This window comes from Desmodus rotundus, chromosome 8, assembly GCF_022682495.2.
Source record: "Desmodus rotundus isolate HL8 chromosome 8, HLdesRot8A.1, whole genome shotgun sequence".
Classification (NCBI taxonomy): Eukaryota; Metazoa; Chordata; class Mammalia; order Chiroptera; family Phyllostomidae; genus Desmodus; species Desmodus rotundus.
In genome coordinates, this window is record NC_071394.1 from 107,649,183 (window position 1) to 107,928,839 (window position 279,657).

General features: G+C 41.5%; 2 protein-coding genes across 7 annotated transcripts; one reads left to right on the plus strand and one right to left on the minus strand.

Annotated features, from left to right (window-relative positions):
- The first annotated feature begins 33,647 nt into the window (after window positions 1–33,647).
- Window positions 33,648–94,394, plus strand: PIK3R4 (phosphoinositide-3-kinase regulatory subunit 4). 6 transcript variants are annotated; one of them, XM_045199828.3, is made up of 21 exons: window positions 33,648–33,769; window positions 34,022–34,141; window positions 34,855–35,631; window positions 43,245–43,378; window positions 45,432–46,014; window positions 49,506–49,640; window positions 51,258–51,479; window positions 56,887–57,060; window positions 61,214–61,359; window positions 63,481–63,684; window positions 71,001–71,202; window positions 73,148–73,335; window positions 74,083–74,293; window positions 76,538–76,703; window positions 83,420–83,584; window positions 86,737–86,948; window positions 88,659–88,790; window positions 91,586–91,686; window positions 92,270–92,358; window positions 92,646–92,754; window positions 93,574–94,393. In XM_045199828.3, the coding sequence occupies exons 3-21, from the start codon at window positions 34,899–34,901 to the stop codon at window positions 93,742–93,744; spliced, it is 4,077 nt and encodes a 1,358-aa protein (XP_045055763.2). In that variant the 5' UTR covers window positions 33,648–33,769; window positions 34,022–34,141; window positions 34,855–34,898; the 3' UTR covers window positions 93,745–94,393. The 6 variants fall into 6 exon arrangements, with proteins under 6 accessions (XP_045055763.2, XP_024421568.2, XP_045055764.2 ...); XM_024565800.4 differs by having other exon boundaries at window positions 33,648–34,099; window positions 93,574–94,394; XM_045199829.3 differs by lacking the exon at window positions 34,022–34,141 and having other exon boundaries at window positions 33,648–33,969; window positions 93,574–94,394.
- An 8,024-nt stretch (window positions 94,395–102,418) lies between these two features.
- LOC112309687 (collagen alpha-6(VI) chain) lies at window positions 102,419–242,523 on the minus strand. Its single transcript, XM_024565909.3, has 38 exons — window positions 242,388–242,523; window positions 206,705–206,783; window positions 206,485–206,582; window positions 203,576–204,172; window positions 201,708–202,328; window positions 200,021–200,581; window positions 198,670–199,227; window positions 194,875–195,450; window positions 192,390–192,959; window positions 184,476–184,819; window positions 184,313–184,391; window positions 180,549–180,703; window positions 177,098–177,190; window positions 175,893–175,946; window positions 174,000–174,071; window positions 173,887–173,913; window positions 173,509–173,553; window positions 173,363–173,416; window positions 172,280–172,342; window positions 168,318–168,383; window positions 166,997–167,050; window positions 159,452–159,487; window positions 157,862–157,924; window positions 156,114–156,176; window positions 148,152–148,214; window positions 145,275–145,337; window positions 144,428–144,478; window positions 142,759–142,794; window positions 141,423–141,485; window positions 134,691–134,753; window positions 133,199–133,234; window positions 133,040–133,076; window positions 131,194–131,205; window positions 127,085–127,578; window positions 119,946–120,042; window positions 116,421–117,092; window positions 113,561–113,654; window positions 102,419–104,517 (listed from the first exon to the last, which is right to left on the minus strand). The coding sequence occupies exons 3-38, from the start codon at window positions 206,549–206,551 to the stop codon at window positions 104,301–104,303; spliced, it is 6,816 nt and encodes a 2,271-aa protein (XP_024421677.2). The 5' UTR covers window positions 206,552–206,582; window positions 206,705–206,783; window positions 242,388–242,523; the 3' UTR covers window positions 102,419–104,300.
- Window positions 242,524–279,657: the final 37,134 nt, after the last annotated feature.

The following is a 279,657-nucleotide window of genomic DNA, read 5'->3' on the forward strand; positions in this document are numbered from 1 at the left end:
CTATAAATATAAATACAGATCAAGTATTTTTGATGAAAATTTGGCATCTGAATTGAGATGTACTATAAGTATAAAATACACAGCAGATTTTGAAGACTTATTTTAAGAAAACCATACACTATCTCATTCATAATATTCCATATTCATTATATGTTGAAATAATATATTGGATATATGGGGTTAAATAAGATATATTTTAAAAATTAATCTCACCTGTTTCTTTGTAATTTTATAAGGTGGCTACTGGAAATATTTAAATTACATATATAGCTTGCATTATGTTTTTCTCCAGTTCAAAATTTCATTGAACTCTATCAAAACTATGAAAGGGTATATGAAAACAGGTTGGCTGTAATTTTGTTTGGGGATAGTGGACTTTAAATTAAAATGGTTATGCTAGTATTATTATGCCTTTTTAGTAGAGACTATATCTGAATCAGGCACATTTTGAAAAATTGTAGTGAAGTATTTGGAAATTTGTCTTATTTTTTCAATTCCTTAATTTCTGCATAAAAGTACAGAGAAAGTTTTATGCAATATGAAATTCATGATAGTTTCCTTTATAATAAGAAAAATTGAAAATAATTTGCACAATAGAAAAATGGTCAAGTAAATCATACAACATTCTTAATTGAATACTGTGAATTGATTAAAAATACTCACCATGCTGACATAGCAATATGTAAAATGTTTATCATCCATTGTGAAATGAATAAAGCAGCATATAAATTTGTATTGGTATTAAACGTAGAGCAAATTTCAAATTATAGCTATGGATAGAAAGGAACTGGAAAGGGACATGAAAAAGAAAAATAATCAATTTGTTAGGCTAGTGGAAATGTGTGTGTGTTTGTTTAACAAAAGGGGGATATTGTTTTGTATAATTATTATATAATAAACATAATTGTTATATTATTAACATTGTAACTTACATTTATGTCATAAATAAGCATATAGTAGATCGGAAAAATGTGTTAGAGTGAATAGAAATATTTAAAAATCCCTTTTAGTATTTGAAAACATTCCCAGTAAATCATATCATTTGGACTGAATTAACTGGATTTCTTCACATAACATAGGATAAGTTTCTTTTCCTTCTAAATTGCACCAAAATCAAATGTTCCTCTCACCGTCACGTCGCCCAGGCAGACTCCCATTTACTACACACTATTCCGTTGAGGTCCTAGGACAAAGACGATCAAAGAGACACTCGGAAGTGCAGTGCCTTGGTCGTTAGGAGACAGGCAGGGTTGAGACCGTCAGAAACACTTGCAAATGTGTGGAGAACAGCCTTCCACCCAAGGGCAAGAAAAAGCATGTCACCGAGAGGACCAGCCTGTGCTAACGTGGGGTGACAGCACCGTGACGCTCCTCTCTCTCTCCCTCACCAGATTTTTCACTTCTCCTGTTCCAGTTCACTCTGACAATGATGTGCAGCCTAATTACTTTTTTTGGCACGGCTTTAATTGAGGCCCTTTATCCCTTACACTCAGCATTACATAATTGTTTGCATTTTTTTTCCTTGTTAACTCTTTCCAATAACTGCTTTAGCCAGTGAATTTCTGCTGACTTTGAAAGCAAAAGGTTATTCCTTTTCTTATACTTTCAAATCTAAGTAACCTTGTCTAAAATCAGTGAATCAGCAAGACTTGAAGTAGGGTTATAAAAATGTTATTAGCATACGTAAGTCATTAATCATTTCTATATTATAAGCCATTTGACCCCTAGCACTGCACAAACTTGGCTTTAGAGAATGAAGTGATTGGAGGAACACAATTTGAATGCTGAAGAAGGATAATTTGTTTTAATGGATTAAGCTTGGAATAATGTTCAAGTGACAAGCTTACAGGTGCTGATGTTTATTCTTGCCCTATATTAAATAATGTGCATATTAATTTTTGCTTACCAGTTATTCTCAGCATTATTCAAGCTAGACTATTAGTGCTTTAGAAGCAGTTCGGCTAAATGAAGAAAGAGTAGGCCTTGGCATCAGAGATCCTGAGATCTAATTCAGTCCCAGCTGTGCCATGCTTTAGGGCAAGTTGCTTACCCTCTTTGAACTTCACTTTCCTCATCTTTAAAGTATGGGGAATATCACATATCCCTTTGCATTGTTATGAGCATTAAATTAGCCAAAGTATAAAAACCATATAGACTCTACTGGCACATAATTGGCTCTCAATTAAGGATAGCTTTAGCAAACATTGGGCCCCACTGACATCTAAAATACTGAGGAGCACGCAGAAAAAGAGAACAAAAAACCCTGGTGTAGGAAAATGGGTAATTTTCAAGCAAATTTTAAGAATAAGGAATTCAAATTATTTGAAGTGAATGTATGACAATCACTGGCATTAGGTAATAACCGTCTTTAAAAAAAAATGTGAAGGAAGGTTACGAGGGGAAAAAGGGAGTTAATGTCTTTCGGGCTCCGTTCTGAAAAAAAGAAAAATAAGTTAGCTTCAATTCCAACAAGTAAGTTAGCCTAAGCCAAATGACTCTCATTTTAACTGTGAAACATAAGACTCAATTCTAGCAGAGATTTTACAGAAGCCAACCTAAGGGAGGAAGAATGGAGACAAAGCAGAAGTAACCAGGACTTGGATGGCATTGCAGAGCTGACCAATCAAATCGAGAGTAGCCTACCTGACCTTTGGACTTTCCAGGTATGTAAGCCCAAGTCCTTTCTATTATTCACGTGTTTTTTCTCTATTGCAAAAGAGAGAGTAATAATAGACCCTGCAACCACCCATTCTGAAGTTTTATCTTATGTTCAAGTATATTTGTATTTCTTCCCTCCTAAATGGGCTACAAGCATTATGAGGAATAGCGGTTATGACTTCTCTTTATTTTGCATCTCCTCCCACACCTACGATCTTGCCTTTTGTGAAGCAGACCCTTTAGAAATGTTTGTTTACTGAGGGCCGAGGCTGATTGCCCCATCTTCAGGTCATACTGTATCTTATGAGTCTCAGCAGGCTCCCAGATTGGTTTTGAGGTTATCTTCAACCCCTTTCCCTTGCTGGCCTATCACTGTCATTATCTTTCAGACTGGGAAGATAGTTTCAGCAAATGAGTTTGCTACCTTTCATTTAGCTTTCTGCCACTCAGGTGCTAAGCCAGAGCCTAGACTGTCAGGGGGAAAAAAAATAAATAAAAGGTTTTAGAGGAATTCTAAAACCATCATAGCAGCCATCGCTCATTTTGAGGATGTACTAAATATCTATAGAAATAAAACTCCCAGAACTCTTGGAAAATTAATATTTTAATTCAACTCTATGCATGGCTTGCTCTTTCAATATTACTTATAATAGAAAAACCGAACCGTTAACTAATTCTCCTTCAAGTAGCTGGTGGTGTTAGCGTTTGAAATATGCCTATGTTAGGAAAGATTACATGTGAGGTAAATGTGATTAGCATAGTTCATGGCCTGCTTTGGGTGGGCTTCAGAAATTAGTGTTGGGTGAATGTCAAATCCTCATCCTCTGTGTGATCCCATAATGCCCTGCTGTTCCCACATGTTTGAGCATCCCGGTCATTGTTATGTTTCTCCCAACTAGTCTTCTCATATAGCTAAAGCCATGGGAATGCTTCCTTTTTCTCCTCCCAGATGAAAGCTAGTGACCAAAAGCCCTTGTAATTAATTTGTATACACATGTAATAATAATTTAGCTAACTCTTTTCATTTCTCTGAGCCCACTTTGGCATAACAAAAACTGTCTCCATTGCTTCCCATTGAAAAAAACACAATTTAAATCACGGTTCCATCCTTTCCCCTGACTCATTCTAGGTAGGAGGTGGTAGGACAAGTTACAGACAATGCGCTGGTTTGTAGGACTCCTGATATGAATAGAATTGAAGTCCTCTGTGTTTGCACAGGACAAACAAAGAGCAAGGGCTGTCAAAGAGCAAGCTTATTTCCAAGTTTCTGACCTTTTAAGGACTTGCAAAAATGGAATGTGTCCTCAGCGTAGTGAGGATTCAAGGCCACAGGAAGAGAAAATGAATCTATACAATTAAGACAGTAATTTTTCATCACAGTGTTCCCAATCCCTTTCTGAAGCCATCCAACAGCCTTCAGTAAGATACTAAATTAATTGTGTTCTTAAGCTTTTCTCCTAGCTCCCCATTTGTCATGACCTGCCTGGTTTCCTAGCCACATCGCCCCTCCTCCCACACCAGCTGCAGCCTCCATCCTAAATTAACAGTTGACACTTACATATGTTTACCATATATGAACCACTCCTCTAGCCACTTTCATATAATCACTCAATCCTCCTAATAACCTTCCAAAGTAGATACTATTATTAGCCACAGTCCCTGGATGGGGAAGCTGATCCACAGAAAAGTATTTGTCCAAAAGAATATACCTAGCAAGTGGCAGAACCAGGATTTGAACCCAGACAGACTAGATCTAGGAGTATACACTTTTAACCACTGTGCTCCACAGGCTTACAGCTGATCTCAGGTTCTGAGATCAAACTGACTAACAAAAAGGAAAAATTATAAGGTTAGATTAGCAACTAACTTGCAGCTCCGACTTGATCTGAGGTTAGATTAGCAACTAATCTTCCGCTCACACTTGATCTGATTTGCCTTGGACCTCAGTTTCCATGACTAAGTCAGTATCTCATCATCACTGCTTGCTCTTCTAAGGCATAGTCCATGCCCAGCATAGCTAATTCTTTGGAACTGATGTCTTGGATAGAATCTCCAGGACCAGATGCTGGAGCTTGCTCAGTAAGTACTCTTTGCTTCCTTACCAGCTTGTGGACTCTTCTGCTTGCTCCTGCCTATTATTCATCACAAGACCTTTCTGTGCCTGACATGGCTCAGTCTTTGCCCAGTTTTTTAGTTATCTGACTTTCCCAGGGCTGGCAGGACAGCTCTCTGGACTTCTTTCATTACATCATATTACATTACATTACATTACATTACATTACATTACATTACATTACATTACATTACATTACATGCATTACATTACAGGACTTCCTATCCATTACAGAGATATTGTCAGGATTGCATAAGATCATGCATTAGAAAGCACTTTCAAAATTATATTACACTAAACAAATGTTAGGCGTTATTAATACAAAAAACACTGCAGAGTCTTTAAAATATGAAAAGAGTAAGTGATTGCTACTGCGCATCATAAACCAGCCCAATCGTTAGTCCTTCTCTTCCCATCCTCTAACCTTTATAGCAGGTGTTGATATGTAGAGCAGAAAGGACCAAATGCATCAGGAAACCTAAGAGCTTAGGACAGTCATAGGCCCTCAATACGCAGGTCTCTGGAGTCTCTCCACACATCTTCAGATTCTTCAGCACCCTCTTCAAACCTGTGCTTTCTTCACTGGACTGGAAACGAAACTTTTTCTTAGACTAAGCCAGAGATTGCACACTGGTGGTTTACTGGCTAAATTTGGATCTCTGATATAGTTTGCTCGACAGAAAAATAACCTTTTTAAAAAAAATTGCATATGAATTCATTTAGATAGTATTGTAAGTTGGGTTCTCTTAGAAGCAGTCTTGAGCCAAGGATTTGGTTAGGAGTGATTTATGAAAAAAGTGTTTCCAACAGAAACTGGTAAAGGGCCCGGAGCAGGAAAAAGCAGGGGGAAAGCCAAGGAAGGATGTGATTTCAGGTGACATCCCAGACTCAGCCTGATCCCACGGGGAGCACTAGGGCCTAACTGATAGATACCTCAGAGATTATTCTGCCTGTATTAGGAGGTGGGCTTTTCTACCCCGGCCCCAAGGGCTGCGGATGGCCAGGAGGAGGGGAGCGCATAATGTCTAGGCACTTCCCCTGCCCTTACTGGAGATTGACTCTAGGGCCTAAGAACAAGCCTCTGATGGCCACAGGGGTGAAACACTAGCAGCAAAGCACAAGGAGCTGGAAAATGGTACACAGAGCTGGTGAAATACATCTGAAGGCTCTTGTGGGGGTACCAACAGGTGTGGTACATGCTCCCTAGGTTGCCACAATCTGACCATCCCCCATACTTACCCTTGTCTACCAGAAGCTACTTGGCTATAATGGAGGGATTTGGGCACGACACTCTGGTTGGAAGGGGGTTGCTAAGGCCGGGGCCCTGTCTTGAGGCTGTGGTTACTTAGCACTTTACACAAGACGAAAGAACACCCGTTGTCCACGTCTGAGAATGGGGGATGTAACGGAGATTGTGGAGGTTGGTGTTAAAGTCCTGCCTTCCTGAGACCCTCCCCACCCCTCATTGACTTCACCACCATATGTAGCCTCTCCATTTATTTGGCCTGGCCCCAAAGGCATTTCGGTTTGGGGCTGTATAACTTGTGTGGTAGAAGATTAATGGGGTCCTGGGATGTCACATCTGAAAAGATTAGAGTTTCGGAGCTCTCTGTTAACATTACAGATTGCAGAAGGAGGCTCCAAGAGGTTGTGACCCTCGTAACATCACAGTGAGTCGTGGGAGAAAATGTGGTACACCTTTGTGTCCGGACTCCCGTGGGGTCACTGCATCTGGAGACCAGCATCACCCTGAGCTTCTGCACGTGGATGACTAAGCTGACTCTGCAGAGAGATCAAGTTGGATGAATTCATTAAATTGCAGAGCGCAATGTAAATGTTTAAGTGTGTTCGTAACATCAAGAAATATCTTCTGCTGAAACTGATGAGTTTTAAGGGGTAGCAGCTCCAGGTTATTACTCAGAAAATGGAGGACATTAAACCTAATTCTCTGTATGATGCCTTTCTAATATCTCCTAAATGTGTTTTATATTCTTAACGTTTCCCAGAAACTCATCTCTAAAGGTCTTGCTTGATTTTTGTCCACTAGAGATGATAACTGTGGTAGCTCAGGAAATTGGCTTATATTTCACATTTAAAAAATGTAAATGACTTTACAACTGTAACCTTTTGAACTATTTCAAGCATTAGCTTGTTGAGGATATATTCCTAGAAACACAGGTATGCCAATTGCATGAGGTAACGCCCAAACTAACATTTAGCACTCTGGTTGTCATAAAGAAAGCAGCCCATAAAAATTTTAAGCAATGGCAAAAGTTATGTGAAGAACTGCATACTTTTGACTTAGGTTGGAGGAATGTCTTGAGATGCCTTTCATTTTAATATTTTCCAACATCTACATGGGAAGCAGGAGACGTGACCTGGGTGATTACTGAGACAATTCTTGCAGGGAGATCCAGGGAGGTCAGCCTGAATAATAGACGTTCATAGAAACTGACCCAGGACAATGGAGACTGGGATGATGAGCTAGAAGACAAGTCTGTGGGTTGAAATATGAGATCCCAGGTGGGCCAAAGCTGGAGTTGGGGCAGGCACAGTGGGAACCTGGGAAGGCATTGCGGGGGCTCAGAGAAAGAGAGGCAGAATAGAGACTGCAGGTAGAGATTCAGGACTCTCAGTTCCAGCTGTGTTGTAGCCTGGGGTACCCATCCTGCTCGGGGAGAGGGCTAGAAGCAGCAGGCTCTACAGGGGTGTCCAACTTTTTGGCATCTCTGCGCCACACTGGAATAAGACTTGTCTTGGGCCACACATTAAATAAATTGCAACACGTAATCACAAAAAAAAACCTCATAATGTTTTAAGTAAATTTATGATTTTGTGTTGGGCCGCATTCACAGCCATTCTGGGCTGCATGCGGCCCGTGGGCTGCAAGTTGGACACCCCTGCGACTGAATGATTGAAGATCACACACGTTGAAAGCCTGAAAGTCAAGCGCTGCCTGCGAACCCCGCGGTTATTCTGGGCAGCTAACAATTAGCTTGATGTAAAAAGCTCTCTCATTTATCTGCATTCACGATGCACATCTGATGGAGTCATTTGATTCACATCAAGCCCTTTGACAAATGACAGTGGGTATGATTTATTTGGCTCTTAAACAATGCAAGTACAACCCGATGTATGGTCTCGCTTTCTTCTGCTTTCAGAAGGCAGCATCCTTTCAGCTGCAGGAACGAGCAGAAGGTTCCATGCTACCACAATGACCCCCAGATCCTGGGTCTTTCCTTCCGTTCTGTTAGCCATCCTACTGCTTCTGCGCACAGCGCTGGTGTTTCTGAGGGTCCGAGCACATGATGGGCTGAGCCAGTGTGAGGATGAAGTGGTTCAAGCCTCCTTTTCTTGCCCAATGGATCATTCAATTGTCCTAAGATCATCATATGAGACCAAGCAGGTAGAGAGGCAAATTTTATTTATGGCAGGTTAAGCATTTCAGCACAAGTTTATAAGGAAGGAAGGCGAAGAGTCAACTTCTCCCTCCCCTGGATGACTGGGAAATGGTAAGGAGTGGCTTCCTTTTTGCAATGCTCTGTAGGAGGTACAGACAGACAACTTCCTTTTGTTAAGTGACCTATTATACTAAGTACAGACATGCCTCCCAAGGACGGACGTTCTCTTTTCAGGTTGGAAAAACAAAAACAAAAAACAAAAAATCAACTCTTTCTGAGGAAGGGAATATTTCATTGGTCAGCACAGCCTCATCCAGCCCTTGGTGTTGGCGAGCCCCGATTATTGTGTGTGTTTGATTTCTGTTCTGCTCTGTTCCTCCGCATATAAGAAATAGGGAAAATACATTAGTCTTTTAATGGCTAATTTGTTTTCATAACATAAAGTGCTCTGGATTAGGTTGAGTTCTCTTGGTTTAGCAGTAAGGAGAGATTTTAATTCTTCTTTGCATCTGCAACACCCTAATGCAAAAAAATATTTTCTAAGTGTTAATTATGATGACAATGAGTAAAGGAAACTGGTCTTTTTTTTTTTTTTTTTTAGTGATCATGCCTCTCATTTTGCTACTGCTAGTCTCTATCTGGAAAGCGTTGGTTCTGGATTGAACTGCGAAATAGATGAAGATGTCCTAAGCCATCCTTGTGCTCTATCCTTGCTGCCGCCCAGCCTCAGAGGCAGAGGAGGCTGCTTTCCTAGATTGCAATGGTCCTATTCCTCTCCAGCAAAATCTGCTCTTGATTATCTGTCACAGAATTAATAGGAGCTCAAAGTTCCTTTCCAAGTCTGTGGTTAGAATAGAACTTACCAACTAAAATTCCCACTGGAGGAGACAGATGACTTAAATGAGGAAAGTAGGGAGATAGATTGCTCCTGTTCAAGTCCAGACAACTGCAGAAATGAATCAGTCTGACCTGGTACTGCCAAGTCTTTCAGTTTTTCAAGAAAAGCTGAGAGGCCCTGGCTGGGTGGCTCAGTTGGTTGGAGCATGTCCCATACACTGAAAGGTTGCAAGTTCGATCCCTAGCCAGGGCACTTACCTAGGTTGCAGGTTCAATCCCTGGTCGGGGTGCATAGAGGAGGCAACTGATCGATGTTTTCTCTCACCTCAATGTTTTTTTCTCTCCCTCATCCTTCCTCTCTCTCTCTCTCAAATCAATAAACCTATTCTTGGGTGAGGCAGGAAAGCTCGATTTCGTGTGAATGACAGTAAGGTATATAACATGATACCATTTAGGTGAATGCGAATACAAGCACACAATCCCACTCCGGGCTATCTGCCTAAGAGAGGTGAGTGGTTATGTTCACTTAAACAATCACGTACAAGCATGTTCACAGCAGCTTTATTTATAAAAGCCCAAAACGAGAAGCAACCCAACGCCTCTCATTGAATTCTGACCTCCTGACGTATTACCACAATCACCTGTGGATAAGACAAGCCGAGTCAAGAACTACCTTGGCAAATTCTACTTTAATGAATGTCTCAGATTGAAAAGGGCAAAGGCAAGACACTTACGGAATTCTGAAGTTGTCCTAAAAGTTAGTCTTTCAGTGTAAGGGAGTGGGGCTTGGTTCAGAATGGGCAAGGGTAGTAATAATTTGGGGTTGAGGGACACAGCAAGGCAAGGCAAAGATTTAAGGAGAGTAGGAGTGTAAAAACATTAAGTTTTTATATTTTCTGTTGAAGAGTTTCTTTCAGGAAGTTCCTAGAGTGAATAGAAAAGTGGTTTGCAACTCTTATCTTCCTGGGCGAGACTTTCCTAAAATAGCAAAATTATACTGATGATGCCCGTGGAAGAGCAAAGTCATGTTATTGTCGGAAGCAAGCTGAACATAGACAGCTTGGCTTCTCACCTTCAACAAGAGAATGGATACATTGTGGTATATTTATAAAATGGACACTACTGAGCAATAAAAAAAATAAATAAATAACACACAATAGCATGGATGAATTTTGCAGGCATAATGGCGAATGAAAGGAGGCAGATGGCAGAAGAGAACCTATAAAAGGTCCAAGAAAAGGCAGAACTAATTTACAGAGATAGAAGCCAGAATAGTGGTCACCTCTGAAGGAGAAACCAGGTGACAGTTGTGGCGTTACTTAGGAAGGGGCGCAAAGAAGCTTTACACGGTGTTGGAAGTATGTTTCATCTGGGCGGTGATTACATGCAGATACATACAATAGGTAATCATTGAGCTCTATACCTAAGATGCGTACTCCTGATGCACTTTAATGCCTATGTCTTACCTCAGCTAGAAAACACCCAAACCCATTCCAAGAAATGGGTACGTATTATACACACTAAAATGGTTGTTCATGGAGGAGATGGAGAGAGTGGGAGTGAAGTATGGGGATAAAAGAAAAGTATGAAAACAAGCAAGAAAGGAAACTTGCAAAAATCAAAGGTGACAACGTGTCAGGAACTACAGTAATGTACTGGTTCACTCAACTGTCTCCTCTTTAGATTTAAAATTATGTATATTTAAAATATAATTTTTAAAAAAGGTAAAAGCAACTAGGATGCATACACATGCCAAATATTTTGTTTAACTCATTAGTGAGGTGAGGAGCAAGATATTACAACGAGTTCAGAGGACAGTTTAAAGAGCACACTTACAGGGGATAAAGAGCTCTGAGATGAATTTCCAAATAGAAGCAAAATGGGCCTATCTATCTACCTGTGCGATAATCGATTGCATCTCTTTGGTCACAATTTGCCTTTCTCTGGACAGGAATCCTTTCTATCATCAGTTTTCTATAACCAATGGAATTATAACAAAGACTAATGATAGTTAAAGAAAGGGTTAACTTGGATGGATGGCTAGAGAGTAAACCACCATTCAGTCTTTTATGTTTCCTGTACATGTATATTCAGCAAAAGCACACGCACAACATCAATTTAACACTTGACGTAGGTGCAGGCCTGTTTTAACCCACAAACCTGAGTTTTCAAGTGCCGGTTTGGAATGTTAAAATATTCAGGTACAAAGTGACCTGAAAGGTCATATATTTACAAAATGCCTCAGGATACAGAAATGGCACTTTCTTGTAGATTCTTGGCCATCAGTCAGCAAGAGGGATGCATTTCAAGACACAGCCTGTTCTTCTAAATGTCTAGAAATTACCCCACCTCAGCCACCGATTTTCATGCTGGTGAGGCTGAATGAACAAAATAGAACCCGGGGCATGGACATGCCCGGGACAGCCTGACAGGTCTCAGGGGGAGGGTCATGGGGGAGACTGGGTAAGAAAAGGTGAAGAGATTAGCCAAAGACTATATATGCATAGCCTGTGGACATGGAAAACAGTAAGGTGAAGGCCAGAGGTGGGGAGTGTATAGGGTGGGGAGTGTATGGGGTGGGGAGTGTATGGGGTGGGCGGAGGTGGGCAAGGGGGTGCGGAATAGGGACATCTGCAATAGTGTCAACAATTAAAAAAAAAAAAAAAGAGGCAGCCTGTTCTTCCAAACATCCAGAAATTACCCCACCTCAGCCACCGACTTTCATGCTGGTCCTGATTTTGAAATCTGGTTTCAGTGTATAATTAAAAAAAAATCTCATATGAGAGGAGCTCATGTGGATTTCTGATAGAACACCACGATGTCATTTTCATGGTCGTTTGTCTTGTTAGGTTTCTTTCTCAGGCAGCGGGAGAAGATGCAGCCTGAGATTCTTGATCACGAGCCAGGGGGAAAGGCAGGGAGCTCTCAATTTCACAAAAGGAACAAAGCTTCATTTATAGCACACACTGCGCATGATAGAATTTCACGAGTCAGTCAATAGGATAATTAAGTAGTGTAGGTCAAGGACTAGAAACAACCATTCAACTTCCTGAAAAATCCATTAGACAAAAGCTTGAGAAACATTACATAAAAGCTGCAAGAGTTAATCATTTGTGCATTTGTGCTTTTTTGCTGCAAAACAATGATGAGAAAATAATAAAGCCCTAATTCTCAGTAACATTACTTTGTCAAAAAAAAAATCATCCAAAACTCAGTAATCTTGTTTTTTTTCCTCCATTGTGTGAACTCCCACTCTTGTCCTTTGCTCCTACAGTTTCCTCTCCATGGGCGGCCTTCTCCCCTCTTCAAAATCCTTGTTCCAGGAATCATCATCCTCTCTAGGTAACTTACCATGCTAAATTGTTTTCTCCATCCCGAATCCTGAATCCTTTTAGCACTTGTCATACATAGTTTCTCCTAGCCATTTAAAAAATATCAACTTTAATAAACTATAATTAACATATAATAAAATGCATCCACATTAAATGTAAGTTAGATGGTTTGGGCAAATATTTTACACCACTCTAACCACCACTGTTGTGACAGGGAATATTTCCATCACATCATGCCTTTCGCGGTTAATGCCCTTTCCCCACCACCACTTCAGTCCTCCCCGAGCCCAGGCAACTGCTGCTCTTCTTTCTGTCACTGTACATGAGTTTGGCCTGTCTAGAGTTTCATGTACATGGAATCATATCGTATCTACTCTAGAGTCCAGCTTATTTGACTCAGCATAATGCTGTTGAGATTGATCTATGTTGTTGTGCGTATCAGTAGTTTGTTCCTTTGATTGCTGAGATGTATTGCATTGAACAAATATACCACAATTAGTTGATCTATTCAACTGTTCTTGGAGATTTGAGCTGTTTGCAGTGATTTACTACTGTCAATAAAGCTAATGTGGAAAACATCAGGCCCTGGCTGGTGTGGCTCAATGGATTGAGTGCTGGCCTGAGAAACCAAAGGGTTGCTGGTTCGATTCCCAGTCACGGAATATGCCTGGGTTTGCAGGCCAGGTCCCCAGGACTGGGGCTCATGAGAGGAAACCACATTTTGATGTTTCTCTCCCTCTTTCTCCTTCCCTTCCCTTCTCTCTAAAAATAAATACATAAAATATTTTTAAAAAAGAGAAGAAAAATGTCAGGGCCTGATTAATGTGGCTCAGTTGGCTAGGCCTTGTCCCGCAAAGCAAAAGGTCACTGGTTTGATTCTCAGTTAGGGCACATGCCTGAGTTGCAGGTTCGGTCCCTGGTTAAGGCACACATAGGAGAGGCAACTGACTGATGTTTCTCTCTCACATCAACGTTTCTCCCCTCTCTTTCTGCCTCTCTTCCCTTCTCTCTCTTAAAAAAGTCAGTCTTTGCATAGACATATTTCATTTCTCATTGCTATACATACACACACAATTGTACAATAAATATATGTTTAACTTTAAAGAAAACTGCTAAACTCTTTTCAAAGTGGTTGTACCATTTTACATTCCCACTAGCTGTGTATGAGATCTTCAGTTCTTCCATATCCTCACCAGCACTTTCCATTGTCAGACTTTTTGATTTTTGGCTACTCTCGTGCAAGTGTGGTGATATCTTAGTGTAGTCTTAATTTGCATTTGCCTGAATGCTTTCTTATGCACGTATTTTTTGGGGGGGTGGGGGGAGCTCAAGCACTCTTTTGATTTGCATTTTGAGGCTTTCTCTCTATTCCTCACACTAGTTGCTCCTCCTCACTATTGTTGACTTGCTGCTCATTGGCTTTGAAGTTCTTTCCCCAGACTGTCACAGACTGGCTCCTTCTCTCCCCTGAGATCTCATTTCAAATGTCGCCTCCCCAGGGAAGCCTTTAATTACTCTTCGTCACCTTCCCCTGTTTGGTTGTGTTCAGAACCCTTTTTATAACTATTCTGAAATTATTTACGTATTTGTTTACTTTCACAGCATCTGTCTGTCTCCATTAAACTCCACGAGAACAGGGTCTTTGTTCGTTTTGTGGTCAGTCAGGACAATTAAGCAGTATGGATCAAGGACTAGATACAGCCATCCAAACTCCTGAATATCCATGGTTCGAAAGCCTAGGGACCATTATTTAAGAGCTGCAATGTTAGATTCTTAGTGCATATTTAAAAATGCTTTATTGCTGCTATTAGGATAGTGCATGGAACACAGGAAGTACTCAATAGGTAGTTGCTGAATAAATAGCAGCATAGATTTCACAAAGTGCTCTCAGAAGAGTCTCGCTTGAATCATTCATTTATTCGATGCACATTTAATGAAAGCTGTGGAACTAGAGCAAGCATCGTGAGGATATAAAGAAGAACAGTTATCCCCACTCTCGAGTTGCTTAGGATCTTCTGGTAATGATCAGGGTTGCCGGATTTAACAAAGAAAAATATAGGAGCCCAGTTGAATTTGAAATTCAGATGCACAACAAATCGAAATTTTTAGTATAAGTATGTCCTAAATATTACATGGGATATACTTCTACTGAAGAAAATTTGTCTTTTTATCTGAAATTCAAATTGAACTGGGCACCTTGTATTTTATCTGACAACCTTGGGTGGAGACAGACTCTCCCAGTGAGAAGTGACAACATGGCACTGGACTTGCAGTCACAGAAGCCAAGACACAGATTGAGGGAACACAGATGGACTAGCTCCATTGGACAGATCAGGAAAAGCTTATAAAGCAGACATTTGCACTGGAACCCAATAAAAAAATAAGAGTTTGTCATTGGAATTAGAGAAAAATGGTGGGAGAGAGAATGTGCACAGCATAGAGTTGTGGAAAGGTTGGGTGGGTTTGGAAAATATTGACTTTTAGTGCTATAGAGGTTTCAGTGCCCAAGAATTTGGGGGGATAAAGTCGCTGGAGTGGGAAGAAGCTAGAGGACAGGTGGATCAGGTTGTGAAGGACCCTATGCCTAAGCTAAGAAGGGGGTTACTCTCCTCCAGACCAGCATTTGCCAGACTCCTCCTACTTCTGCCTTTAAAAGAGAAACTCTGGAACTGTTTTCAGGGAGATACATCATCTTACAAAACCTTTTTGGATTTATTTTTTTTAATAATTTTATGGTGTATTATAATGAAATGTATTGAAGCAAAAATATACAACTATTTTATTATAAAGTTAATTTTAAATACCTCTTAATGTCAGTCATATATGAAAACAATATGACTATTCCCCAATTAACAATGAATGCAGGCTGTTTAATTTACTTTAAACTCTGATTTATTAACTCTGTGATAAATTAAGATATGAAATATTATCTTGTGTCTGACTTTGAGGCAAAATATGCACTAAAATGTGGAAATGAAATTTCATTTTGTTGCAGGGCATAAAAAAGAATATGAATTCTTTTCCTAACCTGATGTTGGCATTTTTGCATTTTGGCAGATTAAGATATTGATGGGTTTCTGTCTGTCTTTTTATGTTTTGTGTTTTTAGAAGATTTTATGTATTTGTTTTTCTAGAGAGGGGAAGGGAGGGAGAAAAGGAGGGACAGAAATATCAATCCATTGCCTCTTGTGCACCCTCAACCCATGACCTGGCCCACAACCCAGGCATGTGCCCTGACAGGCATGGTGCCATTTTTTGTTTTCAGTATGACACCCAATCCACTGAGCTATACCAGTCAGGGCATATTTTGCTTCTTAATGACATGATAGGAGATAAGGTTTCAGACTTCTCTTGGTAAGTAACACATGGCAGGTATTCGTGGTATTTACATCCAGCCGACTAAATTACATTCCAGCTCAATGGAATATAATTGCCACTGCATTCCCTCCTGTTAACACTGTTTTCATAATTACTACATGGGCTCTCAAAGCTTTTGATAAGAATCATGCAATTTACAGATCTATTGAAGTTCCACTGGATGCAAATTGGTTGATTATTATTTTTTCTCCTCATCGTATCTTTCAATGCTTACTGTGTTGAACCTGTGGTCCACACAGCTTAATGAGTGATTATAAGGCTACCATCCTGCAACCACCTTTCATGTCAGAAGACAGACTTTCCTACCACATCCTGTCCCAATCTGAGCTCATCCTTCCCTCGAGAATAAACACTATCTTGAATTTATGATATTTGCTTCCTTACTTTTTTCTGTCCAGTTTCATAACCCAAAGGTGTTAACTCTAAACTCTGTAATTTACTTTTGCTTCTTTTTTGAAGGTTTGCCTTTAGAGTCTCTTCATTTACAGATTTCTTCTTCATATCTCTTTTTTTTCCTTGTGATGACTTGCTGTAGAAACATGATGTCTCCGGTAGCTGCCCATGGCCTGGATTTGCTGATGATATTTGCCTTTTAACATGTTTCTCCATCCTTTGTATTCTGTAAAGGGGTGTGTGGATCTTGAGCCTTCTCAGAGTCAGAATTGATTTTTTTAGATTTGATTTCATACGTGGTAGTAGGTTTTTCATCAGGGGGCGCATACCGCCTGATTATTATCCCTCTTTTTGTGCCCTGAGCTGCTAGAGATGCCTAATGTTCAGGTGATTTAATTCTTTAGGAGTTGCAAAATGACAGTAGTTTCATTCTCACTTTTATTCTTCATTTATTTGTTGGAAATCGTTTATAAAGAGAAACTATGCCTCATATATTATTTAGTTATGTAGTGATATAGCTCATATAGGGAATGCTGAATACATAATTCTTTCCCTTTATTTACTAATTTTCAAAATAAATAGCATCTCCAAGGTGAGCAACTAGCTGTGTGTCTGTGTATCTGTGTATGTGTGTATGAGAGAGAGAGAGAGAGAGAATGAACCCATGGATTTAAACATTATTTGATGTTTTTAGAACTCCTACACGTACATATTACCCTTATTCATACTAAAATTGTCCCAACTTCAGAACAACTCTTCAATGTGGCTCCCAAGGCTGCGAAAAATAAAACTTGAAAGTCTTTTTAACAACAAGATTGTTAAGAAAAGACCATGAAGGAGATAAGAATTTTATACCCACAGGGTTTGGCGTGGCTCACTTAATTTGCAGTCAGTGCATACAATATTTCACTGAAAATTGAATTTTGCTTTAATGTCGTTCATCTCACGCCTGTGTGGGTGGCAAGATTTACCAAAGACAAGCGGTAGTAGAATGTGAATCACAAAAACTCCACCTGACTTTAAGAGAAATGAAAGGTTGTCTGACAGGTCCAAACTATCTTTCTTGCTGGGAAATAACCGTGGCTGGCCTTGAAGAGGAACTGCCCTCCATTCAGGTGATGCATAGCGGGGCTCTGACAATAATTCAGAGTCTCCGGGGCGCTGGAGCTGTCTGCGTCCATTTGTGTCCTCGAGCCTCTTTGTCCTTAATTGCAGCCTCTCCTACTAGACGCGGTGTTTAGCTCTGTGGAAACTAGAGTGCTTGTTTTTTTACTAGAATATTTTAAACGTTAATAACTTCTGAATAGTGACTATCTAGCATTCAAAAATTTTATTTTCTCATGTATGTTTCAAACTATTTTTAAAAAGAAAGAAAATGTTAAACATGCGTTCCCATTTATTCTTTATACTAGTCCTATGTAGCTCCCTCATTGCAGAGGCAACTGCTATGCCAATGTTGGTGTGTATCTTTCCTGTGCATACTTTTATGCTTATGTTCTACGTGTACATATCTATGAAACATATTTAGAATTATGTGTTCTCGAAGTTTATATAAACATTATCATACCGGATAGCACCTCATTCACGAATCTGCTTTTGTCATTGAACATTTTGTTTTTAGAATCTAAACATTTTGATATATCAAGTTCATCGACTTCACTGTGACACCGTATCTCATCATTTAAACATACACGAATTTTCCTGGCCGACATGGCTCGGTTGGTTGGGCATTGTCCCGCAAGCCAAAAGGTCGCTGGTTTGATTCCCATTCAGGGAACTTGCCCGGGTTGCAGGCTCCGTGCTCTGTTTCTGGTCACGGAGATTGAAAAAGGCAACCAATTGATGTTGCTCACTCGCATCAACGTTTCTCTCCCTCTCCTTCTCCCTCCTTTCCCCTTTCTCTCTAAAATTAAAAAAATAAAATAAAAATAAAACGTTAAAAATAGATGAATTTATCCATTCTCTTATTAATATACATTTGTTCTAATTTTTTCTTAGTAAACACAATGCTTCAAACAACATCCTCGAATATGCACGTGGGAGAGGTTCTCTAGGGATGCACGTAGCAGCAGGATTTCCGGGGCACAGAGGACGTACATCTTCACCCTCTCTAGATATTGTGAAATCACTCTCTGAGGTGGTTGTGTTCATTCACATACCCACCAGCAGGGGCTGACAGTTCCCCCATACCCCGTGTTATTGGACTTTAAAGTTTTTGCCAATCTGACGGGTAGGAAAGGGTACCTCGTTGATGTTTTCAGTTGCCTGATTACCAGTGAAGTGACTGTCTTTTCACATATTTATTGGCCACTCCTTTATTTTCTCCTGTGAGTCGTAGGGCAGTGCTCCTCAAATTGTCACAGGCTGATGCCTGTGACGGGGATAGGAGGCACTTCCACACTGGCAGTGCTCGCGCCCTCCTCCCCAGTTTATACCTTCACCTTAAATCCATGGATCTCCTCGCTCTCCTGTACATCTTGTGTGTCAGGTGTCTGAGAGAATAGCATAAGGCAGGTGAACTAGAATAAAGATGAAAAATAAGAAAATAAGCTCAAGGTTAAAAATAAAAAGGATAACAGAGACACTGGAACTACATGGGCTTAAGCATTATACGGTTCTCTCACTGCCTCCTCTGTCCGTCACGTTGGGAAGACCACTAGTACCATGTTTAACTGAAGACCTAGCAACGGGGTCATAGAATTTAGATTTTAGGTTTTGCCCTTAAACTTTGTAACTTTGCTCTTCAGGGTCTCCACTTCTCTCTTCACAGTCTTTGAAGGTATGTCTTCGTTGTCTGGCGGTTTGGGTAGATGAACAGATTACGGTGAGGTGGGCTCTGTTGTGGGTAAGCAGGGTTTCTGGAATTAGGTACTAGGTTGATTTCTGGTTCTGTCACTTACTAGCTTTGCCAACTTGGAAAAGTTTCTGAACTATCCTAGATTTAGTTTCTTCAAGATAACAATAGTTCCTACTTCTAGTTGTAGTAATGATTTATGGAGGCAAGATATGTAAGTACTACGAATAGTACTTAGGACACAGTTAAATTCTCAATGTCAATTGCAATTAATGCTCTCAAAAGATAACGCATACATGAAAATGTACTATGTAAATTCAACATTCTCGTCTTGAGCAGAGGACTCTGAAAGTTCATATGACATTCCTAGAAGTAGATGTGATATTTTCTATGAGTGATAAATATACTAGTAACTAGGGTGATTTAAATGGAAATAAGTCAACGGCTAATAGAATTTCAGCCTTGTGTTAGAGAAAAAAAATGACTATACTATGAAAGCATTCATTCATTAATTTATCGAAGATTTATCGAAGACTTAGGATGTGTCATAAATGCCCTCTACAAGACAATGGGAAAGTAAAATAGTTACCAGATACTTAATATCTGCCATTAAGAATTTGAGTAAGGGGCTCTGGCTGGTGTGGCTCAGTGGATTGTGTGCCAGCCTGGGAACCAAAGGGTCACTGGTTCGATTCCCCATAAGGGCACATGCCTGGGTTGCAGGCTAGGTCCCCAGTTGGGGGTGCGCAAGAGGCAACCACACATTGATGTTTCTCTCCCTGTCTTTCTCCCTCCCTTTCCCTCTGTCTAAAAATAAATAAATAAATTCTTTAAAAAAACACTTCAGTAAGGGGAAATAGCCACATAAAGAAAGTAATTCGACAAATTTTACAAGTGTCTAGTGGGAGCACAAAGTGGGGAGGTGCGAATTTTACATAAACGTGTCAGGCAAGCTTCCATAGGGAAGCAAGTAATGAGGAAGGAGACCTCCCCAGTGCCTTTCAAATCCCAACAGGTGAGTCGCTGTTAGGTGGAACTGGTGAAGAACTCTATGGTGAAGGATGGTATTGGTAGGAGAGGCCTGAGAACATAGTCAAGCTAGGAGGTGCTTGAACTAGGTAGTCTGGGGATTCATTGCCAGACTAGAGAAGCAGGGTAGTCATTGGTAGGATCCAAAGTGATGATCAGGAATACAAAAGCATGGTCAAGTTCAACGCAGGGCGAAGGCCCATCTGGAAATAATCAGTGGAGTTGGAGGAACAAGAAACAAGAAGAAACAAGAGGAGGTTTGTTGTTCAGATCTAGCTGGAGGTTCAGGCTCATTTCATCAGCAAGCCTCCGTGGCTGTGTGGAGTGCCAGCCTTGGGGGAGTGTGAAGTTACTTCAAGGAGCCCTGCCAAGTTGAACAGATGACACCTAATTTGCCATCTCCTAGGCCTGGTTTCCTGGTTAGTTTTCCTTTTATTCTAGTTCATGTGGGTACTCACATCCTTAGCACAGTTTTCGCTGATGTGTCCTAATTTTTTTTTAAATTCTGCTTTCCAGCGTCTCATTTCCACTGAGCCATATTCAGGCAATAAAATGCGTGACTATCTGTATTATGTGAAACGTGCCTTATGGAAATTGTGTTTGGTCAGTTAGATATAAAATTACATCATCCTACTTACGGGCTTTATGAGGGATTCTAGGAGAAGTGGCTACACTGCGATGATTCCAGGTGGAGGATGACCTGAAAAAGAGAGTTGCTTAATGACCCAGCTACGGGATTACTGTACCAAATTTAAATGCTGAAAGCATGTCCAGTACCGATACCTATCACCAAATGCGTGCCAGGGCAGTGGCTGACTTGGCCAATAACCCACATCAGATGCTTTGCCTTTCTACTTGTGCTATTAATATGCTCTCTATACATCAATGACTGTGAAGTGTGATGAGAATTCTGGCCAGATCAAGAACGATTTATCATTCGCTACAGGAATGGCCAGCTTACTGGCAGGGCAGTGTCACTTCTGTAATTTTGCCAAAGTTCACAACTGGGGAGAGATAATTAAACCCAGGCATGAAGCTCAGAAGTCTTTGAAAGCTTCCTGTAAGGTTACCTTCTGCTTCAGGATTTGAGGTTGAATTCAAAGGTCGTCCTCTCAAAAATCAGACACCGTCTGAGTCAGCACATTTAAAATACTATTTACTAATAACACCCCAGACAGCTTTCTTATCATTAATTCAAAGAACACCTGACTGTCTCCCTTCACATCTTCTTGATAAATTATTTTTGCCTCAAGACAAAGATATCCTCTGTCACTCGGCCAAGTCCTTACCCACACCCTGGATACACAGTAATAGAAGAACACAGATGGATGTTAATTGCTGCCATAAGTGAACTTAGCCTTCCTGGATATGAGAAAAGTGGCTTCTTTGTGGTTTAGGTCTTTCCTGAAATCCACAGTCAGACAGAGTACAAAGCTACCCTGAATCTAAGGTATTAAGCTGGGCAGGAAGAACCTAGCTCACACGCTAAGCATAGTCTTAAAGTTCTACGGCCTCAATTTCCTACCCACAGTGGAAAAGCTTAGGTGGGAGGCCAGCCTGACTTGTCTAAGTTCCCAGGACCTAACAGATAAAGGCAAGGTTGTGTGTGTGGAGGGGCAATGGAAGGCGGGGTGTGTCCTCAGTGTAACTGAATGAAAACACAACACAGCAGAGCAGGGTCTAAGTAAATGTCATGAGCGGGTATGTAAGAGGGCGTTACGGGCAAATCTTGAAACATGCTGCTGCCAGTTGTGTGCTTTCCTTTGTCCCCTGTGGGGCAACGCACTGGTAAGTCAGACCCATTTAAGGGAACAGCCTGCGAGCTGTTTCCATTGGCTCCCTCTGACCACTTAGCTTTCAATGATCTGTTATATTCTGCTTCCAAAGTGAAGGGCAGAATTCCATGATTGTTCTTTCAGCCACACCCTTCCTGGTGAGCCAAGCACCAGATCAATCTGTAAGGTCCTCGGGAGTCCAACACAGCTTCTCAATCTTGGTTCACTGAGGCTGGCCATTGGGCTGTGAAGCAGGGGGTAGGATCTCTGTGGCCAGCAGAGAAGAGTGAAATTTTGGTGGAGGCACGTGGGAGAGGGGTGCTGGAATGCAGGTGATGGAGCACATCTTTTCTGTTACCCAGAAGCGTTCCTAGCAGAGGCCCGCTGGTCTTTGGCATAGGTGGGGTATTAGCAATGGGAGGGGAATCACATGGCAGCTACCACTTTTTCTCTATGCCTGCTGACACGTTCTTCAGCATTCAGGTCTTCTTGAAGTGCAGGTGTCTCCTATTCGCTGTGGAAGGTAACGTTCTAGGCAGAGGTTACAGTAAATTGTATCAAAATGGTGTGGTAACTAGATTAGCCTTTAACTCTAAGAGTGCTGTCTCCTCGACTGGAGAAACGGAGCAATCTGAACCCAAATTCTGTGCATTATTAGGTAAATGGTTTATGAAGGGTGGGAAGTGGGAAGGCAGGTGGAATTTTTTGAGATCTTTTTGAGTAGTATCCAACCCAATGAAAATATAAAGAGGTTACTACAGTCAGAGATTGTGTGGTTGGCTCTTCCTTGGAAAGGGATGATTTCTTTGGTGATCAAAGAGGCAGGAACTGATACATATAATGGAGGAGGACCATGGTGGAGAGGGACATATCCTTTATTTATTTATTTATTTATTTATTTTGAGAACAGTCACAAGGAGATGTGTCCCTGTATACAGGGGAGGCAGTCTGAAATAAAGTCCATTGCCAGAACGCCCCCATTTAGATTTAGAACTCAGAAAGGATATATCACCTTAGCCTACCTACACCTAAATCCCAGTCTTTGGTGATGATGTTAAGGTTTCAGATGGAGGCATCTAGGGTAGCTCCTGAACGAGTCTTTCACGCTGTGAAACAGAGCAGATCATCCTACTTGATTAGAGGCCTTGGAAGCCCTTGACCCTGAGTCTCTTTGCATAGCTCTAGAGCTCTGATAGGAGCTACCGCATCTGCTGGGTCAGCTGAAAACCGGGGTTGTATGGCCAAATATTTCATACACCAACAAGTTTCCAGGGCCTGCTGGCTTCCCATGATCATTGATTTTAAGACCTTCATTTATTTATTTTTTTCTTTTAGCAAGAGGGGAAGAGAGGGAGAAAGACAGGGAGAGAACCATCAATGCACAAGAGAAAGATTGCTGCCTCTTGCATGTCCCCAGCTGGGGACCTGGCCCACAACCTAGGCATGTGCCCTGACCTGGAATGGATCTTTGGGTTTGCGGGATGACACCCAACCCACTGAGCCACACCAGTCAAGGCATTGTCATTCACTTTAGGTTGAGCTTTCCACCTGGCAGGGCCAGAGCTGGGCAAGGAGGTCGCAGTGCTTCCATCTTAGGCTTTCACAGGTCTATCTCCTGGTCTGGCCCCACAGCGGTCCCGTCGTCATCAAAGAATACTCCGATCAGGGAGTTCAGTGATGCCAGAATTAGTGAAGACAGGGGACTGTCATCTACGTCCTGTGAAAATCACCACAATCACCTGGCGATGTTTTTAAGTTACAGCATTCCAAGCCTCTAGAACTTGTTCTATAGAAACAAAAAATTAGCCTTCCTCAGGTGGTTCTTATTATCAGCCAGCATTAGGAACCACTGTACGCAATACATTCGGATCCAGAATATCGGGCAGAATCCTATAATTCAGCAAAGTATTGTTCTTGCTAAACTGGTCAAGATTGTTGGTATGCTAGATGTCCAGCTTTATGTAGGCAAAGCTCACCAGAAAGGCAGGAATCACAGGGTAATTAGGTTGAGCTGCTGTCAAATTTTATATAGCACATCAAGCTTCTTATTCTTCTTGATACTTATACAGGCCCTTGTTTTCGGGAGTGCACCGTAGTGAGGAGAACTTGGCCTTGGCATCCACCAGAGCACATGCGTGAGGCAAGTAGGCAGCAGGACAGCGCCTCCGCTTCCTGGTCTGATGACATTTCTGAGCCTGATATTTCAACAGTCTATCCTGGTTTAGATATGGAGGTAATTACCTGCCATTCTTAGTTTCATGGGACTATATTATCACTTATACCTGAGGTCAGAATACAACAAGGGACAGGAAAACCTCAATCCATTTCCTTCTCCTCTGTTAAACTGGCCAGGTGGGATCAAATAAGTAGGGAGATGAAAAAAGTGTCCAGTGAGTTCATCGAGGCAAAAGAAGAAACGGTGGTGGTGAAGATGTTTGTGATGGTGGTGGCAGGGTTGGTGATGGTGGGAATGGTGGTCATCTTAATGACACTGGTGACGGCCGTGATACAGGAAGGATGGTAATAGTCTAGGCAGATGCCCCAGATGGCACCTATTGCCTGGGACTGGCTTTTACTTGATCTTTTTTGTGTAATGGATGGTGGTGAGTCAGCTACTTTTAAAAGACTGAGAACAGAGTGAACAATATATAAATCAAAGTTTCATAAATTAAACAGTTCCAGTTTGACTCACACTCTAATTTCAGAGGCATTAATTTTTTATTTCTGTGTGAACTTTCATTGTCAGTGATGGACCATTTTACCCATATTTGCCTCTGCAAAGGAACCTCTAAATGAGTACTGGAACTCATCTGCAAGAAATCATTTTGTAATGAGTAATTGGCATATATGACAATCTATTAAATATTTCTATTTTTCATCAGATAATTTTTTACACTAATAGAAATACACTGTACCCTCCCTTAGTCTACATAGCTCCAGCAGAATAATATTTAAAAGCATTAAAAGACAAATTATCTACATACTCCATTTTTCCCTTGGGATGTTGATAGAATATTCAGTTAGGAAGTGAAAATAAATAGCAAAAATGTGATAATGATATTCTAAACATTAAGATAAAAAAATAACATTTTGTAGCAACATGAAAATTTTTCTCTCTGAAGTTTAAAAGTGGTGAAGATAGGGTATTAAAAAACCCAGAATACTTATCAAAGAGAATAAATAATTTCATTTAAATTCCATCAAAAATATGTTCTACTGCAAACGCCCCAATGTAATTTTCAACAAGATAAAATGAATCAACAAATTTATAAACAACTCAGTCTATTAACCAAGATTACTTGCGTTTTCCTATGTTCTATGTTAGTATTTGTTTTTTCATCATCATCATCATCCTATTTTTTTGCAGATCAGTATTATATGCTCGGCACCATGCTGGGCATTTTACACGTAATCCCCTTTAATGCTCACAGCAACCCCACATGGTATTTGTAATTGTCTCCATTTCACAGATGAAAAAACACTGAGGCTCAGAGATTTCTAAATATCTCATCCAAGAACATGTAGCCAGTAAGTGGTAAAGACCAGGATAAATTCAAGATCTAATTAAGACCAAGATTAAGTTCTTAACTGCTATATGATTCTTGTCCACAAGCATACATAATTTTTACAGAGTATTTGAATTCTAATTTTTTTCTCACTTAACATTATCTCACACATATTTCCCACGTTTGCTACACAATCTTAATTCAACATTCTGGGACCTTTGGCCATGATCCTCCACTGGGATGCACTGCCCTCTAGTGGAATTATGTTTATAAAGAGCTTTTCACCTTCCCCGCCCACCCCCAGGATGGAAAGCAGTTTTCTGTGGTGTAACCATTGTTACTATTTTATCTTAAATATGATAAAATATTAAGAGGCATTTTTTCCTGCCTCATTTAATGTAGAGAGATACAGTTATTTTCAATTTTTGAGGGGTGTGTGTGTGAAAAAACACAGTGAACCCCAGGTTAGCTCAGAAATGCACTTCAAGGAATGATATAAGAATGCATTGTTCTTGGTGTTGTAGTCAACATGGCCGCTTTGTTCTCTGGAGTAACGGGATATGTCGGGCAGCTTCCTTAAAACTACATGTAAAGGCTTGGGGATACATCAAATTGTGTTAGGACCAGCACTAAAAGACAAAGTAGACTCTTCTGGGATCCATAAAGAACTTGGAAATACATTTAAAACATGGGAAATTCAAACAGATCAAGATTTGTTTTTCCTCTGAGCTCACATTAATTCCTCAGTTTTAAACATTTTTCTAATAAGTCTCTTTCACTTTGATGTTATTAAAGAGCATCATTGTATTAAAAATGCACAATTGGATAACCTTGGTTTAATTAGTAGGAACTTTGGTTAATGCTGGATTGTTTTAGAAAAAGCAAATAGTTTTTTTTTAAAGTGAATTAGGTCATTATTTCTGCTATTGTTCATCCAAAAAGAAGCCCTGAGCAAAAGTGCTGATGCTATCACCTGACAAAGCGCTGACTGGTGGATGGCAATTGCTTTGTGTGTAGCCAGTGGGACACACCGTGGAGAGGAGGGGAAACCTGCCAGTTTCATCTTTATTAGAGAGCTGGCTCTTAATTAGATGGCTTTTATGCTTAGTGAATGACCAGTGTAAAAAGGAGAAGCAGCCCTGACTGGTGTAGCTCAGTGGGTTGGGCATTATCTTGCGGACCGGAAAGTCACCGGTTCAATTCCTGGTGGGCTCGGGTCTGGGTTGCAGGCCAGGTCCCCGGTTGGGGGCATGTGAGAGGTAACTAGTTTATCTCCCTTTCCTTCTCCCTCCCTGTCTGTAAAAATAAATAAAATCTTTTTTTTAAAAAAAGCAACAAAATGAGCTTATATGGCATATAAAATATTTACAAAAGAGTTGTTCATGGGTTCTTAAGGGAATTACATCTCTTTATGACCTACATTAAAATTGTTGATTTCCTCTAACCTTAGATTTCAGGATAGGGGAGAAGTTGATCAAAACCTAACAAAAAACAATATTTTAAGACAAAGATACACAAATGACCCACACAAAGGATATAGAAGTCCAAGACAAAAAGGCCCTTTAAGTGTAGAGCTATAAAATATATAAAAATCATGGAATATACATTTAATAAACTCATTTTGTTCACTGATTTATTTTTCTTTTTCAACTTTTTTGAGATATATTTGGCATCCAACATTGCGTAGGTTAAGTGTACAACATGTTGATTTGATACACATATTTTGCTTGCTAAATGATGCCTCCATGGTGTTAGCCAACACCTCATCACTTCCCATAATTATCATTTCTCTTTTGTGGTGAGAACATTTAAGATCTACTCTCTTAGCAACATTCAAGTGAATACTACAGTATTGTTAACTATAATCATCATGTCGTACTATATATTAGATCCCCCAAACTTATTCATAACCTGAAGTTTTTACCCTTGGACCAAAATCTCCCAGTTTTCCCCATCTCCAAGGCTCTGGGAACCATCGCTCTACTCTCTCTTCTTTGTATGAGTTCAGGTTTTTAAAATTCCAGAGGTAAGTGATACCACACAGCACTTGTCTTTCTCTGACTTATGTCACTTCGCTCAATGCCCGCAAGGGCCATCCATATTGTCACAAACGGCAGGATGTTTTTTCTCGAGGCTAGATAATATTTCACTGTGTATATGCCATGTCTTCTCTATACATTCATCTGTGGGCGAACACTTAGGTTGTGTCCATGTCTTGGCTATTGTGAACAATGCTACAATGAATAGTGGAGTGCAGATATCTCTTTGAGGTCTTGACTTCATTCCCTTTGAATGTATATACTCGTATATATCCCAGAAGTGATATAGCTGGATCATATGGTAATTCTTTGGGGTTTTTTTTGGAGGACCCCATTTATATTACCACCAACAGTGCACAAGGGTTCCCTTTTCTCCACATCCTCACCAACACTTGTTATCTCTTATCTTTTTGATGACAGCCATTCTGACATGTATGAGGTGATTACTCCTTGTGATTTTGATTTGCATTTCCCTCATAATTAGTGATGTTGAGCATCTGTTCGTGTACCTGTGGGCCACTTGTATGTCTTCTCTGGAAAAATATCTATTCACTTCCTCTGCCCATTTGTAATTGGGTTATTTAATTTTTTTTTATTGTATGAATTCTTTATACATTTTGGATGGGAACCTCTTACCAAATGTATGATTTGCAAATATTTTCTTCCATTCTGTAGATTGCCATTGTGGGAGTGTGGCTGTTCTGTGCATCATAGGATGCTGAGCAGCATCCCTGGCATCCAACTACTAGATGCCAGTAGTAACCTCTGCTCTCCCCACCAACTGTGGACATTGTCCACAACATCAAAACACGTGTGCATGTGGCACAGCTGTTCACTTAAGAGTTGGGGTAATAGTACGATATGGCAGATTCTGTTTTCCAAAGGTGCTTGCTATATATATACTAGTGATGTGACCCTGTTCTTTTCCACAACCCACAGACATTCCAAAAAGAGAGGAATCTCTATCTTCCTGAGTTCTGTTAAAAACAAAACAATCCAAACAACCATGTCTAACCAAATTCTTCCTTATTCTACCATCTTTATCTCTAGTTCACAAAATCATCATCATATTGATTTATGATATGGCGAGCACTGTCAAACTGAATCAATTAACATTTCAGGGGAATTTTTATTCCTACAAGCAAACCACATTCAGCTCCTGGAAACACATGAACTAAAGGCCATGGGTTTAGTTTTATTTTTCAAGCCACATGGGCATATCCACCCGCTACAAATAAGAGCCCTGTAAAGGTCAGACTGTAATATAAAAGTCTTCTCCAGTGTAATTGCAAACTCTGAATAGTGATATCCCTTGGAATTAAGTGACTTTAAAGTTTTAGAGCAAGATAAATTAGTTAAATTTTTTACAGTACTTTATCAGTTAAGAAAGATTTTTGGTTTCAAGTAACAGAAAATCCAATCAATAGTGGATTAAATAAATGCTTATTTTTCTCATGTAGTAAGAAATTTGGAGATTGAGCCTGTTGACATTGTTGGTTCAGAGGCTTGACCATTATTAGGCCAACATTTCTGTGATTCTCTTTACCTTTTCCTTATGCCTCTTGAACTGCGGTCACATTATGGCTACTGTAGCTCTGGACTTCGCATCTGTGATCAAGGCTTGAAGAAGGTGAAAAGGGAAAAGGTGGTACTAGTTGATTTCTCCTTGTATCTCATTGGAAAAACGTCCCAAGTATAAATGTGTGTGCGTGTGCGTGTGTGTCCATAAACAGATGAATGAAGAAAGAAGATGTGGTATACATACACAATGGAATATTATTCATCATTAAGAAGAAGAAAGTCCTGTCATTTGGGACAACATAGATGGCCTTGAAGGCATTGTGTTAAGTGAAATAAGTCAGAGGAAGACAAATACTGTGTGATGTCGCTTAGAGATGGAATCTGAAAAAGGATTCAGCTTTCATATCCTGTATGGTACAGGCGGACCAGGGAGAAGCTGGTTAGAATGAGGTGTCCAATGACTGAAATTGCATTGTCTGAAATTACTACAAAAGTGACAATTTATCATGGTCCAATATTCATAAAATTATTGACCAATAGAATGCATAGATATATAGGGCCTACTGTACACTTAAACTCATCCATGTGATTGTAACCTATATACATATACATCTCAGGTTCTAAAACTGTGAATTTTTCATTGGTCAATCAGTATGAACAGTATAATCCCATTTTTTTGTGAAAAATAAATATGAACAAATAGACATTCAAAATAATGTAGAATAGTTACATATTAAAATATTGATGGAATTATGCATCTTCCCCCTTTATATATTTTTACTTCTCTACAATAAAATGTATGAACTGTGAAAAGAAAAACAGAGTAGTACATAGAGGGAATTAGCATTCAAAATATTTAACTTTTAAAAAGATGCATCAATGAGAGATAATCTCTCCTTACATTAGTATCTAGTCTTTCAAGTTGATACACATACTTGAATATTTGATATGTTTCAAAATCCTAATATATGGTAGTATTAACTTATTTAATTCAAACAATTATGTGATAAAGTTGCTACAGAAAAATCTTCATTTCCCATGTGTTTAGTAAATAATGCCCAAATTTACAGTGTTAAACATGAAAGCAATAATCACACACACTCACTCATGAACAGACCACCAGCAAACCTCAACTGGTCAGATATTGTTCTCTGCTGGAAAACAACACATATTCTTGTTTAACACATCCATGTCTTTGTGCTTTTCATTTATTATTTTTGACTTACTGAAGAATATGATCTCTGTGTCTCTATTTATTCGTCTGAAAAATAGGGATGTAATTGTATGTACTTCATGGAATTAATGAGCAGTTTAAGTGAATACATACCTGGCACACTTTGAGCCACATATTTAAAAGTAATAGCTTTTAAAATTATTACATGCTGGAGTATAAAGGTTGAATAAATATTGCATATATGAGCTCAGGGGCTTATTAAGGGTTTGAAAGAAAAAAATTAGCACTATCAGCATAGTGGCAATATTTAAAGCCACAGAACTGGAAAAACAGAAGATGCTATAAGCACATTAGTGAATTGGTCCCAAGTGTCAGGGACCTTATTTCCTGAACCATCGACCTAACTCTACAGAAAAACTCGCCTCATGATGCTTACTTAAGATGCTAGTGAATGTCTTTTCTGTAACAAGTCAAAGGAAAAAAATCTCACTTTGAAGTTGGTCTGGGGTAAAAGTTTTGTTTCCATACGAATTCGCTTATTTTCCTTTACTGGACAATGGGGCGATGCGAACCATAAATTTACTTTTTGGGATTAGTTGCCACAACTTAAAGCTAAATTGAAAATTCATCTCCCGTCCAATTCACCGATTTCGAGTACTATTTTGCTGCTTTTTACATGGATATTTATTGTTTCCACTTTCGTGGTCTGATTTAATTTTGTAAGGCCACTTCAGACGCTTTGTGAGAGAGAACTGGTGGGAAAACGGCGGCAGAGTAGAGGAATGACTCTGACAGTTGGCTCTGTCTGCCATTCCCCTCACTGGAGGTGGCCACTCACTGCCCTGCTCAGCCCTCACTCGCTTCCCTTTGTTCCCAACCTGTCAGACTTGTCCCCTCCACCAGGCCGTCACATGCCCCCTTTCCTCTGCTTAGGACGCACCTTGCCCTACTCTATAGGTAGCCAAAACCTGCTCATCTTTAAGTCCCAGGTTAAATGCCAGCAGTTCAGGAGAGTCTTGCTCCTCTCTGCATGTTTTTACAGATCCCGAATTTTTCCCCCATGGCATTTATTATTAAAGTTTTGATTTTTTCTTTTGGACAACCATCATCTTCTTTTAAAAACTTTCTTTAGCTCTTGTGTTCCTATTTATTCAAGAACAAAGTCTCAACCAGTGTTCACCTACAATGTTAACTGGCGTCTAGCTCTCTCTCCTCTTCGTTTACCAATCCCTTAGTGTGTAACGGTAAAACAGCTATATGTCAGGCAAATCAGGTAAGACCCTGAGAAGTGATAGCAGAATGGAATAAATACCAATTTAAAAAACATTTTTGCTATTTCCTTCTCTTTGAAATATTCAGTCCATATTAAAATTTCTCCAATTATGCATGAAAAGCCTTTTACAGCTCTTTCCAATCCTGGATCAGGTTGAGGTTCACACATTACATGTGAATTTTGTGTCTCTTTAGAGTCTTTTATTCTAAAAAAGTGTCTCCATGGTGTTCAGGGTATTGACTGTGAGGAATCCAGGTTAATGTTCCATTTTCTGGATTTGCCACATTGTTTCCTGATGGTGTTGCTTAAATGATTCTTCTCTTTTATTTTTTGTATAAGCTGGAAGTTAGGTCTAGAGCAGGGCTATCTAATAAAAATACAGCATGAGCCATATATGTAGTTTAAAATAGCCTAGTAGCCACATTTAAAAATGTAAAAAGAAACAGATTAAATTAATTTAAAAAAGATATTTAGCCTTGACCAAGTAGTTCAGCTAGTTAGAATGTAATCCTGAAACGCCAAGGTTGTGGGTTCAATCCCTGGTCAGGGCACATACAAGAATCAACCAATGTATGCATAAATCAATGTTTTTTCTCCCCTCTCTCCCTTCCTCTCTCTAAAGCAATAAGTAAAAACTATTAAAAAGATATCAGTAAGACTTTTTTCAATTTTTACCTACTAAGTTCTTTAAATTCTGTGTTTTTTACAGCACATCTCAGTTTGGAGTAGCCACATTTCAAGTGCTCAGTGGTCAAATGTGTCTAATGCAGGGGTGTCAAGCTCATTTTCATCGGGGGCCACATCAGCCTCGCGATTGCCTTCAAAGGGCAGAAATAATTTTAGGACTGTATGAATGTAACTACTCCTTAACTGTTAAGGAGTTGAAATTACATCCGGCCCTTTGGAGGCAACTGTGAGGCTGATGTGGCCCCTGGTGAAAATGAGTTTTACTCCCCTGGTCTAATGGCTGTCACATTGAACTATGGGGTCTAGAGCCTTGATTAGATTCAAGTTAAACATTTTGGGTAAGAAGGCTTCAGGGGTGATAAGTGTGCTTCCCGTTACATCGTATCAAGAGCCTCTAATACCTGTGTCCTGCTATTTGTGATGTTAAGTTTGATCTTTTGGATAAAGGTTTGCTGCCAGAGTTTTCCACAATAAGAGATTCATTTTTCCCCTTTCTAATGTGGACAATAATTTATCGGTGCTCCTTGGCACCGTGGCTCCATCTTGTTGCCCCACAATGTTTGCTTGATGATCCTTGGGAGAACCAATTGTTAGGCTCCCAGTTAAAAATAGTAATTTTCTATCATTCCTTTTACATCACTAGCTGGCAATCTTCTGCAAAAGAAAAAACATATTTACTATTAACTGGGGGGTGTTGTTTACATCAGGGATTCTCTTTACTCCTTTTCCTTAGGTTGTAAGGAGAGTAGAGAGTCCACGTGGACACCTCACAGGAGTGGAAGTGCCGTGGCAAGGTAAACAGCCCAGGAGAGGTAGGGAATAAGTAGAGATCAGGAAGATGAATGTATTTTTTAAGGTAAGGCTAGCTACGGTAGCACATAAATGTCAATGTCTCACTGGCTTGACACATAAGAATTTACATTTGCTTATGTAAAAGTCCTCTGTGGGGATTCCTGTTTAACAGGTGGTCTTTCTCCAGGCTGTCTGATTCAGGGACACGTCTCCTATGGTCTTGTGGCTCTGGCATTGCCTAAGGCCTTGAAGTCCCTGCATCTAACCTGAAGGGAAAGAGAGAGCTCAATAGGTCATTCACCTCTTACCTGCCTTCACCTGGAAGTAAAACACATAATTTCCACTTGTCCTTTATAGTGAGAGTTTGTCAGAGGGCCCCACTTATATGCAAAGTGTGGGGTGGGGCTGGAAAATGTAGTTCCTATAGCACAGCTACATTCCAGAAATACCTGTTTTCTGTAAAGGGGACAGTTAATTGCCTCTGGCCTTTTGGTTAAGATCAAGTGTAAAGGGGACAGCCATCACTGCTACAATGCAACTGAGAGACCATTCACTGGCCAAGGATAGAAGAGTGCTGGCTTTTTCTTCTTTCTACCCCACCAGGGACAAGCAAATTTTATTGCTTTGAGTAGGACTAGGTAAAATTCCTTTAAAGTCTCCATGAACAGCTATAATTGCTATTTCAAAACAGAAAAAGGAAGGAAGGAAGGAAGAAAAGAAAGAAAAAGAAACTCAATTCAAAACCTTCCTTCCTTCACTTGGAGGATTTCAGAAGCCCCAGAGTTCAGGGAAGGATAGGAAGAAGGGCAGGACTGGGACTAGATTTCTTCCTCTAGACTCGCGGATCGAGACCACGCCCCCTTTCTGTCTCCTAGCAACCACCGCCCACAAGGGACTCCTCCTCAAGCCTTGGTCCTTCGTAACTTCCTCTCCGCTGCAGGAAGTGGTCATAACCGGCGGCTTTCCCAGGAGTTCGGCGTTTGCGGTGTGTGTAGCAGCTGAACAAGTTATTTCCTTGGAACTGGCGTTCTCCTTCGCTCTCCCGAGTTTCACCTTCCCGCCTGGTGGTGAGGACCTCGAGGGTCTGGAAGTCCACGCTAGAGGAAGACGAGACGCGAGAACACGTGGCCTTTAGGGCTGATTAGGGGGGCTGGCGGGGGCAACTCCCTGGGTATCTGTGCAATCTTTTCAACCTGGCTTCTTCCGTGTGCTGCGTCCCTGAGAGCTTCCCCCAGTGCTACTCGGCGGACAACTGGGGTTTCTGGAGGTTGGGACTTTATTTCGTCTCTCTCCCAACATCCCACCTCTTGCCTTTGAAGGAAGACCCCCTGGTAGAGAAGACTCACCCGGCTGCCGACTCCCTTCCCTGCGGTGAAGTGACCCACCATGACCCTAGTGTGAGCTAATGACCGACTTGTGATACTTTGCAGAGTCCTAGGGTAAATGTTTTATATGTGCGCATAGCCGTGTGTTTTAATTTCCTGCAAAATCTGAGCGAGGAGAAAACCCTGGGCTGTGTTTGGCAAGTGTGTGTTTTGGTTTACTTTTTTTCTTTTAAGATCTTTGCCAGGGTGTCTCCCTTGTGGTGGTTGCAAACCAGACAGCTTTGTGCCTTCTGTTAGCTGGGTGGGAAGGAACACTGGAATTAGGCTGGAAAGGCCCAGGAGATAAACCGATTTTTGGATCTTAGCCTGACCTTTGAGGTGTTCAGTGTACTTTTTGCATTAGTGTTTCTTAGTTTTAAGTTTTAATGTGTTTGTGTCTTATGTGCAAGACTACAAGTTCTTCTTGGACAAAGACTGTTTTATGTTGTACTGTTGTGACCCTCATATCTCCAAGCACAATACTGAACGCACAGTAAAGGCTTAGTAATTAAAAAAATCAGAAAGTACACGTTTTAACATCTTCAACTTAATATTGAAGGGGCTTGTTTAAATACAGTTCAGCTCCTGGAAAGGACAACATAAAGTAACAAGATCTGTTTAGATAAATGAGTCTGAAATTTAGAGGCTGCCTGGAAGGGTAAGTACAATGATCTCAAGTGCATCTGTCTTTAAGGAGGAGACCAAATAAATAATGGTGTTTAATTGTTTGTTTCTTTTCTTTTTCCTTTTTCTTCTGCTTTTTTATTTATTTTTTATTTTTTTAATAGGTGTTGTATCTTAACTTACTGACCCAGAGGTGCGTGCTGCCATAATGGGAAATCAGCTTGCTGGCATTGCTCCTTCCCAGATCCTTTCAGTGGAGAGTTATTTCTCAGACATCCATGACTTTGAATACGATAAGAGCCTGGGGAGTACTCGCTTTTTTAAAGTTGCTCGAGCAAAGCACCGAGAAGGCCTGGTGGTTGTGAAGGTCTTTGCCATTCAGGACCCCACATTGCCTTTAACCAGCTATAAACAAGAGCTGGAGGAATTGAAAATCAGGCTTCATTCGGCACAAAACTGTCTCCCTTTCCAGAAAGCAGCAGAAAAAGCATCTGAGAAAGCAGCCATGCTCTTCAGGCAGTATGTGCGAGACAACCTCTACGATCGCATCAGTACCCGTCCATTCTTAAATAATATCGAGAAGCGCTGGATCGCTTTCCAGATCCTGACAGCTGTGGACCAAGCACACAAGTCTGGAGTCCGACATGGGGACATCAAGACTGAGAATGTCATGGTCACCAGTTGGAACTGGGTCCTTCTAACTGATTTTGCCAGTTTCAAACCCACTTATCTTCCAGAGGACAACCCAGCAGATTTCAACTATTTCTTTGACACTTCACGGAGGAGAACTTGTTATATTGCTCCTGAACGTTTTGTTGATGGTGGACTGTTTGCCACTGAGTTGGAATATATGAGAGATCCTTCAACTCCACTTGTAGACTTAAACAGCAATCAGAGAACAAGAGGAGAGCTGAAGCGAGCAATGGACATCTTTTCAGCAGGTATTTGAGTTGGTTAAATTTGCTCGGGGAGATGTGCATATGTTTTAACCGGAATATAGAAACATAGATTTAAAAAATTTTTCCATTATGTTGAAAAATTAATTTGTCCTCTTACACTATTTTAAATATATGCCGCATTCTTTCATTGGGCATGTTCATGTGCCTAGAAAATGCAACAGCAGTTCATTCAGACATTTGAGAAGTATTTGACTTGTTCTGTATGTGTCAGGCACTGTCTTAAGCGCTAGAGACATAGATGGGGAATGATGTCCCTTTTTTAAGGTGTGTATCCTTTAATGGGGAGATAGATATGATTGAGAAAGGACATTTCAGGGTAATGTGACTTGCTCCGGTGGAAATAAACATAGGGTGCTTATAGGAACATGTATTTAATAGATACTTAAACTAGTCTCCATGATGGTGATGGGTAGAGAGGCAGGATCAAGAAAGACCTCTTTATTGGAAAGATGACATTTAAACTGAGACCTGAAAGATGTTTGGGAGCTAGCTATGGTATTGGATGATTGTTTCAGGCAGAGGATGTTGCTTATACAAAGACTTGAGGACCAGAGCGTGATGTACTGGTTTATTAGAGCACTCTAAGTGGCGTAGCACATCCAGAACATAGAGTGTGAGGTAAGCGAGGCCCAGATCAGAAAGGGTCTCACAGGCCAATGCTAGTCTTGAGAGACATCAGCAGACAGAACACCGACTATAGCGTGGAGAGTGGGTTGAGGGCAACTGTACTGGAGAGGGGAAGCCAGTTAGTGGGAAATCACCACCAGTCCAGGTAAGACATGAGCCCGACTGACTTAAAGTTGTGACAAAGTTGGAGAGGGAACAGAGAGAGGTACAGTTCAGGGTTAGGGGCGCCAATGCCCAGCACATTCGGAAATCCATATGTAACTTTTGACGCCCCCAGCACTTAACTACTAATAGCTTACTATTGACTGATAACATAAACAGTCGATTAACACAGATTTTGTGTGTTACATCTGTTATATACTATATACTTATAATCAAGTAAGCTAGAGAAAGAAAATGTTAAGAAAGTCATAAAATTCATGTGTGTTTAAGTTGTAGCAAATCTCCAAATTTTTTTCATCATGTTTATTGAAAAAAAAATCTGTGTAAGTGGGCCCATGCAGTTCAAACTTGTTCAAGAGTCGACTGTAATGCTGAAGAGGTAATGAATAGGTAGAATTGTCATGACTTGGTGATTGATTGGAGGATGAAGTCAAGAGCACTGCCACCCCCTACCTCTCCCTGTACCCCCTCTTGGGAAACCTGGTGGATGGCGATGCTGGCCGCTGAGATAGGAGACACAAGAGGAAGAACAGCTAGGGGGTGAGGATGAGGTCTGCATTAGATATGTTGAGTTGAAGGTGTTTGGGGATGTCTAGGAGAAGATGTATAACAGGCAGTTGGTTATAAAGGTTTGATGCATAGAGATTTAGGATGGAGAGGGAGATTTGGTAGTTATCAGGAAATACAGGTAACAGTTAGAGCCAAGGGACTGAGTTTGTAGCCAGGGAGAGTTTGTAGAGAAGTGATTGAAAATTTGACAAAATTAGTGGCCTTCTTCCCTGGAAATAAGTACCATGCATTCATATGTGTTATTTCATACACAGACCACATGAAACGATTCCAGGTGGTCTGTGAAACTCTGGGAGGGGACGTGTGCTGAGGGTGGTGTCCCTTAGGGGAATACCTTCTGAACTCTGGCATCAGGACCTTTTTTTTTTGTAAATTTTGGAAAAGTTGGGTTTGACCATTTTCTCACTTGTAGGTTTACTACAAAAAAAACATGAATTCAACTGTGTTTTAGATTACAGTAAAATTACAGAAAAATACAGTAACATCATTAAGGGAGAAGTGTGTTACATCTAGGGGGAATGAATAAGTGTTACACAGGATTGCACCTCTGTCGGTCCGTTCGGCTCACTGATCGGTGCCCCAGATAGTGCTGAGGGGTGTTCTGGTAAGACGGGGTTAGCCTCCATGCTGCGGCTTTGCCAGTATTAGAAATGTAACCCATTCAGGTCCCACCGTTCTCGATCAGTGAATTTATCTAAATTGTTCTCGAACCTTTATTACATTTTACTGTTTTACATTACACGTCCTGTTTTGTAAACAGGACTCCTTTAGCTTAGAAACATGGCCACTTTCTAGCTTTAGGGGGTCATTTATAGGTTTTGTTGTTTTGAGGTATAATTGGCATATAGCATTTGTATTAGTTTCAGACATAATGATTCAATATTCGTATATATTGTGAGATGATCTTCACAATAAACCTGCCATCTGTCACCATACATAGTTACAGAATTGTTTTCCTTCTTATGAGACCTTTTTAAATCTGCTGTCTTAGGAACTTTCAATTATGCGATGCAGTAGCATTAACTGGAGTCACCACGCTGCACATTACATGCCCATAACGTAGTTAGAACTGGAAGTCTGTTAGAGTTTTCATTTCAGGGGTTGATGAAGGTTCGTATTTATCTTTTTTGTACACATTGTAGTTTTGTAAATGTCCACAAAATTCTTACTCAGCATTTTGCTTTTTCAGACTCAAAGAGCCCTACCTACATTGTTTTGGCTGAAGATAGGCCCTTTCACTCCTTTGAAAGAGGGAGGTGGGATCTGTCCAGCTCCCGTGGCTCCTAAGATTTGGTTTAGGCTCTCTGGGTTTTGAATCTTACTTTCCCCATCTTGGTGCACATCCATGTTCCTGGCCGCGTTTGGGAGAAGTGGATGTATTCTGTGTCTGACCATACCTATGGGCAGAGCTTTTTTTGTTGGAGAGCTTTCATTAATTTGCTGGGTAAACATATGTCTGTTATGTGTGAGACACTGTTGTGTGTAGATGTTGAGGATACAGCTGTGAACAAGTCTGACAACGTTTTTGCCCTCATGGGGCTTGCATTCTTGTGGGGAAGAGAGAGAGTAAACAAGTAAATAAATAAGTTAATTTTGGTTAGTGATGAGTGCTGTGACAAAGGCTGGTAGGGGACTACTTTAGTTAACGTGGTCAGATAAGGCCTTTCCTGGAATTTAACATTTGAGTGCAAATCTGAATGGTAAGAAGGACTCAGTGATGATAGACAACTCGAACAAGTTGTCCCATAGAGAAATACCACCCAATAACACCTCTTCCAGAGTAACATTCTAAAGATGCAAGAAAAAAAAAATCCTGTATTCACCTCTGTGTTAGCTGGCTAAGTGACAAAATAGCCCAGGTAAATAGCTTAAACAAAAATCTATTTCCCCCATTCTTGGAGGCTGGAAGTCTAAGATGAAGGTGCCAACAGGGTTGATTTCTCCTGGGGCTACTCTCCTTGGGTTGGGCCCACACATACGACCTTATTTAACCATAATTACCTCTTTAAAGGTCCTATCTCCAGAAATAGTCACATTCTAAACTACTGGCTTCAACATATGTATATGGAGGGGAGGGGTAACCAGTGCCTCAGTTTAGTCCATAACAACCTCTGTTTAGCTGTACATAGTCCCATGTAGCTGTGTTTCTTTCTGCCTTTTTATTTGAAAATAATTTCAAATTTGCATACTTTAAAAACTTGGACACTTGAAAAAAAAAATAGTACATAAGAAGGCCCATATATTTTTTACACAAATTCACCTGTCAGTATTTTGCTCTGATTGCTTTATCATTTGTACCTTTTCTCTACATTCCCTTCCCCACTCCCACTCGGCATGAATTTTTCCTGAAAAAGTTACATACATTTTGGGCCTTTCCTTCTAAACACTTAAGTATGTATTTCCTCAGATTAGGGATAGTCTCATACCATGTTTATGTAATTGTATGTTACAATTATCAGCTTGGCAAGCTTAACAGTGATGTGATACTTTAATTTACACTTTCTATTTTGATTTTGTATTTGACCCAATAATGTCCCTTGTAGCATTTTTCCTGCTCCAGGACAGAACTCACTCTAAGGTCCGGTATTGCACTTAGTTTCCTGTCTCTTTAGCCTCCTTTTATATGTAACGTTTACACTGCCTTTGTCATTATGACATTGGCATTTTATGAAGAACTCTTCTCCCCTTAAATTTTAAAAAATTTTATACTTTTTATATTTAAATGATAGACTTGAAGTTGCAAAAATAGTGAGGAAACCTTTCCCCAGCTTCCTCCCGTGGTGACATCTTATATGAGCAGTACCATATCAAAATCAGGACTTGACATGGGTGCCTTCCTGTTGGCTAGACTCTAGACCTTACTCAGTTTTCACCAGCTTTTGTACGTGCTGTTGAAACTGGGAAAGCCGGCGTTCTTGCCGCCTGTCACCACCAGAACCAATAAGCAGAGGCAGGGATTGAATCTTTTATTCAGATGGCCAGCAATCTGAGAAGACAGTGGGTTATGTACCCTAACAGACTGTCTTACATTTCCTTTCAAGCTAGCCTTTTTATAAGGAAAAGTGTAGGTAACGGGTTTGGAATTCAGGGAAAAAGTTAATCAGATGAAAGCTGCAGCTTTTCTTTCATTCTTTCATCTGTGTCCTGGGCTGTGGCATCTCACCCTGGAGCACAATGGCTCAGACACCATCTTGATGGCTTGCAGTCCTCCTGGGGCACCAAGGTGGGGCTGCTTATGGTCTCCTGGAGTCAAGGAGGGTCAAACCTTCAGTTCCTGAAACAGTAGCTTTTTACATGCTTTGATTGCCAAGCTTATTAGCCATTACCTACACTAAAACTTCCCAGCGCTTGAGTCCCCATCACTGTGTGTAGGTGCCACCCCGCCCCTTTGTTTTTTAAACAGGATGTTCTTCATTTTGGATTTTTCTGCTGTTTCCTTGAGATTAGATCTAGGTTATTCATTCTCAGTAGGAATAGTACATAGGTGATGTGTCTTTACAGTATCACTTCTGCAGGCAGAAGGTGTCGGATGGTCAAGATCTTGTCCCATTTCTTCTCTCTATAGTTAATTTTTAAAATCCCTTGCAACTAACAAGCAACCGATAGGAAGAAACTTTAAGGCCATGCAAATATCCCGCCAGTTTTCACCATTTCCTCCTCGATTTGGCATCCACTGATGATTCTTGCCTCATTCAGTCTTTACTGTGCTGGCTTTAAAATGTTCATTTACCAATTCCAGCACTTCCTCCACATTTACCTGTCGGTCCTCAGCATTTCATTATACTAAGGTGTCCACTTTCCCCTCATTTATGTTATCATTAGTGTAGATTCCTACACTCATTTGGCCGGTACTTTTGGGGGGAGGAATTTTAAAGTCTATATTCATCAGGGATGTTTGTATGTGGTTTTCCTTTCTTATGATGTCTTTATCTGGTTTTGTATGGGGATAGTATTGATGTCATAGAATGAATTGGGAGGTGTCCCTTCTTTTTTTGGGGGGGGGAGAATTTGTGAAGGGTGAGTGTCAAGTCCTTCAAAGTTTGATGGAATTTGCCTGTTAAGCCATCTTGGCTGAGACTTTTTTTTTGTGGGAAGTTTTTCATAACCAATGCAACCTCTTACAGTGCTCATTCAGATTTTCCGTTTCTTCTTCAAGGCAGCTTTAGCGATCTCTTTCTAGGAATCTGTCCATTTCATTTAGATCATCTAATTTGTTGGCATGCAGTTGTTCAAATCATACTGTCTTACAATTCTTTCCATTTCTGTACGGTTGGTAGTTGGTGGTAATGTCCCTTTTCCACCCCAATCTTTGTTATTCTCTTCCTTCTGTTTACTTTGGTTTGAGTTTACTCTTGTTAAGGTGAAGGTAAGGTGATTGTTTTGAGTTTGTCCTTTTTCATAGAGATGTTTATAGTTTCACATTTCCTTTAAACACTGCTTTAGTTGCATTCCATATGTTTCTGTATTTTGTGTTTTCACTTGCATTCATCTCAAAGTATTTCATCATTTCCCTTTGATCCATTGGTAATTTGGGGGTATGATTAATTCCTACATATTAGAATTTTTCAAACTTTTTTTTTTGTTAACTGATTTCTTATTGCATTCCATTGTGATTTGAAAAACATAATTTGTATCATTTCAGTTTTTTAAAACTTACTGAGGGTTGTTTTATGGCCTAGCATACGGCCTAACCTGGAGAGTGTTCCGTGTGTACTTGAGGAGAGTGTTCCGTGTGTACTTGAGGAGAGTGTTCCACGTGTACTTGAGGAGAGTGTTCCACGTGTACTTGAGGAGAGTGTTCCACGTGTACTTGAGGAGAGTGTTCCACGTGTACTTGAGGAGAACTTTCCACGCGTACTTGAGGAGAGTGTTCCACGTGTACTTGAGGAGAACGTTCCACGCGTACTTGAGGAGAGTGTTCCACGCGTGCTTTAGGAGAACTTTGTGTTCTGTTGCGTGTAGTGTTCCTTTGATATCTTAGATCCAGCTGGTCTGTAGCGTTGTTTAATTCTATTTCCTTTTTGGTTATGATGTCTGTAACAGCTATTTTTAAGTCTTTTATTCTAAAACTTGATAGTCTGTAGGCAGAAATTAATGGGAGAAATGTAGTGTTTATATGTGTCAGGATTGTCTTAGTTGCTGGAGATTTTTCAGTGAACAAAATGGACAAAAATCCCTTCCTCGTGGAGTTTGCCTTGTAATGGGTATATAGACAATAAAGAAAAAAAATAAAACATATAATTTGGCAATTGATGCTGAGAGGAAAAGAGGGAAAGGGGAAAGGGAATGTGCCCGGTGAAGAGTATGGGGGAGTTATGGTTGTGGGGCTTGCGATTTTAAATGGGGCCATCAAGAAAGGCCTTCCTGCTAAAGTGACATTTGATTGGAGATCTGAAGGAGGTGCAGGGATAAGCCACATGCATACTTGGGGGAATAGCATTTTAGGCAGAAGGACTAGTAAATGCAAAGGCTGTGGCGAGTTAAGGCTATTTAAGAATCTTTAAGAGTTGCTAAATGTGTGTCATATAATGATTCAGCGAAACTGCTTTGTCCTTTCTGGAATGTAGAAAGGTTTTCTTTCTTATTCCTTGTTGAAGGTTATGTAAGTGTAAAATGATTGGGTTATACCTTCTTTCCTCTCTAATCTTCATAAGTCACACTTCTCAGCACTTCTCATTTTATCACTGTGTTTGCTCACTGGTTTGTTCTATGCCTCCTTCCTATGATGAAAGCTTTATGAGGGCAGGGGTTTTGTCTGTTTCGTGTGCTGTGAGCGCCTGATGTGGACACCTAGTGATTTTTTTGTTTAATGATGAAGTGAGTTCTCAGCTATAATTTCACAGTAATTTCTAATGAACTTAATTTCTGTAAACCCATATTTTAAAAAAATAGTGTATTTCTTGCAGCTTTTAATCTATTACGAGTATCTATTTCTAAATATATGGTGTATATATGTTATATGCACACATTCATTTTAAATTATAGAACTAGGAAGTGACTTTTTTTTAAGAGGGAGAACAATAGAATGGACCTTTTGACTGCACTTTTAGAAATTGATGATCATGCAGTAGATATTTTCTCTGTCTTGATTGGTTGCAGTTGTATATTGCATTAAAATTTTTAGTTCAGTTTACTTGGTTTTACATGTCGAGTTTTATGAGTTCTCTGAATTCTTGACCTATATTACTGATACCTTGCATTTCATGTTTAATGGAATTATATCTGCTATTTTCCAGGTTGTGTGATAGCTGAGCTTTTTACAGAAGGTGTACCATTATTTGATCTCTCTCAACTTTTGGCTTATAGAAATGGACAATTTTTCCCTGAACAAGTGCTCAATAAAATTGAAGATCGCAGTATCAGAGATTTGGTAACTATGCTACAAATATTTGCCATAAAGAATTTAATAGAATTGTGTTCTTTCTTTTGCATTAGTTCACTCTCTAAAATGTTACATGTTTGGAACAAAGAGCCCTATAGACTAATACAAATGGCTTATTGTTTTTACTTTACTAGGGAAAAATGTACAATTTTTCCCCCTTCTCAGACAGAGCTCATTTGACTGAATGTTTTATACACACACACACACAATACACACACCTTTTCCCATTCCCATTATAATCTTTAGCTCTGCTTTGGATGGATTTAGAAGCAGGTGAGGCGAGGCCTGCCTGGGGGTTGGAGAAGGGGCCCAGGATAGAACTTGATAGTAAGAAATGAAGAAGACACACCTAAAACAAAGGAGAGGGAAACACCAACTTGAATATAATGCAGCAGTATAAGGCCATTTTGTATAGAAGCTATTAGCTTTGTTTACCTTCCTTGACCCTGAGGGCGGTTCTGCAAGGGGAGATACAGAATCACAAATTAGTGTAGCTGAGCACATGGGAGGATTTCTGTGGGAGGTCATGTAAGCCATTACTGGTTGAGGGGATCTTTTTAAAGTCAGTGGTCATAGGGACTGAGCTTACCATGCTGATGACTCTGAGTCATGGAAAGGAAATGGGATATTTAAAACATCCTTGCCCTGGCCTGGTGGCTCATTTGAGTGGAGTGTCCTCCTGTGCACCAGAAGGTTGTAAGTTTGATCCTGGGTCAGGGCACATAGCCAGGTTGCAGGTTTGATCCCTGGTTCCCTGGGTGGGGTGCAGGCAGGAGGAGGTTGATCAGTGTTTTTCTCTGTCTTTCTCTCCCCTCCCCCCCTTACTCTCCCTCTCTCCTCTCTCTCTTTCCTCTCTCTCTTTCCTCGCCCTTCCTCACTCTCTAACATCAATTAAAAAAACAAATACATATCCTTGGGTGAGCATAAAAAAATTAAAGTATCCTTTAGTAAGGTCGGAAAATATATATTTTAACTTCCCTTACAAATGGCAAATGTTAAAAAATATGCTTCAGAGAAAGCCAGTGTAGTTCACGTTCAGCGAGCAGTGAACTGGATTAGGAGTCGGTACACTGGGCTATGTCTTTGGGTCTGGCACTCATTCATCATGTCACATTGGCGTGCATCTGGGCCTCCGTTTTCTTAACTGTGAAAGGAATGAACTTGATTGATCTTTGAGGCTTAATTCAAATGTAAAACTAATTCTGTTAAGTCACTTTTCCTTATTTACAGTACATTGGATTCTCCCAGGTTCAATGAGAGACTTTTATTTAGAATATAAACAAAGCTCAAATAACTAAGTATACTTTTATGATATTTCGTGTATTTAAATAATGAGTGATACTGTGAGGGTCTAGGAAAGATGAAATGTGCTCTGTATGTTGAAAAAAATATTTTTTTATGATGCTAGAAATAAATTCAAATTAGGTATGCCATTTTTGGTGTTTGCAGGAGTTAACATCTCTTTTACATTAGTTAAAACGTTTAAACCACTAATTCCCTTTTCGAACAGATCCTAGAGCTACACTTAAACTATGTATTTCCTTGAGCTTGTGAAAATAAGTCTCCAAACCAGAACTCTGATATGTAAATAGGTGTCAGGGGATCTGTGTTTCTTTCCAGAATTGTGTGATTTTGTGTGCGAAATTGTGTATACATTTTTTTCTCTTAGGACAAAATCTCATTGCTTTCCTCAGCTTCTCAGTGGCATCTCCTGCTCAAAAAGTTTAAGAATCCTTGAGTTGTGGGCATTATTCCTCTGTCTTAATAAATGGGGAATGTTGAACAGAGTACACCTCTTCTTTACGTGTCTGGGCCATTTGTAAGAGTTAGAATGTAATTTCTTGTTGCTCTTTAGGGCAATAGTAGAGTCATGTATTACTCAGTAGTTAGGTTCTGAAAGGAGTTTGAATGGTAAAGGTTGAGAAGAGTCAGAGTTACATCTAAATCCTTTAAATCATGGTTAAGATGCCCTTGTAATCATCTGATTTAATTCGGGGTTCTCAAATGTATTTTTTTTACTCCCTTTCTCCCCTTGGTGTAGGTAACGCAGATGATTCACCGTGAGCCAGATAAACGGTTAGAGGCAGAAGATTACCTGAAGCAGCAGCGTGGCAATGCCTTTCCTGAAATATTTTATACTTTCCTCCAGCCCTACATGGCCCAGTTTGCCAAGGAAACATTTCTGTCTGCAGATGAGCGTATTCTGGTTATACGGAAGGATTTGGGCAACATTATTCACAATCTCTGTGGACATGACCTGCCAGAAAAATCAGAAGAAGAGCCTAAGGAAAATGGGCTGGTTATCCTGGTGTCTGTTATAACCTCCTGTCTACAGACCCTTAAATACTGTGATTCCAAACTTGCTGCTTTGGAACTTATTCTTCATTTGGCCCCACGATTAAGTGTAGAAATTCTTTTGGATCGTATCACTCCATATCTTTTGCATTTCAGCAATGACTCTGTTCCGAGAGTAAGGGCCGAAGCCTTGAGGACGTTGACCAAAGTTCTAGCTCTTGTCAAAGAGGTTCCTCGCAATGATGTCAATATCTATCCGGAATACATACTGCCGGGCATAGCCCACTTAGCCCAAGACGATGCTACCATTGTCAGACTAGCCTATGCCGGTAAGAGACTTGTCCGAATAATGGCCACTCATGTTTTTGAAGTTAGTGATTATAATACCTTTTGTTTCTCTGATTTCTTCGGGAATTCCAAGAACACACTTTGGTCTTTAAACTGTTTGTGTTAATTGTAGTAATATAGCTAATCTGTTCCTGGCTCTCAGCTTTTGTGTGTACTGTCATTTTTGAAGGGATCAGCATTACCAAGTACAAAGTATGTAATACAGAATCTTATGATTTTACTGGGAGTATTACATTTAATTTGAAGTAAGACTAATGTTCATAAGGATGTGCTTTTGAGGTAGTGTCTTCAGGCCTTTATGAAGTTGCTCTGAAACAAATAAGCTTGTTTGAATATCAATTTTAGGATATTCAGTTTATTGTTGAAAAAGATTTACTCTGCTGGGTAATCTGGTGTTGAAAGATCCCCCCCATTAAGTTACTGAATTTTAAGGTCCTTTCAGTTACTCTAGTGCTTAGGACGTGTGGCTTCTCTGATGAGGTGGGTGTGTTGTCACCTAACACACCTGCATGTTTTGCTTATAATTCTCACTCATAAAATCAAGTGATATGGATTCATGTTTTTAGCTCCCCAGATGAATTCCGAATGCTTATTTCTTCATGGAAATGTCATTGAAAGATTTACATAATTCTATAATTTATTTGTAAAATGTAATCTGATGGTAATCAGGGATTCGTTTTTGAAGTACATATCGTGTGGTGATGATATTGTCACTTTTTGTAAGATACTTGCTCAGTTTATTCTTTTTACAGCTTGCCTGTCACTATTATAATGGAATATGTACACAAAATGGTTTTAGACTCTGGCCTTCTCTCTTAGGCACATCCACAAAGTGATTGGTGATTGTTGGGTTTCTTTTTTCTTTTTAATGTATATTTTTATTTATATTTAATCCATCTGCCTATTTACTTATGGTTTCTGGTTTCCATAATTGTATAGGTATAAACTTCAGGCCTAGAAAATCCAGGATTTCTTTAAGATGGATCTGAGTTTATTACTTGTAACAAAGCATATTTATAATTCGCTTGGTAAATATATAATTGAGCTAGATGAAATTAAATGAGTTTTTAGGCTTTAGCCTTGGCTGGTGTGGCTCACTGGATTGAGCACCAGCTAGAAAACCAAAGCGTCACTGGGTCCGATTCCCAGTCAGGGCACATGCCTGGGTTGCGAGCCAGATCCCCAGTAGGGGGCACACGAGAGGCAGCCACACATTGATGCTTCTGTCCCTCTCTTTATCCCTCCCTTCCTCTCTCTCTAAAAATAAATAAAATCTTCAAAAAAAGTTTTTAGGTTTTAAAAACAAGGTGTACCTTTAGAGTTTCTTAACCTACTTTTCGCCCTGGGTATCTTAGTTTCTTCTTAATTGTGTTAAATAGGTAAGTTTTTTACGTGCGGGTGCCATATTAACAGTTGACATTCAGTTACTAATAGTTACTAAATGCTACACCTTATCGAAAAGCCTGTTGTGTGTCAGGGCATCCACTGCTCAAGGTTGCTGCAAGGGTTAGTTGCAGGAGATACACAGATTCTAAATTTTAAATTCTAAGATATAAATCCTAGATTTTAAGATTCTGAGATCTATATATCTTTCACAGCTATCCCTTGCAAAACCCTTGAGCAGTGACTTACATTACCTTCATTTTACCAGTGAGGAGATTGGGAATGGGATAGCCAAAAAAAATGACCCAAATGTATCTGGTCTGACTCTTCCTCAGTTCTCAGAGCTACTGGTCTGGACCTTGATTTCGGAGCAACTCTGCTTTTCTTTGGTCTTTTGGTCTTTATGACGAGAGTCCAGCGTAACCCCGGGGTCGGTGCCAGTACCTTCAGTGTCCCTTCATCCTGGCTTGGTGCAGGAGAAACCTGCCTTTTTATATAGAGCCAGAAGTCTGTTTGAACTTTTATGGTTAAGTGTAATTAAACCACATGCCAGTAATTATAAAAGTTTAAAATCAACTTGTAAGTTTCTTTTACATTTTTATTTTTTAGCTCGGATGTTACAATTTTGTATCTTGTCTGAAGTAAACTTTCAGGTTCATTGTGGTGTGTAAACTTAAGTGGAGAAATAAGCATAGAGCTACTTAGACTTTGGAGGTTCAGAAAAATAAGAGACTTTTCTTAATAAAGATGCATTCATTAAAGTGAGGATATTCGCCTAGAGTTCTGACTTACTATCAGAGGATGACCTCACATGTGTCCACCTTTAGGGTGAGCAGACATTGAAGGGTAGTATTTAGTATTGTCTTGCTTACGTAGAGGTAAATTTTTGTTCTGTTCAGAAGAATCTTGAACCTGGGTGATGGGGTGAAGGGACTCACTGCATTTGGTAGACTGAAAAATCACAATTATTGCACGATGCATCTCAGTTTTGGAGGTGTGAAAATTAAAGACACAGTGAGACTTAGAGTCAATGAAATAAAGTAGCTAAACTTAATGTTCTGTGCTGTTTACTGCTAAGAAGAGAAAGAGTGCAGTCTTTGGCTAAGAAGTACAGAAGTAATAGAGAAGGAACTGTAGAGACAGGAATAAATAACATAAGGGAAAAGGTATAAGCAATAGAGTAGGTATAATTAATAGCAAATGTGACACGGAACTTAGAAGAAACTGGTGAGGAGTATCAGATAGTCTTACTAGATTATCGGAAAGAGAAAGGAGAAAATGTAGACCACTGGAGAAGTGTGGCCAACAGTCTCAACTTCGGTTCCTTAAGAACCTCACAGCATTGCTTGTAAAGCAATCCAACAATGGTTGATTCAGTTTGGTAAGGGCTCGTTTACGTGTGAGGAAACCGAGGCTCACGTTGGTGAAAGCAGCCAGCTACTCAGTGGCAGAGTAGAGATTGGAGCCAAGGTCTATGATTCCAAAGCCCAGCTTGATCCGTTATTTTCACGTGAATGTTTTTTGGTCCAATGTCAGGATACTGTTTAGGGTAGAACTCTGGCCCTGGCTGGTGTGGCTCAGTTGGTTGGGCATTATTCTGCAAACAGAAAGGTCCCATGTTCGATTCTAGGTCAGAGCCTATGCCTGGGTGGCAGATTCTCTCTCCACTTGGGGTGTGTGCAAGAGGCAACTGGTCAATGTTTCTCTCTCTCTCTTTCTCCCTCCCTTCCCTTCTCTCTAGACTCAAAGAAAGAAAAAAAAAATTTAATCTTATAAAAGAAAGGGTAGGACTTTTAGAAGGAATTTTTTTTTTATTTTTCCTCAATAGATCTGAGTGCTATATTTTGGGTTATTTTCGTATTTTTTTAAAGATGCTTATGTTTTGTTATTAAAACTGGTAGTCTAGGGATATTTGCAGATTATGAAATTAGTTACTGACATAATGATTAGGTTAAATGCTAAATTTAAAAGTTCTACTTTTTCTTCTTAGTTCTGTGATTATTATTTTTATGTATAAAGGGTTAGTGAGAAAAAGTTATAAGCACTACAGAGATTTAAGAAGATAAGTATAATTTTCTTTCTTTTATAGAAAACATAGCTCTGCTGGCAGAAACTGCTTTGAGATTCCTGGAATTAGTACAGTTAAAAAATCTCAATATGGAAAATGACCCAAATAGTGAAGAAATAGATGAAGTTACACATCCCAATGGAAATTATGACACAGGTACTATGCTTTTCTGTTCTAGATTTCCTGTAACTTAAATGTATTACTAATATGAACTTGTAGCAAGTCGTCATTTCTGATTTTCATGGAAGATGAAAGAATACCAGATAAATAGGAAGGGTCCCTGGTTTCTGATTGTTCTCTCTATTCTTGAACATTTATCTAGCCAAATGATCAGCTTGTTGCCACAGATTCTAAGCTCAATTGTTTTCCAGCCAGAATTGATTTGTGTCAACAGTAAAGCTAGCTGAATTGTATCATTCTTATGATAAAAGAAAAAAAAACGCTGGAAACATCATAGCGAAAGAATCTAAACCTTTTCTCCTTATGTGAGTATATTCTGTGCATCCTTAGCCATAAACTTGTGTTTCTTTCATGTCGTGTGTGATTTACGTATTAAAGCACACACAGTTTACTGTGAAGGGACAGATGTGAAGGTGAACTCTGAGGTCAGAGTTCCTGTCCTAAGTTTCTTTACATCCATACAGCCTTCAACAGGCTTACAGTTCATGTTTATTGACTTAGGGACTTAGAAGTAAATAGTATGCTTAGGTCTATTGTAAGATATTTCTAGTTGAGAAAAGCCGGAGAAGCTAGTTTTCAGATTTTTGTGCTGTAGACCACTGCAGGGGCTCTGTTACTTGTTGAAGTGGCATCATTTTAGACAGCATAATTATCATGAGTTGAAGACAGTGAAATAATTTTGAACTTAAGACTATATCAGAAAGGAAACCCTCGCTTTTTCCATGGAATTACTTGGAAAATACTGTCCAACATTCTGTAACTGTGTAATTGGGTCTTTTCAGATAATGAAGTTAGGTGTTAAAACTTTTAGGGAGGTAACCTGAAGTTTTTTTAATGTGAATATTATAATTTTGCATATCCGACTCCCCCCCCCCCCCCCCCGACAGCGCTGGACTGGAGGGGCCTCTGCCCTCGCTCATTGAGCCATCAGATAATTGGGAGGGGCAGCTGTGCATCAGTCGGCTCTGTGCCTGCTCTAAGCACTGGGGACACAGGGGTGAATGAGACAGAAAACATCCCTGCTTTTCAGCTGACATTTTATTGATAGTAAGGGAAAGATAGACAGCTAAGTAAATAAATAAAAGGGGAGGGTGGATAGGGGATAAGGTCAGAGAAGGTGGCAGCAGCCAGATCATGTAAAGGCTCAGCAGGACTTGTAGTGGCTTTCTGAAATACCATAATCTGGCCTATCAGATGCTCTCTAAGAGCACTGCCCTGTGCCATCAGATTGTGCCCTGAACTGGTCTAGAGCTTTCAAGTCCTTGGTTAAGTTGATCGAATCAGAGCAGCATGATCTCCTTTCCTTGCTTTCCCACAGTTTTCTCCTAAACCTCACAAATAGAGTTATTGAATTAGTGATTGTAACTGTGCTTGTGAAATCAGTTTATGAAGGATGTTCTTCAGTTCAGTTTTGTATTTTGGCTTTCCATCTATCCTTCAGAGCTCTAAGTAGTGGAAAACATAGTGATTATAGACTTTTTATGGTGGTTTCTGTGATCATTGTTTCTCTGAGGACTAAGAAAGAAGACTGGGTCTATGCATATGGGGACAAATTGTGGATCCGACCTTTACTTTTATCTTTTTCCTTTTTAGAGCTCCAAGCCTTACATGAAATGGTTCAGCAGAAAGTTGTCACTTTGCTAAGTGATCCTGAAAATATCGTGAAACAAACCTTAATGGAAAATGGAATAACACGGCTGTGTGTGTTCTTTGGACGTCAGAAAGCCAATGATGTTTTATTGTCCCACATGATTACTTTCTTAAATGATAAGAATGATTGGCATCTCCGGGGAGCTTTTTTTGATAGTATAGTTGGTATGTTTTTTAAAATTCATCTTTAAGACTTTGATCTTCTCAAAAAAACATGCATTCTGAAAGGTGACAATACTACCAAATTTTATTAATAATGGGATGTGTTCCTAGTATTTCTGTCTTCATGCTAGTATTTCTGTCTTCATGCTATGCTACTTTTGTGTGATAAGTATATCTCAGTTGATTAAGGGATTGGTTAATTAAACTGTGATACATCGAGATGAAGGAATACCATGTGATCACTAAACACTGTGTTTTAAAGGAATATTTCACGACCCGGGAAGGTATCATGAAATATTGTTAAAGTGACTAAAGTAGATTGTAAACTTACTTAAAGTATGATTTCAGTTGTGTAAAGGTAACAATGGTAAATCATATGTATTTATAAAAAAGGGCTGGAATGTATATACTGAGGTGTGAATAGTGGTACTGGGATTGTGGGTGATTGTTTTCTTTATATTTTCCTTTTTTGTCAATTTTTAAACAATAAACATACATAACTAATACAATCAGAAAATAACAGTTAAAGTATAATTGTGATTGAAAATCAATCTGTTGGATTGATCAAAAAGTCTGTTTACTTTTTTTCCATAAAATGAAAGACACCTTTTTCATTTTCGCCAATAATTGTATTGATTTCTATATTTTGAGTATGTCGGCTGTCTCCCGCTATTGGCTTCTAGTGCGTAGAGGCCAAGTGTGCTGCTAAACATCTTCCAATGCATAAGACAGCCCCACAGCAAAGAATCATTTGGCCAAAATGTCAGTAGTACCAAGCAACTTTGCAAACCACTTGTGACACGTTTGATTGGTCACAGAACCTTCTCCAAACTCTGCACAAATCTGTTTTTGAGTTTAAGTTGTGTTTTTATCTTTCTTGAAATAATAAAGCATAATATGCCGAAAGTGTTGCGTATCTTCTTCCATCTTTAATATTAAAATGGATGCACAAAAAATTACCCAATTTTGATAAATTTTTTTTTAAATGCACGCTGATATGACAGCTGTCACAATACAGTCTAACGAGATTGCTTTGAATGAAGGTAAAGAGAACTAAGCACTACTAGAACCATTACACAGAAAAACTAAACCAACTCTTTGGCCAACCCAATAATTAGGAAATTTAGATTTGGTCAGTTATGAAATACTATATATTAAAGCCATGTTATGATTACCCACTAACTAACACCTTTTATACGATTTTGGACATGATTGTACCAGCTAGTCTGTTAACTCAAAATGCTTAAAGACTCTTACACTTTGGAAAGCTTTGCTGGTATTACAACGTTCTCATGTAGTAGTGGAAAGCTGTAGGGTGTAGATTTTGTTTCCCAATCATCTGGGAAAGTAACTGCTAAAAGGTTTGCTGTTGCATGTATTAAAAAAAAAAAAAAGAAAAGAAGCTCATGGCAATACTATTGATGTTTCTGCAGATGCTACCACATAATGCTTTGTAGAAAAAGGTACTTCCTACTTTTGAAAAGCTTTGAAATTGCCTGCTGTGCTTGCTTTCTTATTGTTGAGGATGATTGTACCTCCTCTTTTCAGACATTTAGTTTGTTTTTGCATTAATTTATTGAATCATCTCAGTTTTGCATCTCAGACTTCATCTAACTGTTTCTGAATACAATACTTTGCTTCTCATATCTTTGTCTTTCTTGCTCTTTTCTTTTTTCAAATTATTCTTATTCCTTTTCTTGAGAAAAGGTGGTTCATAGAACTTTTTCCACCTATTGGGCAATTCATGTGTATTTTGAAACATGGGTTTATATTAATTTTTTCATTTAAAAATACTTCTCATGGATTTGTTTGTTTATAAAAGTAATGCACGCGTGCTGTAAAAAATTTGGAAAATAGAGAAACCAAGGAGCAAACAAATAATCTCTAACCCTGTAACCCATGTACAACCTCTATGAATCTTTTGGTGTTTTTTTCCTATAGGTTTCTCCCTTCTCTTTCCATCCCATCTATCCCATTCTCTCGTATATGTTGAGAGACGCTATTGTGTATTAGTTAAGAGTAGGCATCCCAGAGCCAGATTGCTGGGTGTAAGTTCTGGTCTTTTCACTTACTAGATGTGGTTTTGCAGAGATTATTTACTCTCTTTTTGTGCCTTAGTTTCCCTATTCATAAAATGAGAATAATAATTCCCTATCTATTGGTTGTTCACTGTTGTGAAGATAAAATGAATTAACATGTAATAGTGTCTAGTATATAAATGCGCAGATGTTATACTCTTTTTTAAAAATATTGATTTTAGAGAAGAGTAAGGGAGAGAGAGAGAAACATTGATTTTTGTTGTTCCACTTATTTATGCATTCACTGGTTGATTTGAACCCACAACCTTGGCATACCAGGAGAATGCTCTAACTAACTGAGCTACCTGGCCAGAGCTATATTTTGTCTTAATGTTACTACTTCTTAAACCTTTTTCTAGTAATGTATGTTCTAAGCATTTTCTCGTGTCACTAAAATTTCTTTGAAACCATAATTTATAGTAATAAATCAAATTGTTCCATTATATAGTTGACCAAAATTTGTTAAATTCTTCTGTTGTATATATAAATTTTTTTTCTATCATAGGTTATACAAATAATCTTTTATATACATTTTGTTTTTGATTATTTTTTCAGGTTAGAGTCAAATTTTAACTACTGGGTTAAAGCATAGGAATATATTTTTAAAACTCTTGACATTTTATCTGCTTTTCAAAAAGGTATTTTTTTCAGTCTGATCAGTACTGTTGGACAGTGCTGCACACTTCCAGTGTGAAATAGGCTTCAGTTAATCCTTTGCCTGTTGGTTGGGTCAAAAGATAACTTGTTTCAATATAGTATATTTCTTTGCTTACTAGTGAAGTTGAAAAACTTTCTTGTGTGTGTGTGTGTTTTTGTTAACACTTAAAGTTTCCATCTCCCTTTTTTGGTGTAACTGTCAACTTGTTCTCTTTATTTCTGTGTCTCTTTCTCTTTTTTTATTCATTTGTTTTGTGTTTTTGTTGGTTTTTTTTTAGATTCCACACGTAAGTGAAATGATATTTGTCAAAACTTTCTCATGTTAATTTCTTATTCTATGAATTTTTAATTTTTTTGATGGTACTATGCTTGTTGGTATGTTTGAGCCATTTATATATCTACATTAAGAACATTAAATAACTTTTTATCATTTATATGGCAAAATTTTTTTTTCAAATAACTTGATTATTTTTAAGTCCTGAACAATTTTTATGTTGTCAATTTATTTGATTTTTGCTTTGTGATTGTTTTTACTTTTGTGTCTACAGTTTTTTCAAGTTCTAGAATTAGGTTAACAGTCTGTTAGATGTGTGTCTTATGTTTATTTTTTTTCCCCAAATGTTTTATTTTTCACTATTAACTAATCTCTGGTCTGTGGTGTGCAGTGAAATCTAAATTCTTTTGAGAAACATCACTAATTTTACCGACACCATGTACTAACCATTTTATTTTTTCCCCCATTGATTTGTGAAGGTTCAATTGTCATCTGGGTATCTGTTCTATTTCATTGGTTTCTCATTCTTGTACTCAATATTGTACTCTATTCTTATAGCTATATCATATTTTAATTTTTACATATTTATAACTAACTCTAGTCTCTGCTAGGGTAAGTTCCCCAGATGTCAATCTTCCAAAATATTTTGAGCTGTCTTAGCTCATACATTTTAATATGCTGGAAATGTGTATTTTCTTCCATCTTCAATATTAAAGTGGCTACACAGAAATTCATCAGTTTTGATAAGTTTTTTTTTAATGCACACTGATATGACAGCCGTCACAGTACAGTCTAACGAAATTGCTTCGAATGAAGTTAAAAATAACTAAGCACTACTAGAGCCATCTTATGGAAAAAACCAAATGAACTTTTGGGCCAACCCAATGTTTTTCCTTTTATTACAGAAAAAAATTCTAAAATTATTTATCAACTCTAGGGAAATATGCTTTTATAAATTATTTAAAATTCAAAATTTATTAAGTAGTATATGAAAAGCAGTAGTTTCACATTCTACAGGCAGCTATTCTGGTTTGTGATTTTGATTTGACATCTTCAGGTGATTATTGCCATAACTCTCAATAATGCTTTCATATTGCTATTGGTGGAATTATTAATTTTAGATTTATTTGTTGAATTTTTTTCCATGCCAATTTCCTCTTTCCCCCTGTTTTTGAGATATAGATCACTATTTTCAGTGCTTTACTTTGTTATTTATATAACTTTAAGTAATTAAACTATTTACTGATCCTCTTCTGATTTGAACTACAAGAATATTAGTGCTCCTTTCTTTCTCTCTGCCTTTTTTTTTTGATGGTTGACAATTCAGCTAATTGTTTGCATTGTCATAGTTGATAATACTTACATTCTGTACTGTAATTACAGTAATCTTTTGTGCTTTGTATAGAGTGGTTCTAACATGCAAAACAAAATGGACATGATTATGAATGTCTAAATTTATTGACTGTAGAGCCAAGTAGTATATTATTTATATTGGCTTCACTGCAATTCCAATGTGGTGACTTCTTTATCTTTAATGAGAATATTTATAGCATCGAAGTCATTGGATTCTCTTTTTCTATCCTCTATCAATTACAAAATACATTGTGCATTTTAATTTATCTCATATTTATGCCTTGACTTTCTTGATAAATTTCTTGTTTGCCTTGGAGTTTCATATTCCTTTGCTTTCATTTTGTAGAGAAAAGTAATACACCTTCTTCATCTTATCTGTAATATCTAGCTTCTTTCTTACCAATTTTTATCTGTTTGTCACTTCCTCCATTTTTCTTCTTGATAACACTTAAAAAATTTATTGGCTTTTTGCTCCAATTTTGGCTAATTGATATCTAGATCTTTGCTAGGTATTATCTTGTTTTCCTCTTTGAATTCCTAGGTTATAGCTACCATTTTGTACATTCTGCATTTTTTTTATTTTGCTCGAGTACATCCTCAAGTAACTTTCTTAGAAATGGTTTCACAAAAGGCAAACCTGTATAGTTCTTGCATATCTCAAAATGACTTACATTTGTTCTCTTATTTTATTGACAGTTTGGGTATAATATTTCATAACTTTGAAGGTCTTGCTGTGTTATAGTCTAGCCTCCATTGTGGCTGAAGATAATCTGATGCCATTTATTCTCCTTCATTTTTAGGGGACCTATATTTTTCTTTTTGTAAGTTCCTAGTATCTTATTTTTTTCTCTTGATGTTCCAGAATTTCTTGATGATTTGCTGTGGTTTGGTTCTTTTCATTTATTGTGCTGGGTAGGAAGTGCGATGTCGTCTCCGTGACGGTTGCTCAATATATTTCTTTTTTGATTAATTTTATTGTTTTACTTAATGGCATTTGTACTTCCAGGGATAAAACATGTAATCATGTAACGTTGCTTCTCTTTTTCAGGTGTTGCTGCCTATGTTGGCTGGCAGAGCTCCTCCATTCTCAAGCCCCTGCTGCAGCAGGGTCTTAGTGACGCTGAGGAATTTGTTATCGTGAAAGCTCTCAATGCCCTTACTTGTATGTGCCAGTTAGGGCTGCTACAAAAACCCCATGTCTATGAATTTGCCAGTGATATTGGTAAGTTTCTGTTTGTCGGGATTGGGGTGAGAAAAGTAGAATATGGGGAGAGAAATAACAATTGATAGAGCATTGCCTGTATTTCTAGGCAATATAGGGTCAGGTTTTCCACTTTATTCCCATATTGTATGTGTATGTGTGTGTCTCTGCACACACATGTGCACACTTATGCATACATGCTTGCATGTATGTGAGAGATAGACAGGCAAAAAGGATCGTTTGGTTCTCCAGCCCAGGTTGGGAAATCTCTCTCGCTTTTTTAATCCTTATCCAACAATGTGTGTGTTGATTTTAGAAAGAGAGGAAGGGAAAGAGAGAGAGATAGAGGCATCGATGGGAGAGAGAAACATTAATCAGTAGCCTCCCAATATCTGTCCTGACTGGGGATCGAACCTGCAGCCTTTTGGTAAATGGGACAGCACTCCAATGAACTAGCCACCCGGTCAGGGCTTTCTGTTTTTATTTGTAGTTAAGTCTTTGTGATCCTTAAGAAATGAAGATTTGTTTTGTTTTACCTTGTTTTTGTTAAGCACACAATGGATAAAGTCTTTAACTGTTCTGAAGAATCACCTTATTTTTTGGACACGAGACCACTAGTCAAATTGAAATTGGGGGTGGAGGATTGTGTATTTCACGTGTCATTGCACACGGCCAGTTAGAATTCTTAGTATCGAAGCTGCCACAGTTAGTAGTTTTATCAACCAGTGAAAGGAAGTACTTACTTTAGGTTATGGCAATGACCTATGTACTTCAACTTAAAACTGAGAATAAGTGCAAACGAGTCAATATGACACGTCCTAAAACCAAGACTATCCAGGACTTTTAGTCTTCTTATCACTTCACTTTAAGAAAGTAAGCAAAGTAAGATTGCAAGTTGGCTGTCTCCACAGAGGATATGGAATCTGAGAATATTGCCTCTAGATAAAATACTTAATTGCTGCCAAATGCCTTGCCACGGAAAATTAATAGAAAACCGAAATTGGTTAAATTGATTAATAGTTGTATTTTTTTTGAGGCACTCCTCAGAGGAAAAAAAGAGGAGTTACTTATTTTAATTGTTGGGAAACTAGGTGGTAGCTAGTAGAGATGTATAAAATTTCTGGAAATTTTTAAGACATGAATATAGCTTTAAAAATTTTTTTTTGTGGCAAATTTTAGTATATGTAGGTTTCTTATTCTGTACTTTAATATCTATAATTCTTTTAGTTTATAACTAATTGGATTTGAACTTTTTGAGTATTATTTTTTAAAGAATCGCAAATTTAGCCCTGGCTGGTGTGGCTCAGTGGATTGAGTGCCAGCCTGCGAACTGAAAGGTCGCTGGTTCCATTCCCAGTCAGGGCACGTGCCTGGGTTACGGGCCAGATCCCCAGTTGGAAGTGTGCAAGAGGCAACCAGTATCTCTTGCACATTGATGTTTCTTGCCCTGTTTTTCTCCCTTCCTTCCCCTCTCTCTAAAAATAAATAAGTAAAATCTTTAGGAAAAAGAATTACAAATTTAATAGAACATTGTTGAGTATTGACAATACAATCATCATTAAAATCTCCATTACATTGAAATGTTTTTGATTTTTTATATGAGCTACAGAGTGTTGAACCTTGAGGAATTCATTATCTATTTTTCCACTTAAAAAAAAAAAAACTAATCATAGAATCAAAATTATTAATATTGTAAAAAAACAAAAGATGTTAGAGTTGATTTTGAGTTTCTAGTCCTGTATAGTGGAAGGCAGAGTTCAGAAAGCAGCCATTTTCATGGTGATATTAATGAGAAGATGTATTGGGTTAATGTGAACATCTTGCTAACTGGAGTATTTTCCTGCTCATTCTCATTGTCTGAATTCTAATATCAGTGCTTTTATTTCTCCTGTACGAGTGACATTAATTCCCAACGGTTGAATTTTTCTTGCTTTTGACTTTGGTTTTCTTTATTTTAATTAATATCTTCTCTATATAAATATGTACTCATAGCATATTTTAATTTTACATAATATCTCTTCTGTTGACTAGTTACTTGGAAATTATTTTTTATATTTAATGTAGCATATAATTGGCATTTTATTTATCTGAAAAATGGATGTACAATAATTTTTAAGCAAAAATCATCATAAAGAGAGTTTTTTTACCCTTTCTCTTAAATTTTGTAGAGGTTTTAGTAGGCCTGGCTGTTTCTAGTCATTAATCGCAGGAGGAACACATGGAGTGCTCATGTAGCTTTATTTTAATATCAAAATAAATTATTATCTTTAGCTATAGAATAAACCCACTGTGGTACAACTTCTTGGATGGGGAACTCCCTTAGAACTATTGTAGAACTGAATTTAGGACCAGCTGTGAGGAAAAAGAGAAAACGTTGCTGAGAAAGATTAAGTAAACAGTCATTTATTGGCGTTTTAAACTATTTGAAAGAAATAAAATAGTTTTTAGTAACTTAAAAACACCTACTAAAGCAAACAATAAACTGTACACATCGCTCTGTTAGCTTAGGTAGTAATTCTTAAAGGGAATGGTGATGGGAGTGATGGTGAGTATCATGAATTTTTGATAAAAAGAGTACAGTTCTTTCAAAAACTGTACTCTTCCCACTGAGATATTCTGAATACTCACCTTTCCCCATGCCTGTCCCCAGATATGTGGAATAAGTTGGGTGCAGAAGAGGTTGAGTACACTGTTTCATGGGAAATACTCTTGATTCTAGTTTCCTGTTTTTTGAGTGTTAAGGTTCTTTGTATGTATTAGCTACTTATTGATTCAATAGCGCTATGTAACAGTCAACCACAGATTCTCAGAAGATGCTTCATTAAATTTCTCATTATGCATCTGTAAGCTGTGTGCATTAGGCTCTGCATCCTCAGATTGTCTGTGGTGACTGTGATCGATCTGTCTTGTTCTGGAGTTACGTTCTGGGTGATGGCAGAACCACGAGAGCAAGCCTAGCTACTAACGCCTCTGTTTGTGTTAACATCCCATTGGCCAGAGCGGGTAATGTTACTGAAGAGCAGCATGAATGCAGGGCAAGAGTGTAATGCAGATAACACAAAGAATTGTCCCCAGTAATTCAGCCTCATACAGTGCCCGACTCCTGCCAGGTCGTTTTGGGTTTAGTTACTTTATGGAGGTTTTTCCGTGCTTTCCCGATTCCTTGTTCTCCCCATTGTCAAAGGGGAATTAGCTCTCCCTTGTTGGATGTCTCAGAGGCTGCCGGATATTTATGAAACAATCAAAACCTCCATGTGCAATGAAAAGAATTGGAATGGGAGAACTTTGAAGACATATTTTGAAGTATTTTTCCCCTTCCCCTTTTTATACTATAAGTAATATTAGCATGTGACATTGTTCTTATTTCTCTATTGGCATGAATTTCTTGTAAAATTAATATCCTCTAAATGCTGATGTTTTTGCATGCTCAGAACTAATACAATTTTTTTTTTTTTGCTTTTAGAAGTTTGAATGTTATTCTGAATCTATGTTTAGTTGAAACCACTGGTTTTAGGTGTAGTACACAAAGTAGTTAACATAAAAGGGGTGAAAAGATATTTAATTTTCTGGTTTAATCTTATATTTTAAACTCTTTAAGAATGGGCATTATGTTTTCTGCCTTTTAGCTTTCATTTACAATGCCTTGTGATGTATTAGATTTGATCAAACCTTTTCATTAAAAGTAATGTCAGGTAAAATTGTTTCCTTAATCTTAATACTGTGGCTTAGAGAAGAGACAGCTCACTCATTTCTTCGCTCCTTGTGTGGTAGGTGATGTGTCCTTGGACTTCTTCAGGGAAGTGGGAAGGGGCATAATAGTTTGCTAGATAGTTTTGGGACTTTTTATTTCTCTCTGTCTAGTAGTTTTTAATCCAGTCTTTTAAATGAGTAGATGCCGACCCATCTTCAGCCCTGACTAAAAACTATAAATTTAAATTCTCAGAAAGGAGGTAGTTGTTTTTATTCTGTTACAGTATTGCTGAGTTTTATGATGGGGAATGTTATATCAGTATGTTGACTTGGTTGAGTTTATGCCTCAGGATAATTGAGTGTGTGAGGGCACCTGGTAGTAACATGTGGTATAATCTTTATTATGGTGAAAGATTTGTCTGTCTTGACAGTTTGAAACCATTTGTGAACATGGTTGAATCCATTCCTTGTTTCCCTTCTTCAGCCCCCTTCCTGTGTCATCCCAATCTGTGGATCCGCTACGGCGCTGTGGGGTTTATCACGGTGGTAGCTCATCAGATAAGCACAGCTGATGTGTACTGTAAGCTGATGCCTTACCTGGACCCGTATATTACTCAGCCAATAATACAGGTACGCTTGTTTCAACTCGGAATCAGTCCTCCCTCCAAACTGCATTTAGAAAAAGGTTTAGAGAGTCCCTTTTTTATTTAAATTGGGCTAGAGCATTTTCAGATTTCTTTCAAGAAGCCAGTTAATAGAACAGACACTTTTGAAGGTGAGAAAAGTTCCAGAGACTTATGTTATGTCTCATATAATGCATAATATAGCACCCAGTGGCTCATAGTTTATTTTCGTATGTGAAATGTTGTAAAGCTCTTCAAGTGAAACATAGCAGAAATGATTATTAATGGACCTCTGCTTTTATTTTTAAAAGCATAACAGACTTCAGTCCAAATGAGCATTTATAATAAATTATAAAAAGCCTTTTTCAAATGCTTGTTTTTTGGGCCACTATTTGGTTCTGGTTTTCTTTTCTTTAAATCTCATGATGACAGCCCCGCTCCCGCCCAGCAGAATAGCACTTGAGGAGGAGCTCTGGGTCTTTGCTTTGTACAAGGCAGTTGTTTACCCGGTTTGTCAGCGTTTATACCTTTTCTCTTGCTAGACGGCCGACTGTCAAAATAGGCATTTAAATTGAGTGGACTGCTGATCGATAGTTCTGGCTGTTAAAACATCCTGAAGTATACTATTTTTACTAAAACTCTGTTTCTCTTTTGCAAATGCACATGTGTCTGGCTTCCTGCTACTTATCCCAGTGTACCGGCCTTTTTCTTGGAGAAAGTGGCCTTGGTGTCTTCTGGAAATGAGGATTTGGCTGTGCCTTCAGCTCTTACTTTGCCCCATTGATTCATCCATTTGGGGGGATCATCATCCTTTATTTTATAGTTTGTAGAATTTTTTATTTTTATTCCAAGAACAATTTATACATGAAGGATGGGTAATATTACTAGAAAATATGCCCCCTTTTTTGAAGTTTATTAATTTCCTTGAAAATCAGGTCTAGAGATTCTTGCTACTTTTGACCACTTATTCCAGGGGTGTCAAACGCATTTTCACCGGGGGCCACATCAGCCTTGCAGTTGCCTTCAAAGGGCCAAATGTAATTTCAGGACTGTATAAATGTAACTACTCCTTAACTAGGGGCAAGGAGCTCGGTGCTGCCGCCGGGTAGAAACAAGGTGCCGGGCCGGATAAAACAAGGTGGAGGGCCTTGTGTTTGCCACCTGTGACTTATACTATTTAGAAGTTTGCTTATAAAATGTTTTTATAACACAATGTGAAATGTCTCTGGGATTTAAGAATTGCATGCATTTTTGTAATAACTTTTCATTGTGATTTATTATTACAAATCTGACATATAAGTGGTTTGTTAGAAATCTATACCATTCTGTTTTCCCAGAAATTCTTTTTAATTTTTGTTTGTTTGTTTTTGTTTTTATCATTGCTTTATATTTTGCAAGGCCAAGATCAGGAGGTGAGAGGCTAATTATCCATATGTTTCACAAACCATACCTTTCTACAGGTTGATTTAGACGAAAGATACCCTTGTATGCGGTTTCCACTGGCCAACTCACCAGATAGTTAAATGTATCTAAAGAAAGTCCTCTCGATTACTAGTATAGTGTTCATCCTTCTTACTACAAATGCATTGACAAGGAGAGTCTTCTTGGGGATAATAAAAAGGAGGATTTTATGAACTCTGGAGAGAGTAATGTTTTTTAGAAGTAGTTGAAGCTTCTGGGAAAACCTGGTGGCTGGAGGGAAGCCTTGTGACTCCTGAGCCTCTTTTCAGGATCAGTCTTTGGTGTTGGCTGCACCAAGCAGTACTTCACAGGTGTTAGCGGTGAGCTGCAGGTACTTTTTAGATCTAGGAAGTCATCCGACATTTTGGGATCTGGAAAAGTCTTTTACATTTGCTAAACTTTCTAGTCTAGGTATTTATTATTAGTCTTCCAGTATCATGGACACAGGTGTGTACTCAGATTCTAACAATAGAAAGAAGAAATACTGTAGCTCTGTAAAGGTCACTAATATTCTTTTTTTCTTCTAAGCAAAAATTGCAGGTGTTCATATCTTACATTTTCTTAGAAAATAAATACCTATGTTAACTTTACACAGGTCGTATCGAATGTGAAAGTAACTGTAAAAGTGTTGTATTTTTGCCTGATTCTTTGTATTTTTCTGCTACAGATTGAAAGAAAACTTGTTCTACTCAGTGTTTTAAAAGAGCCAGTAAGTCGTTCTATATTTGATTATGCTTTGAGGTCCAAGGATATTACTAGCTTGTTCAGACATCTGCACATGCGTCAGAAGAAACGAAATGGGTCTCTTCCCGACTGCCCTCCCCCGGAGGATCCTGCCATCGCACAGCTTCTGAAGAAGTTGCTCTCCCAGGTTGTATCACCTTCCTGAAATCTTACGTTTAAGTGCGCATTTCATAAAAACGTTAAAGCATCCATTTAGCTATTACAGGGATTTTTGGTTGCCTAGGTTGCATCAGACTAAGGAAGTAAATAAGTCTGGCAACTGTTTTATGCATTTGCTTTGGTTTCTAGGAGGTACTAGGATGATGGGAAGTCACTGAGTTGAACTTAATAAGGAGTCATGGGAGACCTAGTAAGTTGCTTTTGTGATTGATTACTGGCTATATAAACAAAGGACAAGTAGATAAGCTTAGATTTAGGTAATGGTCTTGCTTCATTTTCATATTTCACTACAAATGTAATGAAATTTAATTAGAAGAAACATTATAAAACACAGATACAATCCAAAAAATTCCTGGTTTAGTTCAGTCCAAATTCAGAGAGTTCTCACTGTAGGCAAACAGCTGCAATAACTGGAGTTTATCATGCATCTTCAATTGAACAAATGAGCAGTTAGCTGCTACATCTTAAATGCCTTTGAATTTGGATCAGTTAACAAATCTTGTTAGGACTATGAAGTACTCTGTGTATTATACTTGGTATTAGTAGGGACTCTTTAGACATATGAAGTCTAGATTCAGCATCCTGTTTTAAGAGGGATGGGTGGAGCCTAGAGATTTCAAGATAGGAAAAAAATGATTAGAAACAAAGAATACAATTTTTAAATAAATGCCCCATGAGTCATAAAGCAAATTCTGAGAGACAACCTTAATGGACTGTCTTTAAGTCTGCAGTATGTTTTGGTTAAGAGAATGCTTGTCAGTCATATCTTGTCTAATGAGAAAAGATGATAAGAAGATGCTTCAGTTGCAAGAGAGAATTTGATTAGTTTTGGAATGTCAGTCCTCTCATTTATTGTACTTGTCACCGAATGTCCAGTACCGTTGGATGTCCAAATGTTGGTTTGAGGGATTAGTGATTGAACATATGTACAGTGGCCTATTGGAGGTCCGTCAGTAACCTTTCTGGTTCCTGTAGGTCTAAATTTTGCTCGAGGCTAGAGCTGCCTCTGAATGTCCCTTCCAGGCCAGCGGTTCTGTTTCCTGTATATTAGGAGGCTTAATTTGATGTGACTTGAATTGTTAAAGAGCTCTTTCTTTGGGTTTTCTTTTCACCTTGGCTCTTATAGTAGATGTATTTTATGTTTTAGAAAGCAAAATTTGGAAAATTGGATAGTGAATATTTTTTTGTTGTTTCTCCTAAGTAATTCTTAACAAAAAGATTTTAGCATACAATGAAAACCACCCCAATTTAGATATTTCTTTGGGCTTTTGGATGGTGTGATTCTTTGTATTTCCTGCAAATCCTGTGTATTAAATTAAAAACCTCTGTACTGAAATTTCCTTTCCATTGTGAGTCATTAGTTACTTCATGGAACCACTGTGGCCTCTTGTTCTTCCTTTTCTCCTTGCTCTGGGTATAGGTTTTGCCACTGACTCAGCTGAAAGGATGGAGAGGGAAGGAGCAATTTCCATAGCCCTGCTACTCTCTGCTGTTCTCCCCAGTCCACCGTTGCTGCTCCCTCAGTGCCAGCCTCCCTGATGAAATCCCTAAAACTCACTGACTTCTGTTCCTCTACGTGTTTGCTTGATGTCTTCACTCGCCTGTCATTTATCCCCTCACTTGCAGGAGTGGGGAAAGAGGAACATGTAATCCCCCAGGGTTTTTTTTTTTCTGTTAATAATGGTTTTAGGAGACTCCTAAGGGTGAGTACTCTCTTTCAAGGGACAGGGGCTGCCAGTAGAAGGAAGAGCAGCCCAGAATCTCAGAGATCCTCAGAGGAAGTAACGGCAGAAAAACACTAGCTCTCATTTTCTGAGGACCTGTGAGTCTACCACTGTAGCTGGTACTATCTGTAGTTTGTGAATGTTCTTAAAATGAGCTCGGACAACAGATGTTTATCCCTATTCTGTTGACAGGGAAACTAAGAATCAATGAGGGCAGCTAACTTGACTGTGTTCACACAACTCTTTAAGTTTCCAAGCTGAGTTTTAAACCTAAACCTGTCTCACTGCAAAGCCCGTGCTCCTGCACCATGCCCTCTTGCTTCACAAAGTAAACAAAGGACAGGGAGCTAAGGCGGAGAAGCTCGAGTGGGTTTTGTGTGGACTTGGGAAGACATCCGTGTGCAGCTCGTCTCTTGCAGCCACTTGCCAGTCTTCTCTCTGCCTTCACTTCTTTTTGGTCATTGCACTACCTGAGTTTCTTGGGGTTACTAGTAGAATGGAGTCCTTTCTAATGTCAGGGCTCCAGAGGGAATGACATGTCTGTAGCCTCCAGAAGTGGGAATTCTGAACACTCCTATAGAAGTCTTTTTTAACTTTTTTTCCACAGTGCTCTTTTCTACAGAACTGCACTTAAGATGCAGCATGGGTAAAATAGGTCTTTCTAGACCAGCCTGCCATTGTTCTATGGGAAAATATGTTCAGAGTTCCAGATAATAGACTTAAAGTACACTTTTGGAATCCCACCCATATGGAAGTTGAAATCTGTCTGTACCGCAGGCTTTTAGTAGGACTCAGCTTGTGGAGATGACACCTGGCGGGCTGTTTCGGGCAGATCTCGTCTGCAAGAGCGCCCTGTTCTGTTCCCGTCGATCTGACCAGGCACTAATACAGAATACAAAGCGAGTTCACCCCTTATTGTAAAAGTGACAAATACTTGACATTTTAAACTTGTTAATGGTTTTTATTTTAATAAATTTTGACTGTGTAGTATATATACAAGGTGGAGCATTGGAAAGGTATAAGAAGATATATAATTCCTAAGTTCTCCTCTAATCTCTGACCCTTAGCCACCCAGTTTCTTTCCCTGTTGATCTGGGAAGTTTATGTTGTTGGGTGCTGAACTCCTTCAGATAGAATTAGATTTGTTCTGTTGTACAGCTCAGTTACTTGGAATCAGTTTGATCCTTTTAAGCCTTGCCTTTAAGCTTCGTTAGCACAGATTCAGAGCAACCTTTGGTTAATGGCCAGTTTAGTCCAACTACTAAGGACTTCTGAGGACATGCCGTGTTGGGTAGTCAGAGGTCTTTTCTCTTCTGGCTGCTGGGAACACGAGTGGTTGCCACTCCTAAGTGAGACCTGGGGGTTGTTTGGCTTACTGCTTTCTCGTTGTTCTTTCTGACCTCAGGTAATTTCCTCTCATACATAAGTTGCTCAGTACAGGCATATACCCTGGAGACACTGTGGGTTCAGTCAGCCCACTGCAATAAAGCAAATACTGTAATAAAGCTAGTCACACAGGATTTTTGGTTTCCCGGTACATATAAAATTTGTTTACACTGTAATCTATTAAGTGTGTGATGGCATGATGTCTAAAAAAATGTACTCTATACACCTTAATTAAAAAATACGTCATTGCTAAAAAATGCTAAGCATCACTAGAGCCTTCAGCGAGTTGTAATCTTTTTGCTGGTGGAGGGTCTTGTCCCGATGTTGCTGGCTGCTCACTGATGAGGGTGGGGGTTGCTGAAGGTTGGGGTTGGCTATGGCAGTTTCTTAAAATAAGACAACAATGAAGTTTGTCACAACAGTTGACAACAGTTGACTCTTCCTTTCACAAACGATTTCTGTGTGTCCTGTGAAGCTGTTTGATAGTGTTTTACCCACAGTAGAAGTCCCTACAAAGTTGGAGTCAGTCCTCTCATACCCTGCTTTATCAACTAGGTTTATCTAATATTCCAAACCCTTTGTTGTCATTTCCACAATCTTCATAGCATCTTCACCAGGAGTAGATTCCATCTGAAGACACCACTTTACTTGCTCATCCATAAGAAGAAGCTTCTGATCAATTAAAGACTTGTCGTGAAATTTCAGTAATTCAGTCACATCTTCAGGCTCTACTTCTAGTTCTCTTGCTGTTTCTACCACCTCTGCAGTTACCTGTTGTTGATATTTTGACCTCTTCCCATGAATCACAAATGTTTTTCATGGCATCTAGAATGGTGAAATCTTTCCAGAAGGTGTTTAATTGACTTTGCCTAAATCCGTCAGAGGAATCACTACCTATGGCAGGTGTAGCCTTCTGAAAGAATGTATTTCTTAAATTGTAAGACTTCAAAGCCGAAATTGCTCTTTGATTGATGGACTGCAGATGAAAACAGTAATCTCGTCGTACATTCCCATCAAGGCTCTTGGGTGACCAGGTGCATTATCAATGAGCGAAATACTTTGAAAGAAAATTTTTTCTGAGCAGTAGGTCTCAACGGTGGGCTACAATACTCAGTAAACCATGTTGTAAACAGATGTGCTATCATTAGATTTTGTTGTTCCTTTCACAGACACAGGCAGAGTAGATTTAGCATAATTCTTCAGGACCTGAGGATTTTTCAGAACGGTAAATGAGCGTTGGCTTCAACTTAAAGTCATCAGCTGCATTAGCCCCTAAGGAGAGAGTCAGCCTGTCCTGTGAAGCTTTAAAGTGAAGTATTGACTTCTCTTCTCTAGCTCTGAAAGTCCTGGATGGCATCTTCTTCCAGTAGAAGGCTGTTTTGTCTACATTGAAAGTCTGTTGTTTAGTTAGCCACCTTATCGTTGCTAATAACTTGCTTGTATGTTTCTTTTGAATTTGTACACTCACAGTCACATTGTGTGTGAATAGTAAACAGTATTACTCATTTTTCCAATGTAAATACTTTATTTTCCTTGCCTTACTTAAATGACCAGGACCTTCAGCACAGTGTTAAGTGGAATTGGTGATAGCGGGCATCCTCGTCTTGTTTGCTGTCTCACTGGGAAAACTCTCAACATTACACCACTTTGGGTGATGTTTACTAATTTCTTTTATTGCAATCTTTTTATCAGACCAAGGAAATTCCCTTTCATTTCTGGCTTGCTAGGAGGATTATTATAGAAGAATGTTAGTTTTTGTTGGATGTCTTTTCTTTTTTTTAAATTATTTTATTGTCATTCAATTACAGTTGTCTGCCTTTTCCCCCTACCCCTCCCCCGACCCCAGCTAAACCCACCCTCCTCCCTTGCTTCCCTGGCCCCCCCCCCCCCCCCCCCCCCCGGTTTTGTCCATGTGTCCTTTATAGTTGTTCCTGAAAACCCTCCCCCCCCGCCCCCGCACAGTTTGTTCTTAATTTCAGTGTCTCTGGTTATATTTTGCTTGCTTTTTTCTTCGTATGTCTTTTCTTTATTTGTTGAGATCATTGTATGTTTTTTTTTCTCTTCTCTTGTGATAATGTGAATTACACTGATTGATTTTCCTGTGGTATTAACCTTTTATTTCTGGATTCTTAGGCTAAACACAACTATATTTATATTTAAATACATTTTTATTATAAAATGTAAAGTGATAAATATAAATATATAAGGTATAAATAGTATAAAGTAGTATAAATATTATATACAATGCATTTTTAAATCGTCTAGAGTTGATTTATTGATACTTTATTGAATTCGTTGCATGTAGGCTCATGAATAATTTGTCCTTCAGTTTTCCTTTGTTGTAGTGTTGTTGTCAATTTTTTTTAGTGGTGCCTTCCTAGCATATTTAATTGAGGTACAATTCCATGGTGTTTAGTGTGTTTACAGAGGTGTGAAACCCTCACAACTCTCTAATTTCAGAATATTTTCATCATTCCAAAAGAAACCCCATGCCCATTAGCAGTCATTCCCCATTTGCTTCTCCTTCTAACCTCTGGAAACCACTATTTACTTTCCGTCTCTACAAATTTGCTTATTTTGGATATTTCGTATGAATGGAATCATACAATATATGGGCTTTTGTGTCTGCCTTTTTTTTTTTAAATTGTCTCCCAAGGATATGTTTATTGATTTTAGAGGGGAAGGGGAAGGGGGAGAAAGAGAAACACTGATGTGAGAAAGAAATCCCATATATGCTTGGAACTGGGATCGGACCTGCAACCTACATCTGTGCCCTGACCAGGAGTCGAACCCAGGACCTTTTGATGTATGGGACGATGCTCCAACCAGCGGAGCCACCTGGCGGCCAGGGCATCTTAGCAAAATATTTTTAAGGTGTCTCCATGTCGTGGCATGTATCAGTGCTTCAGTCCTTTCAATGGCCCTTACAGTGGCCCGCCCCCCTGAGGTCTAAAACAGAGCTTTCCTCTCTTGTGAACTCAGAGACTCAGAAGGAGAACGGAACTCTTACTACAGCTAAAAAGCTGTCCACCTTAAGCAGATTTTATGAGAAGTTAAAAATAAACAATTTCAGGTTATTATTAAAAAAGTCCAGTTTCTCTCTGATTATTATACTTTAATGCAAATTTATTGTATTATTTCTTAGCCTTCTAACTTTCTGGGGTTTGTGTGTCTTATTATGACTGTGGATTGTGAGTATTGCCTTAAACTCTAGTGGGATTCTAGATGGAAGCCTCAGTAATTGCCATTTACATTTTACTTCTTTTTATTTGCATAATAAAAACATTCTGGAGGATTCTGTGTATGGTTGGAAAGTTAACAAGAAGATGCAGAGCAGTTCCACTTATCTGAATACTTAAGTTGCACATTGAATTAATTATTTAGTATTTATTAGCCGTTAGACAATTTCAAGTATTCTACGTGTCTCGGGTGGTTAACCTATAAAAGTATTCATAATAATTTTGTGAGATGGGTGCTAGCAATTATCCTTATTTTATAGATAAATCGGGGTAAATAGAAATTGAGTGTCTTGCGCAAGGTCACACAGATAGTAAGTAATGGAGCTGAGATTTGCAACTAGACAGTGTGACTCCAATCATAGATTTATTCTAAAATGCTAGTGGGTGTGTTGCTCACGTTTGCAGTTCAGCCACCAAGCCTTGACCTCCAGAGGTGTGTAGAATGTGTTCTGTGTCTTAAAATGCTTTCCACTCAGTGTCTCGTGCAATCCCCTCAACACTTCCAGGAGCAGGGTGGAAGGAGGTGTACTTTCTTTTGCTTAATACTGGATTCCCCGGATTTTGGTTTAGATATGAAATGTTTGTTTATTTAAAGTTATATATTAAAAGATCTGCTAGATACCAGGCTCTGCATTCAGTTCTTTGGAGATTTCGAAGATGAATTATACTTGAGTGCTCCCATTTAGGAAAAAAGTTGAGAGGTAGATCACGAGACAGTGTAGAAAGTGCCCTGCCGGAGAGAGTGTGCTCTGGGAGACAGGCGTCGCGGGATGTTGTTCTGTATTGGTGGTTTCCTTTTCTCTTGCTGCTGCTTCATTTTGCCGTGCTGACTCTTAGAATTTTAAATTGGTGTGACCTTTCAGTTGTTAGTCATTCCGAGGGCTATTGTTACTGTTTGCAAAAATAGCCTATAACGTGGTTTTATTTGGTTTTAGGGAATGACAGAGGAAGAGGAGGACAAACTGCTGGCACTGAAAGACTTCATGATGAAATCTAACAAAGCAAAGGCCAACATGGTGGACCAGAGCCATCTCCATGACAGCAGTCAGAAAGGTGTCATTGACTTGGCAGCCTTGGGCATAACTGGGAGGCAAGTAGACCTTGTTAGAACCAAACAGGAACCAGAAGACAAGCGAGGTTAGTGCATTTGTGTGTTTGTGTGTGGTTAGCACGTAGTGTTAGTTGTATCGTAAACCTGCTTTTGGCTTTAGTCACATATCTCAGATACAGAACTTTCATATAGTGAGTGACTCCATTAGGTAGCAGGGAGATTTGGGGGAGGAAAAGTGAGGAAGTGAAGTAACAGTTAAGAAATTAAGTAACCTGCCAAAATCATGGCTCTGCCTGTGTCAGAATCAGGATTCAAATCAAAGCCTGACTCCAAAGCCCTTGTAATAAAAGCATTGCCTCTGTGTGGAGGTGTACGGTTGAAGAGGAAATTCTATTTTTAATCCTCTTTAATGATTTTTTTAAATTTGTTGATTTTAGAGAGAGAGAAAAAACCAAAACATTGATTTATTGTTCCACTTACTTACCCATTCATTGGTTGATTACTTGTATGTGCCCTGACCCGGAAATGAACCTGCAGCTTTGGTGTATCTGGATGATGCTCAGCCAACTGAGCTACCTAGCCAGGGCTCTATTTTTTAATCCTTTGAACTCTAACCCAAAGCCAATAGTCTGTATAAAATGCAATTTTGTTTTCTAGTTCGTTGTTATGAAGTCATGCCCAGTGAACTGAAAGAAACAGTCTTGTTATTAACAATGAAATACAAGAGTGTGGAGACCAGAGCAGCCTTAACCACTTGAGGCCTCGAGATTTAGAACTGTCAGCTCTTGTAATGACGACAGTGACATTGATTGTAGGAGGTTTTCAAGATCTCAAGTCTTTTTCCCGTAACCTTCTTTGGAGAGGCACTCACTTGTGAGGACATGACTTTAAAAATCCCTCTGTTCAAGTATCAGCTGATAAATGATGTTTCAAATAAACTTCTAACTGCTAAATTTGAGATAAAGTATTTACGACTGTCAGTGGTTTGCATTCACAATACGTAAAGCACTCATAGATTAATAAGAAAAACGCAAGCACCCACACAGGAAAAATAGTGAAGGGCTTGAACACACAATTGGTAGAATAGAAATGCCTGTGTTTGGCAAGGTAAAGAAAGAAACGTGAATTAGAACAGTGGAGTGCCATCCTCTGCCTGTGTGACTGCTTGTAGGTGTCACAGAGACTGATGACGCCTAGTGTCAGCAGGGATGTCGGGAAACACATTCCGTACACGGTAGGTGAGATTATAAATTGAGCATATTCTTGTTAGAAGGGAATGTCTACTCTTTGACTCTCAGTTCTGGAAATTTCTCCTAAGAAAAACTGACATGCATGTGAAGAAATGTGTATAATAGTGTTCTCAGTGGGGGGGGAAAGGGAAATAATTGAAGTGTTCATTAATCGGGGAATGGTGAAATAAATGTTCAACATATTTAGTTAAATAGAAAAAGCAAGTTATTTTTGTAAAATAATATGACAGTGCATTATTAAACTATATAGTTAGGAGGTATACAAACTTAGGGGGTAATTCATGTAATATTTTGGTAATGCTAGAACTTTGTGTTACTTTAGATACCTTTTGTAATCACATGATTAAAAAAAGGATTTCTCATCTGTTTATGTCAGGAGGTAACTGTATATCAATTGATTTTTTTATTTTATTTTTACTTTGTTTTCCTAAGTAACTCATACTAGAAATAGGTCATATTTAGCAGTGTGTTCAGTGGCATTTGAAAAATTTTTCATTATTAGTTCTTCAGATGAAATGGGTACTTGAAATGAGCTAGCCTTGGGAAACTAGGAAGCAATTAAGTCTAATTATTAACACCATTGAAAGTGCATCTGTTCCATCTGCCCTAGGGATGAAGTGAGAGTTAATGGTTGTTACAGAAATATAAAGAAATTAGAGATCATAAAGGACAAACAGGATGGGAAGTCCATTGCTGTCCTCCCCACCAAAAAAAAAAAGGAATAAAAGCACGTACTGGTTTTAGAGGCTTCCTTCAGTCTATTCTGAATCTGTTTCCATAGCTAGAAAACATGTGAAACAAGACTCAAATGTAAACGAAGAATGGAAAAGCATGTTTGGGTCACTGGAACCACCGAACATCCCACAGGCCCTGCCTAAAGCGGGTGACCAGGAGGCGATCCAGACTGGGAAGCCTCCTCGTTCTGAGTCCTCTGCTGGCATCTGTGTCCCCTTGTCAACTTCTCCACAGGTACTGTCCTCAGGCAATAGTCCTTTTGTCTTTCGGTCCCATTCTATTTGGGATGTTTAAAGGCTGTGTGTACTGTACTGGAAAAATCAATATAGTGATTTGTCCTCGAGGAGATGCTGTTTCTTTTTAAGACAGGTGTATGTTGAACTTGACGGCCAAGAGGAAATCTAGGCATTGAAAGCACCGGAAAGGTCTTGTTTTAGAGCACTCATTAATAACGTGGTCTGAAATTGTGGGTATATAATTAGTCTGCAGCAAACCTTTTAAATCTCTCTTTGTTCTTCTTCTAATATAACATAGTTATATCTGTAAAATGACAAAAATACTTCTGGGAAGAAAAGTCCCAAGTTGGCCATGTGTGAAAATGTCATGATGATTTTGATGTATGTGAAGTAAATTTGTGATTTAAGGTAACTCTTCCCTAGCCAGTCGTATTTTAAATGAAAATGTTAACTGAACAAACGTATAAAATTCGATTTCTTCTTTTTACTTAACTTAATGAGGATTTTTGTTTAATGTTATTGCTGCACTGATAACTTTTTTTAATGGAGATGTTTGGAAATGTAATATTTGTGGTGAAACCTCATTTTAACTAGGTTTTCATGGAAAACATGGATTTAAATGGATTAAAAAAATTGGCACATTAATAAGGACAAAAAGCTGATATAATGAATAAAAGGAATATAGGTTATTATCAAATATACTTTGCTTTTGCTATAAATACCTGTAATTCTGTTTGGTTTGCAGGTTCCAGAAGTGACAAATGTCCAAAGTAGAAAACCAGCAATACAGGTTTTAAGTAGTACAATTTTACCGTCCACCTACCAGATTCGGATCACAACTTGTAAAACTGAGCTGCAGCAACTCATCCAGCAGAAGCGGGAGCAGTGTAACGCCGAGAGGGTGGCTAAGCAGATGATGGAAAACGCCGAGTGGGAGAGTAAACCACCACCACCCGGTAAAGTGCCATGGCTAGGGAGCTGTGTTTCAGCCCATGCCAAAGCCCAGAATCTAATGCAGGGTCCTGATAATCAACTACCAGGCGCAGGAAGTAAGAACACACTGTGGCTTTGGAAGCCGAGAAGAAGAAGTCATTATTTGTGGATCTTCTTAGCTGTAGGGGCAACTCGCAGCGCCTTGTTTATGAGACTGCGTACTGTGGTCCTCGTTCCCCACCTGTCATGTAAGGTTTCCGCCTGCCGCCTTAATGTCACACCGCTTTCTCAGTGGGTGTCACCAGGCTTCTTGGAGTAAACTTCAACTTCTAATATCTGAAGGGATTAACCTCTTAATTTTCTTTTTAATAAAAGTAAAAACAATTAGAAAACCATGGGTACTTTGAAAAGAGAACAAAGTCACCAATATCCCTACCATTCAACGATTATCCACATTAAGATTTTGGGGAAACACTCCTGTATTCTGAGAAGATTTAAAAGAAATTTAGAGATATTGCAGATGACAAAGTGGCTCAGCTATGTCGACAGACTTGCCTGGTTTAATGTGGTGGTTAGTCTTTGATATTAGATTGGCAGATTTTGAAAAACATTTTAATGAGTTTCTATGTATAGATGTTAATAATAAAAATTCATCTTGAAAACAGGAGAAATGCATGATGGGCTTACGTGTAGAGATTTAAAAATTCTGTGAATTTCCATGGCTTCTGTTGTGAACTCAGGGAGAATGCTTGTGAAGACGAGTGGTTTAAAGATTTAGAAAATATTAAGTAGTAAGTGGCCTGTCAAGTCACATAAGTTTTCTTATCAAAATAAATGTCCTTGAATATTTCAGTTGTTTCTGTAATACAGTTCAGTATTATTTACCAACCCTGCTTTAAAAAAAAAAAGTTGACCGCAAACTGTCTGCTTTATTTGATGACCGAATCTGTCTTTTTAAGTGGCATTTTATCCTTAAGTGGAGCTATGCATTTTACATAGTGATCACAGAAAAGGTGTCAAATTTCGTGGTTCAAGAATTGTGCAGTGACTGTGGGGCTCTTAATTTTTTTCTTTCCACACTTGAGTGGTTGTGTGAAATTGATTTTCTCTAGAGGGAAGTGTTCAGCCTGGGAGATTATCTAGACTTCACGGCAAAGTATTTTTGGTCATTTTCAAATCCATCATATCCTCCTTAAAAATCATGTGCGGGTGTTCTTCCTAAACATGTGGGCTAGAAGTCCAATGGGAAACATTGTATTTTTTACCTTACAGTAAGCCAGGTTTGGAAGCAGTATTGGTTTCAGTTATTTTTCTTGGTAAAAAATAATTTCATCCTAAAATGATAGGATTACTTAACTAGGCACAGTGCTAACTCCTAATATGGCATGATCTTCAGTATAGCTTTCTGTGTGGTTTTAAAACTGATTAATATTAAATATGATTCAATGTTATACTTAATTAAAATTTTATTTATCAGACCTTAAAGACAGTTATGTGCTAGAATATTGTGAATAATTCAGAATGGATAAGACATGGTCTCTTGGCTTCAGGGAATTTATTATTTACTAGAGGAAATTAATCATACACAAAAATGTATAATAAAACAGAAGGGTATAGATGTCATAAAGTACTAGAAAGTCCATGGGCATTCTGAGGCTGTAATTTATAATACCATTTATATTAACATGTTGGTCCCATAGAATAAATGATTGCAGGTAGAGAGGAAATGAGCCTTGGGTGTTCACCGTGGACTTGGGACAATGTTAGACTCTTTATACCTCTCATTTATTGTGGTGACATTTCGGTTTAAATAATATGCCCCTCCTTTTACATTTGAGGCACTTGAAGCTCATAGAGTTTGCGTAAGTACCCTCAGGCCAGACATTTTTGGTACGGTGGGTCTGGGCCTTTGAGGCTTCCAGGCTCAGGCTGCCTTCCGAGCATCCGGTTTTCTCTAGGTCGGGATAGTCATTACATCCTGCTACTGAGCAGTTAGTCAGTTCTTTTCTGGGTAGTAAGTGACTGTTGTGCCTTCTCAGACACTAGAGAAGGACTCGGGTCTTTCTGAAGCTATTTGAGCAACACTTAATTGTTATCTTGGATGTCCTGATAACAGTGTCTGTCATGGTCTGGTAAACCACTCTGCGGTGGCTGTCGGTACTTTTTATTTAATTCTTACCATTATTCTCATGATGGTTGTTGGTTATGGGGGGGGCGGGGAGGGAAAGATTGTATTTATAAAGATACACTTCTTTGCTTTTTCTCAGGGTGGCGTCCTAAAGGGCTGCTAGTTGCACATCTTCATGAACACAAATCTGCTGTGAATCGAATTCGAGTCTCTGATGAACACTCGCTCTTTGCAACATGTTCAAATGATGGGACAGTGAAAATCTGGAACAGTCAAAAGATGGAGGGGAAGACCACGACTACCAGGTGAAATATGCCTAGGGGAGTCCGTTCATTCATCAGGCTAACACATTACTGGTTGTTCACACTGTGTGTGACGGGCATTGTCTTAGGTGCCAGGGATACAGCAAAGAGAACTGGACAAAAACATCTTTTATGTGGGAGGTGATGGACAATAAACAGTGTAAGTAAAACTTACATTATGTTAGATGGTAAAAGTGTTATGGAGAAAAATACAGCAGGAAAGAAAGGGAATGCAATAGGGGTGCAGTGAGGTAGAATTTTAAATAGGTGGGCCAGAGAGAGACTGTCATTTGAGGAAAGACCTGAAAAAGGCAAAGAAGAGAACCATGCGGATGGATATCTTGGGGAAAAGCCTTCCAGGCAGAGGAAACAGGGATTTCATAGGCCACGAGGTAGGAAGACGTTTAGCGTGTTTGAGGAACATTGGGAAGGTCTGTGTGGCTGGGGCAGAGTGAACAGGAGGGGCCAGATTATGCAGGGCCTCTTAGGCTGCTGTAAAGGACTTTGACTTTTACTCTGAGGGTGGTGGGAGCCTGTGGAGGGTTCCAGGCAGAGGAGAGGCCTGATCTGAATTAGACTGTTGAGAATAGACTGAAGAGGGACTGGACAGAAGCTGTTAGGCCTTTACAGTAATTTAAGCAAGAGCTGGAGATTCTAGGAAATGATCAGATTCTGGGTATATTTTGATAGTAGAGCCAGCCTGGTTTGCTGAATGGATTAGATGAAGTACAAACAAGAGAAAAGTCAAAAACCGAGGGAATGGCTAGCTATGCAAGGAAAATACATACTACCATTGCATCACTGTTATGGTTGACGTGGAGATGATTTATGACTTGAAATAACAAAATCTTTAAATATGCACGATGTACTTTTTTTTCTGTCTTTTTAAAATTTTATTTTATTGATTATGCTATTACAATTGTCCCAATTTTTCCACCCTTGCCCCCCTCCACCCAGGACCCACCACTCCTTCAGGCAATCTTCACACCTGTTCATGTCCATGGGTCATGCACATAAGTTCTTTGGCTACTCCATTTCCTATACCCATGGCTATTCTGTAACTACCTATTTGTACTTCTTAGTCCCCTCACCTCTTCCTCCATTCCCCCATACCCTGTCCCAGGTGGCAACCATCAAAATGCTCTCCATATCCATGATTCTGTCTCTGTTCTTCTTGTTTGCTTAGTTTGTTTTTTAGATTCAATTATTGATACATATTTATTGCCATTTTATTGTTCATAGTTTCGATCTTCTTTTTCTTAAATAAGTCCCTTTAACATTTCATATAATAATGGTTTAGTGATGATGAACTGCTTTAGTTCTTTCTTGACTGGGAAGGTCTGTATCTGCCCTCTGATTCTCAACAATAGCTTTGCTGGGTAGAGCAGTCTTGGCTGTAGGTCCCTGCTTCTCATGACTTTGACTATTTCTTGCCAGTCCCTTCTAGCCTGCAAAGTTTCTTTTTAGAAATCACCTAGCAGTCTTATGGAAACTTCCCTGCAGGTAACTAACTTCTTTTGTCTTGCTGCTTTTAAGATTCTCTATCTCTAACTTTTGGCATTTTAATTCTGTGTCGTGGGGTGGGCCTCTTTGCATCCATCTCATGTGGGACTCTGTGCTCCCTGGACTTGCATGTCTATTTCCTTCACCAAATTAGGGAAATTTTCTTTCATATTTTCAAATAGATTTCCAATTTCTAGGTCTTTCTCTTCTCCTTCTGGCACTACTATGATGCAAATGTTGGACCTCTGAAGTTGTCCCAGAGACTGCTTACACTCTTCCCATTTTTTTGGATTCCTTTTTCTTCCTGTTGTTCTGATTGGTTGTTTTTTGCTTCCTTATGTTCCAAATCATTGATTTGATTCTCGGCTTCCTCCACTCTCCTGTTGTCTCCCTGTAAATTGTTCTTTATTTCAGTTAGTGTATCCTTCACTTTTGCCTGGATCTTTTTCATGTTGTTGAGGTCCCCACTAAGTTCCTTGAACATCATTACAACCAGTGTTTTGAACTCTGCTTCTGATAAGGTTGCTTATCTCCATTTTGTTTAGTTCTTTTTCTGGAGTTTTGATCTGTTCCTTCATTTGGGCCGTATTTGTCTCCTCATTTTGGCAGCCTCCCTGTGTTTGTTTCTGTGTATTAGGTGGAGCTGCTTCGGCTCCGTGTCTTGGTAGTGTGGCCTAATGAAGTAGGTGTCCTATAGGGTCCAGTGGCACAACCTCCCCTATCACGGAAACTGCGTACTCGAGGTGCGCCCTTAATGTTGGCTGAGTACACCCTCTTCTGGCAGTTGGGCTTTGATTGCTGTTGGCAGTTCAGTGGGAGGGATTTACCCAGGCCGGTCAGTTGCAAGGACTGACTGTGACCACTGACCACCAGCCTCCCCACTCCGTGGAGGATCAGCTATGTGGGGCAAGGGTGGTGGTGCTTTGACATGGTCTGTCGCTGTCCACTGGGTGTGCACGCTGGAGGTTTCCTGGGTGGTGTAGGCCAAGGTCAACTCCCACATGTGTTCTGCCCAGGGCCACCTTGCCTGGGCTATAAAGCAGTCTGAGATGGCTACTGCTTGTGCTGGGTGAGGAGATTCCCAAGCAAAGCCAAACTGGAAACCTAGGCTGGCTGCTGCTCATGACGGGTCTGGGGCCACTTAGCAAGAGGTACAAGGGCTGGGGGAGCTCACTGAGGCTGGCTGTTGCTTGTTTGATAATAGTTTAATTTTTTATTGTATTTTTTCCATTACCATTTACATGATGTGATTTTGATAAGTGTAATTATCAAAAGAAGTATTTTAGATTTCTACTACTTTATAGTCATGTCCTTACTCGACAGTCCGTTGGCCCCCCCACCTGCCTTCCCCAGTTCCCCTGTTTCCATCAGCTTTACCATATTCATATTCTGTGCCTAGTTTGGTCTGGGTCTGAAAAGAAAACTCGTAGAAATTAAAATTGAGTCTCATGTATCCAAAATGGTGTGGGAAATCTCTGGTGCTTTTCTTATTATCATTTTATTGACCATAGTTTACCACAAAATCATCAAATAACTTTGATAACTAAAAGTATACCCCTTACTAGTCAGATACAATTTTATGCTGTTAGTTTTTTTTTAAAGACTCTGTACTTTATCATGATTAATTATTGTTTCCATATCATTCTCTTTTGGCATTACATTGGTGAGAACATAAATAAGAAAATGTTAAAAGAATCCTGGCTCTGTGTAGCAATTTTTTGTCAGCCTTTTATTATGAAATTTTCAAACCTGCAAGAAAAGTGGAGTCTCACAGTGAACATCCATAGACTTGTCACACAGATTCTGTAATTAATAATTTCCTATCAATTCATCTTTTTAAAATATTTCAGAGTACGTTGTAGACACTAGTACACTTCCCCTAAAACCCAGCACGCATATCGTTAAACTGGAGCTCAGCACCATGTTATGAAGTACATAGATCTTAAGGGAAGCACTCCACGAGTTTTGACAAATACACCCATGCAACTTACACTGCTCTAAAGATACAGAACACAAGCATCACAGCAGAATGTTCCACTCGTGCTCCTCAGCAGGCAGTCCCTGCCTCCTCCCTCCTTACGGCCATTGAAAAATATCTTCCCCACCATTACTAGCATTTTAAAAAGTATTTTAAACATCTCTTCTGATAATTACCTTCCAAATGGTCTTTGTTATTTTCATCACTATTTGCAATCATTGTACCTTTTATTTAGGAGGATAAATTTCATTGACACGAATAAACTTCTCAAGTAAGCATGGGATCATCTGTTAGCTGTGCAAAACCTCACTTGTTAATTCCCAAAGGGTTTTTACCACAGAGCCAGGTCATATTTACACAGTGGTGTCTAAGTGTTACGTTTCAGACAGTGCTTCCCAGGAAACGTGGTAACTTAGCTGACTGTACAGGGGAAGTTTGTATGATGATTAGGAGATTGTATTTCCCCGGATGCATCTGCTCTCTTGATTTGCCATTCACACCTGTTCTTGCTGTTAAGTGCAATAGGCCTTGGCATGAAGGTGCTTTGTTCCAGGTCCAGGGAGGGGATGAGGGGAAGGGAACAGAATGTGTTGCTTTTATCGCACGCTCTCATGAACTGATGAGTGGAGGAAGAGGCCATTATTACTGCTAGAACCAAGTGGGAAACAGCAGGTGGCTGGGATCGCGCAGTAAAACTGTGTTTTCTTAGGAAATGTTACTGGTACATTCTGACTACTGAGGCTTTTCCCCCATGTGTTACGTTGGCTGACTAACTACCCCGTTCCCACTCCTAATATTCTAATTGAATTATGATTGGTGATTTAAGTCACCTTAATCTCGGCTCTTCTTTTTTTATTTGAGTTATACCTTTAGTTTGTCCCTTAAAGACTGCTTCTTGAAAAATTGCTGTTTAACTTTCACGTAGGTTTTTCAACTTAATAGTTTATTGTATTCTAGATTATATTTTCCATATATGCTTCTTCTACCTTATTGTTGACTCATTTAGCTTTTCAGTTTTAGGGAAATTGGTGCATTTGGTACGTACTAAATTTGATGGTAAAATATTTAACTGGAGCTTTGGCCCAATGAAGAATTGAAACAATTGAGGGGTGTGCAAGAAAGTTATCAGGTTTAGGGTTACATATTTTAGACTCACTAGTAGTGCTTAAAGGTGAAGTGTTTGGGTTGTACGGCTACTCTGAAGAAAAGGGAGTACAAAGGGTTTTAACGACCTGAGAAGTCCTGAGATCTGAGCCTTAGGAAATTGAATTTTGAGAATGGGAAAAGAGGGGTTAGAAAAGGAAAGTGAAGCAGCCATTTAAGTTACTTTAGACTGCAACAAAGAGAGATTTTTAAGAAAAGGACTTATAGGGAGCTCTGTAATGCAATCAAAAAGCCAAGTAGCATGAAAACCTAGTAAAGTTTTGAGCATGCTCATACAGTGCCTTTGGTGGGACATACATAGCTGATGCATCCATCATCCCTGAAGGGCTTTTGCCAGTATACACCCTAAGCCTCTAGGAATCCTTATCCTAAGGAAATAACTAAGAACAAACTCAGAGGTTCAGTTTTAAAGCTGTTGAGATTATCTTTGTAATAGTAGAAAATTAGAGGCAAACTAAAGGTTTAGCAGGAGTGAAATGGGACAAATAAGTTATTGTGCAAGTATAAAACTGATGTTGTAGAAATAAATTTTTTCATATGAAATATAAAAAGTAGGTTTAAGAAGCGCATGTAGGGTTTCTGTTTTTGGAATTACAGTAAGGACTTCCAAAAATCTCCTCCTCCACAACAAACAATGAGTACACTAGCAAAAACTACCCAAATCAACTTTTTCAGCATTCTGTAAATTAACTAAAGTCCTGCATCAATCCGGAATGTTATGTAAGGAAAACAGCTGATTCTCAGGACAGCGAGTCATGTGGTCCTAAATTTCATCCCCTCTACCAAGCTACCAGGCTCTGCAGTAGCTTTTGAAAACTGACCGTCCCACAACTACAGCAGCCATAAAAACAAGCAGTTCAGTAGCCACTCAAGGGGTGATAAGTCCTTGGAAGTCCCCGAAGCCCCAGGGCCTTGTCACTATTTGACCTTTCTAACAGCTGGCTGAAAACCTCCATTCTCCAGGTATATCTTTTTTGATCTGATCTGACCTGTCCCTTGTGTTTTGAGAAAAACTCCATCCATGGGACATGTGTTGAAATTATCAATGCTCTTCATTTAACATTGCATCTGCTTGAGGTGGCATTCCCAGTTGTAGCTAACAAGAGGCTCACAAAAAAATCTAAAAGGAAGGACTAGGGGATGAGATGCATAGGGGCCTTTGAAAATTTTGATGTATCCGTGGTCGTCTGTAAGGCCACTTGCCCATGCAGCGTTGTGCACATGCCTGAGAAAGAACTGATTCCCACCTCTGGTTGATCTTGAGACTCCGTGCAAGCAGGACATGAGGGGTAAGGCAGAGTTGGAAACTGCTTTGCTCAAGCTGTGCCACAACACAGACACACAGAGCCTCCACAAAGGGACACTCAGCTCAAGGCGTGCAAAGAAAAGTCGACCAGTCGTTAGCTGACAACTAAGCTATCTGAACAAAGACTTCAGAGGCCACTCATTAGAAAGAATACAGGCATTATATACACTTAGTACAGGGCAGTCACAAAATAAATAGCAACAACATTGGAATTTTATTTCCAAAGTTGATACATATTAATTAGAATGTCCAGTTTTGAACAAAAATTTACAAGCAAAGCAAAGAAAAAGTATGGCCTGTACACAGGGGTAAACTGAGTCACAGAGTAGGTTAAGTAGCTTGACCGAGATCATATAGTCAGTCAGTAGTGGGCTCAGCTCTTTGCCTCCATCCAGGGGTTTTCCTGCTGTGCCAGGCTGCGTCTGAGGGATCAGAGAGTCACCAAAGGGTGTGTGAGCAGGGTGTAAGGTATTGCAGGAGTGGAAGGAGAACTGGGTCAGGACCACAAGCACAGGAGCTGCAGTTGGAAAGGAGGATGGACAGCCTTCCTGTGATGGGGGAGACGGTGTGAAGATGGCTGATCGAAAGTACCAGAGGAAAAGGCAGTTTGGTAGCAGTGCGGTTGAGGGGAGTTTTTGTAAGGCGATGTAATGGACCTCAGAAGTAGTAATTTTTTTGTTAATAGTCACGAGGATATTTATTTAATAACAGCAGTAATAATGCTCCTGTGGCCTTTCAGAAATGCAATCCCACTTTCCTTTTGTGCAGATCCATTCTTACCTACAGCCGAATTGGAGGACGCGTCAAGACCCTCACATTCTGCCAGGGCTCTCACTACTTGGCCGTAGCGTCCGACAACGGTGCTGTCCAGCTGCTTGGAATTGAGGCTTCTAAGCTGCCCAAGTCTCCTAAAATTCATCCTCTACAAAGCAGGTATCTGTCTTCTGTGGTTTTTAAACTGCATTTAGTGTGCTAGGTAATTTAACCCTCCCTCTCCAATGTAGTTTGAATCAATTTAGGGCTCATTGCGTCGCACTTCTTTTTTTAAGCACATGAAATAAGCTGTGTTTCCAACTCAGATCTACCACATGTAGTTGGTTTTAGAAAACTATGTCTGCATGTTTTATTTTCTGCCAGTTTGTCAAAAGATCAGAAGAACAACTTTGAACTTGGGGCTCATCCCAGTCTGGAGTGTCTGAATAATCTAATTATCAGTTACAGTTTCTGTCTCAAGTAAAAGCAGAGCTCTGGCTGGCTGATGTTGAGAACATGAATGTTCTTCATTAAAGAAAACTCAAATGTTTTCAGCAGTTTGTCACTTGGCATTAAAACCTCTGAAGTTGATGGGAACATGGAGTGTAGCTTTCTTCACATGATTAGCTTATCATTGAAAAAGACAATACTGGCTAGTTTCACCTAAAAATCTCCTTCATTACTTACATATCGCGGTTGCCTACAGATTAGACACTGACAAGGTAGGGTATTTAAAGATAAAGCAGAATGGTTTTTCAGCTGACCAGTGTGCTGCTACACACAGAGGATTCCAAAGACAAGTAGCATGTTCTGCTCTCTCGGGACCTAGTCTAGTGGGAGAAACAGACCAGTGAACGGATGATTTTGGTGCAGCGTGATGATGCGCCACGTCACAGGGAGGGGGAGACAGCTCGTAGAAAGAAGGCCTGGAGGAGATGAGGGCAGATGTGAACCAGCCAGCAAAGTCGGGCATGGCAGGCAGAGGTGGTGGACCCCATGGGGGAGCAGAATGAGCAGACGCGTAGAGTTAAGTGGATGATAAGTCAGGGCCATTGGTGTAACCGAGGTGGAAAGAGATGTTTGTTGGATTACCAAGGTTTTTATTATTTGTTTGTATGTTTACTTGTTTTGCCTTTTCAATTAAAAATATGTGTTGTTTTTGACACATTCACTAAACAGATTTGGGCAGCTTTTATCCAGGACATATTATATACGGCCTTTAACTACAACTGTTATCTGCCAGTTTTCTTTAAAATTGTTTCAGCCGAGGGTGACAGCAATGTACAGCGGGATACGTATTGAGCTCCATGTAAATTAACAAAGGGCTGTTGGCAAAATGTGTCGTGTGCTGGCTGTGCAGGCAGGACACGCGAATGGACATGCTCATCCGTGCCTGGGAGCCTCTCCGCCCAGTCTGCTCGCTCCCCAGGCGCACACCGGCTCCTGGGTGGGGAGACCGGGGCAGGATGTTCAGGTGGCACTGGGCCTGGCTGCGGCCATGTGCTCCAGGGACACCCAGGGCTCCTTTCTCTGTTTGCCTCGGTCAGTCGGTCAGCTGGGATCATGGCTCTTAGTAATCAGAGTTGGTGACGCCATTTCACACTGTATTTGGCATTTGGACTTTCATCGTTGCTTTAGGGGGATATAGTTCATATTAGAATGTTTGTGAATATAATTATTTATATTATATATATCTAAGATGGATCAGCAAACTAAGCTTGCAGTATGGCCCATAAACTAAGAATTTTCAAAGGTTGTTAAACATGAATTGAGACATATATGAGTTGCAAAGCCTAAAATATTTACTGTCTGACTCTACAAAAAATGTTTGCTGACTCTTGATGTAGGAGATAAAACTAAATTAGTGTTTGCAGAGATAAAACTAAACCAGTGTGTGCAAAAGCATGATACATATTGATAAAGGAGGCTGGCCAGTAAGTCTGATACTCTTTTTGGTTTAATATGCCTAAGCTTAAAAACAGTTATACCCATATAATGGACTAGTACATAAAAAGGAATAAAAAGGAATCAGTGTTATTTTGTTACTTTTATTATCAGTAATAAAATGGAGTACACTATTAACTCAATCAACAACATCAAAAAATCCTTTTTTGATGCTGTTGAATCTTAAAACCCTTTTTGTTTGAATGGAAGAAGTCAGACCTAAAATGCTGTATATTGTGTATTTCCAATTATATGGAATTCTGGAAAACATAAACTTATAAAGAGGAAAACAGATCAGTGGGTTGCCACAGGCTGCGATAGGGTCGGCTACAAAGGGGCTGCTCAGGATAATTTGGGGGTGTGAGTTCTCTGTGGTTCTGTGGTAGAGGGTAAATGGCTAACTGTTTCCTACTAAAAATTCTCGTTTTGCACATAGGGTTGCTACGCACAGAACTACACTACAGACAGTGAATTTCACTATATCTAAATTCTAAAAAGATCAATAGTATTGGGTAATACCTCAAAGAATAATGTAAATATCCATGATTCCATACTGATATAACTAAGTAAATGAACAAATAAATTACTGTAGAAGGGACAGCTCTTCCTTATAGAAGAACTCTAACCTGTAAGTGTAGAAGGAATGAGAGAATAGAAAGTCACCACCAGCATTTCTCTTGAATATTGAGTAGTTATAAATGGAAAAATAGCGAGGTGCAGTGGGGAATCCAGGCAGACACCACCTTGAACAAATGATTGAGGTTAACACCACCAATAATACACACTGACATCAGGTACTCACTCACATGTGCCCGGAGAAGGGCTTGTCACTTCTCTGGTCTCCTTCCCCGTAAGGCATAAACTCAGTCTCTGAGAACACGGGAGGCAAACCCACACTGAGGGACATTCTGTAAGGTAACCCACTAGCAGTCTTCTACAAGGTCAGGAAATAAAATGAAAGACCGAGGGACTGTCAGAGTGGAGGAGACCAAGCAGGCATGACAGCTAAATTCCACGTGGTATTTTGCTTTGGATCCTGGAACCGCTGAGGGACACAAGTGGAAAGCTGAGCAAACCCTAATATGGTTTGTACCAGGATTGTACCAACGTTCATTTCTTAGTTTCGATGAAAGGGCTGTGGTTTTGTAAGGTATTACGATAGGCGGAGCTGGGTGAAGGATGTATAGCAATTCAGGGTGCTGTTTTTGCATCTCTTCTGTAAGTTTAAAATGATTTTTAAAGAATCCCTTCTCTATCGTTGTCCCGACGGACCGCAGAGTTTTGATTTCTTGACCATGATCAGATTATAGATTCATCTTAATGGAGACCGGTGGTATGTTTTCGGTGACCGGAAAAGTGTTTGCCTTTGGTTTTGTGTATTTTTTTAGAACCCTGGACCAGAAGGAGGACGGCTGTGTCGTGGACATGCATCACTTCAACTCTGGGGCGCAGTCCGTCCTGGCCTATGCTACTGTGAATGGCTCTCTGGTCGGCTGGGACCTCAGGTCTTCAAGCAATGCGTGGACGCTGAAGCATGACTTGAAGGCGGGCCTCATAACTTCCTTCGCTGTGGACATCTACCAGTGCTGGCTCTGCATCGGTACGCTGTTCCAAACCGCTGTCTAAGCTTCGAATGCCGTTAATGTCTGGAGGTGCCTTCTTGTGAACGCTTTTTTCCTTTTTCTTCATAACTATTATGTTATAATCGCTTGCAATTTAGGTTTTATTCATTATAAAACAGATTTGGAAGAGTGAAATTAGTATCCCACTGCATGAAATAATTTCCTTTTTCTCTTTGTTCTTAAAAGAGCCTCTTTATGCCCATTATAGTGATCAATTTGCTGGCATTCTCTCATTCTGCCAGGGAGGCAGCAGGCGTGGCTTAGGAATGAGAGCGTTTCGGTTTAGGTGGACTCGGTTCGTGTTCCCGTGACCTCAGGCACTACTCACCTCCTCCAAGTTTCGGTGTCCTCATCTTCAAGCAGGGCGACCCTCTCGAGGGCTGCTGTGAGGGTTTAATGAGCGAAAGCATCTGTCCCTGGCTTAGGACAGGAGAGGAGCCAAATGGTGATTTTCCTGCCTTGTCATTCCTTCCTCCCTCCTTTTCCGCAAAGGCTGGAGATTTACCATGTGATCTTGCTTCTTCCCTCTGGTTCCGTTTCACACTTTTCCCCCATAGGGTGTTGAACCTGCTCCTTGAGAAGGTACATCTTACTTTTTTTCCCATTTGGTACTTTTTCAGAAGAGTGCTTACATTTTGCTTAAATTTTCAAGGTTCCCTAACTTGCATTTATGATGGTTTAATATCTGCCTTTTATTTTTATAGAGCTTACATGGAAGGCATCATTTTTTGCCTTTTGTGTGAATAAACTGCACAGGTACGAGGAGATTTAATGCCAGGCCTAGAAGAGTAGATATTACCCACTTAGCATATTAGCAAAAGGCAGTGAATGTTCTCGGGCACCCTGACCAGCTTGGAGGAGGGCAGCCAATACCACCTGTGGCTATTTGAGCCATTGTCCTAGAGTGGGCCGGGGTGACAGACAGAGGGACCCCGCTGCCTCTTTTGTCTTTCCCCACCCCCGTCCGTCCCTGGGCACTGGTGGCCGGCACAAGAATGTGCTCTGCGCCCCTGTCAGGACTGGCTGTCGAGCAGTAGGGTGGACACCCTTCTTTTGGGCTGGGGGGCATTCTGTCCGTGGGGTTCGAGTTGTCGTGGGCAGATGTGCAGGGACTCACTCCAGTTTCTGCTGTGAGTGGACACCCATACCTCTCCCCAGAATGTCTTACAGAAAAGGGCCCATGGAAATGACTGAATCTGGGGATAGCTACGAAGCTGTCTGCCACTTTGGGATTGGTAAAATGATCATTGAATGCCAGTAGAACATCTCTGGTTATTGAGGGCTTCTGAACATTTTGAGCATCAAATTCAATTTGTATTTTCTCTAGATTTTGTGGGGTTTCTTTTTCTTTCTTTTTTTTTTTTTCTTTGTGGGTGCCTTTGGCAATCTATGAGTGTGTCAGTAATTAATGAATTATTCATTTTCAATTTCACATTTGTTAGACACTTCTAGACACTTCTAGACACTTCAGTAGTAGTGTTGTGATAAGTACTTTGTTATTTCTTTGTTATCTCTTTGTTCTTTAGTAACTAAAGGTGCTGTTTGAAACTGGGAGACACCTTTTTGAGAACCAAGTCTTTCAGCTTCATACAAAGCTAATGCTTTTTACTATTTGTATCAATATACCTTAATATGCTTTAATTATTAGACGGTAATTTTTTTTTTTTTGGCCTTTTTTCCCCTTTAAGGTACAAGCAGTGGAACCATGGCTTGTTGGGATATGAGGTTCCAGTTGCCAATTTCCAGTCACTGCCATCCTTCCAGGGCTCGGATCAGACGCCTCTCAATGCACCCTCTGTATCAGTCCTGGGTGATCGCAGGTACATTCACCCTGGCTGGCTTTCATGTGTTGGGAGATTTTCTTAGTGCATAATACCCTGTCCTCGTTAGCATTTTTATTTTACATATGAACAGAGTGTTTGATTTTGTTCTGTTTTGATTATGGAAGTTCCCACCATTGATATCTCACTGTCATTTCATCGTTACTATGTTTCAAAGTGATCCCATCAGTCACCACATCACGTTCTGTTCCTGTCTGCCGCCCTCTCCCCTTCCATTGGTTTCTTTCTCTTATATCCATATTTTTTTTAAGCTGCCACCATCTTCCTAGAAATCTCAGAGACTCCTTGTCAGTTGCCATTTCTTACTGATCTGTTTCTGGCAAGCTTCCTTTCCCTTCCCTCCCCTCATTGGGCATTCAGATTTTCTTGTACAGATTCTTGGGCAGGACGCTTGGGTAGGTCTTTGAAACTCACTTTCCTTATCTGCAAAATGTGGTTAAAAATATTTACCAAGCAGAGTTGTAAGAATTTGAGATAACACATATAAAGCACGTAGCCCGGGGCAGAATTAGTGCTTGATAAATATAGGTCGCATTAGTCTTAGGTTTCCCTCCATGGTCCTCTCAGATCTAGGTCCCTTCTCATACACATAGTCCACTCAGGAAATGGCAGCTCTGTAATGCTAGGCGCGCAGAGGGCATCCTTGTGTTGTGCTTGATTCTTCTTTCTTTCTTTCTTAGCCCACTTCCAGTCCACCAGCCAGTCATGTATATCCTAATTTAAAATAGGTTCAGAATCTGACCCCTTTTTACTGTCTCCATCACTCTCTGCCTAGTCCAAACCTCCTTAATCTTCCATTCCTATTCATGCAGTGTCCTTGGAACCCCTGCTTTTATCCTTACCTCTTAACACTGTTCTTTCTTCTGCTCAGGACCTTCCAGTGGCTTCTCATTCTAAGTAACCGCCAAACTCCTCTCTGTGGCCCAGAGGCTTTGAGATGTGCCCCTGCTGCCTCTGACCTTTATCAGTCAGGGTTCCAACAGGAAACAGGTGGTATACCCAAGGGAGGGTCGTTTGAGGAGGATTTATTTTCAAAGGAACTATTACAAAGGTGTGGGTGCAGGGCATCATAAAAGATCACACAGTAAGTCAGGACTGGTACCAGCAGATTAGCAGTAGAAAGGCAGGGAGGTGGTGACTGGAATTTGGAAGTTGAAAGGAGAAGGCCATCGTGGGAGGAGCCATGATTTCGAGGCGAGGGATGCAGTCACTGACTTGACTTTCCTCCATCCCTGGATCTCTTACTGGGGCCTCCGTAGGACTATGTTAATTTCCTGTGGCTATTGTAGTAAATTACCACACACTTGGTAGCTTAACACAACACAGGTTTATTCTCTAACAGTACTGGAGGCCGGAAGTTTGAAATGAGTCTCGCTGAACTGAAGTCAGGGTGGTAGTAGCTTCACATTCCCTGTGGAGGATCTAGGGGAGCATCCATTCCTTTGCCTTTTCCCCCTCCTATAGCTGTGAGCCGTGGCGCATGGCCCTTTCTTCCGTCCTCAGAGCCAGCACCACAGCATCGTGCTTTGTGGGCAGATCGCCTCCTGCGGCTGTCACGTCTGCCTCCCTCTTGTGAGGCACGTGTGTTTGCATCTAGGGGCCACTTGGGCCATCCAGGATAAACCCCTGCTTTCTGTCTTAAGCTCCTTGATCACATCTGAAAAATCACATCCACAGGCTCCAGAGACAAGGACTTGATTATTTGGGGGGAGTCAGTTAGCTTACTACAGGCCAGAATCACCTAGAAGCTAGAGGTCACAGGACCCTATTGATGTGGTTCACGTGGGTCAGCCTTAGAGTGGTGAGTGGACGTGACGGCACAGCTGCCCCTTTTCTGCTCATCTCCCCTCTCAGTCTGCCCCAGCGAGGCTGGCCTCCTGGCTCTTTCCTTGAACAAAAAGCACATTTCTCCTTCACAGCCTTTGCATATTTGTGGTTTGTTGTCCCCTTTGGGATGCCATGAAACAAAATTATTTGGAATTGTTTGCCTTTTTTTCTTCAGTGCCTAGGACAATGACTGTCTCACAGTAAATATTGGTGGTTCGATTAATATGAATGAAGCCTGGGGTATCATCACTCCCCCTGCTCAAAAATAGGGATAATGTCCACCTCTCCCAGGCCTGCAGCTGCCTTTTGTGTAATCTGTGTTCGCCCTTCTTTCCTCTTTCTGCCTTCCTCTCCCACTCCTCCTTGTTAAGTAAGATGTGCTTCAGTCAGACCAGCTACTACCCATGCTCCCCCAAAACATGCAGAGGTTTTTGGGTCTTGCTCATTCTGTTCTTTCTGTTTGAAATGATCTGCCGGTCTACCCCCTGCATCTGCTCAGCTTGACTTGTCCTTCCAGTCCTGGTACAAACATCTCCATGAGGCAGCCTCGACCCTTACCCACTGGATATGGTCTTTTCCTTTCTTGAGTTCAGGTGGAGCTTTGTAGTTCTCCCTTTTTGCTCCCACTGTCTTACACTGTATGTGTTTTCTCTACTTCTAGACTGTAGATTTCTTGAGGGAAGACTTTATGATTTGACTTTCCACCCCACAATTCTTTCCACTTGGACACCAGTAAAGACTTACTGGTAGGCTATTAAAAGCATCTTTTTTTTTTTTTTTGCACTCCAGTGTGGTGTGATAGGGCCACAGTGTTATTTAAAGTACCGTGAGCATTTCTTGCAGGGCTGGAAAAAGTGGAAGTGGGTATAAGCTGACTTGGATTATCTACCAAGCTGTGAGTGCAGAGTTCTCACCTGAGTGTGGGCTCTGGCCTTTGTCTCCCACAGCCGTTCAGGGCAACAATGAGGTGTCTATGTGGGACATGGAGACCGGTGACAGAAGATTCACCCTCTGGGCCAGCAGCGCGCCGCCACTTTCCGAGTTGCAGGTTTGACTCCAGTTTTTATTACAAAAGCCAATAAAATCTCCCACATCCCACGTTCCTTCAGACATTTACCAAATGTGCTGTCTGCTGGGGTTTTCGGTTATGTTCTCAGTAAGTGTGAGGTGGCCATGGCCGCGGGGAGCTTCCCGTTTCCTTAGGCCAACCGTGTCTGCTCTGGGTGTTCGGTGGCTGGCTCTGCCGGCTTCCTTGTGTCTCTTTGGAGCCCCAGGCTGATGTGAGGTCATTAAAAACAAGGAACGTGATACTCTTGCATACAGTGTTGTTTTTAATTGTCATATTGCCAAGAAAAGTAGGAAAGATTTTTTTTTTCTCCTCTTGTTGGGGTCCTTCTCATCCAAAATTGAAAATTTTAGAAAGCTGAAGAGCCTTTGCCTCTTCATTCAGAACGACACAAAGCAAATGCATTTGAAAGTCCCGAGGAAAGAAATTTTTAAGATATACATAATCAGTCTCTCATTTCTTTTGTTAGCCAGGTGTTTATAAAGCCTCTGACAATCAACATATCTAGAAATGGCACCATAGGATACACTGGCGCCTTTTATTTGACTCATTTCTTTCTTTTAAGCCTTCTCCTCACAGTGTCCATGGTATCTACTGTAGTCCTGCAGATGGAAACCCTATCCTGCTCACAGCTGGCTCAGACATGAAAATAAGGTACGGCATCTGCTGAGGAGTTCTTTATGCAGCAGGTAAAAGGAGGGTAGTGCAGTTGACACTAGTGTTACTTAATACTCACATTAGCGATGATGTAACGTTTAAAGTCATCCACAGCTTGCCAGGACAGCTGTTAATACTTCATTTGTAGCTCATTTATGCTGTTCTAGAAAACCCTCCTCTCCTAACGCAAAGGAAAATAAGCTGCACGTTGGTGCATGTAGGCCAGTGACCACTAGTTCCTTCCCGTCTCCCTCAGAGAGTCACCACTCGTTTCCCGTCCCCAGGTTCTGGGACTTGGTGTACCCAGAGAGGTCCTACGTTGTCGCAGGAAGCACCAGCTCTCCGTCTGTGTCCTACTACAGGAAAATCATCGAAGGCACCGAAGTCGTCCAGGTACCAGCAGTCTTTTTTCTTGTAGTTCAGCTTTTGCAGGTATAAAAATGGCTTCCATACACATCGAGTTGATTAGACTAACTGGCAGTATTTCTTCAAGTTTAAGAAATGTTTATTTTCTCTTGACTTCTTTGAATTTTTAAAAATTAACTTTTATTAAAGTATAATAAACATCAAAAGCGCACATAAAAGAAAGCCACTTGAAGTAAACGCTTTATACCTTGCTCAGTCCTTAAAGGTGCTTCCTCCTAAAGTGGTCTTACTATTTTCCTTAAGCTCATCCAGCTAGTAAGCAGTGAAGCTGAGCTTCAAATCTGGCTCTTGGCACTCTGAAACTTGCGTCCTTGAGCCGGACAAAAACTTCAAGTGAGATAATGTGTCTGACGATGCCTGGGCCTGAGTGAGTGCCCCATCCATATGTGAGAGTGTGCTTCCTTCGTGACAGATAATACTGAGCTTTAGAAATGCTAAACCTCTGATCTGTATTCACGTCCACATTCTGGTCACTTGTACCACTTAGTACATGCTTTCCCTGTTGCTTTGGATAAAAGATAATATGCACAGATTAGCCTGTTTCTAAGTTTCCCACGTTTGTAAGTGGCTCTTCATGGAACCTAAAGACTGAAGCCCAGAGTGCCACATTGGACTCGCTCTGTATTCTTTTTGCTCAGTGGATCTGTGAAAGAATGGCTACTTCACCAAGAGGTGTGAGCTCCAACAACATACAGATACCCCCAAAGCAACAATACTTACAAGAGGTAGAATGTGGTACAGGCTTTTAACTGCTGGCTTTCCCCTTGACTTTTAACCATGAAACAGGAAATTCAGAATAAGCGGAAGGTAGGGCCGAGTGATGACGCCCCTCGGAGGGGCCCTGAGTCTCTGCCTGTGAGACATCACGACATCATCACAGACATCGCCACGTTCCAGACCACCCAGGGCTTCATCGTAACTGCTTCCAGGGATGGGATTGTTAAGGTGTGGAAGTGAGAACCTAGTGACTTGTATAATTTGTATAAATAAGCTGTAACTCAAGAGAAAAGGTGTATTTAGAGAAAAGAAGTGAGAATTGATCCCTTGGCTTAATTTTCAAAATCATGTCTCTATATTAATGTTTCATGGTAAGATAAATCCCACCCAAGGTAGTTAAAGAAGTTGCCTTGACTAGTATACTTGTACTTAACTCTGTGAGATTCAGCCAGATTTCTTGGACTTTTCATTGTATATATCACAGAGGTGAAGAATTTAAAATGCTAAGACTTACATAATCTCAGTTTACTTTGTATTGAAAAAAGATGGTTGTAATCTATTATCTATGTTAACACATTTTTGCTATTAAAACGCTATTCAAAGCATCCAATAAACTGTATTCAAGCATCTTGAGGGTTTTAATTTGTTTCTGGTGGTGTTTTTTAACAGTCAACTTTGGCAGAAGAATAAACCCTCTGGCAGCATTTGTTTTGAAGAAATGGACTCGATGTCACAAAGCATCAGTGACAGAACTAGGCCTTCCACTCAAATCTCCGGGCTGTCAGCTCTTCCTGGGCGTTTTATGGTCCGCCTTGTTAGTTACTCAGTCCCGCAGACTTGATGCATCAGCGTCCGAAATGTGTCTCTTCTTAGCCTCATTACTGTTTTTTATAGGCTCTGCTATAAATTCTAAAATCGGCCCAACAGCTTGCTTTTACCCAGTGTAGATTATTTATTAAATGCATGAAAAAGAAAAAAAAAAATGCATTAAGCTGTTAACATGCCAAAAGTTATATTTTTAAAAGACCGGAATTGGTCTTTCCCTGTGAACTATACCATATACTTCAAGGCTGTTGATTACTGTTTGTGCACAAACCTGATTCTTTCCCACATTCAGTTGTCATCCACTGGCAGGAAGGTTTGTGGTGTTTAAAATAGAATTAGTTACGTGAGCTTGTGAAACTAAAACGTTGAATGGGTGAGTCGGGAAAATACTACTTGTTTAAGAAATGCTCCAAAAATTCAAGTTGCTGTAATTCAGTACCGTAGTTATGGGACATGACAGTTTTCAGTGTGTCTGGGTTCACGAGTGGGTGCACTTAGTGTGCAGACAGGCAGAGAACAAACCCTCAGGAAATCCTGCCATTCAGAAAGGTCAGGAATGGAGAGGGGTCCAGGACGGTAGCCCAGGAATACCTCAGCGTCACCTACATACAGAGCAGTTCCTCCTGAAGAACAGCTGAGGGCCAGCTATGCAACTTCTTCACAACAAATGAGAGAGGGACCACACAGAAAAAGGAGGAAAGGTGGAGAGAGATACGGGAACCCCACCTTGATGGGGTGACCTGCAGTAAGGGGGATCACACTGAGGGCCTGCATGAACAGGCTTGCCTGCCCTGAGAGACAGTGAACTGTGGGAACTCTGGAATTGGAAGTACCAGTGGGCACCTTTGTTTACGTTCCCCATCCACCTAGATACGGGAGGGAGCTAGGTCCAAGCACTCTAGCTGCCCTGTAATGCCTCCACAGCTTCCCTGGTCCCCTCGGCCAGCAGCTGCTGCAGCCCTAGCTGTGACCCCGTGGGGCCTTGCACCCCAGACTGCCTCAGAATGCCTACTACAGTGTATCTGCCAGCCCTCCGAGGCCCGTGCCTCCTCAGCTGGCACCCAGGGCACCACACTCACCCGCACGGCTCCAGCCAGCCTGCTAAAATTGCCCAGCATGCACAGTTTACACAGAGGTTGCTCCTACACAAGGCCACTCCTTCAAGAGCAGGAGAGAGAGCTGTTTTGTCTAATTCATAGTACAAACACAAAGTTAAGCAAGATGAAAAGACGAGAATATTTTTCCAAAGAAGAAACAAAAGAACCAGATAAAAACCCTAATCAAACAGTAGTAAGTACTTTGCATGATAAAGAATTCCATCATAAGGATGCTCATTGAACTTGGGAGAAGAATAGAGCAACTTAGGGAGAATGTCAAAAAAGAGTTAGAATATATAATGAAGAACCAGCCTGTGAACCAAAGGGTCCCTGGTTCGATTTCCAATCAGGGCACATGCCTGGGTTGCAGGCCAGGTCCCCAGTAGGGGGCGCACAAGAGGCAACCACCACTGATGTTTCTCTACCTCTCCCTCCCCCTCTCACTAAAAGTAAATAAAAAAATCTTTAATAAAGAACCAATCAGATCTGAAGGCTGTAATAGCTGAAATGAAAAATACACTAGAGGAAATCAAAAGCAGATAACAGAAACAGATTAGTGACTTGGGGGACACAATAGTGGAAATCACCCAATCAGAACAAAGAAAAAATAATTTAAAAAATGAGGAGAGTTTAAGGGACATCTGGGATAACGTTAAGATATATTTGTAATGTAAGTGTCCCAGAAAGAGAATAGAGGGGGCAGAAAGCTTATTTGAAGAAATAATGACTGAAAACTTTCCTAACCTGGGAAAGGAAACAGATTTCCAGGTCCAGAGTGCACAGCAAGTTCCAAAACAAAATGAATTTTTCGGTGTCAAACTCATTTTCACTGGGGGCCACATCAGCCTCACAGTTGCCTTCAAAGGGCCGAATGCAATTTCAGGACTGTATAAATGTAACTACTCTTAACTAGGAGCAAGGAGCTCAGCACTGCCGTTGGGTAGAAACAAGGTGGAGGGCCAGATTCAGCCCGCAGGCCTGTGTTTGCCACCTGTGCCTTAAGGCTATCAGCTGATTTCTCAGAAACTATGGGCCAGAAAGGAGTGGCAGGGCATACAGATACTTAAAGTGCTGAAAGCAAGGAACCTACAACCTAGAATACTTGACCGGGAGAGGTTATTGTTCAGAATTAAAGAAGGGAGCATTTCCAAAACAAGCAAAACTAAAGGGGTTTCTCACTGGCTTTATAAGAAATATTAAAGGTTTGGGTTTTTTTTAAGCAGAAAAATAAAGGTTGTAACTAGAAATAAAGAAGAAATTGCACTGGTAATGTAAATACATAGTAAAGGCAACAAATTAGTTACTTAAAAGGTTATGGAGATTGAAAGACAAAAGTGGGAAAATAAACTCTTAACTACACATGTAGTTAGGGGACACAAAACAAAAAGATACAAACTACAGCAACAAAAATGAGGGGAAGTCAGAATGTAGCATGTTTAGAGTGCATTCAAACATTAAGTGCCCATCAGCTTACAACACACCGCTGTGGATATAAATGTATATGAACCTCACAGTAATGGCAAACTAAAAACCTAACAAAAGGTTTACACAGAAAATAAAGAAAAAGGAACCCAAATATAACACTAAAAATCCTAGCAAACCACAGGGAAAGAAACCAAGACAAGAAGGAACAGAGGACTACAAAAACAACCAAAGACAATGAACAAAGTGGCAATAAGTAAATGTCAATAATTACTTAAAGTGCAAATGGACTAACTGCTCCAATCAAAAGGCTTGGCGTAGCTGAATGGATAGTAACATAAGACCCATTGATAAGCTGCGGACAAGAGACTAATTTCAGATTGAAAGGCCACTGAAAGTGAAGGGTTGGGGAAAGATGTTCTACGCAAATAGAAAGGAAAAGGGCTGGGATAGCTGAAAATACCAATGACATTTTCCACAGCAGTATTACAAATAATCTAATACAGCAGATAAAACAGACTTTAAAACACACTGTAAAAGATCAAGAAGGGCATTATATAACGATAAAAGGGTCAATCCTGGAAGAGGATATAACATAAGTATATATAGATTCAACATAGGAGCACCTAAATATAATAAGTATTACCAACCATAAAGGACATCGATTCAATGCAAATTGACAGGAACATAGTAATAGTGGAGGACTTTAATACCCCACTTACGTCAATGGATCATTCAGACAGAAAATCAACAAGGAAACAGTGGCCTTAAATGACATGTTAGACCAGATGGACTTAATTGATTATTTATAGAACATTTCATCCCCAAACTGCAGAATACAAGTGGACATGGAACGTTTCCCAGGATAGACCATATTAGGCCACAAAATAAGTCTCAATAAAATCATGAAGACGAATCAACTATATTTTATGACCACAACATACTGAAGTAGAAATCAACTACAAGAAGAAAACAGATACAAAATGCTATTAAACAAATGGATCAAAGGAAAAATTATAGAAGAAATAAAAATCTTGAGACAAAAATGGAAACAAAACTTTCTAAAATCTATGGGATTCAGAAAAAGTAGTTGTAAGAAGGAAATTTATAGCAATACAGGCCTACCTTATAAAACAAGGAAAATCCCAAATAAACAATCTAACTTTACACCTAAAGTAACCAGAAGAAGAACAAAGCCCAAAGTGAGTGAAATAATAATAATAATAATAATAATAGGAAAAAATAAAATAGAGACTTAAAAAAACAAGATCAATGAAACTAAGAGCTGGTTCTTTGAAAAGAAAATTAACAAACCTTTAGCTAGTTATCAAGAAAATAACAGGGCCCCCCGAATAAATAAAATAAAAAATGAAAGAGAAGTGACAACTGATGCCATAGAAACACAAAGGATCATAAAAAGAATATTGTGCCAACAAACTGGACAACCTAGAAGAAATGGACAAACTCCTAGAAAAATACAACCTTCTGAGACTGAACAAGGGAAAAAATAGAAAATCTGAACAGACTATTAGTAATGAAATTGAATTAGTATTAAAATTGAATCTGAACAGACTATTAGCAAGGAAATTGAACCAACGAAAGTTTAGGACCAGATAGCTTCACAGGTAAATTCTATCAAACATTTATAGAAAAAAATTAAAACCTATATTTTTCAAGCTATTCTGAAAAATTCAAGAGGAAGGGACACTTCCAAACTCTTTCTGTGAAGCCAACATTACCCCGATACCCAAACCAGACAAAGATACTGAGAGAGAGAGAGAAGAAAGAAAAAGAAATTACAAGCCAATATCCCTGATGGACAGAGATGTAAAAATTCTAAAGTATTAGCACCCTGGCCAGGGCTGGGTGGCTCAGTGGGTTGGAATGCCATCCTGTGCACCAAAGCATTGCTGGTGTGATCCCCGTGCGGGCACAAACCTAGGTTGAGGGTTTGATCCCTAGCCAGGGCCCCTACCAGAGTTAACTGGCCGATTGATACTCCTCTCTCACATTGATGTCTGTCTCCTCTTTCCTCTCTGTCTAATCAATAAACATATCCTTGGGCGAGGATTAAAAAATACTAGCAAACTGAATTCAATACATTAAAAGGATCATACACCATGATCAAGTGGGATTTATTCTAGGGGTGCAAGGGTGGTTCTCCGTTCTAAATCAGTAACCATGATACACATCAACAAACCCAAGAATAAAAAATGAAAGATAAAAATCATATCATCTCAATACATAAAAAGTATTTGACAAAATTCGATATCCACTCAGGACAAAAATTCTTAACTGAGTGGCTATCGAGGGAACATACCTGTACATAAATATGCAGGATACAAAATTAACATTCTGAAATCTGTTGTGTTTCTGCACACTAGTAACAAGCTATCAGAAAGAGAGATTAAGAAAACAATTCCAAGGAGAACCAAGATGGAGGCGTAAGTAGACACACTGTGCCTCCTCACACAACCAAAACTGACAGAGAATCGAACTGCAAGGAAGTCTGACACCAACTAGATAAAAAAGAAACATACATCCAGACCTGTAGCAGGGGCGGTGACGGGCAGGCGGGGTGGAGAGGACTCGCGTTGCCGTGGAGGGACGAAGACTGGCGGAGTGTGGGACAAACGGGGCAGGCAGTCTGACCACTAGCAGGCTCTGCGGCCTCACATTCACACACAGAAAAACCAGGACGAATGGCGGGGAGCGAAGCAGACTGCGCAACCCAGGGCTCCAGCGTGGGGAAATAAAGCCTCAAACCTCTGATTGAAAACACCTGCAGGGATTGGGGCAGCAGCAGGAGAAACTCCCAGCCTCACAGGAGAGGTCATTGGAGAGACCCACAGGGGCCTAGAGCGTGCACAGGCCCACCCACTTGGGAATCAGCACCAGAGGGGCCCAATTTGTGGGTAGCGGGGGGAATGACTCAAATCTGGTGGAGAGTGGAGCGGGCGCCATTACTCCCTCTTGGCCCCTCCCCCACGTACAGCGTCACAGCGCAGCGACCAGCGTTACCCCGCCCCGGGGAATACCTAAGGCTCCACCCCTTTACATAACAGGTGCACCAAGACAAAAAAATGGCCCAAATGAAAGAACAGATCAAAGCCCCAGAAATAATTCAAGTAAGCAGCGAGCAGATACCCAACCTATCAGATGCACAGTTCAAAGCACTGGTAATTAGGACGCTCACAGAATTGGTTGAATTTGGTCGCAAATTAGATGAAAAAATGAAGGCTATGCTAAGAGAAACAAAGGAAAATGTACAGGGAACCAGTAGTGATGCGAAGGAAACTCACTCAAATCAATGGTGTGGACCAGAAGGAAGAAAGAAACATCCAACCAGAAAAGAATGAAGGAAACAAGCACTCGGAAAAATGAGGAGAGGCTTAGGAACCTCCAGGACATCTTGAAACGTTCCAACATCATTTTATAGGGGTGCCAGAAGGAGAAGAGGAAGAACAAAAAATTGAAAACTTATTTGAACAAATAATGAAGGAGAACTTCCCTAATCTGGCAAGGGAAATAGACTTCCAGGAAGTCCAGGAAGCTCAGAGAGTCCCAAAGAAGCTGGACCCAAGGAGGAACACACCAAGGCACATCATAATTACATTATCCAAGATTAAAGATAAGGAGAGAATCTTAGAAGCAGCAAGAGAAAAGGACACAGTTACCTACAAAGGAGTTCCCATAAGACTGTCAGCTGATTTCTCCAAAGAGACTTTACAGGCAAGAAGGGGCTGGCAAGAAGTATTCCAAGTCATGAAAGACAAGGACCTACATTCAAGATTGCTCTATCCAGCAAAGCTATCATTTACAATGGAAGGGAAGATAAAGTGCTTCTCAGATAAGGTCAAGTTAAAGGAGTTCATCATCACCAAGCCCTTATTATATGAAATGTTAAAGGGACTTATCTAAGAAAAAGAAGATAAAAAACATGAACAGTAAAAATGACAGGAAACTCACAGTTATTAACAACCATACCTAAAACAAAAACAAAAGCAAACTAAGCAAACAACTAGAACAGGAACAGAACCACAGAAATGGAGATCACATGGAGGGTTATTAATAGGGGATTGGGAGGGGGAGAGAGGGGGGAAAGGTACAGAGAATAAGTAGCATAAATGATAGGTGGAAAATAGACAGGGGGAGGGTTAAGAATAGTGTAGGAAATGTAGAAGCCAAAGAACTTATAAGTATGACCCATGGACATGAACTATAGGGGGGGAATGTGGGAGGGAGGGGGTGGGCAGGATGGAGTGGAGTGAAAGGGGGGGAAATGGGACAACTGTAATAGCATAATCAATAAATATATTTTTAAAAAAGAAAACAATTCCATTTACAATTGCATCAAAAAGAATAAAAGCCTAGGAATAAACTTAACCGAGGAACTAAAAGACCTGTGCTCTGGAAATCTATGACAATGAAAGAGATCAAAGACGATGCAAACAAGTGGAAGGATATATTATGCTGATGGATTGGAAGGACTGACACTGTAAAAGGGCCCATTCTACCCAAAGCAGCCTACAGATTCAGTGCAATCCCAATGGAAATGCCAATGACATTTTCCACAGAAGTATAACACATAATCCTAAAATTTATATGAAACCACGAAAGACTGAATTGCCAAAGAAATCTTGAGAAAGAAAAATGATGTTGGAGGTATCATGTCCCCTGATTTCAAACTACACTCCTACAAGCTATATTAATAAAAACAGTCTGGTACTGGCCCAAAAACAGACACATAGATCAATGGAACAGAATAGAGAGCCCAGAAATAAGAACATGCACACGTGATCAGTTAATCTATGACAAGGGAGGCAAGAATATGCCATAGGGAAATGACAGTCTCTTCGATAAGTGGTGTAAGGAAAACTGTATACATACATGCAAAACAACAGCAGCAGCAACAAAAGAATCTGGACCACGTTTTTACATGACATACAAAAATCAACTCAAAATGGATGAAAGGCTTAAATGCAAGACCCAAAACAATGCAGCTGGAAGAAAACAGGCAGTAAACTCTTCAACATCGGTCTTAGCAACATTTTTTGGGATATGTCTCCCTGTGCAAGAGCAACAAAAGCAAGAATAAACAAATGGGACTAGATCGAACTGAAGAGCTTTTACATCGTCATGTTGCATTACCTTTGTGTCCCTTACAGTCTGCTGAGACCATACTCACAGTTTCTGGCTACTAAGTCAGATTTAGAGTCTGCTGAGTTTGGGGGAATTTTTTTGCTGAGAATGGGCTGCAAGCCCGAAGCCTTTGGATAATCCAGGACTGATAACGTGGGGAACGCGGAGGGAAGTAGTGGATCGGGCTGATGGACATCATTCTTTTCTCTCCTTACCATCCTGCCACCCACTCTTCGCCCCTTCATACCCTCCCCGGTTTTGAAAAGACGTCGTTTGGGTGAGTTGTTACTAAGTATTGCGATCTGATGCTATGTTGGCTTACATCTGCTTTCAATTTCTCCGTTTTTTTTTTCTTCAGCACATTTGACTCATAACTCAGTGCAGAGAAAATAGGAAGCATCCTCTTTACAGTCAATTAACACTAGGGATTTATTTTTAAAGGAATTTAATATTTGTAGTATGTTTCAGATCCTTCACCTATAAATGATTATAACGAGGACCCCTAATGCTAAAATAATCTCAATTACCAAGGGAGTATTTGTTTGGTACACTTTACTTATCAATACAGAGAGAAGGCAAATACACACTTTTAAAGTATTCCCAGCAATAAGCAGAAGGAAGGAGTTTGTGCTTAATCCAAAGTTAAACAGAAAAATGCCTTTTACTAAAATACCTTTTAAATATTGTTCGTGAATATCCTGTACTTAGAAGATATTTTTTCTGAACCTCCGAGGCCACACAAAGCGTGAAGAAACCTGATGTGCTCTATTTTTCTCTATTACCTGAGTACGAATATGACATTTAAACTCCCTGCCTCCCCGCCGAAGCCACTGGGAGTGACCACTGTGGAGTTGCCTGAGTGAGGACGGCAGAAGTGGTTTAAAAACACATCGCGGACAGCCCCTCTTTCCCAGGGTTTATGAACAGAGGTATAGAAAAGAAAATCAGACCACACCCACTGTGTCAGGCGTCAGCGGCAATCTGCCCGGTACATCCAAGCAGGGCCTCCCTCCCTTGCCAAGGAGAGCTGTATTCTGCCTAGCAGGGCCCCCACTGCCAGCTGTGGAGCCAGCTCTTCCAATTTGAGGTAAGGTCTGAACATGGTGTCTACATTAAATAAGGCTACTTTGGTGTGTAGTTGAAAACATCAGATTACTAATTAGTTACGTGGTCTGGCTGCGGGTAAGGAGAGTGCCGTCAGACAATGTTAGTTGAGGCCGGGCACTTTGAGGACTTTTCCTGACCACTTTCGCATCTCTGCAGCCCCACAGATTGTATATTTGAAGATTAAAGTGTTAGCAACTCCCTTATCTTTTCCACTCAGCGTGCATTTGAGGCTCTTTTCAGAGCTCTGCCAGTCCCGTTTGGCGCTGTTCACTATGTACAGAGTAGCTACCTGACGGGCAAAAGTAACTCAGAGCTTCACCCAGCACAGGCTGTCTCCACTCCCCTTGCCTAAAGAGTATGTGGATGAGTAAAAAATAATACAAGACAATAATGGGAAAGAAAGAAGTCCATAAAAAGGGCCAGGCAGGAAGCTCTAATGAAAAGGGAACTTCCAGCTCAAAAGCAGTAATTTATATTCTGGGGGCTTTAATGAGTTTATCAGTGAGGGAGGGAGGATTTGGAGCTGGGGGAAAACAATTACCCTCTGCTTCTCCCCTGTCCAAGCCAACAACTGCAGAAGACAGGGCGGGGGGGAGGGGGAACCTTCTGGCACAGCCCCGTAGGAAGCCGACTCCGTCCACGCAGGGACGGCCATGTGTCTCAGCGGACTCACCGTGGAAGGCCAAAGTTTCAAAATGATGGCATACCAACAGCATCAATTTCTAGGGTAAATGATGGGGTCTTCCAAAACCACCTTTGGTTAAGCAGGTGAGCATTAAACAGAACGAAACTGAGAAAGGCAGCTTGGTGTGCAGACAATGGGCTGGACAGATCCACCAGCAAAAGAATTAGCACCGGCCCACACACACACGTATACAACTATATAAAATTTACCTTCAAATTATAATCGCCATTAGGCTTTTCACAATATTTCTTCATTCTTCCTTCTCTTAACGATAACAGTTGTGTAATATATCAGTCTTAGTGTGCTGGAATTATCGGGAGCGGTCACGTAAATGGACGAGATATATCTTAATACCACTGAGTGCACGGGGTCACGTTACCTCATAATCCACAGCCTGTGGTTTGTGCAGCCCTCCAGGGGGGACCTCCAGATACAGGCAGACATCTAAATACAAGTTTCCCATCGTCTGGCAGTGAGGTTAGTTATGTAAGTCCAGAGTCTCGCCATGCTTCCTCAGGTTAAATTCTTCGAGCACCTCCTTCATCCTGTCCTCTGGGAATAGTTTTTATCACTTTCCAGTTTTTAAAGGTACGGGATGTGATCCTGGTACCATTTCGAACAGTATTACCTCTGCTGTCTCTTGCTGCTCTTGAAACATATTTTTTATCTTGAAAGAATTTTGCCTTTTGTAATGCGTCTTCTTTAAGGGCAGCTTTATGTGGTCCAGGGCCAAAGCTATACAACAGAAGAAAAACATTACAGAAGATAAAGGCCACTTCGACGTTAACAGACTCTCTATGAATCTTTCTTCCTAAGTTAATCGTTGCACCCATTTCCTGTTGCATGTTTCTTTCAGGGTAAGTTTATTAAGATGACTAAATTGGGCAGAGATATCAGAAGCTGATAAGACATCGAGTCAAAGTGGGCACAACTATAATTTCAACGGCAAAGTTCCTTCTTCGTGGAACATGTTCCACCCAGATCTTCACATGGTTGGCTCCTGCTTGTTCAGCCTTGGGTTCAAGGGGTACCTCACTAGAGTCTGCCACTTCCAGACTTTTCCCAGTCCCACTCCCACTTCCAGGCAATCTGCACAACATGCTCTTCTATTTTTTCATAACACTTATTACTGTCTGAATTGTTATTCGCTTGTACACTTCTTTGTGGTCTGTCCTCCACTCTTCCACCGTCCCAGACAGAAATTTCATTTCACAAGACCTTGTCTGGTCACCAGAGTAATCCCAGGAACCAAGAAGCACATAGCAGATACTCAGTATTTGTCTAATGGGAGCGTAACTGAATGCCGTCCCCTTCTGTCATCCCTCTCTTCCTTTCACCCACCCATCTGTCCACCCGTCCATCTACCCACCCACTCACCCACCCATCCATCTACCCACCCACCCACCCACCCATCCACCCACCCACTCACCCACCCATCCATCCACCCACCCACCATCCACCCACCAACTCACCCACCCATCCATCCATCCACCCACCCACCCATCCACCCACCCACTCACCCACCCATCCATCCACCCACCCACCATCCACCCACCCACTCACCCACCCACCCATCCACCCACCCACCATCCACCCACCCACTCACCCACCCATCCATCCACCCACCCACTCACCCACCCACCCACCCACCATCCACCCACCCACTCACCCACCCATCCATCCACCCACCCACTCACCCACCCATCCATCCACCCACCCACCATCCACCCACCCACTCACCCACCCATCCATCCACCCACCCACTCACCCACCCACCCACCCACCATCCACCCACCCACTCACCCACCCATCCATCCACCCACCCACTCACCCACCCACCCATCCATCCATCCACCCACCCACTCACCCACCCATCCATCCATCCACCTACCCACCCATCCACCCAACCACTCACCAATCCATCCATCCATCCATCCATCCATCCATCCATCCATCCATCCATCCAAATGTTTACTTGCTGCTCTGTGAAGGCACTGTGTTAGGCACAGCGGGCAACATAGAAACAGTGCCTGCCTGGCAGGCACATAAAGAGTTTGATTGGAAGTCAGGAGGAACCCAACAGTGAAGAGAGACAGGGACTCGGGCTCTGAAAAGCCTTGAACGCCAGGCTGAGAACTCAAGGAATCACAGAAGTCAAGTGCTGGCTGGAAGTTCTCGCCTGTCCAGTGAAACTCTGTGGGGCAGGAAACGCCCCGTAACCTTCACTGGCCAGCATGGCAGACACCAGCCACGTGCGGCTATTGAGCACTTGAAATGTGGTTCATGTGGCCGAGAACCTGAATTTTTAATTTCAGCGAATTGAAAGCTAGTGGTTCCTGTATTGGTCAGCACAAGAAGGGAGCCATCTCAGGTGACATTGTTTTCCAGGGAAATGGCACAAAGAGTTTTGGTTCCAAAAACATTTTTATATTCTATTTCCTTATTAGTTGAGCACTTTTGAGGAAATAAATCATTTAGGGCGATCCTTGTTTCTTCAGGTATAAAATGGGGATAAAAACAACCTATGTTTTTGTGAGCAACAGCAGGAGTCCTTGACTAGTTACCATGGTGCTCTGTCAGTTACGGATGAGGAAAAGGAGGGGCAAATAGGGGTCGAAGGTCAATGACAGGGCTGAGACTATAACCCAACTCTTCTGACGCTCAGAGTCCAGTGTTACTTCCAGTGCACTAGGTTTTTATTTGGGATGCTGTAAAGAGCCTTCAAGACAATGAATAAGACATTGAAATGAGAAATGTGATACGTTCAGAAGCACCTGGATGTGGGTGCAGAACCACACGAAGGCAGATGGCCTGGGGCAGGTTGGACAGTTAAGGTGCGAGGAGCCTGGCATATAAGCTTTTCATAAATATTTTTGGAGTGAATGCGTGACAGCCTGGTGGCATAAGAAGAGAAGGTCTATCAATACGTACAAGTCTCAGAAATTAGCTAGATTGTGGCTGAGAGCAGATACAAGAGAACTCCAAATGTGGAGCCCGGGAGCACAGTGGCAGTATCCACCGTGATCTGTTGCTTCACGGGGATTTTTCTGCTCTCACTGGCTAGAAGTGTGATCTCTCTCACGAGAACATCAATATTTAGAATGTGAGTAAGTGAAAGATACAGAATTTAAAATTAAGTTCACTGCTCTCACAGGTGCCACATACCTTCTTTCATCTGTAATGATGGGTGTGAAGGGGACACCACACCAGCGAAGAAAACCGTGCCATTCACGCTACACAGACCCTGAAGCCTCCACGCCTTGCACCCTGCACGTCTGGGCTTCTGAAACTCAACCCCCAACGTGTGCCTCAGGTTGCCTCCGTCAATGCCATTGGGAATGGACTAAGTCGATCAAGGAGCTTCTCCCGGTTCCCAAGAACAGCCGTCACACCTAAACATCAGTGCAAACACAGTGTCCTCTCACCCTCCCACATTTTTGCTCTTCTCTGTATTTCTTACTAAATTCCGGAGTAAGTACTATGAACTCAAATTCCCCAAAGCCGTAATTTCTATCTGCACCAAACAGGGATCCGCTGATCGTGGAGATTATGTTCTTTTGAGTCTGGAACTCACTGTTTTCATGGCTTGAGTTCATCTTATCTGGTCTCTCTCCCCCCACCCCACCCCTCGTTCCCTCTTCTCACTGCACTTTTTATGCAATGGAAAGTTTAGTTATCTTTGTTATATTCCTCCCTCTTCGTTAAGAAAAAAATTGTTAAATTGGTAACTGCTTCTTTAGCATAGCATCACTATCTTTCTCTTCACTCAAATATTTATATTGTCAAAAGGGTTGAACATGATAAACACCGTATCTCTGAATTCCCAGCTGTCGCTCTGTTGTGTATAGGCGCTTGTATTGGATAAACCTTTGATAAGAATCATGTGATTACCTTGTTTCGGAATCATATTGACTTTATATACTTCCTTCTCCTACTCTATATTGTTCAGCTACTTTACTGATCGGTAACTCCAACAACAGGTAGTCAAGTTAAAGGCACAGGGATGAAACAGCCAATTCATTTTGCAATGTGTGCCCACCTCCAGCACGGCTTGTGGGAAGATGTGGCAGCTGGATAAAATGAGGTGGGTGGATGGGACTCATGGAAGACGTCGGTTCTCTGTGACCACAGATTCCTCCCTCCCTCCCACACAGAAAATCAGGGGTCGGCCATGCTGCACTCACTGCAGGAGAAAATGCAGACAAGATGGCTTCTATTTCAAGAATTCTTTTTACTTTAACATATATCTTGTGTCTCCCAAAAAACACACGTTGGAGAGCAGAATCACAACAGATGTATTATTCATATGGCATTGACGACTGTGTCCACTTTTTATGATTTAGTTCTTTTGGCTCTGGCCTGTCAGCGCTTTAACGTCTGGCACTTTCAAGCCTGGCGCAAGCGCCTGCCTGACTGAATGAAGCAATAGGCAGGTGGCTTTCTGTCCTTTATTGCCTCTGAGCAGATCTAAGTGCTTCCAGAGATGCTGCCCCGCAACCTCACCCTCACTGGCCATCTGTGTCCTTGGTTGACCTTGCTTCGGTCCAGTTTCTTTCTTTTTCCATCTGAGAAGAACCAGCTTCTACCTGTATTTCTTAAAATCTCACAGCAGAATGATCTAATTCTCATGCAGGTCATTCTCAGGACTCGGCAAGTCATCGCTGCCTTCCGCAATTCTGCGTGCTCCGTTCTGCCTCATTTCCCTTGAAAGGCTCCGGCAGGGAGTTTCAGAAGCAGCTGTGTGGCTGGTTACCTTTCATTACAGTCTTTGGTCACTAGAGAAGGCCTGGGGTGTCCCAGCCTAACACAGCATCAGGGAGTTCACTGGCAGAGGGCTGGGCTTCATGTCAATTTCTGGTACCCCAGTCAGGTCCTAGCACCTCACCATTTTGGTACACAGGGGAAGCTGAGCCTCCAGGTGTATGGCAATGTGGAGAGGGGGGAAGGAACTTCACATCCAATCCCCTCCCCCACTCGTTGCTCTTCAAACAATGCAAGGAGGGAGCAGTTTCCAAAATGCCTTTTAATTTGTATAAGCTGACTACTGCGTCTGCCCCCGCACTTAAGGCCCGCTGTATACACCGTGGAGCGCAATCCCAACGCGATCGCAAAGCCCTTGTCCACACTTCCAGACACCTGCAGCAGGGGGAGCCCCGCTCTCGGTGGACTGACTGCAGGGCACGTTTTAGGCCTGACTTCAGGCAGCCTTTGCTGCTGGACAGTTCCCTGCCTCCCAGCAAGGTGAGGAGAGCCGTTCCAGGCGGAGGCTTCAGGGAGCTTCTCCGAGCAGGGGCTTCGGGATAGGGACGGCCTCTCAGGCCCTGATCACCACGCAGAAATGCACACGCTGCACGATGACAGTGGGCACAGTGTCAAAGGCATTTGCTTAGGTGTGATTCCCAGAGGCTGGTGCACGTCTGATTTCAGTGCAGCACGATTTACCAATGAAACAAAGAAACCCTCTTGTAACTACTTGATTTAAATTATTTCTAATTTAAAAACTGTAAGTAGTATTCATACAGGTAAAAGATACAATATAAATGTTTATTATTAAGTTTTAAAAGAACTAACTTTTGCCTTTATTGGTACTTTTTAACATATCTCAATTAAACCTATTAAGTTCTATTTTATTCCTATCTTTGGGTACAATCCATTTTTTCTTCTATAGCATCTTAAGAGCCATGTTTAACCCATTAACTTTTAGAGCTTAAAAAATTGCCCTGAAATAATGATTAAGACTATAAACTTTCCTAAATTATGAAGTCTGAAATATCCTATAAGTTTTGACATATAACATTTTATCGCACAGTTTTAAGTATGTTTGCATTTTCATTATGACTTTTTGTCCCATTATTCAGATTGTGATTTTAACTTAAAAATGCATGGGCTGTAAAAATACCATTTTTATGACTTTCTATCTTAATTGCACTGTGTGTGATCAGATCATTTGGGGTGATGGCACCAGTTCTTACAGGCGTGGTGACACTTGGTAAGTTAAAAACTGCACAAGGAACACCTGTGAACTCTTTACCTCAATTCAACAGCTGTTAATGTTGCATGTCTCCTTCAGAATGTCTCATTTTTCTGTGCAGGCTTCTAAATGAGTCTATTAAATCAAGTTTGTTACTTCTGATTAATTCTTTTACTTCTTTACTAATTTTGTCTGCTTTACCTATCAATATTCCAACTGGTACACTGAAATCTCCATCTCTGATGACAGTTCTGCAGCAATTTCTCCGTGTAGTGTTTCAATTTCCGCTTTGTATATTTTTAGATGTTATTACCCTCTTACACATTTAGAATTGTTGTATCCTCTTCATGATTGAACTCTGTCGTAGTGTAGTAACCCTCGTTATTCCCACAAAATGGTTTTGTTTAAAAAGTATATTTCATCTGATGTTAATAGAGCTATTTCAGCTTTCTTTCTAAAATGTTTGCCTGTAATATTTTTCCCCGTAATGTTACTTTGAACTTTTACATTTCGTATTTTGTAGCTGTGTCTCTTGAAAGCAGTTATAGCTGGATTTTTTTTGTTTCTTAAATCCATCAATCTCTGATTGTAACCGGAATATTTGGTTTATGTATTTTTCTCTTGCTGTCTTACTTTTTGTCCTCTACTTATCCTTTTCCCCCTTTCCTGCCTTTAAAAAAAATGTATGTGAGAGAGAGGGGGAGGGAGGGATGGGAGAAGAGAGACAGAGAAAAATTGATTTGTTGTTCCACTTAATTATGTATTTATTGGCTGACTCTTGTATGTGCCCTAGCCAGAGATTGAACCCACAACCTTGGCATATCGGGGTGATGCTTTAACCAACTGAGAACCAGACCAGGACCCTTTCTGCCTTTTTGTTAAAAATATTTATTATGTTGTTTGCTTTTAACAACAAAAGATGATATTATTGTTTAATGTCTTTCTCACGTTTAGGTAACTAACATAAATGAGTATTTACTAACATATATAGTCTTAGTACAATTGTTTTTCTTCTGTTCAAATCACCAGGTGCCAAATGTTTTATTTCCATTCCTTTAACAAGTATAGCCATTTTGTAACCCCAGAAATTAGATATTGCTGTTATTTAAAAATACACTTATTTAGATTTATTTAACTATTGACAAATTGTTATCATTCACTCTTCTTGAATCTCAAGTCTTTCCTTCTGTGGTCATTTTTATTTTCCTTGAAGTACATACTTCAGAAGTTCCTTTCGCAATTGCCTTTCTGTGGTAAACTGTTGGTTTTGGTTTTACCCAAGTTGTCTTTGCTTTACCAGTGTTTCTAAGTGGACAACAATTTTCTCCCACTACTTTAGAGGTTCTCAGTAATGTGACTTCCACTGGTGCTCCTGGTAACTCAGCTGTCGGCCTGAGTTACAGGCTGAGGTAATTACAGTTTCTTTGCAGGGCATCTTCCCAGCTGCCGTAAGTTCTCTTTGCCACAGTGTTCTGCCTCCCCCACACAATGCCTGTCGTTCTCTTTTTCTTTCTCCTGCCTGTTACATCTTGTCTTTTCTTCAACTTTTAATTTATATCTTTCGTAAGTTCTTGAAAGTGATCATCTCTTTGTCTTTCAATATTCTCTCATATATTATTGCATTTTATCTTTCTAGAATTCCAATTAGACAGGTTCGGGGGTGTCCAACCTGTGGCCCACGGCCCACATGCAGCCCAGGACAGCTATGAACACGGCCGAACACAAAATCGTAAATTTACTTAAAACATTACGAGGTGGGTTTTTTTGTGATTATGTGCCACAATGTATTTAATGTGTGGCCCAAGACAGCTCTTCTTCTTCCAGTGTGGCCCAGAGATGCCAAAGGGCTGGACACCCCTGGCAAATCTTTTGTCTGTCTGTAACATTCCTATATTCATCTTCTCTGAATTCTGAGTAATTTCTTCATCTTTATTTTTCAGTCCATTGTTTTTCTTCAGATGTGCCTAATACTCTGTTTAACCCATTCATTGAGTTTTACAAGTTATTTTTATTATTTGGAAAATTATCATGGTCACAGAATATTATAAAGAACAACCATGAATACCTGTATACCTTTCACCTAGATGATTCTCCAACTGCTACCATCTTGCTACTCTGTGTGCGCACACACTCATGTGTGTCTGTATACACACACACCTATGCACACATGCACACACATGTACAAGCACGTGCGTGCACGCACGTGCAGCTGTATACACACGTGCAGCTGTATACACACGTGTAGTTATATACACACGTGCATACACACATATCTGTATACACATTCATGCGCGCACATCTGTATACACACGTGCATGCATACACACATGCATCTGCACACACATGCACACACACAGGCATCTGTATACACACACGTCTGGCTATATACACATATCTGCATATACACATCAACTCATACACGCGCGCCTGTATGCACACATACATGCACACACTATCCTACTTCCCCTTAGGGCAGCCACCTGGCAGCAGGCTGCAGCACCCTGCACGTTACCCTCAAATACTTCAGCACCCCTTTCTGAAGGACAAAGACATCCCTACACTAATGTGATACCACGATCACACACATACAGTGAAATCCACATGAATCAATAATATCATCCAGCACATTGTTCACACTCAAACCTCCCTACCTGTCCCCCAAATGTCATTTATATAAGCTTTTCTTTCTGAACTAGGATCAAGTCAAATTTACGCTATCACATTTGGCCATTGCGGCACTGTCGTCTCACCCGCTGTGGAACAGTGCCCCAGGTCTCTCTGCAGCTCAGCGCGTTGAAACCTATGAAGCACATAGGCCGGCTGTTCCGAAGACTAACCCACATTCCGGAACTGCCCGGGAGTTTCCTCATTATTAGACTTGGGTCAAACATTTCCAGCAAGAAACCCACATAGGAGGCACACACTATCGGGTCTTGGTTAAAGCGCGCGGACTGATCTCACTGCCGGACCTCACCACAGGCAGGCACATCTCCCTCTTCGTAACAAGTACCTAGGTAATGTGAGTGGTTCTGTGGTTCTGTGTAAACAGCCTGCTCCCCAGCAGCCTGTCACCCCATGGTTTCAGCATTCCTTTATCCTTGCTGACTCAGTTATCATATTTGGGATTACAAACTGGTGGTTTTCTAATTCTACCATTTCTTCTACATTTATTAGCTAGCATACTTCTATACATATAAAAGAGCTTTCCCCCCCTCCTCCCTTTTTGGGTCTTTCTATATACTTATGGATTAAAAAAAAAAAAATCAATGTGTTTTAATCCACTACCATCATTATCCTATATTTGATGTTCAAATTGTCCCAAATTTGGGCCAGTGAGAATCCTTTCAAGACAGCTCCCTTGTCCTTTTGATACAATGCTGTTTTTCACTACTTTCCTGCTTTCTGGCTTAATAAATATTCCAGGCTCACACTGTACTTTCCCCACCACAGCCTAGAACTAGCTACTGCTCCGCAAAACCCTGATTCCTTTTACTGGGGAACGATACTTAGAAACCAAGATCTGGTCCTTAGGTATGCTCATTGCTGGTGGGGAGTCCCATCGATTGTTTTACTTCAACAAGTAGGCTTTCCACTTAAAAAAAACCCTCTACTTCTTGTTTTTCAAATCAACTTGGTCACTTTTGATTACCTCTTATTCCCTCAAATCCTATTTTCATATGGTTTATCAACAGATTTCATCCAAATAGGATGGAAGAAGAGGAAGAAGAGGAGGGGGAGGAAATGATGGATGAACAGGAGGAAGAAGGGGGTACATTCATTGATCAAGTAATACCAAGCAGATAATACCTTCGCAACTGCTGTGGGGGCTGCCGCAGATTTGCAGAGCTGAGTCTATTGCACTTTGTTTTGAAGTTTATTGGTGGGTATTTGTTGATTGCACCTAGGAAGAGCAAAAATTGTGATGAGTCGGTCCCTCATTCACGGCTATTAACATCACAGCAAAATGCTCTGCACACGAAGTGTCATTTCACTGTTTCAACATCCATCAAAGGAAAAGACCAGCTAGGCAGCCATGAGAGATGAGAGATTTCTCAGAGGAATCGCTCAAACTGGGTTTTAAAGATACATCTCTGCCAAATTTATAGGTGGAAAATTCAACCTGGTTTTCAATAAGATGGCCCTTAGCTTCTAAAGTTGGTCAAAATTAGAGGAGTTATCACGAGCCAGTCCTGAGTCTTGCCTCTAACTGACATGAATTAATCAGAATAGTTACTTTCGTTTGTTCCTTTGTAATATCCAAATGTGAAGGGAAAACAATATTACCTTGATGGTCTCTTTCATTAACAACAACAGAAACAATAGCACCATCTTGGGTTTAATTCACTGGTCGCTCATTTCATCTGGAAGCATATGAATTTTTCATGATAATAAAGCATGCCTCTTACCACACCAGTGAGACATTTAAAAGCCATTTTTTGATGGGAAACTTTAAAAAATGTATTATTTATTTCCTTGAAGCATTAAACTGAACAGACTTGTTAATTAAGCAGAGTTAAATCCCGTCCTGGCGATCCAGGGCGGTCGCCAGCCTGTGCCAGGCGGCGAGACAGTGCTGCCGCTGACTGTGCTGCGAGCTTCGAGACCAAGCGGCCCAAGACTGCAGTGTTTCCCTGACCGTGCATCTGAATTTCAACTTTTTATCTGTCTCAACTCTAAGCATCAGGTTGGTGGCCAGTCATTTTGTTTTTCTTAGAAAATATGTTGATGCTGATGTGGACTGTGCTCACAGCCAACTCTGTCACAGCAGTGCATCGAAGAGTCGTCACAACTTAGGGAGGTGGCCTAGAATTCAGGAGGGTGCTCACACCTGACCACTGTTCACATTGTGTTCACGTTGAATGCATGGGTCTGGGGTGAGTCTGGGGGTCTGCTGCGGGATGAAGCAAGCAGGCTCGCATACAATTTTCTCAATTCTCTTCTCAGCTTCGTGTACTTTTACAGCTACAATATCAAGATCGAGGATTTCTAGGTACCGAATTTCTAGAAAAGTGGTGTATAACTGTCATGGTTACAGTTTTCCAAAAAGCACTTTCTGTCTCTCTCGCCCACCCCAAGTCACTCTTAAAACAACTCTCTCCCTCTCTCTGGGTGGTGGCGGGACACCTTTTCTCTAACCGTATACAGGCATACCTCACTTATTGTGTTTCCTAGATGCTGTGTATGTTACAAACTGAAGCAAGGCCCTCCTCTGGCAGCAAGATTATGGCCTGCTTTATTGCAATAAATATAAATACACCTTTTTTGCCATAGACTGGGACCAAGCCGGCAATATCTCTGAGCTGTGCCTGCAGTGCGACTGGTTACCATGAAACACCACTAAGAAATTTGGTGGGGGTGGGGGGGGGCAAGAAGGAAATTCCATCTTAAACTTTCAGGGTTTTGCCTCACAAGGAATGTTTCTTTGTGTTTCTCAGAGTCTTTCAGGATGTTCCTTTGTTTTACCCTTACAAATGCCTTCCGATTGCTTCCTTCAGAATGGTCCCTAGCTGCCATTTTTTTCTAACTCCTCTCTTTTGGTTCCCATTCCAGAACACATCCACATACGTTTCATTCTGGGAGCTCACTGCTCCCGAATCAGTGTTTCCCACACCAAATGTGCCCGGGAATCACCTGAGGATCTTGATACAATGCATATTCTGGTTCAGCATGTCTGGGGTGGGGCCTGGGGTTCTGCATTTTCCACAAGCTCCCAGGGGATGCCAATACCGTTGGTCCTGGACTCACGCTTGGAGTAGCAGAACCTCACCAGCCCCGTCCAACAGACCTCACCTGTCCTGACTAGTTGGTGTCTTTGCAGCCTTAGCTCCTCTCAAGTCTGACAAGTTTGAGACAATCGGAATCTCCTTACACAGGGGGTTCTTTTGCTTGGGTGTTCACTTTTATCTATCTGAACCCCAAGTGTTCACATATCATGAAAACATGGAGAAATTCAACCAAGTGCTTTACAACCTCCAGAATCACCCAGTATCAGGCCAGGGCTTCTTGTTATGCATTCCATTGTATTCAAAATGAATTGCATCCCTTCAAGACAAGGTCATTTCAAGAAATATAGCCATGCTTTTAAAAAAAACTTTTACGGGCATCAGTTACACTAATTACCGGCATCAGAAGAAAGTCATTAACAAGGCTGAGAAAGTTTTGCAAGGAGGTATCTTTCATTCTGACAGGTAAAATGGTATCTCCTACTGCTTCAACCTCTGCCTTTTGATCTTGTAAAAGCAAAGCCCAGAATGTTGATTTTTTTCTCTGGCTCTCTTTTTGGATGTGTTAACTGATGAAACTTTCCATCAAGGGGCAGCATGCTAATGTGATATGGCAAGGGTTTCTAGTTTGTAGTAAAGTCCAAGCTGAGACTCACACCCCCAGATGAGCTGTTGCATGCGCTCAGATGTGTGAGCAGCTGCTTGTTTTGTTTTGATTGCTTCTCCATAGCAACCAGACACATAAGAAAAGATAAGCCAGAAAATTAAGTGCTTAGGAATCAGAGGTTTCCTCCCTCCACCATTCATCACTACATATTTTCCTTTTTGACCCTGCAGTGCCCTTGAAGACACATAAGAGGCTTCCAAGCATCCATGTCAACCCTTCATTTGGGAATACCGAGCATGCTCTAAATGTGCAAGAAAAAACAGTTTTTATGACTTACGCCTGATTGAGTTTATAAAAGACTTCACAAACTTCACACCATATCCATGGTCAGGTTTATGAATTCGACCGAGCTGGACCAAGTGGTGATCCAGGGGCTGGCTGGCTAGATCTTCCAGTTCCTTGTCATTCCAAGTAGGGCCAAAGGAAAATACAAACAAGGCATACCCTTGACATTTGGCTTTCAAAGATTCTTGCTTCAAGGTTTCTCTGTCCAAGTGACTGGTTTCCCCAGCAGATATCACAAATATGACTTTGTTTTTTCTCAGATTTGGGGCACTCAAAAAGATATTGTCCAGGGTCCACTGTAAGGCATGGCCGATAAAAGCATCTCCATTTAGTGGTTGGACGGATTCTTCCACGTGCCTCTTCATGCGGCGCCTGCTGTTGTAGGTGGTAAGGTTGAACTCGGTTCTCACGGGACTCTTCTGAGTGTTGGGTAGGAAGCTGGGGGGAGCATGGCTTAGCAGGGCCACCCTGTCTCCAGTGACAGAGGTCTCAGGCTCTGGGGTGATTTCAAAGTGATCTAACAGTGCTCCCAGGAAGTCTCTTATGCCTTCAAATTCGGCACTTCCCACGTGCCGCGAGCCGTCCAGAAGAAAAGCCGCATCCATGTAAGACTGCACGGGGGGCGGTCTGGCTTCATCGCAGGAAGCATCTGGCCTGCATACATCTGTAGACCAAGAGTCACCCAGGGTTACTCAACGGAAAGAGACGGAAAAGGAGAAACAGCCTCCCAGATATTTCAACATTTGGAAACTGCACAGTCTTTGATCTTAAAATAGTTCTTAAATGACTTTGATACCAACACCCGGAAGGTTTCCCAGCGCATGGACTGCATCTACTGCAAATTCTATATCCAGCCTGTGTCTTAAATTCCATTCACTAACACTATCTGACTTGTAAAACTTGAGCTGCTTTCAACAGAAGCTTCTTCTTCTTCTTCTGTTTTATTTTTAAGTTTATAAAGATCGAAGTGGACATTTTGTCTCATGCTTGTAAGGGTATACTGTCTCGTGACATAAAAGCTGATAATCTCTCTAGTGGACGATATACAGGTTAAAGCAATGAACTTTATTATTATGCTCACACTGTTCTATGAAAAGTATTCTGCTTAAAAAGTAGGAGTGAAGAAAGCAATGAGTTTTATTTCGGTTTGAATAAAGGGTTACAATTCAGTGTCGTCTGTGTCTACACATGAAGGACAATGCTACTGTTTACGTTTGTTATCTCCACAGTGATTATTAGTTGAAAGCTCAATGTTTGTTTATTAAATAAATGAATATAAATACTGCATACTAAAGGGCTTTCAGAGCATGAGGTCATTTTAATAAATATGCATATCTCATTTGGCAAAACATGTGTAGTCATAAAAAGAGTAAATTGTATTGACTCCAACCACATGAATATTCAGAGAAATAAAAAAAAAAAAGAAAGATCTTAAAGGTCACCTAATCTACTAATTTTACAGATGACACCAAGGGCAAGACAGTAAAACAATTTTGTCCAAGGTAACAGCAGTATTTCTGGAAGTTTCTGCATATGAAGTCCATGTTCTATGGTTAGAGACAAGGCCTTGTGGTACAGGGGTGGGGAGGCGCCTTGGCTTGAGAACCAAGATCCCCGGGCTTTGGCCTCACTGTTCCCAGTAACATGCTCTGTACATTTACCCAGGTCACCACCGGGCCTCAGCTCTGCCCCATCCCTGTGCACAGTTAGGCGGTTGGATCAGATTCTCCAGGGGAGCCCTTCCAGGACTGACGCTCCATAGTCCTGTGTGTTCAGTAATAGTTAACGGTTAAGGATGAGAAAGGCCTCTCTAACATCTAAGAGAAGACAGAGACTGGGATAACACGTGTGTGAACAGCTGGCACTTAGACAGGGGCCCGCGCTGCAAATAAAGGCTATTAGAGGAAAGGGTAATAACCAGAATGAGGATCCTAGGGGATGCAGCCAACCTCCTAACTTCGTCCTTGTTCATGGACTCGATGTGGCTCTGGACAAGTTCTGGTTCCCTTACCAAAACCCAGTGAAATTTTATGACCATATTTAATGGTCAGATGACAGAACAGTCACCTGTGTGCAAGGCAGTTTCTGAAATCAGGGACAGCAGGCTGCCCATTTGCTCAATTTTGTGGAGTTTTTTAATTGTAGGAAACGGCAGCCAAAATATCTTCCCTTATATGCCTCTGAGACAAAACAAAGGCTTAAGCCAAGAAACGAAGCCAAAATCTATCCCCAGTCACACATGGGCAACTTCTGACTGTGCAACATAGCAGCGCCCTGCTGTAACGGACAGGGGCGGGAGCCAGCTGAGAACCTAGAGGGTGGGCTGAAGCTTTAAGTGCTACAGTGTGGTTGGCACTTTAAGTGCTTTGAGGAAGAATGCCAGTGCCGAAAGCTCTGTGCACTTGAGAGGGGTCGGGAGGGAGAGAGAGAAGGCAATATCAAGGTAGGGACAGAAGGAGAGAGAGAGGGAAGCAGAGGGGAAGAGAGGAAGAAGAGAGGATTATTAGAAGGAATCCTGCTTCTCCCCCAGAGCTCCCACCTCCCTGTGAGGTCAGTTCAATGGCAAACATCAATAAACACGGAGGAGCAGGAGAGGAATCAAGTACGTCTTCAAGGCCAAACACAGTTTCAAGAAGCAGAATAATGGGATCTGTGTTACTGATAAACGGCAGGATTTTTAAAGCTAGTTTTCTTGGGTTTGATCTGGCTGCAGAGCCCCGAGCAAATGATTTCATCTCTCTAAGCCTCATTTTCCTCATCTGTAAAATGGAGCTAATGATAGTTCAAGCGTTTGGATTGTAGTGATCGAACGGAGACAGTTAGAAAAGTGCCTGGAACACAGTAACCACCATGGCGTAAGTATTAACTATCCTCATCACCAGCATCAGTGACGTGTACAACCATTAGAACAGCGCACGGTTTCTAAGAAACGTTTGGTAACTGAGCTGTCACACCCACCGGTAACCTCAGTGGCTTTCGCTCATTTCCCAATGACCAGAACACTGGCGTTATTAGGGCACTCGAGTACAGATGGAGCCAGTTCCCCAGCTAGACCCGCAGACTGCAAGAAACCCTCCACCACACAACCGGCCCTGCACATCTACCTGCTGCTTAACTTTGGGGAGTCCGGGAAGCGCCTTTCCGAAGAGAAATGCATGACTTTCTGCTAATTGCCACTTGTACAACATTTCTTCGGGGTTGTGAACGTTTGAGATTTAGAAAACACATCAATACACTTTAGAGCGTGAACAACTTGGCAGTGGGACAGGCTACATTTTCCTGAAACTCAGTGCCCGGAATGCGATGCCCCTGCCGTGACACTTGGGAGGAGGCCGGCTCCCAGCTGAAAGGCTCCATCTGGGGATGAGGCAGTGTGATGAGGTGAGCCCAGAGCCCCCTGGGGAAACTCTCCCACGGCCACACGTGTCCTTGCTGCCAAGTCCCAGCCGCTCCTGCCAAGGGCGACTCAATGCACTCAACAGACCTGGGCAAATTATGTTCTCTCTGTGGGTCTCACCATGGCAGAACGTGCACCTCTGCAGTCTCTCCAACGCTGGCGTGTAGTCAGCCCCGGATGGAACCGTTATGACCTGGAATGTGCCAGTGTCATCGATCTGCAAGAAGCAGAAGCCAGAGAAAGAGCAGCTTAGTGGGTGGGGCTGCAAGAACTTCCCAGGGGAGCTACACGGCTGCTTCTGAGGTCACAGGGCTGGGCGGCAGGGAGCAGCAAGTCAGAGCACCACCGCCTGGGTGTGAGCCCTGGCGCTCCCTGCGGCTGTTTCCTCCTCTGTGAAATGGAGCAATTACACACTAGCTAACCGGGCTACTGAATGCGTTCATAATTGAAAAGTATTTACTGGCACAGGGTGGGTGCCACGTGGGTCATTAGAGACCACAAAGCACTTTCCTATCTATTCCCTCAACAACCCAGTGAGTTTTTTCTTATGTTCATCATCCCCATTTTACAGATGGGGAAACTGAAGCCCAAAGAAAGTTTAAAGTGTTAGGACAGGGCCTCAAGGTCTGGACAGTTCTTACTACATGTTGTTCTTGCTAAATGTTAAAATGTAGCAGAGTATTTTGCAGACCCAAGTTTAAGAGGATGAGCTTGTCTGGAACCCAGCTAGATAAGTGTAGCCAACTGCAAAGAAGAAATCAATGTATAATTAACCAAATAGCGTATATGAGCAATGGCTCAGCCTCCCTGGGGGAAGCAGAGCTTCTGAAGTGAACTCCAGTCCCCTTTACTTGCTGACAATAAATAAGACCACCTAAGGTCAACTGCGACCTTGTCTTGTTTTTGAACAGAATGGCTGGAGCAGCAAACCCCTCAGTTTCATAACAAATGGGCCGATCAAAGGACACTGGACACAGAAGCCATTTGAGGAGCAGGATCACAAACCCCCTCCCCCTCCCTTTAGTCCCCTCAACCCCCTGCCCCACCCCAATCCCAGAGAACCAAGAGAAATCACATGACACGCTTTACAATGGCCTTGGAGTCCCTACCATGAAGCAGACATGGGAGCTGGCTTTGCAATGTGGACCCCGGTCCACATCCAGGCAGTTCTCCTCGGAACAGCTCCCAACCCCTTCTGATGTGGCCCCAATGTTAGTGACCTACTTGGGGAGCTTGAGGCTGGAGAGCAGGGGAAGGTAAGGAGGCTCTACACCATGTAGAACAATGCGCTTGTCGGTTAAACACTCAGGGATCACGGGCAGCTGAAGGAAAATGGTAGGTGTGATCCTGTCTAATGCCTAAGAGATGGGACAGATGCCATTTAGTTTCCCCTGTGAATCCTACTGGCTTCTTCCTCAGGGAAGCTTCCCACCCGAATAGTATCTGTGGAGGGAGGGCTTTGGTGGTCACGTTTACATGGGGCGACCCCGTCTCTCCAAGCAGGCTGCGTCAGGGCGGACATCTGAGCCCATCAGATCCATTCTCTCAGGTGTTTGGACCTGGCGTCCTGAGGTCTCTGCATGCTGGAGGTAAACTCGAAGAGAGCTGCAGGCTCACCATCTTTTCTCTTGTGGACCGAGGAGCAAGGGAAATGGGAAGGCGGGTTGGGGTGGAGGACTTCCCTGAGGCTTTTCTCTGTTTCCATCCAATTTTTGCTCAGTGTATAAGAGATGGAGAAATCTCTGCTCATGGAATTGCTCCCTGAGAGGCTACCGGGTTTGCCTTCACAAGCCATCCGGGGTAGAGGAGGGAGCTTCTCGCTAAATTCCTGGGCACAGACATGCAGCGGAAGGAAGGTGCAGGGCCCTGGAAGGACTGAGCGAGCAGCCAAAGCAGGACAGGGGAGCACCGTACGAATGAGAGAAGAGAAAGGAAGACAAGACCCTGTGACGGCAGAGCGGCAGGGAAAGGACGCTGTGGCTACCGCAAAACAGGCCATTCACAGTGGAGCACAGGGCTCTGCATTGCTCCCCGGTGCTTTGTGCGAGGGAAGCCTTTGAGGAAATGCTGAGTTGTGTGTCCAGGAGGCACAGTGTGAAAACAGAGAAACAGAGGCTGCCGACCTGGCTCAGAGGCAGAGGACACCTGGGCTACGTCTGGATCCTTACGATAAAGTCTCCCTTGGGGTGTGTGCCCCTGTGTACTGGAGCTGGCTCAAGTTGGTTTTGGTGATCTGTAAACAAAGAGCCATGGCAACCGTACCAGCAGAAACAACTAGTCTGTGTTGTTAATGGCTTTTAACAGGTCTCTGGTCAATGCTGTGAGTGAATCATGCCTTTGCTTCATCTGGACCTTGAGGAGTGATGAGGAAACCGAACCCAGAGAGCAAGGATAGAGCACGTGGTGGGGGCAAAATGCTGTCTTATTGCCAACTATCAGGATCCAGAAAAAAAAATCACATAATGTGTGAGCTAGAAGAAATCGTAGAGACTATGTGATCTGATCCCATCATTTCACAGATGAGGAAAGGGGGCCAGAGGGGGTGGGGTATGGAGGGCTGCAGTTTAAGCTTTGCTCTCTCCAACGCCAGACTTGCCTCCCGTCCTCTGCACGAGCTACCTTGACGATTGCAGTGTTCCCACGATGTCACCCAGGGATTGTTGCCATTGAACTGGTTTGCATTCTGCATGTCTGCCATGTGACAGCGTCATGCTTGTGGCGCTGGCACCAGTCGATAATTGAGGCTTCACGGTTAATCGTGTACCGACACATTGGGGTCAACCTGAAACATCATCCTTCTCATGGATTCCCGTGCGCTCTTCACTGGGAGAGTCCATGGGGAGCCGGCTCTCCTCGACCTCCCTGATCCAAGTAATCTCCTAATCAATAAAGCTTTCCAGAGGTGGTTTTAGAGATACTGCGTGTCACTGGAGAGACTATAGTTAGCATATGTTACAGAAAATTCCTTGAACTGATAGGTTGGGAATTTAAAATAAAAAAGGGTCCTATGTAAAATTATTTAAAATCAAAGGGTCCACTTTTCTTCCCGCTTCTCTGGGGATTCTGAGAAGCACCAGCTTGGACACCGGTAGAGCTTTAAAGCCCACAGAAGGGCACACTGAGGCATTCTGGAAGTGGCTCTGGGCGATACTGTGTTCTTTCTTTTCTCAACATTATGGGGCTCCATGAAGGGGTGCATGCAGGAAAAAAATACAATGAACATTATGAGCAATACTCTTTCTTCAGATAATCCTGTACTAAGGAAGGAAGTCCTCGTACAGTAAAAGGTTGGGCGCTCCAAGTGCTAACGTTCCCCGTGAAAAGTCCTGCCGCACTCACGGGGTCTCTGTCTTCAACCACAAACGTGATAGGTTACATCAAATGTCACTCTTAGTTCTCCTCCCACCTGCAGTACCAACCAGCAGAGTAAAGAAACAAAAATAGGCCAGCTAAAAAAGAGGCGTTTCTTATAAGTTTATCAGGCAGGAAGACCATTCTACATTAGAATTCTTAATGTGGAGCAAGTCTCATTTTACTAGAGGAGCTTAATTGCCAAGAAAATTTAGAGAGAAAACCCTCATGACAAAACAAAGCTGAGATTGAAGTTTTTCTGGTCAAACATGGCCTTCTATTTCAGAAGGGATGGACAGCTGGTCTCTCAGTTTTGACCTAGCATGAAAAATTTCCAAGATGCTGATGCCATGTCCGTTTGCTAAGGAACACAGGGACATCAGACCACGCTGTCAGGGCAGCTGCTGCCGAGTCCGGCCACAGAAGTCTGCTCAGGTCCCGGATTTCATACTGCACTGCTGAACTCTCAGGCCAACGGAGACTTAGAAAAGTCACGATAATTATGAAATAACCTCAGGTTTTAAAATACAGCCCCCAAATAAAAATGTGTTGTCATGAAAGTTTGGAGTTCTATTCTTAAAATAATAATACAGCACGGTTTAAGTGTAGGGAAGCATGACTAAAGAGAAGGAATAGGAGAAGAAAGAAAAAGAGCGCGAGGGGAGAAGTAGTAACATAATTTCTCTTCTCTAATGTCAGGTGTTGGGTTCCCACCGACGTGTACGCGTGCCTCTGTGCTTAGCCATCCGCAGCCCTGCTCACTCTGCCCTCCATGAACCGGGTCCCTTGGTTTCCTGCTTCACTCTTGAATCCCCAGAGCCGAGGACAGCACCTGGTGTACATGAGGCATTCACCAAACATTTGTAGGATGAATGAACTTCGGGACCAATTCTGACTTCTAACTGCATGTCTCAGTCTTCTTCTGTCCCAAGGGGTGTTTGGAGCCAATTCCGCTCAGATTTATGAGGGTCTTTGTCAAGAATTTGAACCTCCATTGGTGCCCTTTTGAGATGAACTCCTTCAAGAAAGGAGCAAAGAGTCTCCGGGGTATTTGGGTAGAGTCTTTAAGGGAGATTGTTAACATGCAAAAGGTTTAAAATAAACCCACAAGAATACGTTTTCTGAAGTTATATGCTGTGTGTATACCTTTGGGTGAATGATGGAATCGCGTCAGTTTAAGTATGCTCAATTATTTATTTGCATTAGGATATTAACTTATCTCTTGTTTTGTGACTAAATAAAGCCAAGGGACTGTAGGGGCCCTCAACAAACAGAGGGAATTATGAGGACTCTGCAAGTGACGGAATCTCTTACAGAATCTGGAGCTCAGGCATCTCCTAGCAGCTTCGCTGGCGTGGATGGCCCCAGTCTTTCCTGGTTTGTGTGCATTTCCTTTTCTGACACTGCCATGTCAGCCTGTTCATTTGCGTAATTCTGGGTCAGTGATGCTAATAGTGGTTTCAGTTCCTTTACAACCTAGACTTCAATGTTGCTACAGATTTCAGTTCAGTATCAGGCAAATGAATGATAATAAAGCGAAAGCTACCTCCCTGAGTGTCTACCATGTGCTAAGCACAGATGCGCAGTGTTGCACCAACTCATCTCCACTGCAACCCCAGGCAACGGGCACTGCTCTCTCCCTTTTAGAGACAAGGACTCTATTTTAACTCCCTTCTGCTTATTTGAACACCTTCACAGAAAATGATGAAGCCGGAAATGTCAAAAACCTACTTAATCCTAGCCACCGGTCTCCAGGAAAGACAGACGTCACTGACAGGTGAGTGACTGCCCCTGCAAAATGCCTTCAGAAAGAGGTGACGTCTCGACCACCTACAGTTAGCCATTTAGTCCGTGCCGACTGAAAATTCTTCCATAACTCTAAGCTGACATCTCCTACTGCTCTTAATCCCAGTTTCTTTAATATAGAATTTGGCTAAATTGGAGTTCAGCTGGCAGATTTTCTCCAGGAAGAATTTTTCTCATACCCGAAGACAGTGATTCAATTGCTTCTTACTTTCCTTCCTCCAAATGAAATCATTTTCAAATGCTTGGTCTTTTTGTTCAGGTTGCATCTCCCAGGACCCTTGTGCTGCTGTGTGGGGCCCCTCTTCACGGCTGCCACAGGAGTGGAGAACAAAATACCATGGTGGGCCGGCACCGATGACTGGGAAGACACTCACTGGGTCCGGCAGGTCTTTTGTAAGGGGGCCCTGCCTTACTGCCTGAGCCGCTGTTGGCAGGGCACTTGAAAGGGTAGAATGGCTATTATCAAAAAAGACAAGAAGTAACAAGTACTGGCGAGGATGTGGAGAATACGGGGCAATATAAATTGGTTCAGCCACCATGGTAAACAGAATGGAGGGTCCTCAAAGAGAAATGAAAAATAGAACTGTCATATGATCCCACAATTCTACTTCTGTGTATTTATAAACACACACACACACACACACACACACACACACACAAAACCAATCCAACCCAAAACACCAGCCCGGAAGGCTATATGCACTTTATGTTCACGTGCCGTTATTTACAACAATCAAGACACAGAAACAACGTGTGTCCACCAATGAGAAATGGATGAAGGAGATGTGGTACCTATACATGCAATTGTCATTCAGCCATTAAAAAAGAATAAAATCTTGCCATTTGTGCCAACATAGATGGAACTTGAGGGCATTTTGTGAAACAAATTGGACAAAGACAAATGCCATATGATCTCACTTATATGTGGAATGTCAGAACAAAAACAAAATCTGAACTCACACAGAGAACAGACTGATAGTTGCCAGAGGTGTGGGCTGGGAAGATGGGTGAAATGGGTAAAGGGAGTCAAAAGGTACAAACATCCAGTTATTAAATAAATATGCCCTGGCCAGTGTGACTCAGTTGATTGGAGCATCATCCTGTACTCCAAAAGACTGCGTGTTTGATCCCCAGTCAGGGCAGGCACACACCTAGGTTGTGGGTTCGATCCCCAGTTAGGGCATGTATGGGAGGCAACTGATCAATGTTTCTCACATCAGTGTTCCTCTCTCCCCCACCCTCTCCCTCCCTCCCTCTCTCTAAAATCAACAAACATATCCCTGGCTGAGGATTAAAGAGAATCCATCACTGGGATGCAATGCACAGCATGATGATGATAGTTAGTGCTACATTGTACATTTGAAAGTTGCCGAGAGAGTAAATCTTAGAAGTTCTCATGGCAAGAGAAAACAAATTTCATAATCACTTACGGTGACAGATGTGAACTAGACTTTTGTGGTGACTATCTTGTAATATATACAGAGACCGAATCATTATGTTCTACACCTGAAACTAATATAATGTTATATGTCAATTATATCACAATTTTTTAAAAAAGGTCATCCTGATCCTAGGTTTACTTAGGAATTCTATACAGTAGGAATTTAATCCTCAACCTAAGAAGAACTAGAATGGCTTTTCCTTTGTAACATTTGGATAATTACATGATTGAGGAAGTTACAAAAGAAGTCAATTGGTTTTCACGGTAGAGTAACAATTACTACTCTGGCCATAAAGTGACATCCAGGAGTGTTTATTGGCCCTCCTGACTGAGTATATTCACACCCAGATGCCACTCAGAGAAGTCCCTTGCATTAGCAGCAGAATAGCAAGCCTGGGCTCAAGTCCTGACATTGGCACTTCTTTGCTGTGTGACCCTGGGCTTATCAGTTAACTTCTCCAGACTTGGTTTTGCTATGTGATACACAGCACCTTTTAGAATTAAACAGGGTAATGCATACCAAGGGCTTAGCATGTGCCTGGTAACAGTAATAAACAGTGTAATTCAATACTTTCTTATAGAGGCTTCTGATTATAATCCCTCCTCCGCCCCGGGGGGGTGGGGTGGGGGGGGAGTTGCTTAAAAGGCTTAACTCTCTTACCGAGAATGCACGCTTGATGGAGGGCACGTTGCTGAAAGCAATCACGACAGGAACGATGTCAAGGGCACTGAATTCCATGGTGGCCGTGGTGATGGACTGGCCATCGGTAGATTGACCGCTGCTGAAAAGTGTGGCGATTCTTCTCGTGTGCGTGCCTGGAAGGGTTCGCTTGAAGACGTTCCTGGAGATAAACCTCATTGCTTTGCCGATCTCCCTGCCGTCCGAGGACCTCTCGTAGGGGATGGCTTCAATTTCCCTGAGGAGGCGGTTCTTCTGGTAGGTGTCGGAGAAGCGGATGAGGTGTCTGACGTGGGAGTTGTAGGACAGGACTGCGATGCGCGCTCCCACGGGGCAGCCACTGTCCCGGACGCGAATGCTGCTCACCAGGGAGGACATCACCGCCTTCATCTGCTCGAACTCCTGCTTGGTCACATCCTGCGACTGGTCTAAGGCAAAGACCAGCTCGGTTGGATGCAGGGGACATTCGGGTTTTCCTAAAAGGCAAGAACATATCTCTGATCATGCAGTGTTAAAAAAATAAAGACACATAGAAAGCAAAGTAATTTTAAGTGTTAAATATTAAGATATTTAAATAACCAATACTAATAATTTAAATATAAAACCATTCAAAATACTAAATATTTAAATCTTGAATACTTAAAAATGCTACTCTAAAATCTGAAATTGCTCTTTTAAATAAAGCACAAGGAAAAGTCTATAATTCGAGTTTTAATGACATCTGTAAATTAATTACCAAATTCCTCGTAAGTGGTAAAGAGCTCACGGATATGCCCTTCCTTTTCCTTACAGAGATTAGATCAACAGCATCATGCTTGTTGCTCGAACTTCACTCAGGTAAATAAACTCAGCCATATTTTTATTACTTAATGAGGAAATGTAACGGGGTAAGAAGGAACAGGTATGACAGCTCTGACGAGAAGTGACATACACTACACAGGACAATTAGATACAAAGGCAGCGGGCACTGCGGGGGAGTGTGGAGAGCCCTGGACCAGCCACTGACTAGCCATGTGACCCTGGCCAGGTGTCCTCATCCTCTCTGTGCTTCAGTTTGCTTGTCTGTAAAACATCAGTCCTAACATCACCAATGGCATAGGCGTGGGTTGAGGATTAAATGAATCAACACAGGCAAAGCATGTAGGATAACAGCGCCTGGCACATAGTAGGTGCTCAGTTAATGTTAGCCATTACTAACCATAATAATTATTATTACAGACTTTTTCCACTGTGACAGAGAACTCTGTCACTTTAAAGAATAAGAAACACTTTAGCTGATTTATGTAACAGCTAAAATGCAAGTTTAATCAATAAATATCTCATCACTTAGAGAAACTTTGAATTATGATGGTTAAACTCAAATGGAAGCATTACCTTCAGATTCATTCAGTGATCCTAATTCCTTCATTCTAATTCCAGCTCCCTGTACTTATCACAGTTGGCATTTTCTACTTGTCTGATTACCTGATTAATGTTTGCCTCTCCCACTAATTTAGGAAGTGTGGCGACAGGAATTGTGTCTCGATCTGCCAAGTTATTAGTCCCTGTCATATATCAGGGATCTAATAAATGTTGACTGAATAAAAAAGAACCACAGATGGTTCTTTGCCACAGGTACGGGAAGAAGAAGAGCCTGCCCTGGCTGGTGTGACTCGGTGGACTGAGAGCGGCCTGCAGTCTGAAAGGTCATCAGTTGGATTCCCAGTCGGGGCGCATGCCTACGCTGTGGGCCAGGTGTCCAGCTGGGGGGCATGAGAGAGGCAACCAATCGATGTTTCTCTTACGCATCATTCCTCTCAAACATTGATGTTTTTCTCCCTCCCTTCTCCTCTCTCTAAAAATAAATAAATATACATAAACTGCTCCTGCCTTTCAAAAGGCATTAAAAAAAAAGTAAAGCATCTGACTCCTTAAAAAAAAAAGAACGACGAAAACAAACTTCAATAATGGGGGAGATGCCTGGTGTTGAGATGTGGGTTGGTAAAAGGAAATCTTGATGGTGCGCTTCTTTTGGAGGGGTGTGTCCTCTTCTTCACATGCCAGCAAGTCATGTTCAAAGACGATAAACACACCATGAGGACCACCAGGTCTTCATATGGAGCTCAGGAACTCAGACCTGCTGGCTCCCACCTAGGCCGGCGAGGAGGGAGCCCCATTATGGTGGCCAGCTGGGTCTCACTGTCCCACCCCCTGGTGCTAGATTAGTCTCTTTCTGGTCCTAGACTTCGTGACCTTCACAGGCAAAAGGACCAGTAAGAATAAACATTCAACCTCAAATTAAACTGTGTATCTCAATGGAGACAGGACATAATTTAGTAGCCCCTGAGTCTAATTTAGTGGGGTAGCCAATTTTTAACAATTGAGGTCATGTCAATTTTACAATAAAATGAGTGGAATTATGACCAAACATAGAAGTAGTTCCACCAGCTTTGCATTTGGGCTGCTCCTTGCATATGGGAATGACAACAAACGCAGCTTCAGATGTAATTTAGAGATAAAGGGGAAAGAGATTCACAGCACTGGCTGAAGATATAAACAAATTCAAGTTTTCCGGAAAAACACCAAAGGGCTAATGCAACTTGCCAAATACATCATCTGAAATCCAGCAAGCTGCCAGGGAGCCGAGGCCGCTGAGGATGCTGGGCTGCACTGTGCAGGCACCGAGGGGCCTCCTTCAGGCAGGGACTGCCGCTCTGAGCCCAACATGGCTCTGTGGTCACACACCGTATACTGACAGTAGCTGCGGGACACTGAGCAGGTGATCATGGGGACAGAGAAATGCAAACCACACCACTGACATGTCCCCCGTCCAGGACACTGTCATCTTTGCCTGAAACACCACAACACCTCCTAACTAGTCCTCTGGCTTTTACACTTAACCCCTAGCGGCCCAAAGAAGCTTCAAAAAATTGTTTGTCAGCTTGTGCTCCTCCCTTCATACCTTCAATAAACTCTGATACTCTCCCAGTACAATTCAAATACAACCCAGCTGCCTTACTATAACCTGCAAAGCTTAGCTTGACCTGCTTTGGCTTACATCTCCATTTTTTTCTGCCACCCTCCCCCTCCCTCACGATGTCTCAGTCTTATGGGGCTTCCATCAGTTGCTAGGTAATGCCTAGGTCTGTCTTGGCTCATGGCCTTTGCACTTGCATTTCTCTCTGCCTGGCTCTTACAGACCTGGCTTGTTTTTATTCTTCAGTGACTTCAATGTCACTGCCTCAAAGAGGAGCCCTCCCTCTGAAAGGGGTTCTCCCCTCCCCTAACGTTATTCTGTGACACAGCCTCCTATTCTTTACCTCTTCCACAGCAGCTATAGGCGTCTGCAATTCCTTCATTTTCTACTCTCTGCAGCCCCTACTGAATGGAAATTTCTACAGCCAGGAATCATGTCTATCTTATTCAGCCTCGTGTTCCTAGTTCCTGGGACAGAGTGGCACATACTAGGCTTTCAATAAGTATTTGTTGAATGAATGAACAAGCAATCCAAGGGCACAGATTGGTGGGTTTACATAAAAGGCATTAAAGATATAAAGGTGTAAGAGGGGGGTGATGAATTTGTATGAAATTAGGTAACAGGCATTTGTAAAAAGACTTAAAAAAACTAGTACTGAAAGATATTAAACCAACTTGGTAATTACCATCAGGCATGAACTTCATGGATTTTAGCATTATCTGAGCTTACACATTCAGCTTACTTGCCATCTGATTATCTTTACTTTTATTTTCCACATTTCTCCCTCTGGATCTTAATTCCTAACCCCCAAAATACAGAGACAATATGAAAAATAGCGAGAGAGAGAAAACGAAGGGAGGGGGATATTATGACAAAAAAACCCAACAGTAAGATATGGTAATGTTAGCCATTAAAATATTAATAATAAAAAAATCAAACTAGTTGGTTGGGAAACAGCTGTGAGACTCAGCTACAACTGAGTGATTTATTTGTCTGTGCTACCAGTATGAGGCAGCAAAGACAGCCCAGGTAAAATTTGTATCGTTTGGCAGGCAATACATTAGTCTAACTCATCTTTCCAGATGTATGACATTTTGGGCTTGATTATAATACGCTATAAATAAAGATTACTCACCGTATCCGCCAGCTGGGGAGAAGAACAAAGGAGATTAGGTTATTATCTGGTAGGAGAACAGAACTCTGCACTGTGTAGGAAAATCAGGGCAGCTGAGATTCTGCAGTGTGTGCTTTTTGTAGGTGACTCAAATATCAAAGCAAGAGATAGGGATCAGAGAAAATGCAGATGCATCCCAGCATCGTGGTACAAGCACTGCTCCCTCCCCAGGGAAGAGCCATGGAGAGGTGGGGCAATCTACAGCCATAAATCAGCAGCCTGCAGGCAGCTGTCAGAGGGAAAGAACTTTTGCTTGTAAGGGAACATTAGGTTGCAGAGAGGTACACTGAATTTGCAAAGTTAAAAGGTCCTACCTTCTTTTTACTCTAAATTTTCCCCATGTAGATTTCTATAGCTATTAATTATATACACACACATATGAGTATGTGTGTATAAACATCACAGACAGATTTATTCTGATGCTCATGAAGCTTAAGTTTTAGGTCTGCCCTGTTCAATATGGAAGCCATGAGCTGCACGTGACTTTAAATTTTAATTAATTAACATGAAAGGAAGTAAATTATTCAGTTCTCCAGTCCTCAGAGTCACGTGAGCAGTGGCTACCATACTGGACAGTGCATCGGAGCACCTCGCTTGTTGCAGAAAGTAGACCGGATGGCACTGCTTGGACCTCTCACCTGCCGGGGCCCCTTGTGAGGCCCTGGGAGGGGCCCCAGCCGAGTGCTCACATGAACACGTACTTTTATGCTATGCAGAAATCACTGTGTGTGATTTCCTTTCTTGTTCTAAAGAACACTTGCTTTTGAAATAATTTTGGACCCACCTTTGGATTTGTAATTTCGTATCAAGCCCCTCCAATCTTAAAACATCAGGCCTCATCATCCTTGGACGTGCCCTTGAGTCACTATAGTTCACAAGGCTCTCATGTCAGAAAGCCTGCTATACTAATTCAGCCCCAAATCACCGGTCTTCAGGCCCCGTTGTGTACATTTTGATTCCACTGCAGATGGGTCCATTCTGCTACACAAAGGCAGAGTTGAGACCAGCCCTGCATCCAAGGCTTTTCAGTCTATGTCTTTGAGACCAATGCTGTCTACAGAAAGGGGCTCTAATTTGTCTGTTTTTCTTCCCCAAAATGTCTTGAGGGATTTTGACTTTTCCTGTCAGTCATAGTGTTTATTTAGGAAGTGAATGAGCATTTGTAGATGAACGTTAAATAGTTCACTCTCTCCTGATCTTGTACATGGAATTAATTCCTTTGACGGCGGTAACACGTATTTTGATAGAGTAAGCTGCCATAGGGCCTTACAGCAAATTCAAAAGAGCATTTTCCAAATCAAAATGCCTGTTTGCTTACAGAATATCGAGAGGAAAAATATTACAGGAATCAAGCATACCTTTCCAGGTATTTCCAATCTACGAGCCAGACTGGGGACTCCCGCCCACCCACCAGGACACCTATGACCGCAGCTGTCTCTCTCACCAGATGAATGCAATCTTGTCACTTAGGGTCAGGTGTTAATATCATTTAAAGAGCTCATCGCGATTGCTCACTGATGGACTTCACCCTCAGGAGAGTTCTGACCTCCTGTCTCAATGTTCCCCAGAGTCAACGCCCTAGATACACTATTACCTAGTGCTTGGAACAGGTTCCATTAGACACGCTGGCACTGAGAGAGGGAGTTAGTTAATCATCACCAGTCTGTGCTGACTCAAAATGGATGCAGTGACATCTCTAATTTTAAGGGATTGGCTGGTAAATTATCTCAATTTTGAGTGCAGTAATTGCTGATGTTCTGCTATGACTGCTGACAACTTGGGTGATCGTTTTCAGCAGGGTACTTACGACTGTGGTCCCGCACATACTGAATGAGATCACACATCTACAATTCAAAAGTAAAACAGGAAGAATTAACCAACAGACTGCCAGGCCCTGAAATTTACAAAGAAAACAAACGTAATGGGACACGCTTGGGACACTCTGTGGGAGCCAGGAGATACATACGGAAAATGAAGCCAATCCTTTGGCCCCCTTCACACCCTAGGGACACAAACAAAAAAAACGTGGTTTCACTGCTCTAGACACACACCTCAGAGGCCAGACGTGTACCAATGTTACTCTAAGAAAGTGGTAACTCTGTAAAGATTTTTACTCTTATTAAGTTAGAGGGAAAGAAAGAACGCATGTAGATATCCATCACCTAATTACAACCTATAAGCAGCACCACAAACCTCCGAAGACCGATTTCCTCCAGCCCCATGTCTGGGTGAGGGTTGCCCAGAACGAGGATGAAGCTGACCACTTGATGCCGGCATGAAAAGCTCCGGAGGAGGCCTGTGGCTCACCGGGGTGTCCAACCTGCGTCCGCGGGCCGCATGCAGCCTGGGATGGCTGTGAATGCGGCCCAACACAAAGTCGTAAATTTACTTAAAATATTATGAGGTTTTTTTGTAGTTATGTGTCGCAGTGTATTTAATGCGTGACCCAACACAACTTTTCTTCCAGTGTGATGCAGAGATGCCACAAGGTTGGACACCCCGGTAGAACTAGGTAAGGCTGAACCATCCATACTGCTGCTCCTCCTCAAGAGAGATGTTAGAGTTCCTCAGTTCCTTTCTTTGCCTTGGCCACTGAGCAGCAGCTGAGCTGATCCTTCATCTGTTCCCGTCATTGGTTAGGATGACAAAGGGACCAGACTCAATTCGAACATCTGGAAAGGCAATCCCACTTGAACTCCAAAATGAATATACGTTTATATAACATATGTATATGCAAATGCATGTCTGTCTAGGTGAGGACAAAAAGAACAAAGTGGAACGGGTTTGAAATCCATGTGTTCAATCCTGTCTTTGGAGCAGGAACAGTCTAGCTAAGAGAGACACCCAAAGAAAAATGCAATGGTGCTGGCTGGTGTGGCTCAGTGGATTGAGCACCAGACTGCAAACCAAAGGGTCGCCGGTTCGATTCTCAGTCAGGGCACATGCCTGGGTCCTCAGTAGAGGGTGTGTGAGAGGCAACCACACATTGATGTTTCTTTCCCTCTCTTTCTCCCTCCCTTCCCCTCTCTCTAAAACTAAATAAATAAAATCTTTTAAAAAAATGCAGTGGAGCCCACCTAAACTCCTAAAGAAAGTTCCACATCAATCATTTATTCACTATTTATTAATTTTCCCTTACCTTACTTCATTTGTTGGTCATTTATTGAATATAAGAAGAGGACAAGGGTTGAATAGATAAATAAAATTTACTGATAACTGAGAAGTCTCATTTTAGTCTGACTCCTCTCCATTTCCTCCCTCAATTCCCCCCACCTCCCAAGAAATGGCAACTGATATTTAATTGGCCTTTTTTGCTGCCTCTCTCTGAGCCCATCGAGGTGGAAAATAGTTGCCAAGCTGCAGAGACAGAAAACACGTCCATTTGGGCAGTGAAGACTCCGTGCACTGACTTTTTACTTGGGAAAGGATCTGGTGTGACTTATGGCTTTTCAGCTTACCTTGCGTCCAGGGGGTCCCAGCTCCCCAGGGGCTCCTGGTTCTCCCGGAAGCCCAGCGGATATCTTGAAGCAGAATTTATTTACTTTACAATTATATTTATATATATTATGTGTGTGGAGGGGGGGGTTCAGTGTTTTAAGTTCCAAAGGCACTTTCATTTCAGAAAATTGAGATATTTATAAAAAGTACACAGAAGGAAAAGAAGTACTCAGGAATCACTTTTCTCCCCAATAATGCTTGCTAACATTTTGGTGTCTTTTTCTAGTTCTTTCTTTATTCTCTTAGTATTTATATGTTTTTCCTTAATATAATTTTATACTTTTTCTCTGTTGCCTTTTAAACTAAATATATATGGTATCTCTGGACATTTTCATGTTACTCAATACTCTTTCACAAAATCACTTTTCCTGGCTGCATAGTATCCTAATACCTAGATATACCATGGCTTATGTGATCAGTCCCTTACTACTGGCACTTAAGTTTGTTGCTGTGGTAATAAGCAATGCCACTCTAAAGCTGTATGTGCAATTCTGGTTACTCCCTTGGGGAAGTTTGCTAGAACTGGAACTGATGCGTAAAGCAAGAAATTTTTATCTCAATGAATTTTTATCTAAACTTAATTAGTGACTAAAATGGAAAACAAATGAACAAAACCCCCCAGAAAAACAAAAAAAATTAAATATAAAAATCCTTAAAATGACAAAAAGAAAACATTGAACAGTTGGCTAGAAATCTTTAGTAAAATGGGGAATAGCAGCGATCATAAAAACAACAGTTGTTGACATTTACTATATGCCAGGAATTTTTCCATGTTCATTTAATAAATATAATTTATCAAAGGGAAGCTAGAATTTAGTTTAAAATTAGAACCATATTCCTTTGTTCAGTCAAAATGCCACAGGATTTATAAGCTTTATAGGAATAAAAAATGAACTTGTCTAAAATCAATGTAATTTGTACAAGCGTTTCCCAAGGAACAGCAAATACCATATTTTTTGGACTATAAGATGTACTTTTCCCCCCTAAATTTGGGAGGAAAGTGGAGGTGCATCTTATAGACCAATTGTAGCTTACCTGGCTTGCTACAGGATTCCTGCTTTAAAGGATGTTATTAAATATTTTGCCACATTTTTTGCTTCAAATTTTTTTTCTTATTTTCCTCCTCTAAAACCTACATGTGTCTTATGGTCCAAAAAATACGGTAATTATTGATATCCTTTGGGTATTCCAATGATACTCACAGTATGCTGGGTTGAGTAGAAAAAAAATTTACCAATCATCTTTTATTTAGAAGATACAGACAACCCTCCAGGGGAAAATGGTAGATTGAGCATATGCATTTGCTTTTGAGCCCTCCCAATGCCTTACTAAAATAATAGGAAGTGGATTTTTAAACAGGCAAAAAAAAAAAAAAAAAGGCAAGCATGGAAAGAATGGGAAAGGAGACAACAGCCATGAACCTTTGGAAGCTAGAAGGCAGATGTATAAGTGGTAAATGCCTTAGGAGATCGGAAAAAGCTGAATCCTAAGTCAGCAGCAGGGAAAGCCAAGAATTCATGTTTTATTACCAGAAGGCTCAGGAATTATCAGCCCAGGTACCTCTAGAAGGATTGTCGGAGCAAAGGGGAGAAGCTAACCAAGGAGGGCTTGCTGAAAATCATTTCAGGAATCCACCATCTCCTCTGCATTCTCTACAGCTGTGTGAATGTTCCTTCTTCCACCCCACACCAGACAGAAGTAAAACCGAGGTGTCTATACTAGGGATCTCAGGGAAGAGTTGAAGGCCAAAGGTACCACCCTGAGAACAGAGAGATGGAATGAAGGTATGTGAAATAGATATGTCCTTTCAGCTCTTCTTTTCCATGGGGTCCCTCGGAAGCCCGCAGTCAGACCTCCACCCCAGGCAGGAAATGGAAAGAAATCTTCTCAGGAGACTCTGACTAGACAAAGAAGAAAGACCTCAGATGCTGGTATCAGAGGTTTGCTAAGAACTCAGCCAGACCACTCTGCAGGGAAACTTGTGTTTGACTAGTCCCACTGTCCCTGAGGCTTCCGATCAGCCTTTTTGTCCTCAATTCTGAAATAGGAAGAAATATTGCATTCTCCAGACATGTGAGAAATAGAGAGAAAAAGAGGGAAAAACCCAAACTTCAGGAAACAGACTATTTGGGCAAAGAAGACTAAAAAATGCTAATTCATATCCTTAAGAGAGGCAAAAGAAGACATTTCAGCCATAAAACAAGAAGAGAATAATATAAAAAAACGTAATATTCAGAGAGAAAAAAATGAGCTCTTGAAAATTAAAATAGAACATTGTGAGGTAAAGTCAATGAAATCTCCCAGAAAGTAGAGCAAAAGGACAACCTAAATAATTAGGAGAGAAAAGATGGGGGCGGAGGGATTGCCATTTTTTCCTAACAAATCTTGTGAAATTACTTGATTCTTTCAACCAGTGGTTCTGAACTAGGGAGAGGTTTGAACCCTCCCACCCCCTGCAGGAGCCACTTGACAATCTCTGGAGACATTTTTGCTGTCATAAGCAGGGAGGGGACAGTGGTGGCTGCTGCTGGCGTCTAGGGCAGCGATTTCCAACTGGTGTACCACCGCCCACTGGTGTGCTGCAAGAATTTTTAAAACATGCAATACCTGACCATTTAGTCGGGGGTACTGACCTCCTTTTCCTTAGACTGTCAAATTAAAAAATGACAACAGCCAACATAACAATAGCCATCCAGTGTGAACAAATCAAAATTATACCTATTTTTGTCAGATCGGCAAAGAATATTATACATTTTTTTCGCTATGCCACAGAATTTTGGTCATTAGTTTATGGCTGCCATGAGATGCAAAGGGTGAAAACTGCTGATCTAGTGGAGAGAGGTCAGGATGCTGCTAAATGTACTAGAGTGAGTGTGCAGGACAGCCCGCTCACAACAAAGGGCTATCCAACCCAACTCGTCACTACTGAGTTTGAGAAACCCTGCCTTGAAGTAAGGGCATGTTTTAAAGTTAGTAAAAAATATAAATACATACAAACACACAAGAATACACAAAATAAGACAGATTAAAAGTCAAGGCAAATTAAAAATAAAACTCTTTAGTTAGGGGGAAAAAAAACCCAAGGTGAAGATTCAGAAGACTTAAACTAGGAATGTAAGTGTTCCAAGAGAGCTAAAGAGGCACTCAACATTTAAGGCAACACTTTACCACAATCTTCCAATAGAAACAGCAACTCTTTGAGAAGGAAAACCTGGAAGTTTTCAGTGTCTAAACTTCAAATTCAACAATACTCATGTAGAGGAAAATACAGCTTGGCAGATGAAATTAGCAAGTCACAAACAGTGATGAATTGCCCAATATGGGAGAAAAAAAAGAAATTCAAGGAACCAAAGGCCAAGAGAAAAAGTTAATATATTCCCCACTAGTTTATTGTTTTTAAAAAATGATTAATGTGCCATTGGGAGAGGGGAAACCAACAAGCAGCTGAACTTGTTAGAAGGTTTCCCATGTTCAAGGGTAAACGACCTCATTAACAAGCAGAGGGAGAGAGAATACAGAGATTCTTCAATGCAGATGACATCTAGATTAACTTGAAAGTCTTTTCCAATTATCTAATTATATCTGCCTTCAATTTTTTTTTTAAAGAGCATAATGTTAAAGGACAGTAATCCAAAAATATGTATGAAGGAAAGAATTATAGCTGGGAGGTAGTTCTCTTGGGAGAGGCAGGATGAAGGGAAAAAAGAGCAGTTTCTTTATTTTGCAGCCCTAAAACCCACATAAATAATCCCTAAAGTGCTTGCTATATAATGTAAAAGAGAAAAAAAATCCAGAATAAAATCAACTCTCATGACAAGAATCAAAACCACCTCAAGTATCAAGTTCAGTCAGATTCTGTATTTTTCTTTCCTGCTTGACCTGGTGTTCAGGGCAGCCCACCTGATCAGTGCTGGTCCCAACGAGACAAAGAACGCATCTGGAGACAATTATGCTGCGCTTGTCTCTCTTACAAAACAGCCGTCTCACACTCAGTCTAAGATACAGAGAGTCAGCAAACGCAAAAATCCATTCTGAAGCTACTGGAACCCAAGGCCCCTGATGTCTGTGAAATGTAATGGAGACTCGTGTTTGGTCTGAGTGAGTCACAGCGTTAGGCAACATCTAACCCCCTCCCAGGAATAATAAAGACATATTCGGTTACATAATACATGGAAACTTGCTCTCAAAGCACAAGAGATACCCTCTTGAGCTCAATAAAGAGAAGGTCTTTCAGGGCACACACCGCATGACAGTACAACAGTTAACAAAGCCTGCGCAGTGAAGACAAGCTCCCAGAGGGCCTTAGGTTGCACTAAGGCTGCCAGGGAGACGCGATTAAATTGACCATATTTTGGAAGCTTCATTAACCAATGTCACCCCAATAAATTCTATTAAAAACATAGTTTGGACCACTAGAATTCCTTAAAAAATAAAAAACCAAGAATTATAGTACCTTGGCAGCCAGGACTTGGCCACTAAAAGCAAACAGTCATTGCCCTCTTCCTGGCATTGAAGGATGAGCGACATATCCACTTCCTTACCCAAATTTGCCTTAAAAGAATACACACATTCCGCCTCTTCACACAACTACAACAAAATTACAACTAAAATATACAACAGCCATCATTCAGAACTGATAGAAATCAAGTTGAATAGGAGTCTGACAATTATGGACTTAAAGAAACCATATCCATCGAGACTGGTAGGAGGGGCGCAGACCCCTAAAGGGCTGGTCCTACAATTACGTGTGGTGGATAAAAATTTGGGAGGGATATCTCAGGAGCCAGGAGTCCTGGACCCACACTAGGCCCCCCAGCCCAGGGTTCCAGTGCCAGGAAGATAAGTCCCCACGACTTCTGGCTGCGAGAACCAGCTGGGATTGGTTGGTGGAGAAACTGCTGGAGCCCCAAGCAGTTCCTCTTAAAGAACCCACACGCAGACTCACTCCCTCTGAGCTCCGGTGCAGGAGTGGTATCTAGAGGGACAGTAATGGTGTGCAGGGGGAGGCTGAAGTACCTGGCATCAAGGCAAGCAGAGGCCATTGACCCTTTTCTATGCCTTCACCACACAGAGCTGGCAGACTGGTGCCTTATCTAAGATTCCACCAACCTGGCCTAACACTGTTTGACCTGCCTTGGAGATTCCCACAGACTCCGCCCCACCTAAATTAAGGGCCCACCCAAGCTGCTTTTCCATGTGAACAAACAAGCAGCAGCTAGCCTCAGTGAGCGCCAGGCCCAGAACTAGCAGCCTAGATTCACAGCCTGACTTTACCTGGGAATCTCCAAGCCCAGCACAAGCAGCAGCCATCTCAGTTTGCTTTACGGCTCAGGCAGGGTATCCTGGGCGAAACAGGTCGGGGCTGACCTTGGCCTGTACCTACCAGGAAACCCCAGAGCCTATGCACCAAGCGGACAGCTACAGACCACATTGGAGCACCACCACTCTGCCCCTGCACAGCTGATCCTCTACAGAGGATGAAGGTTTGTGGTCAGTGGTCACTGCCAGTCCTTGCAGCTGACTGGCCTGGGTAAATCCCTCCCATTGATCTGCCAACAGCAACCAAGGCTCAACTAAAGAAGAGGGTGTACTCAGCCCACACGGAGGGCACCTCGAGTACCCAGCTTGGGTGATAGGGGAAGCAGTGTCACTGGACCCTATAGGAAACCTACTACATTAGCCCACACTACCAAGACACGGAGCCAAAGCAGCTCTACCTAATATGCAGAAACAAACACAGGGAGGCTGCCAAAATGAGGAGACAAAGAAACATGGCCCAGGTGAAAGGATGGATCAAAAATCCAGAAAAAGAGCTAAATGAAATGGAGAAGAGCAATTGATCAGATGCAGAGTTCAAAACACTGGTTATAAGGATGCTCAAAGAACTTAGCGAGGACCTCAGCAACACAAAAAAGATCTAATCAGAAATGAAGGATACACTAACTGAAATAAAGAACAATTTACAGGAAACAACAGTAGAATGGACAAAGCTGAGAATCAAATCAGTGATTTGGAACATAAGGAAGCAAAAAAACGACCAATCAGAACAATAAGAAGAAAAAAGAATCCAAAAAAATGAGGATAGTATAAGCAGCCTGTGGGACAACTTTAATCAATCCAACATTCGCTTCATAGGGGTGGCAGAAGGATAAGAGAAAGTGCAAGAAATTGGAAATCTAGTTGAAAAAATAATGAAAGAAAATTTACCTGATTTGGTGAAGGAAATAGACATGTAAGTCCAGGAAACACGGAGAACCCCAAACAAGATGGGTGCAAAGAGACACCAAGACACATCATGATTAAAATGTCAAAGGTTAAAGGTAAGGAGATCAGAGGGGGTTGTGGGAGAATGGGTGAGAGGTGAGGGGATTAAGTATAAACAGGTAGTCACAGAATAGTCATGAGGATGTAAAGTACAGTATAGGAAAGGGAGTAGCCAAAGAACTCACATGCATGATCCATGGACATGAACAATGGTGGGGGGATTGCCTGAGGGAGTGGGGGGTGCTGCTGGGTGGAGGGGGAAAAAGGGGAAAAAATCAGGACAACTGTAATAGCATAATCAATAAAATATAATAAAAAATACACACACTTTACAAGTCTTTGGGAATAAGTGACAACCCAAATGATTGGTAAAACATTGAAAAGGACTTTCCAAAGTAGCGGAGATTGTAAGCATCAAAGGAACTTACCGTCAGGCCTCTGGCTCCCTTGGGTCCAGCTTCTCCTGGACCACCAGGGTCCCCAATCTCACCCTAAATAAGTTTGGAAAAATAAAATAGTTATTAAAATCAAAGAGATGCCTCAATGTGTTTTTAAACTAAATGCAACAAGGAGACATTTTCTTTTATTTTTAAGTTCCAAATCAGAGTTATAAAACTCCTTTCTAAACTTTTTTACTGTTATTTTATTACAGTTGTCCCGATATTTCCCCCCTTGCCCTCCCCTTCCCAGTCCACACCCTCCTCCTGCAGTCAATCCCCTCTCCATTGTCCATGTCCGTGGGTCATTCATACACGTTCTTTGACTAGTCCCTTCCCCTTCTCCACCATCACCCTCCTCCCCTACCCCCTCTGGCCGCTGTCAGTCTGTTCCATGTTTCCATGCGTCCGGTTCTATTTTGCTCATTTGTTTTTTTTTCATTAGATTCCTCTTATAAGCGAGGTCATATGGTATTTTGAAGACATTTTCATATACATTTGTATCTTTTAACAGTCTTCTTTGAGGTGCACCCCCCAAACCCCACAGTTCTATAGCTCACTGTTTTACTTCCGTCTCTCCAGTCAGAACACAGACTCTGGAGACATGAACTCTGTCCTTATTTTGTCCCCTGGCCCTGTCGGAGGAGTTGGCATTTACTGAGCTCAGTCAGTGTTTCTAGCAAAAGTGACAGCATTGCTAACTTAGTATCTGAAGGTGATTTATAAGCATATTGGGAAAATGGGGCCAGGTGAGGTCAGGTAAGTTTCATGTTCCTTACCCTTCACTTTCCTTTGAACAAACAAGAAAATAGATGTGATAGAGGAGCAGCAGCATGTGTGCTCAGGAAAATAAGGATAACTTCTTCCTTTACCTATGAATTCAACAACTAAAAATAAATGTTTTATTTTACTTTTTTTAAAGAAAAGAAATATTTTATCTATTTATTTTATCTATTTTATCTAAAGAAAAATATTTTATCTATTTATTTTTAGAGAGAGGGGAAGGGAGGGAGAAAGAGAGGGAAATACCAATGTGTGGTTGCCTCTCACGTGGCCCCCACTGGGGACCTGGCCCACAACCCAGGCATGTGCCCTGACTGGGAATCGAACTGGTGACCCTTTGGTTTGTAGCTCATGCTCAATCCACTGAGCTACATCAGCCAGGGCTAATTTTTTCATTTTTAAAAAGCCTGCTGTCTCCCCTCCTTTCCCCCATAACCACTTTAGAAATTCATCTATAATGAAGTGTCCTCCCATTGCCCCATGGTGCGTTTCACAACCTGAAGTGCTTCTGATTGAGCTCTAGTTAGTACGGGGCACACAGTACCTTAGATCCACTTTCTCCAGGGAACCCTTCTTGTCCCTATAATGACAGTAGAGAAAATTAATACGTGCCTAGGTCACCAAGGCAGGTTTATGTTGACTTTAATTTTACCCGCTGACTTATTTTGTTTTTAACGCCTATGAACCGAGGAAGGACCAAAACAACTGAAAATGAAACTGTAAATCACTATTTGAGAAACTGACTTCAACTTCTAAATTGAACTACTTACTGATTTCACCAAAATATCATGACCACCTAAGATAAGTGGACAATCGCACACTGCTGAGTAATCACAAATCAGCTCTCCTTCTACTGTAGGAGTAGCACGGGAAAGCCCGTCGTTCGGCCATGTGTTTCTGAAACAGTCCTCTTAAAATGGATTTCAGTGGAGAAATTCGGGATGCCTAGAGTCTAAACCTGACCTGTCATTTTCTAGTTCTCTGCTTACTTTACTTTGGCCACAGACTATAGTTGAAGAAGTATGATAAGCCCCATTTGATGAAAAAATATTTGATTTAAAATAAAGTTTATTTTCTGATGATTAAGCAGAGTATCTCCTCAAACATATACAAAATACAAAAGAAGAGAAAGAAGAAAAGTCACCCAAATCTCACTACCCAGCATCTCATTACCCATTATAAATACTTTGTTATATTTTCTTTCAGCTTTTTTGAATGTATGTGAGCACGATTGGGATAAACAGATTTTTTCCTGATTCCATTCTGATATTTTACTTGATAGGTTACATAATGATGTCTTCACATAATCATACACTGCATATACATACCATATAAATAGTGGTAATATTCCCCTGCTGTAGGCTACTTAATATTTCCCTCTTATGAGATAGTAAGGTTGTTTTCAATTATTTTCTATTGTAAAGGACATTTCACTGGAAATCTCTCAAAGTTCTTTTTTTCCAAAGAACTTCTAGCCTTGTTTGTTTGTTTGTTCTCCCAGAAAGCCTCTTGCATCATTCCCAGTGGGATTTCATTTGGAATTACACTGATTTTTCATAATGTTTTAGACTTTTCAACATGAACTTGGCATGTCTTTTTAATCATCAAAGTTTCTCTTTTATATCTCAGCAATTCTTTTTCATAGGTCTCAACCATTTTACATAAAGGACATTAACTTTATCATTTTTGTGGATGTTATTATGATTTCTAGGCAGTCACTATCAATATATATATAAATCACTGGTTTTGATAAACTTTTCTAGCTTACTTCCAGACACTTAAATACAAACCTATCCGTCTGACATAGTTAAAAGGTTTGTAAGTTACTGCTTGGCCCAGTGCACTTACAAAGGCTCTGCAAAACCTCTCACTAATGGCTAAAGTAAACATAATAAAAGGACATCTTTTGGACTGTATCCCTAAATACACTGAGCACAGGACCAGGACAAGTCGGGCCTGGCTGCACAGCGCTGCAAAGACCAGGGCGTTAGCTTTCAAGTTTCAGTTGTTGCCTACACCGTAAACCACCAAATTGTTTTTTTTTCTTCTACCACATTCCCCACAGGATATCAGCAAGTAAATTACCAAAATCTATCTCTAAATGGTCCCACACTGCCCTGCTCACATTCTTTTTTTTCTTTAGTGTGGAAAACAAAAACCAAGCAACAAAAAAAGTAATGGAAAATGTTCAGCTTGCCGCCCACGAGTCTTACCTTTGCTCCTTTACTCCCCACGCTACCATAACCTGGGTCGCCATCATCCCCCTGGAAACAAAGCAGTTAATTACAAATGCCCAGACAGAGCAGGCTTATTCACAAGAAACAAAGCAGCCAGCTGTGGGGGTGATGGAGAAATGAGGAAGCAGGATTCTCCAGGGCAGGCCACTGGCATTTGGTGACAGCGGCACTAAAGACATCTCTCAGTAACACATACAGCGCTGTCCCTTAGTCTCACTTGTAGCATCTATAAAGTGGGAATAATAATCACCCCTACTCTTGGCGTTATGATGAGGATTACATCAGAAAATTTCAGGCAGGTAGTAATTTCAATAAAAGGAAGTAGTGGTGTTCCAGATAACACATGTATTTTAATCCCTTAACACTAATCCATTTTCACTTTGCTGGATAAAAAGAAGACAGTCCTGAATGCCTGGGCACTGGCTTCTGTTGGACCCTTGTAGAAGGCCTTAGTGAGATGGCCTGAGCTGGGGGGCAGGGGGAGTGTGGGCTGGGTTTCTGATGACTGGTCTCTTGGGGATGGGGGGAGAATGGAAGAAGGGCTCTGGGGATGCTAAAGGCAAGTTCCGTCCATTTTATCCTCTGGCTTCAAGAGCCCCTGGCCAGGATGTTTGGTACCTGAGAAGATGGAACCTTGGAAAAGCTGGCCAAGGAACTCATCCAAAATGAGGATAACATCTCAATTTCTAGAAAGTTATAAAGCTAGATTAGGATGGTATCTTTAACCCCCTCTTCAGAGAACCGCGCCTGACAGCCACTGAGGTAAAAGATTGCAAGGGCAACATTATTATCTCAAAGCGAAAAGTAAGGATGACACACTAACCGGCAAGCCTCGGGGGCCAGCGAAGCCCACGTCTCCTTTTTCTCCCAGATCTCCAGGTTCTCCCTGTTACACAGAACATCAAAATGTATGCTTGGTAGGTTGTTTTTGTAAACAAAATTAAAAATGATGGCACAGAGACAATACTTTCAACTGCATCCATGGGTATCACACAGTGACACTGGGTTTGTGGCCAGGACTGAGAATTGTGCAACCAATTCCGGAGGAGCTGCTGCTGGCTGCTCAGGTCTCCTCTACTGATAAATGAAGCTTCCACAAGTCCGATGTACGTGTTTAGTGCAAGGTGCCATCCTAGCCGCTTAGTGCCATGAACTGCACCCATAGGAATAATGTCTTACACGAGTCAAAGAGGAAGCTCTGTACTGTTTAAGAAAGTTAACAAAACTATTTCCCGTGATGACCCATGCAAATCACCTGGTTGCAGCAAAGACAACAGACTTATTAACCTAGAAGTGTCCATCAATACGACGAAGTAGCTCGGCATCCCTGGCAGTGACTTCTGACCTCTGACGGCTAGAACACCCACTGCGGGCTCTAAACAATCCCAGGCTTATGGTGAGGAAATCCTAGCTACTTGGGAAAGTTGGCACAGGCTGACAAAAGAAGGTGAACTCCTTTTCCTAAGAAAGCAAATTTTTAAAGCTTTTGATTGACAGAAACGTGAAGACAGCACCTAGAGTTCCGATACGCTCCTATTGACCATTACGTTAGTTACGTCAACGGGGCATGTTTCTCAAAATGAATGAATATTGATTCATTATTGACCAAAGTCCATACTTTATTCAGATGTCCCTAGTTTTTACCAAATACCCTCTTTTGTTTTTGTTCCAGGACCCCGTGTCCTGCCTCCTTAAGCCGCTCTAGACTGTGACAGTGTATCAACTATCCCTTGTTTTTGATGATGCAGACAGCCTTGAGGAGCACCGGTCAGGTATCCTGTAGAATGTCCTTCAGTGTGGGTTTCTATGACGTTTTTCCTCATAATTACGTTGATTTTTATGGGTTTGGGGATAAAGACCACAACGGTAAAGTGCCATTCTCGTCACATCACGTCAGGAGTACGTCCTGTCGACGGGGCTGTCACTGCTGACGCTAACCTTCATCGTCTGGCTGAGGTAGTGCTGGGCAAGTTTTCCCGCTGTCTGGTTACCCCCCTGCCCTTTGCATCATGTGACCTTTGGGAGAAACAGCGTGGGAGTGGTGTAGCCTCTGTTGACTGGGAGAAGTTAGCTCATTTTTAGGGATAGAAAGGCAACAGAGTACGTGTGAGAAGTACAAATGGACAAATGTCCACCAGCACTGAGCTCAGGGTGACACCAAAGAGGGCCCCCTGGAAGGGAAGCAGCTTGTCTGCCCCAAGGCCTCCTTCTGGGCAGTGGCTCTCCAAGTGTGGCTCTCCCAGTGTGCGTCAGCTGATGCTCTTGACCCTTCCTCCTTGAACACTTCTTCTCAGCATCCAGTAGGCTTTCGGGTTTCTTCCCCTCCCTTTCTAATAAGTCATGTGTGTCTTCTCTTCCCTTTCTTACAAACAGACGTTTCCCCAGAGTCCAAATGACTGAAATCTGCATCTCCACCTAGCCCTGAACCCTCTCCTCTGTCCCCCAAACCACATGAATTGCTTCACGCCTGTACCTGCTCTCCCTCATGACTTTCCCATTCCAGGATGGTGTTGCCACTCGTGATGGAAGCCCTTACGTCCCCGACCAGCCATCTCCCCTCCTGATGCAGTTTCCTCCTGGAAGAGTCCCACCCCGTTAGGTCACCCGGTCACCATTGTTTGGTCCGGTAACTGCGAGCATATACCAGCTAGTCTCCGGGCTTCCTGTCTCTCAGCCTTCAAAATATTTCTGCACTGAGCTGCCTATTTAAAAATCTTCCAAAGTCTGGCTGTGTTCATACACTTTAGTAAAAAATCGTAAATAGCACTGTACTGGCTACTTCATAAAACCAGTCACCACAGACTTTTTTATTCTTTAAGTGCCATTGTTCAACCCCACTGCCCAGTCCCAGGATTTTCCAACCCTGTACTCTCCTTCACCCTATGTCTTCTGTGTGAAATTTCCCATGCTTCCTCTCTGCTTGCCAAAGTCCCACTTATCTCCTAAGGCCCATTCAGAGTCTGCAGCCTCCTTCCCCAGTCTGGAATACTGCTACTGATGCTGTGTTAAAACCTCCACTTCAGTTCCCTATTCCCGACTCTATGACATAGATTATTGTCCTGAAAAATATTCTAAATTCTGTGGAGTTGACTCCATGTCATAGTCATCGTTATACAACCCAGAAACTCTTCCAGGAAACACATATTTACTAAGCACTTATTATGTGTCAGGTATAGTTCTCAGCACTAGGGATGCATCGGTGAGCAAAACAGACAGATTTCTGCTGTCCTGGAGTCGACTTTCTCGTCTAGCTGAGAGTCAGTCCAGTGCCTTTGTCTTAAAAGGTATTCAGCAAACATTTATGTGAATGGAGAAAAAAAATAATGGGAGAAACAAAGGTTTGTATGTATGGAGAAGAGAAGAAGGGAAGAAAAAAGGAAAGGAGGGGCAGGTGGTAGGAGCAAAGGAGAAAGGAGGGAGGGAGGAAAGCATGCCCCCAGAAGAGGCCCCTTCCCTGATGTCCTGCAGCTCAGATAGGGAGTAGCCCCTGGTGAGATTATGTGAACTGGAATCCCTGATCTCATCCTGGACCACACCCATGTACTCACTCACTTGTTGCTGGCTCTCTAAGAATCAAGCCAGGGTGTAGGGGCAATGGGATATGTTTTCTCTGTTGAAAGGGCTCTGGCTAATACAACCAGACACATTTCCCTTGAGGGAAAAGTCCTTAACTTTGCTGGGTACAAAGAATGTGACCTACTTTATTTCCTTGGCTTCCCAAATGGCCTTGACTCCCCGCCTTTCCTTCTGGTCCTGGAGGCCCCTGAAACAAAACAAGAATTGCAAATACAGCAGAACATAAAGCAACTTTCCTTGAAACCATTCGTGTCTCTTCTAAGAGGAAAATGAACCCCAGATGCAAAAAGATGTATGGCTTCATTCATTCCTGCTTTGGAAAAAAGTATCCCAGCTGTCAAATGAAGACTAGTAAATAAAGGAAAGTTAATAAAGTAATTCATGCCAGATGTTGCCTAAATGAGTGTGTCTTCTCTTCCAAAGAGATGTTAGGTTCTCACTGTTTTGCTGTTGGAGCAGATATTGCTAAAATGTCAAACATGTACAGTGGGTGTTCCAGATGGCATTTGCTCTGAACTACATTCTTCTTGGTTCCTTGCTTTGGTAGAAAACATGTGTGTGAGTGTGTGGGTTTTAAGGTAAACATCTGTATTTGCAAATACAAGGGGGGGGGGATCCAAACCCCCCAGAATTTATTTATAAAACTTTGTGTATTTATTCTCACATGTTTAAACTCCAATCACCTACAAAGTGTTCTTTGGTTGATGCAATACACCTATTAAGACTTTTTTCCACTGCTCAGAACAGTTTTTGAACTTGTCAATTTTGACGCCTTTTGGTGTTTCTGCTGTTTTTTGTTTCACTTATTCCACATCAGCAAAACATTTCCCTTTGAAGACTTTTTTCATCTGGGGAAACAAATAAACAAACAAAAGTCATTGTGGGCGAGACCGGGGGAATAGGGAGGATGGTGTATGGGGATTGGGCCTTTTTAGGTCAAAAACTACTGAACACCCAGTGCAGTGTGGGCAGTGCACTTGTAAGTTACCCATTGGGAAATGGGCAAACATGTTAAAAGAGTCTTCAAAAAAAATCCCTGAAGCTGAATGCAACCTCTCACAATGCTGGCTGGTGCACTGATACAGATGGGTTCCTAGAACACTCACCTAGCAGGGGAAGACTGTACCACAAGGGGCCTGCCCTCCAGAAGATAATTCTTTATTTTTTTTCTGTGTTCCCCCTTGTTATATTATTTGCACAATAGGAAGATCAAGAAACTTTACTGAAAATAATTTACAATAATAAGATATATTTGTGTAGTACAATATTCTGAAATAGTTTTCTCTTTCCTAGCAATAAGTTAGAAATTGAAATGAATTTTCATTCACCAGTGGGGAAAATACTATAAAATTCTTAGAATAAACTTAGCAAAAAAAGGTGAAAGACCTACATAAAGAAAGCTTTAGGATCTTATTGAATATAACAAAACTTAAAAAGGTGGATAAACACACCACACATCTATATGGAAAATCTATTTGATACAATAGGAGTCTCTCCAACATTCTAAAAGAATGTTTTATTGGAATAGTTTTAAAGCCGAACATTTAAAAATCCCAATTCAGAGACAGCCCAAATGGCTTCTTATGTTATTAACATTTGGGATTAGAGTTTTCCCTTGGGTTATCAAAACACATGGCAACAAAAATGTCTTTCGGTTAGATTGTTTATAAATACTTGTAAATAATCCCATTATCAGTGAATTGAAATCATTTTTACAATTTTCTTTACCATGGTTACTATAATTTAAAAATAAACCAAATCTGTGTAATAAGCATGATACTTAACAGATTGTGTTCAGAAGAAAAAAAATTATGCCATTAATCTTTCATCTTCAAAAAAAATTAAAACTGCAATAAGTTGGGCATAAAACATTTCCTAATATGAAAGACTGTTGAACATCAAATTGGTTACTAAGAAAGATAATGTGATATTTCCACAGCCGTTCATCTTTTCCCCTCCCTTCTTTGTCTTAAAAAAAAATCTCGATTTTGTCCCTCTCCGTAGCTCAAAATCTGTGTCCTTCCTCTATGTCCACCACTGCACGGAGCTCCCATGGCCTGCGTGTTCCACTCAGTTGACTTTTTTGTTCTGACCTTAGTTGAGTTCATGTATTCTTTGGGATGTTTATCCCATTAACTCTGTCACATCGAGTTACCGTGGTCTTCCTGGTCCCTCTCTCGTCTGTTCTCAGGAGACTTTGAAGACGCTTCTTCTATTTGCCTCTTAAATCTCCACGTGCCCCAGGGACCCATCCTCTGACCTTATTTTCTCACTTCATCCCCGCTTGCTGAGTGGCAGCCCCGCGGATCCACAAGCCACTTGGACACAATGACTCCTAGATAGACAGATCTGTGGGCCAGACCAGATTGACACACTGAAGTGCCCAGTGGCTACCCCACAGGAACTGATTACCACCGATAATCATATTTACCATAAGTCATGCTTAGTCTCATGTTTTTTTCATTAAGAAATGGTGCCACTTTTCCTGCCCCTGAAACCCAAGAATCATCCAGACCCTTCCCTCTTGCTCATCTTTCCAAACAAATCAGCTATTAGCTACAATTCATGCGGACTGTATCCCCTCCCCTCCCTGTATCCGTCTCTCTTCCATTCCCACTGCCTACTGGCCCTTCTTGTATTCTCCTGAATTCCTGGCTTCTCTTGCTGTGGCCTGGCTTCTCTCTAACTCATTTTCCATTCCTTTCTGCTTTAGATTTAAAATGTCAGGCTAATGCTGTCACTTTGCCTGAAATTCTGAATTCTGAGTAGATTTCAGAATAACGTTTGAGCACTTTCTTAATATATAAAATCCGTCAAACCACTGGTGTTGCCTGCCTCTGTAGTCATCTGTGACCTCGTCAATCATTCTATGCTCATCAAACACCCGAGTCACAAACACTTCTTGTGCCTTACACATCCACACTTGTGCAAGTTGCTCCCTTTGCTTAGGTCCATTTTTCCACTAGGGAAGAACAATTTCCCTCTACCAAAAATCTTACTTTTAGCATCAGTATCTCAGGAAGAACGCCAGAACCCCCAGCTGTGCTGGGTCTCTCAGCTGTCCCAAAGATTCCTCTACTCTGTATGTAACTGTTCACTCTCTCTCTCTCTCTCATCCACTAGAGAATAGCCTGTGCACTCCTTAAAGGCAAATGCATATCCTACTGACTTCATATCTCCAGAACCCACACACAGTACCTGGAATCCATCAACCCACCTTTTCATTGATTCGTCCAACCACCCATCCAGGAATGGTTCCCAGGAGAGATAAAATCATGTGTTTGATTTGCTGGTTTTCCATGTGAAATTTTCATGTAGATCACAGATGGAAGGAGTAGAGATTTTAAGTGCTCTTGATGCTCAGGGACAAACTGGAAGTTTTGCCTAGGAGCCCACATTCTTTGCTTCCTTCAGACATCATAAGTGCTATGAGGTAAAGAATGTTTCTGGGAGATTACTTCATGTGTAGGCACCTCAAGTGAGCACAATGAGCACATGAGCACAATGAGAGATCAGCCCGTTTGGAAGCCTGCCCAAGTAAAGGGTTTCCTGGATGGATGGAAGGATGCAGACAGGAACTTTTCCGGAGAATGTCAGAAAGCCTGATTCTGCTTCCTGTGGCGCACCATACAAAGTACCACACTGGGGTTGATTGCATGAATGGAGCTCAAGCTTCAGGGAGTTGTTACCCAGATAAATTACCTACACAAATACTGCTGGTTATGTAAGGGACCATATCTCTAAAGAAAATAAGAAAAACTCTCTGCCATCCCCAAGACCTCAGAGTCAAAAGGCTGCCTTGATCAGAGATCAAGAGTAGCTCTGAATTAAAATAGCAGCTCAGGGCATTTAAAGAGAAAGGGCATTTGCTAGAGGTCAAATCTCCTCTGGCTTTGCCATGGTGTCCTTTCATTGAACATTAATTTCGTGCGAGGCACTGTGCTGAGAGGTATACATTTATATGTGGCTTCTTCAATCCTTACAACAATACGGTGAGATACAGAGCATTAAGACCATTTCACCAATCGGAAACAGATTCTCAAAGTGTTTAACCCCAAATCATTCAGTTAATAGGAGGATGAGGTAAAAACCAAACCCGATTGCGACCCTCAAGACTGAACCCCCAGCCACCCCATCTCCTGTTCTGACACCCATGTCTTGGGCAGGACTCCCAAACTCTTACCATCCATGCTCCAGTTAAGACTGGAGTTTTAAAAATGTGAATCTCCAAACTTCATGCAGGAGGCTGGGGCCAGATCTAACCTCCAATAAGGTGATTTGGGCTGGGGGTTGTTGGTTCGTGTTGAGTCCTTGACAGTCACAACTGCCTTAGTGTTAAGTGAGGATGGAAGAAAGAGGCTTAGAATGTTTTTTAAATTGTCCTTAGGTAGCACCATATCAGAAGGGATTGCACTAGGAGTTTGGGACTGACGGCAGGGGCATTGCTGAGGACACCTCCCTTTTGGATGAGATACACCAGGGCAGGGGTAAGGGGTGCATGTTCTTCTCACCTTTAAAAGGAATCCTGTTAGTAATTATATTCACGGAGGTATAACATTGGCTACACTGACAACCAGCAAATATCAGGTTGTGATATCAAACCTGATCAGCAAATATCAAACAACCCAAGGAGATTAAATGCTCAGCTTCTGTAAATCTGAGAAAAAAAAAAATCGAGAGGCCAGCAAAAGGTAAGCTAATGCAAGAACAAACCTCCAAGACACCTGAGAAGATGTTGACCTTGACAGTGCTAGGCCATCCCACATTTCATCCAGATTGAACCATGCGTAGCTCCCCGAATTCACCTTGATGTCTCTTTTTATATAATCTGATGCCTCTCCTTGCATGCCTGCCTCTCTCCCTCGGTCCCCTACAGAAAGCCTCCTTATCCCGCAAAAGCTAAGCCACCCTTTCCCTCCTATAATGCCATCCTTCTTCCACCACTCTACCTTGGGTATAATTCTATTTTCTTTCTGGCTGGAAGCTTTATTATTTCAAAACTAATCATCCTATGTAACGTGAGACGGTTAGCATAGTTATTTCTGGATTAGTGTCATAAATGCTTGTCAGAAACACCCATCATCTCAATAATCAAATGCAGTTATTTCATTCATTAAGAACTTCCCAAAATAAGTCTTGTTATGGAAAACCTTACAAATGTCACATGAGAGTTAAGTAAGGGTCCATGCAGGAGAGAAGGAAAATTCTGCCAGGGTATAATTCTACTTTAGCAGTAATTCTGCACCACCTCTCAACTGTCTGTCTGCATGGGTCTCCTTTACGAGCCTGGGAGCACCTGTGGCTAGGCTCTGTGTCTGACCATCCTTCTATCCCGCTACAGGGCCTGATGGCAGGAAACCCTCAGTAAACGTCTATACGTCGGTAAAGGGAATGACTGACGCATCACTTAACCCAGATGACGCAGAATGATGAAATCTGGTGTTTGCAATACGGGTCGCATAGTGTTCTGTTGTTGTTATTATTCTGGCTTTCCCTGGATTGGCTACGAGCATGCTTTGGGTAGAAAATGTCCCTGTTAAATTAGGTACCATCGATGCAATATAGTAGTAATAAACATTTACACAGTGCTTACTATAAGGCAGGCACCGTTCTAAGCACCTACAACATTAAACCATTTCATTTCCACAAACATTTGACGAGGTAGCTACTATTGCTATTCTTATTTCACAGCAGGGGAAATTGAGGCAGAGAGAGGCTAAATAAATTCCTGAAGGCCACACAGTTTTGAAGGCACAAGGCTGGCAGTCACCCCCCAGGAAGCCTGGCTTCACACTCTCTGCCCTTGACCACTATGCTATTTTGTGTAAAGATGAAAGTGTACTCTGTGTCCCAAATTTGCCCTGAATAACTTCAGCCTTCCTTGATATTGCATATACCAGTGACTGTTTCACAAAAACCCCTGTGGATTGAAAGAAGAATTCCAGCTCTAATTGGAATTAGCATTTTGTGTCTGAGTTTTCCATTCCTTTTCTAGGCCTCGGTTACATGACTGTAGGACCTTCAGGTAAAGCAAACAAGAAAGGAACAAAGGAAGGTACAAAAGAACATGCCATGCCTTTCAAAGTATTTTCTTCTTTTTCATTGTGCCGTGGACTGTATTTCTTTTACATCATGGCCAATTGCTAGGCTGGGTTACTATGTCTGATTTGTGCAGAATGCTCCAACACCCCATAAATTAACAAGCCTTCAGAACACTGTCAACAGACATCACATCCCTTTTTCTAAATGTATATCTTAAGAACAACTTTCCAGCCTGCAATTAGAAAACACTCCTATGATTCCGCCCGAGCAGCTGGCCTTCTGCTCTCAGGGAAACCGAAGCCGATTATCAGTGGATGTAGAGCCAGTAAAGAATAACACCCTCTTGTATACCTGATTGTGTTTGTCTCCGTGGCTTTCCTTTGGAAACAATTTTGAGGTCTCATTCATCATGCCCTGAACATTGAAAATTCTACACATCTTTTAAATAGTACTTTCATTGTGTTGACACAGGTCTTTAAAAGGAAGCAAGCAAAGAAAGAGAACCATGCTTTCCAGCCAGATCAGTGGAAGAGCTAACCCAGGGAGTAGTGGTGCCTTTTGACTACCTCTGGCAATGCCATGGGGTTGAATGATTTATGACTCTGACTGATCTTGCCAAGGCAAGATTAAAGGGCACTCGCTCAGAAGTTCACTACAGGGCACATGGAATCGTTTATTGGCGTTAACATCCATTTGGATACAATTTTGGATTCTAGAGCAAGGGAATTTCTAAACTCTTTGAATTTCAACCCATCTACATCTCAATATTTTATATAAACAGATGAGATAATCACCAGATATATCTTTCCCTTGGCATTAACTTTTTTAAAAAAAATCTCAATTTGTGATGCCAGCAAGCTTTTAATGATTCAAAGATGTGAATGCAAAATACTTTCCATAAATTGAATCCTACCATGAAATTTTAAATTTTTCATGCTTTTTGAAGGCATACATTCATCAAAAAAATAACAAAAACCAGGAAAAATATCCCCATGAACAGTAATTAATATGCTTTAAAATATTGTGTCATGAGATACAAGTTTATGCAAATAGCCTCTAACTTATTTTGATGATCACACCCACGTGTGTGATCACCAAAACCCAGTGTAATTAATGGACACAGAGTAGCAGATTCCCTTTATCCTCCTGTGAGCCCAGAGCCCAAGTCCCAACTATTCCCATTCATTCATATACTAATGGAATCATTATGCAGCTATGCATTGAGCTCCACTGTGTAGCAGCACTGTTGCTCTGGGCTCCGGAATAATAAGCAAGACAAAGTCCTGGCCCTCACCAAGCTTACCATCTAGAAGAAGGAACAAAAACAGCTAAACAAACAAATATGTACTGTAATAGCAGGTAGGCAAGGGCCAAATCATGTGGGGCCTGGTTACTCAAAGCGTGGTTGGGACCGGCAACATCAACGTGCCCTGGGGGTTTGCTGAAAGTATAGAATCTCAAGCCCACGGCAGACCTACTGAACTCTGCATTTTAACAAGTTCTGTAGTGATTCTGACAGACTTTGAAGTTTGAGAGTGCTGACTTGGGATGGTATTCCCTCCCTTGGGTGTGTGCATTAGGCTTACCTGGGGAGAATTAAAGTTACTGAAACCCTGGCCACACCTCCAGAGACTCTGATGTCAGTGGTGTGGAAGGTCCCAGTGGGCGGAGTGTTTTACAGTCTGTCCAAGAGAGTCTCAGGCGTAGCTAGACTGTGTTTGTAGCAGGTTGTGTTGGGGGTTCATGAGAGCTCCTGAGGAGTGGGTGAGGGGGAGTGGCATGACCTGAGTTACATAGAGGAGGAATCCTTAACCTCACAAGAATGGCTAAGCTGCTGGGGCGAAGGGCTAGAAACCAGCTCTGCGTCGGACAGAATGACAGCCTGCTTAGTAAGGTAGGGGCCAGGACAGGGTATGGCCGTATCGGGCAATGAAGTCAAACCCCATACACATTTGCTAGTTCACAGGCAATAAATAAACCACAGAGGCATCCAAGTTAAAGCCAAGATCAAAGCCAGATGCAGTCACTTTGTCTCAGTACGTACCAGGGGACCTCTACTTCCCAGACCTCCTTTTTCTCCTTTCACACCAGCCTCTCCTCTTGGGCCCTAGGTACAGGGAATGAAAGCATTATTTTCTCCCTAAAATGGAATATGTGAATATTAACTTGAATATTAAAATGGAAATGCTAAGTCAGTGACGTAGCCAGAAATTGGAATGACAAGTCCACTCAGGCCTTTGGTTCTGCCTTGACCCGTTGAGCTCTCCCTCTGGGCGGGGAAACAGGTGTCCGACCTGACATTGAGGCAGCTGGGCGTTTGCATTCAAAGGGAAGAAATACTGAGCAGGGGAAATTTTCAGTACTGCTTTCTAATGATCTTAAGCATCTTTATACTCCAATTGCATATATTATGGGAAAAGAAAATAATCCTAAAAAAAGAAAACAATCCTTAATTATGTAAACCTGAAAATGAGCTATTTAGATGGATTTTCTATTCAGTAACTGCAGTGAAGACCGGTCATAAATAAGACAGGGCATACAGTAAGATGAAATTTGGACATTTCCACTTCTGGGATATTATTTATATTGCTTATTAACTGTGGCTTCCATATGTTATGCAGAGAAACTTTCATGCTGTGTTTGGCTTTTGCATCTCTTTTTAAATTATGCCATGAAAAAAAGTAAGAATCTGCAAAATGGAAGAAGGGATGCTGTGGTAGTGTTGCTTGTTTAGCACAAACTAAAGCCAGTCAATTCGCTGAAATGCTTCCCCACGGTCCTAATGGCAAATATTTCTCATTTGAAGGTGGGAAAGATGAGCTTTCCTCAGCTGGCAAGTAAGACAAAGAAAAGCAATCAAGCTGGAAAGAGACAGAGGTCCAGGGCAGACTGTTTACTGCTCTGAAATCTTGGCGAAACGTGAACACAGTTTCTCTTCTCCTATCTATGGATGTTCTGCCCAGCTTCCATGCACCACGCTGCCAACATATATTACTTACTTCAGTTATTTTTTTAACTACATGGGTTAAAACATTGAAAAAAAATGCAAAACCCTTGCTTGTCCTGCATTTGCCACACAGCAACATTATTTCCCAAGATTTCAAATTGAGAAAGAAAAATTATTCTAATGTTCTATAGTCTGACTTTTTTTTTTTTTTCATCTCAGCCTTTTCTAGGACTTCCCTTCCCTTCTCATTATTTTAGGCTACATTTTGTTTTTTCTGGCGCAGGCTTCCTCTCCCCTCATGTGATCGGTATGGGAGCCAACCGTGCGTTGTTCCTTGTAAAGGAAAAGCGCTGGAGGCAGCTCCCAGGAGAAGTGAGCTAGACAGCACAGGCCGAGGGCCACACTGCAGAGAGCCCTGCCGAAGACTTCAGCTGTGTTTGCAGTAACTATTTCCTAGAGCGGAGCCAGTTTTTGTACAGCACAGGCACCCAGATATGTAACACTGAACGCCTGCGGTGCTGCATTGACCAAAATCCCCAGTTTTGAGGCCCTATGTTTTCCTTGGCTCCAGGTCTCTTTAGAGCATCCTAGCCAGGCTGAACCCACGGCTCAGGACCGCCGCCCAGCACGTTCATTCTCATTTCACCTCCTGACTGGAACAAAACTTAGATAAAGGAGACCCAGTGCTGTACAAGTCAAGCCTGGGTTGCTTCCGTACTTTATAGCCCCGAAAACCCTTTCAACAACTATAATTCTGCAAGGAGGTGGGAGGGGGCACATCAGGGGCTTCTATCAACACTTCAGATTCTTTAACTTCTCACATCATGATTAGTTTTAATATGTACCTGAGGGCCCTTAGGGCCGGGTGAGCCTTCGAGTCCATCTGGGCCTGGAGCGCCTGTTGCCCCCTGTGTTGAAAGAGAATCAGCCTCTTAATGGTGTTTCTGAGAATTGTGTCCCCTTTATGCACAAGATTATAAATTTTTTTTAAATCACAATGACAGTACAGGATCTTTGCAAAAATATGAATACAGGAAAATACAAAGGAGGAAATGAAAATTTTCTATAGTCTCATCAGGCAGAATTAGCCACAGCTTTCAGTCTTTACACACACACACACACTCACACACACGCTCCCTTATTGTCCTATAATACTTGTAACATGCTCTTGGGCATTTGGCTTGAAAAAAAATCTCACATTTTACTTTGCATTTTCTTCAAAAATCTCTAAGCCTCTTACAACATTACATTTACATTCAAATAGTTAAAATATCTAAGGATCAACGGCTGAGCCTTCGCTTCACCTTGCCCTTAAACTCTGCCACAGTTAAGAACTCCAAAAGGAGTAAGAAAGGATTAAGTCTAATTTAGGCCACGACTAGGACCGCCCAAGTTGTGTCTCATTTGTCCAACAGTTGGGTGTAATTAAATGTCCCTCACTGAGGTCTTTCCAAGAAATCAGAAAGAGGAAATTTCTCAACACTTTCCCAATCTCATTTATTTTATGCCACTTTTCTGGATTTGCTTTTTGTTTGTTGTCACAATCTAACCTTGGAGTGTGTGTGGATGGGGTAATGTCTGTGGATGGTAAACTCTTCACCTATCCGAAGAGGTCTATGTTCCTCACTTAGCTACATATAAAATTCTAGGTTTCTGGCCGTTTTGCCTCCGCACCTGCAAGATATTAATTTGCTGTCTTCCGGCATCTATTATTAGCCAACAGAAGTCTGCTGCACTCGAATTTGTGATTCCTTTCCTGGATAAAACCAACTGGCTTTTCTTGCTGGTAGTGCTTAAAATGTTTTCTTTAACATTCTGGAGTTTCCCCATGATGTGATTAAGAGCAGATTCATTCTTTATTTTCAATAGGAGGATGTGTGCTTTCTCAATTTTGAAAAATTCCAAGTCACAACCACCCTTTCATAAATATTGTCAGCTCATGAAGCATGTGTACCGTATCACCAACATGTCCGAAGGGGGTGTGATTATGGTGCTTGCTGTCGTCCACTTTTAAACAAACCATTCAGAAATCCCATTTATATTAGGGGGTTTTGTTTTGTACTCTCTTGGTTTAAAAGGAGTTTATGTAAATTTTAAATAAGGTTTCAGAGTTAATTGAGCAAAAATCTGAAAGAAAAGTCACCCACTGAGTCACTCGAGTTTGTATGTGTAATCCAATCAAAGTTCAATTTAACAATGATTGGGCAAGTAATGTCTCATCATTGATTTTTATGATTTTGATTTAAGTGCCCAAATTTTCATTTCCTTTTAAGATTTGAAATTGCAGCCTAAAATTTTTTCTCACATTTTATTCTTCCACAACCAATATCATCAAAAAGAAGAGAACTTCAGGCCTGGGAGAGAGTTTTCAGAGTCTTCATTCCAGCTCTTTGGTTGGCCATTTGGAGTTAAGGGGAAAAAAACCATCACCATACCTGTGGGCCTGTATGTCCCCTTCGGCCAGGAGCTGCCTAAAACAGGAGGAAAAGGTATATATCAGTAGCTCTCAAAAAAAATGCTGTTTATATATCATTTAAATTAGTAATGGGCACTTTAATGCACTGACGTTAAAAAAAGTTTCCACGTATTGCTCAAAACATTAAATTGTCCACTGCACCATGAAAGCAAAATGCTGCCAACTCTACTGGAAGGCAAAAGGTAATGAAAATCATAGACAACTGAACTCTATAGATACTTAAGAGAACCGATTTTGGTCCATAATTCATCCTCTACTAAACTGTTACTAGAGCTGTTCACACAAGCTCCAAAATTGACTGGTTGGAATTTTATTTCTTTTCATTTTTCCAAAGTGCTACTACATAATCCAAAAAATCAGGAATAGCGTGGCCAACAGGCAGAAAGCCAGAGGAACAACTGAGAAATTTAAGACCATGAGCTTTGTTATAGATTAATTTCAGGAGCTAGGGATAGCCAAACTAATTTTATCCCATCCCCCCAAAGCCAAACACCTGTCAAAAAATGAAAGAATCACCACAACCATTCCAAAGTTACTCAATTTAGTTTGTTAATAAAATATCCAATCAAAATAATGGTGCTACATAATCAAGTGGGTTTTTCCTACTGATCTCATATTTAAGATTAGGTTCTGGGTATATTCCAGATCAATACTTCATAGATCTGGAAATCAAGAGACAAAGACATTTTATTGTCTAACTTAGGATCTCTCAGTAAGGTAACAGCAATACTGACACGCAGGATTTGGAAAATTCAGTAACTACCGGACAATATTTCCTTAATGGACGTTTATTTGGGATGTTCAGGTCAAAATTCTGAGAGGCCAGTACTGCAGACTTTAAACTCTACTAATCATATTCCAGTCAAAGTTTATTACTATCTGGGACACAGACTGTGCATCTGGGGAAACGGTTGGAGTCCTATTTCTTGAAAACCCTGATGAATCAGCTTGAGATGAAAGTCTAATTCCTCTTTCTTAGAGGGAAGGAAAGATGCTTTCTCTCTTCTGAATCAGTTCACTTCAGTTCCATTAAGAAAAATATCTACCGAGGGTTTACTACCCGCAAAGCACACTGGGTGGGAACCACACAAGGACGACACACACATATCCGCAGGGACATATGCACAGAGTCCTTGATCTCAGGGACCTCTCACTCTGCGGGTGAGATGGAATCTTACAAGGCAGAGTATGGCCGACACCACAGGAAAGGGGAGCGGCAGAAATACAAGCTTTGAAGAAAGCAATAATTTCATTAGTCAAATCAGGAAAAAGTTTCCTGGAAGAAGAGATTTTAAAGATGGGTTTTGGAGGATGGGTAGGAGTTCTACAGGGAGAAGATGTAAGAAGTCCCCTTTTGAGCAGAGGATACCAGACGGAGTAATAAAAATAGGAAACTAGGAGTGTGTTTGTTAGTAGCAGTTCTGGGTCACAGACGGGAGAAGAAAAGTAAGCAGTGGGGTTCCGAAGGCTGGAAATACGAGGTGAAGGGTTCATTCTTCGTTAGCAGAAACCACTGGGGCTCTTGGAGCAGAAAGTGTACACAGCCAGAGCTGGGGTTTAGGTGGACACCTCTGCTTGTGTAGGAACAATTAAGTGGAATCTTATATTTGGGCAAAATAAAGAGCTTCCTGTACAATAAAGGGTATGAAACAGGCTTCCACATCCAAAAATCTAGTCCACTGTCACAGTGTTTGAAACATCCATGAATATTTTTTCTGTCTTTGTTTGACCTTGACAGAGCCTGATTACAATGCCTTATCTTCACACATATTTATTGAGCTCCTGCTTCCTCCCAGGCACTTGTCCACATGGTGCTGAGAAAACCGGACTCCTGTCGGGAGGCAGGGGTTTGTAAGCCTAGCGGAGAGGACCGGCCTTAATCGCCCATTCACTGAAATAACGGAAACATTTCCAGAAGTTATCAGCTAGCACTTTCATTAATGGCTATTGGGGATTTAAACTCCAAATAAAATTCGTGGTTTCAAATACCTTGGGTAGATGTGAGAAAAAGAAAAAAAAAAACACAAGGAAATACGGAGGTGATTTTTATAATGTTGCCTCAAACTTTCAAATATTTTAGATGGGAAACATTAAGTCCCTAGACATCTTAACGGCTTACCTAAAGGCTAATAGGTGTCTGGTAACACACCCAGACAGCATTCCTCACCTGTGAAAGGGAGTGTGAACGGGCACAGCGAGAAAGAAAATCTCCCCAAAGAAGACCTGAGAGTCAGAAGACCCGGAGGAGTCCGCAGTCCTTTGGCTCCTTGCAGCCTGGCTTTCTGGTGGTTAACCGTGACCCACTTTCCCAGATAGGTATGGACTGATTTGGACCTCCGAATCCCCGTGAAAATAAAGGACGTTCTTAACAGCAAAGCATCCCATTAATCCTAAATCTTAATGGCAAGCTCACTTAACAATAATAATAAATCACTGTCCTACAGCACTTGAAGCTGTCCGTGAATAGTGGCGAGAGAGAGGAAAGGGGCAAAGCATAACTAACAGACCCTCAGGACTTAATAGGGCTGAAGATCATGCATTAGTTTGAGGCTACAGTTGCTTCTCATTAGCTATGGCACAAAAATCTCTTCTTATTCTCAGAAATGTTTGGCTCAGAAAAAGCCAACCTCCCACTCCCATCCCCACCCCATCCTCAGCACTGCAGCTTCCTGGCCCTGGTCCTTCCTCCTCCCAACTACCCAACCCATTACAGACTCCTGGCGCAGTGCTCATACCCCTACAGGTCTGTTCCCCTCCATAACAGTGCTTCTTAACCACAAGGGGGGACTTAGCACCCACCCCCTCCTTCGCTGGGAACATTTGGCATTACCTAGAGACATTTTTTGTTGTCACAGTCAGGGGTGCTACTCCAGCACCTAGTGGGCAGAGGCCGGGGACGACACTGCAAATCCTACGATGCGCAAGACAGCCTCCCACAGCACAGGGTTATTCAGCCCAAATGTTGAGACGCCATGCTCTCAACATGGTCCTCAGTTCCTCGAGAACAAAGGATGCCTATCTCCTTTGAGTTTGTAACTCTGATAGACAGTAGAGTTGTGGGTACACTGCAGGTGTTCAGTAAGGGCTTACCAAATGAATGAGGGTCAGATTCGGTCCCCTGCGGGGGTTTCCCTGCATGCCACACCCTCCCACCCACCATCCTCCCTTCACTGATCAGTCCAGCAGAATCCCACCGCTCGGAGGAATTCTCTGCTCCTGGTCTACCTACATTTTAAAGTTTTTCAGTGCTATAGATTTTTCTTCTCTCTTAAAGGATAATGACTTCACCGTTATTATAAAAATGACACATTGATTTTTAAATATTCAAATGCAGAAAATGCACAGAATAAAAATATAAAAGTCATCCCACATCCTCCATCTAAAAATAACTATTGTTAACATTTAGTAATCACGATTCTTGGCATCTTTTTATGAGTGTTTACAGATGGAGCTCTAAATATGGTAGTTTTGATTAAGAAGGGATCATGCTACTCATGCTATTTTAAAATGAAAATATATTTAATTGTATTTGAATTTAATAGGAGGAAAAATAAAGCGGAAAGAATTGGAAATGTCAGGTGGTAACATTTCTTGACCATGAAGAATAATTAGGAGCTGAGGGTATTTTTGCAATGTGCATTTTAGCATGAGAATATGCTTAGATAATTGAGTCCCTACAACGCAAGATGAGGACTCAGTACATCAGTATCAGCACTTTCCCCACTCTTGCATTTTCATATGATTTTTAATTGTCAAATGTATAAAATGCACACTTTGTTCTATAATCACAATTTCTGATTTTGTCCTATTTCTGCACTTAAAGGGATTCAAATTTATTATTATAAACATAAAGGAACGTGAGAGCCATGTTGTCTGAGTTTTTGAAGGCTTCGTCACGCTGAGTACTTATATGCTTGAAGGGCAACTTGGGTGAGCATACAAACCTTGGACTACTCTGTTTCAAGCCATCCTACTGTTCCATTTTGTTCCTGAATGTCGGGAAGAAAGCTGAAGACAGATTGAGTTTTCTATCTTTTCTGCTTATGGAAAGAAAAAATTCTCATGATTTTTTATTTACATAATAAGTTTGGTAGTTTCAATAAGATGTGGCTCAGTGATGATATATTTGTATCAATTTTTTTCTAAGTCAGAGTATGTCTTTTCTATTTGCATATTTGAGCTTTTGCTTCTAGAAGTTATATTTTATTATGTTTCTGAATGTTTTTACATTGCATTTGGTTTGTTTAATTTAGTAATGCAAATTCTACATTTTGGCTCTCCACTGTTGATATTCTATCTCAATTATTGCTTTTGTGGCTTCTTGATTACCATATGCCTGCCTATATTTTTCCACTCATATTTATTCTCATTTTTTCTTGCTTCTACTATATCTTAAATCCTACACTTTTCCCTTTCCCATTGCTCCCCAAGCACTACCAGCTTGCTTTTTTCACTTTCTATTGTCTTATCAGTTCTTTAGGCTCTTTTTAGAGCTGTCTAAATTTTGTCTCAATTTTTTTTTTGAGACTTTAGAGAACGATTTGCCAGAGTTGTTTCACCTTTTCCTTAAGTAGTTCCTCTTCCAACAAGTGTTTATCTGCCCTGGAATCATCTAGCTTTCCTGTTTTCTTGTCATTTTTATGCCTAGGTCCTGATTAGTAATCATCTGATTAGTAATAAAGATTTTTAATATTTTTCATTATTTATCACCTTTGAATAGGGTCACCTATTTACTAACTTGGGTCGATAGCTTTGATACAGGTATGTTGCCTCCAGCACTTTCTCATCATGAATTATTTCTTTTATCTTATGGCTCCCTCTTCTTTCAAATTCTGACATTTAAGAGACTCGTAGATACACTCTGGTGTCTCTTCAGATCCTATAAATCTTTTGCCTTTTTGAGACTCATGGAGCTCACACAAGCCCCGTAACTCATAGCTTCTCCATGCTGTGATAGCCACTGTTTCTTCTCCTGTCTCTGCAGCTCCGTGGCCTGCCTAGACTGCTACGCTGCAGACATTAAAACTGGAATGTTCTTCAGTTTCTCATTGCTTCTGTCTCCTCTGCTAAATGGCGTCCATCAGGATATTCCCTGAACTTCTCAAAATTTATAGTATCCCTGGAATTTGTTCACCAGCTTTTTCAGGAATAGGCCAGCTACTTTTTGAAAACCGTGATACCTGCTTGAGACCCACGGCGGCCTGTGTCAGCTCTCCAAAGTCTCCTTCATGAGGACCCAGATTTTAAAGTAGTTGGCCAATAGTTGTCCCATGTAGCTTAAAGTTGTGGTCATGGTTTGTTAAACTATTTTAAATTTCTTTTGTTGTTTTTGGTGAGATGCACAAATGGGAAACAGTATAAACAAAACACCTTGACTTTGCCATCTTTAGCTGGAAGTCCTACTTTTACTCATGAATGACGCTGCTGAACCTAAAACCCAAGACAACGCCATATTTCTTAGGAGTTGTACAGGGTAACATGTGATGAAATGGCATCAGCCTCTAGAGGGACTACGGCCTCTGTAAAATAATAAAAGTACATCTTCCATGCCAGGATCTCTTGGATGGTATTCTTTAAGTTCAAAATATTTTCTTGGGGTATGTAAGCTGGCGACACCCTTTTAAAAGATGAAATGAATAACAAATGTATGTCTTTATCTTTAGATGCATTAAAACGGCAGTAGTAAAGTGCTTGCCCAGCAATCAAATTCTGCACATTTTAATTGTTATCTCTGTTTTTAGTTCCATCTCTCTGCTTCGCAAAGGAGTGTCTTCCAAGATAGAAGACATTTTTCTTGATGGAGTACAATAGCTGGCTCTATTTCAGCCCAGAAAATACAATGCATAATAAATGCAATATATTAAACTTGTTTTTATTGGTGCTCATTTTTAAAACATTATATATTTTGAGGGTGGGGAGGTAAAGGCAATTGGAGAAGGTTGGATAACTAGATAAAGAATGAAAGAAAATGGTGCACAGTGAGATGAGGCAGGTCTAATTTAGAATCCACTACAGGCATTTAAGTATATTTTATCAAAGTATCTCTTTGGGTACTTTGGGTAAAGATTTTCTTTTACAACCTCTGTGCTCTTCCAAGAAGTCAAGTGTAGACTCTTTTGTTTAAAGTATTCACCAAACAAACAAACAAATATATAAAAAAGATCCCCAAAAGTTCCATAAGCAAGTAACCAAATTTCACTCTCAGGTATATATTTTTATGCCTCAAAAATACATCATATTTTCAACAGTATGGAGGTTCCTCAAAAAACTAAAAATAGCACTACCAGCAATTCCGCTTCTGGGTATTTATCAAAGAAAATGAAAACACTAATTCAAAGAGATACCCCCATGTTCACTGCTGTATTATTTACAAAAGCCAAGACATGAAAGCAACTTGTGTCCACTGATGAATAAATGAATTAAAAAATGTGGTGTGTATATACACAATGGATTTATTTACACAATAAATATTATCCACCCATTGAAAAAGAATGAAATCTTGCCATTTGCAACAACAAGGATGGACCTTGAGGGCGTTATGCTACGTGCAATAAGTCAGAGAAAGACAAATACTGTGATCTCACTTATGTGTGGAATCGTGAAACAAAAGTTCATGGGCGCAGAGAGCAGATTGGAGGCCGCCAGAGGTGGAGGGTATAGGCTGAATGGAGATGGGGGAAGGCGGTCAAAAGAGAAACATTTCCAGTTATAAAATAAATGAGTCACAGGATACAAGGTACAGCATGGTGACTATAGTTAGTAATACTATGTTGTGTATTTGAAAGTTGCTATGAGAAGTAAATCTCAAAAGTTCCCATCACAAGAAAAAAATCTGTAACTCTGAGTGGTGACGGATGCTTCCTAGACTCGCGGTGATCGCTTTGCAACATGTACACACACCCAGTCATGCTGAACACCTGGGACAAATATATTATATCTCAATAAAAATATATAATGCTTCAAAACTGAGCACAAATAAAAACTAGTTTAATATGTCACATATATTATACATTATATTTTCTGGGCAGAAGTTCATAGAACCAGCTATTATACTCCAGCAAGAAACTATTTACAAGGTGGAAAAAAATGGAAGTAAGAACAGAGAGAGGACTTCAACCAGGACTCACTTTTCAAGTGCATAGCTATACAATTTGGCAGGGAATGGAGTTTTAGACTTAAAACGGCGTCACTGGCCACCTCAGTTAGCCTAGTCAGGAGGCCAAGCTCTGACACCTCTTCCCCTGGTGGGCTGCTGCTTTGTCCTCTTTGCCTAGTTCTTTCTCCTGACTGGTAATTTCCAATTTACCAACTGGTGCCGCAGCCAGCAGCCTCCTGCCTGAGCTTCTGGGGCTTCCCTGAGTCCTTTTCCAGCTCTGTTCTCAGGTCAGTGTCCCCAGGGTACTGAGCCCCACAGAACCAGCCCACCACTCCCCCCCACTCAGCCATTTTCATCACAAGATGGGCTACTGGAGCAGTGGGTCTCCTTGTTTAGAAAGGATCTTACTGTGTCACTTCTGGAGCCCGGTGTTCCAGGGGGTCCTGGCACGCCTCTTCTACCCTGTCAAAGGAATAAAACAGATGTGTGACAGTAATTACACAGCACGGACACATTTCTCCTCAACATCAGCCAGTTTGCTCCTGGGAGGCAGGATGGGTACCCACCAACTGGAGAGTTATTCTCCTTTTGGAATGTAGCTCTGCTTCCACTGGTCATAAATCATCTCTATGTGGGTAATGAGGAACTGCAGGACAAAATGCCAATGACATGGCTTCATCTGTTTGTCACCGCTGCCTAACGTGCAATTATGGCGCAGTTAGAATGTTTAAATCACACTCTCCCCACAGAGTGGATAAGTAGAGCATGCCGCATGCCCGCACAGACACTGCGCGTCTGGATTTCTACCTTTGGATTTCTTGTTCTGTTTAGCTAACCTGTGTAGATTGTACCCTAATGTGAATAAAACTGTGAGTATCTCCCAAGACTTACAAGTCTCCCCAAGATAGAAAAGGAAGGAAATAATTATGAGTCTACAATGAAACTTACATTTACCATTTAATAAAAATTATGGGTGACATTTCCTACAGGGTTCTCATATGGCAGGGTTAGTCACTGAATTCCCACCATAACCGTCAAAAGTAGGCTTTCTGTCTTATTTTGCATCTGAGAAAATTAAGGTTTACAGAAAGTGGCCCAAGGTAAGGGATAGGTCCTGAAACAGGGCCCAGCCTGTCCCCAAAGCAAAGTCCTTCCACCATATCAGACTTCCCCACCAGGTCGAATGGCCAAGGATACTTCCTCAACCAAAAGATCCAGCATTATCCAGATAATAATTTTTTTTTTAATTCTAAAAAAATAACTTAAGATGATCCAATTGCTACTTGGGAAGGTTCATGAGACCATTCCCAGGAGACTTGCCTCCAGCATGTGGGCTGTACAGTGTAACAGATTTTGTGCTTTTTTATCGCACAAAAGAACATGCTGGCTTCTGTGGTATGTGTCCTCTGGATCCCAGGAAGACCAACAACCCTTTTGATGGTTCTTATTAGCTAGTCCAACATTTAAGTTAGAGTTTGGATGTTTACACACATAAATGATGACCTCAAGGGTATGGCTTGGTGAAGCAAGGCACCCCAAGTTCAGAAGAAGAGACTGTTCCTTGAATCCCATAGTAGCAGATAAGAAGGATTGAAAGATCCTTTTGTTCCTAAAAGTAACTTTTGTATGAAGTATATCCACTCTGATTCGAAATTCGTTCTATGCATTTCATATTCTACTATGAAGACTCGAGCCTCACAAGTTTACTTTCAAATGCCCCCATAATTACTTGTTGTCCACGTTCTCCTTTCAAGCCCTTGGGTCCTTCTACGATATTGTCAAGTCCAGGAACTCCCTGAAAATAGGAAATAAAAAGAAAAATTAATAGGTTTTGAACAATTCTCCTTAAAAATGTGACTTGTTTGTAACATATTTAGTTACCCCCCAAAAGTGGACAGAAGCCCAACCCAATAGAAAGCAGGAATAGGTTAAGACAGAGCTTTCTTTTCTTTCTGTGATTTGTATTATGAGATGGGAGTGGAAAACCAAGGTGTGCATAGGGGACGGGGTGGGGGGGATGTAGAGCTCACCATAGAAGGCAGAGCCAAGGGAAGCAAGGGTGGCATGACCTGTTTATGACAACTCTTATCCAGGGTCTAGGGGGTACCCCTTCCGGCTATTGCAATCCTTTCTCTTACTATTTGTTCTTTTCTCTTGGGGCCTAGGCAAGTTTATCTTGAGGTTTGGTAGACTTGACTCTCCCCAACCCTTGGAAAAGGCACATGTTTGCAGTGGGCTCTACCACAAGAACATCAGCACGCTGAGCAGCGCGGAGGGCAGCATCTGCCACCCACTCCCTCTTTCTCTGCATGGGCGTCTTTCTTCCCACATATGCTTACCCCTAGTTTTTCCGTTTTTAAAAAAGCCTGGGGTTTTTCCCAACAGTCACACAAACGTTCCCGCAGAAACTGATTATAAACAGGCACACATTGTGGGGTGTCATCCTACACACGCCAAGCTGAAAGCTCTCTACTTCAGGGAGTTAGGACCACAAACGGAGCAGCGTCCCCGTGGTGCCCGACGGTCAACGGGGCCAGTCAGTGCAGTCAGTGCACCAATAAGTTGAGAAGGGAAAACAATTATCCAGCCCCACTGAGTGTCAGCTGCCGGCTGTTTGGCTGACGGCCGCCAGATTACCTTCATTAATCAATAAGTAATTTGTGATCACCAACAGGGACATGTCACTGTTCCAGAGAGTTAGTAAGCTTTTTAAACAAGTAGTTTGTCCACTTACAGGGTTTATAGACTAATGGAGTGAATAAAGGTGGGCTTAGAATTTACTTTATAACCAATATTATTAAAACAAATAAAAATTATTTCTCTCTTCCACATACCAAAGCCAAAGATTATTTTCTACATTTTCTGTTTTATTCTTTAAATATTTCTCTGTTAAGTTCTCCAAGCAGGATATACCTAAATTATTACATAATTATATTTGGTGAGAAAGGTATGTAAGGGAAAGGAAGGTAATGAAGTCATGTAAAGCCCAGAATTTTGTTCCACTGCCTGTATAAATTTCTTATTGTGGTCTGACTCCTAACTGTTTGATTCAAGATATAACATGAAAAAATCATATTCCAGCACATTCTGTAGACTAGAACATCCTAATTCTCGTGTGGACCAATTGTTTGGTTAGTCTGAACGGAATGTCTGGTCAAGTCTTTCAAATTCTGTGTAACTGGACGTAAGAGCGTCATATAACTCAAATTTATGATTAGACGTGGGCTTCTAATAATGGTGTGTTTTAGAATGATAAACTGTAGCTCAGATGAATGATCTAGCTTAGCTTTCCCTCCAAGTTGCATGAGATTTGAAAAAAACATTTAAGTCTAAATGGGAAATTTCAAAGAGCCAAACTAGCTTTCATGTGATTGGACATTCTTGCTGAATAAACAGGTTTTTCAGGAATTTAGGTCATCTGCATGTGTCCCTATAAATAATCTGACCCTGCGTGTCCTATTTATTTTGTCAATCTTTTTATAACATTTAAAAAAATTTCCTAAAATAGTAACCCACAAAAAGCCCAGAATTGTCTTCAATTTGAGGTATATATTCCCAAGTGGCTAAGAAGAATTATTATGCATAGAAAAACCATCTAAAGTTAGTATAACAACAAACCACTCAACTCAGAAAAGCTTTAGTGGGTTGAATTTTCAGCCATCTCTTGAAGCCACAGAAGATTTCTTTCTAAATAAAAATCCTTTTACATTATTCAAATTCTTTAAAGGTGTTACATAATCATACAGACAATTTAGCAGACAATTAGGGGTCATTCTGGCTATAGTGAATGGCCGTTTTATAGTAATGCCCCAAATGGGTTTTTGGCCATCATATCCAGATGACTGAAATGCCTTTGTATTTGAATTACTATTTCTTAATTATCTGTATTTGTGGATAGTTTTTTTATTTTCAGTTAGATAGTCTGAAGTTGTTTGAAAACTCTCAGGTCACCAGACTTGTCAGGAGATGTCACTTAGTTAATTAACAATGCTGTCTGCAAGTGCAGATTCCTCTGCTTTATAAATGGAGTTGTCCTCCATGCATACCTAACATTTACATTGTCAGTATACATTGCACCAAATTCTTTCTCGGATCAACCCATGTGTCCTGGGGCGGGGGGGAGTTAAAGACAGCCCTGTGAGATTCCCAGGTGCCCCACACCCTTGTCTGCACTCGGTATTGTCAGTGTTTTTAAATTTTAGCCATTCTGCTCTGCCCCCTTCCAGTGGGGGTGTAAATTAGTAAAAAAAAACAGTTTGCAAAATGTTTGGCTCTAAAAAGTTAATCTGAATATACGAATTTCAATTATCACCTAAGCATTCTATTTCTAAGTATAGACTCAATAGAAATGTGTGCAAAAGTGCACCCAAAGACACATACAAAAATGTTCATAGAAGTGGTATTTGTAAGAGCAAAAATCAGGCACAATCCAAATACCCACCAACAGCAGAACCAACAGGTGAATCACGGTATAGTGACACAGTGGAGCACCATACAGCAGTGAGAGAGCAGGAACTATTGTTATCCGTGACAACATAAGTGACTCTCACAAGCGTAAACTTGAGCAAAAGAAGCCAAGGACAGAAGGGTGAATCATAGGTGATTCACTTGCTTAGAGCTGAAGAACAGGTAAAACTAATTTATGACCCTAGGCTAGTGATTACCTTTGGGAGAGCTGGCAGTGACTGGGGTGGGCTGGAGGGGGTTTCTCATGTTGTTATCTAATGTTCTACTTCTTTCCCTGGGTCGTGAGTACACAGGTGTATTTATATTCATAAAGCTATACATTTATCATTTGCACTTTTCTGATGTATTGTACAGGATAGTGATTATAGACAATGATACTATGTCATTATATACTTCAAAGATACTAAAAGCCTAGATAGCAAATGTTCTCACCACAAAAATAAACGGTAACCATGTGCCATGAGAGAAGAGTTAGCTAACGCTCTGGTGGTAATCACATTGCTATATACAAATGTATCAAATCAACACTTTGTACACTTCAAACTTACACAATGTTACATGTCAATTATATCCCACTGAAAAAGCTTAATAAATGTTTAAAAACAAACCTAAATCCTAATTCATCAAGGTTTTGGAGACTTCCTTATGTGTGAGCACGGTGCTGAAAGCAAGCCCTCCAGTACAAACGTTCCATTTGACTTGGCACGTTCTCTGTTGGCGTGGGCCCTGCCTTTTTGGCTGTGGGTCCCTTGAGAGCAGGTACCTTTGTGTCCTATGTTTGGCCTAACATAATCTCAGCTGGTTTGGATTAAAAAAAATGTTAAGCTAATGTACTCAACTGAGAAAGGCTTTTGGAAAATAGAAAAAAGATATGGCTTTGTTTCTTCTCTTCTGTCCATAGTTTGAGTCACCCAGAGGAAGAAAAGGAAGTAGACTGGAATCCCTTCCCAGCTCCGAAGTGCAAGGACAATTCTGCATGTGTACTCTCAGAAGACACATGAGCGAGTGAAGTGCAAGGGCTTCCCACTGTCCATGCTCATCTCGTGTATGATGAGGATGTAACATAACGAACCTGCTTTTAAAATTCTACAATTGTGCCTGTGGTGATCTGAACTCAGGACTGCTACTGCAGGACCTTCAAGCGGGGAGGCCTTTCCCTACAAACAGTGCTGACGGGAGCCGAGCCCTGACACTAGCGCACAGCCCGCGCAGCCCGGCACTCACAGGGTCTCCTCGCAGGCCCTTCGCTCCACGGTCTCCAGGAATCCCTTTCTTTCCTGGGCTTCCCTAAAGTTAACGAAAATCAGAAGAGGGACAAGACAAGAATTTTTAATACCATTAATAGAAACAAAGAGTTTACCTCCTCCCTGATTTGAATAATTAAATATTGTTTTTAAAGTTATTTTTAAACTAGAAAGGGAAACAACCAAAAAATAGTTTTGGGCATCATATAGATAATTTAAGAGTGGCCCCAATTACTTGAGACAGTGGTGAACTGTCTTCCAGACACATTTATCATCCTGTTCAGTTTTTACAGCTACCTTATACCCCAGGTATTGTTTATTATCTTTCTTTTAACGAGGCAGCTGAGATTCGGAGAGGTTATCCATGTTCCCCAAGGTGGTTGCGTCAGCTAGAAAGTGGGTTTCTGACTCCTCCGTCCACACTCTAAAGACAGATAAAGTAGATGACGGAAGTATGGCTGCTGCTGCTATTCATTCTAGATGGCAATATGCTGCTTTTCATTAGTGACCCCAGTTCTTCACTCCCCTCTGAACCTGTGTTGTTTCCCATGTAACTCTGCACCACCTTTCAACTGTGTGTGTGCACACACCGGCAAGGGGGAGGCAAGATTCCCTACCCCTGAGTTTGGCCGTGACCTGATGGGGCCAAGAGAAAGAAATAGAAATGTCACTGAGAAAGCTCCAAGCCTAGGCCTCAAGAAGACTCGAGACCTTGTGTGTTTCTACTTCCTCTGTTCTGCTTTTGCCATGGCCTTGAAGAGGTCATGGTCATCATGGACAGGCAGCTCTCTGGGCCCAGGAGTAGGATAAGAGACATGTGGGACAAAGCCCCAGACAGCCTACAGTCACACAGGAGCTGAGGGTAGCCATGCTCGGCCTAGATCAGGCGAACCTCTCAGACACATAAGCTTCCTGCTGCATGTGACTGAGGTTTTGTGATTGTTCGTCACAAAGCAACCTGTGACACTGGCCGATGGACCCACCTAGGGCAGCTCTTCTACCTGTTAATTACACCTTTTAATCCCAGTAGGGGTTTCATGTTGTCTATTTATTGAATCCCTACCTGCGATCCTTCATCACCTTTGTCTCCTTTTCTTCCAGGAAGACCACTGTCACCCTAAGAAACAGAGAAGAATAAATTCAAATCACCATTTTCTTAATGAGAAAATAGCTCAGAAGGGTCTTTATGGCACAAAGAGAAAGCTCTACCTGTATGCCACTCAATCCGTCAATTCCACTCTCCCCAACTTCTCCCTAAAAAGACAGATGTGATCAGAACAGAGTGTATTACATTTATGTGGAAAGAAGTCAGACACCAAACACGAAGTCTAACTTTGTGTTCTATATACAGCTTCGTGGTTAGGCTGGCCTTGGGTAATGTCAAAGTTTACTTAGTAATAGAAACTGTCATCAAAGAGTATACATTGCCTGCAATAAAATATAGAAATAAACAAAATTCAATTATTGACAATAAAAAAGGAAGGTCAACAGAAACTTCATTCCCACAATCTGCTAGCCAATAATCTCACAAATAAAATATTTTTAGACAGCAACTGGCGAGATAGATGGATATGTCTGGCACCATACCTGATGTCCATTTAGTCCCCTGTTTCCCTGAAAATAGAAAGGACAGTAGCGGTTAGTGTAAGAAAATGGAATTCACATTGGGAAGACTCCACAATGTCTTATGTGACCCTTACCTTAGGACCGTTGGCGCCATTGCATCCCTTAGTACCTCGCTCTCCCATTGGTCCAGCGGCTCCTCTTTCTCCCTGAGAAAGAGCACAGAACCAGGTGAGCTTTTTCTGTGGTAATCTGGAATCTGTCTTGGAAATTTGACAAGTGTTATGTTGGAGAACAAATGTGTGACTGCTCATGGTTGACAATCCAGAATTCATGCTACAAAAACTAAGAATGGAAGTAAATCAGAGCTACTCTGTTGACAACTTTGGTTTGCTTCAGATCCCGTGTGCACTCTGCCATGGGTGGAATAGTATCTAAATGAAACAGGCATACAAAGAACTGGCAGCAAAGCTGTGTTCTCAAGATTTCAGGAGGTACTCCAGGACAAGACAATTGAAGATTGGTGAGACATCAGAGAAGGATGCTCTAAGTATGGTCTAAGCAAGAGGCATGATTTATAGACCAAAATCCATTGTTCTCCCTTTTTCTTAGATAAATACTGCTCCTACAGTCCTCTTCACAATGACCCTACCCATCTGTACATCTTGTGAGCTGGAAACAAAGGTGTCATCCTCAGCTTTTCTCTTCCCAAGTGGTCAATAAGTTGTGCCCACTCTACCTCCATTCATACTGTCTGCAACTAAGATTAGGACAACTTTGTCTTCCACCTACCACTGCATGATTTCCACCTGTAATCATGGCCTTATCATCATCCACAATGTTGCCAGGGTATGCTTTCTAGATACATAGCCCCATCATTTTTACTTCTATCCATAACATCATTCAATGACTGCTCACCAGCTGGAAGACACTACTCAAACCTTTTGCAGGGTATTCAAGGCTCCCAACAATCTAGGTCTTGCTTGACATATAACCTCCTTCCACTGTGTCCTGAGTGCCTTTGCCATTCTGCAAACACACAAGTCTCTGACTCAGTTACATGCCCTTGAACACACTGTTCTCTCTGGAGAAATTTCTATTTGTCCTGCAGATGTCTGCCCAAGCATTAGCCAGTACGTGTATGTAGCCTTCTTCCAAGCCCTAACTGCCACCAAGGCTGTTACTTGAGGTTAGGTATTTGTTCTGCCACACTCTGTCACATTGCATCTCACTGTTCCTCTACTATAGTCCTTGTGTATAACAGCTGGGACTGTGGTTGTCTCATCTACCTTTCCACTAGTCTGGACGTTACCTGGAATGGGAACTATATTTGTCTTTTATTTACATTTATTTCTAGGGCCTAGCACTCTCCTTGGCACATGGTAAGATGCTTTAATATATGTCTTAAATGAATAAATGAATTCGTGAAGACTGTGGTAAATACTATGGTAAAACTTAATATACAATTCCTGAATGAATGGATGGATGGATGGATGGATGGATGGATGGATGGATGGATGGATGGATGAATGGATGGATGGATGGATGGATGGATGAATGGATGGATGGATGGATGGATGGATGTTTGGATTGATGGGTAAATGGGAGGGTGAAAGGGAGGGAAAGAGAGAGGAAAAGAGGGGATAAATGGATGCAAGAAAGAGTGAGATCCTTGGTAAGCAATGTGGCGAGTTGGTTTACCTCTGCAAAATGGGTCAGGAAGGGGCAAATGGCAGCAATTTGACTCCCCTGGTGAGGAAGATAGCTTTCACATTGGGTTCATTGTGCAAGGTTGGCAGATGGTGAAAGAGGAGACAGTAGGTTAATAGACCAGTAACGATCACCAGAAGCAAAGCCTGAGGACGATTAGGAAAGACCTCTGATTCTGCATACAGATCCTTAGAATCTGACTTTTCCCATGTCTCTCTGATGTGACACCATGATTTCATATTGTAGAGATGTCCTTAGGAATAAATGAGGCTGCAAAAAACAAACAAACAAACAAACAAAACAAAAAACCTTTGACTTACAGCAACGCCCTCCTCTCCCAGGTAGCCTTCACTGCCTTTAAAACCTGTGGATCCCTGGAAATAAGGAAGGTGGAGTACATTAGCACTCCATGGAGCAAAATCCAAAGGTAATCAAGCAAAATTATTCAGCTTTACAGTTTTACTTAATTTAGGAAAGAGTTTGAAAAAATTAGTTCTCTGCCACAACTTATGCTGCATTTATACACATAAAAATAGCTGAAATTTGAAATATCCAGATAACTCAGCGTTGTGTGGGTGAATCACAACCCTTGTCTGCAAGTCTCTTTGGGGTTATATATAGTGCTGGAGTTTTTGTGCAGACAAATGTTCAGATGAACACAGCTCTAGGATTGATGCTACATATAAAAAAAATAGACCACCCACATTCCTTTCCATTCTTTTTGAGCCCTGTTTTTAAAAAAAATTCTACCACTCTTTTTACATGAAATTGTAGCCATCAAGAAATAACTGGTCCAAAAACCATGGTGATTTGGGAATTATAGTTCTATCTATAAATTATTTAAGGGTCAAAATGGACACAAGCAGTATTGAAATTATTATTAAACACATCCATAGTATGTTTTACATGTTTGAACATTTCCTAAACTCCCAAATCATAGGTCTACATATGGGTGCATAAGCTCCTTCTGGTTAGGAAACATCTGTACCTGTTGTTGGTTACTATTTTCATAATTGGCCTGTTCTTGTCTATGCATCTGTGATAACATTTTGGTTTGGCTAGAGTGGAATGAAACATCTTAGCATCTTTTGCTATGATAGGGTGAGCTGATCTAGCTTGATTTTAGCAGACTACACAAAATGTTTTCTACCTGATTTAAATGACTCTGCAGTCATTAAAAATGGAAATTGAAAGGACAATGGAATTGGGGAGGTTTTCATTACTCAACATGAGAGATGACGATTGATTTTTCCGCTTCACTGTCATCATGCCGAAATACTGGGTAAGCAAGGAGCTCAGCAGTTGTTTCTTCTGAGACTTGAACAAAAGTTTTTAGAAAGATTCCAATTTAGAATGCCAAAGACAAGCCGTGATTGTCTAGTTTGGCATATGCAAAGAGAGATATAATAATAGGTTATCTGAGAGATTTTACCGAGAAGTTAAAATTACCCTGTATTTCTACCTAAACTCATGTCTGAAAGACATACCACATTCAAATAAAGTGAGTCATAAATCTTAAAATTGCCTTATTCCCAGGGGGTCCAGGATCTCCCCTTGTTCCATCTTCTCCAATGCACTTGCAGAATAAACAGCAGCATGTCCTTTCAGCAACATTGACCTTGAGGGAGGGTAGGAAATACTTTACATTAGGTGGCATTGCTTCTCAATCACACACGTTAGCTCACCAGTGCAGTTCAGATTTCTATCAGTTTCAGAAGCCTGTTCACCGTTCAAGTGACTGTGCCCTAGAGAGAATGCATGAGACATTCTTTAGTGTCCATCTTCCCTTCTGTGGTCTGCATTCTCCCCCGTGTGAGGACCATGGGGATTTAGAACCAACTCGAAGTGTTTTTGTGTTCTCAAAGTGGTATCGGTCTAGCCATGGTCAACTCATTGCATACTACTGGCCAAAAAGTTCATTTGGTTTTTTTTGTGCAATGGCTCTAGTAGTGCTTAGTTGTCTTTAACTTCATTTAAAACAATTTTGTCAGACTGCACTGTGACAGCTGGCATGTCATCATGCACTTAAAAAACATCAAAATTGGTGAATTTTTATGTAGCCATTTTAATATTGAGATGGAAGAAAATATACAACATTTATGGCATATTATGCTTTATTATTTCAAGAAAGGTAAAAATGCAACTGAAATGCAAGGAAAGATTTATGCAGTGTATGGAAAAGGTGCTGTGACAGTTCCTACATGTCAAAAGTGCTTTGTGAAGTTTGGTGTTGGAAATTTCTCACTGGATGGTGCTCCATGGTCGAGTAGATCAGTTGAAGCTGATAATGATCAAATTGAGACATTAATTGAAAACCTACGAACCCCTATGTTCAGACCAGTGCTATTTACAATAGCCAAGTGCTGGAAACAGCCTAAGCGCCCATCAGTGGATGAGTGGATTAAAGAACTGTGGTACATTTACGTAATGTAGTACCACACAGCAGAAAGAAAGAATTCCTACCTTTTGCGAAAGCATGGATGGAACTGGGGACTATTATGCTAAGTGAAATAAGCTAGTTTGTGAAAGACAAATGCCATATGATATCACTTATAAGAGGAATCTAATGAACAAAATAAATTAACAAGCAAAACAGAACCAAAGACATGGAGACATGGACAGACTGACAGCTACCAGAGGGGATGGGGGATGATGAAAAGAAGGGGAAGAGATTAGTCAATGAACCATGTATGAATGACCCATGGACATGGACAATGGTGTGGGGATTGATTGTGGGAGCTGGGGGTGGGCGGGACGAAGGAAAGCAAAGTGGGGAAAATTGGGAAAACTGTAAAAGAATAAACAAGATTAAAAAATAAATAAACAAAATAGAACAATCAACATTATACCACATGGGAGATAGCCAACGTACTCAAAATATTCAAATCAGTAAAGTTATTGATGATAATGAAAAATGTGTCTTCTATTTTATGGAAAAAACCATATGGACTTTTTGGCTGACCCAGTAATTTGTTTATGTGATTTCCTGTCTCCACCCATCCCAGCACTGACCATGGTGTGGTTGATCACCCTGTACAATTCTGCCCCCAATGTTCTGTCCAATAAAATGAATGCACGCTGCTTTCTTTGTTCTGTCTTGTGATTTCTGTGTACACTAAAGGATTTAGATGACGCCCAGCGTCACCCTACTTGGAACCGAGTCCACTGATAAATACTTCCAGAACAGTCTGTGTGTAACAGGATTTCAAGAACACCAGTTGCACAGTCAGCATTTCAGAAGCACTTGCTATAGAGGTGAGGGCACGAGGGGAATATTCCTCTACCTACTCTGGCCAAAAAGTCATATTCCAATCATATTCTATATTTTAAAATGTGAGTGAACTTCATCCTGGACCCAGTTAATCATCCCCTGAATAATAGACATATTCCACGGCAGTTTTATAATTAACCCACAAAATTTATTGTTAGGAACATTCTATTTCTAGCAAATGCCATGATTTGCCTTAGTGGGATAGAATCAGTCTTTGTGTTGAGAAGTTTCCCATCAAAATTAAAGTGTGATGAAAACGAAATCTTCTGTTATAACTATTTAGCAACTTCTCCTCTTTGTTCCTGATTATATAATGCTTCTGTTCTAACATCAGAAAATTCTTATTTTTCTGAAAATCTCTGAGAAACCAATAACACTTGAAACATATGAAACCAAATAATATTAGCAAAATAGATTCACCGAATTCATGTTAGATATGAATTTTCTTTGGATCGCCAAAATCCTACACTATCAAATCTTCTATGATTAACATTAAAATTAATCCACGTCTAAAATTAAGTTTTTCTTGTATAGGATTGCATTTATGTAATATTTAAAAACTGACAGTCTTGTTTTGAGGAATAACTTCCTCCCTCTGTGACTTACCACTACAGATTTCAAAGAGTAGTAGACAGAAAAATCCATTAAAAAAAAATTGTGTCTTCCTATGTACAAAGAAATTCAAACAAAACTTCCATGTTCTTCAATCAATTGTTTTTACATGATTACTACATGGAGTAAATTGTGTTGAAACATCTACATATGTAGAAATTCTATAGGTGCAAAATGGCAGAAGGTTGCACTTTATGGGAAAGTGTCCCAATATGCAGATTATGGGTTTTATAAATTATAAGCAAATCACAAATTACTAGCCATTTATTAAGGTGAAAGTAGTGCCACATGACTTGGTAACACTTAACCACTCTCGTTTGAATTCTTGTACATTTTTGAAAGAAATATGAGTGAAATGCATCTCATGCAGACATTAGGTGATAAAAGTAGGTTATAAGGCAAAAATCTCGGTTAGTCAAGACAGCCTTCAAAAATCTTTTGATCACTCAAAAAGCACAACGAAGGAGGTCTACCATCACATCGCTGGTTTTCCCTCCGCATTGGCGCAGACAGCTCTTTTTATAATTAAGCCCTAAATGTAACTGGCTCTCACTGACAGGCCATGCTGACCCTGGCGTCACACTCGGTGTGGCGAGCGGTGACCCTCAGCACCCACAAGGGATGTGAAAACTGGCTGGCTGAGGGAGCTCCCCATCAACTCCCGAATCTTGGATTCCCTTTGGCCCTTACACTCTTTGTTTTGAGAAGGACTGTAGGAGCTATTTTTTAAAATTAAATTTATTGGGGTGACATGGGTTAATGGGATCACATAGGTTTAAGTGTCCACTTCCATGATGCATGGTCTGTATGTTGCACTGGGTGCCCGCCACCCAGAGTCAAATGTAGGTGCTGTTTAGTTTCTTTCCCATCCTTCCTTTTCAGCCAAGTATATAAATTAAACATGCTTTGACACACCTCTCCTATCTTACAGTTCTTTCAAAATACCCTCTTATTCCAGCTGTCCGCTAATTCAGAAAAGCCTTTCTTCACTCCCAAATGAACAAATCAGTTCCAATTCATAAGCATAAATATTAAGCCTATACACAAAAGAAATAGAACATTTACACTCGCCTGCCTTTTCTGAACAACTTACCAGCTGCTTTGACAGTTGGCTCCCAAGATTCCTCATTCCAATAGTGAACTGCGTCTTGTACTCAAATCCTTTCCCAAATTCAATGTAGAGGAGATCAGCCAGGTCATCTGAATCTGTGGCTCCGTCCAGAGCAACAGTTATGAGGGCATTCAGGCCTATCCAACACAATGTACAATTCTCCGAGTGAGGAGGGCTTGTTATTTTAATCTTCGTGCATACGTATCCAAACTATTACTCTAGGAAAATGGTTGCAAGAGGAACCCTCTTTTCACTGTCCACTTCCCCCAAACACACACTGTAAAACTGACAAGTAACAAGACTAATCAGAGCACAAAAGGAATTACGTTTTTTAGAATGAATTATACTGGAGATGGGAAATGATAACAATGAGGTAGGGAGTTTAAAAGGGCCCACAGAACATGCTCAAGTACAGGGGAATTTACGTATCAAGAAAGTATTCTGAAATTTTGCCACTCAGAGGGGGTCTTTGGAGCAGTAGGCTGCACCACCTTGGAGTGCATCAGGAATGCAGAATCTCAGGCCCCATGCCACTGCTACAGAATCAGAGTCTGCGTTTTAATAAACCCCCTAGGTGATTGGTGTGCACATTAAAGTTTGAGGAGCACAGATCTAAATGACCTCATAAGGAATAGATAATAAACTGTAGGTAGCAAAAGACAGTAAAAGACCTCTTGTCCAGTAATTAGAAACAAATGACACATAAGCATCAAGAGCTGTGGCTCACAAGCTCAAAGAAAACTTTTAGGGACTGACAGGGCTGATGTATTTTACAAAGTAGGAACATTAAGTAATGATAGTAATAAAGCTGGCAATCATCAGGGTGGTGGTAACCACAGCAACAGCTGTGCTCTCATTTATTAACAGCTACTACGTGCCTAGAAGTTGCTTAAGTGCTTTGCATACATTATCTTATTTGATAAAATTGTATAGGTATGCATGATTATAGCTCTATTTTACAGACAATCAAACTAAGGATTGCAGAGGTTAAAAGACTGGCTCAGATGGTATTTTTAGGTTTATACCCAGAGAACCCAATTCCCCCCATACAAAAAAAATGTACTAAAGACATAATCATAAACACCAGTCCTAAAATTGAATAAACTTAGCTTTACAAAAACCTGACTCCGCTGGCGTAAGTTTTCTCATTTTTGTTATGTATGGGTAAGGGATTCTTTGGATGGGACATGGAAACCAATGGACCAGGTAAAGAAATGTTCAAGGACTTGACTGAGAGCTAAGAATGCCTTCTGATACAAGTTTACATGTGATTTTGAATGGAGTGAGGGGTGGATGAAGAGGAGAATGCAGAGAATGCACTTTCAGGGACATATCGGGGAGGCTCGAGTTCTAGGAGAGAGTAACAGAGTGGTTGGCTGAGGCGAAATAAAGGAAGAAACACCAGAGAGTGGGGTGACCAACATGTCCTGGTTTGCATGGACTTTCCTGGTTTTTGTGCTGATAGTCCCTGGCTTGTCTCGAGCAAACAGGGACAGTTAGTTACTGTTCCAAAAAGGAAGATGAGGAGAAAAGGGTCGATGGGGAGGGCTCGGAGAGGCAATGAGGGATGCTGAGTTTGTCAATTGGAGTAAGTGATTAAGAGAAGGAATACTAGTGAATTTATTTACAAGGGGGGAAAAAAAATCTCACATCTACTTATAAGTTTCCAGGAAACTTAAGAGTTAGGAGAACCATGGAAATGTTGATTTGCAGGAACTGTTCGCAGAACTATCATTTGTAACTGCTTTTCCCAGGATAGGGATTCCAGTCCTGCTCGTTTCAGAGTCACCCAATAAATGAATCATATGATCCAAAATAGAGTGTCTTCAATTCCTAAAAATATATTAAGGAAGAAAAGACTTCAAAAATTGGCAAGACACATAATCACTGAGTAGGTTCTGGAGTATTGGATCTTTAAAAATTAAGAGACTAATTCAAACCCCCATCCACATGGATCAGTAATAAAGCCACACCACCATTGAGGATCTTTTTCTCCTGGTCTCCTCCAGTTTCATGGTGATTGCAGAGTTAACGTGTGTAAAATACAGCAGTTTACACGGCCTAAAGTTAGGGAGGCTCTCCTAGGTCAATCAGTCACAGGGCCCAGCATCACCTGAAATTGTGTGTGTTTAAATATGGGAAGCCAGAGCTAGAGATACTCCTCGTTCACTGGACACTTCCCAAAGAACATTATGGCCATCATCCCTTTCTCTCTCCCCAAAGAGTCTGAATTTCTGAGGATATGAGAAATCTAGTTTCTGAAGTTGAAATCTATTTATTAAATTTTCCTTGGGAGTTAGGAGAATAAAGATTGGTCTTAGAAATCTAGGTGTTCTAAGAAAAACTTCCTGGAGAAAACTTTGATATGGTCTGTAAGAGGTACATTTTTCCTCACAAAAGAAAATCTGAAATTAAAAAAAAAACCAAAAACCTACCCACCCAAACTAGCACTGTAAGGTCTTGTTAATTAAAATTTCCACTACAGCTCATGAAAAAAATGCCAAGACTTGATAGAACACAGAGAAAGCAGCTTTAGGAAATAAAGGGCAAAATAAAAAACCTCGTTCTCCAGCTGTAAATTCAGTGAACTTTGCAATTTGTTTAAGATTGGAGAGAGAGAACCAAATAGCAAAGACAAAATCCACTCAGTCTCTAATAACTAACCTTGGAGGCTGATGTCTTAGGTCAGATTCTCTGGAAACAGAGCCTGAGATAGCAATTTGGCCCCGTACAAGTTATTGAGAAAGCACTCTCGGAACAAAGGGGTGAGGGAAGCAGGACAGGGCAGGAAGGGAGCTGAGCAGGACAGTGTTTCAGCTGCAGTCTAGTGTCAGCCTGATCCCATGAGGAACTTGGCGCATAAATCGCACCATATGGTGCTCTTTTGAGGCAAAGATCCATCTCTTTGTATTCTACCTGCTGCCCAGGGGTGGGACAGGGAGTAACCTTCCAGGTGAGGGGGCTCCCATTGGCCAAGGGCAATTCCTCAGAGAAGGGGGACCTGGGAGTTGTTAGCAGCCGAAACTCACAGCTGGAGGGTTGGGGGGTCCTGGCTGGAAGGGGGAGACTGGGTGAGGCACCAACAGCATCCACCTATGGGAAAGATTTTCTATTCTTAGTCAGACCCGAACATTTGGGTGCATTTGTCTTCCGCTGATCCATAAATGTTAGTAGGAACGATAATAATCCAGACTGGGCACTAGTTCTTAAAGCCTAAAGAGTCATGCCAGAGCTTTACACACTCATAAACACCACGGTGTTGGTCTCTGTGGGGTCTAAAGAAAGGAACTAATTAGGAAGTCCCAAAACATGAGTAAACTTGCCCAAGAATGCTTGCAACTCTGAAAACTTTAGGAGTGTTAGAAGAAAATAATCCCACTCTCTCATTCTTTGGTCAAAGAGAAACACGTGGTTCCATTCTGCTGATACTGAAGAAGTAGTAGTAGTAGCTAATGTGGGGCAAGGTGAGGCAGGAACACTCTCCAGAAAAGCTTAGGAAGAACAAATATAGTAATACAAGAGGAAGAATAGGACTTTGTACTCAGTGCTATTTCATATACATGGGGCACGAGGAAGAAGGCGATACCAATGTGTTCTGAGAACCCATTTGCTCTGTCAAGTGCGCACAGAGTGGGAAGGTTGGAAAATTCAGGGTTGAGTGCCTGGGCGCTGAAGAGCCAGAGTTGAGTTCTGAGATTAAAAAGCTAATAAATATCCCTTCCCGCCACCTCCCCCACGTTCAGTACCTTCTTTTCTAAGGTCATCAGATTTTTGTTCAAGTGTTTCAACATCATCATCCAATCCATCTGAAAATAAGAGAACCACCTAGGAAAGTATTGAAAAAGGAAACATGAGTGAAAAGGAGGTTGCTGCAGCCACAGACCAACACATAAAATAAAACCAAGTTACCTTGCCTCGGGCAGCCGATTTATTCTGAAATGCATCCCACAGGGAACTCAAGAAGTTTGCGTTGAGAACAGACGGCCCTTTAACTGTTACATCCTTCAAGCTATTCAGTATGTTTTCACTGTAGATCTCGAACTTGGGTGAGTATTTTTCCATGGCGTTGGTCACTTGAAAAGCCACGCTGACCTGGGTCTCCGTGCCCACCTCACAGCTAACCCCATTAAGGGAGCTGATGGCACGTAAAATGTCTTGCAGGTAGGTTTCCACCCAAGACTGACCGTCCAGCAAAGTCTGCCCCGTCTGATGAGTTGAGATGTCGAATCCTACCACAACATCCACGAAACAGTCTAGGGTTCAAGGGAAAAGCTTGTGTTATTAGATCAAATAATCACCATATTCAACTTAGATGCCATGTCTGAATCAAGGGATTTGGAATTCTTTTTTCTATTCCAGTTACAAAGTTGGAAAATAAGAAAGAACATGAGGGAGTCATGGAAGAGGCTCAGACTCATCCTTTCACAAACTGTAGAAGTAGAAGTACATAGTATTATTTTTCACTGGTAGAAAATCAGGATGATCCTATAACAAAGTTCTGAAAAATTTCCTTGTGGTGATAGGAAAAGCTATGCAGAGTCATTTAAATACCTAAACTATATTGTGGAAATGTTAATAGTCTAAAAAAACAAATCCATATCATGCTACTTATCAATTCAGGTCATTCAACAAATCCCGAATTATAAGAGGAATAGAAAGACATTTGCATAGAGAAAGTCATTTAGAAAAAGAAGTCACAAAAAACTTGTCTAAAGGAATGATTTTGATGATTTATCTTTGCAAAAGGCATGCTTCCTCTTTAAATCCACTCAGAAAAGTAGAAAGAGGAACAAATGCCCCGACAGACCCCTCGATATCTTGCTTGGTTTAAGTCCTACAGGTGAAGTTCCTGGGCTTACCCATGTGTAACCCTGTCAACGAAGGTGCTGCCTTCAGAGCTCAGCCACTCGCAAAGGCAAAGCCAATGCCATTTGGGGTTCAAGAACTACTCCAAGAGGGTATTACATTTAAAATGCTTTGCTCCTATACTTATTAACCCCGGGCACATTTAAGCCCTGGAGAAACTAGAAGGAACTTGATATTTGAAGCTGAGCCTCATAAAAGGAAGCTAATTAGAGAAGAATCAAATCTTGTGACATATATCATACATTCTTCTTTCAAGAACTTCCAGCTTGGCTAGAATCTTCAGCCCGGGATCCAATACATTCAACACCATACAGCTTGCTTGGTAAGTTAAAGGTGAAGAGTATGTATTTTTAGTTTGCTTTGTTTAGATAAGCAGCTTTTCAGATACTTGTTGTGTGGACAAATGCCTGCCTTCACTCCCTCCAGACACACTGGCCAGTGGAACATTTGCAAATCTTTGAGATGAAATGAAAATGCCAGTATCAATTCTTAAAACAAGGGCCAGTAACCTGACTCATTTTTAATGGAAAAAGGGTCAGATGAGGGAAAATAAAAGCCATAACTGATCATCAATTTTCACCATGACATTTGAAGTAAATCAATATGTTATCAAGAAAATCTGAAAGGTAGATTTTCTTATTTTACTATACTTACTTTACTGGAAATCATCTCTTCTCCAATATTCAGAAAGTAAGGTGAAGAGAAAGAAACTAGTCAGGAGGAAGCAGCAGAATATGTCCCTTCAAAAATTCCTCTTGAATCTAGATCCTTTCATTTCTATCCTGAGATTGAAAATTTCCCTCTGGAATGAGCATTGTTTTAACCCCCGACCAGAAAAACATTCAGTAACCAAAATGTTTTGCCTTCCAGGAAAACAGCCTCTTGCAAAAAAACAAACAATGACAGAAATGCCAAAATGTCCTTGAGTAATCTTGGGAACTGTCCCCTACAGAAAATGAGTATTTTAATTTTTTTTGTCTGGATTACTGAAAGGACAAACTCTAATAAATAAGTTCCCTGTGTTTCTTTAACTAATTCCAGTTGACAAATAATTTCATAACACTGTGATCCAAGGAATAGAATTTGGGGAGCAAGTCCTGAGTTAGCAGCTCTGCATCTCAATACAATTGGAGGAACGAAGCCGTACTAAACATAGGGACTCTCACATAATGGCCTTACAAACTCTACAGAGACATCTGCTCTGGAATTAGGAGCCTTCAAAGTTAACAAGAGGCAGGGATCATTCAGGAATTGAGCTAGGGAGCAGGCTAATATTGGATTTCCAAGAGAAATGAAGGATTAAACTAGGACAGCAGGAGTGAGAATAGGAGTAGCAAATGCAAGGGAAATTAAGAAGGTAATCCATAGGACTGGCTCCAGAGGATGATAAAAAGGAGAAGTAAAACCAGTGTTCTAAGCATTTGACTAGTCTTCGCAAACAGCATGTGGAAGCCTGAAGGAGAGAGGTCTTTGAGTGGGAAGGCACAAAGTTCAATGTTAGTGGTGTGCTAGTCACGACTCTGTTACTGCTAAATAACTTGGCAAGTTCTCTTAACCCTCTGGGCATTAGTTTTCTTTCCTATGAAAATAAAATTACATATTTCAAAATAAAAAAACAAAAGAACAGAAAAGAATGGATTGGAATGACAGTTACAGTCTCATGGTTCACTGCCAGACCCAAAAGCTCATTTTAATTAACTGACTTATAAAGAAGTTCTTAATTGGAGTTGATGCTGGCAGATGCTTATTAAGAAATACTGTCAAGAGGGTAGGCTATATTAATAAGATTAGAAGACAGACTTACATTTTTGTTGTTGTTCAGGTACAGCTGTGTCCATTTTCCTGCCACCACTTTCCCCTTCCACACACACCCCCTCCTCCCACGCTCAATCCTTCCCCGCTTTGGCTTTGCCCATGGGTCCTTTATACATGTTCCGTGACGACCCTTCCCCTTTTTTCCCCTGTTACTCCCTTCCCGGCTCCCTTCTGGTTACTGTCAGTTTGTTTTTTATTTCAATGTCTTGCTTGCTTGTTTGTTTTGTTGATTAGGTTCCACTTATAGATGAGATCATATGGTATTTGTATTTCACCGCCTGGCTTATTTCACTTAACATAATGCTCTCCAGTTCCATCCATGCTGTTACAAGAGGGTGGAGCTCCTTCTTTCTCTCTGCTGTATAGTATTCCATTGTGTGAATGTACCATGGTTTTTTGACCCACTCATTTACTGATGGGCACCTAGGTGGCTTCCAGCACTTGGCTATTGTAATTAATGCTGCTATGAACATTGGGGGGCATAGGTTCTTTTGAAGTGATGTTTCAGGATTCTTAGGGTATATTCCCAGTGGAATTGCTGGGTCAAAAGGCAGTTCCATTTTTAGTTTTTTGAGGAAATTCCATACTGTTTTCCACAGTGGCTACACCTGTCGGCATTCCCACCAACAGTGCACTAGGGTTCCCTTTTCTCCAAAACCTCTCTAACACTTGTTGTTTGTTGATTTGTTAATGATGGCCGTTCTGACTGGTGTGAAGTGGTATCTCATTGTGGTTGTAATTTGCGTCTCTCTGATGGCTAGTGATGCTGAGCATCTTTTCATATATCTCTGGGCCCTCAGTATGTCCTCCTTGTAAAAGTGTCTGTTCAGGTCCTTTGCCCATTTTTTAATTGGGTTGTTTGTCTTCCTGGAGTGGAGTCATGAGTTCTTTATATATTTTGGAGAGCAAGCCAACAAGAGGTAGTGTTGATTCTTTGACTCTCTAATTATGTCTCCATGCCTCACCCCCACCCCCGCCAAAAAAAAAGCCAGGACTTTAACATCCTGAGAACTGCCTGCTCTTCTCTAGGTAGTCAGAACAGCCAGGCTCAAAGAAAAGTCAGGAACATAAGCACGAATGAAGGTTAAAAACACAAACAAACAAAACCCCAGACTGGAGTTTAGCTGCTTGGGAGAGTTTGGTGTATCTTAAGATATTACACTTGAATATGGCTCTAAAATGTTGCTAAAATATTAAAGTTCCTAAACGAAGGAACCCTTGGTCAATTTCCCTGTGAACTAACCTCATCACTCCATGTGTTTGGCATGTATAAGATCACTTCCATATGCCCTCTGCAAACTCTATGATGGTTACGGATACTCATTAAACACCACGTACTTTCCGTTCGTGATCTCACTCATCCTTATGAAACACAAAGTAGGAACTCCTCTGCTGAAGAGGCAGCCGTGGCAGAATAGCTTGCCCACCATCGTTATTACTACTGCCTCCCAGTTATTACTAGATCTGAATTCCAAGGGGGGAGGCTTGTCTGGAGTCCATATGCCAAACCACCTTACTTTACCATTTTCTGGGTAGCCAGCGATCATGGGTGAGGTAGCTTACTAGTTCTGCTACTAGACTGTGAGGTTGGAAGTGACCATGGGTGGTTTCCTCAGGGAGCCCCAGCTTGTGGAACCCCTGTCAAAGGGCAAAGCCATGATGTCTTAAGTTCCAGATACAAACTGGTGAAGCAGAACACTGAGGCCCTACTTCTCCAGAACATCGGCATCAGATACTCTAGGTAACAACCATATCAAGAAAACAGGCAGCGTAATTTAACAACAAAAAGCTGGATTGGAGTCAGACAAGCCTAGCTTTCAAAATTTGCTTCGTCTGTTACTTCCTGTATGTTCTGGGTCAAGTTAGCAATGTTCCATTGAATCCCATTTCCTCATTTATAATTGGGAATAAAAATATAAACCATATAAGGTTTGGGGAGACTAATGAGATAATGCACTTAAAATGCTTAGAGTGCTATGCCTGACCCTTCATAGATGCTCAAGAAATATTAATCCTTCGTCTCTTCCCTCATATCTCCATCCTGAGTGAGCAAAACTAAAAAGGGATAGTGATGTCTCCAAGATTATGCATATTTTAATAAGAAGCAAAGCTAGAGAGATGTTCAGGCTGTGAGTCTGGTTCGCTTTGAGCCACACCAGGCTACCGTCTGATTTCCTTGAGTTCAGAGTCTACAGTTTAAGAACAGGCATCCTCTAATATATTCCCCATCCTTTGAAGCTTTATCAGTGTTCATTCCAGCCTCATCAGTCCTCAGCCCACAGCTTGGCTACAAAGGCCTCACATTCTTGCTTGCTATAGTAATGACTTCAAGTTTATCTTGGAGTACTTTCCTTATTTATTTATTTTGACACTCATGACTATTTCTTTTAAAGCTTGCTCACTCACTACTCGGAGCACAGACCCCTGGCTTTGACTTTCCACATGGTTTTCTTTTAGTCTCCCAAGTGGACACTAACTAGGTGGCTCCAAGATAATTTCTCCCCCTAGTAATTGCAAATGGGCACTCCATGTGAAACTGGGAGTTGATGTGGAAGGTTTGGCCGAGATCACCAGACACATTCCAAAGGATGGGGAGATCATGAAGAGAGATTTAGAAAGACAATAGTCTCTGATCAATTATGGGACTCTTATGCTTTAGCCTACACATTGGGTCTTATAAAAGACTTGAAGTTCAGAAGAGCATTTTTGGAGAGCGCTGTTGATGTGCAGTGAGCTCTCCCACCACATACACACATATTGAAGGAAAGGAGGTAATTTCCTCGTTAAGTCAAGAGAGAGGAGCTGTAAGAGATAACTTGGAGATGACACACGCCTTGACATTCTGAAGAATGAGGCAGAGGATGGCACGCTGCTCTCTCTGCAAAGGAGAGGTGGCCATGCTGGGGGTGGAGGGCACATAACTTCCAGTGTTTATCAGGGAAGCTGATGTTATTGTTTCCCTTGGAGATGTTGTGGTTACATGTAAGAAAAAGCTGTTGTGGGCTCCTTGATTCCCTGTCCAACAAGGCTATTCCTGGAAGGGAAGAATAAAGCTGAAGGCATCACCAGAAGAACAGAGGCTGAGAAAGGCCTAAGGGAACATCTGGAATGAAAAGGGAACATCTGGAATTGAGACATGCTTATGTTCCTCGAGGAAACTATGGTGGACAGATCCCCTGAGAAATGTGTTTTGGTGGGGGTGGGGGTGATGGTGGGCAGGTGGGAAAATCTTTGAAGGGCCCAGGGATGGACCCAATTTTAGACATGGGCTATCATCAAAGAAAACCAGTTTCTGACAGCTGCCATCAAGCACCAACTTCCCTGTAGCTCTTTAGCTCTTCTCCCTTCCCCAGCCCATGCTGGGGAGGCCAGAAAGCATGGTTAGCAAGAAGAGGGCAGGGCCTGGGAGAGGGGGGTAGAAGTGAGAGGTGGGAACAATGGGTAAAACACCAACCACATGCGACCTGGTCTCTGTGACCGGTGAGCAGCCTGTGGCAGGTTGGGAAAGCAGAGTGACTTGAATGAAGTTTAGAGTTACAACAGTTACAATGGGATGGACACACTAACCAGCAAGAAGAGGTTCACTTATCTCCTAAAAGTAAATGGGGGCAAGAGAAGAGCTGGCCCCCATACGTAAACTTAATGGGTCAGTGGTAGACAAAAGTAGAGGACGTTATAATTACATCTCTGGTGTCATGCTTATTCTAAGTATCAGTGGGGAAGCCCCCCAAAACTGGAGTTATCCTCTAGAAGGTGGGCCCCTTATAGTACAGAGTTTTCCCACGAGGTGAGTGTTCTAGGAACCCATCTGTTTCAGTGTGCCACTCGGCATTGTTGTGAGAGGCTGCATGTGGCTTCAGTGAACTTTTTTTGAAGACTCTTTCAATGCCTTTGCCCATTTCATGACGGGTGATGTATATGATGAGCACCTGCCCACACCGCACTGAGTGTTCAGCAGTTTTTGACCAAAAACAGCATGACCCCTGTGCCCCACCCTCCCAATTCACCCGATATCACCCCGAGTGACTTTTATTTTTGGTTTCCCCTGGATGAAAAAGCTCCTCAAAGGGAAATGTTTTACCAATGTGGAAGAGGGGAAACAAAAATGGCAGAAGCACTAAAAGGCATCAAAATGAACAAATTCAAAAACTGTTTTGAGCAGTGGAAAAACCGTCTCTATAGGTGTATTACATCAAATGGAGAGTATGTTGAAGGTGACTGAAGTTTAACATGTAAAAATAAATGCACAATTTTTTATAAATAAATTCTGGGGGTGGGGGGTTTGGGTCCTCCCTCATAAAGTTTAAATAGGCATATTCTCATTTAAGCTTCACAGTGGTCTCCTGAACTAGGTGCTGCTACTGTTCACATCTTACAGATGAGAAAATTACACTTACAGAAGGTAAGAAACCTGTCCAAGAAAAAGTGGCCATCGAGCAGGGATTTGGAGCAGAATGTCTGTCTCTGGAGCTGCTTCTTAACAACCATATAAGCTTTTCTCTCCCTGGTGAGAATCCAGGGATAGTGTTTACCATGGGTAATTATACAGAATCACGGCCAACATTCTGGGTGCATTTATAAAAACAGAAAAAGTTCTCTTTCCTTCAAAACCTTCCCTCCCATCTGTTGGGAAAAAAATGTCACAATGTGCTGATTTTAAAACAGTTACTAATTTCTGCAGTAAAGTTACATAATAAAGATATAAACCTCTAAACTCATCCCCTGCATCCCTGTACCACAGCACTCAGGCCTCACTACCAGGCAACCAAAATCCATCAAATAGTTTATTTCTTTGGTATATGTTCTCCAGCCTCTGAAACCAACTAGATTGTAAACAAAGGCTTTTTCCTCACACCATCTGAAATGGAAAGATTCCCATTCACAAAGGGGACACGCTCTCCCAGCAGACGGAGAAAAAAGACAAGTCTCTCAGAAGCCCTGTTCCTCAATCCACAAGTCACACACACACACACACACACACACACACACACAAAACCCCCCAACACTTGGTAACTGTGAAAAGTTCAATTTGAAATCCAGAGGCACAGTCTAAAGTCTGCCACCAGCTGCAAACAGAGTTTGAGGACACTGTGAGTGAAGACAGGGGAGGAGTACACATGAAGGACACGTTTGAATACTTACTGCTCTCTCCGCCGGAGGTACAGATGTTGCGAATTATCCTCTTCTTGACCTTACGCAGTTCATCGAAGTTTTGAACTGTAAGTTTTTTACTTGCAGTCCCCGTGATCTGAATAAGCTGCTGGTCATCCACCTTCCCGATGCCCACAGTGTAGATGTCGATGCCTTTGTGTCTCAGGTCTTCAGCGGCCTGAGCCACGTCATCTTGGGACTGGCCGTCTGTGAGGACCAGCAGCACCTGTGGGGTACCTGCATTTATCCGGCTGCCCATGTGCGGCTGGAAGTAATGCCCCACATTGTGAAGTGCAGCGCCAATGTGCGTGTTTCCGAAGAGCTGATCGATGTGTTCTATCTGAAAGGATAGCTCCTTTTTGCCTGCGAACCTCCCCAGGAGAAACTCTGGACGATAGCTATCGCTAAACTGGGCGGCCCCTACGCGCACTCGGTTGATGCTGACGTCAAAGTCTTGCACGAGGGACGCCAAGAACGCCTTCATCTTCTTGAAGTCTTCCTGCTGAATGCTACTGGAGCCATCCAGGAGGAAAACGAGATCTACTTTTTCAATTTCACAATCTACAAGGCAGAGGAAAGGGAACGACAAAAAGAGATTAGATTGTTGTTCTTTATTTCACCCAACCGGAGTAACTGAAATGTGTGTCGTTATATAGAAACGGTATTTCTGAAAGTAACTTCTTCTCTTATGCTGCCCAGGGGTCACGTTAATTGGAGAAGAAATAAGAGCCATCAGTTCATAAAGGTGGCAGCAGGCATGACCAGTGATCCTATCTCTCTGTGCTGCTCTTAGATTTTCCATTTGGCCTGATTCCACCATTTTTCTTTCCCCAGGTGCCGGGGAACTGGGGGGGGGGGGTGCTACAGAAAACTTGTCCTTGCCTGCAATCTAGCCTTCTGGGGACCCCAGTGGCAGCAGCGGCATAGCAAGGAAAAACAAACAGCACACATCCATATTCAGACCAAGACCCAGATGGTCTGGAGTACTGACTTGGTCTCCCCCGCCGGCGGAGCCGGTAAGCACTTTTCTTGTTTATGAAGACAAACTGAAGTTTTTAAATCATGCCTTCTGACCTATATCTCGTTTTCTACTTTATCAGCTTCCTTTCAGGTGCATATAGGTAAAAAGATCCACTTGAGAATGTTTTTGAACAAATAATGCAGTACAGTTTAGAGATGCTTCCTTGGTATGAACACAGAAAATACAAAACAGAAAGACTGTGAAAGACCATGGCCAGTGAACGAGCTATGCTTGGCACGGGTCTTCCTTAGCCTTCTGGTAAGCATTAACATTTCCCTGAAGTCTCCAGAGCCCTCACCACCCACCTCACTCACTCACATCTCATGTCAGCCTTGCGAAAAAGTAAAGGTGCCTGGGAACCCTATGGCTGAGGTATGCAGGAGAGAGATAAAAAGGAATATGATAACTAGGTTTTACAGGAATTGGTTAACTTACTAAATTTCTTTGTTTCAAATTTAAGTAAAGGAAATAAAGTACTTTTTTCCTGCCCAAGGGAATACTTCTCATTAAAAAAAAAACAGTATCAACTTCTACAGTGAACTTGAAAAGGACAGATCAAATTTGAGGCATTGGCTGCCAGAAGGCAGGAGATCTGTTCTAGTCTTTGGTAAGACCCAGAAAGATTGTTAGTTTTATGAAAGAAAAAGATGGTAGATGCACTCTTGGGAGGCCATGCATATGAAAACCAGAAAAGTTAATTTTTAAAAAGAATTGCACCAAGATGGTAGAATTCTAGATTGATAGCAATTCATCTAATAAAAAATACTCAGTATTTTTAGTATAATACCCTTAATAAACATAAGGAATTTTAATACATCATGATCTCCCTTTGAAATTGTGTGAAATGACCCTGAATGAACACATACATATGTCCCTCCATACATATATGTGGCAACACAATCTCCAGATGCTGGAATAGCAACACAGCATCCAGGGCAAAGGAAGTCCTACTGTTCTCTGCCCTGGAAACATCTGGGGTTGGAATAGAAGGTTTGTCATTGGGCTCCATGTCTTAAACAAGCTTCTGTCACAACAGAACACGCTTCTGTCACAACAGAAATAGGTGAAGGAACTGGAGACTTATAGCCTGGAGGAGAGAAGACTTCAGGAAATGATCACTGATTATTAGCAAGAGATGGAATTTGATTTCTTGTGTAAAGAGCAGGAAGAAAACCTAATGGATGTAAATGACATGGAAACAAACTTGTGTTCCAATAAATAAAGCTTACTCAAAAACGATGAATTCCCCACCGTTAGGAGAGTGTAGGCAGAAGTGAGTAGGAAAGAATGTTGTAGAATGCATTCGTCTTTGGGGAGCAAGGCGAATACGATGTCCTACCAATCAATTAGTGCTGCTTCTCCCCTGTTTGGAGAGCTTGCTCCTGAGAGGCATTGCTTTCTGCCTCATTGGGACCTCTGCTGACAATTAAGAAAAATCGAATTGACAAACCTTACCTACTTGTGAAGAGTTACACACACTGGCTGACACATTTGAAAATATCCCCTTCAGGCCTCCAAAAGTCTCCACGAAGAAGTACTTGTCGCTCGACCCTGCCATGGCTAGCAGCTCCACGGGGTTAGCACCAGCGATCCCCACGGCCAGGACAAGAATGCCTTTGTCTCGCAAGGCCTTGGCTGTGGCATTGAGCTTTTCTGCATCATGGGATTCCCCATCGGTGATCACGATGAGGACTTGGGGGACCCCTTGGTGCAGACGGCTGCCCTGGGCTTCGGTGAACATATGGTCCGAGAAGCCCAGGGCCTCGGCAGTGTAGGTGCTGCCCCCCATGGGCTGGTCATTCTGGAGCACTGAAATCACCTTTGATTTTGTGTCGAGGCTATCCAGGTAAAACAGCACCTCCGGGTCATCAGCGTACTTCATCGCCCCAAATCGGACCTGGTTCTTGCCAACATTAGCTTTTTTCACCAAGTCTATCATGAAATCCTTCATGATATTATATTCATTATTATCAATGCTGCCAGAACTGTCAATTACAAATACGACATCTAAAACTTCATATCGCTTGCAATCTAAGAGGAGAAAGGAAAACCATGAGATTAGCTTTGGACATCATGGGAGACTCGCCAGCCCTCACTTGCTTTTTAATTGTATCTCCTCTCCATGGGGTCAAGCTGTATATTAGAATGTCCATTCCTTAGATAACTTACACAATACACATATATTTGTGTTGCCTGTATGTAGTAATACTCAAGTAGGTGAGTTTTTAGGACAACTCTGATGTAAAGTGAAGCCTTCTGTTGGGGTGGGAGGGAGAACATGCTTTTGGACTGACAGAGAAAATCACAATACTATGGAAATTTTCCTGCATAAACAGTCCTTCAACATGTGCTTTCATTTATACAAATTTGTCTGTTTAAGCCACAGGGTTCATGAGATTTTATTCTTAAGATAAACCTTGGGGAAATGACCAAGTGAAAATGAATTTGGCAACACTGTATATTTTTTCATGGTTATATGATGGCTGACTTTTCAAGGTTACATTTTCTCCCTGTTTGACATTCTGGAAACATGATCAATTTTCATTTTTGGGCCTCATCATAGAAATAACCCCATTTCGCACTTGGCCCAACTAAGGTATCCTAGCATGACACTCCCATTAACTTTTTATTCCTTGGGTCGAGCCATGGAAAAGTAAAACAGAAAAGACCCAATTAATGCTTAATCCATGCATATGTAGTATATTCTGTCTACAAGTGCAGAGGTCTAAACGCAACTCACACGTTCCGGAGAAGTGAAATTGTAAGGTATTTAATGATTTGGTCCTCATGTAGTACCGTGTCTCTGCAGGCCTCCCCAAGGTATGTTACAAATGTTAGCCCACCCACTCGGGAGAAATGGAACTGTGAGAAAGTATTCACCCGCCCCTCCACCAGAGGTTCACCATTTTTTCTTCATTTGCCAGCCACTTGCTTGCTGTGTGTAGGACTGTTGAAAACCTGAGGGCCAAAATATTTACCCCCTACCACCCCCACTTCAAAAAAGGCTGAATAAGATGATAGAAAATATATATTGGTCTCTGCAGTTGCTGACACAGAGCTCCTGAAAGGCTTCTAATTTCCTAAGTGATAGGAGTGCCTTTGGTTTTAACACTGTGACTCTGGATGGGACCCTGCTGTGTGTTTCCTTCCTGTCATCTCCTGGAAACGGCTCCTGGATGAGGGCTGGTCAAAGACCACACTTGGGATTTTCAGTCCCAGTCCCCACTTTCTTGAGAAGGGAGAAGAGCTGAAAATGGAGTCGATGATGGATCTTCTCTGGGGTTCAGAGAGTTTCTGGGTTTGGTGACCAGGGGAAGATGCTGGGAGAGAGGGGTGCTCAGAGAGGGCATAGAATGTGGTACACGCATGCGGCAGCTCTGCACCCCTTCCTGCATCCTATGCATTTCCATCTGGATGCTCATCTGTATCCTTTATCATATCCTTTAACCGATGGGAAATGTGTTTTCCTGAGTTCTGTGAGCCCAAGGAGGGGGTGGTTGAGCCTCCTGTCTACAGTGGGTTGGTCGGAAGCCCAGGGGATGACCTGGGCTTGTGACTGGTGCCTGAAGTGGGGGCAGGGCAGTCTTGTGGAAGTGGGATCCCAGTCTGTGGGGTCTGCTGCTGTCTCCAGGTAGATGGTGTCTGAGTTGAGTTGAATTCTTAGACACCCGGCTGATCTCTGAAAGTTACTTGTTGATATGGGAAAAAAGCCTCTGTGCCTTTGGTGACCAGAAGTGTCAGAAGTGAAGTGTGTCACGTGAACAGTAAAGAAGATCAGGAAAGAAACACAGTAGGGAAGAACTGGGGTTTTCTCTATATAACAGGGGTGTCAAACTCATTTTCACCAGGGGCCACATCAGACTCATGGTTGCCTTCAAAGGGCCAAATGTAATTTTAGGACTGTATAAATGTAACTACTCCTTAACAGTTAAGCAAGAGCTTGGTGCTGCCACCGGGTAGAAACAAGGTGCCGGGCCAGATAAAACAAGGTGGAGGGCCATATTCGGCCCATGGGCCTTGTGTTTGCCACCTGTGCTATAGAGGAAAAAAATTGAGGTTTTCTTTTTAGGCTGGTTCCACAAAAGAAGAAACTATGTCCTTCTGGCCTTCAGCTGCCCTGGGGAGTCCGCTTGGCTTACTGAGGGGACTGGGGGCAGGTTGCTTGGGGTTAAGCACCCTTCAAAGAATTCATATTTGATCCCAGTGAAATTGCCAGGAAAAACAGTCCAGGTGTATTTCTTTGACCACAAAACGCAGACCACGATCAACCTTCTGGTGGGGGTTGAACAGAACTGCTACTGAACAGAACAGTGTTTCTCCCTTTCCCTCAAAACTCCATTAAGACCATCTCCTTCATAGAGGCTTTTTCAGAATGCTTCTGTCATCCAGCCCCGTGAGTCACAGTATAAACAAGCTCCTTATATTTGTAGAACTTTGGTTTTATCACTTTCACGCCTCTGGAGTTTCATGAGAGGAGGGCGGGGACTCCATTATTCACTTCCTTTAAAGCACCCAGTGCTCGAGTTCCCCTACGATAGTCCTCCCTTATAGGATTTAAGGAATTTAAAGTATTTTCACAAACATCATCTCATTTTATACAGATAGTGATTTTTTAAAACTGTAAAATAAGCTAACATATCGTAGATGTAGGTCAAAGGGAAGCTACCTTGCCAACAGGTCATGCCCCTCTACGGCCTGCCTGGGCAGCCCACACATTGCCCAAGGACTCAGCGTGGGCCCTTCATCTCAAGGTGGAACAGATTCTGTGCTGTAATTCATGCTCTAGAGTTTCCCACATGATCCAGCTGAAGCTCGATTCCAGCAAAGACCACCTTCTTGCTAAGTTTACTCATGCCCTGTCCTACTTTCCTTACTCGCCTTCCAAAAACACCTCCTCAATAAACCACTTCCGTAAGAATCCCCGACTCAGCTTCTGCCTCTAGAGAACCTGACCTAAGACCCAGTGTGACACCACTTCTCTTCAGCGGAGGCCCCATCACTCTAGGGCTATTCACCTACACATGGGAAAGACTCTAGGTGGATCGAAATTGCTCCATAGTGACTCTAATTCAACAGTTCAGTTGAGGAAAGTCACATTTCCTATGTAAGTCAAAAGCCACTAGGGTAAGCATTCCAATAAATCAAAAAGTTTCCAAGGCTCAAATAGTAGTCTACTTAACTCAAGAAATAATGACTCACAGGGACACATGGTACCTGGATAGCCCCACTAGTGGACAAGCCCAGGCCTACCTTCCCGGGGGCTGCATATTCCAAACACGAGATCGTCTTCAATGCTCTGCAGAATGTCGAAATTCTCAATATAAAAAACCATCTCCGGCCGCCCGCTGATCTCCTCCAACTGGGTGACATTGGAGCCAAACACGCCCACGGAGTAGATAATGATGCCTTCTTGCCGCAGTGCTACCGCGGGGTCCTTGACTATGTCGTGAGCTTCGCCATCAGTGATGAGGATGAGAAACTTCCTGACAGTGGGCCGGGCCCCCTTGGCGGGACTGAAGTACTGAGACACAAAGGCCAGGGCACTGCCCGTCATCGTGGTTTCTCCCATGTGGCCCATTTGGTCTATGGCATCTGAAATGTCACTTGGGGACATGTATTTGTTGAGCTGAAACTCCTCCCTATTGACGTCACTGAACTGGACTACGCCGATTTGCACCCGATCTGCCCCGATCTGAGATTTGCTCACCAGGTTTTTCATGAAGGTTTTCATTTTCTTAAAGTTCTCATCTCCTATACTGCCAGAACTGTCCACCAGAAACATGATGTCAGCTTTCATCTCTTTGCAGGCTGCGTGGGAGAAAGTGAAATGTTTACGCGTGTAAAAAAAATAAATTAAGAGTGAACAGGAAAATCCAAACCCAAATAATTCTATATTGAAGTCAAGGATTGGTAACATTGGTAGCAGGTAAATAAAGCGCTGGAGGCAGTAAAAGGGAGACTACTCAGTCTGTTATTTAGGAATTTGCTTTCGTGTATTATTCAGGGTTTGTCAACTGACCTCAAGGCTATTGACATTTTGGGCTGGATTATTTTCATCATGGAGGGCAGTCTGCCTTGTAGGATACTGTGGAACGTTTAGCAGTACCCCTGACCTCTACCCCTTAGATGCCAATAGCATTCGCTTAGTTACGACAACCAGAAATGTCTCTAGACACTGCCAAATGTCCCCTCGGGGGGCAAAATCCCCCCACCCCAAGGTTTAAAACTGCTGCTACAGCTCTAAAAGAATTCATAAAAGTTTTGTTAAAAATCAATTTAAATAAACCTGAAGTGCTCCTTAAACTAAGAAATCATGTGATCACTTACACATGCAGTAACTAAGCATATATGTACGCTAGTAGGGATTTGTAGGAAGCAGCTATTTAATCCTTATAAGGAAAAATGGCACCAAGTATCTTTATGCCTCGGGTATGAATTAGAACACTATAACGGGCCCTCAGCTTTCTTCTGAAAACAAACACAGCTCCACAAGTCAACAAACCTCAACCCGGAAATTTGTCTCTCCAAACCCGCAATGCCAAACATTGCAGGAAGGCAACCTGTGAGCTGCAGTCCACAGGGAAAGCCGCCATTCTCCTACCTTCTTCAGCACAAATTTCTTGAACAACTTGGTTTCTTATGTCTTTCAAAGCATCGAAGTCGTGCACATAGTACACTCTCTTTTCCTCGCCTGCGATCTCTCGCAGCTGTGTTTGGTTGGCCTCCTTGATCCCGATGGCGTGAACGTGGACGAGCTCCTCTCTCAGTCTGCTGGCAGGCTCCAGGATGCTATCCTCAGACATGCCGTTTGTCAGCACAACAAGATGACACGGCACCCGGTTTCCTCGCTGCTGCTTTGCTCTTTGCAACAGCCCCAGGGTGAAATTCAGGGCTGCGCCCGTGTGCGTACCCCCACCCATCTGCCTGATGTTCTCAATGGCCTTTCCCAAATCATGCTTGTTGGAGTATTTATTGATCTCAAATTCCAAATCCCAGGTGTCAGCGTACTGAATGGCCCCAACCCGCACATTCTGGGGAGCGATGTTGAACATCTTTACAACCTCTGATAGGAACGTCTTCATTTCTTGGAAGTCTGTGGCCTGGATGTTCCAGGATCCATCAATGAGCAGATAGATGTCTGCTTCTTCAGTGTCCACACACCCTGAAAGGGAACCAAGAAGGTGAGTGTGGCGCCGGGATAAGTGTGAAGAAGAAGTGGGAGGAGATGGTAAGAACAACAAATATGAGCATCTTCAGACAAAAAAACAATAATAATAAGGGAAAGAGCTTCTAGGAGTAAAAGACATGCTCTGCTAGGAGAATCGTAGCATCAGTTGGGCCAAAAGAATTTCCTTTGACAGTTTAAGACTATTTTGATAATTCTCTGCCATGAATCAAGGTGAACTGGGACATAGTAAAAGATTAGGGTGAAAACCTGAAGATGAGTTTTCACAAGTCACTCCTCTCCTCAGCGAGTAACTGCTTCACAAACAAGCCCAGTGGAGTGGAGTGCTGTGAAATGAAGAAAGTCTTCAGCTGAACATTGTAGACACATGAGCTCTCTTTCTGGAAATCCTGAACCAATTATTCACTCCCCATTCACTCCTGGTCAGTTAACAAAACTAGGGTTATTGCAAGTGGCCTTACATGTCCAGACAATGGCACTTTTAGAGTGAACATGTTATAAATATTTGTGGAAGGATATACTTACATGTGCATATACATACACAAATATTTACAGAGCATACATGTGCATATATAAAATATGTAAAATACATTATCTCTGTCTCTCTAAACTCACAGATACTAGAATAGTCTTCACAACAAATTCCTTACAATGTCCTCAACCCAAACCATACTTCCTGTTCGTTCTCTAAATTGGAATTTGAGGATGAGGGGAGAGGAGGAAGGAGAGAAAAGTTACAAAAAGAAAGAGGAAGCAAAGGAAAGAGCAGCAGAACATGAGAGGCAAAGGAGAAGGGAAAAAGTGAAGGGAGAAAAATAGCAAAGGATGGTATTTTCTGGGGTGTTTTGTAAGTAACAAAGAATCCAATCAAAGCTGCTCAAAGAGGAGGTAAAAAGGGAAATCCTCCTGACCCATTCCAACACCTCAATAGCTTTCATTTTCCTCCACTTACATTTCATGTGACCCAGCTCAAGTAAAAAAGTAGGAACTTATTCTCACTCCCCATCTTATACACCATCAATTGCTTTTGTAGACAGAATACATAAGAGACGAGACAAAAGAACAAGGATTGAACAGTACTTCTCTCAGCAAGACACGGTACCGGATTTGAGGGTTTCGGTTCGTTCGGAAAACACAGAGACCGTGTGTGTTATCTGCTTCCGTAGCTTCTTCAGAAATGTCTGGTTGTGGGCGGCCAGATCGGAGAAAGTCTTCAGTTTGGTGACATACAGCTCGGCAGGGTGTGATGCGACCTTTTCCAGCTGGCTCTCGCTGGCCCCCTCTATGCCCAGGGTGAAGACGGCCACTCCCTGGCGCCGAAGGTTGGCAGCCGCCTTGGTCACATTGTCTTCTGATGGCTGGTGGGTCACCAGCACGGCAATCTGGGGCACCCCCTGATTCTTCCGACTGCCGTTCTGTGCACTGAACACTTCCTCCCTTATCTTCCTGAGGGCAGCCCCGGTGTAGGCCTTCCCGTCCTGAGGAAAGAGGCTCTGGATAGACTGGAGAACCTCCGACTTATTTATTCCCCGGCTCAGTGAGTTTATCACCTGCGTCTCATTGCTGTAGGCCACGAGGCCAACCCTCATGCAATTTTCCTTTATGTCAAGAGCAGATACACTTTCTTCTAGGAATTCTTTAAGATAGTCCAAGTTCTCCTGGCTGCCGTTGACGGACATATCCAACAGGAACACAACATCAGCCACTGAAGGGCCTTGGCACACTGTGTGGGCAAGGGAGGAAGGAGCACAGTTTTAGCGGGAGGCTCGGCATCTCTGCTCAGCATTACAAAGTGTGGAGAACGTCTACTGGAGCTTGTTTTGCTCTTAAAGAAAGAAGAAGGTATACACAATGACTTTGAAGCTGATATCAGAGGACCCTGGGTGCAAATATTGAATCTTAGCTGAACTCTGGGCTTCCATGTCCTTTTCTGTAAATTGGAGACAATAGTGATATTTACCTCACAGATGAGAGTTAGATGAGATAAGATGTTTGGCATGGGGCCTGGTATATAGGAGTCATTCAATGAACAGCAGCTACTGTTATCATATCAAAGTCATTAAATATCATCGCTGTTAAAAATCAGCATAATCCAAATATTCCTAAGGGATGGTACTGGGATACCTATTGTACCTTTTCCATTAATTTATTTGGGAAAGATACTAGTAATAGGATCCATAGTTTCAGAGATTACTACAAGGAAAGCGTTCTCTATTCACAATAGGTCATTTTATATATCATGTCATTCAAATTGGTTTCACCAGAAATAATGGGAGTTTCCTATGTTGCTTGTACACTTTGAACAAGTTGGTTTTGACTGGCTCTCCCTTTCCCCTCACTTGCATGATGTTGATAAACCCTTGGCTAGTGTTAATTAACAGGATAGTACAAAGTCCCCAGGTCAGCAGGATGGAGGCAGAGCAGCTATTTCAGAACAGAGAGGCAGGAAGGGGGGCAGCATGGGAGTGAAGCAACATGGGCCTGGGAATCGAAAGACTTGACCTAGCTCTGATGTCAAACTGCTGTCTACCCGGCCCGGGGTACGTCACCACCTCTAAGGATGCCTGCAGATTAGGAAGTTTGGGCTACTTAAAGTTGCTTCAGGGATTTCTCCAGGAATAAAATTTACCTTTTAAAGGAACCAGTAATAAAACTATAGAGCAACCAAAGCCCAGGGAGATAGCTCAGAGATGAGTTGGTGGCCGGGAGAAAGCATCCCTGAATTTTAAGAAGCCTGTAAATTCTGTGCAACATGGACAAAGAGAAAGATGGACCACCAAGGCATGTGGGGGTTCACTAAACTTCAAATGGCCATAATCAATGGGCCCCATTGAACACAGATATCCAATAGCTAAAAATACAGCCTGGCTTTTGGGGGAAAGGGATGCTCACAGAGTCTTAATTCTCTCCGTGTTGATTTTTTTAACAAAGCATTTTATCATCATTTCTACACGTGCATCCTAAGCCCACCTTCAGCAAGAATGTCATCGACTGCTCCTTCCTTGTACTGAGCCGCGTCCTTGATGATCTGCGTCAAGTTCTGGGAGAACGCGCTGAGGTCCCTGACCGTCCGGAGGTTGAAATGAAACTGAGCCGTGGCCATGGCCTTCAGGTTCTCCTCGGAAGCTGTCTGCAGCCCCACGGAGATGATTCTCACCCCGTCTCTCCGCAAAGCCTTGGAAGCCTCCTCCACGTCGTCCTCAGATTCGGCCGAAGCCAGGACCACCAGAACCGGGGGAAACAGTTTCTTATCTCTCCCGTTGGCCGGGCCGGAGAAGTAGGTCCTGTGAGCCTCCTGGAGAGCGTTTCCCACTCGCAGGGAGCCGCCCATGAACTCGAAGTTCTTCTTGAGGTGGTTCAGCATGGGGTTCTTGCTCTTGAAGGTGTTCAGCTGGAACTCACTGTGGAGCCTGTCGCTGTACTGGGCCAGGGCCACGCGGTATTTGTTGGTCTCGATGGGGAGACTGTTGATCATCTTGCTGATGAATGTCCTCACCAGAGGGAAGGACTTGGTTCCCAGGTGATCGGAGCTGTCCACCAGGAACACGACGTCTGCATACTCAGGCTCTGCAAACCCACACAAACAAATCAGCATGAACTTTAAAAAGGGACTACCATGTTTAATGTGAACCATATGGGGGAAAATGTATTTTCCTATTTTATCTGTATTTTTAATACCTTCCCAATGAATTGCAAGTAATAGCCTGGAATTACACATCCTCTCAAGAAAAACAATATTTATTTCTTAGGCTGATCCTTTTATATATCCTCTCATTTAAACTGATTACAAAATTAAGCCTCACTTTTGCAAGGAATTAGTTAATTAGAAATAGGTGAATTGAGAGTAAAAGTTCCTGGGTATTTATACTGTTAGTGGATAATTTCCCCTTGTATCATTTTTTATTTTTGCTTTCGGAATTTGACACCAATTTATATCAAGAGGATACAAATTTTAATTGAGAACTAAACTGCTTGAAGTTTTTTTGAATGGATGAATCTGAAAGATAATCCTTTACTGTGATTCCAGTATAAACTCTGCAACAAAATAATCTGGTTATGTCATGGATGCATCAGCTCTGCACGCCAGTCAAACTGATGAGGCTTAAAAAGCACCTAAAAGTCATAAAAATATGAGATTGCCTTACTCTATTTTCAAGTTACTTACCATACTTTTTGATAAATCATATGAATGAGCGAGCATTGCAAGTGGTAAATTTATTCTCACGTATGTAACATGTGATCGAGACCAATATACCTTAAGCTGGGAAAACAATTATGGCTTTAGTTTCTATCGATATTAAACATATACTTTTCATATAAGAATACAATACTTTGCTGAACCTTTAAGGCTTCATTTAATGCCAGGTTCAATGCTGGGTATGTAGAATTACATTGTCATGTAATAGGGAATCACTCGGTTCAAGCACAAAATGCTGTTTATTGGTCTGTCGGTTTGAATTCAGAGCTCTCACCACTTTAGTATATGATCTGTTTCTTACCCGGGAAAGGGAGGGAAATGTCTGTGCAAGTCTGGGTGGTGTATATCATATTTTCTTAAACAGGACAAGTAACAGAAGTCCTGACTAACTCTACCAGTTCTGTCAAGCCATTCAATATACTTGGGCCTCAGTTTCCTCACCTTTAAAATGAGTAGATTTAATGAGAAAATATCTAAGATCCCTCCTTGTTCTGAGATTCTGATGCTCTGAAGGGATTACTAGATAAATTCTAACAAATGAAAAGAACATCAATCTTTTCCTATCTACAGCTGCTAGGCAACCAGCTTTGGCACCCCACATCTTATTTCATTTCTTTATAGCAGTCTGTTTGAGGCCTAGTGGATAAAACCACTCTTTCTTGTCTTCTAAATCACCTCATTTCAACCGACTTGAGCTCTCTTTGATGACTACATAGCCAGCAGCATTGTAGGGGAAGAAATAAGAGAGGGTGACTTCATATCTTCCTCCAAGAGAAGGCTGGAACCCCTAGGAGGACTTCCAGGCAGGCCCTGCCCAGGATGGTTCGACCTGTGACCAAAAGCGACGTTTCTATTCATGGACAAATGCCACATCTTGTGTGAAGAAAGGAAATGTAGACACCTGGCCCATGAGCTGGATTCAGACTCTGCTAAGGCCCATCACTGTGTCTAAACTGTGGAACAATTAGGGGGAAAGTGTTGCCTTTCTTTAAAAAGCTTAATATCAAGTCCACCGAGACATCAAAGGAAGATGCCTTCAGAGCAAAGTAGTAGTGTATCTCTTCAGAAAACTTGCTACCAAGGTCAGAGTCCTTGAGAAAGCTTTAAAAACTAACATAGGTGTCCCCGAACATAAAGTGATCAGTGTGAGAATTATTTAAGAAGAGGTAGAGGCAGAGAGGGGTAGGCCAGTCGTTTGAGTTCAAGTCCACTGGATGTATATTGCTGACAGACAGTGGGCAGCTCTGCTGCTTTCTCCTCAGAGTAAAAGCACTTTTTTTTTTTTTTTAAACAATAACAAATAAACAGTTTAAATTAGAGTCAAATCTGGCTGGATGCTTAACCCAGATAATGTTTTGGCACAAATGAGTTAGGAGGAGACCTTCCAAAAATTTCCAGGCCTGAAACTAACAGTAAGAGACAGATTTTTCTGCAACCTCCCAGAAGACTTAAAAGGGGTTGAAATTGAGGACAAAATAACAGCTCTTGTATCTTTCTATCATTTGCAAGGAATAAATCCAGAGGCAAATGATCTTCAGAAAGAAATGGAGCTACCACTCCTGCCCTGACCGCTATTACAGTCAAAACAAAGTGAAACAAAACTCAGCTTTTCAATAAGTCCAAATCATATATATCATTTTCCAAAATGATAATTAAGAATTCTTTCCATTTTTTTCCTTACCAGAATCTTGGTTTATAGAAACACGGGAGCAAATTATTATGAGGAACAAAATCAGCAGCATTTTCATATTATGAACTGAAAACCCTCCAACTTGAAATCTGAAAAGGTGAAAAGAAAAACATCTAAAATTATTTTGGGTATTATTTGGGAAAAGACACACACAAAAGAATATAATAAATTGGGTGCAACAGGGGGTAAGGGATCTTTGAGGTTGTCTGACCTTCTGATCTGTGAAGTGCCTTAGAGAAAAGTGACCCAGCACCATTTACAGAATCACAGTTTCTCCTGGTCCCCAGACCCTGCAGAAACACAAGATTTTAGACTGTCAATAGAGGTGGCCAGAAGCATTCTACTTCCAATAATAGCCTGTGTTCCTATTAGTCATTTTTCCAGTACCCTAGCATCATCCTCTGTCTACTCATTCACCAAGACAATTCAGAGTTCATGGCTGGGATAGTCTAAGACCTGATTGTGGAAGTATTTGTAGATGTGGTCCTTTTTGAAAATTTTTTCTTTTCCCTATATAATTAATTAGAAAGGTGACCATTTCCCTTCATCCTTGGTGAAAGAAGACAAAAAAAATAATGATCCTCCGTATTCCATTCAATGTCTTACTCCTCAGAATGACTCTGTACTGTTTCGCTTCCAACTACCTAGAACTGAATGAGGTAAGAGTTTTCCAATTCTAATTAGACCTAAGGCATTTTCAGCCACCTTCAACTTTTCATTTCATAGAATGAAACAGGATATGAAAGATATTGAAAATAAATATTTAAATTACGTGTTGGGCTCATTCATTTGCTCATTCATCCATTGAATGAAAAAAAAAAGAGTTGATCCATATGAATAAACTAGTGTCTGTTTCTTACTCCATTTTTACACAAGCGTGTATTTGTGATGTTATATATGGTTGTCTCTCTCCTTTGTCAGGCAGGATCCTGGTGCTTAATATTTCACCCCTTCAGAAAAGGTGCCTTTGCCAAGAAGCCCCATCCCCATTTTCTCACCTACTTCATCATCCCTTTTGACATTTTGGAATTCGGGACTCTTCTATTTCTTCATAAGAGGCCTAGATGAGATAAAGTTTTCAGGCTGTAAATCAATTTATCAATCCTAGTCCAGAGGTAGTCAGTGAGCTGGAAGGGAGTCTTAAGTGGGTGTTTTTTTCAGTTCAACCTATCATTTCAGAGGAATTTCAGTTCCAAAGTAAATCGTTCCAAGGAAAAACCAAGTCATACCCTCTGTACAAGTTTTCTACTGGCGTGCATAACAGTAATAATACCCTCTACCTTCACTGAGCCTTTCGTATGTGCCATGTCCTGTGCGGACAGCTCTACATTTGTTCTCCTATTTGAAATTGATAACAAACTGAGTAGCAGGTGATATTGTTGCTCCGATTGTACAGATAAAAAAGGATATTCACAAAGGAGACATAACTGACTCAGGGTCACATGGATACAATGGGCCACAATTCAGACTACAGCCGAGATCTGTCTGACTGTAAAACCTGTACTTTCAAACTCGGTTACTCTGCAGCCTAAACTCAGTCTTGTAAACACAGCAAGTGTCTCCAAGTTTCTTTGTTCAATGCCTTTTTTTCCTGAGTATCAGGAAATACTGATATTTGTTTTCATGGCCTCTCAGTTTTACTTTTCAAAACTAGGGCTTTATGCTTGTCACTTCTTTTTCTGCTTGTATTATGAGTTTTATAAATAAGTGCTATTTTTAGGAGTTATAAGCGGGAAAAGAGTGAATGCTTCAGGAAGAGGCCACAGGAGAAATGTCAAAGATGGAAGGGAAGGAGTGCTGAGCGAAAGTTAAAAGCTGGATAGGAAAGTGAGGATTTTAGGGAAGGCCAGGACACTCCCAACGCAGCAGGTAGCATCTAGGAATTTCCCCGATGCGGATGGTCAATACCACCAGTACATTAGAAGTTGAGTTCTATGGGATAGCATCTAGCGAAACAATTTTCTTGCAGTCTATTAATGGAATCCCATATCTGGAAGGTTATAAGGCTATGCAACATTGTGGAAACACAGTGGAAGGCTCTCTTGATGTGCTCATGTGCCTGATTTGTGTGTGCGGTAGCAGCAGAGGTAGGACTAAACCTCCAAGTTCATGCTTGGGAGGCTTGGGCTTATTTTTACCACGTCAAAAGACAGATGAGTTGCCTATAACCTGTATGTGGTTTTACCACTAGACCTCACTGGGATTTATGTAATTTTACAATAAATTTTAAAAATACTTGAAGACATGAGGGGAGAATGAAGGAGAAATTTACTTAAGGTAACAACATAAAATTTAAATTCACACTACACTCCATCTTAATGTAACAACAGCGAAGAGTGCTTGCTTCTCATTAAGGAAACACTCTCAAAGGTATGACCTCTAATCTCAATTTGTTGTACTGCATTTATTCTAAATCGAGCAAGCTGAAGCTAATATACCTCTTTTGAAAGTTTTATGTTATAAAAAGTCTTTTGAAAAATATGGATCTCTGTAAACTTTCTGTTGAGAAGGTAGGATGTTTCTAATTTCAACTACAGCTGCAAAAGTAACACAGCCAATCAACCCTTGGCTTCAAATGAGAATTTTTAGAACTTGTGTAACACCTCTCTTGAGGCTATCAAGGACCAGTGGTTCAAGGAGACCTCTGCTTCATAGAAGCCAATTCATGATCTATTATGTATCTTCCAAGAAAAACATTTAGAGCCCAGAAGGAATATGAAAGAAACTTCAGCAGAATTAAAGTAATGCCATTTCTTTCCTTTGAAATGAGCATGCAAGATACATCATTTCTAAATACTAATTTTATTTTTCTTCAGAAACAAGGCTATTGTCAGCTGTCACGCTGGAAGAAACGACACTGGGTCTGTGCCCCACAGTTCAAATAAGAGGTTATTTAGCCTCTGATCTCTCACTAGTCTCCCTCCTCAAACCCTTTCTGCTCGTCAGAAGTTAACAGGTAGAAAGAAAAATATTCAAAGTAAGACTTAAGTTCACGTTGCAATGCTGCAGGATAAATCTTTGGCACACAACTGGAACCCGTAAACACTGAATCAGTGATGGTGAGCACAACGACACACACAAGCACTCTCGGGGCCAGCAAGTCGCGTTGTTTTATTGTTAATGTTGCACTTCCCCGGTTGCTGTTTCTGTTGATCATATTGAAGAAGGTCATGCAGGTGGCCTGGCCATGTTATAAAAGCAACACTCTTTGGTGTCGAAGTGTGCTTTGTGCGGTGGAGAGGGCACAGACTACAAAGTCTCATGACCTGGCTTTCACTTCATTCTGAAAATGCTGTGTCTTTAGACAATACCACCTCGTTTCGGTAGGTTCCTAATCTGTAGCACAAGGGGTTACATTCTCTTTGAATTTTAGCAGCTCCACACGTTAGTGTTCTTTGACATAACAAGATAGTGCTAAAAGAGGAAACGTATATGCACAATTAGGCCAAGGGCACACTGAAACGTGTTTTGAAACAGTCCAATGAAGGAAACGGCCCTTCAGACGACCACCTGTGTGAGTCTTCCACTGGAGGGGTGAGCAACAGCAAAAGGAAGAGCATGTCTTAACTACTAATGTTTTCTGGGTCAGAATCTTTGATGGAACCCTTCCAGACCCAACTACACGAACTTAAGGGAACTAAAACTGCCACAAGTCAGACCCGCTAGGAATTATGCGCCCAATTTAGACATTAGAAAAAGTACAGAATAAATCCAAAGGAAATATAGAGATGCTGAAATACTAAAAATTTGAACAGAAATTAACAAACTAAAAAACAAAGACAAAGAAAATAAAGTTTTAAAACATCAGTCTCACAATAAACTGATCAGAGGGAAAGAAAGACACAAACAGGTAGTTGAATGAATGGAGAAGGAGACATAACTATAGATAAAGCAAACACTTTTTAAAAATTAGAGCTATAGTTAAAAATATTCACAGAAAGAGTCCTGGCTGGTATGGCTCAGTGGATTGAGCTCTGGCCTGTGAACCGAAAGGTTGCCAGTTCAATTCCCAGTCAGGGCACATGTGTGGGCCTGGGGCCAGGTCTCCAGTTGGAGCTGTGAGACAGGCAACCAATGGATGTTTCTCTCCCTCTCTTTCTCCCTCCCTTCCCCTCTCTCTAAACAATAAATTAAAAATCTCTATAAAAAAGTATTTACGGAAAGAAAGCTCCAGGCCTACATGGTTTTATTGGCAAGTTCCACTGAATTTTCAAGTAGTGGATCATCTGAATCTTTTACAACTTATTTCAGCAACTAGAAAAGATGAACATTAGCCATTTCAGTTTTACGGGGTCAGTACAACGTTGATATGCAAGCCAGGTAAGAAGAGGATTGGGAAAGGAAAATCAAGGGCCCATTTTACTCATGAGTATAAATACAAAAAATCCTAAATAAAACATTAGAAAAGGAACTCTCTTGGTGGATAAAAAAAATAAATTCATCTTGATAACTGTGCATTATCTCAGGAGTGAAGAGATGTTTCAAAATTAGAAAGTATACAAGTATAACTCACTACATGACTTAACAGACTAAAGGAGATAAACTATAAGCCTAGTTCATAATTAATTCATAATTTTTAAAAAGCCTAGTAAACAGAAAATAGAGAGAAACTTACTTAACCTGACAAGGAATATATTTTTAAAATCTCTAATATATGTCATCCAAATGGGGAAATATTAGAAGTACTCTCTTTAAAATGAGGAACCAGAAAAGGTGGCCCTCTTACTCCTAGGTTCTAGCAAAATTAAAGCCACAAAGATTAAAAAAAGAACAAGACAAAGAAAATCACCATTATTTGCAAGTGATATTATTTACCTCTATAGACCAAGTATTAAAAATAACAAGTATTCAAGGCATCCTCATATAACACCAAGATATAAAAGTCAATATATTTCTACATTTCTGCAATAAGTAACTCAAAAAGTTAAACCTTTTTAGAAGAGTCAAGTTAAAATAGCATCATCATAACAAATACAAGAAATAAATATTAAATATATAAAATATTGATAGCAAAATTCATAAAACTGTACTGAAGGATGATGTGACCAAAGAAATGGAGGACAGAGCCAGAGACAGCTGCGCCTCGTTGCCACGGTGGATCAGTGGGCTGGGGGGGAGGTGATGGTTACTCACATAGAAACGGATGCAATCAGATCTCTCCTTTACAGCGTACACCCAAGTTATCTACGGATGCATGCAATTCTTAAATAGTAAAAGAAAAACTTTAAAATATTAAGTAAAACCGTAGGCAGATTTATTTCTGACCTTGGTTAGGTTTAGGGAAGAATTTATTAAACAAGACGCTGAAGGTGCCAACAAAATAATCAACAAGTTTTACTGTATTAGAATGAGAACTTCTGTTCAAAGGTATCTTAAAGACAGTGTAAAGATAGGTTACATTTTGGAAAATATATTCAAAAAACTGATAAAAGATTAGTATCAAAGATACATAAATGACCCTGGCTGGTGTGGCTCAGTGGATTGAGTGCTGGCCTGTGACCCAAAGGGTCGCCGGTTCCATTCCCAGCCAGGGCACATGCCTGGGTTGCAGGCCAGGTCAGGTCCCCGATGGGGGTGCACAAATGGCAACACACATGACGTTTCTCTCCCTCTTTTTCTCCCTATCTTCCACTCCGGCTAAATAAATAAATAAAATCCTTTAAAAAATACATAAATAACTCCTAGGATTTCTAGGACTTAAATAACCAAAAGAAAATGGACAAAAAAAACCATGAACAGGTGTTTCATAAAACTGAAAAGCAGCTGGGCACTGCACATGTAAAGAAATGCTAAAATTAAATTATGATCAAGGAAATGCAGATCAAGATCACATCAAGGTATCATTTCATATTCATCCCATTGGCAAAAATTAAAAAGTCTGAAAAAAATCAAGTATTGGAGAGGATGTGGATCACGTGTCCTCCTATACGTGGTTGGTGGAAGTGTAAATTGGTGCTGACACTTTGGAAAATAGTTTGGCACCATCTTATAGAACTAAATGTTTTCATGCCCTCTGACTCGGTAATTCTATTGTACTTCTGGGGAAGCTCTTTCCCACGTAGGCCAAGTGATGTGTTCAAGAATTTTCACAGCAACACTCATTGCAATAACACAGACCTGGAGACAGCCCAAAGGTTTGTTATTGGTAGGAAAACTGAGTAAGTCAGTGTAGCACGATGACCCAAAGGCGTACTCACAGCCCTCAGCTGAATTAACTACAGCTAGGTACAAAAATGTGGATGACAGCAATATAATGAGTAAAAAAAATAAGTTCCAGTAAACTAGATACAATATGATATCCTTTTTAATTAAAAACTAAGTTGTATAGTTTTAATGAAGTGTAAATGGGACAAAACTGTATTTTTAAAATGTTTTTTTAACCTCACTCAAGAATTTTTTTCTTTTAGAGAGAGAAAGGAAGGGAGAGAGAGAAACACTGACGCAAGAGAGAAATACTGATCTTTTGCCTCCCTACGTGCCTGGGCAAGGGATCAGGGATTGGGGATCAAGGATGGAACCAGCAACCCAGGCATGTGCCCCACCCAAGAAGCAAACCTGCAACTCTTCAGTCACATGACGATGCTACCACCAACTAAGCCACACAGGCCGGGGCCAAAACTATATTTTAAAAAGCAAAAGGATGGTTTCCGGTTCAATATGTAACAAGTTTTGACGTTGCCACTGGTAAAAGTCTGAGAAAACTGAAAAATCAACAACTCTTATTTTATCAAAGAGAACTGAGGTCACCAGGCAAACTGCCGCCCCCCAAATCTGAGAGACAAACAGACAAAAACAGAGAGTCCCAATTTACCAAAACAGAAACCGGTGCATTGAACGCCCACAGGAACCAGTGCTGCGGTGGGAAAACCTGAGCCATAATCGACAAATTGCTGGAGGCTTCGCGTGGGCAGTTCTGAGACACAAAAGTCTCCAGGAGGGCTCACTTCTGTGAATTTACCTTTCTGTTTCCGCCAGGAATGAGGGAAAAGGAACCAATTTGAAGTACACCAAAACATTCTGTCCTTCTTAGCAAGGTTTGCCCTCATAAGAAATCTATTTAAACAGAGCCTAACTAACCTGGGGGAAAGGAAATTGCAACTCCCGCCCACTCCAGCCATGTTGTTCCATCGAAGAATGGGGAGCTAAGAAGTACTTGTAAGGGTCACAGCCCACAGGCACAGGCTCGCTAAAAGACTGAGACCCAATCACAGAGAACACTTCCCTTCCCCCCACACCTATCTACCCCATTACTAAGAGCTTATTTATAGTAGCTATTTTTTTTCACCCAGTATCTCCTGTCTGGCTATCAAGAAAAATTACAAAACATACTAAAAAGCAAAAAGCCAGTGGTTGAAGCGGTAGCAAGCAGAACTAACATATGACAGATGTTGGAATTATCAGACCATGATTTTACAACCGTTGTGATTAATATGCTGAAGGCTTAATGGATAAAGTAGACAGCATGCAAGAACAGATTGGTAACGTAGGGAGAGATGGAAGTTCTAAGAAAGAATGAGAAATATATTAAAGATGACAAAATACTGTAATAATAATGAAGAATGACTTTGAAAGACTTATTAGAGTAGGCACAGCTGAAAAAGAATCTCTGAGCTTGAGGATATCTTAATAGAAACCTTCAAAGCCGAAAAACAAATAGAAAAACTGAAAAAAAAAATACCATCACACCAAAATATCCAAGAACTGTGGGGCAACGACAAAATGTGTGACATTTGTGTAATGGGAATTCCTGAAGAAAAGGAAAGAGAAAAGGAAAAATATTCAAAACAATAATGACTGAGAATTTTCCCAGATTAATGTCAGACACCAAACCACAAATTCAGGAAGCTCCAAAACCACCAAGCAGGATACATTAAACACACACACGAACAAAAAACTAAACTGAGGCATTTGATTTTCAAACTACAGAAAACCAAAGATCAGGAAAAATCCTTAAATAATAAGCCAGAAGAAATAAATAGCTTATGTGTAGAAGAGCAAAGTTTAGAATTACGTCTGACTTCTCAGAAACCATGCAAGCAAGAAGAAAGTGGGGTGAAATATTTAAAATATTGAGGAGCAAATTCACCAACCTGCTTTTCCTTATGAAATTTTCCTTGAAAAGTGAAGGAGAAATAAAGACTTTCAGAGACATATAAAAATTGAGAAAATGTGTTGCCGGTAGACTTGCCTCGCAAAAAAATATATTGAAAAGAAGTTCTTTAGAGAGAAGGAAAATGATAGAAACACATTCATACAGAAAGGAAGAACACTGGAGAAGAAATAAGTAAAGATAAAATAAAAACTTATCATCATTCTTTTTTTTAAATTAATTAATTTATTTTTATTCAGTTACAATTGTCTGCATTTTCTCCCCATCCCTCCACCCCACCCCAGCCAGTCCCACCTCCCTCCCCCACCTCTACCCTCCCCCTTGATTTTGTCCTTGTGTCCTTTATAGTAGTTCCTGTAAACCCCTCTCCCCACTGTCCCCTCCCCACTCCCCTCTGGCTATTGTTAGATTGTTCTTAATTTCAGTGTCTCTGGTTATATTTTGTTTGCTTTTTTTCTTTTGTTGATTATGTTCCAGTTAAAGGTGAGATCATATCATCATTCTTAATTGATCTAACAGATAAGTTTGTTCAAAATAACAGGAACAATATGTTCAATTATATATTCTATACATATATTATGTATATGGGCTTATGTATACTTCTGTGTATGTGAAATGAATGGCACTAATGCTACAATGGACAAGAGGGGAAATTAGGCTTGTTCTATTAGAAGGTATTCACACTACTGTGAAGTGGTAAGGTGTTACTTAAAAGTGGACTTGTAAAGATATATTGTAGACTCTAGTGTAAAAATAGTAAAAAAAATAAGTATAACTGGCATGTTAGGAAAGGAAATAAAAATGTAATCATATAAAAGGCTCAAAACATCAAAAGCCATAAAATGAGTGGAAGACAAAAGTAGGATATCAATGGCCTTAATGCACTCACTAAAAGACAGCAGTTATCAGGGTGGATCAAAAAACAAGGCTGAACTCTGTGTTGTCTACAAGAAACCCACTTGAAATAGAGACGCGTATAGATTAAAAGTAAATTGACATAGAAAAATTATCTAATACTAATGATAAGAAAGCAGGAGTAGCTGTATTAATTTCAGAAAGAGCGGACTTCACAGCAAGGAGAGTTACCAGGAATAAAGAGGGGCATTACATAATGAAGAAAGGGCCAATTCTCTGGGAAAACAAAACATTCTTTACCACGTGTGTACCTGTCAACAGAGCTTCAAAATACACAAGGGAATAACTGAGAGAAATGCAAGGAGAAATAGACAAATCTACTATTAGAACTGGAGAATTCAACATCCCTCTATCAGAACTGGACAGACCCAGCAGGCAGAAAATCAATAAGGGTATGGTTGAATTCAACACCACTATCAATCAAATGGGTATAATGGGCATCTCTAGACTGCTTCACTCAACAACAACAGAACACATATTCTTCTCAAGCTCACATGAATCATTCACCAAGACAGCCCACGATCTTGACCATAAAACACACTTTAAATTTAAAAGAAATCATACAATGTCTGCTCTCCAACCACAATGGAATTGAACTAGAAATCAATAACAGAAAGATCACTGTAATATCCCCAAAATGTTGAAGATTAAACAAGACACTACCAAACAACACATGGTCAAAAAAGAAACATCAAGAGAAACTGAAAAAAGAAATAGAACTAAATGAAAATAAACACAAAATTTATCAAAATTTGTGGGATGCAACAGCAGGGCTTAGAGGTGAATTTATAGCATTGAATGTATACATCAGGAAAAAAAAAGAGTAAATTAAATCCAACGTAAACAGAAGAAATAAAAATACAGCAGAAATCAATAAAATTAAAAATAGCAAAATTCTGAGAGTCAACAAAACCAAAAGTTGGTTCTTTGAGATCAGTAAAATTGATAATCCCCTACCCAGGCTAAATAAGGCAAAAACAGAGAGGTCACAGATTTCTGACAACAGAAATGAAAGGGCAGATGTCACCATGGGTCCCACGGACATTAAAAGGATAATCAAAGAGTACTATGAACACCACCACCCCCTTGAGTTCCACAGCCTAGATGAAATGGGCCAATTCCTTGAACAGCCCAATCTATCAAACTCACAGAAAGGAATAGAAAACCTCATAGGCCTATATTTAATGAAGAAATTAAATCAATAATTAATTACCTTCCCAAATAGAAAACACCAGCACCAGATGGATTCCCTGGGGAATTCAACCAAACATTTAAGGAAGAAATAATACCAATGTTCTATAATTTCTTTAAGAATACAGAAGCAAAAAAGAATAATTTCTAACTCATTTTGTGAGGCTAGCATTCCCCTAACACCAAAATCTAACAAACACATTACAAGAAAACTACAAAGCAGTAGCATTCTTAGATGCAAAAATCCTCAATAAAATATTAACAAACCCAGACTAATAATGTATAAAAATAATTATACACCATGACCAAATGAGATTTATTCCAAGTATGCAAGGCTAGTACAACCCTGGAAAATCACTTAATGTAATCCATCACATCAATGGGCTTAAAAAGGAAAATCACATGATCATATCAATAAATATAGAAAAAAAATGACAAAACTTAACACCTATTTATAATAAACTAGGCATAGAGGGATACTTCATTGACTTGATAAAGACTATCTACAAAAACCTACAGCTAACACTATACTTTATGCCAGGAAACTCAAAACTTCCCCACTAAGATCAGGAATAAAGCAAGGAAGCCCCCTCTCACTGCTGTCTTTCAGCATCGCCCTGGAAGCCCTAGCTCGGGGGTGTCAAATTCACTGTCACGGGGGCCACATCAGCCTCGTGATTGCCTTCAAAGGGCCAAAATAATTTTAGGATTATATAAACGTAACTACTCCTTAACTGTTGAGGAGTTGAATTTACATTCGGCCCTCTGAAGGCAACCTCGAGGCTGATGTGGCCCTGGTGACAATGAGTTTGACACCCCTGCCCTAGCTAATGCAGAAAGACAAAAAGTATGTGGGATCCATGCAATCCCTATCAAAACCCCAATGGCATTTTCCCAGAAACAGAACAAATGATTAAAAACTTTTTTGGAACGACGAAAGACCCAAACAGTCAAAGCAATCTTGAGAAAAAGAACAAAGCTGGAGGTGTCATGCTCCCTGATTTCAAACCATTACAGAGGTATTATAGTTAAAACAGTATCATACTGGCATACACAGACACATAGATCAATGGTACAGAATAAAGAGCCCAGAAATAAACCCACGGATATATAGTCAATTAATTTATAACAAAGGAGCCACGAATATACCATGGGAAAGGGACAGTCCTTTTAATAAAGGGCCTTGGGAAAACCAAACAGTCGCATGCCAAAGAATGAAACTGGACCCCTGTCTTACACTGCACACGAAAATTAACTCAAAATGGATTAAAGACTTGCATATAAGACCTGAAACCATCAAACTCCTAGAAGGAAACAGGTCTTGGCAATGATTTTTTGAACCCAACACCAAAAAAAAAACCACAGGCAAAAATAAAGAGGCGGGACTACAACAAACTGAAAAGCTTCTGTACAGCAAAGAAAACCATCAACAAAATAAAAAGGCAACCTCCTGAATGGGAGAAAATATTTGCAAATCGGCCCTGGCTGGTGTGGCTCAGTGGATTGAGTGCCGGCCTGCAAACCAAAGGGCCACTGGTTTGATTCCCAGTCAGGGCACACGCCTGGGTTGTGGGCCAGGTCCTCAGTGGGGGGCATGCAAGAGGCAACCACACATTGATGCTTCTCTCCCTCTCTTTCTCCCTCCCTTCACTCCTCTAAAAATGAGTAAATAATATCTTTAAAGTTTTTTTAAAAATTTGCAAATCACATATCTGATAAGGGGTTAATATCCAAAATATACAAAGAACTCATATAACTCAATAGCAAAATAATAATACCGATTGGCAAGAGGTCCATAAATGATGCTCAACATCATTAATCATCAGAGAAATGCACATCAAAACCATAATGAGCTGTCGCCTCACACCTGTCAGAGCGGCTATTATCAGAAGACAAGAAATAAATGTTGGTGAGACTGTGGAGAAAAAGAAACCCTTGTGCACTGTTGGTGGGAGTGTGAACTGGTGCAACTACTATGGAGGTTCCTAAAAAATTAAAAACAGAAATGCTGTACGGTCCAGCAATTCTGCTTCTGGATCATTTCTACATGAAGAAAACAAAAACAGTAACTGGAAAGATAGATGCACCATCACGTTTACTGCATTATTTACAACAGCCAAGGTATAGACGCAACCTAAATGTCCGTCAATAGATGAATGAATAAGAAAATTGTGGTGTGTAGACACAAGGGAATATTGTTCCGCCATAAAAAAAAATAACCCGAGGAAACCCTACCATTTGCAGCCATGCGGATGGAGTTTGAAGGCACAATGCTAAGTGAAGTAAGTCAGACAGAGACAAGTACCATATGATCTCTCTGATATTTGGAATCTGAAAAAACAAACAAAAAAATTCTGGCTTATAGATGCAGAGAACAGATTGGCGGTTGCCAGAGGCTGGGATGAGGGTTGGAAATAATTAGCAAAGGAGCAAAAGCAGTACGATGGAAAAAAGAGAATCTTTTTAAACAAACGGTGCTGGAACAACTGAACATTCACATGCCAAAACCAAATCTAAACACAGACTTTACACTGTGCACAAAAAATAACTCAAAATGAATCACAAACTATTAATATAAAATGCGAAACTATATAAAACTTGAAGACAACAAAGAATAAAATCTAGATGACCTTGAGTTTGGCTATGACTTTTTTTTTAGGTATAACAGCAAAGACACAATCCATGAAAGAAATATTGGATAAACTGCACTTCATTAAAATTTAAAAATTCTGATTATAAAGAAAATGTCAAAAGGATGAGAAGACAAGCCACAGACTGGTAGAAAATATTTTCAAAAGACACATCTGATAAAAGACTGCTATCTAATTTTAGATAGAGTTCCAAAGAACTCTTAAAACTCAACAATAAGAAAACCAACGGCCTGGTTTAAAAATGGGCAAAGACCTTAGCAGGCACCTTTAAAGAAGACTTACATCAGACAAACAAGCACATGAAGACACAATCCACATCGCATATCATCAGGGAACTGCACATGAAAACAACTAGATACCACTACACATATATTAGAATGGCCCAAATCCCAGAACACTAACACCAGCAAATGACGGAGAGGATGCGGAGCAGCCAAAGCACTCACAAATTGCTGGTGGGGATGCAGAATGGCACCGCCACTTTGGAAGACAGCTTGGCGGTTTCTGACAAAACTAAACATACTCTCCCAAATGGTCCAGCAACTGTACTCCTTGGTTCTTATCCAAGAAAGTTGAAAACTTATTTTCACACAAAAACCTGCAAATAGGTTTATTACAGCAGCTTTATTCATAATTGTCAAAACCTGGAAGCAACCAAGATTTCCTTTAGCTGGTGAATGAATAAACAGTCCAGATGATGGAATATATTCAGCAGTAAAAATGAGCTATCAAACCATGGAAAGACGTGGAGGAGACTTAGATGCCTATTACTGAGTAAATGATGCAATCTGAAAAGGCTGCAGACTATATGATTCTAACCGTATAACATTCTGGAAAGGCAAAGCTATGGTGGGCACAGGAAAGAGCTCCATGGTTGCCAGGGTCGGGGGAAGGAAGGATGAATAGACGGAGCACAGATTATTCCTAAGGCAGTACAATTACTATGATACTGTAACGGTGTTCTGTAATGGTTACTGTAATGGTGGATACATGTCATTATACATTTATCCAAACCCACTGAATGTACAACGCCAAGAGTGACTAGTGCACTTTGAAGAGTGAACTATGGACTTTGGTTGGTAATGGTGTGTCAAAGGAGGTTCATCAATTGCAACAAATGTACCCTGTACGGGAAGCTGCTGATAACGGGGGAGGCTGTGCAGGGGCAGGGGCAGCAGCAGCGGGCATATGAGGAAGCCCTGTATCTTCTACTCACTTTTGCTGTGAGCATAAAAGTTCTCTAAAAGATAAAGTCTATTTTTTAAAAAAGCAAAGGAATAATTAACACAAGACCCAGGAGAGTGGTTGCATAGGATGCGGGAGACAGGGTATGGCATTGGGAGGGAACATATTATAGATATGTTATTAATCCTCCAATTTTCTTATGGATAGTTTGACAGGTTTATTATTAATAAGTAAGAAAATTAATATTTAGGAAAGTCTTGCAAGGACCCATGGATAAGAGTGTGTAATGAACAAAGGGTTAGGATGAGTCCAATTCTGTGCACCTGAGATCCAATAAATGTATGGAAAAAAAAAGGTTTTTGATTGATTAAATATAATTAGAGGGAAAAAATCAGCTAATTAAGTGACATGTTGAGGGCAGGTATGGAACAGTCACGGGGAGAAATTTGTCTTCTGACACCTTTATCTGTGATAAGTTTTGTATTAATGGGATGGGAAACAGGGAAGCAAGAACGTATTTTGGTCAAGAACTTCCCCCAAGTTCATAACTCCCCCTGTCATGCTGCAGGACCCAATTAAACGTCCTCAAATAAAATTTCGCCAATGATACATCACCTCGTATCATTATGATGCCAGCACCGGACACCTCTAGCTGCTCACCAAAACTTGTGCTGCCTCCTCCACACTTCTGAGCTGTCATTGAGCTGTGGCTACCAGCTGGGGACTACATGTCCCAGACGCACTCACAGTGGCTAAATAAGTTCCAGCCAGTGGAACTTGCGCAGAAGTGATGTCGCCCACTTCCAGGCCTGGCCTCACACTTCCCACAGGGTGGTCCTCCATCTCTTTCCCCCTTCACGTGGCTAGAGTGGACACAACCTCAAGAGCCAAATGTTGAAGATGGCAGAGCTACTTTCAACCTGGGGCCCTGAACGATGGTGTGGAGAGGGGCTGCCCCATGTGCTTATCCACCTACTTCTCTTAAGTTAGTAACAACGGAGCTTACTATGCATTTGCCAGTACACATTTTTGAGTTTCCAGTATACATTTGCGGCAGCAGCAAGCGTCCCGCCCAACCCCTGTGTTGGTAGGACGGTGTGAAATAGTGGGGATGGGGGGAAATTGTGATCTGGATCTAGAGGAGTCAGGTCAACTTCTGAGGCTCAGGGGGAATCGCTCCTCTGAAAATGACTTGGCAACCCCCAATGGTGAAGTCATACCCCAATCACACTGTGATGCAGCAGTAGGTTGTGTAGCCTAGTGGTTAAATCATCGGTTCTGACATCAGGCCTGACTAAATCCTGGCTGTTGGCCCACTAACTGAATGACTAAGTTGGGTAATTTAATCCCTGTGAACCTGTTTCTCAGCTATAAAATGATGTCAGTAACCACGCCCACTTCAAGGAAGTGTTGGGGGTCACGTGAACTGATATATGAAAAGGAGGTGGCGCAGCATCTGCTCTGCAGCACATAGTAAATAGATGGTATTGTTATTCTTGTTATAACATCTTGTTATAACATCTTTACAAGGGGACAGCTTGTGAGGAGGGCAACCTAGAAAAGGCACTGGCTAATAAATACCCTGGAAAGGAACTGTGATTATGCCCTCTCCTAAAGTCTTTCCCCTACATATTTCCAAGCCTTAAAATTTTGATTAATTAAATACAGTTGAGAAAAGAGAGGAAAAAATCAGGAGATTAAGCCCAAGAGCCCAGTGACAGGTTGAGGGCAGATATGGGACAGTTACAGGGAGACATCTGTCCCCAAGAGTCATCCATGGTAAGCTTTGTATTTAATGGAATGAGAAACAGGGAAGCGAGGCGTAACATTTTGCTTAGGTATAACATTTTGCACCTTTCCATAAGTCCCTCTATGGCCATCATCTCCCTGATCCGGGTAACACCCATGTGAGGTAAGTAGGAATTACTATTCCCGCTTCACAAAAGGAAACATCGGAGGTTTAGCGAGACTGAGCACTTTCCCGGGTCCCAGCTGGCCCTGTGTTCTGAGTTCACTGCTTTCTCAGCTCCATCCTACTGCTTTCCTTGAGGTAAAGCCTTGCACGCTACCCAGTTCTCTGAGGACGAAGGAGGTCTACCTAATGCGTTAGAATGCAATGGGTAATCTATATCTGTAATTACAGTTTACTGGAAATTATTCTTTAAATGGTCTTCTTTTTCAATGAATGAGTATCAAGTGCTGTGATGTCCTGTTTACAGCTGGTCCCACTAAGTCTGAAGAGAGGCTCCTCATCTTCAAGATGCTGTTTTTCGCAATTTGGCTAAAGCTGCAATACAAAAAGGCAGCCATACTGACACAATTTACAAAGCCAACAATGACATCAGCTAGTCTGAGATGTGTCCAGCAATACCCAGAAGGACCAGAGATGTAATAAAGTATGTTGGGTTACTGATACAATATTTATTCATTACAGCTAAATCAAAAACATACATGGCTTAGGATGGCAGGAAATAGGAATCAGACCTAACTGCTCCTCTTTAATATCCTGGCAGGTAAGCCCAAAGTAGACATTTAACAAATATCTACTAATTGTTGGTCTAAGTTTCAGGCTTGGAAAAGCAAGAAGTGACTGAAGAGATTCGGACACAGAGTGACATTCTGAAGTTGGCATGGATTTCCTCTAACGGTTTTGAAAAATATTCTGACTTTGCAAGTGAGCAAACAAAGTGGAGCGTTCCTCATAAGATCGCCGGTGTGACTGGCTACAGCTGGGGGGGGGAGTTCCCGAAATGAGGGAGAACAGCCAGTACTCACTGAGCACGAGCGCCAGGCATTGTTCTAAGGACTACATAGTCCTCTCAGCAGCCCAGTGAGTATGAATAAATACCAGACTCACTTTCCAGATGAGACTGAGGCAGAGAGTTAAGCAGCGTGCCAAAAGTCACGTGGCTATTAATTGACAGAAGTGGAATCAACTAATCAATCAAATGTGAATGTAGTGTGCCCAACTATGTTGCCCTGTGTTGAGGGACATCGACCCACCATCTAATTATTGGGCCGTAACAAATACAGGAGTGGGCAAAAGTAAGTTTACCATTATAGTGCAAATAAATAGTACAGTACTTTAATAATAAGCTCTGTGTTTTGCATATTAAGTGTAAGCCTACAATCAACTGTTAAATTATGCACAGCTAATTACAGCTACCATCACAGTAAATGGCACCGCTACTACGACATTGCCCAGGCTAGAAACATAGGCATTATCACTGCTTCCTCTCTTTCCTTTCACAGCCATAAGCAAAGACTGTTGTTTTTATTTTTAAAAGTAGACCTCAGATCCAGCCATTTCTCAACACCTTTTTTTATCTCCATCCCGATCTAAGACACCATCATCTTACCTGGATTTTAGCAAAAGCCTACTAATTAATTGGGCTCCCTGCTTCCCTCTCTTGCCCAACTATAGATTTTTCTCACACATTTTATTTTAAATGACAAAATGAAGTCATATCACACCTCTGCTCAAAATTCCTTACCATGTCCATGAAGGCCCTATGTGGTCTGGCTCCTTTAATCCTCTCGCCTCATCTCCCTCCTCTCTTCCCCTCTCCAAATTATTCCTGCTCCAGCCACCTCGCTTTTCCTTGAACAGGACAAGCTTGCTTGACCCCAGAGCCTTTGAATTGTCCGCTTCCTCACTCTGCTTAGCTGTTTACATATCATGTCTTCCTTAGACTTTTGGCTAACACCCTATTGAAAATAATTTCACCTTCCATACTCTCCCATCCCCATCACAGTATTGACTATGGAAAAACAAAATAATGTGGGTGTTTTAAGATACAGTGCAACTAAAATATTCAGCAACAACAGCATGGAAGATGAGAGAGGCTATTCAAGAAAAATAGAGATATTTATTAAGGTTAACCTCTGGTGAAACAAAAGACTCTCCAAAAGCAATATGACAGAATGCAAACCAAAATCACTGTGACTCTGGAAGGCTTTCTTAAAGAAGATAGAATAGAGTACAGACCATACAGGAATAAACGCAAGTACATTAAAACGTGAGATGTTGACAAGACATCATAAATAAGAAACAAGCAACTAGCCTAGAGTGAGATATATTTAACCGACAACAGATTAACACCCGGAATACGGGAAGTATTTCTACAAATCGATGAGGAAATATTAAACCCAATAGAAAAATGGACAGTGGATATAGATAGGCAATTCACAGCAGAGGTAACCTGAGTGGTCAGCAGACGCATGAAAAGATCCTTAACCTTACCAGTTACAGGGAAACGCACATTAGAACAGTGATGAGATACCACTTCCCTCCTATTAGACCGGCAAATTTAAAGAGACTGACAACGCCAAAGGCTCACAAGGATGTAGGAAAATTGGAGCCCATGTGCATGGCTGGTGGGAGTATAATTTGATGTACTCACTTTGGAGAGCGATTTGGCAATACCTAGTAAAATTAAAGATGACCCAGGAATTTAATTTAAGGTGATTGCCCCAGAGAAACTCTGGTACATGTGTGCAGGGAGACTTCCGTGAACATTTATAAAACTTGCAAATCACCTAAATGTTCATGAAGAGGAAAAAGGAGCAATAAATCTGGTGCATACTCATAGATGGGGATATTATTCAAGCATGAAATGAATGATTTACTGTAGTTGCTTTGACAGGAATACTGTATATCGCCATGTAGAATGCGCACCCACATTTTGCGCTCATTATACCCGGGATCATTATACCCATGTACAATGCACATCCTTATTTTTCCCTCAAAAATTTTGGCAAAAAAGCATGCATCCTACACAGCAAAATACAGGTAAATCTCAAAACAGACTGAGAGAACTCACGGTGGGTTGATATGACTTACCCACAGCAGGGCTCCCATTCCTGCGTGAGAGGATCAGACATCCAAAAGAAGTATAGTATCTTCCATGTAAAACTATGAAAACACACCAGGATCCTGTCTTTTAAAGCACATGTATATTAAAGTACAGCTGGGAAAAACACAAATCAATTTAAGAGCAGTGGTCCCCTCTGGGAAGGCAAAATGGAAAATAGGACCAGAGCGGGGGATCAAGGGCAGTTCAACCCTACCCTATAATATTTATTTCTAAACAAACATTGCAAGATGTTAGTGTTAGATTTGGGTAGGGGATACTTATTACATTATTCTTTCTAGTTTTCCATATACTTCAAAGGAGTCACGAATGAGAAAAGAAAAAAGAATGCTAGACAATATAATACAGGAAATAAAAGGAACCAACAAGAGGCTCTTGAAAAGGGAATGTTTGTGTCTTATGAAAACCAACCTGGTAAGGAAATTAAATTTCCCGAAAGTGAGTAAGTTAATTTCTGTATCATTCCAATGTGTTCTCTTTAAAAACAAGGAACTGCACTTGCTAGAAAATGTGGCAGATTAAATACAGCCATGAATTCTTTGTTACTGCTTCCACTGTCAGGGGTGTCTAACTTCCCTTTCCCGTAACCCAGGGTGGCCTTAGGACTCGATCGATAGAATGTGGCAGAAGCCATGGTGTGAGACCTTTGGTACTACGTCATTAGAAGCCTTGTGGTTTCCACCGAGGCTCATGGATCTCTTGGAGCATGAGAAGCAAGAGCTAATTGCCATGTAACGAGTTCCACTATTCTAGGACCACCATGTTATGAAGACTCCTGAGATGGCCCCAAGGAGGGGCAAACAGAGAGAGATGCCTGGCCAACCTTCAGATGACCCAGCCATCCAAGCCCAGGTACCAGACACGTGACTGAAAAAGTTTCCGATGAGTCCAGACCCCAGCGGCCATGTGACTGAGATCCTGACCAAGAATTGTCCAGAAAAACCCAGTCAACCCACAGCACCATAAGAGAGACAAATGGCTATTTTTAGGCCACTGTTTTGGAATGGTTTGATTTTCAACATCAGATCACTGATAGAGTAAGGAAGATTCAAACATAGTCGTTTTTGAAATGCTGTGTTTGAGGTGTTCACGTGACGTGGCAGTAGAGACATCGTGTAGCCAGATAAACAGCATCAGAGCCCTCATGAGTCACCATCATCCTCCTGAGTGGAGTCACCTGCTTCGGCCAAAAAGTGCACCAGCCCCTGGGAACACAAACTCCAGTACACATGGCCCTCAGCCTCATGAACTCACAGTCTAATGGGTGGGGAAGTCTGTGATATGATGCGGGGGTGGGGGAGAAGCCCCCACGGCTGCGGGAAATCAGGAGAAGGCATCTTGATGCCGTGGCAGGGGAGGGCTGGGCGGGGGGGTTCAGAGATAATTTTTCTTGAAGAGGACTGCTTCAGCTAGTTCTGAAGGACAAATATTTGGTCTCAAGCATGGCTGCTCCCAAGGAAATAAAGGCAATGACAATGTGGGTAGGTAGAATTATTGATGAGTACCATCATTTCCCAGAACCTGAAGTTAATAACTAAGCAAATTCCATCACCTTGGCAACTGCCCCATTAGGTAATTTATATATTAATCTCAGAAGGACTTACAAAGGACCCTGCCTACATTACTTTAAAAGCTATTGGAAGAAAATAGAACAAAATGCAAAATATGATACACAAATTCACTTGTTTATCTGGCATTTTCCAAGGTCATACTTCATCCTAAAGCACACTGTATTTACTATCCTCTGACAAAAGAAGTAAAAGCTATGGTTTTGCTTTGGGGGGTAAATCTTATATATTTATAGTTCAAAAAGTGCTTGTACTTCACTACCACTCTATGAAGTAAACCCAACTAGTGCTATTTTCTGGATAATAAAGAAATTCAGGAGGAATGAATAACTACCCCAAGGTCACAAGCTGGTAAACAGCAGATTTGCACTCAGATAAAACGATCTACTCTTACTAGGACTGCCCTTCCCCGCAGGACGTTCAGCGGAGCGGGCCAAGAACACACACGATGAGAGGCTGTGAAAAGACCATCAGCACAGAGCGAGAGGAAGTGAAGTGGGCACAGGCAGAGAAGTGGGGCCTGGGCGGGGGGAGGGAGGACTATCAGGACCAGCTTTGGTGCCAGTGGGTTTTGAGCCAGATTTTGTGGAAAGTGATAAGCTGGTTTTGATGTGGGAGGCCGGGGGGGGGGGGGGGCGGGGGGGGGGTGGGGGCGGGGAGGATGTGGGCCACGAGGACAGGAGGGCAGCACATGGAGTGAACTAGGGAGAAATGGCTCCTGCATTTTCACAGTTCTCAGTGGAGCTTTTGTCCCTAGGGGACATCTGGCAATGTCTGGAGAGATTTTTTATTTTTCCTGCCGGGAAGGGGCGCGGTGCTGCCGGCATCTAGTGGGTAGAGACCAGGGGCGCTGCTAGCCCTGCGATGCACAGGACGGCTCTCCACAACCAAGGATTATCTGGTCAGAACGTCAGTAGCTGGGAAACTGTGCAGGTTGAGAAGCAGCGATCTGCACAGTTTTAACACATTGTGTCAGGGCTCTCGAGAGACACAGAACCAACAGGGTGTGTATCTATACATACACATATATACATACATATGCATGCGTATATACAAATATACATAGATACACACATATACACTATATGGACTTCTCTACAGATATATCTATATATACCTATCTATCTATACCTGTATCTATATAGACACATGGAGGAGTTATACATAGACTATACTTGTATACCTATAAACTCTATTTATGCATAGATGGATCTGTAGCCGTTGCTATATATCTATAGGCTACCTGTATAGACGAGACCTATATGGAGACTACATATAGAGATCTATGCTGTATCTATGCTGTGTCCCTATATAGACCACACCCATGTCTACATCTACCTAGCCCTGCGGAGCAGGACTTTTAAGGAACTGGCTCCCGGGGTTGCAGGGACTGGCAACTCTGATCTCTGCAGAGCAGGCCAGAAACTCTGCAGGCAGGAGCTGATGTCACAGTTTTGCCTGGAGGCAGTCCTCCCCGAGACTTGGGAGACCCCAGTCCTCTCTCAAAGCCGTCAATGACCGACGAGGCTCGCCACATAAAGAAGAGTCATCGACTTTACTTAAAGTCCACTGGTTTAAATGTTCGTCACTTCTCCAAACAGCAACATCTAGTTGCTGTTTAACCGAATAACTGGGCACCATAGCCTAGCCCAGCTGACACATAAAACTAACCATCACACACATTTAACCTTCAAAACCATGTGAGGCCGAGATTGCCTCCGTGTTTTAAAGATAAAGAAAGTAAAATTGAGGGAAGTTAATGAATTCTCCCATAGTTGCACAACTAGTACTCCTAACAGTTCACCTATTTTGAGAACTTAATGGTGAGCAGGTGCTGTGCTAACAACTCTGTGTCGTTAATCCGATCGAGGTAGCTATTATTTTTATTATCTCCATTTTATTGATAAGAACAGAGACAGAAAGGCAATGTTAATTCCCAGAGCCAAACAGTTTTTAGAGGACAGAGCCTGGATTTAAAACAAGGAAGTTTAACTCAGATCTCCTACCCTAACCTGTGATCCTCCTACAGAATCACCAGGAGACTTAGTTGAAGCAAATGCTGGAGGTAAAGACTTGCGTTTCTAACAACATCCCGGGTGATGCCAGTGGACAGGCCTGGGGCACACTTTAAGAAACCTCACTGTAAATCACTCTGCTATAAGTAACAATAAGCAAGACTAGGCCAAAGAGCATGCATCCCACAAGTATTCCTGAGCCCTTGCTACATACCAGGTAAAGTGCATCTGGTCACCAGCTCCAACCTGTGTGTGGTGGTGGTGCGGGGGAGGGGGGTGGTCCACACCTCCAAAAAATTCTCTAACACCAGCTGGGTGTCGTACAATCCAACTTAGTTCTGACACTACTTGGAGACAGTGTCAAATCCCCCAGGCTAAGGGCCCTGCCACACAAGATCCCCATTTCAGATGCCAATCCCAGGTCCAGGTTGTCACCCATGCTTCTAACCTAAAGGCTGGACATCAGAGGTTCTCACAGCCCCCTCCTTGTGTTCGATTTGTGTGCCAGAGTGGCTCACGGAACTCTGAGAAACGTTTTACTTACTATGTTAGTAACTTATTATAAAAGGATACAACTCCAGAACAACCAAATGGAAGAGATGGGGCAAGGACTGGGGAAAGGACGCAGAGCTTCCACGCCCTCTCCAAACACACCACACTACCAGCATCTCCAGATGGTCAAGAACTCAGAAGCTCACCAAACCCAGGCCTTTGGGGGTTTTATGCACGCTTCATTACATGGGCATGATTGACTAAATCCCTGGCCATTGGTGACTGAGTAACCTCCACCCCTCCCAGGAAATCAGGAGGTGGGACTGAACTGCCAACCCTCTATTAACAGTTGGTTCCTCTAGCAACCAGACCCCACCCTTACATGTTTTCAAAAGTCACCTCATTAACATAAACCCAGGTGCAGTAGATAGGGGCTCATTGTGAATGACGAGACACCATTTCACCTTTGTGGTCCTGGAACTTTCAGGAACCAAGAGACAAAATAGGACAACAAAAGATCCTGCCATTGCTCTTATTGTTTAGAAATTCCAAGGGAGCTGTGAGCCAGGAACCCTGGGCAAAGACCAAGAATCAGGGTCCCTGCCCTCAGGACTCAGTCTGTGCAAACAGAAAGAGGTCAGGCTTTGCTGGGGAGCCTCCCTGAGGGTAGGAAGTGCTCCCAGCAGGGGCCCCTCCCCTGGATGTGGGGTCAGGAAAGGCACCTCAGAAGAAGTGGGTGGCTAAACTGAGGCCAGAGAGAGAGAAGCCGGAATTAGGGGATTCTAGGGAGGAAGTGAAGTACGTCCAAGGCAGCGAGACTAGCAGGCACCCGCAGAGGCCCAAAGAGGAAGGAAGGGCTTGCACATGTAGGGGCCAAAGGCAGTTTAGAGAGCTAAGTCACCGAATTTCCTTCTATCTCCTTGGTACGTCATCATACAATCTGTACAATACATCTGTGCCTCATTTTTCCTCATTTGTAAAGTAGGCATGAAAATACCACACTTCCTGGATTTTAAGCTCACATTTTCCTTATTTTAAGATTCATAAAATCAGGATGTGTGTTACTATAGATTTGTACATTTCCTGCCATTGTTTCCCCCTCTTCCTTGAAAGCTATTGGCCAACTTATGGTGTCACAGAATTAAAGAAAGGTGGAGTCACTTTTGCCTTTCCTGTCTCCTCGGGCTAAGAGAATACGGGACTCTCCTGAGATCAAGACCCTCAGTGGGTCCATTGCACCTTGGCATCACCTGGGGAGCTCTTCAATTCTCCCAATGCCTCAGCCCCATCCCCAGAGATCCTGGTTTCATTGGTCTGGAGTAGGAACCTGGTGGGTATACATATATATATTTTTTGAAACCTAGGTGATTCTAATATACAGCCAAGGTGGAGAATTGATACCACCTAATCCTATCGCTGGGGTCAGCAAACTACCAGCTGGGAGCCAAATCTGATTCTCCTTTTTGCTAAATACAGTTTTGCTGGGCCACAGCCACACCCAGACATTTACATACTATCTGCTGCTTTTTCTTCACTGTGGCGCAGCGGAGTAGCCGCAGCAGACAGAGAGTGACCCAAAAGTCTAAAATGCTTACCTGGCTCTCTCCAGAAAAGGTGTGCCATCCCTTGCCCTATGCCTTTGCCACCGCAAGTGTGGTTCTTGGCTCAGCACCACTGGGAGCCCTTTGGAAATGCAGAATCCCAGCCCTAGTGAACCCATCGGCCTGCAGAGAACATCATCCCCAGAAGGTTTGTGTGCACAGCAAGGGTTGAGGCGCCCTGCCCTGTGCCCCTCTGACTGCTGCCCCCCCTCTCCAGCCACTTTTCTGCCCTCTACCCCTGCTCAGGTCATCGTAGTAATGCTCCTTGCTCACTGAGCTTCTCTCCTGTCCTCATTAATTGGATCTGCTTTGTGATTTTTCTCTCATTGTTTTCCGTCATAGCTCATCTCCAGTCTGTGATTAAACCTTCATTTGAGTGTCAGTCTCATTCATGTCTGTCCGCCCACTGGATTGGACCCCTCAGAGGGCGGACACCACGTCTCAGGGCATAAAGTATAAAACACACTGGGTGGTGCTTCCGAGAGGGGGCCATGGAAAGAGGAAGGAAAGGTTCCTTGGGGGTCACTTGATGGGAAAGAGCAGAGCCAATTCCTACGCAGAGCAGGGAGGGTGCAGCCTAGACGGTCCTGGATGGTGAGCCGCTAGTTTAGATTTTCCTCTTTTTGCATTTCAGGGTTAAATAGTATTCAACCACCGAAACATTGAAGCACTTTGCTAACCCTCTGCAGAGCAAGGATCCAATTTTACCAGCTGTTCGTTAGGTGAAATATCCACGTATATAAATTGGGAATTTAATTACAAAGGCAGGGGTCCAAGGATGTGATCATTGCTTGAGAAAGTTACATTTCAGGCCCTCTTTTCCCTTCCAAGGGGACCAGGAAACTCTTAATTGCGTTCTATTCTTTTTTTCCCTCTTAATCACAACTTGCCTCAACTGGGTGTGGTTTTTTATTTTATTTTTTCCAAAATGCCCCTGGGGAGTGAGCATTTTTGAATGGCTAACTTCTTATATGAAGATGAAACACACCAGCTGCTGTTGTCTAAAGCTGTGGTGTCTTTCAAAACAGAACCCAAGTCAGACGGCTTAGGCCAACACCAACAGTGAGACGAGATCAACAATTCTGCTGGGGAAGAAAACGGGGTCGAAGGAGAAAGGTAACAGTCTCAAGGCGTCCCAGTTAGGTGATCAGAACCGTGCTTGCTGCCAGGGTGCCTGGCTAAATGGTCGAGTCCCCCACTAGGAATATTTAAAGTACATTTTGGTAGCCCCCTGTAGGGAAAATGAAATCAGTCAGGCTCCCTCACCTGGATGCCCCAGCAACTGTGACTTAGCACTGTTCATATGACCTTGAGTGTGGGCCCGCAAGCACAGAGTCACGATCTTTTATATAATGTCTTGGCACCCTGCCAGCTTTGTGTGCATTTAGTAAATCAGGGAGTCGGGACTTCCTGCGGTGCTACACGCAGCAAGCTAGCTGGGTGCGTGGGTTGCCCCACCCCAGGATAAAGGCATGTCAGATATCCTGACGGCTCCATGAATTTTCTTCCATCTTCCCAAATCCCATGTGAACCTGCCCGGCCTTGAACGGCTGGAAGACACCCCACTGCCCCAAATAAGAGAGCACAGTGTTCGGAAGGGATTCCGCTGTCAGAGGGAAAGTAGCCTGAGTGAGGAGTGTCGAGACATGTGTTCTAGTTGGAGCCGAGAGGCCTTAGGCCGATCCTTTAATGTAAACTCTCAGCAATTCATTTTCCCCATCTGTAAGATAAGGTGATTTTAGTGCACTTACTTATCCGCTCGTTTCTGTGTGCCAGCCACTGTGTTAGGCAGCAGGCAGCCCATGACAAGGAAAACCAGACGTGGTCTTGGTCCTGTAGTCCATTGAGGGACAAGGCATTTTTGAAAGAATTATATTAATAAGTATAAAATTATAAATGTGTCACATACTATAAAGAAGAGTTTCCTCTAAGACCCCACTGCCAATCTGTCAGTAAGTCTGGTCAGCAGTACCTTCAAAATATGTTTCAAATGTAACCACATCCCACCACCTCCCACCCACGTCCCTGCCACGGCTGCTTCTTGCCTGCATTCGTACGCTAACAGATCCCCATGTTTGACTCCTGCACCCTTCAAACATGAGCTAGCCCTTTGAAGGTATACATTAGATCAGTATTCCCATGTTCAAGCTTTCAAGCGACTTTCCATCGGGCTCGGGTTAAATTATAACACCATAAGCATGCCTATCAGGCTCTACACATTACGGGCCATGCCCATGACCTGTGACCTCCTCCTCCTTACTGTCTCTCTCATTCCCTCCACGCCAGCCACACTGGCCTCTTTGCTCTGATGGAACGTGCCAAAGCCATTCCTGTCTGGAAGGGTCTTCTTCCCAGGGAGCCTCATTTCACTCCCATGTTCGCTCAGGCCTCTGCTTAAATGTCACCTCCTCAGAGAAGCCTTCCTGATCACCCCCTCCAAAATACCCTCCCATTTCCTGATAGTCAGTCACTTACCCCTTAAACAGCTACTTTTTCCTAGCATTTATCACCACCTAGAAGTTATTTGTTGACTTCTCTATTGTTTATATCCTCCCTGAAGGGGGGACTTGGTCCATGTTGTTTTCTGGCACCTAAAATAAGACTTATACCTAAAAAAGGGCTTAACGAATAATTGTTGAATTATTATATACTAAAATGCCATGTAATAAGGAGAACTGATTAGCTCAGAGAGGTCAGGAAAGGCCCCTTAAGGGACTGCTATTTAAATTAGTGTCTAGAGGAATGGTGAGAGAGGAGAGCTCGTGCAAAGGTCCTGTGGCAGGAAGGCCGGCAGAGTGGTCAAGGAACCGAAGGAAGTTCAGTATGAATAGAAGTCAGAGCAAAAGGGAGCATGTCACTCAGTGAAGCCGGAAAGGAAGTGGCCAGGCCATACATAGCTTTACAGGGTCTATTAATCATTTCTGTCTTTATCCCAAGATTGTTGGGAAGTCATCAAAGGATTTTAATTGTGGAGAAGAATGGGGGAAGGACCAGTTGCTGTTGTTTACAAAAATTACTTGAAATGATTTGTAAGACCCATTTTTGCTCTGAAATTCTAGGATTCTATGAAAAGTCAAGCGCAAAATGAGAATAGACTTTTGAAAATATTAATCTTACTCAGTTTAAGCTACTAGGTTTTATAGCCGCCAAAACATCACCACTTTGGGACTGTATGTTCCTGTTGAGTTCAGCACTCTCCCTTTCTTCCCTCCCCTAAAAAATATATTATCCCAATTTCCTCCTAACATGAAAGATATGACTTCTGAACTATTATTCCAACCATGCAACAATCTAAGTTGAGCATCATTATTGGGAGCTTCTGGTCTTTGAAGCGTGCTTTTTCCAGCTTATCTGGCAGAATGGACAAGTGGCAGGGTCAAGGCCTGGGTGTTACTACATCCTGAATTCGAACCCCTCCACCGGCCAGCAGTTCATGCACCTGGAAACCCCAGGCCCTCATATGTAGAAGGGGGCATAATGATGGTACGTCCTCACAGAGTTGTTGGGAGGATTAAGTGGTAATATATACAAAGGGCTTAATAAATGCTCAGCTAATTGCCATAAGTCCCTGGATTAGAGTATTCAGAGATCCACCGTGTGAAGAGACCTGGGCTTGGCCATCTCCTTCTACCAGGGCGGTTCTCGCCAGTCACCTCCCGCTTCCTGGCGGAAGCTAGTGGCATGGCTGCCGCCGGAATGCAGAGCACTCGTCTCCTTCCTCAGAGTGGGGAGTTCAGCGGACGTGCAACGCATGTGATCACAACCTGTCTTTCAGAGTCCAGCACACTACTCACATGAACCATGCCTACAGCTGCAAACCGAGACAGCAGCGGAACATCTGAGCCTAATTGCATGAAGAAATGGAGGGAATGATGGGCTGAGAAATAAAATAAATGAACAGATCAATGAAAATCCTCAAGCCTTTGGGAGAAAAATGGGCACCTGTCGAAAGTACTGTGCATCTAGGAATACATTTTAATGGATGTATGAGGTGGGTCTCTAACACAGGCACCACCTTCAACCATCCATTTACTTATTTTTCTTAGTATAATGACTGTCAATCATAGATGACTTTGTGCACCCACGTTGTTGGGGTATGTAGAAAAAAGGGGGTTTACAAACTTTGGGTGTTGAAGCAGGGTGGGGCACCCCTGGCTCTGTGAGCTTGACGACTGGACTGTTACAGACTCAGGCCCGAGCCCCAAAGCAGTAATTTACCAAGTAATACCTAGAAGTCTTTAAAGTGACAGACAGCTCTCTGAGATGCTAATATCCTCATATCCACCCCAATTATGTGCTTAATTCACTCCCCACTATTAAAGCTAAAGCATGCCTTGCCTTCCTCATTGACCCATGCGAATCTGTTAATTGGCTGGGCGCTTTCCTCGATCCAGGTAAATCACCGACAAAGGTTGGTGAGCGTTTTCATGACAGGTCCCTGGGGCCCAGGTACCAGGCGCTGATGCTGCTGTTTCAGGGTGACAACAGTAACCCTGGAGGAGGGGAGAAGTCAAGGGGGAATGGCGGTTGGGCATAATTTATTACTGCCAAACTCTTGGGAAAAAAGCGCCTCAGTTTAGAAACTGGAACTGTGGCACTAATCCAGGGAATGCAGATGTTGAAGCTTGAAAAGAAGGATTGTTTGGAAGAAACTGTGTGAGGGAATTAGATGCCATTATATGTCATTATGTCACTTACATTTCCAAAAACACCCGTTACGCACGGTTTGAAAGGACATCAGAAAATCAGGATGCTTTTAGCTAAACGACCCTCTCCTTCCTCTGGGCTCCACCCCAGGCCCCTCTATCAAAGTGCCCATTTCACTTACCCGCCCTAGTAAATGGTGTTTTTTATCTCAAACATCACAGGGTCAAGTCAAGCATAACACTTACCTTCCTAAACCCATAGGAACTATCATTTACTGAGCACCTCCTATGTACCAGGAACCAAAAATCCATTCTTTCATCAAATCCTCTCAACCCCCCCGTGCCTATGGTTTCTCCTTCAAACGAGGAAACTAAACCTCAGAGAGCTTATGTGACCTCCCCGTGGTCATCAGCTAGTGAGGAACCTGACTTCAGCTCACTTACTTACACAACATACGTATCGAACATCTAAATGGCTAGCACTGAAGATAGCCAGGTAAACATGAAAGGCAAAGTCGTCACAGTTTAGTAGGAGAGCGGTATGATGAGGGAAGTCCAGAGCATTGTGGGGACTCAGGGTAGGGCAGCTTAACAATGCTTTCCCAAAGAATGGACATATTAGCTTAGCCCTCTCGGGACATGAGGGGTTGGTTAGCCAGAATTAGAGTCTAGAGAATACTGTTCTAGGTAGAGGAAATTCCAAATGCAAATGGCAGATGGCAGGAGAGACCAGGGTCTCCTTAACAAACTGGAGGGTTGGGAGTGGGGACAGGGATAGGAAGGCACGAGGCAGATGGGGTAGAGTGAATTCGGGTGGCGGGAGGATCTGCAACCACAGTGAGGATTCTGAAGATCATCCGAAGGCCTGGGAAGGTACAGGGTTTGGGAGGCCCACTGAGGCCGAACTATGGAGAGTGCTGGAAGAGGAGAGGGCCAGAGGCAGGGAGTGGACTAGGAGGCAGTGCTGTCTGAATGAAAGGAAGGATGGTGCTTGGGAGCTAAGAGCAGAGGTGACAGGGAGGAGGGAGAGGAGTTGGCAGAGAACGTTAGCAAACAAGATCGTTAGGACTTGGACACTGATTAGATGGGACTGTTGATGAGGGCTGGGGGGAAGGACAGGGCTTCAAGGCTATGCAGGAGCTTTCCGGTGGGACCATCGAGTCGTGCCATTCACAGGACGAGGGCAAGGTTGCAGGGAGGATAGATAATGCCATGCTGGGTTTGTGATGGGAGAAGTTCAAGTGCCTTGTGGGCAGTTAGATGCCTGGGTCTGGAGTTCCCAGGAGAGACCTGGCCTGGGGGGAGAGTTGGGGAGTGAATTAGAAAGTAATTGGTAAACGTGGTGGTTGATGTTATGTGTCAACTCGACCGAGCTAAGTGATAGTAAAACATCATTTCTCGCTGTGCCTGTGAGGGTGTTTCAGGAGAGATCAGTGAGTCAGTGGGCATCGGCCAATCCATGCAGGGCCTGAATGGAACAAGGGAGCAGAGAAGGGGTGGCGGATGAGCTTCGATTCAGTGCTTCAGCAGAAGCACCCATTTCCTCCGCCCTCGGACCTTGGCACTCGGCCTTCAGATTCAGACTGAACGACACCATGAGCTTCCCCAGTTCTCTGGTTTGCCAGTGGCGGATCACAGGACTCTCGGCCTCCTGAAACACATGAGCCAATTGCTATGATAAATATCCTCTTACACATTTCCATGTGTACTGCATTGGTTCTGGTTCTCCAGAGAACCCGAACACGGTGGGCAAATGGTGACCAAACCAGAGGAGGAGGTAGGAACATCCAATAGAAATACAGAGAGGCCAGTTCCATCCTTAAGAACACATGTTTGAGTCACTTCTCATAACCAGCAGAATGTGTTCTTTCTCTAATGACGGGGTCACACTGCACCCTCACTCTGCTGGTGTCACCCTGAGTCCTCACTGACATATCCCTCCATGTTCCTGTGACACAGTGACACAGCTCTCAAACAGCTGATGGGAATCCAGGATCAGGTCACAACCAACAAACTAACTGACACAGGCATGACGGAAACAGCACTAGCTAGGGACAAAACTCTCTTCCCCAGGGAGCAAAGCAAGAGTTCCGTTCCTGATTCAGTTTTTGCCTGGGATGGAATGTGCAGTATACTTACATCACAGCAAAAACACTGCATGTACTGAAATGGCTAACAAACTGTTGGTAGGCTGGGTCTCCTCCAAAGCAGACTCTGGGCAGGGGTTTGTGCGGTTAGTGTATTTAGGAGGTGACCTCAGGAAGCACTGGCAGGGGAGCAGGGAAGTGAGGCAGAGAATCGTTAAGGAGCAGGGCAATTACCCTTCTGGGCAGCTGAGCTCATTACCCTGGGCGCTCTTGGAAGATCATCTCAAAAGTTGCCTCCCCCAGACTGGAAGAAAGCTGGGCTGTTAATTCACCAACTTCCATGAGTGAGTGGGTGAGGGTTGCTTCCAGGGGTGTTAACTCCCGGGCCCTTCTGGCCCACTTCACAGGAGTCAGGCATGCCCCCAAGGCCAAAGGCAGTTGATGGACCTTCACAGATGCTTGACGTGGGAAGGTTCCATCATGCACTAGAAGAGTGAATTCACAGGGAAGGTGGGCAGAGCTCTGGCATCATCTGCTAGCCAGCAGAGAAGAAAAAAGCCTAGACACAAGAGCAATCTGCTACAATGTATAACATCGTCTTCTCAGTGTTACAGATTTTAACTGCCCCAGACAAAGGCAGAAGTAAATGTGGTTATGGAGTTGACTACACATGGTTTGTGGTGAGCCCCGGGTGCCAAAAGATGGCACGTGGAGTGCTTGACACTGTGGGATGTTGTCCACCAAGCAGTAATTGCCGAAAGTGACTATGACTTGCTCATGGTCTCCAAAGCTTTATTGTGTTTGGACCCACGTACTGGAGATTTTCCGTCAGAATTTCTTTCCAAACATGAATCAAGTTGTTTTTAAAGGACTTGTTAAGTGATTAGCTTATGGTGTTTTTCAAGCCAACACAAATGCCTTTGCCAACTCACTCTGGCAACGTCTGACCCTCCGAAGTCTGGGGTAGCGTCCTTAGAGCGTAGCAAAAACCTCCTGAGTCAAATCAATGTCCAGCCCTTAACTGTAAGTGGTTAAAGAGTGGTTAAGTGTACATTTAGTATGTACTTGTGACTTCTGAGGAATGTTGAGGTTTATATTCCTACCCCCTCGACCATTAGATCATTTGGGGGAAAACTTTCTACTCAGGGCAAAATTAAATTTGTAAGTTTCCTTCGACGTGCTATTTGGAACCACACAAAGTAGCAGCCGTAAGGTGGTCTCAGTCCATGTAGGTAACACGCAAACGTAAGATTTAGAGTCAGAAATGGCAGATCAGCTGTTTCTCACTTCAGCCAAAGGGAAGGTCAGAAACGGAGACACGAGCAAAGGTGATACAGTCGCCTTTGTCTTCCTGAGAGTGTGCACGCAGGTGGATGTCCCAAGTGCAACCAACTGCTCCAGATTTACCTGAGCAGCACACTTCAACCAGACTTGAGACTTTCAGTCATTCATGTATCCAATTTTTATTGACTGCCTACTAAGTACCAGGTACTGTGGAAAGTGTCAGGAATATGAGAGACACAAGAGATCTTCTCTTCTGCTCACAGTTCACGTTAACCAAACAGTATCCATTTTCATTCACAGCAATCTCTTCCAAATTTCCTGCCAGGGCCTGGGGGTCACCCCAAGAAAAGACAGGTTTAAAAGGGTGAAGAATGAGGGGAGGAAGTGAGACCAAGTTTCTCTAAGGATTATTTCTTCTTTTAAAAAATTAGGCCTTTAATGAGTCATTGTTTTATAAAGGCTCCTTTTTTTTTTTTTTTTTAACTTTTTAACTCTCTATTCCCTTGAAGAATTTAAGGTTCCTTTAGGAGCCTTTATATCAAAATTCTGAAAATTCAAGTAGAATACCTTTCTGCTGAAAGTAGGAAGGACACTTTTGTTATCACAAAACCATTACCCAAAGAAACTAAAACACTGAGTGCACTTTTGACCTCTCCAGGAAAAGTTGCCCCGGACTGTAAAGCATAAGATAGGAAGAAACACGTAACGGAATACATAGCCACAACTCCCACACATCTCTTCCAGAACCTCAGCGTGCCTGCGTGATAGGTCTTTCCTTAAACAATCTCTGCACGTTGGAACGCTCCCAGGGAAACAGGGAGATGATGAATGTTTGGCAAGTCATGCGTTATTGTTCGTCATGCGCTGTGCTCCATGGAAACAAGGTATCTCGGTGAGGTCAAAACACAGAATAAAACTGGGCTGAACATTAACTGAATTTTGGGAACACTGGCCTTGATGCTTAAAATTTACCCCTGTCATCACCATCGCCCTACTTATTGAGCCCTTATCATTTTATAAGGGTTTTTAAACTTTTTTCTCGCCATCCCTGTGGAGTAGATGGGTATTGCTGCTCCACGGGGCAGGTGAGAAAAGACTCCCGGGGGTTAAGTGACTGTCCACGCCAGTCTCTAACTCGAACCTAGACCTGTTTCAGAGCAAAGCCAAACCACTTCCTACTTTAAATGAAAACAACAAAAAGGTCCGAAGGGAGGGAAAAGAGTCTGGTCAACATCTGATCACCCTACAATGGTTTTATATATTCATGACACTTATAAAAGTAGAAGTATAGAAAATCTAATCTTCATCTTGTTTCCCGGGATGGGAGGAGTTGGCGATCTTCCATTGCAAAGACATCCTCCTTAGTTGAGGCCAGTTTTATTTGTTTGCAGAGGCAGCTAGCAGTTGTATAGTTTTGAGAAATTTCAGAGGTAGGTGGTATTTACTGACAGGGAAGATTTTCTTCAGTCATTTTAAAGATCGCTATTTTTTTCAGGGCTCTGTAGCATACTGTGCATATAGATGAATAAATAATGCAACAACTTTTTATTCACAATTCTTGTAACCTGACCTTCATTTGGTGGCTTCATTAGCTGTTCTTGACAAGGTGTGTAAATAAATACATAAATCTCTCCTTTATAAACATTCCAACTCTTCAAAATTTTCTGAAATTCAGACTATCTGAATGGAACGGGAAAGTAGAAATTGCAAGTATACTATGTGTAACAATGTCTTTCTTGAGAATTGTTTCACAAGACGATTTCGTCAAATGAAAAGGTTTCTGTCAGCCCCGGCCAGTGTGGCTCAGGTGGTTGGACCATCGTCCAGTAAACTGAAGGTCTGCAGGTTTGGCGCCGGTTGTTTCTCTCCCTCCCTCGCTCCCTCCCTTCCTTTCTCTCTGAAACCAATAAGCATGTCCTTGGGTAAAGATTTTTTTTAAAAGGTTTTTATTACTTAAAAAAAAACTAAGAAAATGATTCTCCAATGAAATTTAACATAAAGTCTTTTATGTACATCGTAAAATTTGACTTCACGTGTATTTTACTTTTGAGTGGAAGACGAGCTTTTTTCCTCAGGTCCTCTTCTGTACTTATAATATTTTGGAATAAAATGAGGGAGGAGAGAGGAATTCAACAACTTCTTTCATAAGGGAAAAAAACCTTTTAAGACCATGTATTTTAAAACACTTTCTTTAGGTCCCTCGGGACTTTTATGTAGGTGATCTCATGTGTGCGGACACTAAAAAAATAAGCTGAACGGTGTAAGTTCAAATGGTAGACTTGGAAATTTTATATTAAAAATACATCAGACAGATCTGTCTCTAAAACAGCAATGGGACTGCTGTTTCTGTTACTATAGAAATTCTTGACAAAAGACTTCTAATATCCTGTCAGTCTCAAGTCTTAGGGTTTTCACCAACACTTCAGATATTCCTAATCAATATCACCACTCATCTCCCCTATGAAACTCCCCCCTCCCCTCACCTCCTGGCAAAGATCATCTTTAAATATCACGGGGAGTAGACCTCTAAAAAGAGAGGTGAGAAATCTTTATCACAAAAGAACACAGAAGAAATCACTTCCTAGTTTCGATGTTTCCCCTCTTGCAGCCTGCCTCCACCCCTCATCAAAATTATTCGCACAGTTGATACTGAGCCAGGTAGTTGGAGTTCCATGCATTGCAGAATGTTCCTGGGCATTCATAAAAGGGCACATTTTTCTGTCTTCTCCCCTCCTTCCAAACAACAATAAAACCCCAAGCATCTTTAATACATTTGGGTGAGGTGCAGGAGCAAAAGTATAGGCTGGGTCTGCACAGGCTTGGGAGTGACCCTTTCTGACCCAGGCTGGTTAACTTCATTCATCCGTTCCCCTGTCTCCTGCATAGTCCTGAGTGCCTGCCACACATCAGTCCCTGTGCTGGGCATGGGGACACACTGTTGGGTAAGGCACCTCTCAGTTTTCAAGGCACTCCGGTGTGCAGTGGGGGAGGTGGAGCAGGGAGCAGAGAATGACAACGGTGTGCCCTACAGGGTCTCCAACAGAGGGATGCAGAAAACTAAAAGGAAGATGAAAATGGGGGTGAGAGCAGCTAAGTCTGCCTAGGGAGTTGAAAAACAGGAGTTGATGTTGAGCTTCTGAAATTCACTTCTTTCCTTCATCACAGTCCCCACGCAGCCCCCTCTCTCTGGCCCGTCCCTCTCATGCAAATACTGACCACTTGGAAACCAAGTTCTGGCTCTTGTGGTGCCAGCAGACTTTAGCTCCAAGACTTACCTAAGCAAAACTTCCACGCGGACCCCAGCCCCGCACTTCCCAAGCCCTGGACCGGTGTCCTCCAGAGGCGCACTGAGGGGACTGAGCGCACCACCGCCTGGAGCGCAGCGCAAAATGCCTCAGACCGCAGGGAGACAGTGCGGAACCTCTGGAACCGTGGAAGGGACGGACGGGAGGCAGCGCTGGCGGCGTTGCTCTTCTCCGTGTCCTGCCGTCTGGCGGCAGCTCCCACGCCCCTCCTAACGCTATATACAGGCTTCTCCCCGCCCAGAGCCGACCCTTCCCCGCCCTGGCGGCCCCGGCCCAGTGCACGTCCCAGGAAGGGGCGCAGCGGAAGGGAGGTGAAGAAAGTGGGAGCTGGGGGGATTACGAGGGCTGTAACTACCCCACCGGCTCCTCCCCCACGTGGAACGTCTATCCCCAGCTCCAGACCAGGGGAGGCTGTTGACCGCAGAAAAATGTGGGCGTCCGCGGGGCGCATCTTCTTTGCGCCCAGCAGACTCGCAGGGCACGCGCGCGCCAACCGGAGGGTTGGAACTGTTGCTGCTTGGCGGCTTTTTCTGTGTTCCGGGGTCTCCTGGCAGAAGGCAGGGGCTACAAGGGAACATGAGAGCCTTAGGGTGGTGGGAACTCCTTCCTCTTGCCCGTGAAGGGAGGCTACCCACTGCGCGCCCCATGATTGAAGTGAAGTGCCATTGGTGGCAGGGGTCCCTAGGCGAATATCCTTGACTCTTTCTTCTACTTTTTCTCGATGACTTTCCATTCATCAATCTATCCATTTAACTCGTTTCACAGATACTGAGCACCTACTATGGGCTACTAGATGCTGGAGATCTGAACCCACTGGGGCTCTCAGCTTAAAGTGTCCCTAGGGAGACACGATGGGCACGGGCAACAGGATGGTGATTGCTGCGTTGGGTAAGGGCTGCAATGGGAACGTAAAGAAGGGTTCCAACTACAACTGGGAAGGCCAAAAGAAGCTTCCCTGAAGAAGTCAAGTCCAAACTGAAGTCTGAAGAGCGAGCTAGGCATAAAATCAGGACAAAGGGTGTCTCAGACGAATGGCACAGCAGCTGCCAAGTCTGGGAAGTCTCAGGGAGCGCTGTCCCTTTTCAGCGGAATCAAGTTTGTTTTTTAACTTTGCTGTTTACTGTCATCCTAAGTAAAGAAAAAAAAAATCAAATCTGAAGAAAGAGGAACTTGTAAGTGGCAGGACCGGGGTCTGAGTGCAGGCTGCATGGCCCTGGAGTTGGCTTTCATAGCATAGGGTGTCAGCTTGGCAAGCGGCGGGCTCAAAAGCAAGATGGTTCCCTTGGAATGAGGGTTCCTCTGAAATCTGGGGCATAACTTCAAGTCTCGGCTAGTCCGTCAATCAGCAGCTGCTGCTGTCACCAGGTCCTGAACCTCAGCCTCTTCCCCAGGGGAGTGCAAACAATACAGACACTTTCTCATGCCCCTCATCGAGTGCTGTGCATCATGAGACTGAATGTTCACGGACGTGGCTCAGCAGCACCAGGGCAGGTGGCTTCAAAATGGTGACCCCTCCAAAGGCCATTAGCTTTGGTGACAGGGGGGCTGAGAGAATGTTGGAGGGAAAATAGCAAACACCGGAACATTTCAAATTATGATTGCTTTCATCTAAAATGATGAAAATGAACTAATTCGTGTTTTCATAGTCTCACATAGTATGAGAATTTTAAAGAATATACTTCAAGTCTCTATGAGAATTTTAAAGAATTTACCTCAAACACAAATATACTTTGCTCACCCAGGGTCAGTGGTGATTCCCGGGAACAGGGTTTCTAGCCAGTTGCCAGCTCACCCAAAGCTGGGTTTAAAAGTGAAGCAAGTACACACAAACGGTGCCCATTCGTTCGATAGCCCCATAGAAAATACCTGCCCAATAGAAGGGTTTCTGGGAGTCATACGCCTGTGACCCATAGACTGGCCACTAGTGACCATGCCGGTCCAGTTGGCAGGCTTGATATTGCTGCCTTAACGGCAAGCCAAGTCCCCTTGACATATTGCTTTGGGACATCACAAACCACTTTACTCTATGTCCTGGAGCCTTTGCTGTCGAACCAGTTTTCACAACTGGATCAAACTTGACCAGTGCTCAGACAAATTAGACTTCCTTTCACTAAGACTAAAGCAAAAAGGCAGGGAAAGAAGAAGGGTCTTTGGATCTTATAAATACAGGTGGTTGCCTAAAGTGACCCCAGTTTTCCCCATTATGCAATTCTTGATTTCTGGACCAGAGAAATGATGGGCACATAGCCAGTGTTCTTTGCTGTACTTCTGGGACATTTAAAAGAACATCTGTAACTCCAGTGGAAGTGCAGACACTATATGTGCCTGAATGGGTTTTTGGAGCTCACGACAACCTCGTGAAACTAGTCATGAATGACATTGGAAGGCAAAGGCAACCATTAGCCTAAGCTATACATAGGAGCTGGCCAACCGTGACAGTGTCGGGATTCTGGGACCCTTGTCCATTCATAATCCAGTCTTTGGGAGAAAGTCAACTACCATGAGCAAGCTAGACCTTCTGGTTTAGACCCTTAAGCTGCAGAAGTTGCTTTCTATTTGGTCTTCCAAAGTCCGATCTTCTCTTTTACCCACTCTACCCTACCCGACTCCTGGGCATTCATTCTTCATTCTTCTCACAGAGCGATCTTCGCAATCAAACATCTGATCAGTCACTCTGCTGACTTCATGCTACAAAGGGCTCCCTGCTGCCTGCAGAGCAGAGCCCCAACTCAACGCCCTTTTTCTCTCTGCCCATTCTTCCTTCTTGCCTCACAACCTATCACACTCCCACCACTAAACATGAGCTCTAGTGCCCTAGGGATGACCCACATTGACTGATCTCCTGCCGCTTTCATATCACGTTAAAGCTGTTTCATTCATTCATTCATTCATTCATTCAGCAAAATATATGCTGAATATTTATAGGGACCAGGCACTGTGAAAGATTGGAATCATTTTTATAATGATAATATATGAGTATATATAACCATAAATTAAAATAATATATTTAATTCAGGAATATTATTTGGTTTACTCAGATCCATTTGTCTATCAAATATGTTTTAAACACCTAATGTGTGGTAGGTACTATATTAGACACCAGGATGCAGTCAGCCCTAGTCTCTGCCCTCAGGATCTCAGAGTCTAGCGGTGAAGATGGATAAATAAGTAAATTACTCATGTTCTATGGATCTGTATGCCCTGGGCACTATGGGAGGAACCCTGGAAAGAAGATGATTCTTGGGGAAAATGTTGGACCTGGGGATGAGCAAGGGATGTTGAGAGGCAGAACAAACAGTAAGACAGCGGGAGCAGCATGTATGATAGCATGGAAGTCAATGGTGGCAGGACAACGAAGGGACATGGAATGACATGAGGTGAAAGAAGTAGGTGGTAGGTGATGGAGTGGATGCGAGTGAGTGAGTAAAAAGGAGTCTAAGATGAGTCTCAGGTTTCTGGCTTGCAGCTGAGGGGGCAATGCCATTTACTGAGATAGTGAACAGAGGAGACGGGGCTTGAGGAGACAGGTGGAAGAAAATAATTCTATTTCAGATATTGTGAGTTTGAAATGCCTGGGAGTTGTTCAGATGGTGATACTCAGTGACCAGATGGACACCTACAGGTCTGGAGCTTGGAAGTGAGGCCTCAGCTGGAGACATGGATTCGGGTTCATTGTAAAATTAATAGTTGAAGCCACAGGAGTATATGAGGTGATACAGGGAGAGTTCATTCATTTGCCATTTGTTGAAATACTCATGGAGCACCTACTATGTGGGAGGCACTGTCCTAGACCCTAGGAACGTATCAAGGTACGAAACAAACAAGATTCCTGCTCTTCTGGTGCTTGAGGAAAGAGGGTTGGGAGCACCTTATTGGGTGGCAGGGGAAGATTACAATTTTAATGCAGTGAGAACAAGATTTTGGGCAAAGTCTTGAACAGAGGTGAAAAGTAAGTCCTGAGAGATATGTGAAGGAAGAGCATTCCATGCAGAAGGAACAGTCAGTGCAAAGGCCCTGAAGCAGGAGCGTGACAGGTGCATTGGAGCAAAGAGAAGAAGCCAGTGTGACTGAAGCAGGGCAAGTACAGGAAGGAGCAGAAGGACATGAAACCAGAGAGGTAATGGGAAGGAGGCCAGGTCATGGGGAGCAAGGGAGGGTTTTGAGCCGACGGACTGACATGATATGAGTCATATTCATAAAGGATAATAGACTATATGGGGGCAGGGATTGAGAGCAGAGTCCCAGAAAATACAGGACATTTAAAGGATGAACAGAAGAAAAGGTTGTTCGGGGCAATGGGAATATATAGCTGAAAGGTCATATCCAGGTGAACTTAACCATATTAAGATCTTAAGACGCTCCAGGACATGGTGACTAGTTGTGAAAGAATGGCCAGCAAGGCAAGAGGAAACCAGGGAAGAACCCTGTCGTGAAGCCAGGAGAGGACAGCTGTGTAGGAAGAGACTCGTGGATGAGCCATGGGTCACAGAGAGGTCAGGGAGGACAAGGCTTGGGGTGCATTTGGGGATTTGGCAGTGCAGAGAGCTCTGTGATGGCTGCTACACCAACACGTGGGTGGACGTGGAGGCCAGAACTCAGTGGCCCATTGAGTGAATGAGAGATGAAGGAGTCGCAAGAGAGCAGACTCTTTGAAGGCACGCAGCGGAGAAAGAAGAATTAGGGTTGGAACTTCACCAAGGCCTGGGATTAAGGGGGTGTTCGTCTCACTTGAGCCTCTGTAAGATTTTCTTTCTTGGAGACAAGTGGAAGAGAACTTTTGTGCTCATTAAACAGACTGGAAGTGGGAAAAGGAGCGTGCAGACATCCACATTGCAGGAGTTCTGAGTCTGCACTTTGTAAGGGCACAATAAATAGGCTTATAGCCTAGAGCTGGGAAGTGGGGAGAATTATAGGACAATCTCTAATTGTACCTCAGGGGTTCTAAAGTAGTGGAGTAACACCCAAGTTAAGTAAGTAAATTTGGATCTACCATCATTGGTGATGAGTTCTTGTTCCCCACCATCTTCATCCTCAGATAAGGGCAGGCTCAAGTTCTTGTCATGGATGATAGGGAGGCCAGGTAGGAAATGACTGTTTGGTTGTCCGGGGAACTTGCCAGTTACACGGTCAGTTGCAGGCTGTATGAATTTCACTATCTTTGCTTTTGTGTCCTCTGTGACCTTAAAAGATGTCCAGAAACATTGGTTTTCATTAATCTTGCAATAATGTTACCCAGAATTTTATGCAGTTGACTTCCAGACCCTGCTTACCATCCCGTGGCAGGTGTTTGCTGGTACAGTTACTTACTTAGGGAGTGTGTTGAATTGGTCGGAGGTATCTTCTTTCAAGCCCTGAGGGTTTGACTCAGCTGTGACGTCAGAGTGGAGGAAGACGTCCCCCGGTTAGCACAAATAAATGTTTAAAAGCTGGAGACATTGGGCCAGATGCTCTCATTGTGAGATTCACTCCTCTGGTACAATTCTGCAAGAGGTCAATTCACTCTTATAGGCTGTGAGGGTGTAATTAGAATTCAACAGAAATTTTCAAAATCCCCTTCTCAAGACTGAACGGTATGCACTCCATTTTAAAGACACGGAAAACAAGTGAAGCCCATAACGAAGTGGAATTTCTCTCATCTTCCATAAGGAAACCCACTAGGTCCTATAACCAAGCCAGCCATAATCCTCCAAGGACGTCAAGGGAGAGGAAGCTGGACTTTATCAATCTGACCCCTGACCCCAAGATTTGTCTTGTTTGTGGGAACTTTTCCTCATAGATGTCATTATCACTCCCACGTGTTTCAACTTAACCCTTTGGTCCCAGAGGAGGCTCACAAGCTTTCCCTTAATTTTTTGCTCACAGTCAAGAAAGGCCAAGACAGTGCTAAAGGACTGTCTAATAACTCAGGAAAATAATAGAGAAACAATAACAGCAACAGCAGCAGCAGCAGCAAGTGGCAGCAATAAGTCAACCCCATGAGGAAGATATGTTTCATAGACAAGGAAGCAGACACAAAAACTCACGGATGCTCCCCCGGCTTAGTTGCACAATTACTAATTATTGAAGCCAAGATTGAAACTCAGGAAATGAACCACAAAGTGAACGCGAGGGTCGTACACAACCAACCAAGCAATCTGTCACACAAGGTGTGGGTGGCAGATTGTGTTTCTGAAAACGGCTGCAGCAATATCCTTCATGTTTCTGTCTCTGCAGTTTGATTAAACATAATTCCATTGTCGTCCCTGTGCTAGGCATGGAAACCATGCGAGTGTGTTCTCCCACCCCCACGCCAAAGCAGAACCCTGAGACAAAGATCCGCGTGCAAGTAGTTTATTGGGGAGGTGACCCTAGAAAACACGGCAAACAAAAGTGAGACAGGAACGGGAAGGCTCCAGTGGAAGAAATGTTATCAAGCAAGTGACCACTGTGGACAACTGGGGCTCAGTCCCACAGGGGCATGCTGGGAAACAGCACAGAAACACGCCTCAGTTATTTATGCACCAAATCCCTATGTCTTGCTGCCTGAGAGGTGATCTTGGAAGGATGAACACTCTAGTCCACCTGGCTCGCCCTGGGAACTGGCAGAGCAGCCATCAGCATAGAGACAGAGATCATGCCCTGGGGCTGGAGAGACCCATTGAGTCTGTGTGCCTGGGTCAGCCTGTAAACTCAGAGAAGAGCAGAACAGCTACAACTAAGAAAATCAAGATGTGATGAAAGTTCGCAGCGCCCAGCTGGAACACAGTGTTAATTGCCCTGAGGTTGGGCGCGGGCATGCTCCCGCTCTGGCCCCTGTCACTCTCCCCGATTCTTGCCTGCCCCAAAGTGTTCTCCCACTTGATTCCCATCTGCCCCTGCCGGTCCCCTGGGGCTCACAGTGGAGGAGGGCAAACACCTATCTGCCTGCACAGAGGTCACTTTAGAAGCATCTGCATCTTTGTTTGGGGAGCATCTGTGTGGAACAAGTGCCTCTGCGTTGTTCAAAGAGGCCATCATGTGCTTTGTTCACCAAGGGGCTTGTCGGGGGTGAACTCTAGCTGCTGGTATGCTTTGTGGGAAATTATGGGAAAAGCACACACCCAAAGCTAGTTAAGAATGCGATTTTCCTTTATCTTATGAGAATTGTTTTCTTGGTTACATGTAAAATAATTCAGTTTGTTGACTGAGTGCCCAACCCAGATGACCAAATGTATCCAAACTGGAAATTACCTAAAAGCTTTGAGAAAGGCTTGAACTCATAATCTGAGTGCCATTATATATATATGTGTGTGTGTGTGTGTATATATATATATACACATACATATATATTATATATTTTATATATTTTTTTCTTTTCACAAAGGGGTAGATCTATCTATCATAGTGCATTTTGCAAAGTTTTTTATTTTGGGGATGAAAACACTGATGATTTTGTTCTATTTAAATTTTACGACATGATTCTGAGGTCCTCAAGAGTCTGAAGAAATCCCTCAGGAAGATACATGATAGATACTCTTTGGGAGCAAACTTCATGTGAGGTTTCTTATCCCTTTTCCGTTATGAGCTTAAACTAAGGCAGACTGTGTTTTTATAAAGTGACCCACAAATATTGAATTTTCCAAGGCTACAGTTTCACATGAGTAATAATAAATTTAAATTTCAGGTTTAAATATGGAACAGCCAGGAAGTTTAGCCTCTCAGTCTGCAGACATGCCTTTGGACCGTTGTTTAAGGAGACGTGGGACAGCAGCTGTAATGCAGGGGTGGAGGCTGCATTGCCAGTTGTATGGAAAGCTGTGTTCCCGTGCACATTCACACGCATGTTGCATTTTATTATTATTTTTTTAAACCCTCACCCAAGGATATGTTTTTACTGATTTTAGAGAGAGAGAAAGGTGGGTGGGGGGAGAGAGAGGGAGAGGGGGAGAAAGAGAGAGACATCGATGTGAGAGGGAAACATCAATTGGTTTCCTCCTGTATGTGCCCTGACCAGGGATCGAACCTGCAACCTTTTGGTGCCGGGGATGCCACTCCAACCAACTGACTCACCCGGCCAGGGCTCACCTTGCATTTTTTAAAGAGGCAAGTAAAAAGCAGTGTTAAATTTGGAAGGCAGCTTGTTGTGGTAGGCGTGTAGTAAAAATAGTTCGGATAAGTTTTACTGAAATATTGTCTTGGGTTTTCAGGGAGTTAGGGGCAGACACGCTGCTCAGGAGCGCTCTTGTTCAGCAGGATGGATCCTTTATTTAAACTGCCTGAACTACTGCCTTGTTTAGGCATGTGGAGAAGTAGCCCATCTCTGTTGCAAAAAAATGATGACAAGTCAGGATTTTCAAAAGAGGGATTCATCCCCTTAAGAACAATTAACTATACTTTGTTTTGGTGTAAATTTTGAGTCTTTTTGGTGTCAAGTATAAATAGCAAATCTATGTTTCTAGCACTTGAATACTCGAATGATAGGCTGAAATAAGACAAAGAAGACAGTTAATAAACTGAAAATTTCAATAAACTTTTTTTATGGAGCAATTGACATCACTCCAAATGCTAATTTTTCTGTAAGAACGATTATTGAATAACTATGGGTAAACATTTTAGTTTTATTATTTATTTCAGGAAAGCCCTTTTAAGGAATAATTTGCATTTCCTCCCAAAAGTCTCACAAAACGGACCCCATCTTGGATATATTTCTACTCCAAGGCCTCATGTTGGACTTTGCTATTAAACATCATGGGCCTGAGTCAGTGTGTGATGGAGTGTTCTTGGAAATGGTGCTCTTCTCCCACTCTTTTCCCTCAAAACTTTGAAGAATTTTAGATTTATTGCGATTAATCATCTACCCTCTGGGATCCACGGTGCAGAATCCACACACACACACACACACCCCATGCAGAGATTCATATACGCATTCTTCCAATTTGCTGAGGCTGCAGTTTCTGAAGACAAAAGCCAGAATTCCTCTATACAGTAGTTGCAAAAATGATGGAAAAAATAATCGTGGCTATGTATGAAATCAAAATTTTCTTAAAGGACTGAAATACTCAGTAAATACACCCAAGGTTCAAAGATTTATTTCCTGTGATGTAAGCGTGGGTTTTATCTGGTCGGCATTTTCCTGAGAGTAGAGCCTCAGAGCAATAGCTCTTCCTAATTACAACTCTGGGAACAGAATCTGCTTGCAGAACGCCCTCCCCTCCTGCACACTCTGTTCTCACCTTTTTAGCTGATCTCTTCAAGTGAAAACCTGGGAGAGAGGAGGAAATGGTGCAGGTACATTTTTCCTGCTGAAACTGTGGACTCATGAATCCTGAGCTGGGAGTAATTTTCTGTTCCTGGGGAAGAACTCGAAGACATATCTCTTCATTTATTGTTTCTAAGGTTCAGAGCAATTTCTGTTGCTATTGTGGCTAAGGGAACACCATGTGAAGGTGAAAAATCCATGGTTCCCACTCTAACTTTTTTGAGGAGTGGATTAATTAATGGGGGGAATATTAATTAACAATCAGAAGTATATATCATGGTATTATTCCCATGTTTCCAAGAGTGAAGTTTTTTCTATAGTGGTGCATAGAATCACAGATAATTAACTTAAACAAACTTTAAGTTTATCAAGTCTAACCTCTTCCTTTTTTGCCTGAAGTAATGGAAGTGCAGAGAGAGTGAGCAAGGTCACAGAGCAGTTGGTGGCAGAGCTGAGCCCCAAACTGTTCCCCCAATGTCTTCTGTATGACCTGCTGCTTCTTACGCTGAGAACTGCCATGCTTTGAAACATAAAACCCTCAACTGCCTCCAGCCCCATGGCAGAGCTGGGCTGGTTGTTACTATGTGCCTCTCTGTGGGTAGGCTTCTCCGTCCTTGGGAAATAAGAAAACCAGGGCTTGAAGTTCAAAGACATGGCTATTTATTTTCCTCATAAAGAGTGGGAGTGCTTGCACTCAGCTCAGAAGGATTTGTACTGAGATATCGTGCTGGAGAATTATAACAACCTGATCTCCCCGGGAATTTCTGATTCTGAGCCAGATGCGATCTCCTTATTGGAGCACGGAAGGAGCCCTGGCTTGTGAAAGGGAAGGAGACAGAAGAATGGCGCCCAGATTGGGAGTTCAGAAAAGAACTCAAGAATTTATCTCCAAAGGAGGCCAGTTATGAAATTAAATCATCGCAACCCAAGATGACGAAAAGACATAAGCTCTAACACTGAGTATGCTAGGGCCAGAGGTAACAGTGAAATCAAATGCCGCTTGGAGAGACGACAGGATGGCCATTTCAGACCAGCGATAATAACCTCCGATAAAGGTCTGCTTGCATTCGGTCCACAGTTCCTAGAGTACCTCCATAATTCATACTGGGGCAAAATCGGGAATGCCAGGATGTAAGGAAGCTTCAGGTGCCCGTCATGCCGTATCCAACATGAAAGCTGTTCTAACAGGAAAAAGACTCTAAGTGTGGAGAAAGGGAGAAAGCATCCAAGGACTCATGAAAGCAAGAATGTTAATGAAAATAAGAAACGTGCCTTGATTTGTGACTCTGAAATTACAAAATTTCAGAGCATGAATGCTGGTGAGACTTCATAAATGTAAGGAATGTGGGAAAACCTTCATTCTTGCCTACGACTTATTAAACATCAAAGGATCCATTTTGGTGAGCAACTACAAATGTAAGGAGTGGGAAAGGCCTTTCCATCTACCTCCCAATAGAATTAACAGCAGAGAATTAATACAAATGAGACGTACTATGAATGTAGGGAGTGCAGAAAAGCCTTCACCTGTCCCTCACGCTCTTTGAGATCCGAAAAGATCCATACTGGCAGGAAGCCCTATAAAGGTAAGGGTGTGCTAAAGCTTTTCGTTATGACACAAACCACAGTCTTCGTCAAATAATTCACACTGGTGGAAGTCGCTCTGAAAGTAAGGAATGTGGGAAAGCGTGTGGTTGTGCCTCACAACTGAGTCCACAGCAAAGAATTCATACTGGTGAGAAACCTCACAAATGTCAGCAATGTGGGAAAGCCTTTATCTCTGATCCACATCTTCTTTGACGTCAGTGGTCAGTGTGCACACTGGTAAGAAATCCTCTAAACGTAAGGAATGTGGGAAGCCCTGTGTCGTGGCTCAGAACTCACTCGACATCAGAGAGCTTGCACTAGTGAGAGACCCCATACATGCAAGGAAGGTAAAGAGGCCTTTGTTCGAAGGTCGGAACTTACTTACTTTCTTTCTTTTTTTAACATGGAAATACAGTTTATTTTATTTTTTAATTTTTATTGTTATTCAATTACAGTTGTCTGCATTTTCTCCCCATCCCTCCACCCCACCCCAGCCAAACCCACCTTCCTCCCCCACCTCCACCCTCCCCCTTGATTTTGTCCATGTGTTCTTTATAGTAGCTCCTGTAACCCCCTCTCCCCACTGTCCCCTCCCCACTCCCCTCTGGCTATTGTTAGATTGTTCTTAACTTCAATGTCTCTGGTTATATTTTGTTTGCTTTATTCTTTTGTTATGTTTCAGTTTCTGACCTTCACGAGAGAAGCCATAGGGGTGAAACACCTGAGGAGGGTAAAGAATGTGGGAGGGCCTTTGGCTGTGGCTCAGAACTTAGTCAACATCTAGCAATTCACACAGGACAGAGGAGTAAATGAGGACCTGCCGGGCGGGTCAGAATGCAGTTGACATCTGGAATTCCTACTAGTAAAACAGACAAACAAAAACTCCTCTGATACTAAGTAAGGAATGTGGGAAAGCATTTGAGGATGACAACTTAATGCAGTGGGTGTAAAGTTTTTATTTAAGAGTCAGAATTTACTGGTATTGGCACTTGTTACTCATGAGAAAACTTATAAATGTTAGGAATTGGGAGAGTGTGTGTTTCAGAATTCGTGAGACATCAGAGTTCAATTGGTAAAAAATTGGAAAATCTCCATGAGTGTAAGGAAAGTGGGAAGGCTTAGGATGACAGCAAATGTATTAGAGACGAATGTAATCGTTCAAACCTTTCTCAACATCAGGGTCTTTAGCCCTTAGGAGAAATCAGAGAATGTATAATACGAATGTCTTATACTGGTATATGGGACACCAATCTGATGTAGCTAAAAAGTTATTCACTTAATCATTCATATTTGAGAAAGGCTATATTAATGCTAAAATTGTAGCAAAGTCTTCTATCTTGCCCAAACCTTGTTAATATTTGCAAGCTCATTCTTTAAAATTAACCTGAACTGAATCAGAATGAGAAAAGATTTAACCAATATTTAGTCTTTACTTGCCTTCACCACTATATCTCAGTCCTTATAGGGCAAATTACTTAACTACATCTAAATTTTCTCATTTATAAATTATTAATAGCAGTCCTATATTTCTTAGCATTGTAAAAATTAAATAATTACATTCTATCCTTTAGAACAGTATCCATTGTATTCAAAGTGTGATAGATAAGAGCTCTTTTTATTACTGTTTTTCTTCATTTTTATAATTGTTTATTATTAGAAATTATACAAAAGGAAAGCCTATGGGTTCAGTGACTGTATGAACAACTTACATCATGTCTTTCTTTATTGAATGTTAGGTAATTCTTCTGCAGAATCATTAAAAACTGAAACTTAAAAAGAAGAAATATACAACCAAAACCAGTTTGTCTTTCCTAGGAAATCTCCCCCTACATTTCTTTTGATTGATTCCTTATTGGGAAATTACCCAATTTCCCATAAAGAAGTTCATTGTCCAGAAACGTATAAATTTTGTTATTTATTTTAAAGACCTCAAGTTACAACCAGGCTTCTATATTTTCGCACATTTTCCCCAGAAATATGCTTCTGGAGGAGACTATACACAGGGTGAACAATGGGACTCTTCTAAGAGAAACAACTGGTTCTCTTCTTTCTTTGCTGTCCCAGGAAGAATAAGGTTCAATTTCTTTGACAAGTGAGAGTGTCAGGCAACTGTTTATTCTACCAGAAGTCTATGTTCTTCCTTCCACAGTGTGAACTTTTTACTGGGAAGCTTAAAAAACACAATTTCCAAACTCCTTTGTATCTGTATGTGGGCACATGACAGGTTTTGGCCAATAAAATTCAAGTGAAGGTGATGGGTTATTTTCAGACCAGAGAGCTTAGGAAACAAATTTTCCTTCCCTACTAGCTTTCTCCCTTACTCTTTCCTCGTAGAGTACCTGGATCCGTAAGGGGAAGATGGAACAGATAGGAGGAAGCTTCTTTGAAGCATCAAAAGTACCCAGAAGGCTGCTTGCTAATCATAACATCAGTATTGGACTATGAATGAAAAGCAAACTTATGTGTTACACTCTATCGGTTTTCTATTACTGTGCAACAAGCCACTCTGAAACTTAGGGGCTTAAAATAACAGCAATCATTTATTTTACTCACAAAACTAATTTGGATATGGCTCTGTAGGGACAGTTGTCCCTTGCTTCACATGGCATAAGCTGGACAGAGCCCCCGGAGGACCTATCTCAAGATGGGTCAGTCACATGGTTTGTAAGAGCGTGCTGGGTGTCAACCAAGAGCTCAGCTGGGGATGAGGGACGCAGGCCTCCAGTTTTTCTCCATTCTGGACTTTCCGCTGGATGCTTGCCTTTCTCAAGATGTAGTGATTCCAAGAGCAAATGTCCCAAGAGGCAGATTATAGAAGCTGACGCTTTTTGTAATGTTTACACCCAGAAACTGACACCATGTTTTTTAAACCACAATTTATTGATCAAATAGTCATAGAGACCAGAATCAAGCTTACAGGACATAGATCTTACTTTTCAGTGGGAAACACGTCAAAGAATTTTGCAGGCCTGTTTTAAAATTACCCCTGAAACACTGTGATTTTGTGGTGTTTATGGTAAGGCAACTAATGTTACAATTGCTTCACTGAGAGAGAAGAAGAAGTGCCAACTTCATCACAGTCTTACATGTTTTAATTTGTAAGTCAACATCTAACAAACAACAATAAAACCTGCAGAGAGGGGCCTTTAACTTTTATGAATTACAAACTGAAGAGATATTTAGGAGTTTCTGCAAAGTCCAACTGAGTTTAGCTTTAAAATGTATATGGTTCTTACATATGGTCCTTGACTTTTGTCAGCCTGACTTACATTACTTAGCACAATATTCTTAAGGTCCATCCATGTTGTCACAAATGGCAGTATTTCATCTTTTCTAATGGCTGAGTAGTATTCCATTGGATGTATGTACAAAACGACAAATGAACGAACAAGAAGAAGAAATGAACAAAAACTCATAGACACAGAAAACGTTATGGTGGTTACCAGAGGGAAGGGGGGTCAGGGGGTAGAGGGTAAAGGGGGCCAACTACATGGTGACGGAAGAATATGTGACTTTGGATCGTGGGCACACAATGCCAGCATGCAGGTGATGCATCATAGAATTGTACACTTGAAACCTATATAATGTTATTAACTGATGTCTCCCCAAAACATTTAACTTAAAAATAATAGAGATGGTTAGCACATATTTAGTTCATGCCTAGAAATTCTGTTTAAACAACTCTTTGGAAATTATTAGGGTACCAAATGATTGCTCTGAAAATCAACAAATGAAATAAAGGATAAAAATGGAGGGGGTGCAGGCAGGTGGGGAATAAATTGGAGAAAAAAATGGGACAACTGTAATAGCATAATCAATAAAATATACTTCAAAAAAAGGATAAAAATATACTTGCAGATCTCTTGTAAGTCAACAAAAAATAAACAAAAACAAAAAACACTGCAGAATAAAAATAAACAAGGAACGTGAATAGAGGGTTTGCAGAAGGGGAGATTGTTCTTTAACTTATACAGAAAAAAGCTGCCATAGTCACTTGGTGGTTAGCTGCCCAAGATCCACTTCCCCGTGATAACAACACTGATTTCCCTGGAGAAGTTATCAGTCTCCCTCTAGCTGTGATTCAGCAGTTGTAATCAGGGCACTGCCCATTCCCAGCCTGAGGTCAGGCGTGTGGCTCAAACTAGGTCAGCTGGAACTTGAATCTAATACAAGGAATAGAGATCAAAACTATTGGGGTTCCACTTTGTTTCTGTGATGGTGTCCTGAGCTGACCCTATCCAGTGATATCCTTCTATACTGACTCCATTGCTGGGGTACCTGCTTCCTCTCCTCTAGAAATGCCTGTGTCTTACCCAACCTATGCCTCATTTTCCAGCTCTTATTAATTCTGTTGGCTTCTGACGTCCTTCCCCTGCCTTCCTCTTGATTTAATCCACCCAGAATTGTTTGTGTTGCTTGCGGTGAAAGAATGCTGATTTATACAAATGTTCACCCACAACAGTCATGAAATAAATGTATATTAAAGCAATGAGAGACGATTTTACTTTTTACACTGGCAAAATCTAACAATGAATGGTACAGCCCAGTTTTGCTCAGGTTGGGAAAAATGACTTTGCTCATAACTACTGGTGAAGATGTAAAGTGGTACAATCTTTCCAGAAGGCACGGCAGTATACATTTTAAAAGCTGAGAATGCATACATACTTTGAGTGATAAAAATTTTGTATAAAGACTGAGCTGCTGGGATATTTATTAAAGTGTTTAAAATTGGGAAAAAATTACTGGGTCAAAAGGCAGTTCCATTTTTAGTTTTCTGAGGAAATTCCATACTGTTTTCCACAGTGGCCTCACCAGTCTGCATTCCCACCCAAAATGTACTAGGGTTGCCTTTTCTCCTCATCCTCTCCAACATTTGTTTGTTGAATTTTACTGCTGGGATTATACCCTAAGAACCCTGAATCACCAATCCAAACAAACCTATGCACCCCTAAGTTCATAGCAGCACAATTTACAATAGCCAAGTACTGGAAACAACCTAAGTGCCCATCAGCAAATGAGTGGATCCAAAAACTATGGTATATTTACATAATGGAATTCTACACAGCAGAGAGAAAGGAGCTTATACCCTTTGCAACAGCATGGATGGAACTGGAGAGCATTATGCTAAGTGAAATAAGCCAGGCTGTAAGGACAAATACCATATGATCTCACCTTTAACTGGAACATAATCAACAGAAGAAAAAAGCAAACAAAATATAACCAGAGACATTGAAGTTAAGAACAATCTAACAACAGCCAGAGGGGAGTGGGGAGAGGATAGTGGGGAGAGAGGTTTTCAGGAACTACTATAAAGGACACATGGACAAAATCAAGGGGGAGGGTGGAGGCAAGGGAGGGAGGTGGGTTTGGCTGGGGTGGGGTGGAGGGATGGGGAGAAAATGCAGACAACTGTAATTGAACAACAATAAAAAAATGTTAATAAAAATAAAATTGGGAAGAAATTAGAAACAATATGTATTACTGGGATGACTATACAATATATCACCCAAAAGAAAACACTTTGCAGGGTGAAAGAGGGCCCTATTAATAATTATGCCAAGATAAAAGTCATAAACCAAGCCTGCTTCAGGCAAATAGGGATCATCAGAGTCACCTCACACACCAGTGAGCAGGGGTGGTACCATAGGGTGTATCCCAACAACAGAGTCCAGTTGAGCTGTTAGAAATGCTCGTGTGCTAAATCTTATCTTTATTTGAGTTAGTTTCTAGAACTTTGTATCACTCCATTGATTCACCTCTGTCTTTTTTGTACCCAGTTGAAACAATTATGGCTTCATGGTATGTTTTAATATATGATAAAGCAAATCACCTGCTATCAGTATTTTAAAAAATTCTTCCAGATGAAATTTATAACAATCTTCTCAAGTTCTATGCTCACCCTCCCCAACGTGTTAAATTATATAATACTTTGGGGAGAAATGACATATTTACATATTCTGGCTTTTAGGAATATGGCATGTATCTGCTTTATTTCCTGTTGCTCAGTGGAATTTTATAGTCCTTCCACAGTTCTTATTACGTTTACACCTAGGTATTTTACACTGTTGTTGTCATAGAACTATTCCTTCATTATTGCTACATAAAGGGTTATAGATTGTCGTATATGCGTATAACCAATCGACCTACTGAACATCCTTTCCAATATAATAATTTCATTACAGCGTTCTTGGCTTTTGTAGATAGATAATTATATTAATCAAAATAATAATTTTACCTCTTCCTTTCCCACTTTGTTTTATTGCACCTTTATGTTTATTAGTGTTTTCTGCATGGAATTCGATAATAGTGGTATCGACAGTCACCACTACCCCTTTCTGACTTTAGTAAGAAGATACCCTTTCCCTGTCTTCTCATATGCTACTCTTCCTCTCCAACTCACCTCCTCACCCTCCCCTACTAATTGCCACTTCTTCAGGTTTCGGTTCACCACTTCTTCCAGGATTACCAGCCCCGATGGTCCTAACCATTCCAGGCATCCTTACTATATTTTGACAGTGTATCAAGTCGTCATTTCGGATTTATTTGTGTGGTTATGTGACCCACGACTCTCTGCCTCACTCATTTGTAAACATCATGAAATCTGAGAACCGGTCTGATTTTTCTCACAGTGGTATATGCAGCACTTAGTAAAGGGCTGGCCTGGCTGATGTGGGAAAGTATTTACTGAGTTCATTAATTCTAGCATCTTACCATGAAGCATGATCATGCTCATTTTCCTATTATAAATTCTATTACATTTTGTCTATTTTTCTATTGGTGTTTTATTATGGAACTTTACAAACTTTTTTGAGTGTTTTACTTATTAGCTTTCAAGAATTGGAGTGATTCCCTTCAATGCTCATATCATGGGAAGTTAGAGCTGCCAGGCAACACTGCTGGCTTAGAAGCGTTCCCTTTGAGATCTACCACCTCTGACAACTTGCCATGGGCTGACCCATGGAATGGGAAGCAGTCACCTTTGATGATCCCATCTCCCCCTCACCCCCAGTCTTTGTCTCTCTGAGGTGGTTGCTGCCAGAATTTCTTCCGTTTGTTTCTTGAGAAAGGAAATTCAGTGTTGGTTCTTCTTGGGACCTGGTCTGAATTCCACTGTATCTTGAAAAACATCCCTGAAGTTTGAGGTGTGTAGTTAGTACCACTCTAATCTGAGCTCTTACCCAGTATCCCTCTTCTCCCTTTTACTTCTCTGTGCTCATTTCAGCCCATTGGAATGATGTTAAATTCTGCTCTTAAACATCTTCCTTGGATGTTTACTTGTAAAATTCATCCCAGACCTTTCTGAGAATTAGTCTGAGCATAAACAAACACATAACCATCCAACTGGATGGGAATAATACATCAGTGAATGCCAGTAATGTGTCGCCACCCTGGAACTGACTGATAAATCATTTAGCCTTGCTGGACTTCCAAGTTTTCTCTTCTTGGAAAGGGAGATCGTAATAGTACCCACTCATAAGGCTGTTGTGAGCATTCAGTGAGTATGTAAAGAGCTTAGGACAGTGCCTGGCCATTATTATTGGAAAGATCTTGGGCTAAAGAACCATGTTAAATGGATATTTTAGGAAATAACCACAGCTCTACACATGGATCTTCGCATGGGAGGCAAGTATTGGAAGGATGATAAGAGTGGTCTCACATTTTAGTGTAAGAGTCATAATTTAGGAACCCATTTGGGAGTACCTTGGCATTAGTCACCCTGTCTTGACTTAAATAGCTTCTCTGCAAGAAAACTCACTGCCTTGCAAAACCTTATTGGACCATGGAAATTTAACATGAATATATCAATCATAAGTATGTCATATTTGTTTAAAGAGGCTCCCCAGTCTACCATTTGTTTTTTATTTTTATAGGGATTTTATTAAATTTTGTGGAATTGAATATAATAAATTTTTTCCTTTGTGATTTCTTTATTTCCTTTTGTGAGCAAAAACTAATGAATAGACAATTAACAGACTAAGATGCATAAATGGTCACTATATACAAGGGACTGTTTAACCTCATAGTCATCATAAGTATGTAATTTAAAATGATAGGAGGTTTTTTTGCACATGGAACTGGAACAAATAGGAAAAAGGATAATAACGGTTATTTGCTAGGGTGTGATACGATGAGCTTATTTGGTACAAATGAAAATGTAAACCACTTCCCATGATTCAGCGATCCATATCCAGAACCTAAAACTTAATGTTAAAGTCAGTGGTTAATTTCATGTGTCAACATTGCTAGGCCACAGTACATTATTCTCGATGTTTCTGTGAAGATGTTTTTTTAGGCGAGATTAACATTTAAATCAATGGACTTTGAATAAAGCAGATTAGTCTCCATAATGTGGGTTGACCTCATCCAAGCAGCTGGTGGCTTTAATTAAAAATAAAAAACTGACCGTCCTTGAAGAGAGAATCCTGCCCTACATTGACTTCAGACTCAAACTGGGGCATCTACCCTTCACTGACCTGCCTTGCAGAGTTTTGGACTTGCCAGCCTCCATCATCACATGAGTCAAATCCTTAAAATAAATCATTTTCTTTTTTTAAAAATATATATTTATTGATTATGCTATTACATTTGTCCCATTTCCCCCCTTCACTCCACTCCATCCCACCCACCCCCTCCCTCTCACATTCCCCCCCCTATAGTTCATGTCCATGGGTCATACTTAAAAGTTCTTTGGCTTCTACATTTCCTACACTATTCTTACCCTCCCCCTAACTATTTTCCACCTATCATTTATGCTACTTATTCTCTGTACCTTTCCCCCCTCTCTCCCCTTCCCACTACCCTATTGATAACCCTCCATGTGATCTCCATTTCTGTGGTTCTGTTCCTGTTCTAGTTGTTTGCTTAGCAACCACACCTAAAACAGAAGCAATCATTTTCTTTATATATAAATCTTACTAGTTTGGTTTCTATGGAAAATTCCAACTAATATACTTAATAATATTTGAGTTAAACTTAATAATACCATTTCTAAGAATCTATCTGAAGGAAATAATCATAAATAATAGTACAAATTTATATAGCAATGATAGAAAAAACAGTAAAAACAAATGTCTAAAACCTTATAATTAAATAGGTATATTATACCATATATACTCATAAGAGAAATGATATAGTGTGAAATCACTGGAAGTCACGTGTTGGAACAGTGTTTGTTGATATGGGGAAAAGCTCACATGTGACATTATATTCCTGTCCTCATATATACCTATCCATCTACTGTCCAATACAGTAGCCACTGACCACATGTGGCTGTTAAGCACTGGAAATGTGGCTAGTCAGAATGAGGAACTGAATTTTTAACTTCATTTTATTTTAATTGAATTTAGAATAAGACTTTTGGTCAAGACAGCAAAGTACGTGAATTCTGTGCTTACCTCCTCTCATGACCACATCAAAATTACAACTAAATTATAGCACAACCATTGTTGAGAGCCACCTGAAGGCTAGCTGAACAGAAGTCCTATAACTAAGGACATAAAGAAGCCACTATGAGACTGGTAGGAGTGATGAAAATGTGGAACAGGCAGGTCCCTTATGTATGGTTATTAAGAATCAGGAGGAATATCTTGGCTGCAGAGGTCCCCCCTGAGGAGCAAAGGGTGCCAGCCCCACACTGGACTCCCCAGGCTGGGGCATCAGTGCCAGGAAGAGGAGTCTCCATGACGTTTGGCTGTGAAAACCAATGGGGATTTCATCCAAGGAAGACAGACAGCTGCTGGAAACTCAGGTGCACCAACTGAGGGGTGCCACAAGTTTGCTTTCTTACAACCTCGCTCACTCTCAGGAAGCAATTTGAAAGGTGCCAGGGACATTCGGGAAGGAACTGAATCCACTAGCTGCAGGGCACAGGGTCAGGGCAGCTCTCTCTGGGGACAGAAGCACTGGAAGGCACCATTGCTCCTTTGTTGAGCCCTCCCCCCACCCAGCCAACAGGACAGGCCGCTGCCAAATCTGAGCTCTGTGTTAACCTGGCTAACACCATGTGCCCCACCCTTGTAATTCCCTGAGACCCTGTCTCACCCCACCCAAGCCCTTTCAGCAGCTTTTCCATACCAGCCACCTGCCTTGGCTCAAATGCAGACTTCCCTAAAATCTCCCGAAGGTCCATCTGCAAACTCGAAACAGCACAAGTGGTGACCATTCTCACCTTGGATAGTAACTCTTTTCAGGAGGCCCTAAGCCTGGCACAAGTGGTGGGTGGCCTCGGCGCATTGCAGAGCCCACAAAAGTGTCCTAAGCCCAGCACTAGTGGCACCCAGGTCTGGTTCACAGCATAGCCTCTCTCAAGTGCCTCCAAGCCCAGCATAAGTGGCAGCCAACAGCAGATCATTTTGTATCATTTTCCAGGCAGCCTGAAGCCAGGCACCAATAGTGATTTGCCATGGCCTGCACTGGAGCCCTTCCTAAGAGGCTTCAGAACCGACATGCCCAGTGGCTGACTTCAGACCTTCTGAAGCACCATGTAACCAGCTCCATAAATGACACACCCAAAGAGAAGAGTTGGCTGACACCAGAGCCCCACCAAAGTGACTCTTGTACCTTGGGGTCAACTTCTATACAATAGTACGCTGTAGTCACACCCCAGCCCTCACAGCCAGTCAACCTGAGGGTCAACCACATCCACTGATGTGCAACAGAAATCAAGTCACAACCACAACAGGAGGGCACAAACACACACAAGGGACACCCCTGGAGCACTTGGTTCAGGTGAACAGAGAGAGAGCACCACTGGGCCTCACAGGACACCTACTACATAAGGTCACTCCGCCAAGACTGGGAGAAAAAGCGGCTCTACCTAATACATAGAAACAAAGGGAGGGAGGCAGCCAAAATAAAGAGACAAAGGAACATCTCCCAAATGAAAGAAAAAGACAAAACTCCATAAAAATAACTAAATATAATGATGACAAGCAATCTATTGATACAAAATTCAAAATACTGGTTATGAGAATGCTCAATGGACTTAGTGGATGAATGGATATGCTCAGTGAGACCTTCAACAAAAAGACAGAAATCATGTAAAAAAAGAAGCAGTCAGAAATGAAGAATACAATAACTGGAGTGAATAATACTTTAAATGGAATCAACAATAGGCTGGATGAAGCAGAGGATCAAATAAAAAATCTGGAAGACAAGGTAGCAGAAAACTTCCAATCAAAATAGCAAAAAGAAAAAAGAATTTTAAAAATGAGGGTAGTTTAAAGGACCTTTGGGACAGCATCATAGAGGTACCAGAAGGAGCAAAGAGAGCAAGGAATTGAAAATATATCTGAAGAAATAGGAACTAAAAACTTCCCTAACCTGGTGAAGGGAATAGACATACAAGTCCAGGAAACACAGAGAGTCCCAAACCAAGACACATCATAATTCTAATACCAAAGGTTAAAGACAAAGAAAGAATCTTAATAATAGCAAGAGAAATGCAGTTAGTTACCTAGAAGGTAGCCCCCATAAGACTGTCAGCTGATTTCTCCACAGAAACTTTGTAGGTCAGAGGAATTTGCATAAAATATTCAAAGTGATGAAAAAAGCAAAGACCTACAACCAAGACCACTCTACCCACAAGGTTATCATTTAGAATCAAAGGAGAGATAAAGATTTTCCCAAACAAGAACAAGCTAAAGGAGTTTATCTTTAAGCCAGAATTATAAGAAATGTTAAAGCACTTTTGTAAGTAGAAAAGAAAAAATTACAATATGAATAAGAAAATATAGGGAAGAAAAAAATACTCCCGGACAAATGCAAACACCTAGTAAAAGCAGTGGATCCAACAACAATAAAGCTACTACAAAGATTAAAAGGCAAAAGTAGGAAGACCACGTGTAATACGACAATACATCAAGGGATACACACACACGTACACTCACAAATGAAGTTAAGAAAGAATGACAAAAAAGAAATGTGGAGAGGTGAGTAAAAACTTTAATCCTTTTAGAATGTGTTCCAACTTAAGTGGCCATCAACCTAAAATAAACTGCTATAAACATAGCTTGGTATATAGAAAGCACATGGTCACCACAAACCAAAAGTCTGCAAAAGATATACAAGAAATAAAGAGAAAGGAATCCAAATACAACACAATAGAGAGTCATCAACATACAAGAGAATACATCAAGAGCCCTGGACAGGTAGCTCAGTTGGTTAGAACATCATGCCAATACATCAAGGCTGCGGGTTTGATTCTCAGTCAGAGCACATACAAGAATCAACCAGTCAATGCATAAATAAGTGGACAACACAGCTCTCTCTCTCTCCCCCCTCAAATCAATAAGTTTAAGAAATACAAAAAAGAGAAGAGAGCAAGAGAATAGAAAAGGAACAGAGGAGAACTACAAAAACAATCAGAAAACAATTTATAAAATGGCAATAACTACAGAACTATCATTAATTACTTTAAATGTAAATGGACTGAAATGCTCCAATCAAAAGACAGGGTGGCTGTGTGGAATAAAAAAACAAGATCATACATATGCTGACAGGAAAGACCCACTTCATATAAAAAAGAAAAACACAGAAAGGCATACACAGACTGAAAGGGAGGGGATGATAAAAGATGCTTCATGCAAATAAAAATGAAGAAGGCTGGGCTAGCCATACTTATATTAGACAAAATAGACATTAAAACAAAGGCTGCAACAAGAAATGAAAAAGGGATCATTCCAACAAGAGGATATAACTCTCACAAACATTTATGCTCCCAAAGTAGGAGCACCTAAAGCAAATACTGACAGACATGAAGGAGAGAGTGACAGTAATAGTAAGGGACTTTAATGTCCCATTGCCATTAATGGATAGATCATTCACACAGAAAGTCAGCAACTGAACAGTGACCTTAAGTGACACATTAGACCAGATGGACTTAATTCATATTTTAGGGCCTAAAAACAGGAAAATGTACTTTTTTTTTCAAGTGCACATGGAACATTTTCCAAGATAGACCACATGTTGGGCCACAAAACAAGTCTTAATAAATTTAAGAACACTGAAATCATACCAATCATCTTCCCCAATCACAATATGAGCCTAGAAACCAATTCCAAGGCAAAATCTGAAAAATACAAACATGTGCAGGCCAAATAACACACTACTAAATGAATGGGTTAACAAATGAGATAAAGGGATTTATCCCTTTATCTCATTTATTGTCCTAAAAGGTTCCCTGAGACAGATGAAAATGAAAAAACAATGACCCAAAGGCTTTGGGACAAAGCCAAAGCAGTTCGAATACAGAAATTCATAGCAATACAGGCCTACTTCAAGAAACAAGAAAAATCCCAAACAATCTTATCTTATACCTAAAGGAACTAGAAAAAGAAGAACAAACAAACCTCAAAGTGAGCAGAAGGAAGGAAGGAATAAAGATATCTCTTTCTCTCTCTTCACGTTTTCCTTTCTCTCTGAAATCACTAAAAAAGAATAAACTCAAAATTGATTAAAGATTTACTTGTAAGACCCAAAACCATAGCACTCCTAGAAGAAAACATAGGCGGTAAAATCTTTGAGATCGCTCTTAGCAAAATTTTTTGGATATGTCTCCTTGGGCCAGGGAAACAAAAGAAAAAAAATAAACAACTGTGACTACATCTAACTAAATAGTTTTTTGCACAGCAAATGAAACCATCCACAAAATGAAAAGACAACCTACTGAATGGGAGAAGATATTCACCAATAATATATCCAATAAGGGGTTAAAAAACAAACCAAAAAATCAATTTGATTGAAAAATGGGCAGAGGATCTGAATAGGCACTTCTCCAAAGAGGACATACAGATGGTAAGAAAGATGAAATGTTTCTCAACATCCCTAATCATATGGGAAATGCAAATTAGAACTACAGTGAGGTCTCATCTTATACCTGTCAGAATGGCTGCTATCAATTAATGAAATGAACAACAAGTATTGACTAGGATGTGAAGAAAAAAGACTCTGTGCACTATTGGTGGGATTGTAAATTGCTAGCCACTATAGAAAACAGTATGAAGGTTCTTCACTAAATTAGAAATAGAACTACCATAGGACTCAGCAATCCCACTTCTGAGTATTTATTTTAAGAAACCCAAAATGGTAATTCAAAAACACATTTGCACCTCTATGTTCACAGCAGTGTTAGCTACAATAGCGAAGACATGGAAGCAATCTAAGTGTCCACCAATAGATGAATGAATAAAGAAGATGTGGTACATATACAATGTAATGTTACTCAGCCATAAAAAATGATAAAAATCTTGCCATTTGCAACAACATGTATGGATCTAAAGAGTATTATGCAAGATAAAATATGCCAGACAAAGAAAATACCACACTATTCATCTTATACAGGGTGGGGCAAAAGTAGGTTTACAATTGTGAGTATATGAAAGCAGAGTTCATTTTCCTGTTACTATTTATTAATTACTCTATTATTTTCCATATGAATAACTATAAACCTACTTTTGTCCCACCCTGTAGGAGGAATCTAAGAACAAAACAAACAAAACAGAAACAAACTGGTAGACACAGAGAACAAATTGATGGTTGCCAGATGAGAGGAACTTCGGGGGTATGGATGAGAGGGGAAGGAATTAAAATATAAAATTGTCAGTTATGAAAATAGTCATGGGGATGTAAAGTACAGCATATAGAACATAGCCAATAATATTACAATAACCATGTGTGGTGTCAGATGGGTACTAGACTTATAGGGGTGGCCACTCGTAAGTCATATAAATGTCTAGTCAAAAGTAGACCTGACACTAATATAATCTTGTATGTCAACTTTAATGAAAACATTTTTAAACTTAAATTTAAAAACTTATGCCCAATTCAGTTATTAGAAACCCTTTAAATGTGTTTGGAACAACTTGGGTATTTCGATCACTTCTATCTTATTAAGACTTTTATCTTTAAGAGCAGTTCTAGGTTCACAGCAGAATTAAGAGAAAAGTACAGAGATTTCCCATTCTTGATATCCCTCGAGTGACACATTTTTATAATCAATGAGTCTACACTGACACATCATTACCACCCGAAGTCCAGAGTTTACATTTAAAATTCACCCTTAAGACTGTGCATTCCATGGGTTTGAACTAATGTGTAATATATACCCATCACCGTGGTATCATACAGAATATTTTCACTGTCCTATAAACCTTTTGTGCTCTACCTATTCACCCCCTCAATCTACTTTTTTTAACTTTAATTTTATGAAATCTAAATACAGATAAAGTATTTTTTATGAATGTGGAACATCTAAATTGAGATAAGCTTTTAACTATAATGCCAGATTTTCATGTGAATTTTTTATTTGAAATTTTTTTATGTTGGAAACCATTATTTCTATAACCAGAAAAATATCTGTTCAAAAAGAAAACATGTCATCTTGAGCAGCAAGAAATAATGAAAATATTTCCAAATATGCCTTTCATGACATTCCTATTATACTTTTCATGAAGAATCCTTTCTAGGCTGTTGGGGAAGCAACATTTCCTTCAGCAGCACCTAAAATCTGAGGGAATCAGACAGTCCGGATCTGTGTGTGGGAACAGGAGGACACTTGCTAATATATAAAACAGAACTATTCAAAATACTCTGTGAGAGCTCTTTTCTGGAGCCAGAAACATCATGTAACTATCTTTATGAATTCTGGCTGTGAGTTAATGTTTGCTTATTCCCGAGGGGCTTACAGTTAAGTTTTGAAAAAGAAAAACTGTCTTTGGAAACTATGTAAAAGACTACTTTCCAATCAGTGCTATTCTTTTGGAGAAGTCACACTTGGACCAAAGGAAGAGAGAGCTTACTATTTTCAACATTTTTCTCTCTTTCTTTTGCAATATAACTGTGTGAAAGGTATCTTTCAGTTTATTTTCTTTTTTTCTTTATTTTTATCTTCACCTGAAGACATGCTTATTGATTTTAGAGAGGGGGAGGGAGGGAGAAAGAACAAGAAACATCGATATGAGAAACATTGATAGGTTGCCTCTTGTACATGCCCCGACTGGGGACCAAACTTACAACCTAGGTATGTGCCCAGACCAGGAATTGAACCTGCAACCTTCAAGTTTACAAGATGATGCTCCAAACAACTGAGCCAGGCCAACCAGGATGTGAGTTTATTTTCTCTATCAGAAGATTTCTGAAATAAAATGATTGTGTTAAATTAATTAAATGATCACTTCTCATTATCACTCTTATTCCACACCATGAGGCAAAGTGCTGAGGATCTGGAGGGATTGCAGGAATTAGCCTAAACTCCTTGTGGCTTTCTTCCTACTTGTGATTTAGTTAACTCTAATCCCCAAAATGAATATCTTGAACCTTTATGGACTAGCCCTGACCACTCATAGATAGATATTTCCACCTCTCTTTAAAAACAGGAAGTTGAGTTTCAGAAACATTAAGTGTGTAATAAATGTCAGAACTAGAGTCTACTCATCTCTTTTTAATTTCAATGTCAGTGTTCTTGTTTAACTGAAGGAGTCTCCCTAAACAAAATGTTATCATAGAAACATTTTGGGGGGGAGAAACACAGTGTAATGTACAAATGATGTGTTACAGAATTGTATACCAGAAATGAATAGTTTTGTTAACCAATATCACCCCAATAAATGTGATTGAAAATTATTTAAAATAAGAATAATAATAATAAAAGAAATATTTGCTGTGTGTTGTACATTAGAAAATAAAGGAAACTGCCTGTTCAACAAGGTGGATGACCACACACATCTGTTTCTTTTTCTTGAAAACCCTTTAAATAGCAGAGAAGGAGAGGGAGAGAGAAACAGGGAGAGAGGGGAGATTAATATACAAGAACAAAGGGAATCAGAGAATGTATAGCAACGACTGAGAAATGACACATTTTTTAAAGAGAGACACCTCTCAAAGAGAGTAGTGACTTTCTTAGCAGAGTGGAGAAAACTATAAACTAGGGTTTTGAGAGGGAGATACAAGAAGCAATCTGAACCTTGGAAAAGCTCGGGCTTTAATACCTCACATAAACAAAACGGAAGACAAAAATCACATGATCATATCAATAGATGCAGAAAAAGCATTTGATAAGGTACAGCACCAATTCGTGATAAAAACTCTCAGCAAAGTGGGAATAGAGGGAGCATTCCTGAACATAATAAAGGCCATATATGAGAGACCTACAGCCAACATTATACTCAATGGACAAAACCTTAGAGCTTTCCCACTAAGATCAGGAACAAGACAAGGATGCTCTCTCTCACCACTCCTATTCAACATAGTATTGGAAGTCCTAGCCACAGCAATCATACAAGAAAAAGAAATAAAAGGCATCCAAATTGGAAAGGAGGAAATGAAACTGTCATTGTTTGCAGATGACATGATAATGTACATAGAAAATCCTATAGACTCCACCAAAAAACTACTCGACCTAATAAGTGAATTTGGCAAAACAGAGGGATACAAAGTCAATATTCAAAAATCAAAGGCATTTTTGTACACCAACAATGAAATATCAGAAACAGAAATCAGGAAAAGAAATCCCATTTGATATAGCAACAAGAAAAATAAAGTACCTAGGAATAAACCTAACCAAGGAGGTAAAAGACCTGTACTCAGAAAACTATACAACACTGAAGAAACAAATTAAGGAAGACACAAACAAATGGAAGCATGTACCATGTTCATGGATTGGAAGAATTAACATCATCAAAATGTCCATACTACCAAAAGCGATTCATAGATTCAATGCAATCCCTATTAAAGTACCAATGACATATTTCACAGATGTAGAACAAACATTTCAGAAATTTTTATGGAACCATAAATGACCCTGCATAGCTGCAACAATTTTGAGAAAGAAGAACAAAGTAGGAGGGATCACAACACCTGATATCAAACTGTATTACAAGGCCACTGTAATCAAAACAGCCTGGTACTGGCATAACAATAGACATATAGATAGCCAAGTGCTGGAAGCAACCTAAGTGCCCATTGGTAAATGAGCAGATCAAAAAACTATGGCACATTTGCATGATGGAATACTACACAGCAGAGAGAAAGAAGGAGCTTATACCCTTTGCAACAGCATGGATGGAACTGGAGAGCATTATGCTAAGTGAAATAAGCCAGGCAGTGACGGACAAACACCATATGATCTCACCTTTAACTGGAACCTAATCAACAAAAGAAAAAAGCAAACAAAATATAACCAGAGACATTGAAATTAAGAACAATCTAACAACAGCCAGAGGGGAGGTGGGAGGGGAGAGTGGGGAGAAGGGTTTTCAGGAACTACTATAAAGGACACAAGGACAAAACCAAGGGGGAGGGTGGAAGCAAGGGAGGGAGGTGGGTTTGGCTGGGGTCGCCGGGGGGTGGTGGGGGCAGTGGTGGGGAGAAAATGCAGACAACTGTAATTGAACAACAATAAAATTTTTTTTTAAGTTCAGGATTTGAAGCAGTAAGTGCAGCAAAAGATATGGATGAGGCAAGAGGCCACAGGAGGAATGACTGAAATCCTTTATATCAAATGGTTGGGGCCTTAATTCTCTTCCTTTCTCCAGAGTCAATTGACAACCCTCTATCTCACACATAGCTTCCAATCAGCTATTTGCTGCCCCACTCTTCATGGTACATTTAAAATGTATGTGACTTTATGAACCAGTGTCACCCAATAAATTTAATTTAAAAAATTACAGATAGCCAAGCATCACTGGGCATATGAGGAGAATTTCCAGTAGGAGAAAGACCAAAACAAACAGAAAATGCAACATGGAGAAAGAAGAGGACATAGCTACAGCCAAGAAAATCTCAGAAAAGTAAAACAAAAGGGCAGCAGAGAGTAGGAAATGGGATTAAGAAATTTGGGGACATCAATCTGGGAGATTTTAACATTCAACAAATAGAGAAGAGGAAAATTTCAAAGAAAAAAAATCCCCAGCACTGAGGAATTTGACTCGCCAGATTGAAAAGGCTCTCTGTGTGCCCATCTCAATTAATTAAAAAAAAATCACACTAAGAAAACTCTTTATGAATTTTAGAACACCAGGAATAAAGACATATTCTTTTTTATGGCTGAGTAGTATTCCATTGTGTAAATGTGCTACAGTTGTTTGATTCACTCATCTATTGTTGGACACTTGGGCTGCTTCTACATCTTGGTGATTGTAAATAACACTGCAGTAAATATAGGGATGCTTATGTTCTTTTGAATTAATGTTTTGGGTTCCTTTGGATATATTCCCAGAAGTGGGACCGCTGGGTCAAAAGACAGATCCATTTTTAATGTGTGAGGAATCTCTATATTACCACCAACAGTGCAAAAGAGTTCACCTTTCTCCACATACTCGATCACACTTGTTGTTTATTGATTTACTGATGATGGCCATTCTGACAAGTGTGAGATGGTATCTCATTGTGGTTTTAATTTGCATTTCTCTGATGATTAGTGACATTGAACATCTTTTCATATATCTATTGGTCATCTGTATGTCCTCCTTGTAGAAGTGTCTATTCAGGTCCTTTGCCCATTTTTAATTGGATTGTTTGTTTTTTTGGTGTTGAGTTTTATAAGTTCTTTATAAATTTTGTATATTAACCCCTTTTCAGATGTATCAGCAAATATGTTCTCTCATTCTGTGGGTTGGTTGTCTTTTTATTTTACCCTTTGCAACAGTGTGGATGGACCTAGAGAACATTATGCTAAGTGCAATAAGGTAGTCAGAGAAGACAAATACCATGATTTCACTCATATGTAGAATCTAATGAACAAACTGAACTAACAAGGAAAATGGGGACAGACTCAGATGGAGAGCAGATGACAACTAGTTGGGGAGGGCAGGTTAAGGGTGGAGGGATTGAGCGAAAAGGAAAAAGGACTCACGGATCTTGACAATAGCGTGGTGATTGAGGGGGAGGGGGAAATGGTAATGGAAAAAATACAATAAAGATGAAAAAAAATAATAAAAAAAGACATATCCTAAAAGCTTGTGGTGGCAGGAGTACTTCATATACACGGAATGGGAATTAAAGTGGCCTTACTCTCCTCAGACCAACACTAGAAGCTACAACACCGTGGAGCAGTGCCGTCAGAGTCGGGAGGCAAAGCATGCTCAGTTCCAGGCTCAGCACGGATTTTACACCCCGGTAAGTCACGTACTAGTTTTCTAGGCCTGCAATAACAAACTGGGCGGCTTAAAACAACAGACAGTTATTCTCTCACAGTTGTAGGGACCAGAAGTACAAAATCGAGGCGTTGGGAGGGCTGGTTTGTGTGTTCGTGTTTTAAAGACTCGGAGAAAGAATCTGTTCCAGGTGTCCCTCCTGGTGTCTGGTTGTCAGCCATCCTGGGTGTTCCTTGCTTGTCGATGCCACACTCTAGTCTCTTCCTCTGTCTTCGCGTGCCCTTCTTTCTTTTGGTTGTGCCTGTCCTTAAATAGCCTTCTTGCAAGGATATCAGTCATTGGATTTATGACCTACTCTAATTAAGTATGACCTCATCTTAACTAATTATATCTCTAAAGACCCTATTTCCGATTAAGGTCATCTTCTGAGGGTCCAGGTGAACATGAATATTTGGGGGGAGGGCACTGCTCAACCCAGAACAAACCACCAACCGAGTATAAGGACAGAATAAAGGCATTTGGGGGCATGTAAGGACTCACAAATTATATCTGTAATGTATCGGTTCTTAGGGAAATTGCTGGAAGATGTGCTTTTTCGAGTAAATAAACTAAGAAGAGGAAGACATGGAACCAGGCAAAAGAAATCTAACAAGGAAAGCAGAATTAAGAGTCTGCACAGAGGCCCTGGCCCGGTAGCTAACCTTGATCGGAGCATTGTTGTGATACACCAAATACACCAAGGTTGCTGGTTCGATCCCCGGTCAGGGCACATGAAGGAAGCAATCAATGAATGCATAAATAAGTGGGAAAACAAATCAATGTTTCTCTCTCTCCCACACACCCCACCCATCTCTCTCTCAAATTAATTAAAAAAAAAAAAAAGTCTGCACATAGCAGAAGAATAGGGGTAATCTGGGAATAGTCCACCAGGCAAAGGAAAGAAAAGGCTAAGTATTTGAGTATTTGGAAAAAAAAATTGACAATTGTTTGACAGAGCTGAAATTCCAAAATAAAACAGAAGTTGAAGAAGAAAGATTTATAGTCCCTTCTTGGCTCAATAGTAAGTAATCTTTATATAGTCATAAAATAGCAACCCTCTTGATTTAACAAAAACCTAAGGGACTATATATCAAGAAGGTAAGATTGGATAATTATGTTAGATAAACTGCTAAATATATATCAGTCATTGTAGGAAGTCAATAGATAATGTCTAAAATTAATATGACATAAAATTGAGGTATTAGCACATTATTTACAAATAGAGAGGTACAAGCTAGAAGAAAAAAGTTTATATACTAGCCTGTGGGAAATGGGTCTAGGGAGGGGAGAGGAGGTGATGGCCATCTTTTATTATGAGCCTTTAGTGGTATTTGATTTTTTTTTTAATTTGAGCAAGTAAGACTTTTATAGCAGTTCAAATTTAAAAGTATAACACAATATGCATAAAAATCACCTAACAGGCATGTGAAAATGCATCTTCTGTGTTTACAGCCAGAGATTTTAATTTAGTAGGATTGGGGGCCTGGAACTCTGCATTTTACAAGGCCTTTGAAATCCTGATGGAAGCAGTCCCCAGACCCTAGTGTGAGAAACACTTGCCTGAGAGACACAGTCACAATCTTGCTGGCACATCAGTTCCAACTTGTTTCTGGTAAAAACTAAGCAAATGTGATCCTATGTGAGGGGTGTCCATTCCCTGTTAGTGTTGGGGGAAAACTAGGCTGAATGTTAAAACCCCACTTAATAGAAAATTATTCTGACTCAGAGTACGTGAAAAAACGACAGAGCTAGATGCTGAGGTCAGGGAATGTTTGCAGGCAGTTGGTACAAGTCTTCCAACCAGGCAGGTTGCAAACATTGGCAGAAGCTCTGAGGCCAGTCCAGCCCCTATTTAGAGGAGGATGACTCAGCTTGCTGGATTCAGGAAGGCGAATGCAAAAAGGAATGCCATAGATTCTAATTCCCACCAAGCACTCAGCCCATTGCTATGGAATAGCTGTGAGTGCAAAGGTGTCTGAGGACATATCCCAGCCAGTGTCAAGGAGAATCTCACAACGGTATCCAGTGGAAATGCTGAAGTGGGAGCTGATGTGAAATTTGCTACTTAAACAGTGACAGCAGTGTCACTGTGGTGGCAAAGCCACTATCAAAGGCTCACAGAGCCATGACCAGGCCTCTTGAAAGTTCCACACAACCCCGTGGCTTGATTTACCTTGCGAGTTATCACCAGCTTCCCAAATACAGTCATTAGGGGTAGTCCCTCACTTCTATCAAGCAGCTGCCGCAGACCAGACATGGCATAATGCACATTACACATGCCAAGTCTCACCAAACCAATTTCACAGCTGAGAAAAATGGAGTTTCCAGAAGTTAAGCCACAAGCCCAGCATCACATAACCAGTAGTGATAGAACGAGTCTTATTCTCTCCAGGATTCCAAACTGCATCCTGGACAATCAAATGGCCTACGGCATACCAGATAACAGGACAAGATCATTGCATTGAAGCTCTGGAGGGTGATCCATTTATCACTGCAAAGGTGTTTCCCTGGACAGAAAACCTGCTGCTCTGGCCTGAGGACTCTCACACAGGTGCTGCAGAGGGAGCTGGACACAGCTACACAGCATGCAAGACTCGATGGGGGATCCTGCAAGAGTCACCAAACTAGGGACGCAGCTCTCTGTCACAGCTACGAATGAAACCCACTGCAGGCTGGACATCCCAGGGACCAGGCAGAGCAAGAGGGTTATGGGAAGGGAGTGGCTGATTTTAAGCAACGATCAGTTCTTAAGATGAGGTCACTGGTTGAAGAATTTCAGGAGAAAAGGTCCAGATATCAAAGAAAATAGCAAATTCTTTATCACAGATTTTATAAACTGAGGGTATTTTTAGGGCAGATTATCTCAATTCCTCCATTTTACTAATCATGATGATGAAGAGGAGGAAGATAATAAGGATTAAAATTATTTATCTTCCATATGCCAGGCATTGTGCTAAGTATTAGTATTTCATTTAATGAGTTAAATACAATTTTTATCCCCATTTTATTGATAGAAAATCAAGGCCCAGAGGTGTTGGGACTGGCTCAAAGGAGCACAACTAGTTCGGGGTAGAAGTAGGACTAGAATTCAAGCACCTGATGCCTAATTCTGGCTAATTTTCTCTGCGTCTTATAGCCAAGTTCTCTTCCCATGGGACACGTGTGAAGAACATGGTCTTTGGAAGAACCAGACAAATCCGGGTCTAAATCCCTCTGTACCTGGGACTGTGTGACCTTCTCTGAGTCTTGGATCCCTCATTTATTAAACGGAGATAATGATATCTTACTCTTCCTTTTGCTGTCAGACTAAATGAAATGATGTATATCTAGTACTCATTACAGCATCTGGTACACAGTAAGGACTCAGCAAATGGTGTTTCCTCCCTTTTCCTCCTACTTTAGGTGTGAAAATATTGTTTATTTGGTCTTTTCAGTATCTGCCTTTTTAATTTTTTAAAAATCCTCACCTGAGGACAGGTTTATTGATTTTAGAGAGGTAGAGGGGAAGGGTGGGGGAGAGAGAGAGAGAGAGAAACATCAGAAACATCTATCAGTTGCCTCCCACTGTGCCCTGACAGGGAATCAAACCCGCAACCTAGGTATGTGCCCTGACCAGGAAACGAACTTGCAACTTTTGGTGCATGGCACACGCCACTCCAACCAATGAATTCACCAGGCCAGGGCAGCGTCTGCCTTTTTAGATAGTAATCACCAAACATAATGATCTTCCTAATGGATCGACTAAATACTTCCACACATTTGAGGACACACGTAATGAAGTATTTGGATGGAACAAGAAAATAAGAATATGAAGACATAACTTGTATAAATTTAAGAAACACCCAAACGGCACCTTTTCCTGTGTTTCTGATATAATTAAGTGGTATTTAGCTGATACTCAGCTGATGCACAGTAAAATTACCTGGAGCTTTAAAAATGTCCAGTGTCCAGGCTGCCTCCCATTGAAACCAATTCAATCAGTGTTTCTGGGAATAGAGGGTCAAGTATCAGTAGTTTAAAAACTCCTCAGGTGCTCCCAATGAGCCATCAAAAACAAGAACCACTGAGCTACACTGGAGCAGGGATCCTCCCAGTCTGATCCCAGGACCAGCAGCATCGGCATCAACAGGGACCTACCAGACCAGAAATGTGGGGGTTTGGGTCCTCTAGGAAGTTGTTAAGCACACACAAGCCTGAGAACCACTGTTCCAGGTATCCAGTCCTCTCCCTTACTCTCCGTCTGAACTAATCAGTTATGTCCTGTTCATTTTACCTTTTTGATGGAAACGTTTTATGTCCACTCATCTCCAACCTGAGCACCGCTATCCCCTCTTGCCTGGATAACTACGCTGTTAGACAGGTTCCCCCGCCTCCCAGTTCACTTTTCCCTCAGCAGCCATGATAACATTGTAACCACATTCCTTCTGTGGCACACAGGCCCTGTGTGGCTGGCCTGTGCTGTCCCCTCCAACCTCATCTCATCACTGCTAGGCTCAGTTTACAGTTCAGGTCCGTATAGTTAACCCCACTCCTCACGAACACAATGAGTTTGTGGTGTGAACAAAAACTCATTTTAAGGACAAAGAACCAGTCAATAAAATTACTTTGTGCTGGATTACTTACCCAATTTTTAGCCTGGCTACACTGGATCCAATCATTTTCACTCAGATCAGAAGACCTTTTTGAAGACGTCTTCTCTGGGACCTCAGTTTTGGGGAAGGAGTCCCGTTCCATGTCCCCCACATTGCTCTCCGCATGCCTTCACCTTAGCACGGTGACAGTAAATTGGAATGATCTCTCTCTGAGTCAGTCTTCCCAGCTGGATCACGGGCTCAAGGCCTATGCTACCTTTTATGTGTCTTTATACTCCCCATGTCTGGCATAGTGCATGCTACATGGTAGATGCTCAATGTACAGGGCCAAGCTGCACTGAAAACCTGCAAAATGCATCTGTTCATTTGCAGAGTTTCAAGCAAGTGAATCCTAAGCCAGCACTTCTGAAACCTACATGTGCATATGAATCACCTGGAGATAATGAAAATGTAGATTCTAATCCAATTGACTAGGGGTGTGCGGGAAGGGCGAGATTTCTGCATTTCTAACAGGCACTTAGGTGATGCTGTATTGCTAGTTTATGGCCCATCAGCGACACCTCAGTAGCTGGGCTTGTTGCCTCCAAAAGCCCGGAAACACAGGGCACCTGCAGATCAATTTTATTTTACTAGAAAAAAGCATATTTTTGCTTCGCAGAAGTGCTAGCAACCGAGAGGATAAGAGATGGTTTATGCAGCTAACTAGACTAGTCTCATAACGTCCATCATCCTGGAGTCTCATACAGTCTTTTGTGAGAGATTTGCAAACCGTGGTCTAATGACCCAGGTCTCCTCCACCCAGCTGTTGTCCTCACTGCAGGAGGTGAAAACTTCCTTAGCAGCTGCATTTGTGTAGGGGACAACTTCTAGCTGTCATAGGGCTTTTTCTCAACACAGAATCCAAATTTGCTTCTGGAGAGAGGAAGAGAGGGAGGGAGGCCAACAGGATGGCAGCCAGGCTCAGCAAGATGGGGCTTATTCATTCATTCCTTCGTGCACAAAGGAAAATAGCGATTGGGCACCTATTAAGTTCCCAGCATTCTATCCGTGAGAGGCCCTGGGGTTGTCAAGGTGGATAATGAGAAACTGGAGAAGAATTTTAGTCAAAAGAAAATTCCAGAGTTCTGGATTAGAGCTAAAAAAAAAGTTTCCAATTTAGGAAGTTCAATAGGGGCTGTTCAAATGTTCAACTATGACTATTCAAATTCTCAGCCCCTCTGCTCACAATCAAACTAAAGATTTAGGAATTTGATTTAAATGTCAGATGACGTTTTCCAGAGATATCACAGGGTTCTTAGTCATCTGTAATTCTGCCCAGCTGTTCCGTAGCGCACTGCCAGAGTCCCGAGAGAGGGCGGCTCAGCTTTGGCCCGTTTCTTCGCAGAGCCCTCGCAACCATGCGCGCTTAAAGCCTGTGCCACGGCTCCCTTTCAGAGACGTGCAATTTTGCTTACAGATCACTTCGCAGTCATAGATTGGCTGTGGTGGAATGGTTCGAGGTTATTTGTCAAGTTTGTTGTTGGGTTGGTTTTTTTTTTAAGTTTTAATAAAAGGAAGGGGTTTCAGCAACTCACTACACTTGCTGTGGCCTCAGCTTCCACGAAGCCCTCGATTTCCAATCCAGCCCCACTAGCCTTACAAGCCCCATCGCACACTCCCGATTTCCCCACTCCCCTCAGTGCACAAATACACACGCAGGTCTAGCTAGCTTTTGTTTC

Bases quoted from the DNA above. Each gene is read 5' to 3' on its own strand.
- PIK3R4 (XM_024565800.4), top strand. From the start codon at position 34,899: ATGGGAAATCAGCTTGCTGGCATTGCTCCTTCCCAGATCCTTTCAGTG. The intron at 35,632-43,244 runs GTATTTGAGTTG...GCTATTTTCCAG, and splicing joins AATGGACATCTTTTCAGCAG to GTTGTGTGATAGCTGAGCTT. The intron at 57,061-61,213 runs GTAAGTTTCTGT...TCCCTTCTTCAG, and splicing joins TGAATTTGCCAGTGATATTG to CCCCCTTCCTGTGTCATCCC.
- LOC112309687 (XM_024565909.3), bottom strand. From the start codon at position 206,551: ATGAAAATGCTGCTGATTTTGTTCCTCATAATAATTTGCTCCCGTGTT. The intron at 202,329-203,575 runs GTGGGCTTAGGA...TTGCCCACACAG, and splicing joins CGATGACATTCTTGCTGAAG to TGTGCCAAGGCCCTTCAGTG. The intron at 167,051-168,317 runs GTAATTATGGGG...TTCCTTTGACAG, and splicing joins AAGGAGAACGTGGACAACAA to GGTAGAAGAGGCGTGCCAGG.